General features: G+C 39.5%; 11 protein-coding genes across 22 annotated transcripts; 7 read left to right on the top strand and 4 right to left on the bottom strand.

The window, feature by feature from the left end:
• Positions 1–1,462: 1,462 nt before the first annotated feature.
• Positions 1,463–43,545, bottom strand: LOC109038638 (phospholipid-transporting ATPase ABCA3). 5 transcript variants are annotated; one of them, XM_072302015.1, is made up of 23 exons: positions 42,988–43,545; positions 31,228–31,615; positions 29,777–30,025; positions 28,946–29,040; positions 27,627–27,785; positions 26,826–27,057; positions 26,397–26,561; positions 25,480–25,661; positions 24,268–24,517; positions 23,504–23,658; positions 22,046–22,201; positions 20,902–20,973; positions 20,479–20,617; positions 19,373–19,628; positions 18,567–18,661; positions 17,545–17,654; positions 16,693–16,915; positions 14,879–15,093; positions 12,763–13,051; positions 12,184–12,309; positions 10,959–11,165; positions 9,783–10,031; positions 1,463–6,093 (listed from the first exon to the last, which is right to left on the bottom strand). In XM_072302015.1, the coding sequence occupies exons 2-23, from the start codon at positions 31,544–31,546 to the stop codon at positions 5,108–5,110; spliced, it is 4,929 nt and encodes a 1,642-aa protein (XP_072158116.1). In that variant the 5' UTR covers positions 31,547–31,615; positions 42,988–43,545; the 3' UTR covers positions 1,463–5,107. The 5 variants fall into 5 exon arrangements, with proteins under 5 accessions (XP_072158116.1, XP_072158115.1, XP_018909305.2 ...); XM_072302014.1 differs by having other exon boundaries at positions 31,228–31,618; XM_019053760.2 differs by lacking the exon at positions 42,988–43,545 and adding an exon at positions 39,379–39,544 and having other exon boundaries at positions 31,228–31,618.
• A 7,667-nt stretch (positions 43,546–51,212) lies between these two features.
• Positions 51,213–63,553, top strand: Obp59a (Odorant-binding protein 59a). The gene is made up of 6 exons (XM_019053708.2): positions 51,213–51,326; positions 53,132–53,484; positions 56,476–56,511; positions 60,408–60,534; positions 61,794–61,861; positions 62,779–63,553. Exons 1-6 carry the CDS (start codon positions 51,215–51,217, stop codon positions 62,947–62,949), a joined length of 867 nt encoding a protein of 288 aa, XP_018909253.2. The 5' UTR covers positions 51,213–51,214; the 3' UTR covers positions 62,950–63,553.
• A 1,896-nt stretch (positions 63,554–65,449) lies between these two features.
• Positions 65,450–99,143, top strand: LOC109038694 (2-acylglycerol O-acyltransferase 2-A). The gene is made up of 6 exons (XM_072301357.1): positions 65,450–65,876; positions 76,493–76,723; positions 85,786–86,051; positions 93,495–93,669; positions 97,016–97,215; positions 98,004–99,143. Exons 2-6 carry the CDS (start codon positions 76,503–76,505, stop codon positions 98,156–98,158), a joined length of 1,017 nt encoding a protein of 338 aa, XP_072157458.1. The 5' UTR covers positions 65,450–65,876; positions 76,493–76,502; the 3' UTR covers positions 98,159–99,143.
• Positions 99,144–99,542: 399 nt separating this feature from the next.
• On the top strand, positions 99,543–141,782 carry LOC109038650 (uncharacterized). 3 transcript variants are annotated; one of them, XM_072301354.1, is made up of 6 exons: positions 99,543–99,745; positions 102,743–102,882; positions 133,526–133,632; positions 134,621–135,191; positions 136,680–136,975; positions 138,576–141,782. In XM_072301354.1, exons 1-6 carry the CDS (start codon positions 99,558–99,560, stop codon positions 139,131–139,133), a joined length of 1,860 nt encoding a protein of 619 aa, XP_072157455.1. In that variant the 5' UTR covers positions 99,543–99,557; the 3' UTR covers positions 139,134–141,782. The 3 variants fall into 3 exon arrangements, with proteins under 3 accessions (XP_072157455.1, XP_072157456.1, XP_072157457.1); XM_072301355.1 differs by lacking the exon at positions 99,543–99,745 and adding an exon at positions 102,265–102,438; XM_072301356.1 differs by lacking the exon at positions 99,543–99,745 and adding an exon at positions 102,281–102,438 and having other exon boundaries at positions 102,757–102,882.
• Positions 103,594–121,310, bottom strand: LOC109038654 (uncharacterized isomerase PA3578). 2 transcript variants are annotated; one of them, XM_072301360.1, is made up of 4 exons: positions 119,231–121,310; positions 110,430–110,629; positions 105,171–105,328; positions 103,594–104,116 (listed from the first exon to the last, which is right to left on the bottom strand). In XM_072301360.1, the coding sequence occupies exons 2-4, from the start codon at positions 110,605–110,607 to the stop codon at positions 103,742–103,744; spliced, it is 711 nt and encodes a 236-aa protein (XP_072157461.1). In that variant the 5' UTR covers positions 110,608–110,629; positions 119,231–121,310; the 3' UTR covers positions 103,594–103,741. The 2 variants fall into 2 exon arrangements, with proteins under 2 accessions (XP_072157461.1, XP_018909330.2); XM_019053785.2 differs by lacking the exons at positions 103,594–104,116; positions 105,171–105,328; positions 110,430–110,629 and adding an exon at positions 116,251–118,191 and having other exon boundaries at positions 119,231–119,872.
• LOC109038655 (uncharacterized) lies at positions 121,372–129,510 on the bottom strand. The gene is made up of 4 exons (XM_019053787.2): positions 129,353–129,510; positions 128,782–128,982; positions 127,144–127,301; positions 121,372–122,407 (listed from the first exon to the last, which is right to left on the bottom strand). Exons 2-4 carry the CDS (start codon positions 128,951–128,953, stop codon positions 122,033–122,035), a joined length of 705 nt encoding a protein of 234 aa, XP_018909332.2. The 5' UTR covers positions 128,954–128,982; positions 129,353–129,510; the 3' UTR covers positions 121,372–122,032.
• Positions 141,783–141,881: 99 nt separating the features above from the next.
• On the top strand, positions 141,882–160,300 carry LOC109038649 (maltase A3). 3 transcript variants are annotated; one of them, XM_072301352.1, is made up of 6 exons: positions 141,882–143,298; positions 145,006–145,375; positions 149,296–149,651; positions 151,875–152,236; positions 157,248–157,441; positions 158,596–160,300. In XM_072301352.1, the coding sequence occupies exons 2-6, from the start codon at positions 145,022–145,024 to the stop codon at positions 159,082–159,084; spliced, it is 1,755 nt and encodes a 584-aa protein (XP_072157453.1). In that variant the 5' UTR covers positions 141,882–143,298; positions 145,006–145,021; the 3' UTR covers positions 159,085–160,300. The 3 variants fall into 3 exon arrangements, with proteins under 3 accessions (XP_072157453.1, XP_072157454.1, XP_072157452.1); XM_072301353.1 differs by having other exon boundaries at positions 141,882–143,292; XM_072301351.1 differs by lacking the exon at positions 141,882–143,298 and having other exon boundaries at positions 144,633–145,375.
• Positions 160,301–164,137: 3,837 nt separating this feature from the next.
• Positions 164,138–186,387, top strand: Alp12 (Alkaline phosphatase 12). The gene is made up of 9 exons (XM_019053782.2): positions 164,138–164,416; positions 167,872–168,074; positions 176,919–177,111; positions 179,218–179,381; positions 179,939–180,152; positions 181,545–181,678; positions 183,480–183,690; positions 184,924–185,142; positions 185,264–186,387. The coding sequence occupies exons 1-9, from the start codon at positions 164,347–164,349 to the stop codon at positions 185,428–185,430; spliced, it is 1,575 nt and encodes a 524-aa protein (XP_018909327.1). The 5' UTR covers positions 164,138–164,346; the 3' UTR covers positions 185,431–186,387.
• On the bottom strand, positions 184,922–192,436 carry PolZ2 (DNA polymerase zeta subunit 2). Its single transcript, XM_019053789.2, has 6 exons — positions 192,107–192,436; positions 190,856–190,974; positions 189,439–189,626; positions 188,170–188,344; positions 186,584–186,728; positions 184,922–185,139 (listed from the first exon to the last, which is right to left on the bottom strand). Exons 1-5 carry the CDS (start codon positions 192,126–192,128, stop codon positions 186,600–186,602), a joined length of 633 nt encoding a protein of 210 aa, XP_018909334.2. The 5' UTR covers positions 192,129–192,436; the 3' UTR covers positions 184,922–185,139; positions 186,584–186,599.
• A 117-nt stretch (positions 192,437–192,553) lies between these two features.
• Positions 192,554–203,879, top strand: LOC109038647 (uncharacterized). Of its 3 annotated transcripts, XR_011900019.1 has the most exons (7): positions 192,554–192,909; positions 194,882–194,984; positions 195,851–196,247; positions 197,084–197,278; positions 198,814–198,948; positions 200,226–200,577; positions 203,651–203,879. XR_011900019.1 is itself a non-coding variant. In XM_019053773.2 (6 exons), exons 3-6 carry the CDS (start codon positions 195,891–195,893, stop codon positions 200,457–200,459), a joined length of 921 nt encoding a protein of 306 aa, XP_018909318.1. In that variant the 5' UTR covers positions 192,554–192,909; positions 194,882–194,984; positions 195,851–195,890; the 3' UTR covers positions 200,460–203,879. The 3 variants fall into 3 exon arrangements, 2 of the variants coding, with proteins under 2 accessions (XP_018909318.1, XP_072157460.1); XM_019053773.2 differs by having other exon boundaries at positions 200,226–203,879; XM_072301359.1 differs by lacking the exons at positions 192,554–192,909; positions 203,651–203,879 and adding an exon at positions 193,016–193,206 and having other exon boundaries at positions 200,226–202,758.
• Positions 203,880–218,573: 14,694 nt separating this feature from the next.
• On the top strand, positions 218,574–218,895 carry LOC140224771 (uncharacterized; the record flags this gene model as incomplete). Its single annotated transcript, XM_072301362.1, is given in 1 exon segment — positions 218,574–218,895. A coding segment is annotated over 1 exon segment (322 nt), but the record flags the coding sequence as incomplete, so codon positions are not given.
• Positions 218,896–225,846: the final 6,951 nt, after the last annotated feature.

The following is a 225,846-nucleotide window of genomic DNA, read 5'->3' on the forward strand; positions in this document are numbered from 1 at the left end:
ATTTTATTGTGAGGAATATAAGTTGCCCAATCCTAGCAACATTGGAATGCTGTTGGTTCCTTTTTGCAAAATGCAATCCAATTGTTCAGCTGCAAATGATTCATGAAGTCGCACAATTACAGCCACATTGCTAAACTCATACATAGTTACCCGAGAAGCTCCTCAATTGCAAGAAAAAATTGGACAGATTCTGTCAGCTAAAGAAACAGACCTACAAGAAATCAAGTTGGAACAGGGTAAAAGAAGTTAGTTCCTCGCTGGCTTTCATGGGAATTTTATTGTGTTGAAAAACGTAATATTTTTCCCAACTTCACAAGTATTATAAGAAGGAATGTACAGCTGGCTCAAAATTTGTGAAAATTTGTCTTCTATATTTCATGACCTTCCGTCGAAGTTTTGAACTTCATTTTTCTGTTGTGATTCAGACTGTGTGGAAAAGTCCAATTCACACTATCAAACTTTTCGTTCAATCATGTCGGATGAAAAGTTGAATAATGTGATACTGACGAGAGAAAACGACAATTTGACGAAAAATTGGACGGAAACTTGAATGTGACGTCACATTGAACTTTCCATCCAATCGTCGCGACGCCAATTGGATGGAATTTTGAATTTGAATTTGGAACAAAATCTTCCAACCAATATGGGCAGAAGCTGTATTTTCGCGAAACGCAGGCTGATGATATCACACTACTACGGTAATTGGATAAAAAAATTGTATTTCCAACTTTCCATCCAACTTTTCATTCAATTATGTCGGATGAAAAGTTTGATTGTGTGAATTGGGCTAAAGGATCACTCTCTTAGGAGATCTAGTCTTCGAGCTGCAAGATAAATCGTGCATAGTGAAGGAATGTCCTTATTTTCCTACGCTCTCATGGAAATCCTGCAAAAAACCATTTGAGTCCAAATTATTAATTTTCACTTCTTGCTGGCGAATGGCATGTAAAAAATGAGAGAGCAAGGAAAAAGTTTATTTTTTATTTAAGAATTTTTCTTTCTCGAAAGTTCCATCATACTGATTTAAGGAATTTTCTTTTCTGGTTATTGGTAAGTTGTTTTTTGAATGTTTAGACACTTTGACTGCAAAGTGAACAAAATGACTAATAAATCCTTATGGCACCAATAAAAAAACTTGAGGTGGTCCAAGGACCACGAATATTTCTTTTGCCGTTTTGGATTACATACAAAAAATGGACTGCTTTAAGCAGAAAGGAACCAAGCTACATCAACTATTGCAAAATTTAATTGGGAACTTTAATTTTTTACATAAAAACGGTTGTGCGGATTTTTGTGCAAATTTCAGTGAATTTTCTGCAAAGTACGCAACAAATTTTTCAAAATTTTCAAACAAATGTTTGTGCCAGCAGTGCATTGAAAGCAGACACCCAAAACAGTGTTTTGACTGCTTGAGCTTTTTCAGGTTGGCTGTTTCATGACAGTTAGAGAAAGAAAGAACATATTCATACGAAATGAATGTATTTAATAGTATAATATCATGATATCACAAAAAATAGAGATACAGTCATTTCTTGGACAAAAGCATATAAAACAGAATGCTAGTGTATGAAAAATCGGAGAAGATCAGTAAAAATTAAATGGTGACAAACTTAGAATTAAAAACTTACAAAATTAAGTAAAATAAAATAAGATTGGTTAAAATATTTAGGATGTAGCATACTCGGGACTCATGGTTATTCCAGGGAGCCACATTTACAGGAGTTAAAGAACTTACCTTCTGCCTCAAAAGGCACAATATACATGATGTAATTAAAACATACAAAAGGTAAAATTTTATTTATCAAACTAACAATAAACATAAAAAGTGACATACTCATTCTCAATTAAATAATAACAATTTTAAATCTGCGTTTTTCGTGTTTTTCAAGGTTCAGACAAATAATCTTATGTTACATTCCATCAAGTGTTCCTTCTCTTAAGAGGGATTGAACATAAAAAAGAAAGTTGTGCTTTACGTACATGTTACATTCAGTTTTGGAGGCAGGAATCACTCTTTGTTGTGCTAAAATGTGAAGAGTCTTGTCTGAAATTATTGGTGCAACTAAATCTTGCATCCGTGACCTTCATGTTCGTAATGAACTTCTGCCAACTAAGTTTGACAAACTAGAGAGGAGTCAAAAAGGACTTCATTTTTGGTTTCTCTAGAGCAGGTTTAACTGAATGATAATATTGCGTCAGACTGGCTGAACCAAGTTTGCTACTCTTATTTGGAGGAAGTTCCAAGAAGTGGACAAAGCATATTGCAAATTGTTTTGGTTTTTTTCATCCTGGGAACGAGAGATTCGTATCCATGGACTAGAGATTATATTTGAGTAAAAAAAGCTGATTAATATAGTATAGTACGATTTGTCGAGAGGGACGTGTTAGAAAAATAAGATAAATCATTCGGAAGCCCACTGTCAGCAATAGATCGTAAGGTTTACAATTGAAAGCTAACAATTTTTCTTGCTGAGATGCACAAGGGATACATAAGAGATAGGATTTGGGAGAAGAGCAGGAACTCAAAGCATAATGAAAGTTTTATGGAGATAAGGAGGTGGTAGGAGGTGGATCAACTCTGCAGTCACATCAGTTCCGTAACCATGCAACCAAACTTAAATCTCTAACTGTGCTGTTTTTATCATTCCATGCCTTGGCAAATTGGATAGCTCACTGCTGACATGAAACAGGTCTAATTTGAGAAACATTAATTTCATATCGGAAGGCCCAAATCAACATATGTATTTACATAGCTAAATAATCTGAATTATTTGAGAGATGTTCAACTCAAAAAAAAAGTACGAAAAAGCTGTAAGGAAACTTCAGGGAACAATTATTTTTGTTTTATTGACAACAATAAATATTTTCTGAAATTCCTTCTAATACAGCTTTCTTAATGTAGCAACTATACAAGAGCAATAAAGAGCTGTTTTTTGGTAAGTCTTCAGGTATACTAGAATGGATCATCTCTAGAACAATTTTGCAGTAATCAAGGCGGAATAAATTACAAAAATACAGAAATGATTTAGGGTCTTCATCATCTTTGAAAATTAAAAATGTAAAACCTGCATGAGAAATCACTAATGAAGGCACATTATTCTACAGTTTCATCATCGATACGTAACACATTATGAGAAGACGTATCATCTACAATAGAGGTCAACACATTCAATAAAAAGGAGGGTAAGAAACAGTAATTCTATTAATAATTAGTAAAGACACCCTTTCCTAAAAAGAAATTCCTTTCCTAAAAAAAAATTGTCCACATATTTCAAGCATTAGAATTGTATTTTAAATTTTGCAAAGCAAGTTAATGAAATATGGTTAGGTGGAGAGTTACGAGCAGGAAAAATTGACAATGGCACAAAGTAGTGACATTTTAACTGACCAAGGAATTGATAGCATCACGGTGAAGAAATGAACAATTCAAGTCAAGGTGATGCAAAATTTAACAAGGGCCTATAAATGCCCACTGCAGACATCTTTTTGTAATACAGAGGTTAACACGGTAAAAAGTTAGACAGTAAATACCCTAGAATATCTTGCATTTTTTCTTTAAATCATAGGCGCTTTCATAGCGCCAAGTTTACAGAGGAACTGAAACCAAATATAAAAAATCTACTTATTTCACTATATTAATTGTTTGGTCCAAAATAGGATATTTAAACAGACGATTACCATAACGCATACATTTGAAAGGTAACCATTAAAATCGGACCAAAAGATAGAATTGGTGCCACTAAGCATATTTTTCTGTGATCATGCAGATGTGCTGACGAGCTTTTCTTTCTCTATCATCGGCTTGCTCTGACTAATGCCGAACTCATTTACCCTCTTACACATTTTATCTTGTTCAATACCTTTCAGGTTTTTGGTAAAACAGTTCTTTCTTTAAAGGAAAATAGCGAAGTTCAAAGGTGAATACATAGACCTCTAGTCAGGTTAGGGATTAAAGCACCATCAGATATAGTAGAAATTTTTAGAACCAACCCATGAGCATGAAGCATAACTTAACGTTTGAATAGATGTAAATCAATATATCCATTTACGATAGATCTATACCACTGACAAATTACCTAAATCAGGTATTACAAAACTTTGATTGTTTCTCTGATACACTGCGTTTGTACAACTGTTACGCAAAAAAAATTTAATTCCAAAAAAAATCCTTCAATTGTACATCTAGCTAAGGCTAATTCCGTACGTCTTGTACCTCGAGTAGATTTTGGTTTTTTCACCATTATAATTGATGGACCAGACAACATCAAGTTCTCACTTATGAAGTAAACTGAAAATTTTCAATATGAAATTTTGAAGAGAGAGCCATGGTGCAGTGCTTCAATTTAAACCTTCCTAGTGGTACATTGAATAATGCTAACGTCTGTTAAAACAAGAAGTGTTTGTACGTGAGATTGTTCAAATATTTACACAAATTAATTAGATTTTACTCAACTCATTTTCCTGACCGACAAAAGTAGTTCTCCATCAAAGCTGATGCTGCTTCCACTTGTTTGAGGACATTTACAGTACATTTTCGACCGCATAATGAGAAAATTATTAAAATTTTCATGAAGCTTTCAAATAAGACCATAAAATCCAAAAAAATTCATCTCTCTGTAACTAATTTATCTCCAAACGCACGAACAAATTGCTCCTTCCTGACACACACTTAAATTTTTACGTATTACTAAAAAAATATGCGTGACTAAATATCCTAACTTTTCAGAAAACATGGAGCACCACATTGACCATAGCTCTGACTATGACCAAAAATAAACACTAAAGCTAGATTAAGTTTTCAGACAAAGCCAACAAATCTTGAAATTATTCTTTGTCTTTAAGTCAATCTCATTAAACTCCTAACTTGGTAAGAGAGAGGTCAATCCTATTTTACTCAATCTTTACTCTCATGAATCAGGGTTTCAAAGGGATTGAAGAAAATAAAAGAGAGGGCAATCGTAAGAAATGCTGCAAAATAAAACAGTAAGAGATAAAAAAAATAATCATATAAAAATAAAACAGTAAGTTTACAAATACAAGTCCATTGCGGACACATCAGCCTGATTAGAAAAGGGAGAATGAGAATCTTTCAAAACTGAAGACGTTATTACGTCTCGATTATCTTGGCTTCTGACCGAGCAAATGCCAGAAAAACTTGCTCCAGTGTAGTATTACAGATTTGGTAATCTTCGACAATATTCATGCTCTCCCGAATGCTTTGCATCCTCGAGAATAATTCAGACAAAGGCACCGATGGCTGTGTGATGTGATAGTTCAACAACCCAGCATGTTTATCTTTCAGAACAATATCATTTCCGAACTTCTCAATTACCATGTCCTTCAAATCCTGAAGGTCGCTTTCAGTCGCATTGCCCAACTTAATCATTATTGAATAACCTTGCGCGTATCTCTGCTTCAGATACTCGACGTTGCCGATACACATCATCTTTCCAGCTACCATTATTGTAAGACGATCACAGAGTGTTTCACACTCGTCCATACTATGAGAAGTAAAGACAATTGCCTGGCCATGCTTGCGTGACTCCAGAAGTACATTCCACAATTTACGACGGGAGATGGGATCCACACCACTTGTGGGTTCATCCAAAACCACTAGGCTCGGATCACCGATCAGCGCCATTGCTGTGCTAAGCTTCCGCTTGTTTCCACCTGAGTAAGTTCCACATAGTTTATGTCTGTACTCGTTCAGACCAAGGGTAGATAGCCACTTGCTGATCTGCTGGTTAATCTTTGAACGATGAACGCCACGTAGCTTGGCAAAGGTCTCGAGCATTTCATTTCCAGTCAGATATTCGTTGATGCCATCAAATTGCGGACAGTAGCCGATCATAGACAAGTATTTCTGCCGTTTCTGACTAAGGAAGTAGTTGAAAATAGAACAATCACCAATGGTGGGGAGTGTGTCGCCTGTTATCATGCGGAAAGTGGTTGTTTTTCCTGCACCATTGACTCCTAGCAGACCAAAACATTCCCCTGGCTTTACGGCGAAGCTTATTCCTCTTACAGCAGCATGGGTGCGGGAGAATTTTTTGACGAGGTTATCGACAATCAGAAGGTGATCAGAAATATTATCTGGAAAAGACAAGAAAGAAAGTTATATTAAGCATAAAAGTCAAAGGAATAACATGGTCATTGGTTTTTTGTGCTGATTCAGGGAGTGAAATAATCTTTGATATTTCAGTTTTTCCATTTATACCTGGAAAACACAGCAACCTGATGTCCAATCACTCATGAATTGGATCAAGTTGCAAAAAGAGGAACCCATCTACACTTTCCAAGAAATTAAGCTAGCAGCTGCGCAGAGTAAAAGTGAACAAAATTGGACCAAGTTTATCAGAAAGAAACCAACCCACATCAAGTTGAAACTGAGAAAAAGAGGTTTGAAGTTTTATTCCTCCATAAGACTCAATGTGGAAAGTAAACTTTAAACCCTTATTTTTACAAACTGATATTTTTTTTCGACTTCCAGTTTTTGGCAGAAGATCCAACTAGGCGAACCCGAAACATTCTCATCTCTATTTTTTCGAAAATGTGGGTTGGTTCCTTTCTGATGAATTCGATCCCACTATCTCTCATCTAAAATAGCAAGAACTCAAAAATTAACTCTGTGACTTTTAGTTAAAGCTGTCACGTAAAAACCTGAAAAAGTCTATTAGATGAGCCTGGGGTCCATTAGAATGCTCATATTCTTGAGTTCATTGAATAACGCAAACTACGGATTCAATTGAAAATTGAATTCATCATTGAGTCTTGTAGGGTATTGATCATGAAAAAAAAAAAAAAAACATTTTCTAGGAGTGGCTTCAATATGAGTTGGATTCTTTCTATGTACTTGGTTTGCATGCGACAGGATCTGATAATAAAGACAGCATTGCAAAATTTGCTGAACTAAATCCTTCCAAATGTTTGCTTCGGACGGCATTGGTTTTCTTTTAAGGGCAGTGAAATACAGAGACATGAGACAGATGCAGAGCGAGTGTCTACTAACTTGGAGGAGAAAAATTCCCAGACTTTTCCAGCTTTTCCCTAACCAAAGTGATCATTATTCCCTGACTTATCACATTAACAATTCCGATGCTTAGAACTGAAAATAAACCATTTTTGGAATTAATGTCACTGCAAATGGCAAAAACAGGAAACCTTTCTTTTTTCTCCAAATATTAATCATTCAATTAACTAAAATTACAATTCCTTCCTGAAAATTATTTTTTCTCTCCTCGCTTTTCAGAGCGTAACTTGGAGCACTGAACTCAAGTCTGCCGGCCGATTATTAAAATTTATAGATAAAGCTATATACAAAAAAGACAAGAGAGGTAAGGGAGGGATCCTATTGGTGGAAGCAGTAGGTTGGAATGGACGAAGAACGTAGATGATAGACTAACTAACGGCAACCGACCAGAGACCCATTAGTTAGTCCTTTATTTTCCTCCTTAGTCTGTAAGAACCACCTGTTTCAACCAATGGGATCGTTCCACACTTCCTAAGTCTTCTTTGTCAATCGTTTTGTCTAGCAGTTCAGATAATCAGCCCGTAAACTGAGACTCACTTTGATTGTGCAGACAGCGCTGATGTTTTTTTTTACCCAGATGCTTTAAATTTTCAGTCTTTTTCATAGAATTCCTTAACTTTTCCCTAAATTACCTGTTTTCAAGACCTATATACACCCTGCGCAGAAAGTTGTGCCAAAATCGGAAAATCTTCAAAAAAAAGACAAATAAGTCGGAAAATGAGATTTGTTCGAAAGTTCTGACAATGCCATCATAAAGAAAGTATTGAATTAAATATAAAGATCTTAACAAGGAGCTAATGTATAGAGTTTTTTTCTCAATCAGTGCACAGCTTCTGACTGAAAAATTAAGCGACACAAAGTTGAGAGCCAAGGTGAGGTAGTGCGCAAAGTTCGAAGGGCACATGCAGAAAAATTAAGAATGGTTCAATCAAACATTAAAAACATTATTCCTCCCGGTTTTTAACATGCTAGATGATTCCAATAGTCATTTAACAGAGATGTTTGAAAGAGAGGGTAAATTTCCTTCATTTTCACAAGACAAAATTTTGATTCACTCTTTGAAAATATCTTCTTTCAAACAAGTAAAAACATCCCTTTTGTTTAGAGTTAGACATGCTAGAAATTATGCAAAACACGCTGAACATAGCCACCCTTGACAAAAAACAGGCTGCCAAATCTATGCGGTCTTCTTGCAACTTGGTATTAACAAAATTAAATCCGAGAGAAAAAAAAGGAGCAACAAAAGTTTCTTCGTGTTATCGGTTTATATTTTTTCCAAGACATTTGGCCAAGCTTTGGATTTTTCTGAGGGTGTGAAAATTGTGCCATAATTTTTTTGGCTCAGGAAATCATAAAAAATGGTGTGATGCAAGTTGTCATGAATGAAAACTTTTGTAACTAAAAACCGGATACATAATTGCGATATTTCATTCAATCTTTCATTCAATCATCTAATCAATGGTTGTCTTTTGAGCAGTTTGGCAATTTCAGCTGATCTATAATACTAAAAAATCGAAAATTTAATTCCTGCTATCAATTACATAATTTGGCAGGAATTGATTCTCTAGCATTTTCTAGGTGGAATTGGAGTCCAGAAACATTTGATTTCCAATTTTGATAATAATTTCGGCATGATTATAGCAGAGAAGGTGTTATCATTTGAAAGCTAACTGCAGGATTTAATTGCACGGCAGACCCCTAAAATTTTATTTCAAGTGAGCCATTTCCCAATTTCGTTTGCGGACACAAAACACTAAAATGTATGATACACAAATGCCTAAGAATAATATTCACTCAGAGGAAGAAGAGACCGGAAAAGGAGCTCTTTTCTTTTCAATTAATAAAAGCATATGATCAAGGGCCCTAAAGAGTGTACAGGATCCACGATTGACAAAGATATTAGACCAACACAGCGAAAGCTTACACCCGGTTAAAACCAGAACATGGAATTTGATTTATCAGACCTACCCTTTGAGATTGTTATGTCTCCGATAACCTTGCCGATATTTACGCAACCTGAGTTTCTATATGTTACTGAAAAATAGCCATTCAAGGAGTGTTACTCGAGCAATTCATAGATATTTATAAAAAAGTGCAGTGCTCACTTTTTGGCCTTATGTGCAAGGAAAAAGGATAAGAAAGATAAAGCATTGAAGTTCTTTCAGAAATGCGATTAATAGTTCACTCATTCATTAGCTTAATAGCATTACAGCTGGGTTTCTGAACACAACTTCATTGCGTACCGCGAAAATTAGGTAGAATACTAAAATACTGAATAGAATTCGAAAATCAACAGATATCCATTTTAAAATCTCCTTTTCATGACCAAAAAATATAAATTATGTGCAGCTGTATACTTTTTGAGCATAGCAAATTCTATTTGTTCCTTCTCATTGGGGAAAAAATATGTTCGGCCGCTAGGATAAATCATACTCATCAAAATTATTCTGAATGACATCAATAAAAAAATTAAAAACTAAAAGAATCAACTGCTAATTGCTAGCAAGTGCTGGATACATGAAACAAACTAAAAATAAATGAGGATATTCATGAAAAAAAAACAACAGAGGTCAGGAGAATGGAGGACATGAAGCTGGAAAGAAAAAACAAATATTACCTGGTCATGGTTCAATGGCCATCAATTTTTGGTGTTGTAATTTCTATACTTGCCAGTCAAATAATGTTAACTTTTGAGATAGAATCCCTCACCAAGCAAGAAATGAGAGTTGAAAAACGTAAAACGCTAACATACCTGGCTGATCTTTAGCAGAGTCAACTCTGTCTTTTTCTTCATTGACGTCTGGATCCTCACTTGAATGATTTTCATCGAGGAAGTGCGTGCCACAAATTCTGTTGAAAGCTAGCCTTTGTATCTGCTCTATGTAGCCGAGTTCGACCAGAATAATTATTGCCAGATAAATCAATGCGTCAATAGCCAACGTTAGCAGGTAGTTGTTCAGACCAATATCACTTTTTGTTGACCATTCGAAATAGTTTAGCTCTGATAAAACAAAATTGACATGAGATAGTGGCACAGAAAAAGATGATTTACACAACAAAAATAGGAAAGCTCCCCTTCGCTTCATTTAAGGCTTGGCAGAGTACCACCAGAGCAGTACCACCAGAGCATACAGTTGGCTTAAGAAGACCAGTGCAATTATTCTGTTGTAAGAATCGTGCATCTTCATTTTTACCTGAAAAATTTCCAAGAATAGCAAATCTTTTTTGCTTTTCTTCCTAAAAACTGTTAAAGGTACTAATCGTTAAAATTTTAATACTGCACGTACAATTTGTAGGTTTTACAGAAAAGAAGAAGTTGAACGATTTTGTGTACCATGTAGTCATTGATTTTTGATTCAGTGATTTCATCAAAAAGTGGGTAAAAATTTGGATCAGATTTTGAAATTAGGGACTACTAATTTAGGCTCACCCACAAAAGCACCTATCAGCGTGGGGAAACTAATGGCACATATGTTGTTTGAGGAATGAGGCAAAAATTGTTGTTTCATTTGCAAAATGTAGTCGGTTTGATCTTATCCAAGACTATGAAGGCTGTACCAAGAATGTCATTACTCAACAGAAAATAATATCGGGATAACGTTAAGGCCCCTGAAGTTGGATACTCTAGGCGTAGCATTTTAGGTCTACATCAAGTGTATACTTTTTCCTGTTGCTTTCCTCATGAGAACAATGCATTTTTGCATACGTTGCATTCATGACCAAGTTGCATAATTCTTTAATCCCGATCCGAGTCTCTTCCTTAAACCGAGTCTTGTTTAACCTCCAGATGCTCATGGAGATGAAGTTCGTTGATAATATTAGCATTTGACAAACTTTGGAAGAAATTTTGATGGTTAATACATTTCAAAATGTTTCAATTTTAACCTTGTCTGATGATCCATAAAAGAGACATAGAAATGACACTTACTTGTGCATGGTTGATTGGGGCACAAAACGCACCAGCTGTTCTCAAACGCAGCCCACAGGAATGTCATCAATGCAATCAGGAATGGATATTGCGGCAAAAATCTCAAGATGTAATCTGCTAAGCCCAACCAAAACCTGTTTATGACCGCTTCCCCGGAGGCACCATTCAATTTTAGCATGGCGTACACTATAATCGCTCCATATGTTCCTGAGGAAAAAAGAGAGAATAAGATAGAGAAAACTGATACAATTTACGGCAAATAATTTGATAGAAAGGACATGGTGGTTTTGATTCACACTTCATGAGCTTAAATAATTTTTTCATCATAGAAATGCAAAATAGATAAGAGATGAAATTTTTGGTCCAATTTCGAACTATTGACATGAATTGACAAATAAGATTTGTCCTAGCTGCACTCTGCCGGCAGGCTGATAGTTAAAATTTTGTGTTTGTCTGTTAGCCAAGACTGAGGTGAAATAGAGCAATACAATTGGTCAGTTGCACCTTTGTCAAGCAGGATAATCATCCCGAATCACACTGAAATAATTAAGAGGGTGCTTTCAGTATGTCGATTAGACCGTTGAAATAAATGAAGACAAAAAGAATAAGAGCAACAAACAATTAACCCCATTACTTACATATTGACCTCAGCCCTGTCTAGTCTAGTGGAAAGAATAAAACACCAAATTTTAACAAACGCCCGCAGAATCATCACAATGCGCTTCACCAGACTTGAGATTTTGCACTACTCTCAACATGTTTTTGATGGGTATTTCTGAATGAATGGATTGTGTTATTCATTATCATTCAAAATAGTTGTCATACTGATTGGATAGTGTTCCTCACAGAAGTTTTTTCTCTGATGCAACACGTAAATAATTTTCAAAGTTAATTGTACACAAATTATTTTTGTTGTATTCTGTCGGTACGGGCTTTAAAGGCTGCCTATTTATTTAAAGATTTAGCATCACTGAACTGATTTTAGTGGTGAATACTACTGTTTAAAATTACTGACTTTCTCCGCATTAATCACTGATTCTAGGTGCATGCATTGAAAAAGAAGGCAATGGTTAAAAATATGTGAAGAAATTTAAAGACTTCGAAGAAAAAAAATACAAATAGACAATCAATAGGTGAGCTGGTCAAATTATATCCTACGTATTACATCATCTGAGCAAGAAACATGAAAGGACCAAAATACTACAGAATTTGAGGGCAGACTTACCGACAAATAGGTTGATGTTGAGGTACAGTGAGTAACATGAGGCATAAGATTTTTTGAAGTAAGAGAGGACATACGCAAATAGAATGTTGCTGACACCCGAGATCATCAGAATGAAACAAAGGATCACTGAGAAAAGATAAAAAAAGGTGTTATTAACATCTGAAAATAGTTTTAAGCACAAGGCATAAAATATGTTCACAAATTCAGTCAAATACATCTATTGAACTGTTAATTTTTACGATATTGTCTCCTGCATCAGACATTTAAAAAAAATTGCATAAAATTGGGTTCAAATATATCAATATAAATATATAAAAATTGGGAGCAAAACATAGTTTATGAAGCTCTCACCAGATTGTGAACTAGCATCAATACTTGTGCTTTTGAGTTTACCGATAACCTAAACATGAAATATTTAAAATGAAAAAATTGAAAAAAAGCGCAAGCACTATAAAGCTTCTATTAAAGAGTCAATTCTTCATTGAACAACCACATTTTTAGCTCGTTTTAATGTGAGACACATGTAGTGACGAATAGATTTATTAACGGATGAAGTGAAGAGAAAAATTGTCAACTTACCACCTGCTTCAGCAAGTAAGTTTCCACTGATAACGAATACAAAGACTGAGAGGAAGGAGACGATGAGGAAATAAGCGTAGTCAACGATAAATGTTGTCATCCAGTAAATCACTGGTGACACGCCTGTCATTAGCTGCAGTTGCTTGGCATTATTGAGCCGCTCTACAATGGGAAACGCGATGAGAGATCCCGTCAGAATGAGGAGCGATGTCCCGAAGAATTGGATCCAGGCAAAAGCGTAAAAAACAAACAAAGCCCCTCTCGAAGTAGGCTCCAATGCACAGGGTTCCTAAGAATACAATTAAGTTAATAATTCATACAAGAGAGATGGACAAGAACTTATATGAAAAAGCAAAAAATAAATTATGAATGGGTCTGTTACAAGCAAGAGATACAGACAAATGAATACACTTTTTAAGGGAAAATTCACTTGACAATCTCGTTGGGCACATCAAAAAAGTCTGAGATCCACTCCGTAGTGCGCTGGCAGTTTTCTTTGTGGTCGGCAGTCAGGTTTACCTGGGGAGAGACCTAACCTAAATGAACAAAACAATCTTGCAATCTCTAATAAACTCTCCTTGCGGAAGATTTCAATTGATTTGTTGATTTGTTGTTGTGTGTGTGCTTTTGTTTTGCAAAATAAAGAAAGATAATGGAAACAAATGCTTGAAAACAAATGAAAGCATACGATGGAAACAGTTAGTTAATCGTTTGTTTACTTGGGGTAGTTCTTTCTTACTCATCTGCCTGACTGCTGACCTCCAGGAAAAACTGCCCGCAGACGTGGGAAACTTGAAAAAGAGTGTTAAAAACTACGCAAATTGCACACTAAGGAGCAAATTTCAGACTTTTTTGGTGTGCCCATCACGATTTTCGAGCAAATTCACTCTTGTAAACTGTGCTCAGTTGATTTATCTCCTGCGTTCAACAGACCCATTATACGAAAACTAATTTTAACAGGAAATTTCTTCTTAACCGATGTTTACGTAAATATATTATGGAAATGAATTTTCTGCATAGTTATCCATTTACAACTGTTTAACAAAGACGTGATTTAAATCTCAGATTTGTCTTACTCCATTATAAATATTGGTTTAACTGCAGTCAATTGACGGTACTAAACTATGGTGATGCAATAATTTGCTTCCTACCTGTGAGCCAAATTAAAAGGGACTGTGAGAAAGTGGTTTATAATCAGTTAAAATAGTGGTTCTTTCATAATAAGTTAAAACTGAACTTCAAGCAAAAATACAATTGCAAAGGAAACAGCGGTCCTTTTGAACTTGAAGGAGAGCTTCATGAACTGTAAACATTTGTTCTTTTCAAGAACATTAGATTAGATTGATTGAAAAACATCAAAGTCTTTTTTCATGGATTTCATCTCTTTAGAGAGGTATTGCAACAACGCTAATTGTGCAATCGTTTGAAATTGCTATGCCACATCGCGTACATTTGTTAGTCTCAAAGTTAAACGAGTCACAACAGTCCAAGGGGATCTAACTTTGAGGGCTTGTACTGTATTTTTTCTGGACGGTTCACCGCTACAAAGTATACAAAATTAAGAACCAAAATTTGTGTTTCCTTCTCAAAACTTTACATCAAATACAACAGACATGTTGAAACTTTCTAAATTTAATTCTTGAGTTAGGAAATAACAGTTTTTGTCTAAATTCATTTGCAATTCCCACACACAGAAAAACTTGAGTTTACTCAAGTTAAATCGAACACTTAAGTGATTACAGTATATTTTGAGATGGATGGATTTTCCTACATACTGACTTTTTTGGACAAAATTAATGATACCTCGGGTCAGATAAGGAAAGAAACGTGTGTGAAACCAAGCTCTAGTTATTTGTCTGACATAAAGACTGATTTTTATATCCAATTAGGCCTATGCTGATTATGGTTCTTTCTGCAAGCTGTAAGTTTGAATTTACTCTTCATAATGTAAACTGCAAACATTTATTTCTCATCTTCTGAGCTAATTTTGAAATATTTTGATACATTCAACAAGTTTTGCAAGAAATTTTGATGAAATAACATGCGTTTTAGTGCTTAATTTCTTACATTATCTGGTGGTCCATGGACAATTTTACTTTCCTGAAATATAACTTACCACGACTTTCAGACTCAAGGGATGAAGTGTGGTAGACAGAGTCCTATTTGCCACGCTCTTCAATAAGAGGTTGTAGGCTAAATTCAAGGAGATGGGTAGAGAATGGATAGCAATTTGATTGTACATTGCCGTGACAGACGTTTTGCTCACTTGCAACGCCAACAAGTTTTCCGCATAGTATTCATTGAGGTCCGCCTTCCCTAAGTTCAGAAGATCTGAAAAATGATTGAATATTATATGAAAATTTCAGAAAGCATAAATTAAGCCATAACCATACTAGTCTGCCATTTTTTCCCTCGTTTAGAAAGCTTAAAATTCGAAATACACACAATGGGTCTCTAGACGAGGGCTTCACTGGGAAGAAAGCCATGAATTATCTTCCAACATTTACCTGGGATAAGATTCTCAAAACTAAAAGTCCAGAAATCAATTTCTTGACAAGATACATATTACCAAGTGTTTTTAACACAGATCGAATGGAGGTCAGACTATACAAAGAACGTCATTTGTATTTTTGGCATTTACCAACTGTTGGTTATAAGCACTTGAAAATTCTTCAGAAGTTGCATTCCAGACTTCTTGTTACGAGATTCTTTTTCCTAAGGAAATTTTGAAGAGAGAACATGTTACTTAGTACTTAAACTCATACTTTGTCTAAAGGCCCATTTCATATTTTGAAAAAGTTTTGAAAAATTTAAAAAATTTCGTATTTTCAAAAATTGACACTTAAACATCTTAACTTGTGACTATTCGTGGGAAAGGGGGCCAAAGAGCAGAGAAGCTCAATATTTGCTGATTTCATTGGTTTCACGCCTTAGATAGTTGGCTGTTGAACAAATAATTTGACACAAGAAAAAACAAGTCTAAACTAGAATGGGCCTGTTGCAAACTTTTGCTAGAGCAAAATTAAGAGTTGTTACTCATAGAAAGTGTCTCAAAAATCACAATGAGGGCATCGGCACAGTCAGAAATGCACTACTTACTTCACAATTTGCTACTTACTTCACATTTTTACAACGGCACAGGTGAACATTTCGTTAGGGGAGTCATTCCATCCAACCCCTGCTCACAAGGATACCACGCAATATTCAACATAGCCGACGCAAATCTGCCAAAACATATATGACAGAACGATGATTCAAACCACCTGATAACGATCAGCGTGTTTACATTCACATTTTTCTCGCGTTGATAGTATCCGCCTTGATTGACCTTGTGCTTTTCTCAACTTGCGCGCGGAAGCGTTGGTCATGTTGAGCAGGGATTGAATGGAACGACTCCTCTAACGAAATGTTCACCTGTGCTGTAGTATCCTTTTTGAAGCGGGAAGCTTAAAAAAACGCAAATTTCTCATGCAGATTGTGAAGTTAGGAGTGCATTTCAGAGTTTGCCGATGTGCTCATCGTGATTTTTGAGACATAATGTACGAGGAACAACTCTCATTTTTGCTCTAGCAAAAGTTTGCAACAGGCCCATTATGCTAGTTTGAAGTTTGGAGTTCAAGGAGGGTAATTTAGAGGAAGAGCGATCAACAGATTTAATCGGTCATGTTTCATGTTCAAAATTATCTGGTTAAATTGTAAGATTTTCTCCGATAAAGGCACACAAAATCGAATGAACCACTCTCCACTAATTGTTTGAGATAATGCAGAGTAATTTCCATCAAAAACGGCTCTCCTTAAAAAATCATTCTCCATGCACAAAAGTGCTTCTTCCAGTGAATGATCACTTGTTCATCTATACAAAACTATTTTGGACTAATTGACGAGATGAAACTGATTTGAGATCTGGTAAACAATTGTCGATGAACTTACATTGGTTAGTGTCTTGGTCAGGAGGAATTTGAACAGGGGTCTGCAGCGGGACGAGGTCTTTCAACTGCGCTGCGTATGGATTGGAATCATTTGAATGATAATAAATTTGCATGGTATCATAAATACTCGGGTCTAGTTCCAAAGCAGGCATGGGTGGTGGACCAATCTCTTGACTGTTCAGCAAGAAGTTTGACAGTATGGATGCCAAAATCGGTACAATGCCCTATAACAGGAAAAAAAGGGGGTTATATACAAACTATTGCTTTAATACTACAAATTTGTTTTTTTAGTGTGCTCCTTTACAGCTTTTAATGAGAGACGCTATACATACCCAAATACATATTAATGCAGCATAGTGTGATGCTTTTTTTATACTGACTGAGAAGCCGATACTGAATCTCCAGGGTTGCCACAAAATTTAGAAAATGAAATTCCCTGACACATTTTGGTGAAGATCCCTGACAATTGAAGATGTGATGGATGGTTAAGAACGCATAATTGCAAATAGTTTTCAGGCAAAATATATTGTTCAAAACCTCAAACCATTCTACAAAGCAATTGAGGGTGATTTAACAAATTTTCCCTGAAGATCAATCTTTTAAGTAGCCTTTGAGAAAACGACCCTATCATATGGAGTTGATGGATTTTAGGCAAATTTAAGAAATTTCTCAAAATCCAAGGATATTCAATAACTCGAGAACACAAAAAAAGCAAGTTTATTTCAGGATTTTTGGGGCATCACAAATCCAGGCAATAGGGTGTGTCACTTCTTAGAATAGATTTGGATCAAATTAAATATTAACGATAAAACTTAGATACATAGTTATTAGAAGAATGAGTTGTTTTACTTACAAAAATAAGGTACATGAAGCGTCTGCGATACGAGTAAATCAGTTTCTTATTCAGAAGAGCCGAGAACTGCTGACAAAGTAAAGCTGGCTGAAGTTTTAACTTTCCTGAATCTGGAGAATGAAAGGTAATTTTAACAGAAATTCATAAAAAATGAAACAAAAAATTTTAACACATGAGAAGTTGATTTTGATTGAAATAAAAATTCACATTTAGTTTCAAAGGACTTTTCTTGGGTAAAAAAGTCCTTTGTATAGAGCACTGTTGTATGTTTCATCCTTTGTGAGGAAAATAAGTTCACTGATGAAATACTGTGACCTGTGCAAAATAAGAAATCTCATTGTTTCTTGGAGTCTAAAATTAAGTTTAACTTACGTGAAGTAAGAAGCTTCAAAAAAAATTACAGTTGAAAATTTATTTCAACCCTGAGTAGACTCGATTTTAAAATTTTACAGCATTCTGACTTGCTAAGAGATTATAAATGATTCAAATAATAGTACAATTTAGCAAGAGCAGAATTTTTTAGCATTCCATGCATAGCTCTTCAGAGAGGAACTTCAAGTAAAATGGGCAAAAATTTATCCTGGTTTCTAACACCAAAACCCTGATGAAATTCCTAATTTTCGCAAAGATTTTTTGTTCTGAAAAGACTCCTATAGACAGATTGGTTTCTTCATGTTTGTCCACCAGATAAGACAAGATTACCGAGAATGTAGTCATGTGATTGGTCGGTTTTGTGAATCATCCTCTTTATTGTGCCGGTGAAGGATGTAATCACCGAGAAGCTAAAGGCATCTCTCGAGCTGCCGACACTTAGTCATCAAATTCTGGATGAATCCATCCTTAATGTGCATGGCAAAGAGGATTATTCACTAAACCGACCAATCACATAACTACGTTTTCCTTAATCTTGTCTTAACCGGTTGACAAATATAAAAAAATCAATCAGGCTCCTGGTATTTCCAGGGTTTCCAGGCCACAAACATCATGGATTAAGACTTCTATTACAGAAATGAATGCTGTACCTCCTTCTGGTGAGGTGAATGCCGAGTAATTTTCTTGAGAATTGGAGCTCTCATTATCTCCTGAGTCTCGTTCTTCAGCAGCAATCTCTCCAACTCTGCAAAACATTAAAAAACAAATTAGAGAGAAAAAAAAAATGAAAGTGGCAACTTCTCTTTTTAAAAGAAAAGTTATGAGAGGATATTAAGAACCCTTTAAGAAAAAAATATTTTGTAGCAGATAACTCTTAGTGCTAACTATCATATGAAGAGTGTGCCCTGTCACCGCAAGTAAAAAGATAAGTTTAATTTTTGGGCACGGGGGGGGGGGGGGGGGGGGGGGGGGGGGGTGGGGGGGGTGTTAATGCTAGGGGAAATTCCCGGGAGAGCCCTCAAAGTATGAGTTTTCATCTGTTAAGAAGAAAGAAGTCTGGCTAAAAGAGGCTTCTTGAGATTTGACTTTCATCAAAACTTATTGGAATTTTCACAATTGAAACTGAACGAATCTAGTTTAAAAGAATATAAAATTAAGCCTAAATTCAGAGGCAGAGTTGCCACAATTTCTTCATCTTCGATTTCCCTGATTTTTCCCTGATTAATTATGATTTTCCGTAACTCTAAAATTTTCGGATTCCCTGACTTTCCATAAAATTCGAATAAAACTTCCACTATGACTTTTTCCCCTTTAAATTACACTCACATCTGCTAAATGCGCCTCACAAAATTCCCTGACTTTTCCTGGTCGCCGCAAGTTTACTGACTTTCCCTGACCTTCCTGGTTCTCCAAACCGCTGGCAATCCTGAGAACAACTTAAAAAATAGAAACGTACTTCAAGAAGACTTCTTCCATGGTTGTGCAAGACACACCAAGACTAGCGATCCCCAGCTCGTTCTTCAACGATTCGAGTTTGGTGAACATGGAGGGAAATCCGTCCACAGACTCAGTCGGCAAGATGTAGGTCAGCTTGGGCCCTTCATCACTTCTCAGCTCAGCTTCTGGAATGAATTCTTGGATGGCGGATGTGATCAAGTCACGATTCTGGGTGAAGTTCTTTTGCTTCAGTACATTCAAGTAATATCCAGCACCTGAAATGGATATTCCAGTTACAAGTGTAAAATACGCATTGAAGAGACAAATTGAAAATTTCATTTAGTATCATTGTTCCAAATAATTACATTGTTTACTATCACTTGACCTTCGGCCAAACTCAACCAAGAAGTACAAGATTCGCACCTTGGTGAATCACGCATTAATTTTTAGCAGGCTTGCAAAAGTAGGGTGTCTATACCATTTCAGAAAAAACATTTCTGACCTTTTCCTGACAATTTAGTTGTCCTTACTAATCTAAGTTAGTTGAAATACCAGTTAGTATTGAACGGCCATTAACAATTCGATGAATGTGTTTTCCATCTGCCAAGAGTAGAGTAAAATAAAAAAACCTAGATTTTGTGAGAGCTGAATTGTCTTCAAATGAAAAAATATTAAGATTGTCTATACATTTCTTAAATTTTGGCACAAAGAAGAAGAATAGTATTATTGTTACATGACTTTCTCAAATTTTGCTGACAAGTACTTCACACGTCCTGTCTTCTAACGACAATCTGTTCAGCAACGCCACTCAAATGAATGTTTTTAACTATTACTTCCAAATCTTTAAGGTCAAATTTTTTGCCTTTTTCAACTCGTGGACCTAACATAAAGATACCTGCTTTCTCTGGACCTGCTTGACATCAAGTATGCGAAATTTCAGGGCAGGTTTGCTCACAAATCCTTTGAATCCGACACAATTTTTTGGAAACCAAAAGATTGGTGGCGATTGTAATGGGACACTCTTCAAGAACACTCAATGAAGCAGAAAGAAGAGTGGATTCTACATTGCCAAAAGACAAAACTATGTGAAGTTACATTAACATCATTCCAATTGCAAAGACATACCATACAATTTTTTTAACATAATTGAGGTTCCAAAGCACATGATTTCTCCATGGTCCATAATAGCAATCCGATCTCCCAAAACGTCGGCTTCTTCCATGAAGTGTGTTGTGAGAATGATTGTCCGTTCTCCACGCATGTTCTATGAAAAATAGGAAACCAGGTAAGCAACACAATGGTGCTTGAAAATTCTTTTGAAGTACATATAACAGAAATGAACATGCCTGACAAAGCAAAATTATTTATAGAAATATTAAGAATGCTTCATAATAAACACTGAATGTGTTTTCATGAAAATAAGGACCTTGGTTCAAGAAGGTACATTTTATAGGGAGACAATTATTTTCCAAGGAGAAAAAATAAAAAATTTGTTTTCCTTTTAGACAATATTTCCATCTTTGAAGTTAATGAATGAAGTTGTCTTACCAAAAGAAGGTTCCACATTTCTCTTCTAGATTCAGGGTCCATTCCAGAGGTCGGTTCATCCAACATCAATATCTATAAAAAGAGGAGGAAAGACGAATGAAAATCTGGAATGGTTACAAAACTAGAAACTTATATAGTATCACCTCAATAGACAACCTTAGATTTGACGACTTTTTTGATACAATGATAAATTTTATCGCTCTGAGTAAACTTATTTTTTTGTTGAAATAACAACTTTGAGGCAAATATGGCTTCAATTTCACAAGAATTTTTTTGGCCATTAACAAAAAAAATGCTACTTCTTGCAGAAACTTGGGACATACTTGTAGATCAACTTGTGTCACAGTGCTGTTTCAAACCAAACGCAGTGTTGTCACACATATAAAACGCAATTCTTAGGCATGTAAATACGGCACACCAGGTGATTTTACCTCACAAAAAGGCATTGCCTTGCCACAAAGCTGCTGCCACCAAGCAGATCATTGGAACGGTATGCAGATTCCTCGAGGGAGACAAAACTGTCATGCTCTTGACTTATTCAGCTTTCTCGCTGAGCTTATAAACTGAGATTAAATCTTTGTGACAGAAATTACAGTATTTCAGGACAATTTGAAAAACACGTTAAGCTTGAGCTTAATGCTGACCTTAAAAAACAGCCAGTATGCACATGTCATTTTTTACAATTTGCAGCAAGGCCTCAGCGTTAAATACTGGACCCCAAACTCATTGGACTGAATTTAACTCAGAAAATAGATGCGTATTTCTGAGAAAGACCTATTGCGGACACTTAATTATTGCTTCATGACAACTGATTTCTTTTCTTCCTCAATTGAATCGACGTATGCGAAAACGTCCGATGTCTAGGACAGTGTTTCAGAATTTGAGTGGACAATTTCGTTGTAACTTAACAACACAAGATGGTTTAAAACGTTAGAAATGTAGAACAATATTATAGATAATCCCCTAAGTGTAATTAAACTTTTACAAAAGAGATTGATCCTATTCATCGGTGTCGTGGGGCAAAAGAAACCCACCGCAATTATGAAACCCTGTATTGGACAACGGACGTTTTCGCATGCGTTGATTCAATTGTAAATGAGATTTTAAGGTTGGGAATGTTCTTGTAGAATTCTTTAAGACTTACTTTGGGGCTGCCAATCAAAGCAATTGCCAAGGAAAGCTTCCTTTTCATTCCACCGGAAAGCTGACCAATCATTGCTGATTTTTTGCTACTGATATTCTGCAGTTCCATCAGATTTAACGCTTCTGTGTAAGCTTGTTTTTTTGATAACCCTTTCAGCTAAAAAAAAAAATGAAATAGAAATAAATGAAATTAGTTAGTGGCATTAAAAATGAAAAGACAACAGATGAGACTTTAATTGAACTACATTTTGCAATTTGGAACTGCACTTTCCAGCTAATTTCAGAAACAACATATTTGATATTAATTTCCCTATGCAGATAGGTGCGTCTTTGAATGAGCTAAGTCCAATTGATGAACGATTTAAATTAGATAAAAAAGAATCTGCTATGGACAATGTGTAAAATTAAGGAGAATTAATAGAATAAAAATGTCAGATTTATAAAGTTTAAGAAAGAAGTGCAATAATCGAAGCCTCATGCGTAAAAACAGCGGATGTTGTGTTTTAAAGTTTTGAGAAACTCATGTTCAAAGTTTTCGAAGCTGTGCTTTTCGATGTCTGTTCAGCAAATAGGGTTCTGTCAAGGAATTTATTATAAAACGAATCTTCCTCTAAAAATGAGCCTTAGAAATTCAGAATTTAAGCAAATGTCAACAAGATACAGTGCTTTTAAAAAAAGACCACACACGCTGTTTTGCTAGACATTAAATGAACTACCTAGCTAATGTAAGGAAAGTACAGCGTTGATATTGATCAAATTATGATTCATGTTGAGTTTTTTTATCGTTTTCGAAAAAAATAAACATTGGGTAGCTTCCAAGGAAAAAAAACAATGAGGGACGAACTACATAAGTTATCGGTTATTTAAAATAGGGAAAAAATTAAAAAGGGTGCCAAATACCAAAGACCTGCATACAACAGGTCTTCTTAACTTCTATTACTACATATTGTAATGTGCTCATAGACTTGATTTTAACGGAGATTAATGAGCTTCAGGGAATTATTTAGCTCAATATTTATTATTTCAATGAGTTCTTACATCCGCTGTTTTTGGATAAAGTACTGTTTTTGATTTATATCTCATTGAAAAATTATGCCAGAGGTCTGAAACCTGGTACCAACACTCTTGAAGGTTTACAGATTCTAAAAAAGCGTTATCCCTGAAAATGGTGGACGTCCAATATTTGCTATTTTTCATTTTAAACGATCATCATTTTTTAAGATGACAATACATATTGGTTGATTACTAACAAAATAGGCTAAAATATTGTTACTGGGAGTTTCTCGACACAAGAAGGCGGGATCTACAGATCTGACAATCTATTTCATTTTTGATAAAGTATTATGCAGAAACTCAGATGCAACTGTTGTTTGAGCGGAGGAGAATCAGAATGCAATTCGGAGACATAATTTAAGATTGATTTAATGAGAGTCACAAATAAGATGAGAAAAAAGATTACCAATCCGAAGAAGATAAGATGTTCCAGCACATTTAGGTAGTTGAAAAGAAGATTGTGCTGAGGACATAGACCGAGGTTCTCGCGGAACTGTGAAATGTTGTCAAAGATGTTGTAGTCATCAACGATTACTTTGCCCGAGTCTGCTGGAATCATACCTGTTTACGAAAAGAAAAAGGAGTATAAGGTTAATGGAAAACATTTCAAACTCAATGTTGCAAGAAGAGGAAGGATGGACAACAATATTTTTGGATTAGTAGTCAACTTTCATCAAAGTGTCTTCTAAAATTTCATTTGGGATTTTACTGATATTCTTCTAAAATGTTAAATAAAATTTCCTGATTTTTAGCTTGAACAAATAGGCCCTTGTTTGATTTTACAAGGCAACATATTTAATGCATCATTCCAGATGTTTCAGTTTTGTTTATACTAGACTGCGTGTAGTTGAAAAATGCTTGACGCACTCCAAATTTCCAAATCCAAGACAGTTTTTTATATATTCCTAATTTTCCCCCACGACATCAAATTTCCTGAAATTTTCCGGTTTTAACTGACGGTAGACACCCTGTTCAAACTGACTGAACAAGTGTAGTTCATCTGATACTATCTGTGGTAAAATTTACAGTTCATAAGTTTAAGAAAGAATTGTAGGACAAATAAGTACATGGGAGATATAGTCTCATGATTCCATTGTAAAATTCTGAGACTGAGTCTTAACGATGTAAACAAATGCAACACACTCATTCTAATAAATGAAAATTCCTTACCTGTCAGCATTGACATAGTAGTAGTTTTTCCGGCTCCATTATGACCAAGTAAGGCAGTAATTTCTCCTTGGTAGAAATTGACCGAAACTTTATTCACAGCAGTTACGTTCTTGAAAGACTTTTTCAGATTCCTAACTTGGATTCCTGGTTTGAGATCTCTTGAGACAGGCTCAAAATTTCTATTTTGCATGGGATCACTCTCATCATCAACGAATTCTTTGGATGCTCCAGTGTTGCTCCAGTATGATTTCTGCAGATAACAAAAGTAGACTTTAAGCAATAAAAGTCACAGAACTGAGAGAGAATCGTGAGCATCCAGTACAAAAAGGTAAGTAACATTTTTGAAATTTTCTGAATGAGTAAGTCTGACCTTCAGAAATATTACTGAGTTTTATGGCTCATAAAAAATGTGCTGCATGATCCAAAAATCGCATTATAAGTGTTTCTAGGGTAAATTTTAGCAAGAATTATTTTTGAGCTTAAAAGTGCTCTAAACAGCTTCTTCGACTGGAAAAATAAGTCTACAGTTGTAGGATTAAATAGAATATTTCTAATTGGCCTGAAGCTCATTCCATCACATAGAGTTAAAATATCAACTCTAAACAGTGATAAATCGCATATACAGTTGGGATAAATAACATCTCATAACAATTGAAACTGGAGGATAAAGAAACAAATGCAGGTGAAATGGTACATTCTTCAAGACTGCTCTTCATGAAATGTCATAAAATTTGTTGGCATGACATTTTTCTGTTTCACATTGGGCTGGATTTTGAGCGGCTTTGATTTTTGTTTTTTCAGTTAAAATTTAATTAAATAATGTAGATATTCTAATTTTTACATATTTTCCAACAATGAAATGAAGAAAATTGTGCAACAGCTCCAATGAACTGAAAAAATAGAATGGAAAATTGCATTCTTTTACACTATTCTTTTAGCAAAGTTCACTTCAAAATATGTTTTTGTATATGTATGTACATGTTTGTGTATTATGTATGTTCTGTATATGTTCATAACAGGCTGCTCTTAATGAAGATGGTACGTTTTAGGGACCAAACAGTTCCTTCTTAGTAAAGAAGAAATTTTTGTGATGACAGGTGATGGTGTAAAGAGAGAGAGAGAGAGAGAGAACTTTGCCTCCATTTTAAAATGGAGAAGCATAGAGCCAAAGGGCTAGAGAGCTTCAAAACAATTCATGCTTTGTGAATTTACCTTGGTGAAGAATAAAAGACTTTCTGGTATTCCATATGGTCCTGGCCTGACGGCATCTAGATACCAGGTGATAATGCTAAAGATGACAATTTGAAGAGTGAAACTTCCAAAAATGACTGCAAGAGATGACGTGTCTCGATCTACTGGCCGCGTGTAGAAATCAGACCAATGAGCACCATCAGCTGTAAACAAAGTTAAACGCTGCTGGTGAAAAGAGCTTGTACAGGTAAATTTCTGCTAAAAAAGAGACAATTTATTTTTTTTGTCTGATGGAAATTGTTGGCATTCAATTATTTGATATTAAGGGAATCTACAGTAGAGACAGGAATGCTATGCACTTTTCCAAAGCTGGAAACAAGATTATCCCAGAGTTTAGGGTGAGACATTCATTCGCCTGCAGACTGAATGTCCGATCATTACTTTAAAATAAATCTTAAAAATAGTAAACCTAGTAGATGAAACTGATCAATTAAAAATTATTGATGAAGCTAGGCTAGAGTCTGATCAATAATTGAACTTAGTCACGTCTCCCGACGGCCAAAAGTACAGTCAAAACGCATTGGTAAGAAATTCAATCAGACCAGCGAGTAAAATTTTTTACAGTATTTTTTAAAGGTATCAAAGAAACTGAGTTAGTATTGAAAAGTGGACTTGTTGTTTTCCAGTTTCGACCAATTTTGATAGGTGAAACTTCAGATACAAATGCTGTGACTGGTGGAGTGTACAAAGTACCCTTCTTTTCTTAACATTTAGTACTTAAAATAATCTTCTCTTCTAGCAAAGATAAAGGTCGGCAATTTTAGTAATCAAGGGATCATAGGCAGTAAACTGACATTTTAAGATGCTACAATTTAAGCAGAAAAAGGGCACATTTAAAACACAGAAACAGAGCATGAATGATTCCAAATAATAATTACCTCTCAGTTCAAAGTAATGGAAGGATGCCCAGCCTCGATTCAGAGCAATGTTCGGGAAAAGGTACGAAGCATACCTCAAGATCTTGAATCGTGAATCATTTGGTATCTCAAACTTGTATCCAGTTGCATACCACAGAATCATAGCGACACAAACTCCAACAGTTGCTGGAACAAAATGATGTATTAACTTCGTCGGATAAAAATGCTTGGAAGAGGAATTTCTAGTCACAATTTTATACGTTTAAATTTTTCTTTCATAACTAATACAGGATAGAAGTATTTTTTTCAATTTTCTATAATTCTTGGGGTGATATTTTCGTGTACTTCCAAAGTAAACATGTAGAAATTCTAAATGCATTGGTTAAAATCTTGCAAAATAAAAATTCAAATGCACTCATCCGCAAAAATAAAGTAGATGTTGATACTTACGTCTTTTGAAGATGGGGCAGAGAGCAAAGGAGAAACAGATGGCGACCAAAACATACAGCAACAAGTAGACAAACAGAAGTGTGGGTGATGATTTCAACAATGGAGGCCCAAAAACGGGGGCTGTCATGAAAAATGTGACTATCGCAAGGGTGATGAGTTGCGTCATGAGAACTGCCATTAACCAACCGACCCAAGTCATCCAACTCTTCAAACCCATCATTTTCATCAGTTCCTGAAATGTAATTATTTTTTTTCAAAATTTGGATTTGTACCCGTTGATTCAGATAACTTTGGTAAGTCTTCATTGCACAATGTCGGCCATATTCTTGAATAGATGATGAAATTCAAGCTAAGTTGTGATTTTTTTAGATGTACTTGCTGAGATATTTTACTCACTAAATGACATGTCACTTCCTTAACCATAACAACCTTCTTCTCAATTTCAGCAGGGCTTTCATGATGCCTCTGAAAATGGAGGCAAAATGTCAAGAAGTTACACTTTGTTGAAAATGAAATCAACAAATTTCAAAATGGATCGCCAATTGCCTTCTTGGTTGGTCTTGATTATAACTGCACCGAACAGTGTATTTCTCTGAGGAAAATTCCTCCTTCTATAAACTTTTTCCTCCTATCAGGAAAATAATTAGAATTAAATGGAACTTAACAAACGGTGACATCCCACCACCTATGTTCAAATGACTTCAGATAAGAGGTAATTATCTGTGATTGAGAGTTTTCCCATTGGCTACTTCAAAATAAAAATTTTGGATCGTACAAGCAACTATTGCAATAATGACTGACCTTTGCACCTGTTTCTTTTTCAGAGATAATGTTCTTCAACAAAAATGGAAATATGAGCGTCATACTAAACAAGGTTGCTGCTGGTAGAAATTTGAAAATGAGATCAAAAACAGACTCGTCACGACTCGATGCAGGCTGAGGAAATTCTTCAATTAGGACCTGAAAAAATGAATAACATATGAAACTAAGATACTTACAGAACAGACAATAAACTAACAAGCATACGAGTTCCTTCAATTTTAGTGCTCGTCTAAGAATGCTCATCTGCTGAGTGTTCATGTTAATGTTTACCAGCTCATATACAGAAAGTAAAGATAGGAAATGTGTGCAGGGGTGCAGAAAATGTTTATCAGTCAATAGTGAGAAAAAAGTGAGGACACTAGAAAAGGGGGGAAAAAATAAGAGGGCAGGAGGCATTCGGAATTTTGTTATTTTAAACTTTAGCATTATTTCTCTATATGAAAGCACCATTTGTGGAGTAGGAAACCATCAAACGTATTATTTTTTTGGAAGGAAACTACTTAGTGTGCTACAGTTTGTATGGGGAACTGTAATTTGCTCACCTATGTGGAGAAAATAATGAAGTGTGCAGTCTTATATGGACAGCAATGTGATCGCTTCCTTGAAAAATTTGAAGGGAAAGTAGACTTATGTGGACAGGACTGTGAAGGCAGCCTTAAAAAATGTTGAGGCAAAGAACTTTCTGCACTCCTGAATATGTTTAACCCTCTATTCGGAAGTGTTTGAAATTAAGCATGTTATATGATGATGTACAACAAATCTTTTTTTTTATTTGTTAAAATTTTGATGAAAATCTTCCGAACGCAAAAAAAAAAATAAAAAAATAAAAATAAAAATAAAAAAATGAAAAAAAAAACAAATAATCAAAGTAAGTACATTTGCGACAAGCAAAAAAAAAATCTTCATAAAATCACTGGAAAAAATATCACAAAATTGCAAAATGAGCCACTATTCCACCATTTTCAGTAATTTAAGAAAGTGTCCCAAATTTTTTATCATACGTTTAGGTACACATACTACAAAAAGACAGAACTATTTTTCATTCTTTGTCTGTTTATACAGATTGTTGCACCCTAAAATGAAATATTCTTGATTACAGCAAAGATAACATAGCAGAACTGAAGCAAGAAAATTTGGGTAAGGCAGAGAATAAATGAAATGAGACAGGGACTGAAAGAACACACACAGCGACTGGGGATTAATGATTTTAGAGAATCATGTGCATAACAATAAGTTATTTTTCTGACAGTATGTCACATCATACATTACTTTGATACAAATTTAGAAAAACTTCTTACCTTCGGTAAAGTAGAGCCGCTGTTTGAAGACAACTTTAACACCGCGTCCTGTAAGGCCCAATCAATTGCCAAAGAGCCTCCCCAGATATAAGCAGCTGCAAAACGAAAATGTCAAAAACAATAAAACGACTAGACAAAACATAATCAGGGTTACTTTTTTCCCCCAATATCCAATTTGGTCTGGTCATTACTTGACTTACTAAGACAATTTAAGTCGACTCTAGGTTGATGACTCATTAAAAAATACAGTGGTGCCCATTTTATTAAAATTTATTTCCTGAAAATACACAGTTAGCTAAGCTTTTAACGGATTTTTTCAGATTTTCTTAAGTCTAAATGGCAAAAAAACCTGTTTTGAAGATGCCAAAAACGGGACCAGTCTGCGACATATTATTTTGGTAGGCTCTGATGTATCATGTATGTATCATATCATGATGTAGGGAAAAATAGCGTTGACTGATTGGCTGAACTCAGCTTCTTGGGTGGGCCACGTAAAACAAGAAAAAACAAAAACTTCCAATATAAGCAGATAATGGGACCAAATAGTTCTGAAACTTAACCAAAGTTGTCTTCCTGATTAGTGTGACTAATGTTCAATGTTGCTCCAAACAGTGCGGCTGTAGGAATGGATTTTGTGCTTTTCATGAAATGTTTTCCCTCTGTAATGAGAATTTCTCTTTAACAGAAAATAACACCAGATGTAGCCAATATAGAAAACTGCATGGCTATGACGTGATGTATATAAAATTTTAATAACATATCTGCCTTGAAGTAGCCTAGTTTTTTGGCTAGTAGAAAACAAAAAATCTTTATAACTAGTGTGTTCCTTACCGCTTCGGCCTTCACGCTCGCTTCCAGGCGTGCTGACTAACACATTTGTATCAACGAGTTCATTGACTGGCCGAATTACAACATCAATGTGCTTAGGGATCTCGTTGGAATCTGCATTGATATTCCGGAAATAAATCCCAAAGGCAGGTATGAATAATGGTGTATCATTCTTGTTTCCATACACTTTGAAAATTCGATCCACAATAGCTGACTCGCTGTCGACGCCATGAGTTTTAATCTCGATCACACCTAGAAAAATTATAAAATATTATTATTTGTATTTATTAAATTAAAACTACTACTGATACACACACATATAATAATGAAAAGCACCTATTTCATTTGTTGTATTTCGAGCGACCACAAGCTGCTGAAAGGAATGCGCCCTTGAACGTCGAATCACCTTAATGCCTTGTTTCCACGGGACGTTTCAGGGGATATTCCCCGAGTTCGAATCTCAGAAATGAAACTTCTGGGCTTTTTTACCGTTTCTCAACAAGACAAAATTTCATTTTCTTCTTTTTAATTCGTTCCTGGGACTCCACAATGACTCTTAGTTGGCACTGCCATTAGTGTTGACTAACTCAATATTTTTCCCAACTTTGCAAGCGAGATTTTTCCTTAGAAGAAATCCCATGAAACATCCCTTGGGAAAAAGGCCTAACACTCCTAACAGTCCTAAACTGTTACATATTTTTCTTCCTTCGAGACTCCTCATTCACATTCACCTCTTCAGTGTAGCCACAGAATTTAAAAAAATGAATTTCCCTGACATTCTCCTGACAAATAGTAAAATTCCCTGACAATTGAGGATATGCCAGATGGTTAAAAGACATAATTTGAAATATTTTTGGGCACCATTCGTTGTTTGAATGCGTTGAAAGTGTCCAACTCATTCTGGAAAGCAAACAACGGTGACTTGACAATTTTTCCCGAACCTTTTTGTCATTTTCCCCGCAGGGTGTCTAAAATCAGGCTGGCCGAAAATCAGTGCTTTTTCAGTGCATTCCCGAGAAATGCAGTACCTCCTCAACAGAAAAATTCAGTACTTTCACAGTGCCCCCATTTGACGAAATTCGAAAAATTTCGAAAATTTGAAATTCTCGCTCGAATTGCGACTAAGATGACGTAGACACAAAATTTCATTGGTGACTTGAGGATTAACTGACTACACAATTGCGATCTTGCAGGCACTTCTTTAGGAATAAATGCGCAGGGGATTGCATACTTTCCAGGCTTTATTGAAAAACACGCGTGGTATGAAGGCAAAATTCCGGACATCCTTGCAGAATCTCCGTACTTTGTCAGTACTTCCGGACGGCCTTTGGAAAATCAGTACTATTTCCGGACTTTCCGGACTTGTAGACACCCTAACCCTGACATGATCAGGTTTTCCCTGACTGTGACAACTCTGCTTATTTCACTAAACGGGTCTTGCTAGAGTAACCTACTGTGCTTGTGGTTGTCCTTGATGACCTCGACCATTTTATCGACGATCCTCTTGGTTGCGCTGTTGTTGGGGGCGAAGGTGAGGTCCAAGAAGGGGAAATGTGTGAGTCCATGGGTCAGGATGTCGCTTTCGGGTTGGACGGGGTAGATGGTCTCGTTGCTCTCGAAGTGGAAGATCTTGTTGTGCTGGACGGCGACTTTGGTGACGAGGCCGAAGATGAGCGTCGGGATGGCGATCTCGAAGAGGGCCGCCAGCCAGTGGTGCCGCCGGATGCACATGTTCCGGTAGTGGAGCACCCGGATCTGCTTCCACAGCGTCATGATGCTCGAGTGCTTCCGCTCCCTCGCACTCGTCAACTCCGGCTTCTTTGACCGATCCAACAGGGTATTCTGCTAACAAAGCGAAAAATTTCATTACAATCATGACGTATCATATTTTATAATTTTATTGATTACAGAAAGAGTTCTTGGACTATATTTTTTTAATCAGCATAATTCGAAAAAAATCGGAAAAGTACCTTACATAATAGTTGAACGGCTCTTAATGTAGGTAATTATAAACAAGAAAGAAAAACACCACTAAAAATGTGGCCCAAGATCCATCCATATAGGTCAGTCATTCCCGAAACCCAAATGAGAATCTTCTGCGCATGACGTCAGCATTACTGCCGCGAAAACCAGATATGTCGGAAACAATGCTTTTCCTATGGGAGAGAACAAATTTTTCTTAATGAATCATTTAAATTTCTTACTTTTAAATTCTTTGAAGCTTTCTGAGTGTCGAAAGGAACGTTTAGAAATTAGCGTCAAGGGTTTCAATTCGGCTGAATTTGCGTTTTTATATTTTTAAATGATTTTTGAAGTCAGCGATGTAACAAGCCATCTAGTGGTATAGATTCGCGTGTAAAAATGGCTGATGCAGAGTAAACTGTAAAAATGAAAGAACACAAATTCGGCAAAATCGAAACCCTGAATGCTAATGTCTAAACGTTCTTTTCGACACACAGAAAGTTTCAAAGGATTTAAAAGTAAGAAATTTAAATGATTCATTAAGAAAAATTTGCTCTCTCCCATAAGAAAAGCATTGTTTCCGACTTTTCTGGTTTTCGCGGCAGTAATGCTGACGTCACGAGCCAATGGAAAGGGGCTTACCCCGAGCGGGGAAATCTGCGCAATGACTGACCTATATGGATGGATCTTGATGTGGCCCGGACTGAATGTAATCAAGTGGCAAATAAGTGCTGGGTCCACACTGTTTTGCACGGACAGCAAGGCCAAAAAGTTCCACGAGTTTTTGAGCTTCAAAGTTTCCGGAACTTTATAGCCATGCTTTCCCCGCAAAACAGTGTAGATTCAGCACTAATTAACCACCTTTTTAATTATAAATTTGATTAAGGCTATGACTGAGAGGAAAGGGCAATATCAAAGAAGGAAAATGTTGAGATGGATCTTCAGCCTTGATGCAATGCATTCTGGGCATGATCAATGTCCAGGGCGATTCAAAGGTCCCGCACCGCCTTAGTTACCACTAATTTTCTTGCCCCCAACCTGGGAGACTCCCTTAAAATTGGGGATGCGGGTCCCAAACATAGTTTTTTTGACCTAAGAGCACTCAGCACTCAAGAGACTCAAGCAGACTCGCAAGATTGCAAGTCTTGGTCTCTATCTGCTAAAAGTTGAGTACGAGATTGATGTCTAGTGCTGGACTTTTGGATCACCCTGTATGATTGAACCATTGATTTAGCCATTTGGTGGATTATGAAGAAACAAAGAAAAGTCAGTCAATAGATCAATCACTAAGGAATAACCATATTGAAATCATCTCCAAAATCTTGATATAATCAGAAAAGGACTTTTTCCAATCAGCCATTGATACATACTTCGAAATCGGTTGAAAATTGAAAAGGGTGCATCTAGAGTTATTTTACAACGTTACATCTTAAGTTTTTATAAGATACAACAAAACGGTGAAACTACCAGACCACGTATCTCGGTTTGCGACGTTACTAACTTCCTGTTATACTTTGGAAAAACGACTCAACGGTGATTCTTGAAAACTTACGAGACTTTTCTTCTCTGTACGAAGAAAACCCTACGAAAACTTTAAGGTATGATATTGATTCGCTCTCCTTCAAACAAATAAACTGGAAGCGGAGATTTTTAAACACCGCAAACGAGATACGTGGTCTGGTAGTTTCACCGTAGAACTGAAATTTTGCTTTCCCCCCAAAAAAATAATCGCATTGAAAATCATAGTTTTCAGGAACTTTTAGCACTCGTACAGTCCGATCTGAAAGATTTGCTAAAGTATCGGAACCGGCAAGGGAAGCGTTGACAAGCCATCGATATTTCTCCAGAGCACAAAATCGATTTTATTGCTGCCCGCCAATACAACTGCAGGCTGCGTGCTAGAGAATGCGTTCCGTTTCGCCAAGGCAGGAAACGCCGATTAAAACCCTTTCCATGCTACAGGTGTTGCCACAACCTTTGTAGGATGCGTTTTTTCCTCTATCTCTCTTTTCTTTCTTTTTTTTTACTTATTGTTATTGATTGATACCAAGTCACAAAGGTAACGCTAGAGTCTCTTTATACTGAGAGTCAAGACAACACCCCTCATGGAGTCACAAACGGGAATAAAGATTACACAAATTGAACGTTTTTTGTAATCTTTGATCGGCTCATTCTTAAATTCCTTTCTCCGTTCCTTCTCTCATTCCGTTTGTTCCTTGCCGAACCCGTAATTCCCTGGTCCATTCCAGATTATAATCTTTGCAATTGGTGAAAATGTAATCTTTATTCCCGTTTGTGACACTGAGAAGGCCTAAAATCCGGTTAACCAATCAGAAATGGATTCGCATTGTCTTGACTCTCAGTATAAAGGGACTCTAGGTAACGCCACCGAACCGTACGCATATATCATGTTATACCCTAAGGGTCTGCCTGCGTTCGAAAGTGTGGGGAAGGATATTTTCGGACGTCATTTTGTCTTTAGCAGCGATGCGCGTAAAAATGAAAGCTCAAAAGAGACAACACAGGGTGTCTGGTTTTTATTCATTATGGGAGACCCTGATGAAATCCTTATTTTTCCTGATTTTGGACGGCTACATCCTAATTTCATAATTTTTCCGAATCCTGATTTTTCGCGAGAGGAATGTAACTTCACAAAAATAGCTCGATAAAAAAATACAATCGGACGGCCGGGTTTTCTCAAATCCTGATTTTACGACTGATCAATCTGACGGCCGGGTTTTCTCAAATCCTGATTTTACGACTGATTGTTCCTCAAATCCTGATGGAATCGGGAAAATCCTGATGCCATACACCCTGCAACATTGAACTCGTTTTTCATGGGATAATATTGTTTTAAAAAAAAATCGAGAAAAGTGTCTGCAAACTGAGTGCAGTCTCTACATTTCAAAAATGCAAAAACTAAGGAAAGAAAGCTCATTCTAAAGAAAAATACAATTTTAAACAAGTGGTGAAACTTTCTTTCATATATCATACTATTTCTGAGAAAATCCACGACAAATGCGAGCGGACCCACTTCGGTACATTCGACCCATCTGGATGACAACTTTTCTTGCATTCCAAGATTCCGTGACTTTTCAGGAATGCTGAATACATATAAAATCCCCTGGATTCTCAATGCGCATTCCGACACATTTTCTCATGAAAATTCGGTTCACGAAAAATTTTAACCGGCAAGTCTTTTAAAATTGAAAAAGTGCAATATTAGGGATGGGGAGAAAAAAGTCTATGTTCTGAAAAACTTTCCACATTTTGACGCGCTCACCCGACTGCTTATCACATTTCTCTCATCGGCGTTCTAAAAAGTTTTCAAAAGTGCAAGAACCCTTCTTTTCTTCTTTTCTTTGATTTCCGACTCATAACCCCTAAAAATCGCCCCTCATTCCACGTTTTCACGCACCCACCCGCCTGCTTATCACATTATTTCTCTCATGGGTTTTCCAAAAAATGTTCAAAAGTGCGAGAACCCTTTCCTTCATCTTCTTCTCTTTTATTTTTACTTTGGACCCCTGAAAATTGGCCCTCCTTCCACACTATTACACGCCCGCCCGCTGGCTTTCCACATTTTTCTCATGGGCTTTCCAGAACATTTTCAAATCGTGCGAACCGATATTCTGTCTGTGATTTTCGACTTTTGACCCCTAAAAATCGTCTCTCATTCCACATTTTTACGCACCCATCCGCCTGCTTATCACATTTCTCTCATCGGCGTTCCAAAAATTTCTCAAAAGTGCAACAGCCCTTTTCTTCTCCTTTCTATGATTTTCGACTTTTGAACTCTCAAAGTTTTGCCTCTTCCACATTTTCACGCAAATTTTCTGCATTCATTCGAACAACTCCTCTATGCTACGTGTAAGAGCCAGGGGTCGAATTTCGTCGGTCCTTCCACCGTACTTAAATATACTTAAGACGGGTCTCGACTGCACTTAAGTCCGGCTTGGCGCTTCTGATTGGCCGGTGGTGCGGTTCGGACTCATCGATGGATGTTGCACTCCGTGTGAAAGAGCCGACAAAATTCGGCCCCAGGATTTCCAGGCTTTCCCGAAAATGGGCAACGTCGGGTAGCCTTCGGCTTGAGCTCATCAATCATCGATCACCCATTTGACGAACTCGAGCGCGGAGTTGCGTCATGCTCGCAGTAAAAACGCAATTACTCGCTCCTGGTGCACGGTGCGAGAACGCCGACAATAAGTCGTAAACGCGCGGGTGAATCATCATCCGATCCGTTTGACAACAATCCACTCGGCCCCCGGGGCCCGGGCCGCCACGACGAATCCGCCGCTAGTCGGCTTTTACCTCCCGACTATCGACCCGATGGTGATTAAACCCTTCCATGATCGGAGATGCGAAATTTCATTAAATTTTATAGACGGAAAGTTCAAAAACTTTCTTAAAAGCAGGGCTTCAGAAAGTTGTTCGTTTTCACCAATGGTGCCCATCCCCCTGAAAACTTTTAATCCATACGAGTTATCCCCTTAATCTTTAGTCATTCCTCCCTCACCGGGGGTAGGAGGTCTGGAGGTTATAGAATACTCCCTAGGTGTAGGGTGGCATAATTTTATGAAAAATAAAATCTGGAAATTTCACGTGAAATATTTCGTGAAATTTCAGAAATTTATGAAAAATATTGAAAAACGCCGGTTCCTTTGCATATTTCGCAAAGTGTAAAAATTTTGACTTTCGTCTATTTTTGTGTGTCCGAGTGCGGGTTACATACTCTAGCCCCTGAAAAATATGCAATATTTGACAGCCTCGTGAAATTTCATGAAATATTTCACTGAAATTTCCAATCTTTCACTTCTCTTATACGTTTCATGCCACCTTAGACGGGGGGACGGCGAGATCGAGAACAATTAATAGCATCCCTGCCTGAGAATTTTATCTCTATTTAATCGACGGCCGACCAAAAATTCATTTCAATAGGCTTGCTTTCAAATTTCCCCTACGTGAAGGAGATAGATGGACCCACAATCAATTTGAGGAAAAGGAATAAGGGCTGGGAGAGGGAACGACTCACTAACCTGGCAGTTATCGCCGGGAGACGAGTCTGGGAAAGTGCGAGGGATTTCGGATGCGGGAGAGGATCTTGAGGCAACGCAGGGACGAGGTCGACCCTGGGGACGGTGGTCGCCGACGTTTGCAGATCGGGATATTTCTGGGGTCTCGGAACCCGGATCGACCGGGGGCCGCCGTGGCGTTTCTGGGGGGATCGCGCCGCCGTGGCGCCCCAACTGAGGAGGCGGTGGTGATTCGGGTGCTCGTTGCGACCCAACGTGGGGCCTCCGCGGGGCCGGCTGGGGGTCTGGGTCTCTCCCCGCCATGAGCTCGGCTAGTATTCCAGGAATGTCTGTCACCGAAAATAAATGTGTTCCAACGTGGAGGATTCGCAGGGAGTGTCTTATCAGCTCCCTACCAACGATTGAACCAGCTAGCAGGGGAGCAGAAAGGTCTAGACCATCCCATTTTAAAAACTCCTTTTCCTCCAAAAATTTCGAAAAAATTACTTTTTTAGGGTGTCTAGTTTGTTTTTCATTTTGGGAAATCCTGATTTTTGACTGCTAAATCCTGATTTCATAATCTTTCCAAATCCTGATTTTTTGCGGAGAAAAATTAAAATTTCGGCATAAGCTCATGCGAAAGCAGAACTCCAGAATTTCGGCCGGTCGACTTTTCTCAAATTCTGATTATACGGTCGATTTTTCCTTAAATCCTGATATAATGGGGAAAATCTTGATGCTTGGCATCCTCTTTTTTTATGGCTCTGTGCGTATAATGTAAATTGCCGCGATGTTGCGCAAAACATGGGATTTATACGGCGATTTTGCGGGAAAAATATTATTTCAACCTCAGTTTTGCAAAATTAATCGCGATTTTGCCAGTTTTCCCATTTCAAAACACCGTTTTCGGGGCCAACCGCGATCTATCGCGACCAGCCCGGTCGCGTGGTCCAGAAGTTTTTGCACCTCTGCCAGCTAGTTCATTACCTAGAATGAATCCTTCCAAGGCTACGAATAAAATAAAATAAAAAAAAAAAAAAAAAAAAAAAAAAACTACCAATTCAACATAAAAATTCGTAATTTACGCAAGCGGATACCTACTTTTCAGATCGCAATTTTGCTACTTCGAGTGATAAAATATTATGTACTTCCGAATGGAACTTCGAGAAATACGCATGATGCCAGAGAAGAGGTAAATAAGGCATGACATCAATGCTAATAACTACCAATAGGTATACCATGTCGTTTATTGCTTCAATAAAAGCTCATGAAGTGATACAGTTTTGGGTTCATCGAATAGGTATAATATTCTTTGCCTACGTGGCAAAATTGAACTGCTTTAGATGGACGATACCGAGGGATATACGTGTGTTTCTTCGAGTAGATAACTATTCGCGCTCCCCTGTGTTCATAGGCGTAGCTAGGCCATTTTGCTGGGGGGGGCCTGGCCCCCCACCACCGGGGGGTCTGGGGGGTATGGAATACCCCCCAGGTCAGCGGGGGGTCCGGGGGGCCTCCCCCGGAAAATTTTTGAAATTTTAACTCTATTTGAGCGCATCTCGAGGCACTTGTGGCGTTAATCTTCCTTCAATTTCTGCATAAAATTCACCCAGTTTTATGCATTTTAAGGTTAAAATACTTTGAAATTGTTGCATTCAACAGGTTTTTCCATTTATTTTCTCACTTTTAACCACTCATTTGTGTGAAAATTGCGAAATAAATGTTTAGTGAATGCCAGAATCATTGTTGTGTATTAGGAAAAGCCCATGCAAAGTAAAATATAATATAATGAGCAAGACGTAACTATGAACGAATGAGCATTTGTCATGTACCAAAAAATAAAGATATGAATTATGAATTAGAAAAAAATCGATTGCATCCAGATTTTTTAGAGCAATTCAACTGAATAATGAACAGAGAAGAAAAAACTAACCGTTCGAGCGCGAGATTTTAAGTAAAAACTATGTGCATTAAGAGTGATAAATTTCAATCAGTGCACCATCCAGAATTTCTGGGGGGGGGGGGCCAGATGATACTATTTCCAATTTTGGGGGGGGCCAGGCCCCCCCTGGCCCCCCCCCTTCCTACGCCACTGCCTGTGTTCATGGCCTAGGCGGCCAAATTGAAGGCAAATCTTAAGCGGTCGATATGTGTCCAGAAGTTTACGCATGGTCTTCATTGGTTCTTTCAAAGTTTATGGAGTTTAAGGTGTGTTTTCCGAATAGATAACTTTTCGCGCTCCCCTGTGTGTTGTTTGCCTATGCGGCAAAATTGAAGGCGAACGTCGAACAGGCGAAATGTGACATTAAGTTCACATGTTTTGACTCTGGCAAAGTCTATTGATAGAGATACCTGTAAGTTTTTGAATAAGTAACTGTTTGCACTCTCGAGTTGATTTGGTGCCTATGCATTGAAATAAAAGACGAAACCTAGCCCTCAAATATCAATCGATACTCAATATTGCATTTTCTTTCCCCGGTAAATTCTCGAGATAGTGGACAGAGGCGAGAATTGACTGACTTTTCGTCTCATCATTCCGTCTCTGTCCATTATTTTGCGGATTGAAAAAAAATAAAAAAAAAATCACTACTTCTCCGTCTCACGCATGAAGAACGAGAGCATACTTACAAGTTTCATGGTGGTCAGCAGCAAAACCAGCGCGACAACAGCCGCTAGACCACAAGTTTTGGGAAGATCATTAAATAGGGAGGACCACGGCACACGCACGAAGCTGTGCGGACCATGCATCAACACAATGTGTTCAACTTGTACGAAACGATAATCACGGCACAAACCACCGACTCGAAGCTGATCTGTGCATCAACACAATATGTCTAACTTGCACGCGACGTTAATTACGGGACCAATCACGGACTTCGAAGTTATCGCACACACGAAACCGGGTAGGCGATCCGTGCATCAACACAAGATGCTCAACATGAATGAACAGTTCACGGGACAAATCACAAACTCAGAAGTTAGCTAGCACTTGATCTAACTAAAAGTGGGCCGATCTGTGCATCAACTCGAGGTGATCTACTTGAACGAGCAAGTGAGCGACTCATTGTAAATTACGCACCACTGTCTTAGAGGCAAGCTTAGAGGTTGGCTTGTGCGCGAAACTAACTTGAAGTAAGCCGGGCATCAACACGTAATGGTGAACTGATACGTGTTGAAGACAGTCACATGAAAAATCTCTAATGCAGAAGGCTACTACTTAACTTAGGTGCGAAACTAATGGTGAAGCACCAGTGTACCAACACGAAACTGGGCTGCAAGTATTTCGCGAAACCGGTTGATCATCTCGCTCGCAACTGTGGCGTCTAATTTTAATGCGACCCTTATCGAATAAACGGCTCTGGAGTCATAAATTTGGTAGTAAACACGCAGAAATGCGGCTGAGAGTGCACCTGCATCTAACTCGGCCTTGATTTTCATCAGCTAGATCTCTAAGTTTGTAGAATTTGATCTTGGAGAGGCTCAAGTGCAAAACTAATGCCCGGGCAAAAAACGCTGGTAAAATTACACTTGAATACAATTTCAGATTAAAAGTAAGTTCGGTGCATTTTCAAGTGACTTAAAGTTGCATATGTATTTATTTTCTAACGCAGGGTGTCTAGTAAGACGGATAGGCTGGCTGAAAATCAGTAATTTTTCAGCACATTCCCAAGAAATTCAGTACCTTTCTCCTCAGCGGAAAAAGTCAGTACTTTTTCAGTAATTTCGTCACATAATGGGAACATTTGACGAAATACAAATAATTTCGAAAATTTGACATTCTAGCTCGAATTGCGACTAAAATGACGTAGACAAAAGATTTCTTTGGTAACTTGAGGATAAACTGACTACACAATCGCGATCTTGTACTTCTCTAAAAATCAACGCGTAGGGGACTGCATTCTTTCCAGGCTACATTATAAAAACACACGTGGTAAGAAGGCAAAATTCCGGACCTTCTTGCGGAATTTCCACGCTTGTTCAGTACTTCCGGACCACCCTTTCAAAATCAGTACTGTTTCCGGACACACCCTGTCACGGCTTTTGTGACAGTTCCAAACAAAAAAAATGACGCAAAAAAGCTACTGAACTCTGGAATCGGAGCAAGAGCGTATCGGCTATCTGAAGTTCGCCTTCAATTTTGCGGAATAGGCAACATACCTACAGGGGAGCGCGAATCCATTCGAAAAACACACATTTTTCGCCTTATAACCAATATAGTCCTTTAGAGACCAATATGAACCATGCGTAAACTAACTGACAGATATGGTCTACTCGAGGCTCGCCTTCAATTACGCCGTATAGGCAACATACCTGCCACGGAGCACGAATAGCTATCTCTTCGATCGAAAAACACACATTAATCTTTCTTTAGATACCGGCTACTCGAGGTTCGCCTTCAATTTCACCGCGTAGGCAACAAACATACCCCAGAGCGTGATTAGTTGTCTACTCGATAAACTCACACATCGCTCCACAAGCGTTGAATGAACCAAAAATGATTTTGTGAACCTATTGGTAGATATTGTGCTTGACGTCATGTCTGATCTACCTGATCTGATATCATGCGTTTTTCTTGGGAAGTCTTATTCGAAATTTCCCTTTAAGGTATATTTAATCGATTAAACTAGCGAAATCATAGTCTGAAAAATATACTTATCCGCTTAAATAAATTACGAGTTTTTTAGAGTTGAGTCTGTAGTTTTTTCTTTGTTTTTATTTCTTGTCTTGCAAAGATGCGAGCTTAATTAATACAATTAAAATTTAAAAAGTGGTAATTGTTTTAGGGCTGATCAAATGCGGCCATTTAAAGGTAAAATGTTAAAAAAAATCACTGCAGAACACAGGAAACGGCGGAATTTCTTAATTTTATGAATTTCTTCTGATATTTAAGTTTTTGCTGGTATAGAGCGGACAAATAGTATAAATTTCTCTCAAAGGAAACAGTGTTCGCGTTAACTGACTACAGCTTGTTTGGTGGATTCCTTGCAGGAACTGCGGGTTTATGATGATATCCATTCAGAGAAAGTTGAAAGCTACAAAAAATTTGACGAAAGCAGTCAAAGAATTTGGCATTAACCTAAGAAATTGATGTGCAGCATCCACATATCTCTGATTGACTATTGCCAGATAGGAAATTTCCATAGAACTTGCATCAAATAATTTAGCAGTTGTGTACTTGTGGTGCTTGTGGTGTGCTGGTGATCACTTCAGGATAACAATGCAACTGAGAATAATAATAGAGCTGAACTTAATTAGAGGGATACTTGTGAAATATAAAGGATATTTATCCAGAAAGGAGCCACTGATATACTAAAGTGGAATAGAGGTAATCAGATTCTCAAATTCTGCCCGGTAACCCATAGGTTTAAGTCGTATTGTTGATTACAAGAATGGAGCGGCCTCGACTACGTTTCCATGACATCACACTAGTGGATGAAATTCGGCTAGGGTTTAACGCGTGTTCTTGTGGGAGATCGCATGACGCATGTCTCTTTATTGCCAATATCTTCTCAAGGGTTGATTTAATGTAAAAATTTATAGAAACCTTTTCAAAAGAAGATGACATCTTAGTTTAGAAAACAGACTAGTCCATGAATGACAATGACTGATGATTGGGGCAATGGAAGCTAAATACCAAAAATAGTTTCGCACTTCACCAAGATTCAAACGCCCTATAGATGCTATTAGTGGCAACATCATCATAGGGATTATCCATTATACCAAATTGGATCCAAACAATAACATTGGCATAACCTCTTCCAATGCTACCAATGCAAAAATATCGATATATAGTGCTTTTCTGTTATGTGGCACTAAAAACGTCTATTCATGATTCTTCCGCCAATCGAAGGTTACTCTGATTGGTCCATGCAAGCGGTAACTACTTCACTCATCCATGCTCGGATGGCCCCGGATGTTTTTTTCCAATTACACACTTCGCAGAATGGAGTTTACAACATAACAATCTTTTGGAATCTTATCTAATGAAAAACCAGCCGATATTTACAGGAGCTATTGCCATGCTTATTTATAGAAGATATCTGTGAAGTCTAAAACGCATTCCCTAATGAGATACAATAGTACCGACAAATAGTGCATATACTAGGAATTACGTTAAAAGAGGAACTCCAAAGCTTCAAAGTACGTAACAGACTTTATTCTTCCTTACAGCATCTTAGCAGGAACACAACAATGCGTTGTTCATTATACGAAGTCAAATAGAATTTATTCACTAACCTGCAATTGATTGGACTTCCGCTAAAATATTCAAGCCATTTGGTTCATACTACTGCAAGTTTCTGAACAGTGTCATTATTTATGGAAGATGTGACCAAAGGGCAGCTCGTTACATACTAGGAAGATGGATACAACTTTCACACTGACAGGCTGGAATCCACTATCACCCACGAATCACGGAGAGAAAGGAAGCTGAAGGAAGGGGGGGACGATTGGCTCTGATTAAAAGCGGCTAGCACATTATCTCTGATTTCAGCAAATTACTAACGTCTTAATCGACGTAACAAAGAAAAAAACCCTCAATATCAGTTACAAAATGGGTCCGAGAGCTGATAGGGGTTGATAGACACGATCTCAGTCCGTGAGAATAACAGCACTGAAACTAAGGGATAAGGAACTGAAAGGGCGACTGATCTTTGGTAATAACTCGAACAAGAAAAATGCCAACACAGTGAAAGGCGATTATCGCGGAAAAAGTTTGCGAAATGCCATAAAAAAGCTCAAGATGAGTCACAACTCACAAACAAACGTTCGAGACGGGTGTGTTGTTGTGTGTTGCGTGAGTGACGTCACATTGTTTTGATTCGGCGCACCGGTGAGGTCGATGAACGGTGTTGGCGCGGATCAAGGTCGTGAGTTTAAAATTAGCCGGGAAAATTTGAATTGACGCTCCATGTTTCACTGTGCGCTCCACGTGCGCGCGGAGCAGGAGTGTCACTATTTTCTGGACGTTGATCTCGTGCGCTCTCTATAATGTATTTGATCGGCACCATTACCAAAAATTAATTATAATTAGAGGGCTCAATCAGACCACCACCGAACTGCTATTTACTTTGTTGCCTAATTTAGTCTGACAATACATTATTTTCACTAAAAATGGACCACTAGACAAGGTACGAATTTCAGCATTCTGATACATGTTTCCTAACCAAAATTTCACGTAGAATACGATACGCACAACGAAAATTACCGAAATCAACTCCTTACGAAGATATTTAATGATTCTTGATGCGTGAATTCAAACCACCCGCTCATGAAAACTCAATGCTTTACGTGATTCACATCGCGCACTAAACGTTATCATGACAGTCTTTACGATATACAAATCTGGCAACCTCAATCTTGACATTTTGGCTCAGCTTTAGTAAATTGCTTACAGTTTGAACAACACATGGTGGGAAATGAACATTACTGAGAACATTATTGAGAAGATTGCTGAAACCGTTGTAGTGCGCGATTTGACTCACGTAGAGCTTTGAGTTTCTTGTGAGCGGGCAGTTCAAACTCCTCGTAACTGATGTGAAATAAAAACGTTAATATCTTCGCTAAGAGTTGGTCTCAGTAACTTTTTTTGCGCGAATCGTGTTCTCCGTGAAATTCTGGTTCAGAAACATGTATTAGAATGCTAAAATTCGTACCCTGTCTAGTGGTCCATTGAGGGAAGTAACATCTTGACACTCCTTTGTAATGAACTTCTCGACATTTTACAGGATTGAATCATGAAACGTATGGGTAACGTATGTAAAAACTTAGGTAATTTTCACTAAAATATAATTAAAATGTGGCAAAAGCGCCCTTACGTTGGAGAATAATAAATGCAGTAAAATGACCAGGGTTGGACTGGCTCGCATCTGAGGGCGTAGACCCATGGCTGGTTAAAGGGGCGTAATGTGATATTTCCTGGTAGGGCATCCCGTACGTGGAGAGGGGCTCAAAAAATTTTGGCAAAGCAGCATAAGTTTACGCTAATTTTAGGTTCAAGGTTTATTACTCGTACAAAGTAAAAATTGCAAAATTGAACGTATTGAAGTAACCGACAGATTTCTGAAATTTAAGAAAAAAAACATAAAAAATTAAAGCCACTAGACGCATCCGAGCCCCATTATTTCCGAAAGAACCGAACCAGTGCTGCGGTTTACACTTAAGACGTGGGTCTACAAATCCAACTTAAAAAAGAATCAGACAAGAACCTGAAAACAGAAGTAAGAACGAGTATAAACACAGCCGAAGACAGGAAAGACGTATTCGGGCCTCTTTTTAACTTTCCTCCCAAATCTGAGCGACACCTCATTGACAGCATGTAACAGAGAACAGAGCGTTACGAGCTCGCGCTTCGCGTCATCGCGCCTTCAATTTTTCAGATGCAGCACGGACATCCATCGAGTACGAATAGTTGTATCTCTACGCCGCGTTATAAAGGCGCATCCTATCCCCTCCATCTATTTCCATATTGTGTTTGTTTCCGTTTGTCTTATTCGTAATGATTCTTTAAGCAATAAGTGAGTAACTCAGCCGAAAGTAGCAGAGATGTGCTCGAGCCTCTTTTTTAACTTTTCTCCCGAATCTGAGCGACACCTCGTTAACAACATATAACAGAGAATTGAGAACTCACGCTTCGCGTCATCGTGCCTCCAATTTTTCAGATGCAGCACGGACGTCCATCAAGTACGAATAGTTGTATCTCTGCGCCGTCGTTGACGCTCATCCTTTCCCTCGCTTCATTTCCATATTGTGTTTGTTGTTTGCGTTTTTCTTATTGATAATGGTGCTTCAAACTAGTAGCATAGAGTAGAGCACTGCAACTGCGAGTTCACGACTCACGCCGTCGCGTCTTACATTTTTCATATGCAATGTGGACATCCATCTTGCGCGAATAGTTGTATCGCGTTTACACTTTAGATGTCTCTTATTTTTGTATTTCGAGATAAATTAAGGTTAACTTTGCCCGAGACAGGCTGTGGTAGGTCCAAATCAATAGTCATTTTGAAAAGGAAGAAATATGTTAAGAGGTCTATAAAGGGTGCGTATGTCTAAAAATCGAACCGACCATCGCTTCTAAGAGAGTTACACACAGCGAATAGGATGAGAAAGCGCCTGTATATCAACAAAAAGGGGAAAATTTAACAGAAAAGTGTTTACGCTTCGGAAAGTAGTTTTTGGCTCTCTGTTCACCACTATCATGCGCAAAAGCAACTTTCTTTACTCCTAACTCTCTCTTCTTCCGTTCATCACAGGAAAAAAATCGCATTGGATCTAGAGTCCAGACTCTTAAAAACATCGACAAGAAAAAATACTCTTGAATCAATCAGATTTAAGCTTAAATCAAGAACCAAGCCTCTTAATTTGAGCGGACTTCCTTTTGATTCAAGCAAAAATCCGATTGAATCAAGAGTCCTTTTTCTTGTCAGTGTTTTCAAAAGTCTGGACTCTAGAGCGAATGCGTTTTTTTTCCTAGTGATTTAAGTAATTTTTCGCATATATTCTACATTTTCACTTGAACCACGGAAAGCATGGGGTTATTCGGATACCTGGGCTCATCTCCGGCGGCAGTTACGTCTGTATGTCAGTAGGTTCCAGAATTGGGCGTTTTTCTGCCAAATAGAACAATGTGCATTATGACGTGAGCCCTGTCGTGCATATATTCTTATGAGTTCGGCAGAAATACGTCCAATTGGAGGTCTAATTACTCGCGGACAGCTAGGAAATGTCACTCATGAAGAGATGACGCGAGGAATTATCCGATGACGCACAGTAGATCGAGTCAACGGGAGAGGTCGTACATGATATTTTTGACTAGAACTGCAAATTTTGATGTTTGATCCGTCCTATTTTAAATTTTAAGGGTTGCTTCCAGAAGAGAATTTTACGAGGAAACCGATGGGATCACTTTTAAAACCTCAAAGTTTTGTATGGACGGAGTTATAAGCTTTTAAAGTTTCCAACTTTCGTCTGCCATCTCCAATTGACTCGATCCACTGTGTGGAGGTTTTCTGGCGCGTCTCTCGGGATGAGCGGTGAGTTCGCGTGACATGGTCCCTCTCTGTCCTTGCCTCCCCCTTGGAGCCCGGGTCCGCGGGGACCGAGAGAGAGGTGCAGCGATGACATCCCGCCGTGTCCGAGGGCTCATTGTCATTCGTCGCGACCAGTATGACGTTCGTGAGACTGCTCGTCTGCGCCAGTTTCGGGTTCGTTTGCCTCTCCGTCTCCGAGGTAAGTCGTCGATGATCATGTAAAAAATAGGTCAGTTGGACGTATTCATGCTAAAAGGAACTATGTGGAAGTGGAAAGATAGGGTGTGATCGTAGAAGCTGCATAAGAAACAATGTAAAAGTGGATATGGTTCCTTTTAAGAAATTGGAAAAGCGGGATTTTCGATCGAATCAAAAGAAACTGAGCGCCAACTCGTGAGCCGTGGGCATGTCAAAAGAGCGTTGTGGACAGGGCTCATGAGTTAAAGACTGACGACCTGCGGGCCGATTATTGGAACTGATAGACAAAGCGATAGACAAAGAAGACATAGGGAGTATGCAGCGATCCTATTGGTTGACATGGTTGGTTCCTATAGACTAAGGAAGAAAATGATGGACTAACTGTCGGGTCTTTGGTGGGTTTAGTCCATTACCTACCTCCTATGTCCATTGCCAACACCCGCTTCCACCAATAGGATCCCTCCAAATCCCTTTTGTCGTCTTTGTCCATAGCTTCGTCTATCAGTTTCAATAATAGGTCCGCTGGTCGTCGTCGCTCGTGTCGCGCCTCCTCGTACCCGGTCCTTGCCGCTGACGTCACTGGCGCTTTTAAAGTCCTATTCATTCTTAAGGCCCGAGCACTAACGAGCGCACCCCATCTTTCCACTTCTACATAGTTCCATTTCGCATAAATACGTCTAGTTGGACGTCATATAATGGACCCAACGATGCAAAATGGACAGTGGACCACTAGACAAGGCGCGGCTTTACGCCATGGTATGTCTAGAATTTTTGCCCATGATCATTCCCTGATTTTCCCGGATTTCCAGGGAACATTCTGTGATGATAAAATAAAGTTTTTCTCCACTTCCCCAGGATTTTCTTTAGAAAGACCTCTGGAGTTCCGGATTTTTTCACCTCTTGGCCAATTCATGGGCGCAGATTAGAATTTTTGATCCAAAAAGCGTTTTTGATGTTTATAATATCGGGGCATTGAAAGCTTCTCTATTACTCCGACGATTAGAAAATTTAAGAGGTCAATAATTATGGCTTAGGTACAATGATGCGAACTTAAAATGGTTTTCCAGCAGTAGAAGAGTCAATTCCTGATTTTTGGAATAAATTTCCTGATTTTTCTCTGAATTCCCTTGAAATTTTTCATTCTCTTAAGAATCCCAGTTTTCCGGCTTTTTCTGATCCTAAATACCATGATTATAGCATAATGATTTAAACATTTCCTATCAAAATTCCACTTCATGACACGATTCGGGCAACAAAAATTACTGAATGTAACCCCCGAGCAAGATATCAACGTTTTTGGATGCATAATTTTCAAACCTCCCGCTACTTAAAAAAAAATGTTCTACTTGAGTTAGAGCTAAACGATAAGCTAACGTTATACCATCGCAGTTTCCGTGGCATGAAAATATGGCAAACTTGTCTCGATGCTTGGCATCAGCTAGCTGTGTTGCACGGTTTTTAGACTTTGAACAGCATAAGGGAAGAAACGCTGCCCAATTAAGAAGCTTGCCAAAACCGTTCCTGTTTTTATTGTGAGTGATAAATTCAAAGTTTTGTAACCTGTGCTAAATAGGTAAACACGTTAATATCATGGTTAGCAATTAATTTCGGTGATTTTTATCGCGCAAATCGTGTAGAACGTGACATTTTTTAGAGGAGACAATAGGAAACATGTATCAAAATGCTTAAATTCATATCTTGTTGAGTGGTCCGTTGAATAGGGAAGAGTTTGAAAAGACAGTTGGGATAGTTAAAAAAAAAGGAACTTTACAAAAAATAAAGACATACTTTAAAAATCTTTTGAAAATGATCAAGTTTCCGTCATCAAAGAAAATGGAAAGAAAAAGAGCAAACTTGGATAAAATACCTGAAAAAAATTGGATGAAGTGGGCGGCAGTGAATGGAAGTGGAAACATATTTCTCAAATCTTTAACGCGATTTTCATGTTGAGCATGTAAAGTTTGGTTGCGTATACCTGTGCACCAACAAATAAGAAAATTAATGAAAATGCTGAAAGGTAGAATAGAGATAATCATATTTTGCACTGGATCAGCGTCTATTTAGAAAAAGCAATAACCGCAAGACTGAGCAAAAGTCGGTGTTGGTATCGAGAAAAATCTATTATTGTGCGGTGAGGTTTAGTAACTTTTATAAGGAGTTATAAGTAAAGAGACTAACTTGGACGTAGATTTAAAGAAAATGCCATGATGGATGAGGGTCATAAAATTTTCAATAAATTACAGGAGAAAATTAAAAAAAAAAAACCAATTGAAAACTTTTTTGTGGGTTAGTTACTAAACACCTGATTGATAAAATAATAATCTATTCATGAGATGGATTCTAAAATGGGGTATTCCATTGATACTGTTTTATTGCTACATTGTAAAGTTGTCATGGTGTGTAGTCCATCTATAAGTTTCAATGATAAAAAGCGCACAATGCTTGCTCCCTACTTCGAACTTCCCACCAAGGCGTGCATTCAGTGACTTAAACGCACGGTTAGAAAATTATCCTCCACGGTGGATTCCTTTCACCATAAACTTTAGGACGTTGAGTAGTCTATCAATAAATTTCAAACATGAATAGCACAACTATCTTTTCCCCTATACTTTGAACTTTCTGTCAAAGTGTGCATTCAGTAACATAAACGCACGGGTAGAAAAGTATACTCCGCGATGAATCCCGTTCACCATGACCGTTAAGATGTTGAGTAGTATGCCTATAAAAGTTTTAATAATGAGTAGCGCAACTGCCTTCTCCCTACTTCGAACTTTCCACCAAGGCGTGCATTCAGTGACTTAAACGCACGGTTAGAAAAGTATACTCCACAGTGAATTCCTTTCACCATAAACTTTAGGACGTTGAGTAGTCCATCAATAAGATTCAAACATGAATAGCACAACTATCTTTTCCCCCATACTTTGAACTTTCTGTCAAAGTGTGCATTCAGTAACTTACACGCACGGGTAGAAAAGTATACTCCGCGATGAATCCCGTTCACCATGACCGTTAAGATGTTGAGTAGTATGCCTATAAGTTTTAATAATGAGTAGCGCAACTGCCTTCTCCCTACTTCGAACTTTCCACAAAGGCGTGCATTCAGTGACTTAAACGCACGGTTAGAAAAGTATACTCCACAATAATGTATCCCGTCCACCATTGTAACCGTAATATTAGAACGATGTCAACATCAGACCTGACGTTCATGAATATTGTGCGAGCGAAATTTTGGTTTTTATGGGAGGAATCTTTTGCAAGACAATCGTTAGGAGCAATTGACATTTTATGCGAATTCTTTAACCGCTACCACACCTCGGTGGGTCTGACTACGCCGGAGTAAAACAAAATTGAGCCCGAGCTAAAATTCTGTAAGCAGCTTTCCTGGCGGAAAATTTCATTTTTAGCACATGCCAGTGAAACCTCCTTGTTCCTAAAAAGGAGAGGGGATTATAACTTCAGGAGGGGCTCTTTGGCAACGTTGGAATGTTCATACCGGGTGCAGCTGCAGAATGATTATTAAAATTGACGGAGGAAGTGATAGAAAAAGAAGAGAAGGGACGAATGTAGCGATCGTTTTGGTTGAAACGAGTGGTTCTGTAGACTAAGGGGAAAAATTATGGACTAACTTTAGGGTCCCTCGTGGGTTGTCGTAAGTTGGTCTACTACTTGCCTCCTTCGTCCATTGCATGCAACCACCCGCTTCCACCTATAGGATCGCTCCATTTTTGCTTTGTCCAGAGGCGGATTCAGCAATTTGACAACAACAGATTGCCTCCATTTAAATCTATGCTAAATAATCGATTCTTGTCGGAGCACCGGGCCCCTAAAAAAAATCGATGCATTTCCATAGGTTTAAATGTAGAAAAGACAATGTTGCCAATTTTCTGGATCCGCCAATGAGGCTTTGTCCTTTTTGTCAGTTGCTCTGTCAGTAATCAGTCTACTGGTGCGCATTCAAGTTTTGTTATTTTTTCGCTACTCCACAAGATTCCACCGTCCAAACTGATTCGATGATAGGAAACTGATCATTTGTGTTGGATTCCCATTGAATTATGAAATAATTAACTGATTAATTAAATGGTTCGCAGGCCTTGAAATGTCGGACGGAGCTGAACGACAGACAGAACGAGGGGTTCTTCGACATCGCGCGGGCGTGCGCCCAGAACAGCGGCACCACCTCGGGGTCGGACGGAGGGGGCGGGGGTGGGGGCATGGGGGGCAACTCGGGGGGCGGGGGTATGGGCGGAGGGGGTAGGCCTTGGTCGCAGAACACGCAAGATTCGGGCCGAGGCGGCGGAAACGGAGGCGGCCGTCACCAGAGCAATCAGTACGGAAATCAGAACAACGATAGTGAGTATGCCTGTCACCACATCTCGCATTTTTAATTGCACCGCAATGAAAAAAGAAGAGCTGCACGGCCGAGTCACCAAGGAGAGTGGTTCTGATCAACTTTCCGAATTTATAACACAGCACAACTTGTCCTTTTTGCAAAAAAAAAGAACGGAAAAAAGGGGAAAACAGAGTTGAGAGGGAGAAGAGAGAGGGAGGAATGGGGAGTAAGGTCAGGAAACCCCGACTCGAGGAAAGAAAAAAACGCCTTCAATTGAGAATGATACTGCGCAACACACGGAAGCTTGAATAGTTGTATCATTCCATTATTTGAGATTTCCGGTGTTTGAGGTCAGATCTCACGAAAGGGCGAAGGAAAGAGAGGGAAAGAGGGAAGGAGGAAGTAAAGAAAGAGAGTCATTAGTGTACAAAATGGACGCAATTTTCGACGACAGTATTATGTCCACATCATATCATAAAAAAACAGGACTCATATTACGGCTGTCACGCAGTGTTAAGTGACACCATTTCTTACAAACTTCTAACCTTGTTAACCCTTGTTAGGTTAACCCTTGTTCGATGTTAGTGTCATCCGTAATGACCATAGAGTACACAAGAGTACTACGCGCTAATGAAGCTGCTGAGTGAGTGCGCTATGTAGTAGAGCGCCGATGAAGTTCGATGAAGGGTTCGGGGGGCTTCCCCCAGATAATTTTCGCAATTTTAAAACATCTAATTAGCAGTTGGAGTCAATTTTGTCACATAGAGTACATAGAGTCGTAATGTAAGTGGGAGAGCTGACGCCACTTTTAAGCATTTTCCATGTCCCGAATTCCGAGACTCCTGTGTGACGCCGGGTCACTTTTTCGATACATAATCGATTGTTTGCGATACACGGGTACCCGGCCATCCGATGACTCCGATGACAACAACAACAACAACAACAACAACAACAACAACAACAACAACAACAACAACAACAACAACAACAACAACAACAACAACAACAACAACAACAACAACAATAACAACAATAATAACAACAACAACAAAGGAGATAGGAATTACCACGTATTCCACACCGCCATTTTGGATCGAAAATGTATCGAAAAAGCGACCCGAACTCGGCGCACACCGGGCTCGGAATTCGTCGAGCAGAGCATGGCGCCAGCTCTCTCATTTACATTACGACTCTATGTTCTCTATGTTTTGTCATGAATAATTACCAAATACAAGCGTCCTCCCGTCCTTTTTCTTTCGTTCCCCCTTCTCTTCCTCTTTTTTAGGGCAAATGGGAGGGGGCGTACAGGCGTACACCTCTACGCCTTCCCTGGATCCACCTATGCTTTTGGGCCCTAAATGCTCCATGACCTAACCTCAAAATTACCGACGTGTCCGGATTCCCTCTATTTAGGCGCTCTAGTGCCAACTCTTCAGGGCTGTGGGAGGACAGCGGTTAGAGGTCGCAGATCGCCGGAGAGCGCTGTGAAAGCGGTTTATGTATATACTGATCCAACGTTCCAACAAGGGTATTGCATAGGAAGCGCAGTGCTCCCAATTCCCCGAACCAGCACCGAATTTCGGAACTTTCGAGATTTTCCTGAATTTTTCTCGGAACTTTTGAAATTCCCAAAATGTTCCGGATCTTTCTCGGAACTTTTGAAAAAATCTAAAAAGAATCCCGGAACTTTTGACGGTCATGGAGGGGGATAAATCAGAACGAAAAAGTTACGAATCCCGGACCTTTTGACAGACATGAAATGGGAGCACTGCGTTGGTCCCACTCACAACCCTCGCCTTTGTCTATCCTGAGTCTACCTTTACAGGATACTGCTCCTCCGGGTACCAGAACTCGGACCGGGATCGGCCACGGTTCAGCAGCAGCGGGAGCGGCGGAGGCGGCGGCGGCGGGAACGACGACGACTTCTACACGAAGACGCAGTCGGAGCAGCGGTTCCGCGGCGACGGTGGAGGTGGCGGGCGGACGCGCCCCGGGCAGTACCGCGTCAAGGTCCAGTACGGCTCCGGCCAGGGGGGCGGCCCCGACTCCAGGGCCTACCCCCTCGGCCGCAAACGCCGCGCCACCAAGATCATCTCCAACAACGCCAAAAACGCCACCGGCCGCAACCCCACTTCTTCCGAGACCGGCAAAACCTCCCTCCTGGAGGAACTCGATGCGGTGAGTAAGTCATTCAATAAAGTAAAGCGTATACTTTAAGAACCGTGGGCTGTATTCATAATTGGACTACATCTTGCAATGAAGATGTTGCATGTGTGAGGAATTTGCGATTTGACTGATGATTCTTAAGTAAAAGTTCGCGAGAAACACGATGGTGCTACTGGTTTTCTCTGAAATCAACTCCCGAGCTCAAAAAAAGCTCTCGAGTTGACGTCAAAATGGAGGGGATATCCCACGCTATCCTGAGAGTTCACCTCTACATCGAGACAAACTCTCCATGCAAAGATAGGGAGCAAATTCAGAAGCAGGGTTGCCACTTTATTTGGGGACTCCAAAACTGAAAACACGGCATCACTGCTAATGTAGTTGCTCCCTATCTTTGCATGGAGAGTTTGTCTTAATGGAGAGGTGGACTCTCAGGATAGCGTGGGATATCCCCTCCATTTTGGCCTTAACTTTAGAGGTATTTTTGAGCTTGGGAGTTGATTTCAGAGAAAACCAGTGGCACCATCGTGTTTCTCGCGAACTTTTACATAAGAATCAACAGTCAAATCGCAAATTCCTCACACATGCAACATCTCCATTGGGAACTACAATTTCTGGCTCACATGTAAAACGACGTATGTGCCATCAGTTTTCCTGCACAGATGACTGATTTTAGGTATGAATCAGATACTTGGTTCCTTCTTGCAAAATGTAGTTTGGTTGTTCCTTCAGTTCAGTGGCGAGGCGCGATTGATCGATTATCGATATTTCCCCATACTTGAAGCTGTTGTAAAGAATCGATTAATTAAAGCTCTCGGTATAGTAATGCTGTGATAGAGCCTGTTTCAGATAAATATTCTCTTTTTACAATATTTAAACAATTAATGATAATTCAATGATCGAAAAGAGAAATATTATTTGATATATTATTATTATTACTTGGATAGCTATGGTGAATCTTCTGACCAGCGTAAAATGCTCTAAGTCGAGCACATACTAACCCGTTAGTCAACACTTGAACAGTTCAGTAAAGGTTTGCAAAGTAGTTACTTGCCAAAAAATTGCGCAGCGCGAAGTTGAGGAACAGGCCTATGGTGAAACGGTTCAATTTGGTCAAATCGCGCTATTTTACGGGTGTCTTTTGGGAAGACATCTTGTAAAAAGCGCGGAGTTTGAAAGCGAAATCGTGACAGTCGAGGTGGTGATGACGGCCATTCAAAAATGTAAATCATGAACCAATTATTTTCTTAAAGTGAGTATAAATTCTCGTACATAAGACTAGATAAATGAAGCTTAAGGTAAATGAAGGAGGTGAGAGATGTCATTGAAAAAATTAAGATACAACGATTATGAGCGAAAACTGCATCAGAGCAAAATTTTCACAATTTTATCTCAATTACCCAATTTTCAACTTTTCGACGTCGTTTTAAACTTTTTTATCTCCTCTTTTCCAAAAATTGATGTAAGATTCAAACAAAGTTATGACATTGGTTTTTTACTTGAAATGCCTAAGCTGAGGCTATCTTCACTTAATTAAAAAAAAAGTTAGAGAAAAATGACGAGATTCTCATATCGCAAGTGGCGGGCCGCCTAACTGACACCCCCCTCTCCCCTCCCCAAGTCATGTCACAAAATGGTAGGTAGTGAGAAGAAATAATATTTATGTTATTAAACAAATCAAATAGAAAATGACACTGGAAACAATACTTTTTTCATTGTTTCTATAAAAATGAAAAATAAATGTGAGCTTACCCTAAAACATGCATGCGAGCTGTCTGTGTGAATGATCAACCGCCAATTTTGTATTCGTTTTAGGGAGAAGGGTAGGCATTTATAACGGGACCCGCCAGCGGTGGACTGGCCCTCAAAACTCCCTCGACTGTTGAGATCTCTGCACACCAAACTGCCAGCATTAACCCTGCTCAAGCAAAGCATTGTGAGGAACGAACTGAACGACCGTGGGCTCTGATACAGATCAGAAAACCAAAATTTGACTGAATATCCTTTTTGTCCGAATAATTTATCAACGTTTTCCCATTAAATCTATTGATAAACATTAGAATTCGTTTTTCTTACCTTTCCTACCCTCCAATCCAGAGCCTCATTCTAAACAAACCGATGCAAAAGTTGGAAGCGATTTTTCCACTTTTTCGGAGTAAAAAAAGACAAGTTGATGTTTTTCAAAGTATTACACAGAGGGTAAAAAATGTTTCTCGCTTCCTAAGAGAGTGTCTTGAGCTTAAAAGATATTGACTGTTTGCGGTATTTATTTTTAACGGATTCTTGGTATTTTGAACGAAGAACTTGGTTCTTATGGCACCCCGACATGTCTGAGAACGAGTGTTCGAAAAGTTGAATCTCAATGTTTCTCAGAATGAGACCCTAGCGCGCTATGTTTTCCTCGAAAGTTATGTGGAAATAGGTACTTAAAATTATGTGGACATTAATGGCGCGTAGGAAGAGAAGCTTTATCTACAAGTAAAATTTTGAAAAAAACAAACTTGCTGTCCAATACAGAACTTATGGGCGTTTTTTAAACACTATCATTATGAATGGATCCTCTTTTTACTTTCTCGCTCCCTAGGGTAGAGAGGAAGTATTGTCATCCTCCAAGAAAAAAAAGAAAAAAGTTGAAATTTCATCAATTCTAATTTCTTAATTACGTCAAACTCTCGCGAAACTGTGTCTGTTTGCAATTGCACCGATCGATCTACAACAAAGGAGGGGTTTTAAGTTTAAAAAGCTTACCCTCTAAAGCCTCTCAGTGGACTATACATTATTTTTTGTTTTCTTTTAAACCTTATTGAAGGAGAGATATTTTATGCTTCATTGGCGTTCGATTCAACGTCAATGTGCTTTTACGGGTAGTCTACTAGAAGATTTCCTAAAAGGTTCATGCTTTCATCCATCTTACGACAGTATTGAAACCATTTGAAATTAGGCTCAGTGAACCAAAATCCATGTTTGATAGTGCGCTGTTTAAAGCTATGCTTATTTCTCTTCCAGTGCGTGGTGCAGTGCATATTTCGGCAAATGGAGATGGTAAGTATCTTTAAATTTTATCGAATCGAACTATTTTTACGAGGACTTACTCTCAAAGCGTAGGTCCAAATTCTTGACAAAATCATACTGTTACAATCGGATTAAAATAGATAGAAAGATACCAAGCTAAATTCTATCAATAATTATAGTGATTTTTAGAAAAATAAAGCTAGCATCAAAATTGTCACGAGAGGAGTTCAATGTAATTTGCTGTGAGGCGAGGTTTATGGACAACACAAGACACAAATCAGACGATTTCCGCACGGAGGATGTCGTATGGCCTACCTCAAAGATTGAAGGCGAAATAGAAAACTGAATAACCATCATCGTTCGTGCCGTGCTATTTATAACACTGTTTACCTAATTATTATTGACGGTTAGAAAACGCCACAGACCCCATTTGGGGGGGGGGGGGGGATGAGTCGATGTGAATTTGTAACCACAACTAGTTTCCGTCCAAAACTAGCAATTGAGCAAAAATACTTTGAAAGTGGAAATAGGAGTAAAAATTTAATTTCAACGCTGCGTCTACTTTAGAATAAAGCCTAGTAAAAATTCGGATTTCTTTTTTGAGGTTTCACTTTGACGGGACATGCCTTTCTCCTTCTGAAGTTGATCGGATTCACGATCGGCTTAATAATCAGTTGCCGCAGTCGAAAAAAACACGTCGATGCAGATTTTTTGGCAGATTTGATTTTTTTCAAAAAAGTGATAAATGACCAATAGATACATATGTTGAATTGTTGAACTTCAGACTGTGTGTGTGTGTTTTATTTTTTATTTATTTTTTTTTATACAGGACGTTATGTAAAAATTTCAAACAACAAAAGTTATTCGTTTTTCTTTAAAATATACACGAAAAAAACGATTTAGTGCTGAGCACTAACTGTTTAGATCAAATGGAGCCAGCTGAAATGGCAGTACTGCTGAGACCTACAGTCTGTGGGGCTGGACCCTAGAGTTTCACGGTAATCCAGGATTGCGCGAAAGGTCTAAGAAAATATATTAGGATCACGCGGAAAGCACAAGGATTGCGCGAATAGAAACCTTACATCTGCAACAGGAATGCGCGAATTTAAAATGAAGTTAATTTAAGGTAGAAGTTTGGTAAAGCAGGAAAGAGTTGGAAAATAAACGCATTATGTTGACGCCAGTTTGGTTAGTTTGTTGACAAGTCATCGATGCCTTACCTTCTGATGATAAATGAAGTGAAAAGATTGAGTAATGGTCGTGGGTATTAAGAAATTTCCTAACTTTTCTCGAAAAAGTATTCAATCGGGAGAAACAAGGCAACGTTGGAATGCTCATTACGGCGTCGCAACACACCATGGGCCTTTTAAGCTCTATTATTCGATGTCGCGATTATTCTGACGCGAGTTCGAATAATCGCGCCGAACACAGTGCGGCCGGCGTTAAACGTATATTAGCGCCTGCAAAGCTTTAGAAATACTTCACGCGTTGCGCGAAACAGTGCGGTTGGTGTCAAGCCCATATTAGCGCCTACAAGACTGCATGAATACTTCTCGCATTGCGCCAGACGCAGTGCAGTCGGTCAGTTGGTGTGAAACTGTGAAACGCATATTAGCGCCTACAAGACTGTAGGAATGCTATAAGACTGCGTGTCGTCATTCTTGACTTTCTGCTCCAGTTTATACCATAATTAAAGGGAAAATATGTATCCTAATTATAACGATTCAGAAACTCGAATGATATTTAATTTTTTTTGGTTAAATTAAAAGAAAATGGAACGAACGAGAATATCGCTACAAAATTTTCGATACATATATTTGAGATCATTTAGATAAATTCACGGAAACTTTTCAGAAAAACTGAGTGTAGCCTTTTAAAAACATTTATTAAAAATAAAGCATTTAAGCGGTGTCTACCGTTGCAACCAGAGATAAATATACGCTTTCTTTCGGGTGCACCCGTCGGGTTTTGCATCCATTCATCTCTTAAAAAACTGAAACATGGTTGTTCTGCAATTTTTTTCGAGTAGTTTTTTTCAGTGGTTGGCGGCTTCTACAGGCCCCTAGTTAACTTTTTAAATGTTTATGAAAGCTCTCTGGGCCATTCGTGCTGCGAGGGCTAGGTATCCATCGAAGAGAGAATTGCCCATAAGTGAGGAGGAGGGAATGAACAATCCTCCGCGATGTAGTTATATACTACAAACTACCAGAGTTGCCATATAAACGCTTCCTCGTTGAATATTGAATATTCGAGCAAACATGTGAGTTTTCGGTATCAGAAAAATTCGGCAAACCTATGTAACCCCAAAAAGGAAAAAGAGGGCATTCCCGCAATCGTATCGCAGCCAAGTCTTTGGGCTCAGCACTACTGCCATACTAGCTGGCTCCATTTGATCTAAAAAGCTCAGCACTATATAGTTTTTTTCGTGTTGAATAACAGTGGAAATTTCAAAATTTTGCAATAACATGCGTGTTTCTCGATTTTCACCATCGCAATGTCGTAAGAGAGTCACCGCAAGAAGCAGGAATTGAGATTCATCATCATAGTTCATGTGTAACATTTGGCGGAAAATACTCTGTGACAGGTTTATTAAAAGAAATCAATTCAAAATGCAAAATAAAACCTCATAGTCCAGGCTGTAATACTGGTGAGTACCATCATCATGTGAAAATCCATCGGTGTAATCCGTGAGAATCCATAGTTATGCAAGGATAGGTCTCAATACAAAGAATACAAGTCCTCGCAACCGTATAATATTTCACGGGTCAACCAAAGAATTGCCTACGGTTCGACAGGTATGCAAACTTCATGACACATGCTCTCTCGTTGCATAATGTAAAGGCTCTCTTTGCCTGCAACGAACAGCTAACATTGCAACCAAAATTATAGAAATTATCAATCACTCTATACAGACCACTGAGAAAAAGCTGTGGTTTGTAAACCTATTAGTGGCTCATATAAAACACCACTGATAGTAGTCAAGGAAACATATATGATAGTTAGTTATTTTAATTTACGACGATCAGCGACCAGGCTACAGCACATATACCTTAGTGATGGTACATATACCTTAGTATGGTACGAGATACCTTAGTATGGTTCACAGATCGAGAATCATAAGTTCATTTACGACTATTAGTGGTGTTCCATAAGAGCAACTAATTGGTTTATAAAGCCATAGATTTTCCTCCGTGAAGTACCAATATTTCGATTCTGAGTTTTTTGGTATTACGAACTCTTTTCTCATGATCGGTCACAATGTTTTCCGGTCAAATTTTAACCATCCTAGCAATAGATGAGAAGAGATTCTGCACTGGGTTCTCTGTGACAGTTAGCAACTTTCACTTTTGGGGCTTCATCACTTAACCCTTGAAATTACCCTCTAATTCGCTGCTGGGCAACGTGTTGGGCTGTTAGGTATAGGTCAGTTGGAAAACAAAATAAGCTCAACACGGACGGGTACACCGAAATGTGGCCGATCGTGTCACGAGAATTCCGAAGAATGGCTTCTTTTAATCTTTCTATTCGATCGTGAAATGAAAGCTAAAAAAACAGGTTTCGGTATACTTGTCAGGCGCGCTGCTCCCCCAAAGCTCTAGGACTAACAAGAGGGTGCTCACAACCCAACAACCAACAAGGAGGTAGATATACTGCTATTCTTAAGGAAATGTTGAATCCCCGAGAGAAAATGTTGTTGGAAGACCCTTGATGGGATACCGATCAAATGTCCCTATTTGTTTATGATCCTGGCTCCAAATTGGTACATAAAATAGGGGCTTTTTGACCAATCAAAGAGCTTTTAATTCAGAAAAAAGGGGGACACACCGACGTAGTCCCTGTGTGTCCGAAAGGACCATGAAAAGGAATGTTGAGGAATTTAATATGAATAAGAGGAGGCTATTAATTGATTTCATTAAAAATTGCAGCTAACAGAAGATGCTCGACCGGACAAGAACTCGGTGATCAGCGTGATGACGCAAAGAATCCGGGATCCGGAACTCAAAGAGTTCATCCAGGAATCAATCGAAGAGTGTTTTGACATCATCGAATCAGGTATGATTTTTGGTCATTAAAGGTGTGATGCTCTTTTAGGTATTTCCCTGGATGCACTAGCGGATAAAAACTGGATACACAAGCGATAAAAAGCTATGCTGAGCATGAAATGCTTAGGTGTGAAGTTGTAAGGAAATGATTATATCACTCTTAAATGGACGACTTCAAAATGACTGCCAATGAAATCTTTGTGCTCCTGCGCATTTTCGGCTGATGAATCCAAAATGAATCTATTTTTTTTCCTCTCCCATCATACTCTAGTTGATGGAAAAAATTAACGTTTTTGTTGTACGTCGCACTTTCCGGGGAGATTTCGACTTTTCCTGATATGAGAAAGCCGAGCTGATCGAGAAAAATGAGGGTCACCTTCGGTATCAGCTTTTATGATCAACGGTGGAAATTCTTACTTTTCCGGCAAAACTTTTTTTTTTTTTTGACTACCTAAAGCTAAGCTGCAATTTTGAGATTTTATCAACAATTTTGTTAAATGTTGAAAAAAAAAATAATAGACTTGGACTTTTTTGGGTCTCATTTGTCTTTAAGATAAACAAATGTACTTAAAAATTAACTATTAATTTCTGAAATTTAAAAATGCAGACAAAGAATCATTCAGTTTTTCATCGATTTTCGCCAACTTCGCTGACAAGCACTCGTTTTTCGCTCTTCTCGGAATAATTTGTCTAACTGAACAGGTTATAAGCAATTTTTTGAAGATTTTTCTAAACATTGTTGAAATTTTCTCAGACTTCCAAACTTCCATAAAAAATCGAATTTCCCCAATTTTTTCGGATTCCAGGATTTTTAGACACCCGATTTTAAAGATGTTGCCCTTAAATGAGCCCCAAATATCGCTGAAAATATGGTTGAAGACATTGTATCGGTTGTTATAGACCCTTCGTTGCGTAGTCAATTTGAAAGTTTTCTTTAATTCATAATTAATTTAAAACAATTGATCGATCATGAGATGTTAAAGTTTTAAATAGCACAAAAAAGAGAAATCTCGCACTGATGAATCTAATCATCTGAAAAAAATTGCCGGAATATGTTCATATTTTTCTTCATCACAGTAATAAAAATGTAAATCGCAGCATTTCGGAAGGACCAAGAGGAATCACACCAAATGTCCTGCGATAGTTGGCTGTCCTTTGCAAGATTGAAATACGACAGAAAATCTGTGACGTTTTAAAGTTAGTTCTATGTTTTTCTACTTCCGCAGTCGAAAATAGTATCTATGAAATTCGAACTAATTTCTGTTACAGATGCAGAGGGAGGAAAGTGCGAATATTCTAAAAATTTTGCCATGTGCTTAGAGGAAAAAGGAAGAAGAGTAAGTTTGACCTTACCTATTGATTTTATTAGTCGAATGAATTCTTTGATAATCGTCAATTATTGAGCTCTTGCACGCGTCAAAGATTTGCGATTTAAGTTCTCTTTCTCATGTAAAATTTTGCGAGAAACACGAGGGTGAGGGTGTCACTGGTTTTTTCCCTGAAACGAATTGTACAGTTAGGGAGCAAAGGTAATAGCAGGGTTGCTGTGCTCTAGTCTTGGAAACCCCAAACAATAGGGGCAGCTCTGCTACCTAATGTATTCATTACCCATCTGTGCATGAGTTTGACTGTTTGTAGAGGTGGATTCTCAGTTTAGCGTGGGAGACGCCCTTCTTTACGGCCTCAACTCTGAGAGCTTTTTTTGAGCTTGGGAGTTCGTTTTTTTTATTTTTTTTTTTATTAATTTATTCATATAAATCAATACACAATTGTTACTACTACTATATTAATCTAAGGTATCTTTTGACTATTTACTAATGCTAGATTAAAGTTATAATAATAGAAAAACGTATAATAAGTAATCTGTACTTATTATTCAAACCAAAAAAAAAAAAAAAAAAAAAAAAAAAAAAAAAAAAAAAAAAGAGGTCGTTTTAAAGAAAACTTGTGGCACCATCGTATTTCTCGAGAAATTTTACCCTGGTGAAAGTTCTTAAAACACAAATCTCTGCCGCTAGTAAGAGCTCCATTTTGCAATATATCCATACGTAGGGATTTCTAGAATACTTCGAGGCAATTCAGACTTTCATTTGGAGCCATTCAAATAGTCATTGTGTATCGACTTTATGAAGTCGTTGACAAAAAAAAAAAAAAAAATTATAAAAATAAAAAAATTAAAAAAAAATGCAAAAAGGCGGAGGGCCTTTGCATCCCATATTCATAACTGCACTCATCTTCAGAAATTGTCTTACAGAACTGTGAGGATTGGGAGGAAGCAGCGCAGATCAACCGCTTCAAAGGAATACAAAGTGGAATGAGTCCCCCGGATACTACCAATAATTACAACCCGCCCAACTTCAACAACTTCAACTCCAACAATCAAGGAAACCGACAGAACGCTTTCTACAACTATAATGGCAAATGAACTTACACGTGGACTCCTTATGGACTGCGAAAAGGCATCAAACTAGGAAACTGCCGAAATAAAGCTGACGTTCTATCTGACGCAATACTCTGTAAAGGATAGGTCGCGCATTGCCAATAATCAAATTCGTCGGGAAAGGGAAGAAAACATTCCTTATAGAATTTTGTAACAAAATATCGAAGTGTATAAATTCAATTTATCTTGAAAATTCAAAGGAAGTCAAGTGCATGAGCTTATACTAACATGCGAGAGAACGTAAGTACCTCATTCAGGCTTTTACTCATAGTCACACTCGCTAATTTTTGTCTACTTTTTTAGTTCATTAATTCTTTATTAATAATTAAATTACGAGGCAAAGCTGCAGCCAGAAGTGCGACATCTATAATTAACTTTGTAGCTAACATTGTCCACTTCATTTACCATATCAACTACGAAATTTAGTTCACATCATGGGAATCTTTAGATAGAGCATCAGTATACGTTAAAAATGCTTATTTATAATATTTATTTTTTCTATTGGTTACTTATTTAAATATTTATTTTTTAATTAAGTGATTTATTATTGGTTAATAAAACATACATTCTGAAAAGCAAATTCTTGTCAGATTTATTACAAATGTTGAAATCAGCCCAATCGTTGATTATATTATTGCTGAGCAACCATTATAAACTAGAAAAAAAGAACTCATTGTCAGTTTCTTGCCGATCAGGGTAGGATTGTGCCATGCAAGCGCTGCGTCCAGAAGCTAGAACGCCTTCAATTGCTTGTTTATGCAAAACACACATCCCTCAAATGCGAATAGTTGCATCCGAACTCTGTCTTTGGAAAACGAGAGCAGAGTCGCGCCATGCGAGCGCTACCGACAGTGAGTGTCCAGAAACTAAAACGCCTTCCATTTTTCAAACATGCAAAACAGACATCCCTTGAGTGCGAATAGTTGTATCCGATGAATTGGAAACTCTGTCTCTTCCTACGTGGAGCAGATCAAATGGCATGCCCGACTTACCATCATCTGTGAGAGCATCAGAGACCAGAGCGCCTTCCATTTTTGGTTTAGGCAACGCGGGTACCCCTTAAGGACGAATAATTGTATCCATCCTGTTTTGATAGCCCTCACGTCTCACCTTAGCATTGGCCGTCGCACAGTGGATCGAGTCAATGGGGAAGGTCAGACAAAATTTGGGAACTTTAAATGTGCATAAATTCGTTCATACAATTTTATGAGGTTTTAAAAGCGGTTTCATTGGTTTCCTCGTGAAAGAAGCACCCCTTAAAATTTAAAATGTGATGAATTAAACATCAACATTTGCAGTTTTAGTTAAAAATTGCATGTCCGACTTCTCTGATTGATTTGTTCTATTGTGCGTCGTATGCGTTGGCCGAGAGAAAAACCAGCGTGGAGGTGACATTATAAGCTCTCCTACAAGAAAAAAACAACGTGCAGCCTTAGCTACATCTGATGCCATTTATCAGATTCTGAATCTCCACACTTCAATTGCCAACGTCAGTCCAGGCGTAACTGGAGATAACTTGTTAAAAATTAAAATTTTAAGACGCTCCTTGTAACTTCCCTCGCTTGAATCTCAATGGTATCGCCAAATATTTTAGGATTTGAGTGTGCGAAAGCAGAAACTCAAAAGAATGTTTCAATTTGAAATGGTTTCAAGGTGCATCTGCAGGTGCAAGGTGCATTTCTGGTGGGGGGAAATTATCTTTGAGACCCTACAAGAAATATCGGAAAATTCAGCAGATATTATCTGTCTCAAAACCCATAATCTGGGCCTAAAAAATAAAAGGGGCTGGTGAATTAACTACTTATTAACTTTCTGCTACCCTCCAGTTCGATGAAGAGTTGCGTACTCCTAGATCTATGAATGGACTAAATTTTGCAATTATTAGGGACTAAAATTTCTGGCTCATCCGTAAAAAACACTTATGTGCATAGGGAAACTAATGATGCATACGTTGTTTCTAAAATGAGTCAGAATATGTAGTTCCTAATTGCAGAATGTAGTCCAAATATGCTAGCACATATTTTAGCCTTTGTTTTTTAGCCGTACATAGTCATTTGTTTTATATTTTTTGGATTTAATCATTCCATATAGTCCATTTTAACACGAGGTTTTTTCGAAATTCAAAACAAAAACACAGCTTTCTGAAATTTTGGTTCAAATTTTCCACAAAATTTTGACTTTGAAAACCCGCAAAAATTTTGGAAATCAAAATTTTTAAAAAATTCCGAGTTAAAAATCGGAGAAAACTATTTCACGATAATTTTGATGATAGTAACCATACTCTCTGGTTGTACCATTATTAACTAGAATATGGTAAATTCTATTAAACTTTTACTTCCGTGTACGCCGTTTTTCCTTCGCACGGCAGTATGCTTTCCCGGTGTAATTTGGCAACGCAAATGGGTCGTCTCGGAGGGCGCGAACGAATCTGGGAGTCACCGAGAGCATTGTTGGCCGTCAAAGCTCTCGTTTGTTATCACACCAAACGGCCTCATCTCGCGTCAACACACCTACGAACAGCCCGTCCGCGCACTCCCGCGGCGACCATTCCCGACTCGTCTCTCGTCAGTGTCCTCCCCGCGTTTCGCCAGAAATTTCACACGTCCTCGTGCGTCCCCAGAAACCCTCCTCTCCGCTCGAGATCCCCGCGTTTTTCGGATATTTGTGCGCGCGGGTTCGCAGTTCGGTTCGCTGCAGGCGCCTAAATGAAAAACGGTTGGTTTTCCAAGGTGTCCGAAACGCGAGACCAGGTGATTGGCCCGATTTTCCGGTTGGTCAAGGTTTTGGGCGTCCGGCGCGCCGTGCGGGAACTCCTCTCGCGGCTCGGGGCCTGGGATGTTCTGAGTTTCGGCTCTCTCAACCGTAGTTTCCGGGCCTTGGTGCAGCAGTTGCGGGTGGCGCAGTATCTGCCGGTAAGTTGACACCACATCGATAAGGAAATTGGGGAAATAGACTGTTCGAAATTCCGGAGAAAAATTCGGAGTGGACTTTGCTACAGCGGGCTGATTATTGAAACTGAAAGACAAAGTGATCGACGGAGAAGGCAAAAGGAAGATTGAGCGATCCTGTTGGTTAAAACGGCCGGTTGTTATAGACTATGGGGAAAAATAATGGACTGAAAAGCACTGTCCTCCCTCCCCACAATAGGAGGACAGTGATTTTACGGTAAATAAATATGAAAATGTATAGGGTCCCTCGTGGGTTGCCGTTACTCAGTCTATTACTTACCATTTTTGTTCATAGCAACCACCGGTTTCAACCAAATCAGATCGTTCATTTTCCCTTTGTCTTCTTTGTCTATAGGTTTGTCTGTAGCTTTGTCCATAGCTTTGTCTATGATTTTTAATGATAAGCTCGCAGGCACCAAAGAATTGGAGTGGTGTGACTGGAGTGTGAAATTTGCTCTTCCCGAATGGATTTCACGTCGTCGCATTATAACACTCGTGATGTTTGGCAAATATATTATAACGATGCCTCCAATACGAGCCTGCTGTATCTCTAATTGTGTTTTTTTTTATTTTCTTTTTTTAATTTTTTTTTTATGAAAGACTAACCAAAATATTATGTTGTAATTTTGTATGAAAATATTTCAGTGGTTAAAAAAAATTCTCAGGAAATAAAAGAAAAACTCGTCGCCTACCCTACATAAGGGCGTAAGTACACTCTGAAATGAACCCTGTCTTCCATGTAATTCAATGCTTTTCCGGGCTCGTCTCAATGTGTAGTTACGCCCTTATGTCAGCCAAGCGACGAACTGTGAGAAAGTTGTTTTCTTTTTCTTCAAATAATAAAACACGAGCAGAGATTTGTACAACGAGGCAATCGGAGGAACACATATAGCCATCGATGTACGCTTCAGACTGAAATACATCTGGATTTCACTCATGAATTTCTAATATCGGTATCTACATTGCGGCGCTCGAAAATTCCCGCCCCTGCATAATTTCTTCGAAAAAGATTCAATTAACCTATGTTTTCTCGTGAAATTTTTGGAGAATGTCCTAGGACGATAGAGGAAAACTAGTAAACAATATTCCGGATGAAAAACATTTGCTTTCATTGCGTTAATATGGAATGCGGCAGAATTTTTCAACGTCGCAAATCAAGGTTTGCATTTTTATGGCCACACCATCCATATATTCAGTGGTTGTAATAAACAGCATACCACCCAGAATAATTCGATGTAATGATGCCTGAAGTAAAAAAAAGAAGAAAAAAAGAAAGAAAAAAAGTCTTTTGCAACGAATATAGTAGCCCGAATTTTATCTTTTGAGGAAACCAAAGAAAATGTTCTCCTACAACTGTGAAACTTGCAAGAAAAGCTGCCGTTTTTTCTTAAAAATAAAACATGATTGGAGACATGCAAACATTGCCATCGGATAAACGCATTTTTTGGCTATAGCTATTGGTGTACGGCTCTCCATGTAAAGTGGCCTTAAAATTATCTAAGAGAACTTGAAAACACTGTATTTGAAGGCAGTTTCGAGGCGTCGCGGTACGCTATATCTATCGCACTACTATCGCAGGGATCGGGAAATGTTTTTATTTTGGTAAATGCGTGACTGAAAATGAGGAACGTCAATGGAGTATGAACTCTTAAAATTGTGTATCATGAAAATCAACGGAAAACCTTGATGCTGTGTACTTCACTTCGACGGCGTAAGTCCTCAATCACATATGTCGTTTGCGGTGTCTGAAAATCTTTGCCTCTGTGTTATTTTTTTAAAGGAGAACAAATTGGCTTCATTCCTTGAAGATTTTGCAGCATTTTTTTTGCTCAGAGAAGAAAAATCACGGCAGTTTCAAAGAATTGCCGTTGAATAGTTTTCCGTTCAAAAAATAAAGTATGACAGGAAGTCTGTGACGTCGCAAACCGAGTTATGTGATTGCCGACTTACCTACACCGTTGACTTGCTCTTTCTCGACCCCTATGCAAAGCTTTCTCTTTCTAAAATCCATTTTTAGACATCAGGATGTGTTTTCTTCAATAGTTACATGAAAAGTGTGTGAAACCGTGAGGGGATTTTTTTTCAAGTCATTTGGAACCAGAGTAAGATAACAATACGTAGGGGTCAAATGAGGGTGAGAGAGATAGTTTTATCTCTGTTTGGAACCGAAATTGTCTTGGAGGTACGTCATAGAAAAGTCACTACCGGAAAGTCGGTCATGACGTCACTACCAAACAGCCATTTCTCCATAATCGCACAATCTATGATTCAGGATTCTGTAATTTTGAGCCGGTCTTCTCCCTTTTGAACATTTTTTAGAATGAATAAACGTTGAGACACCAAATCTTGACTATTGTGAACATACATTGTAGTGTGTGACGTCAGAATCGGAGAATGTGTAAAAATCAGCCTATGATGAAAATAAGCGAGACGTTGTTTTTATCTCGTCAGAGTGGAAATACTACGTGGTGAGGACGGACTGACGTCTCCAATAAATGATGCAACGTCATGCGTGATATCGTCTCATGATGCGAACGGCGCATCGTAAAGCAATACGACATTGTATTAATAAATAATAATTTGATTAATATTACGTTTGACGTTTCTCATCGCTTACGACAATGACTTTTATCGTTTCCTGAATTCCGTGTCGTGGAAGTAGGTATGTTTTGGCCTCCAATAATTTCAACTAGTTTGAGACTTTACGCTGGGCCAAGGTCGGACATTTTTGCACGGGACTACTATCAGCTGAGCACGAAGTTGAAGAGATGTCCCTTATAATTCCGGGAAAATTGATTAGTTGGTTCAATCACATGGTCATTGATCAGTTGGGCTGCATTTTGCAATTTGGAACTATAAATTCTGACTCTCCTGGAAAACCACGTATGTGCATGGGGAAACTAATGGCACATACGTTGTTTTTAAACCGGGCTGGAAATTATCGTTCCAAATTGCAAAATGTAATCCAGTTGGTTCAGGAACGATGAGAAATAAAGCATCTTTGTTTCTGTTAAAAATTATCGCTTCAATGGGGTACTGCTACGATAAACATATAATATGAAGATATTATAGTTACGCAGGCATGGGGAAACAAGGAGGGCCGAGGGAGCTAAGCCGCTCCCCCCCCCCCCCCCCCCCAACAACCTGACTTTTCCCCAAAAATTTGAGAGATTTTGCTGAATTAGTGGGCTACATGCCCTCCATATTTGGGATTTTAATGTTTTCAACAAAAACAGCTCAGAATTGCTCCTGCATCGGCTTAATTTTTCAAAATTTTCTCTTGGGAGTGGGAAGAGGCGAAACCTTCTTTGAATCTGGAGGACACGAATAAAAAAGAAAGTTAATGGTTACTAGATTCTTGGTTGTATGTGATCTTCAGGAAATGTAGTAGCCGGTACTAGATTTTTGCTAGCATTATAGTTATGCATCTGACTACGATAACTAGCCGCGTGATTGGGCCCTCTTAGTTTTGCCCATACCTCTCTGTACCCTCCACTGAAAAAAAAGTAGTTAGCGTTGAGAACTAATTTGGTAAGTTCTCGCCAAGTAGAATCAAAATTAGGCTTCAGAACTAATTTATTGTACTGAAGCACCAATCAATTCGCTTCATACGCTGACTTCACTTTACTAGAGCGCGAACCAGAATTGGAAAACAGCACTAGCTGTAAAATTAGCGCTGTGGTAAGACAAATTCACCTTCGGGTCAAACTAATTCGCCCTCAACGCTAACTGCCACATTGTCCGTTACATTTATTTAGTTTCGAAAAAGTGGCGTCGGTACAACAGCCTCAATCGCGTCAGCTCGTGAAAATCAATTAAAATGTGAAATTTCGGGCTCGTTTGACAATGTAAATACTCCCGGTATGATTTATAGTGTCCTCTCTTTCTTGAAAACGCTCGAAAGCAACATAAATAAACCTGTTAAGGTTAGAAATCGTCTGTTCGATTCAAAAAGTAAACAAGCATGATATTCGTTGGAGTCGTCAATCTTCTGTATTAAATTGCGATTAAAGCGTTCCGCGTTCAGTTTATATTTTACGAAAATCTGTGAACTTACTGCTTACTTCTATAGTTCGCGTTCTCCCGTAATTTCAAAAGAATATCTCAAGTGTTCGGACGAGATATGTTTATTCAGTGTGAACATTCGCTACCGTTTCATGTGTGAGTGTGTGTCTCTCTAAAGGATAATTCTGTCTACTTGCACGTACCTATGGGATATTCCTTTCCTCTGTCGTTCATTTGGAACCGGTCAGTTTATTTTTTACCTCTCATCTTTTAAGAAATCTTATTTTCCTGAAAGTATTGTCCAGTTATCATTCGCTAAGCCGTTTTCTCCTCTCTCAGTTTTGAGGTTAGGTTGACCCAACCCTACCGAATGCGAATTAGAGTAGCGGAATTAGTTTCCAGCACTAATAGTGGTTAGTGTACAGAAACCAAAAATCATGTGTGTCCAAATCACACAATTTGAGTTAGTGTATAGAAACCATTTTTAGTCATCTGACGCTAACTCATTTTTTTCAGTGTCCCTGACAACCTTTGATGAGGTACCCCCTCCCCCACATAGTTCTTAGTTCCACTCATGCACGCAGGAATGCAAACAGAGAGAAACGAACCTCAAAAGCTCATGAAAATCAAGACGTACGATTATTATTCTACCACGCTTATTTAGAGTGCAGTAAATCCATGTTTTAGAGTCCTGACTCTTAAAAACGTCGACAAGAAAAAATACTCATGATTCAATCGGATTTTTGCTTAAAACAAGAACCAAGCCTCTTAATTTGAGCGGATTTCCTTTTTATTTAAGCAAAAATCTGATTGAATCAAGAGTATTTTTTCTTGTCAATGTTTTCAAGAGTCTGGACTCTAGATCCAATGTGTTTTTTTCCAGTGTTGAATGAAATAATAAGACACAGTACTTTGAATAAAAACCGAAATTGGAACATTTTTAAGCAAACTATGCATCCCTGTTTGCGATGTTGCAGACTTCCTGTCATGCTTTATTTTCTCTTTGGAAGACTCTGAAATGTAATTTCCTGACAAATTTTCTCGATTTTTCATCTTGATTAGAAGAGTGCTCTGTATTAATTTCAAGCTGTAAAGCTGGCTCGTTTTTCTTGTAAAAAATAAATTAGGACTGGAAATTTTGAAACTCCGCAATGCAGATACGTAGTTTCGTACTTCGGCCATCCATTTGCTTTTCAATGTAAGTTGGAAATCTTCCACTTATACTGCTGACTGAGTTAGGGCCGGTTCTATCACAACTCGTAAAATCTAACCTCTTGCAAAATGAAAAATTTTGACGACATTTTTGAGGATTTTAGCTCCTGTATGAAAAACGCCGTATGAACATTCGAGAGTTGCCAAACGTCTCCGGATAAAACGTGAATTTCTGTGAAAAGTTATACATAGTTTTCCTCCAATTTTTTTAGATATGTTAGATCAAATTGCAAACGAAATTGTCCGGATACACTGAAAAAAAAACTCCGACCGTGGGAGCCGCAATTACGAGCTATACAGACATACCGTCCGTTCCGGGCTCAAATGGCGAAAATTCCGGCTGCTGGAGCCGTAGCTTCGGCCTCTGAACTCGGAGCAATCGAAGCTACGCCTCCAGCAGCCGGAATTTTCGGCCTTTGAGCCCGGAATGGACGGTACGTCTATATAGCCCGTAATTGCGGCTCCCACGGCCGGAGTTTTTTTTTTCAGTGTAGTATTCAAAATTTTCCCGGTAAATTCGGTTTTCATTGAAAGAGCCCTGGCGACGTTTGAAGACTCATACGGGGTTTTTCCTTAGCACGGCAGTATTCGATTGAACTTCCGCTGCGTCGCGCGACGTCGCGTCGGTGACCGTGCCGCTTGAACCCCTGACCTCGGTCTCGAGGAGCAGGTGTAGGCCTCACTCGTCGATAACGGAGCCGAACTTTCTTCGCGTCTTTCACTCTCGTTACGTTGCGTTTACGTTCCATCTCCACCTCGCACGATGACATAACTCCGACTCACAATCAGCCTCGAGAGATAGGAGTCCGCGGGATGAATCAGCGACATTTCGTCGTTCCATTGACCCATTTGCGTCGCGCCGACTGATCCACTGACCGTGACTCCAAGCCAACCGATAGACACCGGCAACGCGTTGTTCGACGCTGGATTTTGTCCGAAACCACGTGGGGCGAGTAGCGAGTACTGCCGATGTCATAATGGTCGCGCTGAGGCCGGATTTTGACGGCTCTTTCACATGGAGTCGGAGTGTAACATCCATCGATGAGACCAAACCGCACCAACGGTCAATGTAATGGCCTGGTTACACGATCAAATTCCCGTCAAATTCCGATCAAATGGTGACTGGTGCGCACCATCTACCAACAAATTTCTGCGGCCTGCAAAAATTTGATGGTAGATGATGCAGCTGTGGGGCTCATCCTTCATCTGATTTCCACACAACCGTGCTTATTTCATGCTTATTTCAATCGACACGCTGTTTTAATTAATATTACTCATCAATCTAGATAACTCTCGACCGCCATCTTGGTCATCATTTGGATCGGAATTCGACGGGAATTTGATCGTGTAACCAGGCCATAATGCACTAAGCCGAACTCCAGTGCAGCCGAGACTAGCCCTAGGTATATAGGGTGTCCGGAAGTTGACGTACTCAACTTTCAGGATCGATTTTTCGGCTCAAAATATGACTTTTTTCTCGTACACACATATGCCCGTAAACGCTTCATGAGTGAGCTGTGCGCATCCTTTGCTATGCGATATGCTTTCTTAAAGTCCTTGCAGTAAGAATTGCCTACCCAACAAGGAGTTTCGAAAATCTGGAACTTTTTCAAAGCTCTGTTTCGTCGAAATGACGCGTTTCTGGGAAATTTTGTGAAGAACCGTCTCCACTTGATTTTTCGCACTCTTTCACGTGCCGTAATCCGTTTTTCTGAATATCATCTATACCAAAAAAGTTATCGCGATTTTAAAATTCGGGAACGCTCGTAACTTCATTTTCCGAGGACGCGCGTCCTTGAAAATATGAAAGATGAAAAGTACGCTAAAAAATACCCCCTCGACACAAAGTATCAGCCACTTACGACCGATGATTTTTAAAACTTTTACATCAATTTGAAAGGAGAAAAAAGCAACTTTGGAAGTGCATAGCTCACTCATGCATGAAGAGCTTTCAGGCATGCGTGTATAGGAAAAATAGTTATATTTTGAGCCGAAAAACCGATCCTGAAAGTTAAGCAAGTTAACTTCCGGACATCCTCCATTTTTTGTCTTCTTTGTCTATCGCTATGCCCATTAATCCCGATAATCAGCTCGCTGGTTACATACGGCCCGTTTTCCCAGAGAAAATCGCATTTTCCTGCTTCCGCTGAGACCGGCGGAAATCCAGCAAGGGGAATCCGTCGGTGCAGAGGGACACATCACATTGTTTCCTTCGAACTGGGCTGCGGGGGGGGGGGGGGGGGGACAAAGGAGACCAATTTGGAGGCCTATGCTGCCGTGCTAAGGAAGAACGCCGTATGAACATTCGGGGGTTGCCAAATTTCCCTCGATAAAATATGTATTTTTGACGATATTTATGCACATTTTTCTTTTAAATTTTCAGATATTTTGGATGAAATTGCGTACAAAATAGTCTGAAAATATTGGAAAAAAATATTCACAATTGGACCGCGTTAAACAGAATGAAACCAAGCCACATCAGCTATTGCCAAATTTAACAGGGAAATTACATTTTTTACGAAAAAACGCCTGTGCAGATTCCTTTGCAAATTTTAAGGAATTTGCTTTGTATTATGGAAAAAATTCACTGAGATTTGCACAGAAATCCGCACAACCGTTTTCATGTAAAAAATTAAATCGCCCGATTAAATTTTTCAATAGCTGATGTGGCTTGGTTTCTTTCTGTTTAACGCGGTCCAATTTTCCCAGTAAATTCAGTTTTTATCGAAGGAAATTCGGCAACGCCTGAAGGTTCATACGGCGTTTTTCCTTAGCACGGCAGTATGTTTGACGCTTTTGGAGGCGCAGTCGCACCGGGAGGGGGGTGGTGCGCGGGGCGAGGCCAGTCAAATAAACACTCAAGCGCGATATGCGCGACATGGGACTCGGACACGGCGACACGGCGAGCATCCAAGGTTCCGAATGTTTGCTCTGCCGGGGTTCGCGGGAGGAGGCGAGCCCGTTCACGGCTCCGCATCAATGGATGTGACAACTTTACCGACGGACGCTCTTCCAGGAACCACGTCCGGTGGAACCACGCAGAATCTTCGGGCGGTTCGAAAAATACCCGGTGCGGAATCGTGGGTCAGTTTATCTACAGATCGAGAGTATAAACCGAAAAAGATGGTGGTGGTGATATGAACCCTTCAATGGTGCAGCCAGGGGTAGGATGTCCAGGAGTCTAGACTCCTCCGGTTGCAAATAAAATTTTCCCCCAAAACGTTATTTTTCATGATTTTCAAAAGAAAATTACGCTCTTCCAGGAACCACGTCCGGTGGAACCACGCAGAATCTTCGGGCGGTTCGAAAAATACACGGTGCGGAATCGTGGTCAGTTTACCTTCACATCGAGAGTATAAACCAAGAATGATGGTGGTGGTGATATGAACCCTTCAATGGTGCAGCCAGGGGTAGGATGTCCAGGAGTCTAGACTCCTCCGGTTGCAAATAAAATTTTCCCCCAAAACGTTATTTTTCATGATTTTCAAAAGAAAATTACACTCTTCCAGGAACCACGTCCGGTGGAACCACGCAGAATCTTCGGGCGGTTCGAAAAATACACGGTGCGGAATCGTAGTCAGTTTACCTTCACATCGAGAGTATAAACCAAGAATGATGGTGGTGGTGATATGAACCCTTCAATGGTGCAGCCAGGGGTAGGATGTCCAGGAGTCTAGACTCCTCCGGTTGCAAATAAAATTTTCCCCCAAAACGTTATTTTTCATGATTTTCAAAAGAAAATTACGCTCTTCCAGGAACCACGTCCGGTGGAACCACGCAGAATCTTCGGGCGGTTCGAAAAATACACGGTGCGGAATCGTGGTCAGTTTACCTTCACATCGAGAGTATAAACCAAGAATGATGGTGGTGGTGATATGAACCCTTCAATGGTGCAGCCAGGGGTAGGATGTCCAGGAGTCTAGACTCCTCCGGTTGCAAATAAAATTTTCCCCCAAAAACGTTATTTTTCATGATTTTCAAGAGAATTTCACCCGGTGCGGAACCGTGGGTCAGTTTACCTACACATCGAGAGTATAAACCAAAAATGATGGTGGTGGTGATATGAACCCTTCAATGGTGTAGCCAGGGGAAGGATGTCCAGGAATCTAGATTCTCCCGGATGCAAATAGAATTTCCCCCAAAAATGTTATTTTTCATGATTTTCAAAAGAAAATTACGCTCTTCCAGGAACCACGTCCGGTGGAACCACGCAGAATCTTCGGGCGGTTCGAAAAATACCCGGTGCGGAATCGTGGGTCAGTTTACCTTCACATCGAGAGTATAAACCAAGAATGATGGTGGTGATGATATGAACCCAGGGGTAGGATGTCCAGGAGTCTAGACTCCCCCGGATGCAAAGGAAAATTTCCACCAAAAACGTTATTTTTCATGATTTTCAAAAGAAAATTACGCTCTAGCAGGTAATTTTTGCCTTCGGACTCTCTGGCTACGCCACTGAGATTCTTTCTGCCGTGCCAAAGAACACCGTATGAGCTTTCAGATGTTGCCGGATTTTTTTGCGATGAAATATGAAACATCAGGGATATTTGAGAATTGTGGTGATATGAACTGAACCCTTCAATGGTGAAGCCAGGGGTAGAATGTCCCGGAGTCTAGACTCCCCCGGATGCAAATAAAGTTTCCCCCAGAAACGTTATTTTTCATGATTTTTAAAAGAAAATAACTCTCTAGCAGGTAGTTTTTGCCCTCGGACTCACTGTCTACGCCGCTGGGATTCTCTCTGTCGTGCGAAAGAACACCGTATGACCTTTCAGATGTTGCCGAATTTCCTACGATAAAATATGAAACTTCAGGGGTATTTGAGAATTGAAAAGAGTATAAACCAAAAATGGTGGTTGTGGTGATATGAACCCTTCAATGTTGTAGCCAGGGGCAGGATGGCCATGAGAATACTTCCCCGGGTGCAAAGAAAATTTTCCCTCCCAAAACGTTATTTTTCATGATTTTCAAAAGAAAATTACGCTCTGGCAGGTAGTTTTTGCTTTCAGACTCACTGTCTACGCCGCTGGGATTCTCTCTGTCGTGCCAAAGAACATCGTATGAGCTTTCAGATGTTGCCGAATTCCCTGCGATAAAATATGAAACTTCAGGGGTATTTGAGAATACTCTTTTTCGAGTTTTTCAGAGAATTTCATTCGAGATTAGATATAAATTGTCGGAAAATTTCAAAGTAAAAAATTCATAGTTCTTCTTCAAAATGAACCAAACGTATACCAGTGCAGGAAATTTGGCAACTCTTGAATGTTCATACGGCTTTCTTAAGTAAAGTCCTGTTTCTAAAGTAAAATCTGACTGACATGGCGGAAGCTGTTCGATGAGATTGAATGTGTTTTCGTTTTCAGATCTTGCGGAATGGAGCTGTTGGGGATTAAGTTCGCGCCACTGTTCGTGCCGATGGAGCGGCGGCTGCAGACCCTGGCGGCGGCCGCGTGGTTCATCCTCTTCGTCTTCGGCGGTTTCGTCGGATGGATCCTCGTCTACCACGTCCTCTTCACCCGATTCTACCCCCTCGCCATTCTCTACCTCCTCTGGATGGCTTACGACCAAAAGGTCTACATTCACGGCGGACGCAGGTAACCCCATCACTCTTTCTTCCGGAAAAAACTTACATACAATTTTATTGATTTTGGATGCTAAGCGTTAACCGAAATCGTGAATTTGGGTAAAATGTTTGGTTGACGCTTAACATCCGTCACTACAGCGGTGGATGACGTCATAAACCGAGTTTTTCAAGGCGCAATATCTCGGTTAACATTGAATGTAAAAAGTTGCCGTTTAGCTGATTCACAAGAACCAAACATCAAAACACACTTCTGCGGCCAGCAAAATTGACCCTTCAGCCCGAGTCAAAGTTCAACTCAATTTTTCCAAAATTCGAATGGGTCAGTTCAGATGGTCTCAGAATCGCGTTTTGATGCTTGATTCTCGTAGATCAGCTAAAAATATTAAAATCTGGCCAAACAGCAACTTCCTACGTTCAATATTAACCGAGATATTGAACTTTGAAAAATTCGGTTTATGACGTTGTCATCTACCGCGGTAATGACACCTCTGGTTTCTTTCACCTTACTTTCGTCCGAGTTTTGCGATGAGTAGCTAATGCAAATGTGTGTCTCATTGACTGATTAAGCCAAGGTGGAAGAAACCAAGGGTGTCACTATACCGCTGTGGATGACGTCAAAAACCGAATTATCGAAGCGATATATCTCGGTTAATATAGAAAGTAGAAAGTTGCTGTCAGGACAGATCTTATTAGTTTCATGTAATCTGCAAGAATGGAGATGTTGCATGTGTGAGGAATTTGCGATTTGACCGTTGATTCCTATGTAAAAGTTCGCGAGAAACACGATGGTGCCTCGAGTTTTCTCTGAAATCGACTCCCAAGCTCAAAAAAAGCTCTTAAGTTGAGCCCAAAATGGAGGGGGTATCCCACCCTACCCTGAGAGTCCACCTCTACATCAAAATAAACTCTCAATGCAAAGATAGGGAGCAAATACATTAGCAGGGTTGCCGTGTTTTCAGTTTTGGAGTCCCCAAATAAAGTGGCAACCCTGCTAATGTATTTGCTCTCTATCTATGTATGGAGAGTTTGTTTTGATGTAGAGGTGGACTCTCAGGGTAGGGTGGGATATCCCCGCCATTTTGGCTTTTTCTGAGCTTGGGATATGATTTCAGAGAAAACCAGTGGCACCATCGTGTTTCTCGCGAACTTTTACATAAGAATCAATGGTCAAATCGCAAATCCCTCACACATGCAACATCTCCATTAAGCCGCATTAAAACACGATTCTATGACCAGCGCAACTGACCAATTGGTGCGTCTCTGTCTTACTCGGTCCACTTGATCTACCGTTCTGTGGGAGGAACGCCACCAAACATCTAACACCAAAACGCGCGGACCATCCCACGATGGAGGTGTTTGCACTTGGGTCGACGTGGAACGGTATTCGGAGTGGCTGAGACCTTCCTCTTGTTAGTAGGCCACTCCGTTCATCACCCAGGCTGGGCGCATTGTCAAAGTCACCGTCGCAGCATCCATCACTGTCGCTAATACACCCCCCTCCCCTCCGCTCCCCCTAGCCTAGATGCAGCACCGCTGTGCTAAGTAAAAATGACGTATGCTCATTTGAACGTTGCCGAAATTGAAGAAAAATATTTTGACCTCTACTATTTCTGTTAAACGTTTACCACGAAGAATCGATTCTGTCCTCGAACAAATCTCCTACTTTTCTACTGAGCGTTGAAGTTTCCAAGGCAACGGATCCTCACGATATCCACGATAATCAGGAGCCGTTCAAGTATGTTGTATATCACTCACAAGTTTTCCAGTGGCTTCGTATGTTCTGGCCACAACTTCGGCAACGAACAAAAGTTGAGTATACAGCTTTTTTAGGATTAAAGACACAGATTTTAACATGACCTCATAACCAGAGTGCTCGTTTCCGTAAAAACGGAAATACTCAATGAGTATGTCTGATTTTACAGAAACATGCATCATTGCTGTAACGTCATGTCTAAATCTTTGTCTTTAATCTTAGAATAGTTTGAAACTCAACTTTCGTTCGTTGCCGAGGCTGTGCTCAGAACATACAATGCTAATGGAGAACTTGTGAGTAGGTAATATACGCTACACTTGAGCGGCTCCTGATTGTCGTAGCTAGTCATGGGGATCCGTTGTCTTGGAAACTTCAACGCAGAGTAGAGAAGTAGAAAATTTGTTTGCAGAGAGAATCGATTCTTTATAGTAAACGTTCACAGAAATAGTAGAGGATAATGAAAGCTGTATTGATGATGGAGGCTGATTGTGAGGATTTCTTGGCTTGGAGACTACAACGCGCGCAGAGTAGAAAAGTAGGAAAGCTGTTTTTACAGGGATGTAGGTGGAAGATGAGGGTCCAGGGAACTACATACCCGGAAAATTTTCCGCAGAAAACGACATTTCACGTGATTTTTAGACATTTTTAACCCTGAAACATCTGCCCCTCCTCAAAATGATAAACCCCTCCAGTGGCATGGCGTGCTTTACGATACATCGATTGATCTGTCATTTAATCCTACGGAAAAGAATCAATAAACAGGGGGTCCGAAACGAACACCTTAGTGATCGATTCTTTACTATAGCTTTAAATGATAAAATTTCGATAATCGATCATTCACGCCTCCCCAATGAATCCCTCCCCTCCCCCAAAATTTCTGGCTACGTCCATCATTTTTTCTCTAAAAAATGAATATTTTACCCGAAGAAAAAAGGCAACATTCGAATGCTTTTAAGACGTTTTTGCAGCTTAGCGCAGGCGAGCTTAGCGCAGGCGAGCTAAGCGCCGCTGCGAGGAATAATCTTCCATAATGACTCCCGTGGACGAGCCACTAGCAACGCCTTTTTTTCTGGAATCGAGCACTAATTGAGCGATAATTCGACTCCTGGTTAGGGATTTCAAAACGACGCGAGCTTCGGCGCTTCGTCCGCCCCCGGTCGGAACTATTGCGTCACCGCCTCGTTCGTTGGTGAGGATGTGCGAGTTTCGGGACTTTCGCACCTCTGGACGCCTCTCTGCCGTGATAGCGAGGAGAACAGTAAGTGTCAAATTTTCGAAATCGAGTTTCCTTCAAAAATCGTCCAATCTCTTCGAGATGAAAATAATAACTGAAGTAGCTAAACCAGCTTTTCGTATACACGGTGTCCCAGGATTAAATACGAATATTGAAGGAGTCGATTCTTTCGGTCAAAAAAGACGTTCTTGTGGTATAATTTTTTTTCCAAATACGCTTTCCCTGGGCGCCACGACTCTCCAAAATTGGAGGGAAAAAATCGTCTTTTCAACACTGCGGCAATGTTAATTAACCAATATTAAAGAAAAATTGGTTACTGGAAGTAATTTTTAGCGTTCTTTTCATTCTTGACCTCCAGAAAGGTAAAACTCACTTTGAGGGAGGTTTAGGGGGGTGCCGAACCTAAAAGTGGTCAAAAACAATGTTTCTAGCAACAAAAATTGATTTTTGACGGCATCACAAGATTTAACGTAGAAAAATATTGAGAAAAAGTCTCCTGCGTTTTTTCGCTATAACTCATTGTTTTCGAGATAATAGGGACTAATAGGGAATAATAGGAGCTGATAATAGGGGGATACTGGGGCCCCCACGAAAAAAGCGTTTTTCGAAAAAAAAGATATACCACAAAAAAGTCTTCTTTTGACCCAAAGAATCGACTCTTTCAATATTCGTACTTAATTCTGGGACACCCTGTATAGCTATCAACTATAGATATATCTTCTGCATGCTTTTGTGGTTGCGTTTGGGACACTCATCAAACATATGTTCAGAAGAGAAATCGACAGAAGAGGGCGGCATTTCACTTGAAATCTCTGTTTTCACTAGCTCTCTGGAGAAGTACTCGTAATATCACTCACTGCTGTGTTTTGTTTTTTGTAATTACGCCTTTTTTTGTGCACTTACAGCTTTCTCATAAGTCTCGTTTTCATTAAGATTAATTTAACTGTAGATTGTAGCTATAGCTGTAGCTTTTAAGATATGTGCTAAAATCCCTAGTAAAAATTGACGATAGGAGCTGCGTTTCAAAATACCATAGGAGTTCTTAAAGCCGACTAAAGAAGGCTATTGAAAATCATATAGCTGGCTGTAGAAAGCGAAGCAAATCATAAAGCCGGGCTATACGAAGCTATACAAAATTATACAGTCGGGCAATAGTTCCTATCGTCGGACTTTACACTTAATCGCCATTGGCTACAAAAGGCTATAAGGAATTGTGTAGAAATTCGTGTGCTTTGGAAATCATTAAGTTTGATATGGAACTACCTTAATAACACACGTTACATTTTCCTTTAAAACATATTTTTTTCATCAATTAAAATGAGAATAATCCATACAGAGTGTGCAAACATTTCAAAATCATGAGTTGAAAAACGCTGACTCCGCGAGATTAAATGTTAGAGCCTAACACAAAGCGGAGCGGCGACGCACTAGCGCCTACAAACCTAACAGGGATACTTCACGCATTGCGCAATGCGTGAAGTATCCCTGTTAGGTTTGTAGGCGCCAATGCGCGTTTCGCGCTCTCTGCCCGCCCGCCGCGCCGCAGCGTACCACGGCGTCTGAAGCAACTATTTCACACCAGAGGTATTGCACAGTATCATAAGAAATTGAAGGCGCTACAACATAATAAGAATGACAGGCATTCTTCAAAAGTACGGAGCTTTCCTAGCAAAATAAATCAAGATACTACGGCACAAAAAGAGAGCGGTATAGTCCAAAAACTAACTTAGTCCTAGTATCCGTATTTAGTAACGTTTAGCATAAACTTTATCGTCTGGCTGTTGCTTAGTCGCCATCGGCTATAAAAGGCTATAAAAAATTGTACAGCCGGCTACAGAAGCTATTGGAAATCTTACAGCCGGCTTTAGGTCTCCGCCAATTTTTACCAGGGATAGCATAATTCATCATACTTTTATAAAAACGAGACATATGAGAAAGCCGCAATTGCACAAAAAGTGACGTAGTTTCATGCGAAACAGCAGTGAGGGACATTATTCCTCCAGAGAGGCAATAAAAACAGTGCTTTCAAGTAAAAAGCCGTCCTCTTTCACCAATTTCTAACCTGAAAACGTGTTTGTTATGTGTCCAAAACGGAACCATGAGAGCATGCAGAAGATAGCACTTATGGCTGTCTTGCGTAACACTAGCCTGACATGAAAATTAATAATATACCCTTCTGATGTAATTGAGATAAAATTGGTCGATTTTTGATCATTCAATTAAACGATTTCACGGAGTCTCTCGCATAATTGGTGGCGATTTTACAAGAAACGGAGGCTTCTTCCAATAAAATTTTCCGCTCAGACGCTTCTGAGCCCATTTTATCAGGACTTCTCGTTTTGCACTTACGGCTCTCCTTCGCTATCACGGCAGCTCTGTTGCGACGGTTAAAAACCACAGATTTGCGATCGATTTCCACAGGAGTTATGAGGTTTTCGCTATCAGCGTTGGTTCTCGAGATGAGACTCATCGTCGCTCCTCTGACGAAAGGGTATATATTTCAATTTCTGCAACGTGAACCCTGTTTTACAAATGAATTCATGCTTTCTGAGGCTCATGCGGAAATCGAGATACGCCCTAACGCCAGAGAAGAGACGTCATATGCCCCCCTCTTTCCGTTCGCCCGAAAAAAAAAGGAACACAGAGAAAAAAAACTTCGAGCGAGGAACCCGAAGTTGAACCCATGTGGATCTCTGGAGTTTTTGGATCCCGTATCTAAAAACTTGAGGTCCAGCTGCCGAAGTTCGGGTCAGACATCTGAAGCACTTCGATATATACCGAAGGGTTCGGGTCACACATCTGAAGTACTCCGGTACATACCGAAGTGCCTCGATGTCTGTCCCGAACTTCGGCAGCTCGACCTCAAGTTTTCGGATGCGTGATCAGAAAACTTCAGAGATCCATATGACGTCAACTTCGGGTCCCATGCACGAAGTTTATTTCTCCGCGAAGAGAGAAAAAGGGAAGGAACGGAGGAGAGAAGAAGGAGAGACACATATTTGTTCATTATTCATGACCAAATTGACTCGAACTGCATATTAACTGCTTTAAAATTTCGATTATTTTCTGGAAGAAGCTCCCCATACCTCCTCTCCGTCCCCCCCCCCCCTCCCCGTTGAAAGTGTCTGAATCCATCTATGAGTCTAAATTCATTTTTTGGGTTTCTCCGATGCCTGATACAGCCTCTCGCCATCAAATAAACCTAAGTTTGTCTAGGAACAGTGCTCCCATTTCATGTTCATCAAAAGTTCCGGGACTCGGAACTTTTTTGTACTAATTTCTCCCACTCAATGAACGTCAAAAGTTCCGGGATTCTTCTTGGATTTTTTCCAAAGTTCCGAAAAAAAGCAAAAGATCCGGAACATTTCGGGACTTTCATAAGTTCCGGGAAAAATTCAGGAAAATCTCAAAAGTTCCGGAATTCGGTACTCCTTCCGGCAGCGCTGCCTGAGAAGATGTTACAGGTTTGCCTGACCTAGATTTTGCTTCGCAGGGCTCCAAGTAACGAGAGGACTCTGTTTTTATGACTCATAAAGAAAAAAAGGAGGTGTTTGCATTTCGGGCAACTTGGATTTTTTTCATGACTTAGGTCGGTACAGCGACTTTTATCATCAATTTTCTCGGAAATGGTGTAATTTATGGAAAAAAGTCATTCCATAAAAAGTGCATGAAATTATATCATGAGTCGATTTAAGCAAAAAAATGGGACATTATGGTTCGTTTTTCATACTTCGAATTCCGGATTTCGCTGGCCAGGTTGTACCGACCTACGTCACAGGGTAAACAAACATCAAGATGCAAACACCTGCTTTTGGCGCGTATACGTAGTATACCGCCTTTGCGATCGTTTCGAACCCTGCTCGATACAATAACCGAGTCCCTTAGTTCCTTACCGAAAAGTGACTACCGCGAACTTTTGAGATTTTCCAAAGCGTGTAAAAAGTTTATTTATCCATCAATAATTATGATTTAAAGTTGTTTCTCATTCTGGGGGTCGCTAGTTTATGTGCAGTGAATACCAAGAGTCTACGTTACTTGGTTTTTTTAAAAAAAGCCTAAGAATGCGACGCGCTGATTTAAAATATGCATATATAAGCAGAATCAAGCGAATTGATTCGAGGATGGCTGAGCAGGTCGGCACTCTCGGAATGAGAATCTAACTCCTCCGTTTTGTTCAAAACGTTGCTTTGACAGATCTGTAACCTCGGTTATACTTTTCAAAAGTTGGTACCCGTGCTCTGAAAAACCCAAATAAGCCAAGTTCGTGTAACTATGGTGTCATTGCCTCGACCGGGCTGTGCTGTGTTGCCAATTGTTGGAGGATAGGTTACTTGCCCGGTGGTGGCTACCGCCACTCATGATAGTGCAATCTGTGTAAGTGCAATCTGTGATGAGCCTCGAGACTCATTAGACCATTAGCTAAACGTGGCTCATACAGGAATCCACTTACCCCTCTCTTCCTCACGCTCCTGATCACTGCGTCGGCGGCGTCTCGACGAACAGTAGCTAATGACGGTCGCCAAGCGAGGCCGGGATCCTCAGCCCCTCGCCCAATTACTTACGCTTCATTAACCATTTCACCGTCACGCTAGGATTCGTCCAATTTTAAAAAAAAATTGTTTCGCGAGTTTTTAGCAATTTTTTCCTTACTTTCCGTTAAAACACGAATTAAAAGAGGTCTCATTCATAAAAATCGGCCAAATAGAAGAGAAGTTACAGTATTCGAAATCCGAAGAAATCAACAAAACTTCTCCAAACAAAATATAAAATGAAGGGGGAAAAAAAGAAATGTATAAATTACAATTTAATATGATTGACCTCAGAATGTGACAAGCAATTCAATTATAAAAAGGAGAAAAAATTGAGTGAAATTACAAAAAATTAGCCTCTTGCAGGGGCTTTCTTGTATGAGTTTTGACCTGAAGACAAGTAAATCCCGTTATATTATTAAAACGAAATTGACTCCATAGTTTAATGCCTTAGTTTCTTGAATACGATTATTTTAAGCACTCGAAAATTTATACCAGCAATTTTACCCATGGGGTGATTTCCTGAGAGCTGATAATATCACGAATTTCTCATAGAGCCCTTCAAAAATGGCTTGCTTTTTGGGCAGCCGATTCGGCCATCAAACCGGGGTTTAAATGGAAGCTGTTAATAACACAAAGCTCTGAGAAAAATTTTGAGATGAGTATAGGAACGGTTTGTAAATTACGAGGAGAGGCGGGCATTCTGTTCAGCATATCGATACATAAGTATTTTCACACGTAGAATTTAATTTTCACGTCAGGGAGTCGACATATTTTGATTTTTTTTATTTTATACGGAAAATTTATGGTTTTTCGGGATTGAAATTACTTACAATTGTTTCATGAAAAATGAATGCACCCAAAATGACTATAGCATTTTGACTTTCACATACGTGCACTCACTAAATTGATTGGTAAATTCAAAGAGTGGGTACATCGACCTGGTATATCAAGTTTCTGCGATTTTTTACGGCAAATCGGTAGATTTTCGGGATGTGGATTGCTTACTTTCAATTCATGAATGAATAAAGCATGGACATGGTTGAGCTTCTTTGCATGAAAAGACGTTTAAAATAACAAAATCAAGACATATTTAAGACAATTGCATTTATATCGAGTCAATTTCTTTTCAATAATATAACGGGATTTATAATACCGGTGATTTGGGTATTTTAGCCCCAAAATACCTTTAAATCGACTTTATCTTCTAGGAGTTCGACAGAATTTTTCCTTTCTTCGCTTAAATTTTTCCGTAGCACTTTTCTTCAAGAATCTGAAAAGATTTTGCTTGAGGCAGATCAAAAAACTTAAATTTGTTCGAATAGCTTTCTAGATTCACAATACACGGTCTCGTGAAGGTGCGTCGTTGACCTTGCAGTGTTGGATCGTGAATTCTCTTGTTGTGCTGCTTGCCTTTTTTTAAATCTCTGTAAATGAAAACTAAAGGGGTTGATATGTGCGAGTTAATGACGCGCCTTATCAACACATTGTGTTGGAGTTCACTGCTTGTTTTTTCTCTATGTTTATGAGTGACGAATGATTTGTGGGTTCCGCAGGTCTGAGTGGGTGCGGAACTGGAGCTGCTGGCACTACATGCGGGAATACTTCCCGATCGGGCTGGTGAAGCTGGAGGACCTGCCGGCGGACAAGAACTACCTGTTCTGCGGCTACCCGCACGGCATGCTCTGCAGCGGGGCTTTCGGCAACTTCGTGGCCGCCTCGCCCGAGTTCAAGCGCCTCTTCCCCGGACTCACCACCTACCTCCTCACTCTCAACGTCCACTTCAACATGCCCATCTTCCGCGAGCTCCTCCTTTGCTTAGGTGAGTACCAATGTCTCATAGAGAAAAAAAGGAGGTGTTTGCATTTCGGGCATCTTGGAATTTTTTTGATGACGTAGGTCGGTAAAGTGACGTTTAATTCTATAAAAAGTGCTTAAAATTATATCATGAGTTGATTTAAGCAAAAAAAAATGGGAAATTGTGGTCCGTTTTACCGACCTACGTCATAGGGTAAACAAACCTCAAGATGCAAACACCTCCTTTTTTTCTCTATGCCAATGTCTACTAGGAAATATGGTGTAGACGGAATCGAGCAAACTTGGCATATCTTAATCGAGAATTTTTAAAAAAGATCCACGTGCAATACTGCCGTGCTAAGGAAAAACGCCGTATGAACCTTCAGGCACTGTCATATTTCCTTCAATATAAAACGAACTTATTGAGAAAATTGTGAATATTTTTCTTCAAATTTTTCAGCTAATTTTGTTCGCATTTTGATCTAAAATATCTGAAAATTTCAAAGAAAAACATGCATAACGTTCCTCAAAAATACATGTTTTATCCGGGAAAATTTGGCAACTCTCGAATGTTCATGCGGCGTTTTTCTTCAGCGCGGCAGAATACTTAAGGAATGCTATAAATGACATCGATGGCCAAAAGGCGAAACCGCGTATCACTGTTTACGACGTTGCAGACTTCCTGCCATACTTTATTTTTTCTTTGGAAAACGAGTCGGCGTAATTTCTTGGAAACTTCCGTAATTATCTCTTCTCTAATGGCAGAATATTCCGCATTTTCAAGCTATAGAGTTGGCTTGTTCCTCTCTGAAAAATTGTAATGGGAGCTAAAATTCTTCAGTAACACAATGGAGTTCGTAGGTTTTGCACTTTGGTCATCGATATGATTTGTAACGTAAAAAGTAAAGTGCGAGCTCGTACATGCAAAATTGGATGGGAGCAAAGAGGAGCGGAGGCTTAAAACTGTTCGCTGTTTCGCGAGCATCTAGAGGTAACAAGATTTTTGCGGAAAATTTTCCGATCGTAGTTCCGGGCGGTTTGGTATGGGTGCACAAAAATTATAAAATAGTAAAAAAAAAAACGTGCATGAAAACAGATGTGAACTACTTGACCCATCGAACTTCGTACACGAGACATTGTCCATAATTAATTATGTCACGTTGAAATTTGGATATTTAGACCCATCTATCCCTTCGTCACGCGCTTGTCACGCAGATCTGGGACCCATTAACGACTTTTACATTACACTTTCCTCGATTTTAGCGTGGTTTTGGCGTTAATCGGTAATTTTTGTATGGATTCTTCTACCGAAATTTTCAAAAAATTGTCGTGAGGAACCAACTTCTAGGTACGTTCCCTCCCTCCTTCTGTTACACGCCAATCGCACTGAACCAAAGCTCTCCTCCCCAGTGGTGATTTTCAAGTAAAATGTTACTTTAAGGTGATTCGATGGACGCCATATTTTGTGTCAGAACGGCATGCGATATATCGCATCAATTGGTTCCATTTTTTCAGCTACTCGTCATTTTTCTTCAATTTTGAAATCGCAATTCTGTTGTCAGGAGACTAAAGCTGTCACTTACCAATTTCAGCAAAGAAATTCAACGTAAAAAAGGCGTGTTTTTTTTCAGAGAGAAAACATCGCATTCGATACTGATATCGAAACTGCCCTCGAATGCGATATTTTCTCTCTAAAAAAACCACGCCTTTATTACGTTGAATTCCTTTGTTAAAATTGGTAAGTGGATGCTTTAGTCTCCTGACAACAGAATTGCGATCTCAAAATTGGAGAAAAATGACGAGTAGCTGAAAAAATGGAACCAATTGATGCGATATATCGCATGCCGTTCTGACACAAAATATGGCGTCCATCGAATCACCTTAACAATCGATTCTGAAATCTACATGTATATATTTATACTCGTAATTATTAATTTAAATGGAGAAGAAAGTGTTGCCAACTAACGAGGATACCCTCCTCTCCTCTCCCTCTTCTCCTCTCCACTCCTCTCCTCTCTTCTCCTCTCCTCTCCTCTCCTCTCCTCTCCTCTCCTCTCCTCAGAGCATAACGTAATTTATGAACGGACCCTGACAATGATACTGAAGAATCCTATTCAACACGGAATGGAGAGTCATAATGACGACGACGCTGGAGAGAGACACTCAGGTTGTTGGTTGCATCGAGTGACACACGACACACTCGTAATAATCAGCGCGGCAGAAAATTGTCCGATAAACGGTTACTGATTGCCGACGGGCAATCAGTGATGCGTTGCAGTACGGTTAGTACGGCCACGGCACGAGACAACATACACCATTACCAGGGTTGCCAGATTATCGTGGACCTTCTCCCTGGTGCATTAATGTTAAATATGCGAATATCAAAATATTTGGCTTTAACCGATGTCGATTTCCTGGAGGAGCGAACGATGAGCTAGCCCTTCGATAAACGGAGATGCGTGCAGAGGCGATACGTACTGCAGTAACTGATACAGGCAAAAGTTTGGGAAATTCATACGCGATCCAAGGGGGGGCGTAGGGGGCGTGCCCCCCTTCCTGATCGCCCGAAAAGAGGGAGGATGAAAAAAGGGAGACAGGAAGAAGGTAGCTTATATTTGGTGTAATAATGCATGGCGCAACTGACTCAGGCTGCGTATTAGATGCTTTCAAATTTCGAGAATATTCTAGGGGCAGCCGCAGCCCCCCCCCCCCCCCCCGATCCCCCTTCCGTTGGAAATGTTTGGATCCGCCATAGGGAAAATGCCAATTTGGATATGGAGAGAAATCGTTACGGGTGAGCTGTACTGCCTAGATGCTTGAAATATTATGTCGGTGCCGCATCTCACAGCAGAAGAAACCGAAAACGAATGTACGATACGAGTATAGGAAATCGTGAGACATGTTTCCTCGTCTAGAGTTCTTGCATGAATACACATTAGATGTGTTGACCGACTCGCCCTGGTAAAAATTGGCAGTAGAATCTGTGTTCCAAAATACCATAGACCTAAAGCCGGCTGTAAGATTTTCAATAGTTTCTATAGCCAGCTGCACAATGTCTTATAGCCTTTTATAGCCGATGGCGATTGAGCAACAGCCAGGCGATAAAGTGTATGCTACATGTTACTAATTACAGATGCTAGGACTTAGTGAGTTTTTGGACTACCGCTCTATTTTTGGGCCGCAGTATCTTGATTTATTTTGCGCGGAAAGCTCCGTACTTTTGAAGGATGCCTGCCATTCCTAATATGTTGGAGCGCCTTCAATTTCGTATGATACTGTGCAATACCTCTGGTGTGAAATAGTTGCTTCAAGCGCCGTGGCACGCTGCGGTGCGGCAGGCGGGCAGCCAGCGCGAAAAGCGCCTTAGCGCCTACAAACCTAACAGGGATACTTCACGCATTGCGCCATGCGTGAAGTATCCCAGTTAGGTTTGTAGGCGCTGGTGCGCGCTTATTGCTGGCAGCAGCAGCACGCCGCTCCGCTCTGTGTTATGCTCCAATATAATCTTGCGGAGTCAGCGTTTTTCAACTCATGATTTTGAAATGTTTGCACATCTGTATGGATTATTCTCATTTTAAACGATGAAAAAAATATGTATTAAAGGAAAATATAATGTGTGTTTTGTGAATATTATGTTGGCTCCGTATCAAACTTAATGATTTCCAAAGCACACGAATTTCTACACAATTTCTTATAGCCGATGGCGATAAAGTGTAAAAAGCCCAGTTGCATACTTTTTTATCGCTTCGTATAGCCCGGCTATATGATTTGCTCCGCTTTCTACAGCCAGCTATATGATTTTCTATTGCCTCCTTTAGCCGGCTATAAGAATTCCTATGGTATTTTGAAACGCAGCTCCTATCGCCAATTTTTACCAGGGCGTAAGTGAGATATTAGCGCTTACTGAAAACTTACTTTACTCTATAAAAACGCAGAAATAATTTGACTAATCAAAACAAATAATATCGTTTCCTGTGACTATTTTGCAACGAGATCTTAAAACCGCCGTCCATATTTTATTTTATTTAATTTTTTGTTTTTAAGAAAAACCTGCAACAAATATTGTGGGTCGTTCTTGTTTTAGGAATAATATTGTAAGAGCGAAGACACATTTTTAAAAAAATCATGAAAAAAGAACGAGTCTTTTTTTTTTACTAAAAATAAAACACGAGAGGAAATTTGCGACGTTACATTTTGAACAACGAGTTCTCCGAGTTTATGGCTATTACTAATTCCCTCCATTCCAAGTCCATGATGCCTTTTGGCTAAATGCTCTTCTAAGTTCCTATCAAGTGCCGCATGAAACTCACCATTAATTCATTAGACAGGCACAAAAACGCATTGCAGATTTCGCTAACGAATCGACAGCTTTGGATGGTGGGAGTGATAATGCGTTGCGTACGTCTATGACTGAACACGGAGATGATGAGCGATGCACCCATGTTGCCACTTCGCGTCTATTTTTCAGGATATTCCTATGTGGATAGAATATATTGCATACGTATTTAATGCGAGATGCGGCAATATTTACGCATACAATTAACTTCCGCCAACGCTGATCGCCGACAAAACAGCGAACATATTAGCACCTGGGTATCAAAATCTCAGGTTCAAGGTCTGCAGGGCCTTCCTACCATGCCGCGCCGGCACCGTTGCGTTGGTCTTGATGATTGCACTTCCAAATTTCGAGGTCTATAAATGAGTCCTATGACATTTCGTTAGACCAATAGACGATCAGCCAGATTCCGTAACACATCGCAAATGAAAAGATCCTGTAAGCGTGAGTAGGTTGCCGCTTCCTGTCAAGTGTTCAGGTATAGAGCTCGGAGTGATTTCTGAATACCAATTTCCTATGTTTTTCCGAAATTTTCCTTAAATTTGCTATGATAGATAGTACTAGCTAACTATGAATCCAAATTTTCCGTGTTTTATGGAAATTTCCCCCAACTTGCACGAGACGAGAAAAGACAGAATTTGACTACAGTCGACTCATCCGACCCAACCGATAAACCTGGTATTAATATTAACACACCCAAAAAATAAAAAAATAAATATTTTAAAAACAGAAACAAATAAATGTTGATCATAAATGCGTAATCAAACATGTTTTCTATATTTCAGTTGTAAACACTCATAGAGCCAGCCAAGATTAAAAATCCCATCGACAAATCATTTATAAGCTCATATTTAATTGTGAGCATCAGGCATGGTGTCAAAATCCGAATTTCAGTTTTCTAAACGTTCATTTCAGGACTTCAGGGGCTTTAAGCTTGAGTAGGAATACTGAGATCCATTTTGGTCCCTTGATATTATATTTCCTGATTTCTTATCAGGAAAAGTATGAATAAGGGGACGATTTCGAGCGATTTTTTGTACTGACTCTTCAGTCCGTTGAATGAAGCAGGTTATCAAAGGTTAAAGGAGTTATCAAACACAAGAAACTTACCAAATTAGTTGAATTTGGTAATCACGTATTGTAATGAGGTCAAGTTCTCGCCTGTGAACAGAAAGATAAGAGGTTGGGAACGTGGAAAATGATTATGAGGATAAATATATAACTTTTTACCCAAGTTTGAGTCCCGTTAAAAAGGAAACTCTATAGGTAGTCTAAAGTGGACATTCTAGAAGAACTTTACACTTACGTTATATGTATGTACCAATAGGTCGTCGTGGTGCAAAACATTTAGATCCGAATAGTCACAACTCAAATGGGTTCTATGTGTTTTTCCGAATTTGAAGTCCTTCGGGAATCCGGACACGACAGTTTTCGAGTTCATTCCCATTACGCCGAGACCAACTTTAGTTGGATTTTTACATTCCGGTAATTTGGTCCTTGAATTCGGACCCACGTTCCTCAAAGAAACAGTATCATGAAATTCTGCCTGCCAGACTCACGAAGGAGTGCGTGAGTTGATGCAGGTCAAATTGCATACTCTTCAGAATTGAAGGAACTTTATAGGAGTGACACTAGAAACTCGGCACTGAAAAAGAGCTAACAGTTAAAATGAATCTCGGAACCATTGATCAGTGATAATATTTGACCGTTCACGTAAATAATCTCAAAATTAGTCCACGGTGACAAAATTATTGTGACTCGTTTTTGTTGAGTTGGATCAAATAATCGGATTTTGCGATGTTGGAAGAAATTCTATGTCAAGCGTTTTGGAGATAGAGTTATAAGTAGTAAGGAAAAGCTGTTAATTTTTTTACTAATAAAGGTTTAAAATGACAGTAATATGCGGTGCTTTGGGGTCCTGAACGTGGTGGATCAGAGTTTTCGGTAGAATTTTCTCCAAATTACGTTTTTTGAACCGCGATATCTTCAAACCACCGGAACTTCGCTTTGACTTGGGGTTTTTGGCTTGTCATGAACATTAATGAAAACCTATCTCGCGATCAATAAAGAGGATACCCTGCAGGAGCGTGTGCTCTGGGTCAAAATAAGCCCTCTTTTCTCTGTATACGTCCCCACCCCCAAAACTACCCCCTTCCCCCCATCGTAGATACGATCCACAAATTTTTGGAAAATTGTGGGTTTGCTCTGAATATTAGCGACGGTCATAGACTGAAACTCATGAAAAAGGGTTACTCCGTATACTTTTCGGCGCCTCGTTCATCCAAAATCTCAATAATATCGAAATCCCACGGGGATCTCTTAGGACTGGGTCTAGGGGGTATTCCATACCTTCCAGACCTCCCCCCTAATAGAGGGGCCCCCAGGGCTTCAAGCCGTCCTCAGCAACATAACCTAGCTACGCCTGCGGGCCGCTCATTGAAATGCATAGACAAAGCTGAAGTACCACTGAAATATTTTCATTCAAAATTCCGAGGTAATTTCGGTTAGTCTCATATAAAAAAAGAAAGTACATTTAGAGATTTAGAAGCCTCGTATTGGAGGCACGCATATTTCAACTTTAGACATCGATATAATATAGTCGCCGAACATCACGAGTGATATAATGCGACGACGTGAAATCCATTCGGGATGAGTAGATTTCACTCCACAGTCACACCACTCGTATTTTTTGGTTCTTGCGGGCTGATCATTAAAAATTATAGACAAAGCTATAGATAAAGCGACAGAAAAAATAAACAAAGGGGAAATGAACGATCTTATTTGGTTGAAACTGGTGGTTGCTATGAACAAAGGAGGCCGGCAATGGGCTAACCAACGGCAACCCACAAGAGATCCTTTAGTTAGTCCACCATTTCCTCCCTCAGTCCATAAACACCACCCATTTCAACCGATAGGATAGCTTCATACACCTTATGTCTTCCTTGTCTATAACTTTCCCTGACAATTTCAACCATCAGCCCACTGTGCGCCTATGGATAATTCAGCTTTAGTAATCAGGTAACGAAAAAAGAGCCCGCCTCTTCGATATTGAGAGCTATCTGGGTGGCTGGGAGGAATTGACCTAATTACTTTGCTCCAATTGTGAACATTTGTCTGGATTGTCGTGTGCAGGAAGCTGCTCATCGTCGCGGGAGAGCATGACGTACCTGCTGGGCCACCCGGAGAAAGGCAAGGCGGTCGTGTTGATGGTCGGCGGGGCCTCCGAGTCCCTCTACTGCCACCCCGGCTCCTACAAGATCATCCTCAAGCGACGAAAGGGATTCATCAGGGTCGCACTCGAAACCGGGTAAGTCCAGAGCATCAATGACCATAGACTCGTTATTTAATGCACTGGAAAAAAAAACACATTGGATCTAGAGTCCAGAGTCTTAAAAACATAGACAAGAAAAAGTACTCTTGATTCAATCAGAATCTAGCTTAAATCAAGAACCAAGCCTCTTAATTAAAGCGGATTTCGTTTTGATTCAAGCAAAAATCCGATTGAATCAAGAGTATTTTTTCTTGTCAATGTTTTCAAGAGTCTGGATTCTAGATCCAATGTGTTTTTTTTTTCCAGTGATACAGATTGGTTGGCAATATATAGCCATACAATTTAAGACGACAAGTTTATAGGTTCAATACATCGGAGATATCGCTCATCGAAAAACATGGTGAATGACGTCATTCACTAGGGTAGTCGATGAATGACGTCATAAACCGCGGTAGTCGGTAAATGACGTCATCCACCGCGGTAGTGCATGAAGTGGTTTCGTTCACCTTGGTGTTATCCGTGTTTTACATTAAGCAATCAATGCCAATGTGTCTCACTGATAGATGAAACAAAGGCGGAAGAAACCATAGTATGCACAACCGTGGTCGATGACCGCATGCGCCGTGTGTTTCGACGGGCAAAGGCTCTGGAAATATTGAACAGATTTTATTATTTTTGGCTACAGAAGTTCAAGTCATCAAAACACGATTCTGTAACTGGCACAAATGATGACCCACTGTTAGTCTACAGCTATATGCCACTCTACCGTTATGGTTGACGAAAATTATACTATAACAGCGGGCTGATCATTGAAATTGATAAACCAAACTGTAGAAAGAGAAGACAAAAGGAAAATGGAATGATCCTATTGGTTGAAGCGGGTGGTTAGAATAAGCGAGAGGGGATGATGGACTAACCGAAGGGCTTCCCGTGAGTTGCCGTTAGTTAGTCTATTACTTGCCTCCTTTCTCCATTGCAACCATCCGCTTCCACCGATAGAATTGCTCAATTTATCCTTTGTCCTCTTTGTCTAGGGGTTTGTCTATCCACGTCAATAATCAGCCTGCTGCTGGAAATATACTCAAGTACGTGCAGGCTTCTCTTTTTACTTAACCTTTGGAATGTTAAAAATTTTCTCTGAATTTGTTCTTTCCAAAACGAGAGAACGTACATAACTACATTTCAACGATGCAAAATTTCCCTTCACAGATTGCATTTACATTAGAGAACCGTTGAACCTTTCTACTGAAAATTTCTCTAACTATTCCTCAACTACACGCAGATATAAACAAAATGTTACATAGTTGTAGCATAGGCATGGTTTCGGTCAATTTTGCAACCTTTGAAAGTAATCACGTTTCTTTGTGGAAAATGACACATTTTTAAACAAACAGATAAATTGCTAATGATAATGCCACGTTCATTTACATTCACTTCACTAATAACAGCAAGATAGAAGAGGACAGGCGCGTTTACCAAGGAACAAACTAGACCGACGCAACGATGACATGAACGCCTTGATACAACTATTCGTGCTCAACGGATGTCCGTGCTGCATATATACTAAAATGAAGGTGTTACGGATCTAAGGGTCAATTAGAAATGGGGATTGAAAAGAAGAGGCTTATGTCACAACAGAGAATGGCACCACTCAACATAAATTTATGTGGTAACCAATGGGTCAACTGATGATGCATGTGTCGCAGGCAAATAGTGAAATCAGGCATTTTGTCAAATACCTATAGGCAGATAGTCAAATTTTGACGGTCTACAAAATTGTGTGGATTTATGGCGAAAAGCTCACGATTTATCACTATTTATTGAAAAAAAACTCATCAAACCTACGAAGTCTTTTTAAAGTGTGCAAACACTTCAAAATCATGAGTTAAAAAAACGATGACTATGCGAGTATAAATATTAAAGTTTAACAGAGCGGAGCGGCGTGCTGCCAGCGCGAGAGGCTCACTGGCGCCTACAAACCTAAAAGGATACTTCACGCATTGCACAATGCTTGAAGTATCCACTTAGGTTTGTAGGCGCCAATGCGCGTTCCGCGCTTGGCCGCCCGCCCTCCGTGCGGCGGCGCCTAAAGCAACTATTTCACGACAGAGGTGTTGCACATTATATGAAATTGAACGTATGAAGAATGACAGGCATCCTTTAAAAGTACAGATCTTTCCTCGCAAAATAAATCAAGATACTTATCGTACACAGGAAAAATCTAAGAGCCTTTGGCTGAGGCAAATATAGAGGTTTATTCGGTTCAGGTATAACAAGGTGGGAATTTCATGAAAGATAATTAAGTCCTGCATGTTACACGAGAGAGGTGTAGAGAGTTTAAGTGAATTTTGTCTCGTGGAATTGACGCTCCCCCATTTTTACCAAAACTCTCAACAATATATTATTCTCCGTTGGACCAAACAGACAAAACAAAAAAACAAGCAAACCCTCATTCTTCCAAGACATTATACATTTTCATCCAGAAACGTCGTGAACAATTGTCGTTTGTATTTACCTACATGTGGGCCAATTAGCTTTGGGTCTCAACTGGCACGTGGACCAAAACTCCCGTGCCTAAAAAACGCGTGGACGTAAATTACTGGAAAAAACAGGTCGCGAACAAAAAATCGTTGACGACATGTCCTATAACCTTCTCTTCAATTGCTTATCATATTTTTAAATGTTGAAATTCCAAAAATTCTGTACTTTACGACAGGCTGAAAATTTCAAGATCAGTGTCTCTTCAGGAGCTAAAAATAGTTTACAATACTATTGTGTTTGCAAATTTTTACGGAGAATTTTTTCTTGCAGGAGCAATATTTTGTCTGAAATTAGGAAAGGAATCAGAATTTCAATCTAAGTTAGAATATTTGACTATTTGTCTAGGCATTTGACAGCCTGATTTTACTATTTGCCTGCGACACATGCATTGTGGTTAATGTGACATACGTCTCTTCTTTTCTTTCCCAATGTTTAGCCGAACCAGGGTCTCTTAGTTTTTTTTTTCATCTTGGAAATTCCTGATGAAATCTTGATTTTTGACAGCTAAATCCTGATTTCATGACTTTTCCAAATCCTGATTCGAAATTTTTGGCGGAGGCGAATGTGACTTCACCAAAATAGCTCGATAAAAAAATCCGATCGGACGGCCGACTTTTCTCAAATCCTGATTTTACGACTGATTTTTCCTCAAATCCTGATGAAATCAGGATTAAATCCTGATTGACCTCAAATCCTGATAGAATCGGGAAAATCCTAATGCTAGACACCCTGCAAACGGACTCATCATCTGCAAACATTTTTTAGTGCCACATCTTTTTCTCTATTCGTCTAACGACCTATTTATTCCATCCTAAAAATGTTGTATTTTTAATTTTCCCAGTGCTCCTCTAGTGCCCGTCTTCTCGTTTGGGGAAACGGATGTGTTTGACCAAGTGTCCAACCCGCCCGGCTCCTGGCTCCTGTGGCTTCAGAGCACGCTTAAGAAGGTTTTGGGCGTGGCGCCATGCATACCCCTGGGTCGAGGCATCTTTCAGTACTCCTTTGGCATCGCTCCCCGGCGAACCCCCATCACAACTGTTGGTAAGCAAGCGCCCTTAAATTTTGAGTGACCATCTGATTAAATTACTCGATCTGATCTTATTATTTATGTCATTAATAGATAATTCAGCTTTATACAGTTTTTACATTTATACATGAATCAGTTTTGTACATACAAAACAGCACTTAAATATATTAAATTAATAGATGAAAAGAAGATATTTAACAATTATTAGCAATAGGGAAGGAGAGGTAGAATAATGTATACATTAATCATTAGCAATAGAGAAGGATGCACTAACTAGTCCATCATTTTCTCCCTTCGTCTATAAGAACCACCCATTTCAACCATTAGGATCGGGCCATACACTCTATGTCTTCTTTGTGTATAGCTTTGTCTATCAATTTCAGCAATCAGCGCTGTCTAGGGATGGACGAATGTCGAATTCGAATGCGATTATTCGAATATTCGAAACTTTCCGAATGCGATTATTGCGATTATTTGAGAATTCGAATCTTGAGATTGCGAATAGTTCAGCGAATATATAGAAGCGAATATTCGAATAGTTTCGATTGTTGCTTTGATTTTTGATTTTTTATGAATCGTGAGAGATAAAATGACACTTTTGATACTTTTGAATGCGATTATTCGAATATTCGAATATTAGAATTTGCGATTTCGAATATCTCGGAAACGAATATTCGAATGTGATGCGACTATCTCGGTGCCGATAATTCGAATTCGACCATCCCTACCGCTGTCAACCTACATACATATTATGAAAAATTCAACGGATTTTTATTTAAATGATTTCTGTTTCGACTTCCAGTTGGAAGACCAATCATGTTACCGCAGGAGCCGAACCCTTCGAACGAGCTCGTGGACAAATACCACAAGATCTTCATGGAGGAACTTATGGAGCTCTTCGAGACGCACAAGGGCAAGTACCTCGAGGACCCGAAAACCAAGCTGATCATCGAGTGATACTCTTTCTCCAGAGGCTTTGACCGAGCCCGCAAATGCTAGTCATTACCTCCACCAATACCTGTGATACCAGTATTTATACCGCCCGCTCAACAAAAGGGCTCCATCAAAATTAGCTTCTAATTAATTTTAGAAAGAACGAAACTCCCGGCGTGATAACAAAATGCGCGAGGCGACATTTGCACGAGGATGCTTGTTATATGTAGTTTTAAGAATCGTTGTCACGAGAATTTTATTTAGTTTTAGCTTTCGTTTCGAATTTTATTGATTTATTTAGTGGGTCAGTTATCAGTGTTGTTGATAATATTTTCAAGAACGCTCCAGTGTATGATTCTATCATGATATACCGTCACAAAGTGTCCGACAAGTGAATCGGCGGATGTAAGAACCGAAGGTAACCATTATCTGATGAACCGCGTAAGACATAAGACTACTTATGTTTTATGCGGCTCATCAAATAATGGACATAATCGATTTTGACATCCACCGATCCTATTTTGAAATATCTCCAAAATGCACGAAGTTCACGCAAATAGAACTATTTCCCATTGCTTTAAGGATAAGATGTAATCAATTGAATCCTTTTTGGGACTTGGCGACTTTCGACGAGAATTTGGTTCCGCGAGAAAACATTTTGTTGCGATTGTATTTAAAATTATATTTTAGTATTATTTATCATGAGATAACCTCTTGAAATGGTGGCAGCTTGGCTGCATTTTTCGGATTCAAAGGAATCTCAAAACTCTTGTTTGTCCTACAATGTCTCTTTTTTATTGATAGTTTTAAACATTTTTACCATTAGATGGTAAAGTAAGTGTAAATTGCATAAATTCCTACGATGTGATTTTTTCGAGTTAAATGAAACTCAAACTTCATTATTTTCGTGCTATTTTTATTGTTGTTTCATCGTCGCTGTATTTATTTTACGGAAAAATTGAATGTAATATAAAAGTCAATAAAAGTATGGAAATCTTTCGATGAAAAATATACTGCTATTTGATTTCGGAAAAAAAGAAAATCACTTTGCCCTCACACACATGACGCAGTTTAGCTAAAATCGCGTGAGGTTTTGATTCCTCGCACATGTAGGGGGTGCATAACTACTCATAAAGTTTTTTACTCATTAAGTTTTTTTTTTCTCTCTTTTCTTTTTTTTTGACCTTTATTTGCCATGGCCTGACTCCTTAGGATTAATGGCCTTTAAAGTAATGTAGAGCTTTTTTAAGTTTTTTGACTACGTCAAAACTTGTAAAAAGTTGTAAAAAATTGTTGGTGTCCGCCACGCGGCCGCCAACCGCTGAAAAAAACGTAAAAGTCTCAACGTACTGACGGGAAAAGTGAACCTTCTTCGGCGAAGCTTTCATCGCGCGTTACAGCCAATTAAGGTTATTTTAAAAACATGGGCGAAACAGCATGGTTTTTAAACAAAGAAGAGCATGTGTCTCAAGTGATAAAAAAGGAGGAAAGAAACAAAGAACTATGTGAAATGCCAACGAACGACATTACACGCAGAGCACCTCTCAGATTAGATATAGTGAAGTTGATATCACTTTGGTTTGGATACTCATCAATTCATCATACACAGAGGTACGTACGTGTATTCATATTCTGCGGAAAGTGTAATTTTATCACTTCGTAACTAATTTCTTCGAACAAGGTCTGAGTAGTTTTCGCTTAAGTAATCTTGAAACGGTCGTCAAACTGGAAATTGCAAAAAAAATGAGATTTTTCGCTACAACGGGAGTGGCAGGACTTTGCAGGTTTGGACTTGACGGATCATGTAATGTAACCTGAGGGTATGATTTGTAGGTAGGTGAATAGAAACCAAGATGTTATGGATATATTTATTCAATTCACTGAAGCACTTTTCGGCTTACGCCATCATCATAGCAATATTACAAATCTTAAACATAAACATAGTCACAGTTCAAAATTTTTACGAAAATTTACATCACAAATATATGATGGTGTTGAAATTAAAAACGCAATAGATGAAAAGAGAGATCATTGCACCTATCTAAGGTGGCGTAAGCCGAAAATGACTTAAGTGAATTGAAGAAATACATCCACAACACCTTGCTTTCTACTCATTAGGTACTTACAATAGAGGGTATTAAGAGGTTTTATAGTACTCAGTCTAAGCACTAAAGTCACCGGGGTCATAGAAATGCTCACGTCAAGTTTTCAAAATATTTAGAAGCTTCCGAAACTTTGTGAAAACATTAATTCTTTTCTCACAATAAAGGGGCTCAGAGGTCCAAACGGTTACGATATTCTTACGATATATCGATGAACACCCGAAAGATCGCGTCCTCGTCATTGTTTACTGGAGTATTGTGTGTGACCAACTTATGTAACTTATTCCTTAAGGCTTTTGTATCATTGGAAAGATTGAATGGATCGAAGGACAACGAGAGAACTTTTATGTTGAACAATAATCTCTACGAAATAGTTGAACTTCAAATATATTTTTCTCGGCTCTGACATTAAAAATATGGATTTGCTATTTTCTGCTGAACACAGCCCATAGTTTGAAGAATTAAGTTATAGATGAAAAGATTTCTTGATAGGAGGATAAGTTAAGAAGCAAAATAGAAAACCACGTTCACCCAAAATTGAGTTTCACGCTGTTCTGCGAACAAAATAACAATATAATTTTTTCATAGTTAATCATAGCGGGTGGAAATTCAAGATTTATCCTTGAAATTCATTTTCGAAACTGTCTCTCCGCCATTCGCACTTTCAGAGATAAAAATGCAGACCCCTGATCTGAATATTCCCCTGATCAGATTTAATTATTTCACCAAACTTTTGATTTTTAATTGCAAAAAATGCAAGAATGAAAAATTTCTGACCGGGTTAACTGGCCCTGGTAAAAATTGGCAGTAGAATCTGTGTTCCAAAATACCATAGACCTACGGCCGGCTGTAAGATTTCCAATAGCTTCTATAACCGGCTACACAATTTCTTATAGCCTTTTATAGTCGATGACGACTAAGCGACTCACAGCCAGGCGATAAAGTGTAAGCTAAACGTCACTAATTACGGATGCTAGGACTTAGTGAGTTTTTGGACCACTGCTCTCTTTTTGGGCCGTAGTATCTTGATTTATTTTGCGAGGAAAGCTCCGTACTGTTGATGGATGCCTGCCATTCCTAATATATTAGAGCGCCTTCAGTTTCGTATGATACTGTGCAATACCTCTGGTGTGAAATAGTTGCTTCAAGCGCCGTGGCACGCTGCGGTGCGGCAGGCGGGCAGCCAGCGCGAAACGCGCATTGGCGCCTACAAACCTAACAGGGATACTTCACGCGTTGCGCAATGCGTGAAGTATCCCTGTTAGGTTTGTAGGCGCCGCAGGGCGTCGCCGCTCCGCATTGTGTTAGGCTCTAATATTTAATCTGGCGGAGTCAGCGTTATTCAACTCAAGATTTTGAAATGTTTGCACATCCTGTATGGATTATTCTCGTTTCAATTGATGAAAAAAAATATGTATTAAAGGAAAATATAACGTGTGTTTTGTAAATATTTAGGTGGTCCCGTATCAAACTTAATGATTTCCATAGCACACGAATTTCTACACAATTTCTTATAGCCTTTTATAATCGATGGCGAAAAAGCAACAGCCAGGCGATAAAGTGTAAAGCCCGGCTATAGGAACTATAGCCCGGCTGCATAATTTTTTATCGCTTCGTATAGCCCGGCCGTATGATTTTCTCCGCACTCCACAGCCAGCTTTATGATTTTCTGTAGCCTTCTTTAGCCGACTATAAGAATTCCTATGGTATTTTGAAACGCAGCTCTTATCGCCAATTTTTACCAGGGGGGGACGAGCGGAACTTCAGAATTTCGAGACTTCTTCTACGGAGGGCGTATGATCTAAAAGAATTGATTAGCAAGGTGAATAGCGTATGACGTATTGATAAACTAACAACAAACCAGTGCCCCAGTAACACCAATGCTTAAGAAGCACTTTGAGAACTGACCGACCGGTGACGTACTTCTCCTTATTGATTTCACGGGTTGAAACACTCAATCGCCACAAAAATGATATTCATCTAATCTCTGTTACCTCACTAGATTGAATCATGTGATGTGAGTAGGTACCACCTTGTGGTGGGCTGCACGCAGTTCGAACTTGTTCGTTAAACTCCTTTTAGTGATACATTTCAGTAGCGCGAAGTTTCAAGGGAGCGAATCTTTTAATTTATTGTTCAAAAAGTACTCGTTGCAAACTAACCTACACCTGTGTTCATCCTCTGAAGCTCTGACTACGCGTGGTTAGAGATTTTTTTTTAAAATTGAGTGGGGGGGAGGGGCACTGGTAATGTTCAGTGTACAGGGTGATCCAAAAGTCCCGCACCCCCTGCACCAAGAGTCACCACTGTAACTTTTCAATAAATTGAGATATGGAGATTCGAAATTTTAAGAGTGGTCCAAGGTCACAGGGAAACGAAGGTGGGGACCCCCCAAGATTGTAAGGGGACCTCAGTGAAATGGGGCATAACCCCTAGGGGTTACACGGGTGGTGCGAAAGGGAGAATCACCCTGTATACAAGCACAGTATTTTAAATCCTGTATTAGGATTTTCATGACAGCAATGATACAGACGAGGTCTCTCGGCAACTGGTGTTACCTATTTGTATGCTGGGTGCTGGTGATTTTCCACGGAATTCGATCATATTCTTGCCGTACGACCACCCATCATTCAGACGCGACAGAAGGTGAGTGCTCCTCACGCATTTTTTTTTTGTCAGCGGGTCTGCAAATGTCAGGAAATTAATAAATGGCTGCTCTGCATGGTTTCCATAAGGCCACTTCTTTAGGAAAAAAGTTTGACCGTCCGCGTCCGCCTACCCTCCAAGAAAAAAATCATCTCTCTATTCAGCCCTACACTCCCATCTCCTAAAAATATGTTCAACAAAAAAGAATGGGTATCGATACTTACATACATAAATCCGCTTTTCCTGATATAGCCAGATATAGTTCCTTTTAGCATAAATACATCCAATTTAGAAATAAATACCGTTTATTCATACACTTTAAATATAATTTAAATAATAACTGGAGCTACCTGATCATTTAATTTTTATAAAAATGTACCAAATCTTCTTTATAATTTAACAACTATTCGAATCTGCAGAAAAGTATCAACTCAAATGATCTGGGTATTAGCAGATATATCGACGGTGTAAGTCGGCAATCACATAACTCGATTTGCGACGTCGCAGACTTTCTATCATACTTTATTTTTTAAACGGAAAATTACTCAACGGCAATTCTTTAAAACTGCTGTGGTTTTTCTTCTCTGTACGAAGAAAATTCTGCAAAAACTTCAAAGAATGATGTCAATTTATTCTCCTTGAATAAAATAACATAGAGGCGGAGATTTTCAAATACCGCAAACGAGTTATGTGATTGCCGACTTACACCATCGATATGACATGCTTGACATTTGAGGCGACACAGGCGGGCGTTTTCCTAAAAGCACTTGTGACTTGATACATTCAACGGTTGGGGTCGAAACGATGGCAATACTGCAACTCAAGTACATTATACGCGCCTGAATCCAAATATTTTCTCCTAAAAATATTTTTGGGCCATGAACTTGATGGTGGGCCACCCGTCGGCTTCGGGAAATACGATCCTATCGTCTATCCGATACTTCCTGAGATCGAGCTCCGAAAGTGTTTGGAAGCCGGTTTTCGCGGCCGCCTTCTGGGTGTGAGGACCGGTGAAGACGTTCGCGGAGACCGGGTTGTTGGTGAGCCGGCAGACTTCGGCACGCGCCCTTAAGAGTTCCGTCGCGATGCCCTGACTCTGGAAGTCCCTCGCCACCGAAAAGCCACCGGAGTTTATGTAATCGGCGCAGTTGAAAGTTTTGAGCACGTCCACATGTTTTTTCGCGTCGGCCATTGTTTGATCGAGTAGTCTCATTGGATCCGTCCGGAATTCCGTCTGGAAGGTTGAAAAATTGGAATGATAAAATAATTCTGTCGTGCTGCAGAAGAGAGCGATAAGGAAATTTGGGATACTACAATAGTGAACTATAATTTTGAACTAAGATGTACTGTAATAGAATAGTTCTACTAAAAAAAATTATTTGGTGTGCTAAGGCTCTCTTTCTAATGGATGTTCACACATGAAAAAAAAATTGAAAAAAAAGACTGCAATGGGGAACTTTATACAAAGCGACTTCATTCAAATGCATCATTCTTTTTACTTAGATAGCTCACTGAGAATTCCAAAATAACACGGAAAAAAATTAAATTGCTGATTCAACAATTCAATGGCTAAAAACAGTGAGTGCAATGTTTCAATGTAGATTTTACAACCAAAAAATGCTGCTTTAACCACCCCCGTGGTTAAAATAGTTTACAATGTGTTTAGAGTAGCATTTTTTTGTTGTAAAATCTACGTTGAAACATTGCACTCACTGTTTTTAGCAATTGAATTGTTGAATCAGCAATTTATTTTTTTCCATGAACACCACTTGTTTCTCAAAAATCTCTATGTACTTTATGGGTACAAATCACGTGTCACCGAGTTCAATGAATTGCGCTTCCCTGGAGCTCGAATATGGGGGATATGCTCGTTTTCCCCAAATTTCGACGGACAGAAGCAAAATTTCTGACGGTTGATAGGTTTCCCGTTTTTTACTGAAAGTAAAAATCAGAGCTGATTTTTGCTCTTTTGACGGATTGATTTTTATTGGGGCGGAAACAAGATTACGCAGGGGTGGACTGGCCTTCACAGGTTAGGGAGCGATCGCCTCCTAGCCCTGCCTGGGGTACCCTTCGGCAAAATTTGGGGGACTAATCTGCCATTTTTCTAAAATCCTCCAGAGCCTTTCTACGTCTTTTTGAAACACCTCCCCCACTCACCATCAGGAGCACAGCGTCCCCAAGCACCCGATCCTTTCTCCAGGGGGACCCGCCTATAGAAATATTTGAAATCCGTCCCTGGAGCTTCACATATTTACATTAAATAATGAAGTCCCGAGCGTACATACTTCTGACATACTCTCTTTGTACAGTACATTACACGCGATCACAGGTCCTTGGTTTCCAAAATCATCCTCAAGCAATGCTGCTACGGAGATTCCCTCTGAAAAATATTTTCTCCATAAACTCTTGAATTCGTCCACTGCCTCTTTATCTGACGAAGAACCTATGGAGATTTAAAAGAAAATAATGAATCATAGTTTCATAATCAAGCGGATTTTATAATGATTTACAATAATAACTAGGGGCCTGTGGCCGCTACGCGGCCGTCGACCACTGGGGAAAACTATACGTAAAAAAATAGTGGAATAACCATGTTCAAGTTATTTAAGAGATTAGTGTATTCAAAAGCCGATGAGTGCACACGATCTGATTGCAACGTTATGCACCACTTGTTATATTTTATGTTTGATCGCCGTTTTAAAAGCAACACACAGTTTTTCTGAAGAGTTTCAATGAGTTTTCCTGAATGATCTCAAATACAAGCATCGAAAATTTGACATGATATTTTCGTTCGTTCTGTTTTCTTTTTATGTAACCAAAGAAAGAAAAAAAATTAAACATCATCCAAGTTTCTGAAACGTTACAATAAGGATACATATTCTCCCTTCAATACATTTTATTGCCAAATTTGGCTGGCTGAGCTGTAGAGAACATAGTTATTGATTAAAAATCAGGTTACAAACCAAAATAAACAAGTTATTCGTGTGGTTTGAAAGATAACTTGTTTATTTTGGCTTGTAACGTGATTTTTTAATCAATGACTGTTTCCCTTTAATTGTCATAAAAACCGGAGCAGAGAGTCAAAAATGATGACACGTAATCCTAGTTTAACGGAGGTTTCAACGTCACGCAAGCCAGGAAAGGGAACGTGGTGGAGTCATCTTCGCAGTTTGACGCGCTTCCCATCCGGCTATAAGTTAACTCGTTAGGGCTGCCTGGAATGAAATAAAAAATCGACGCCTGCACGTGTGTGAAAAAAGGTTTCTCATCTCCTAATGCAACATTACACATCTCTACTCATGCTTTATTTTTGATCAATTTTGTCATGGGAACGGAGTTCCCCATGATATTACGATCGTTCCGATGCTATCGCTATGGGATTCCCTATACCTCTGCGACCTTGAGCGTTTCGCCCAGTCTCCGATTTTTGGTTGATTTTCCGATGTATCAAAAACCGTTGTATTTTTTAGCCAATCATGTCTCTACGTCAAGTTGTGTTGATTGCTAAAATTCGCTTTCAGCGAGTTTTTTCCCACTTTGAGATGTCGTGTCTGACCGGTAAATCTGCGCAGAACCACGAAGTTCCGTTTTTAGGCAAATTCTTTTTTTCGGGAGGTTCTGATTGGTTATTTTTCGCCATCAGTTTTCTGTTCGTTGGTGCAAAAGATCGCCTACCTCGGTGCTCTTGAGAAGCCGCCATTATCCCACCTCAAATTCGAAAAATAGAAGTAAAGAAATAATAACCATCGTACAAGGTGGAAAATTGTTCTGGAGGACTCGTTACGGATATATGAGCCAAAATCAGAACTCGATTGATGGATTTAATCCATGAATACAGAAATATTGCCTCAGCTTACTGCCGCGATAGCAAATGCATAGTGAGATGAACCTTGAGACACATGATAGCATAGGCAAACAATGTCTCACAGAGAGAGGCGCTTAGCTCATTTCTTTCATATCTCAGAGGCTACGAAGACGCGAATCGCTCAAGGACAACTCTTGTGATAAGTCCCGCCCATCGTCCGAGTCTTTTGAATGCTATTTTTTCTCAGTATGCCGCGGAACTGTGATAGCCTAGTTGACTGAGGCGCCCCATTTTTCTGATAAGGTGCGGGCAGTAGGTGATCGGGAGTTCGATACCCGGCGAAGGGAGTTAATTTTTAATGGTTGTATTGAATGTTTTAGACCAATCATCAAAAAATAATTAATACTAGATGATAAATGTACGAACATTTTCTCGTGAGTTAATATGTTAAACAAAAATACTGGAGTATACCTCCTTCCTTTATATAATCAGCCACATGTTTCCCCAAATTAATGACGTTATTTTCTTTTTTTCAATAAAGTTTATTTGCATTCAACGTTCGTAAGTTAAGCAAGATGTACCTATTGATACAAATAGAAAGACATGAAAATAGTATGTCTAACATTTCAGTTGTTTTTTTTTTTTTTTATTTTTTGTTTTTTTGTCTTTTCAATAAAACAAATTGCCTTGGACTAGAATCAGTGTATCTCTGAAGACAAAAGCTAAGTTTTTTGATAAAGAAATACTAATATATTCATCCGTTATATAATCAGGGAGATGTTGACCCAAATATTGATGTATATTTTCTCTGTTCGCCCAAATTAATGATGGTATTTTCTTTTTTCAAAAAATAAATAAAGCAATGACATGAAAGTAGTATAGTGCACATCGAACATTTCAGTTACATCTATTTGAATGAAAAAATGGCAACTTAGGAGGCACATAGGTCACTTATGATGCGTATTCGGGCATATGTGTAGAGTAAAAATATCGTACTTTACGCCGAAAAAGCGAAACTGAAAGTTAAATGCGTTAACTTCCGAAAACCATGTATAATCCAACGAAAATAAATAATTGGTAAATAACAGCTTTCTTGTATGCAAAGAAAAAAAAAATTAAAAATGTTAAAAAAGAGATGTTGACACAAAATTACATAGCCCCTTCAATTCTGAAGATACTGCAAACGAACTGTACCTTAAAATTTTCATATCCCAGAAGCTAAAGTTCCCATGACGAATATTGCTATCGCTAGCGATTGCAAAAACCAACTTGTTTCTTTTTTAAAAAAAAATCTACACACTGTTTTTCTAGAAGTTTCCGAGAAATTTCCGGAATGATTTAAAAAAATCAGAAAAAATTTCGACGCGATATTTACGTTCGTTCTTTTTTCTTTTTTATAGACCAAAATTACTGCGAATCAAGCTTCAGAATTGCTGCCATTAAGATACATATTCATCCTTTTAATTGGGGCAAAAACCGGGAAGGGACCGTCAAAAGAAATGACGGGTGGTCCTAGTTTTGCGGCGATGTTAGCGTCGCGCAAGCCAGGGAAGAGACCGCGGTCGAGTGTCGAGTCACTTTCACATTGTAATATGCATCTTCAATCCAACTAGCGGCAGTATGCCGACACCCGTAGTCGAATAGTTATCGCTAATTACTCTCGTATTGCGGTTGGTGCAATGCAAGAAGTATCCATGCAGTCTTGTAGGCACTAATACGCGTCTGACGCCGACCGCACTGTTTGGCGCAATGCTTGGAGTATCGCTGCAGTCTTGCAGGCGCTGATATGAGTTAGACGCCGCGCCGCGCCGGCGCCGACCGCACCGTGTTTGGCACGATTATTCGACTTCGCGTTAGGATAATCGCGGCGTCGCTAGATCGCACACAGAGGTGGGCCCAATTTGAATGAAATCGAGCGGATGTAGAAAAAGAAGAAGACGCGGAAAATTGTTTAAATCGAAAGGAAATTTTTGATGATCCTGTGACTAGGCCACCCGGCTGCGGGACCCAGACCACAAGAGAGAACGAAGTTCTGAAAGGAAAACAACAACTTAATCTTTTGGGACGACAGAAGCACGGCCGGAAAGAACACACTCTACATACACTATTGAAAAATGAAAAGGACTTAAATATGGTTGGGGAACAGGTCCCCAACCTTTCAAAAAAGAATACTCACATTGTGACGCACGGTCTTGACCCGGGCCAAAAAACTACTGACGCCCCAACGGCTCTGGGCACGCCATCTCTGATTGGTCGATCCATCATCATTCGGCTACTGCAACCAATCAGAGATGCCTCGCCCAGAACCACTGGGGAGGTGCCGCCCTCTGGCGAAACTACTTTTGATACATTACCTCGCTACAATCCTGCCACTAACACTCGGTCTGATATGCGGCTATAACAGCCTAAAATGCAAATCAAAGTGTCACAATTCAGGCCCTTGTAGCAACAAGTAATTAAGGAGCAGTCAATATTTATATCTTGTACTCTAAGATCATCTTATAGCCAATTTTGCGATTAAAAAAATCCTCCGGGAGTCACCTCAGCGGTAGAGAGTTTCCTGGTCAGCAGTAGAGAGATTTCCTGTAAAGTCACATTAGCGGTAGACTGTTTTCCGGTTAGCGATAGAGGGATTTCCGGTAAAGTCACATTGGCGGTAGACTGTTTTCCAGTTATGCCGCAATCAGACGCTGAATTTAGCACCTGAATGTGGAAGTCAACAGTCATCGCCCAACGGCTGAAATTTAGCAAATTCGAGTTATTTTCGTCCAGATGTGTATTAAATCTACTCGAATAGTTCAGACAAATTCAAAATTGGTCCGATGGTTGCTGAGAATCGTTGCTGAATTTTGCGCGTCACGCGCAAAATTCAGGCATCGGGCCGATGACTTCCACATTCAAGCCACATTCAGCTCCCACATTCAGCGTGTGATTGTGGTGTTAGCGGAGGAAAGATATCGATGGTGTGAGTCGGCAATCACATAACTCGGTTTGCGACGTTGTTGTGGACTTCCTGTCATACTTTAATTTTCGAACGGAAAACAACTCAACGGCAATTCCTTAAAACTGCCTGATTTTTCTTCTTTATGCGAAGAAAATTCTGCAAAAGCTTCAAGGAATGGTGTCAATTTGTTCTCCTTCAAAACAATAACGCTGAGGCGAAGATTTTCAGACACCGCAAAAGTGGTATGTGATTGCCGACTTACACCGTCGATCTATCGATTTTGGGCAGGCCTAGGTCCGTGCGGAACCAGGTCTGCCCGGCTATAGCTCATTTTTCCTCGGCTGATCTGGGATCGGTCGACCTCCTGTGGTGTAGTGGTTGTAGCTGGCCCTGTGACCAAGAGGTCCCGGGTTCCATTCCCGGCCAGATGATCTGAGTTTGATGGTCTTAGGCAATGGTCACCTGGGGCTGGGGTAATAAGCGTGGGATTAGCCGATAGGCTATTTGAAATTGGTTAAAAAATAATTTAAAAATAAAATAATAAAGAAATAAAAAAAAGTCTGCCCGGGCTGATTTCATAAGCCCGTGAAAAGCGGGCACATGTAGCTAGGCCTAAGAGGAACTAAGACCGGCCCATGCAGCCAATTTAGATTCGCCCGCTCGTCGGGATCGACTCGTAACACATCTACAATATTTAGTACTGGATCACTCAAAATATTATTTTTTTTATTTTTCATATATTTGTTTGACAAATCGATAAGTCTTGTTCTGACTGTGTAATGGAAGTTGTCGTACCGAGATGTGAGGTAATTGTCATGTGAGATTTCCTCGAAGCCATTAGTCTCTTCTCCATAAACTCTACACTTCCCTCGACCAAAGAATCATCTATGAGTTGGATCCGATATTTAATGGCTGGGCGTCCAGCTGTTTTCGCCAGGCACACTCGTTTGATCACTGAACTGACAGAATTCATATTTAATTCGCCGGGGCAGTACCTGTCGGATAGTGTAAAAAATAAATATTAAATGCGAAAAATTCAGAGACCCTGCCAAATGTGCGACTGAAGGATTTTGCAAGCAAGCAAAATAAATTGTGGGAATACATTTTTCAAAGTTTAATTGCTTGCTTGTTCAAGAGGCGTTTTTACAGTATGTTAGGAGCGTGTTATTATTTTTTAACAAATTTGACTTTAACGTGCAGTGTCTGATTAAAAAATAAAAGACTGGAAACCCTGAAAAACAAAGATCTTCTAACTCGCTCGCTATACATGCACCACTATAGAAAACATGCGAATTCAATTTTCTCATATCCGAATTTCGCGTAGAACGCGATTAGTACAACGAAAATGAGTCCTAACCAAAATAAATCTGTCTTTCAATGCATGAATCGAAGCTTCTTGCTCGTAGAAAAAACCAAAAATCTACTTGAACGAAACGTTACCGTGACAATCTCTGCGGTATACAAAAATAACAACCTATCGGCGCTTTGGCTCAGCTACTGTACGTTGTTTACACTTTGAACAAACAACACAGGGTGGGTAAGGAACTCTACTTGATTAAGAAGCCTGCCAAAATCGTCGTATAGTGCGTGATTTGATTCGAGTACGCTTTTGCTTTTCTTGCGAGCGGGAAATTCGAATTGTTCGTAACCGCAATCATCATCATTAATATAAACGTCGAAGGATTTCACTTTTAAGCGATTCCACCTTTTTCTATTTTACTCGAGGGATTGCCCGATTGTGCAATTAGTGTGAATATCTTATATGGGTTTAAACTGGAAAAAGTCGTGAAAAAGGAACTTATCTGGCAACGGTAAAGTCTGGGAGGGACGAGAGGGTCGAGAGGCTGCCAGGGAAAACCAATGATTTAGCGGGAAATCTCATTTAAAAAAAAAATAGGTCCCGTTTGAAGCTTTAATTGTATACTAGGGAAAACTATTTTAAAATTGTAAAATAATTGTAAATGGACACAGATGCTACCAAAAAAGAGAAAATGAAAGGGAAATGAAATGAAATGAGGACATAGATACTTATGCAATCAGAGAGAATAAAACAGACACATCAGAGAAATTTATATGTAATGAAAGTATGAAAACACGAGTGGGCTCATAGCGATTCGGAACTCGAACTCTATTATCGTTAAGCAGTTTTTTAGACCCCTGTTATGCGCCATCAATAATCTTCTTAAGAAGTAAATATGAACTTTCGCTACTTTAACGAGTCAAATCGCGGATGGAGATCCACAGTCGTCACTTTCTTCCACCCGATGGGACTGACGTCCACGATGCTGACGCGACGTCCCCCGATCACTCGCGTGCGAGTGATTAGAACGGCTACTTAATACAAACGTAATTATCTTGGTTTGGAGTTTATTTCAGTGATTTTCGTGCGCGCTTGCGCTCTACGCAAAATTTTTCGGCGGAAACATAAATCAGACGCTTACGTTAATCCGTACCTTGTTTAAGGGTCCATTATTTAATATTTTTCGAGCCGGTATTTTAGAGACTCAGTTTTTCTATCTATTTCTAAATATTAAATTTTGCAGTAAAACGTGTGCATATGAGGGGAAACATATACCTGTAAATAGTATAGCAACTCTTAACTACCGTATAACTGTATGTAGCTTGACAACTCAATACGACTGCTCCGTATTAGAGAGCAACAAGAGGAAAACTATAGCACTGACTGCATGCCTCATCAGCCTAGCCCGTAACATTTTACAGTATAGGCCATTGTTTCCATTCAATGTTCTTTCTTTAATTCTTTCACGACCTACATTCAGTTCGTCCTTCAGAGGCACTTTCATGCTTTGTGATTTTTCTTGTTTCATGTTAGAGGCGTCAAACATCAATGCCTAAACAAAGTTGAAAAATGCGTGCCTTCGATTTTTGTCATTATAAATTTTTGCTCGAGGTTTGTTTTTTGTTTTTTAAAATCAAATTGATCAACATTTGTTCTTGAAATTGCGGTGAATAGTCTTCATTTTTCCGATATTATTCATGGAATATAGAGCAGATGTATTCGTTAAATATCTTTTATGTAAAAATTGCAGAAATCACTTCGAACTAATTTTAAGGGGGGGTTCGGACCCCCAAATACGTCAATTCAAAGGTCATTCAATTTTCCAGTGAAATAGGCCAATTTCCCATAGATTTGCCTCCACATTATCTCAGTAAGGTCAAAATCAGTTCAACATTACGTTGGCAAGTCCCCAAATTTCGGTAAAAGTTAAAAAAAAAAACGAAATTTAAACGGTCAAATTTAATCACCTTAAATTTCGTTTTTTTTTAACTTTTACCGAAATTTGGGGACTTGCCAACGTAATGTTGAACTGATTTTGACCTTACTGAGATAATGTGGAGGCAAATCCAGGGGAAATAGGCTTATTTCGCGGGAAAATTGAATGACCTTTGAATTGACGTATTTGGGGGTCCGAGCCCCCCCTTAAAATTAAATCGAAGTGATTTCTGCAATTTTTACTTAAAAGCGGACACAATTTGGTACATTTTCCCGTTTTATTTTTTTCTTTACGATAATTTGAACCAGAGTTATGATTTTTTGAAAATAGGTCAAATTTGACCTTTGACCTATCATAACTCGGTCAAAAATTAAGATATTGATCTGCGGTTTGCGCCAAAATTATTAGTTTTTTATGCTCTTTCGAATGAGGTATCACAAGATTGCTATTTGAAAAAAAAAGTTGGGGGGCCCCCGTCCCTCCCTGAGAGGGGGACCAAAGTTTTGACCCCCCCCCCCCCCAAAGATGATCCCCTTTGAAATAGGAACATTCCCAAAGTTCCATTTCCCTAGCTCAATTCGTTCAAAAGTTAGAGGGGGCGTCGAGGACTTTTCGCTCACCCTGTATGGATGGATTTCAGCTAATGGGAGAAAATGGTTCTGAAAAAAAGTTAAAAAGTGATTTGGCCATATCAAGCTATAAACTACTTTTCTGTTATCTTAGAGCTCCGTACTATAGGATTTAATTACGTGCATCGCAATATCCCTACGATTATTTTTCTTTACCAAGCCTGACAGTGACATGTCAGTTTGGTGACGTCACCAAAATGACATTTTGCTGTTATTAATTTTTTCTGTCAATTTACAGCAACAAAATCAAACGAATTATTGAGGTTACGTCGAGAGGCCACCTGTAGATGTAAGAAAAAATATTTGCTCATATATTCCTTGCATATTCCACCAAAAGTTTTGATGGAAAACAGCGTCACCAAACTGACATTGAATAAGTGAGACACTCCAAAAACCGTGGAAAAAACTGAAATTATGCTGAAATTGGAAGAAATATGTGGACTTATCAAGTGCACGTCTGTTTGTTCTCCTTTTCCGCACTCAGTTATGCCTTAATCCGCACACAAGCGCAATCTCTTGAGTGGCCACAAACCAAAACGCATGGCGTCACCAAACTGACATAATATTGAGTTACACGCTTCAAGTCTCAAATTAAATTGAATAATATAGTTTTCTGGTGTTTCAATGCATATTATATCAAACAATATACATTCAAGACTTTAAAAAAATTAGACAAAGCTCGCAAAAGGTGTTGGTTTATTTATATAACGATTTGATACATTGGTTACCTCCTAGTTACACGTCGCACAAAACTGACATTTTCACTGTTTAGCACGTTGAAAAAAAGGTTTAGAGTTATTCAAATTTCCTGAGGAATTTTTTCGTGGTTGGTGTGACCTGCTTCTACGCAAAAAACCAAACATCGAGAGAAAATATTATAATTGAAAGTTTTGAGCGCAACCAGTTACACACGTCTTTCCCATATTTTCTCCCATTAGCTGAGATCCACCCATATATGACAGAAAATGAATGCCATATATATTCGTGATCTACGACTCGAGATCGGTGCTCTGTGCTCTTTACATGGTCCCAGGTCTATAGGTCCCACCATGAGTGAGAATGCAATAGTGTATTTTTCCTTCGGAAAATTCACTAAAAAAAGACGTGAACTCCAACACAGTGTGTTGTTAAAGCGCATCGATTTATGCAGAAAGTTTACTTAAATCTATTAATTACAGTGTGTAAAGTTCATTGAAATTTATTGGTTTGAATTCACATCAGTTATGAGGCACGGAAAAACCCATACAAAATAATGCAATGCCAAACAGTTCAAAGTGATTAGTATAGCTAGAGTACGTATGTAAAATAGTAAATGTGTGCGAGTGAAATCAACTTGGGGTAAAATCGTTTGCCCCTCGATACAATGTATCGAGTGCGATAAAGCACACAAAAACATAGTCTAAAATATGAATATAATAATAGAAATAGATTAAAACATAGGTAAACAAGGCTTAAATATTAAAACACCAAGCCAACGATTAAGTGATAACGTCTGGGGTCAGGTCGCCACTCAATTTTTCATTTATTTTTTTCGTTTTTGCAGTTGAAAATGAACCGATATGTGTAGATAATGGCTTGGTGAATTCTCTCATTTAAACGATGTACATTTTTATATTTTGTTACAGTTCGTTTGAGCCTTCTACTGGGCACATTTTCATGTTTCTTGCAATTACATACAGGTGGCAGTCTCTATATGAGCCTGCTGTAATCAGATTTTGGAAACGGGGCCAGGTTTTTTAAATGAGAGTAGACCAGGGAGCTATGAAAGGGGGGCAAAATTTGAAATTCCCACAAAATAAAAATGGCGAGAATTTCAAATTTAGCGGAAAATCGAACTAAGCGGGGTATGTTGAATCTTTGTCTATTAGCGTATAAGGTAAGTGAATCGAGGGTATGATTCCTTGCAAAATATCTTTGCGACCTATGCGACTATCCAAAAGCGACGAAACGCTCCGTTCCGTTCGTTCCGTTTCCTTCGATCTTGACGTGAAGTTTGAAATAAATGCCGATTAGTTTTATTCAATTCTTATTGGTCCAATCGCTCCCGGCCAGAGGGAGATTGGACAAATAAGAGTCGGGTATGAAAATCTTTTCATTTTTTTTGGTCGCTCTTTTGTCGAAGCGGGCCTAAGAGAGCGCGAGGCACCCTCTGGGGGTTGGGCCGCGAAGCGGCCAGGGGGCATACTCCCTAGTAGAAAACTAAACACGATGAGTCTGCGTTATTTTATTTCTCATTTTAAAAAACGAAAGACCGTGCCGGCCGATTTTAAATAAATTGACCATTTATGACCAACTGTGACAATCGAATGGTCGTGCGCTCCCATCAGACAGGCGCAGGCGGGTGGGGAATGCACCTCCTCCGGGGTGTTTTAAAACGCTCACGCTGAGTTGGATTAAAACAATGTTATACTCACTGAGGTGTTTCTCAGATGACTTTCATATCGACGGTGCAAGTCTGCAATCACATAACTCATTTGCGGTGTCTGAAAATCTCCGCAACTATATTATTTTTTTAAAGGAGAACAAATGGACATTATTCCTTAAAGTTTTTGCAGAATTTTACTCGCACATAGAAGAAAAATCACGGAAGTTTTAAAGAATTGCCTTTGAGTAGTTTTCCGTTTAAATAATAAAGTATGACAGGAAGTCTGCGACGTCGCAAACCGAGTTATGTGATTGCCGACTTTCACCGTCGATATACCTTTGGATAGCAAAAATCGAAATGATGCGATTTCCATGTTATTCAAGGTATTATTCATTTTTTTTTTTTTTTTTTTTTTAAACAAGTTAAGCAGGAGGATAAACATCGAAGTTGGCAACAAATCGCAAAGACGGTATACTACGTAAACGCACCAACATGCTCGGTTTAAATGGATGATAAGCGCACTTAAACATGTGCTATTAATTTTCTTGAAATCTCTCGGGGGAGGCGGAGAGCCACCCCCGTGTGGGTGTTCAGAGGTCCCCGTTCTCTAAACCTATCCACCAGCGCATCATAATGTTAGTTTACACTAGTAAAATGTTCTATTCAAATCACAAGGACTTTGCATTGAATATTTCCCGATAAAATCGCTTCGAAAAAATTTCAAAGTGGCTAAAAAAATGAAAACGCGCCCGGTCCTTTTACAATAAAGAATAATTTTTTAAATGTCCGAAATTCTTTCGGAGGAAATGCTCATAATCATTGGCATATTGATCTTGGTGGATCCCGATATTTATTTTTTCAGCCGTTGAATGGGAATAATGAGAGACTGGCTTTATATATTCTACGTCACATCGCGTCTCAATAATGTATATCTCAAGTTCACTCCTACAAAATATGATCCATCACCAAAAATTGAAAAAATCCGAGACGTGAGGCATGCACCGACCGGGCGGCCTCTGGTATTAGATGAGATTATCTTTGATTCAATTAGTGATTTTTCTCAGTGTAGCAGCCATAACAAAAGTAGCAATAATCGCGATAAGTTGCGATTCGAACGATGAATTCGTCGCAATTTTATCGACGTCAATTTATTGCAATACTATCCGATAAAAAACTCCGATTTCATCGCATACACTTTGCAATAGACGGCGATTTATCGCTGTATTACCGAACGAAAATCTCGATGAATTGAAATAAAGTATTGATTCTGTCAAACGTGCTTTTACAGAGATAAAATTGCGGCAAGGTAGAGGATAATCGCTCAGATGTTGATGATCCTAGCGAGTGCATCGCCCAAATCGTGAAAAATATCGCAATTAAGTTTGAAATACAGGAATTTTCCGTTTAAAAATGCTACTTGGGGAGAAAGAAAGGTTAAAATCGCTCAACAATCGATTAAATCAAAAAGCGCCCCGCGAGCACAGTGACAGCCTTGCCGGAGATGTGGACCCGGTCACTCACGAACCGACACCTAAGTCGACCTCCGCGGGGTGATAGCTGGCGGGCAATGAGCTCCTCTTTCCCTAAGCGCCGGGCCCAGAACGGAGTGAGGCTGCAGTGGGCAGAGCCGCACACGGCATCCTCGTTGAGACCGACAGCGGGCGCGAAATAGCGCGATACGAAGTCGACCTCTTCTCCGGCAGCGGTAACTATCACCCCTTGGTAAGGGAGGCCGGCCACGGCGTGCAGGTCCGGTGCGACCTCCCTCACCGACCTTTCCGAAACCAGGCGCACTAGGAGCTTGCAGTCTCCATCCTCTAGCACCTCTAGTGGCGGTGCCCCTAAGATCCGCTCCAGGTCTGGCACGACGACCGCTTTGGGGACCAGCGCCGGGAAGTCCAGAGTGAGGCGATCCGCCCCGCGACTCACTCGCAACGGTCCGGAGTGGCTGACGAACTCCAACTGATCGCCTTCGATCCCGTAGACAGTGAAGAGCACGTGGGCGGCAGCGAGGGTCCCATGACCGCAGATCTTCACCTCTTCACGAGGCACAAACCAGCGGATCCGCCAGGCGGTCCCTTCCCGCGCCACGAAGACGGTTACTGCTGGGTTGTACTCCTGGGCGATCTTCTGGAGGAGGTCGTCGGACGGCCAGATCTCTAGTCGATACACGGCGGCAGGGTTGCCGGTGAAGGGCCCGTCTGCAAAGGCGTCCACTTGGTGAAATTCTAGTAGCATTCTTGTTGTGATAGTTAGGAAACAGGGGTAAGGATGCGGGTAATGACCCTATAGGCCAGTCACGCAGAAGAGGAATTGTCTGCAACAAACTGATCATTTGCCAAGATTGATAGAGCTGAAGCAAAAAGATACGGGTTTATAGACTCCAGCGGTTATTCCACTGCAAGTGATGAAAAAGGTGAGATATAGCTTAGATTACTACTGTTCTCCGTCTTGATGGTGCTTGATGAGTGACTTGTTTAGCATTCTATTAGCCTTGGGACAGTAGGGGCACCAAGGGCTGTTCAGAAATACATTTCTTCTTTGCTTGAGATCGTAAGTCGATTGCGACATTTCAAAACTGGATCGGTCATCCTCAAAGAGATTCATGCGCCAGAAATGTGGGGGGAAAAAAATCAACGCAAAAGTATTGAAAAGCGCGCCCATATTGGGGTTAAGCTGGGGCTGGGGGTAAATTGGACGTATTTCTACCAAACAGACCTATGTGGAGGTGAGAAATATGGGGTTTGCTCGTCAGTTCTCTGGCCGTGGCGAGTGAGTGAGAATAATAAAGCGCCAGTGACGTCAACGGAAATGGATGCCGTCGATGCTGCTCCTCGTGCTCCTCGTAGTGCGCTTTAACTCATGAGCCCTGTCCACAACGCTCTCGTCCTATCCTCGCGGCTCATTAATCCCGCATTCAATTGGCACATAGGTCTGTTTGATAGAATGAAAATCCCGCTTTTCCAATTCTTCAAAAGGAATCACGCCCACTTTTACATTGCTTCTTATGCAGCTTCGACGAGCACACCCCATATTTCTCACCTCCACATAGGTCTGTTAGGTAGAAATACGTCCAATTGGTTTTAAAAATGAACAGAAACAGAGGGCACAGCTCGATTACTTTACATGCTTCATTTTCATACCAAATGCAAATTTTTCAATAAATCAGCCTTTGGAATTTGTAAATCTAACCCCGTTGCATGCGGCGTACTGTTTTCTAATGAGAACAATTTAAGAGATACGAGGGAGTAAACACGTTTTGGACAAGTTCTTAAAATCCAGCGGCGCCTAGGCTAAAATTTTGAACCTATTTTATGTCTCATGGACACCACGACCTCAAACCGTAGGTAGAGTGATTATACTTACCAGAAGCTCCAACTGAGCCAGGGTCGTGACAACGCGTGAGATTATGTAAAAACAGTTCAAGTTTGATACCGGCTTCGAGACACGAATAGAAGAGAGAGAATCACAGCGCAGGAGGGCATTAGATGGCTAAAATTTCTGGACTGCATTTCATTTTAAAATTTCCACGCATACTTCTACTACCCGAAAGATCAGTATTAAGGAAGGAAAATTTTAATAAATGAGGATGTAATGAGTAAGAAAAATCAAAGAACAATCTATCCCACTGCATTGCTTATCTTTCTTCTGAAAAATACAATAAGCAAGGTCATGTTTTAAGACATTACGATTGAGACGAAATGTTTTGAAGTTTAATTGGTCGTGACAATAATTGTTCTATTATTGGCTTACCTCCTGATGACCAATTGTCTCAGAAGGCCATGCAGCTAGAAAATATTAATCCACCTAATGTAATGAAAATTCACGATTAAAACTAGGGGAGCGAGAGTGTAAAAAGAGGTACCTATTGAGATTGAAATTTTACGCGAAATTGTTCGGCCGTGGTTTAACTTTCCATTATTTTTCCAATATCAATTGTCATTCCCTTCGTCGATAACTAGTAGAGAATACAGACGTTTTATTAATATTTTTGCGGAAGCTTCGTATTTCTGTTCCTTAGTAGCAGAGCTTCTTAAAAATTGGATTATGAAATAAATATATAATTCGAAAGTTCCACACTAGTAACTTAAGTAAAACATTGAAAACCAAATATTCGTAAATTTCAAGCACACTGACACAACTGCTATGACCAAATCTAATAATTCAATCGCCTAACGATTTCCCACGAGCAGTTGCGGGACTTGATATACGTGACTGTCAAGGCTCGGAATAATCGCAATGGAGAATTTGTATGCTCATTTTTTATTGCCTCATCAAGTGCGTATTTTTTTTTTATAATTTTTCTCTGATATGGGAAATAGTATAAAAATAGATTTAAAAATGAGAAAATGCACCGCCTAGTGACGTCATCCGGCGGCATTTCCCATTTAAACATATGTATTTTAACAGATCAGATCATTTTGTCATATCTTCTCCAATAACTGTTCAATGGACCACTAGATAAGGTACGAATTTCAGCATTCTGATACATGTTTCTTAACCAAAATTTTGCGTAAAACACGATGCACACAACGAAAATTACCGAAATTAACTCCTTACGAAGATATTTAATGATTCTTGATGCGTGAATTCAAACCACCCGCTCATGAAAACTCAATGCTCTACGTGATTCACATCGCGCGCTAAACGTTATCATGACAGTCTCTACGATATAAAAATCTGGCAACCTCAATCTTGACGCTTTGACTCAGTTATAGCAAATTGCTAATAGTTTGAACAACACACGGTGGGAAATGAACATTGCTCGATTGAGAAGCTTCCTGAAACCGTTGTAGTGCGCGATTTGACTCACGTAGAACTTTGAGTTTCTTGTGAGCGGGCAATTCAAATTCCTCGTAACCAATGTGAAATAAAAACGTTAATATCTTCGTTAGGAACTGGTTTCAGTAATTTTCGTTGTGTGAATCGTTTTCTACGTGAAATTCTGGTTAAGAAACATGTATCAGATCGCTTAAATTCGTACCTTGTCTAGTGGTCCATTCATGATTTCCTCGTGTTCAATGGGCCTGTTGCAAACTTTTGTTAGAGCAAAAATAAGAGTTGTTCCATGTCGATAATGTCTCAAAAATCACGATGAGTGCATATGCAAACTCTGAAATGCACTCCTAACTTCATAATCTGCGTAAGAAATTTGCGTTTTTTAAGCTTCCCGCTTCAAAGAGAATACTACGGCACAGGTGAACATTTCGTTAGAGGAGTCATTCTATCTAATCCCTGCTCAACATGGCCGACGCTTCCGCGCGAAGGTTGAGGAGAGCAGGAGGTCAATCAAGGCGGATATCTATCAACGCGAGAAAAATGTGAATGTAAACACGCCGATTGTTATCAGGTGGTTAAAATCATCGTCCCGTCACATAATTTTTGGCAGATTGGCGTCGCCTATGTGGAGTATTGCGTAGTATCCTTGACATGGGCGTAGCTAGGGGGGTCCTGGGGGGGGGGGGGGGGGGGGGGCTGGCCCCCCCCCAGAAATCTCGTGGCCCCCCCTAGAAAAACGGGATCCTCCATTCCTCACCCCCCCTCGCTCTCTTCACCATGAGAGGTGGTCCCATGGCCCCCCTAGAAAAATTTCCTAGCTACGCCCCTGATCCTTGAGAGCAGGCGTTGGATGGAATGACTCCTCTAACGAAATGTTCATTGTTCACCTGTGCCGTGGTATCGTTTTTGAGGCGGGAAGCTCGAAAAGACGCTTTCTTATGAAAATTGTGAAGTAAGGAGTGCATTTCAGACTTTCATGATGCGCTCATCGTGATTTTTGAGACACATTCTAGGAATGACAACTTTTATTTTCGCTCCAGCAAAAGTTTGCAACAGGCCCATACGTATTTCTATCAGACGGAACGAAGCGCCATGCCATAGGGGGAGGAAGGGAAAGGGGGGCTTGGATTGGCGGGTGATGCGGGACGCGATGTTCGTTATGTCCTATACTTGCAATGCTTTTCCATGGCACTTAGTTCCGTTTGACAGAACGCGCTATCCGGGATTCTAAAATCCACAAAAAGAACTCAATTTGGCGCTTAGTTCCGTTTAACAGAAATACGTCCAATTCACTCAGTGGTTTCCACTTAGACAAAAAATTCATCAAATTTCAAGCACCTGCAAATCCTCCATTGGCGACTTACTGCGCCTAAAGTAAAATGTGTTTTCCTAAAAATATTTATTGGCCATGTACTTGGCAGTGGGCCATCCTCTAGCTTCGGGGTGCACGATCTTGTTGTCTATCCGATACGTGCCGAGATCGAGCTCCGAGAGCGTGCGGAAACCTGCTTTGGCGGCCGCCTTATGGGAGTAGGGACCACTGAAGACGCCCGCGGTGACCGGGATGTTGGTGAGCCGGCAGACTTCGGCACGCGCCCTTAAGAATTCTGTCGCGATGCCCCGACCCCGGAAGGCGCTCGCCACCGAAATGCCGAAGGCACTGATGCAGTCGGAGCAGTTGTAAATCTTGAGCACGTCCACTCCTTTCTTTAGGTCGACCAATGTTTGGTGGCATAGTTTCATTTTATCCGTCCGGTATTCCATCTGGAAGTTTGAAAATTTATTGGAGTCATTAATCACCACGGGGGAAAGGACCTAACTATAGTGGAAAAGTCAGAATACAGGGTTTCGGGTGTCCGTAAAGTCCCTTCCCCCTCTAACTTTTGACCTATAACTGAGAAAAAGATCTGAAACGTGGGGGATGAGGTCAAAGGGTACCTTTAGGTTCGCCCAAAAATTGTATGGGGGGGGGGCCTTGGGGAGGAGGGTGAGGGGGTTACCGGACCTCAACTTCTTTTTCAAATGGGACGATCCCCTTTGTGATACCTTGTTCAAAACAGCATGGAAAAAGAAAATTTTCTCGCGCAAACCCAAGGTCATTACCTCAAACCGTTTCAAAATGGCGGCCAATTAAAGTTCAAAATGGCCGGAATTGGCAACTTGGTTTTTTGCCGATGGATTTTCCTGAAGACCGTATGGGGGACTGTTGTCACAGGTATAGCAATCCTGCGGACCCCAGCTGGTAGCCCCTGCCTTAAAGGGGATAGTGGAGATGGTCACCGGCCTCTGGGCGTATGAACCACTTGCTAGAAGGGCAGACAGGGCTCTGAGCTGAAGTGAAAGCAACCTGTCTAGGAGAGGCAACTCCAAAATCAAACCCTGGTCCTCCAGGTTGGGGGTTGAGTCATCGGGCTGACTCCCCGGTACTTGTAAAAGGTTTCACTGTCAAAAGACCTAACGTAACAAGCCTCGGTACCACTGGAAACAAACGGACACGTCGACAAAAATTAAGAAAACGGACATTGATATTTGGGACGTGGAATGTCCAAGGCATTTCGAATAAGCTACCGGAAGTGATATCGGAGATCCAGAAGCTTGAAGTGGATGTCGCTGTTCTTACTGAAACCAAGAAGAAAGGGCACGGGTCAGAGAATTACGGTGACTATGATCTATTCTACAGCGGCGTGGCCAAAGATCAGCGTGCTCAGCAAGGAGTAGCAATACTCATGCGGAAAAGCCTACGTAAGTTTGTGGGCACCTGGGAGGCCGTCAACCAGCGACTTATCAGAATGAACCTCAACCTATACGGACATAAGATCACGCTGCTTGGAGTGTACGGTGTAAATGATGATGCCACTGTCGCGTGTAAGGACCAATTTTTTGATGATCTGAATGATGAAATTCTGAACGTTGGTGCTGGCAGGGAAGTCATACTTATGGGTGATTTGAACAGCAGAACGGGACGACGAGTAAACTGTAAAGTTGTTGGACCGTTTGGGGAGGATGCTGTTAATGATAACGGTGATCGGCTCATCTCAATTTGTTCTCAAACTGAGATGAGAATTTTGAATGGCTTTTTTCAACACAAAGACATCCATAAGTATACCTGGGTCCAGCCAACGCGAGGATTGAAATCCATCATCGATTATGTGATTGTTAAGCACTCTACTAAGCTGAAATTGCAGCAAGTTAGAGTGTGCAGGGGACTCTCCTGCGGCAGTGACCATCATTTCCTCCGAGCAGATATAGCGTTTCCCGTTAAAGGAACTAAGGATGTAGAGCCAGTGCCTGAACAACAGCAGGGACAGGGGATGCAAGAGCGTGAGGTAAGATACAACATCGAAAGTTTGCAGCACCCTAGTGTCAAGGCTCTGTATCGGAAACGCTTGGATGAGAAGTTGGGGGATGGGCTTTCGGGTACCACTGAAGAGCAATATCATTTCATTAAAGATTGTATCCACTCTGCAGCTAAAGAAGCCCTAGGTATTTGCAAAACCAGTAATAAAAAGCAGCATCCTTACTGGTGGGATGAAGAAATTGAAGACGAGATAAATCTCAAGAGGCAAAAACATCTTATATTTCTGTCGTCTAAAAAGGCTGAAGATAAAGTTGCTTACAGGAAAGCTCAGTCTAAAGTTAGGAGCCTCATAACACGGAAGAAGAATGAAGCTTGGGAAAGCAACTGTTCTAGAATTAACACCTACCTAGGGGGGAGAAAAAGTGCTGAGAGCTGGAAGTTAATTAAAGGTTTACGTAGAGACATGAAGCGCGACATCGTTTCTCCGATATCACTTAAAAAACTGGAGGATCATTTTAAAGATCTTTTGACGGAAAGGCGCCCAGAGTTTCGAGACAGCAGCACGGACAACGGAAGAATGAACAACTTGGAGATTCACACTTGTGACATAATTAAAGCGGTTAAAGAGCTAATTAATGATAAAGCGCCGGGTCCTGGCGGGATTCCTGTTGAGTTGGTCAAGTACGGGACTGCCAAGCTCTTTGAGTGCCTCAGGAAACTGATGCAGCAATGCATCAGGGGTGACGAGGTACCAAGGGAGTGGAAGGAGTCCTGGATCAAGGCCATCTACAAAAAGAAGGGAAGGAAGGACGACTGTAACAACTACCGGGGGCTCTCAGTGACCGGGACAATAAGCAAAGTGTACGGGAAGATACTGAAAGCGAAGATCGAGGACGAATGGCAGGATCACGAAGCAGAGGAGCAGGCTGGTTTTAGAGCTGGCAGGTCTACGATAGATCACCTCTTTGTTATTGTCCAGGTCATTGAGAAGAAAATGGCCGTAGCTCAGGAGCTGCATTTAATTTTCGTGGATCTCCAGAAAGCGTATGACAGTGTGCCGTTGGTGAAACTTTGGGAGGCCTTGGAAAAATCGAATTTTAACGGGGGGTTGATTGATGCTGTCAAGCGATTTTATAAAGGGAGTTTTACCAAAATTAAGTATCATGGGGGGTTGTCAGCGGGATTTTATGTGACTAAGGGTTTAAAACAGGGATGTTGTTTGTCGCCAACATTATTTAAAATTTACCTCGAATGTGTGCTAAAGGAATGGAAAAGGAAGTGTTCTGGTATGGGTGTCCCCTTGGGTGATCTTGAAACTCTGTTCACTCTGTGCTTTGCTGATGACCAGGTGGTGGTTGCTCAAGATCAAGAAGACGCGGAGTACATGATGCGCAAGTTAGTAGAAGAATATCGGAAGTGGGGTTTGGAAGTCAGCATATCCAAATCTGAGAAGATGACTTTTGGTGGTGATCAGCAAAGCATTGAGTTGGAGGATGGGCAGCAGATCAAATGCTGCGAGCACTTCAAGTACTTGGGAGTGCGGTTGACCCAGGATGGAAGGACGGATCAAGCTATCAGGGAAAGGAACACCTTAGCAAGGAAGGCTATAGCGATGTTAAATGGAATCCTCTGGGATCAGCGGATTTCCAAAGATAACAAGAGGAGGATATACAACGCTGTAGTAAAAAGTATATTAACATACGGATGTGAAGTTTGGCAGCTGAAGAAACGGACACAGGATATGCTAAGAGCAACGGAGATGGATTTCTGGAGAAGGTCGGCAGGAATTTCTAGGAGAGATCGGGTCCGTAATGATAGAGTGCGTCAGATAATGGAAGTCGAAAATGACATCGTGTTCGACGTCATGACCAAACAACTTGTTTGGTATGGTCATGTCAATAGGATGACGGAAGAGAGGCTGCCAAAAAAGATGCTTGATTGGGTTCCTCCTGGGAGGAGGCGTAGGGGACGCCCAGTGAGAGGTTGGCGACAGGGGGTGTTAAGTGAGATGAGGGAGTGTCAACTCCCTGATAACCTGTGGGAAGACCGAGCTTTGTGGCGATTAGGTGTCGCAAAGCGCCAAAGAGCGCTCTAACAGCGACTCGTATGTATGTATTTTCCTGAAACATGGAATATGATGGTAAGGCACGAATACAGAGAATTTGACGGACGATTTGAAAAAAACGGAGGTCACCCATTTTCGATCATTTTGAAACAGTTTAAGATAATGACTTCGGGTTTACGCGAAAAATTTTCCTTTTTTATGTTCTTTCGAACGAAGTATCACAAAGGGGGATTGCCACGAGACGAACCGAATGGCATAGAGATAAATTCGATTCCGCAATTGAATTTTGATTTTGTGAGGAACGTTTGATTGCCTTCACTATTCACTGACGAAAGCGATGAATCTTCCGGTAGTTCGCACGTTCACCGGTTTTAATTGAACTGGACATCCTAAATTGGTCATAGCAAAATCAACGGGTTGATTTATAATAGGGTTGGTGCGAGGGCGTTAGTCCGGATTCCGTCCCGAAGACTCCGAATTGCGTCTGGCGGGACTCTCCGAACTGCGTCCCAGATCGCGTACATTTAATTCTTAAGAAAAAGGTGTAAATGACAACGTTGCTCACCTTTTTCTCATGTTGATACTAATGTCCGGAAAGTAGAATAAAATAAATAGGAACATAGCGGTGAATGATGGGGTTCGGTTGACATAAAGTTCCCATATTACTAAAACCGTTTGGCGAATGGAGATCAAGAGAGTCTCGTCATAAACTTTAAAACAAATAATCCAGGGTGTAAAGGGTCCTTTCGTCACGGTAGTTTCACTTGAGAAACTACTTTCTTACTGGCAAAAAATACCTGCTGCTTGCTGCTTTTTTTTCACAGAGTTGCTGACTTTTTGTCTCGTCAAAACGTTATCGTCAAGTTTTTTGGTGATTGTTTCGTATTAGATTCAATAATTTCGCCATCGATACTAACTTTTAAAAAACACCGGGAATTCTTCACTGAACATGCCCGATCATTATCGATTGACATCGCCTTTCAAATGCGGTGTTGCCACCTTCCCGATTTATGCGCCGGGCGCAATGCGGATAGAGCTCGGGACGCAATTCGGAATGGCCAGGGACGCAATTCGGATACAGCCGGTGCGAGGTTACATAGTATTATTATTAAACCATTAAGTTCTAAACGTACATACCTCTGACGTACTCTCTTTATACAAAACATTACACCCGATCAAAGGTCCACGATTTCCCGAGTCATCCTCAAGCAGAGCTGCTAAGGAGATTCCCTCGGACAAGTGTTTTCTTAATACACTCTTTATTTCGTCACATGCATCTTTGTCTGACAAGAAACCTGTGCAAGATTGGGATACAAATCATATACCATAGTTTAATAGTCATAATATTTTGTCAATATTACTTTGATTTATAATAATAATGACGTCACTAGGATAAAGAAAATGGCACTGCCGAATCTGTGCACTGAGAGCTATTACTAATTTCTTGACTGGAGCTGATTCCAATAACGAAGGTAATATTAGTTTGTCATGTTCCTTAAGATGTACTTATCGATTAATCTTGCAGTGCCATTTTTTGTCTCTTTTCTCCCGGAAACATATTTTTGACCTTTTAAGGTGGAATGTCGCTGAAATCCTTAAAGTAAAACTTTCTCTTATGGAATTTACAAATTCAACACTTAAAACCCACATGAATACCTTTAATCTCACTGTTCATAAATGTTGCCATTTTGGCGCGTATACGTAGTATACCGCCTTTGCGATCGTTTCGACCCCCTACTCGATACAATAACCGAGTCCCTTAGTTCCTTGCCAGAAAGTGACAACCGCGAACTTCTGAGGTTTTCCAAAGCGTGTAAAAAAGTTTACTAATCCGTCAATAATTATGATTTAAATTTTTTTGTCATTCTGGGGCTTCCTAGTTTATGTGCAATGAATACCAAGAGTCTACGTTACTTGGTTTTTTTTTTTTAAAAAAAACCTAAGAATACTCCGCGCTAATTTAAAATCTATATTATACAGCTACAAGCAAAATCTTGGAAGCACTATGTCTGACGAACTGCCGGACCGATAAGGATGCTCTTTACATGTACAGAGTGATCCAGATCACCCGTCCACTATCTTTTTCTAGAAAAAGGCGGAGAATTGAGCTTCGGGACAAAAACTTTCATAGGGTAAATCGACCCCAAAGAATCAAATGAAAATATTTTCAGCCCCCCAAAATGGCCCCTTGAGGAGGTTTATATCGAGTCAATTTCTTTTCAATAATATAACGGGATTTATACTACCGATGATCTGGGTATTTTAGCCCCAAAATACCTTTGAATCGACTTTATCTTTCAGGAGTTCGGCAGAATGTTTCCTTCCTTCGCTTAAATTATTCCGTAGCACTTTTCTTCAAGAATCTGATAAGATTTTGCTTGAGGCAGATCAAAAAACTTAAACTCGTTCAAATGGCTTTGTACATTCATAACACACGGTCTCGTCAAGGTGCGTCGTTGACCTCGCAGTGTTGGATCGTGAATTCTCCTGTTGTGCTGCTTGCCTATTTTGAAATCTCTGTAAATGAAAACTAAAGGGGTTGATATGTGCGAGTTAATGACGCGCCTTATCAACACATTGTGTTGGAGTTCTCTGCTTGGTGTTTTTTTTTTTTTTTTTTTTTTTTTTTTTTTTTTTTTTTTTGTTTCAAACAGATTTGTTTTATAGCCTTAATAGGTCGCGTTAGTGGTGGGGGGAAAAATCCTCCTCTCAACATAAGGATATGGTTATAGTTGGGTTATTTTTCAATCTCAATTTTACAGAAAAATCACGTACCGAGACTTGAAATAATCGTCATGTTTGTCGATGGCAATAGTTCCTTCGCCAAAAATTCTACACTTTCGTCAATCAAAGATTCGTCTAGGAGCTGTATCCGATATTTAACGGCTGGACTTCCAGCTTCTGCCTCCAGACACACTCGTTTGATTACTGAGCTGTTGGAACTCATGTTGACTTTGCCGGAACAGGACCTGTTGGCTAATTTAAATTTAACAACATTTTAAATGTAGCTGATGTTTCTGCGATCAAGTCAAATCAATTGAGGAACTATAATCCTTGCCAAGTACTGTTAATCGCTCGTTTTTAGGGCATTTTTTCATCCTTTTAGGTACGCGTTCTTTTTTTTTATAAACAATTTTGATCGTACACGCTGCATCTTAATACCTACAAAAAACGAATGTTACCGAAAAACACCAGATATCTCCTAACCTTGCTGCTATGTAATTTTTCCAATGTACGTTGCCCAGTTTACTTAGAGATCATGTTAGTTTTTTGGCTATTTATACATTTTAAATGTTTCACTAGAACGTGCGCGTGAAGAAAATATAACTGCATACAATTAACGAACCTGTTATTTCAGTTTGGTGTGTATATGAGAGAAGTTAGACTTTCCGTTTTTCCTGGAAAACGAACAATAAGGGAAGTTAGGTTCTCGTGCACTAGGAGCAGCACTTTTTGGGAAACGCGTAGCGCAAAACTCTCTATCGTGGCCTCATGGAGCCCATTGTCTCATTTCAATGTACGTCAGTGGCTTCATTTTCCATTTCAATGTACTTCTTGAATAATTTGATGACCTCTAATCGATTCGGCCTTCAGAGACAGCTCAACGCATTAAGATTTTTCTTCTTCCATGGTTAGAGTCGTTAATTATTTTCGATGCCTGAAGTCGAAACAAGCAGGAAGCTCCAACGCATTCGCGTCGGAAAGCGGCTCTGGCGACGGTAGGTAGTTGTTACGCGTTTACGGTTTCCTTGATAACCTTTGTTTGCTATCAGCTGATGTCGAGTAGTATGACTAGGAAGCTCCAACCACGGCATTCTTCGAAAAAAGCGCGAAAACTTATAGATTTGAATTTTCAAATTTTAAACGTAAAGTACATTTTTTCCAGTGCGAGATTAAAGCACAGACCCGTTTTGAATTATTGACAGTATCACCATGATTCCAAAAATACACTACACAACATAGCATTCGCTCACAGGAAAAAGATATCAATTAAAATAAAATCAGTCCTCCCTAAACAGCAGAAAATGGCGCCGATTCCCATCAACCAACACGCGGTCTCTCCAATGTAACATGGTCCGTTGATACTCCCCAGCTGGGACCGTCCGGAATAGCAGCTCTAGTGCAAGCACCAGAGCCGCTAAAATGCGTATCTTCGATTGTGACGTTATAAGTCTCCGCTCACGTTGTGTTGTCCCCTTTTAAAACAGTGGCGTGGTGTACTTTGTGATGTATCGATTGATCTGCCATTTAAACCTATGGAAAAGGATCGATAAACAGGGTGTTCGAAACGAACACCCTAACAATCGATTCTTTACCACAGCTCTTAATGGGGAAATACCGATGATCGATCATTAACGCATCGCCACTGCTATGAAAGTAAACTAATAGTCTTCCTTGCAAATTTCTGTATATCGACGGTGAAAGTCGGCAATCACATAACTCGGTTTGCGACGTCGCAGACTTCCTGTCATACTTTATTTTTTAAATGGAAAACTACTCAACGGCAATTCTTTAAAACTGTCATGATTTTCCTTCTCAATGCGAAGAAAATTCTGCAAAAACTTCAAGAAATAATATCAATTTGTTCTCCTTTAAAAAAATGACGTAGAGGCGGAGATTTTCAGACACCGCAAACGAGTTATGTGATTGCCGACTTTCACCGTCGATATGGTCTTCGATCATTAAATTCTATTCTTGAAGACAATTTCAAGCATACGTTTTGCTTGGTTTTCTTTCAAAAAAATATATAAGCTATAATCTTAGTTTTCCAAAGTTCCAACAAAACATACACATCCTCAACTTGAGTTGGTTATCGGTGAGTTATCACTTGCGCCCGGGTCACGCTTACAAAGTTTACGAGAAGAAAGGGGGTGAAGAAGGAAGGAGAGCGTTTCCTGAAGCAACGATCGTAATAAAGTACTGCCTTCCCTTTCTTTCTTATTGTGAGAATCCTATCATTATCGGTGCTTTGAACCTTTTAGTCAAGGGCTAAAAGTTAAATCAGGCATTTCTTCGAGTAACTGGGCGAATTGTTAATCGATCTCTCTTATAGATCGCATTTCGGAATCGTCTGCTAATTTTTTTTTTTTTGGGGGGGGGGGGATGCCTTAAATATAGTTAGTTAGTTAGTTAGTATATTTTGAGACATTCAGCGTCACAGGCTATTAACGTCTTCACAGAGAATTTTGAAAAAGGGAGTACATATACGAAAATTTAGATTTTTAAATTAAGAGAGGTGAAGAGTTTCAGAATTTTGGTAGTAATATTGGGTTCGTCGCATGTGAAAATATACATAGAGGTAAACATCCTCAGCTGTTCCAATGATTTTCAGAGATTAAATTAACAGTTATCTTGAAAATGTTGCAGCGTTGTATAAAATACAAAGTATTCGGAGTTTAGATAGGTATAATTTTATTTTTAATTTACATATATATCACAATATATAATTCCGTAAGCCCGATTCTTTGGGTCAAAATTCAGTAGGTGGCACCGGCTTGACCGCCCCGGTCCCGCAATGGAGGGAAAAATAGAAGGATCGCTCGGCAGGCCCCGCGTCCCTTGCGCACTTTGAAAGATCGGTTATAGCGTTTGTCCCTCGAAGAGATGCGCGGTTTTTCATCTTTCCCGAGCGGGTTTTTTCGGTCAGCTGATAACTCGGCTGTCTGAAGCGTTTTTCGTCATGAAAATTGCCGAAACCTAATCCTACATTAACTCCTGACCGTGCACTGGAAAAAAACACATTGGATCTAGAGTCCAGACCCTTAAAAACATCAACAAGAAAAAATACTCTTGATTCAATCGGATTTAAGCTTAAATCAAGAACCAAGCCTCTTAATTTGAGCGGATTGCCTTTTGATTTAAGCTTAAATCTGATTGAATCAAGAGTCCTTTTTTTTGCCAATGTTTTCAAGAGTCTGGACTCTAGATCCAATGTGTTTTTGTTCCAGTGTGGAAATAACGTTTTTTATGGATGAATTTAAAATTTCCGTTCATAAAAGAAAGACTAATTTGCTTGGGCAAAATTGCACGCTAAACGTCGCTTTGACAGTCTCAGTAATATGAAAATATGGCAAACTCAATCTCGACGCTTTGGCTCAACTATGGCGAGCTGTACACACTTTGAACAACACAGGGTGGGGAAGAAACAATGCTCGAGCTCGATTGAGTAGTCTGCTAAAACCGTTGTAGTCGGCGATTTGACTCGTGTAGGATATTGATTCTCTTGTGACCAGGCAAATTTTTCCTCTAACTAACGTTCATATCTTAGCTAGGAATTAATTTCAGTAGTTTTCGTTTGGGGAAGCGTGTTTAACGTAAAATTCTGGTGAAGAATCATGTATCAGAGTGCTTAAATTTGTATCTTACTTAATGGTCTATTCAATCTAAAAAAAAATGAACATCAAAAAGAAATTTCCCAACATTTCTCGGAAAAATTATTTTATCAGGAGAAAAGAGGCAACGTTGAAATGCTCATACGGCGTCGAAACGCAATATGGACATTTTAAGCACCATTGTGCGATGCCACGAATACCCTAGAGCGAGTTCGAATAATCTCGCAAGACAGTGCGGACATTAGCGCCTGCAAGACTGTAGGAATACTTCTCGCATTGCGCCAAACAGTGCGGTCGGCGTGGAAAGCATGCTAGCGCCTACAAGACTGCATGAATACTTCTCGCATTACGCCAATCGCAGTGCAGTAGGTCAATTGGCGTGATACGCATATTAGACTGTACGAATACTTCACGAATTGCGCGCACAACACGGTGCGCGCTATAGTCGTTGTAATTTCTCGGTGTCAGACCCACCACCTGCGGTACGGCGGACACAGTATCCAACCAGTGTACAACGCGAGCCTGCAATTCTCGAGGAATCCTGGAGATTTTCTTGATTTCCATTAACTTTCCTTTTAAAACTAAGTGTCATCATTCTTGACTCTCTGCTCCAGTTTTACCATAATTAAAGGGGGAATATGTACCTCATTGTAACAATGCAGAAAATCGGATGTTTTTTAGTTTTTTTTTGGTTACCTATAAAAAAGGAGAACGAACGAAAATATCGCATCAAAATTTTCGATGTCTTTATTTGAGATAAGTCAGGAAAATTCGCGGAAACTTTTCAGAGATACTGTGTGTAGCTTTTTAAAGGCATTCATTAAAAATAACGTTGCAATGTATGACGTTGCAATCGGAGATAAATACGCTTTCTTTCGAGTGCACCCGTCGGCTTCCGAATAACTTGAATATGGTCGTTCTGTAATATTTTACGTGTAGTTTTCCTTCATTGATTGGCGACCGTGTAGCGGCCACAAGCCCCTAGTTGATTTGATAAACGAAGAAAACGTTTTTGATCAGTGTTTGCGTTTGGAAAATTGAAGAAATTAAGATATCTTCGTCAAAGGCAAAACGTTGTAAATCGTCAAATTTGATTAGCGGCCTTTTTAAGAAAATGCCCGATTTAATTATTTACCTTTGACAGGTGAAAAAGAGATTTTTCCCAAAAATTCTCTGGTTTTTTACAGAGCTTCATAAAGGGACGGAATCAGGCCATCCGCTGACGAACGAAACGCTGAAGGAAGAATTTTTGGAGACTCAAAAGTTGGCTAGCAAAACGATGAGACCGGAAAGAGTAAGACAATCTCTTGAGTCGTTTATGGGCGATAGGGAGCAAATGCCAGAGAAAAGAAACGACCTGAGTGAAACATTAGAAAACAATAAAAAGTGGGATTGCAAGGAGGCAAAGGGGGAAGAGAGGGTCCAGAGATTTTGGACCCCTCCCCCTTGTTTTCTTAAAAAAAACGTTAATTTACGTGATTTTAAGAACTCAGAAACTTGAAGTATTTTTCTCTATGATACGCGTAGATGCAACATGATTTGCGCAATGCGATTCCGCTTTCACACCGCTCTGTTTAAGGTCCATATACACCTGCGAAGAACAAGCGCTTGTTGAAAGTGAAACACCAGTAGGCAAGGAGGGTTTCGATAGTTCGACGTCGAGAGATCGAAATCCTGGTTCCCTATTGGTGTTTTTATATACAAAAAGCGCTTTTAACTCATAGGTGTATCTGCCGCTTTAGAGGAACGAAGATATCGACAAAAAAAACTAAGACCCAAGGCCACCGTCTTGACTTTCCAACATCTAAAGCCCAACCTACATGCTACAGGAGTTGGAACAAATTCATACTTAAAGTACATAGACCCTCTTTAAAAAGGTCTAATGTAGATACGTCCCGTTCGCTCAGTTTTGTTCGAAGTATCCTCCGTTTCAAAGTAACAAGAACAGAGAAAAAAAACAATTGCTTTTTGCTAATGTAATAGCAAAAAGCGAGAAAAAAAAAAGAAAAAAAAAAAAAGTCGGTGCTGATGACAGAACCTTCTATTCTTAGGGTTCCTGCACTTTCTTTGTTATACTTACAGAACTTTTCTGTTGTGAGAACTGAACTTCCGTCGTGCGTACGAAGTACTCTGTCCTCAGGCTGGAAACTTCTGTAGCCGTAACAAAGGAAGTGCAGAGGCCCTATGAACAGAACTATTTTTTTCAGTGTGGGTGAGGGGTTTCGTGTAGATTTTTCCCGTTTGTATGATCTTCATTTTATCCGACTCATTCCATGTTTCAGAGTCCCGAAAACAGGAATACAGGATCAACAGAGGGGTTCATTAACCATTTCCTACAAATCGTCAACCAAGACCACTTCATCGACAAAAGTCTCCTCATCGAGGCTCTATTCGACAATAGCTCGGCGTTGGAGCCGATTTTAATAACCGCCCCACCGGGATTCGGCAAATCTGTGAACCTCGCGATGATCTACAGCTTTTTCAACATCCCCGTGTCCGCCGGCGGGATCAAAAAACCACCGTCCGAATCGCCTACAGCCCGAAAATTCATCGATAGAAAACTGAAAATCACGGGCTGGGCCTCCTTCTCTGCCCTCTTCGGCTCCCACGGGGTTCTCTACTTGGACTTCGAGAAACTGAACTCGTTCTACAGCCTCCTCGAGTTCAGATCACGTTTCTACAGCGTCCTCCGTTCTTCTATCGACATGCACCCTTTTCTACGGCTTCTGAAGGACACAACGACGAAAAACTTCGTAAAAAGATGCTACGATGCGCCAATCGAGCGGCACAAGAAGCAATCCAGCCTGATCGTGTGTTTGGATAAGTTTGCAAGAATACTCAACAAGTTTTTCGGTAAGATATCTTTAAAAATAGAGCCTTTCCTGCTGCATTTTCGTTAAAAACTTTTCAGGTGATTCGATGGACGCCATATTTTGTGTCAGAACGGCATGCGATGTATCGCATCAATTGGTTCTATTTTTTCAGCTACTCGTCATTTTTTTCCAATTTTGAGATCGCAATTCTGTTGTCAGGAGACTAAGGCACTCACTTACCAATTTTAACAAAGAAATTCAACATAATAAAGGCGTGTATTTTTTAGAGAGAAAATATCGCATTCGAGTGCAGTTTCGATATCAGTATCGAATGCGATATTTTCTCTCTAAGAAATACACGCCTTTAGTACGTTGAATTTCTTTGTTAAAATTGGCAAGTGAGTGCTTTAGTCTCCTGACAACAGAATTGCGATCTCAAAATTGGAAAAAATGACGAGTAGCTGAAAAAATGGAACCAATTGATGCGATACATCGCATGCCGTTCTGACACAAAATATGGCGTCCATCGAATCACCTTAAGTCCGGACGCAAATGATTCGTTTTTAAGGTCTCGTAATACATATGTTACGGGTAATCTAGTCAAACCGGGTAATGTCGACAATACCCGGGTAATGGCGGCAATAATTGACATTACCCAGGCCGTTTTGGTTAGGTTAGGTTAGGTTAGGTTAGGTTAGGTTAGGTTATAATACCCGCCATCCCACCCCTCAGTCGTCAGGGAGGGCCGCAGACGGGACCGGCTGGACCTAACCTAACCTAACCTAACCTAACCTAACTGAACCTAACCTAACCTAACCTGACCTGACCTGACCTAACCTAACCTAACCTAACCTAACCAAAACGGCTTGGGTAATGTCAATTATTGCCGACATTACCCGGTTTGACTAGATTACCCGTAACACATACACATATATTCAAGAGACCTCACAACAAACAAACAAAACAAAATTAATAGGAAACAAGTTTAAAATTACACAAACAAACTCGAGATGTTTCGACCTGGTACCCTAGGTCATTATTTATTAACTGAGAATTAAAAAGTTTAAAAATAAAGCTAAAAAAATCACATATTAAAACCCTTGCGTGATGAAGTTAATCAAGTCGTATCTATAAGAGACCTCGCGGTGATAATAATCCATTCCTGAAAATTGAACGGGTTACACGGAATAAATGGAAAGCTGATTTAACAATTCAACAATTAAAAAAGGGACTGCAATGTTTCAAATGTACGTTTTACAATAGTGAAAAGCTAATTCAACGACGGGGGTGGTTAAATTAGCATTCTTTTGTCGTAAAAATTCTACTTTAAAACATTGCAGTCGCTTTTTTTACTACAAAATGGTTGAATCAGCAATTTAATTTTTTCCGTGTACTTTTTAGTATTTTCAGCTAAAGGTTAAAAAACAAGAAAAGAGTATTTTGATCCGAATTTACAGAAAAAAGTTAAAAAAACGTATTTACGTAACATTTTTAATACTAATTTTCATGCTTATAATTCTGTTACCAGGAAATCCGGTTCTAGTTTTAATAGACGGGGCGACGACTCCACATCAGTGGATTTTATCCCAGCAGGCCAGCAAGGGTGGACCGTGGTTGACGAACGCAGTGATCCATGAAATTTTAGCTTTTACTGAATCGGCGAAAGCGAAGTTGATTAAAGGGAATTGGTTTGTGTGGAAAAGCGTCCTCACCGGGGTCATGAGCTTTGGTGAAGAGGACAACCTCTACGCGAATAATCTGCAATATAGGCCAGCTTTGAGGGATGAATTCTTGAAACCGTTCTATGGTTTTTTGGGTGAGGAGGTAGGTTATTTATGCTTCATTCCGCTGGCTCTTTTCATACCCAATCAAATAAGGGTAAAATTGACCGCGTTTAGCAGAGAGGACCCAAGCAACATCGGCTATTGCCAAAAACTGGGCAATTTAATTTTTTACACGAGAACGTTGAAATTCGCACAAAAATTCGCAGCACCGTTCACTGGAAAAAAAAAACACATTCCATCTAGAGTCCAGACTCTTAAAAACATCGACAAGAAAAAATACTCTTGATTCAATCAGATTTAAGCTTCAATCAAGAACCAAGCCTCTTAATTTGAGCGGATTTCCTTTTGATTTAAGCTTCAATCTGATTGAATCATGAGTTATTTTTCTTGTCAATGTTTTCAAGAGTCTGGACTCTAGATCCAATGTCTTTTTTCCCCAGTGTTTTCATGTTAAAATGAAATTGCCCAATTAATTTTGGCAACAGCTGATATGGCTTGGTTCCATTCCGGTTAACGCGGTCCTTCGATTTAGACTACGAAAGCAGCGATGAGGTCGTTTTAGAGCGCTCGTTTCATAAAAAACCATTCTAGGACATGCACCTCACTGAAAGAAAAACACATTGGATCTAGAGTCCAGACTCTTAAAAACATCGACAAGAAAAAATACTCTTGATTCAATCGGATTTAAGCTTAAATCAAGAACCCATCCTCTTAATTTGAGCGGATTTCCTTTTGATTTAAGCTTAAATCTGATTAAATCAAGAGTATTTTTTCTTGTCAATGTTTTTAAGAGTCTGGACTCTGGATCCAATGTGGTTTTTTTCCAGTGCTTTTAAGAAACTGTCAGGAAAAGCTAGCATACGCCACTATGGAAAGAACAGCGTGCGGATTTAAAATTACGTATCGGATCGAGATTGGACGTGTTCATACTAGAAGGAGCTAAATGAAAATGAATGAAATTAAAAGATGCAAACTAATCCTATGCACATAGTTCCTTTTGACTGAATTCGTGTTTACATAGCTCCTTTTGGCATAAATGCGTCTGGTTGGTTTTGCGTCTGGTTGGAGACATTTTGAGGTCAATCGTGAATTTTTATTAGGGATACTCTCGTGAGAGCATTGCTCCTTGAGCTTTCGACAGAATGTTCTTCCTATCGAAAATTTCGAGTCTAAAAAAATATTTGAAAAATAGAAACAGGCGCTGAAAACCTTCAAGTCTTTCGGAGGAATGCACAAATCTTACTCAGCAAGTCAGTCTAGTTATCCATGAGATCTCAAGTAATCGCGATTTGGAAACTTATTGCTACTGCACCGTAGTGATACGTATGTTGCCTATCATCCTATTGAAGGGGCACGCCTTCATGAAATGTATTGCAATAAAACGGAAATAAGTTACATTTGCATTGTAAATCGCTTACCTTTCTGACACATTGAACTCCGTTAATTGATCGTTATTACATGGGCATTGAGCATTTAATAGTCAAATAATACAAAACCATTGGAATTTGATGGCAAAAATTGCGCTTTGGTTGCATTATATTGCAAGTTCATTTTAAAAGCTCCTTCTACGCTACTTGGAAATCATCCTAGCATTACGAATCTCTTTGATTTAATACTTAACATCATGTTTTTCTCTTCAGGTGGACCAGCTGATCGCCTTACAGCCACCAACATCCAGGGATACCCTCAAGAAAAACATAGAGCACTACTTCAACGGCTACCGGTACTTCCACTATTACCAGGATCTGTCGCAAGACTCGCTGTACTGTCCACATCATATAATTCATTACCTGATCGAAGGAAAACACAACGATGGCAATTTATCGATAACCGAGCTGAGTTCGTACTGGTCGCCGAGGCCCTTGCACGACTTCAAGTATCTCCTCAGCCCGGCCCGTTTCGGGCAGAAGTTCCTGGACTCGTTGGACCCGACGAAGGGCGTCAAAATTTTCGGGACTAGTAAGCTGGACAGCGCAGCGTTGATCGCTCTAGTGGAGGCAGAGCGTGGGATTGGCAACCCGGCCGAACACATCGAAGACGTCCTGTTCTATTCCCTGATGGAGCAGGGATTCTACATCCTCAAAGAGGAGCAGGGTGATTCTTCCTGGTTGCTCACCGTCCCCAATAAAGCCGTCGAGTTCGCGATGCGGGTTTTCGCGGAGCGGATCGTGAACCCGTTTCTGATTGGTCCGAGCTGATGAGTTCTTTCGGTGTGGCGTAGTCAAAATCTCTTGGCACGTGATTAAACCGTGCCATCGATATATCAAGGTCAAGTGCTGTGATTGGTCCGAGATATCGAATGAGCCAATCACAACACCTGGCCTTGATATTGTGATAGCTAGGTTTGATCGTGTAACAAGCGCTTTACTCGACAGTTGATCAGCGGGAGACGTGGATGCTTCCATTGATGAAAATCAGGATGACGTCGTCTGCCCGAACAGGGGTGCGAAATCCCGTTTCTCACGGGCAGGCGTTGATGCATGATGCCTCACGGGACAGAATAACTCCCTGTTTGATTCAACATTTTGGAGGGTCTTCGTCCCTAGAGGTCTGTGGGAATATTATGTATGATCTAGTTTCAAGAGTTCAATTTCGAATTTTTATGAGCTAATAAGGTGTTCCTCTCCGTGGAGGACCACATACATTGGATAAACACTCCCGGTTTTACAGTAATGTATCAGGTGATGCACTGAAAAAAAATCCTCGGCGTTTTTACCAAGGTCCGTTGGTACCTTTACCATCACACTTCTTTTATCAATTATTGGTAATTTTACCAAGACAGACTAGCTTACCTAATAACCGGTATTTTTACTGTTTTTTTCAGGTAAGAATACCACTTTTATTGGTAATCAATTCCCGGTAACTTTGCCATTTTATTTCGGTAATCCTACCACAGTCGATAAAAAATATTGGCGTTTTTACCAAGGTCCAGTAAAATTAGGTACCGAGAAAGTTTAATCATTTTACCGAGATTTCTCGGTACAATTACCAATTCCATTAATGATAATTTTACCAAGAAAAAACTGGGATCAAATAGAACCCTAAATTCTTGGTAATTTTTACCCTTTTCTTAGTAAATACACCGAGATTTTTTTTTCAGTGTGCATCATAAACTACCAAAGTCACGAAACAGCAGATGGGGTAAGCAAAGTTCACCGAGAATGCGAGCGATCAACTCGACACTGCAGTCTCAGAGTGTATTTCTTGCCATGATGGCCAAAATCGCCTTCAAAATATTGAGTATGCAAACTTTACGACAATTTACTGTGATCGAACAGTTGTCGCTAGTAGGATATTTTGGAAAACAACTCGTATGTATATGGCTGTTGAGAACGTGATTATGGCAGTGGACACCACATGCGAGGGAGAAGCTTTTCATGTTATACGAATTCTCAAAGGAGAGAGTGTTGGTTTCAAGGAAAATCGTCAGTGTAATTTATGGTTATCAGCTGGAATTGTAATGCATAGTTGGGTCCAGTTTTATTCAGTATTACCCAAAAGTATTATCTTGAACGTTATATCTAATTCTTCTCCTTCTTCTATTTTTTAATTTTGTAAGCTCTCTTTCTTCTCTATTTACTATTGTGTTATTCTCTGAAGTAGTCAAATATATTGCGTATTTGTGAAGTTTGCGGAAAAAGGGACATCGCAGTGGCAATTCGTTTAGAAGAACAATGACCTGAGTGATCGTTAAACGCTCCTACAAGCAATGACATCAGTATCTGAATTTTGAATGTTCCTATCCTATGAGCTCCCTTTTTCTGGGGACAGTCACACACTTTGCACAGATGAACAATTTGTGACGATTTATTAAAATATGATTCCCTTGTAGTTTGTACATTTTGACAATGGACCACTAGATAAGGTACGAATTTCAGCATTCTGATACATGTTTCTTAACCAAAATTTTACGTAAAACACGATGCACACAACGAAAACTACCGATATTAATTCCTTACGAAGATATTTAATGATTCTTGATGCGTGAATTCAAACCACCCGCTCATGAAAACTCAATGCTCTACGTGATTCACATCGCGCGCTAAACGTTATCATGACAGTCTCTGCGATATACAAATCTGGCAACCTCAATCTTGACGCTTTAACTCAGTTATGACAAATTGCTAATAGTTTGAACACATGGTGGGAAATGAACATTGCTCGATTGAGAAGCTTGCTGAGACCGTTGTAGTGGGCGATTTGACTCACATAGAGCTTTGAGTTTCTTGTGAGCGGGCAGTTCAAATTCCTCGTAACCAATGTGAAATAAAAGCGTTAATTTCTTCGTTAGGAATTGGTTTCAGTAATTTTCGTTGTGTGGATCGTTTTCTACGTGAAATTCTGGTTAAGAAACATGTATTAGATTGCTTAAATTCGTACCTTGTCTAGTGGTCCATTTCAAAATCCATCTGCTGCTCCCATTTAGGGCATCCGGTGCGACACTTCATCACAAAAAAAGATCTACCCTCTGAGCGAGTCGCATACTTACGATACTCGAATAAATTATAAAAATAATTCAAATTCATTTTGGATGCCTTCTATATGTTTGAGACTTTAAAAAAAAATCCGGTGATGTTAGCGTAAATTATTTTGATCGAACTATAGGTGAAATTTCAAAAACCGCGAGTAATCTCTGGTGATTAGCGGCAAAATTTCTTTCTGAACGAAGGAAGAAATCGAGCCCCCCTCCCCTCCCCCAATCTCAAATTATCAATACTTGACGAAACCGCATACTAAAGTACAATAGCTTATAAGTTACTTAATATAAGTCTATTATGATAAGCATGATTTTCAGTCATTTGCAGAACAATTTTATCATTAATATAAATACGATTTTCTTAAAACGTGCACGATGTTTTTATTTTCCTCTCTTTGACAGCTTTTTCCGCCGAGCTCAGTGAGTGCGTTGTCGACAATTGGACGTATTTCTGCCAAACGGAACTATGTGCATTACGCCGTGAGCCCTGTTATGCATCTATCCTCATGGGTCTCAGGGCTCATGTCTTAATGCACATAGTTCCGTTTGACAGAAATACGTTCAATTTTCGGTGGCGTTACCGCCAACTAATCGCAACGCACGCATGAACGCTCTCGACCTACAATTTCCATAACTTTACCGCTTTGTCGTTTCAATGGTTCTCAAAAATTTACGCATAATGTCATACATACAAAAGGAAGAGATAAATTCCACACGCAAATATTCAATAATAAAGGTTTCTGGCATGGCAAATGTTCTGTTTGCGCCTTCTTTCAAACGCCGCACAGTGGATCGAGTCAACTAGAGAGGTCAGACATGCAATTTTTGACTAAAACAGCAAAATTTGGTATTTATTTCGTCACGTTGTACATTTCAAGGGGTGCTTGAGGTAGAAAATTTCACGAGAAAACCAATAAAACCACTTTTGGAACCTCAAAGCTTTGTATAAACGGAGTTATAAGCGTTTAAAGTTTCCAAATTTTGTCCGACCTCTCCTATTGACTCGATCCGTTGTGCGCCGGGGGAAAAAAAACTGAACTGGAACTGGGACTGAAACTAATTGAAAACTACATTGGAGACACACATCAGTGCGTTACTTTTTTTTAATTATGAAGAGAAGAAATTCTTTTTAGTTCTTTTTTCTCGAGAGGAGAAAAAATTTTACAAAAAAAAATACTTTGGGCTAGCACGGTAAAAATTAGCTCCCTTCAGAATTTCAACAATAATCTTGTCGGGATAGGAAGTTTAAGTTTTATGCATCCACTGAATTTCAGACACAATGGCTAGTTTGACAAATTCATCGTTTTTTTATTGGGTGAAAAAAACATGGTAGCTTTCGAAAGTTAGCGCACTTCATCTCCAAAGCTTATCAATACATGCTCTGGAACCAAAGATAACGCAGGACAAAGGAACAACAGATGAGGTCAACGTCTTAAAATTTACTGTTATACTTCTTTATCGCTTGAGATAAGCACCCACAAAATTGCAAGTTAAACCATGAATCAGTCCAGTTGATAAAATAAAGCGAAAAGGGAAAGCATGCAACTTTTACAGCATGTATACTGATCACATGCTGAAAAATTTGGCGATATTGTATTACCGCCTGACAAGACATTTGAGCAGAATATTTTGGGCACTGCTGTTTCCAAAATATGCTATCGAAACTTATTCAAGGTCTAGATTTATGAGTTCCTCCTTCTCTATGGTGAAATCTATTAGTTAGGTCTTAACCAGCAACACCATCTAAAGCCAAAAATTTTCCTGTGGCGGACGTTTCAAAGGAAGGCAGTGTGATTGTTTCAGTTATCTATTTGATTATTTATAAACTTTTTTTTCCACTGAAGACATCTTAGTAAAAAGTAAAATCCACCAGGACCAAGGTACAGGTAATGACGTCTCGCATTTGGTAAAATTTTCTATAGAAAATTTGTACTTGAAGAGGGGGGAATACAGTGAAATCTTAATAATTTTTTTGAAAACAGCGATAATTTCTCATTGTCGAACTATACAATTTACTCAATTAATCAATTCTTGAACTTTCGGGGTATCCTCAATTTCAAAAATTGTAGAACCAACCCCTTTATGCATAGGGAGAGCAATCTCATTCGAATTACGTAACGCACTTTATCGGCATTTTTGACCCCTTCCATCCTCCCTCGTAACGCTTTCGTGACTTGGGTTCCTATCCTTCAACACGTAAAAATAAAACTGAGTAACGCTCGTGATCCACTTCCGTCCCTCTCCCTAAGAGCGTTACGTGATGGATCGTATTCGATAGTGGTTCGATGGTATCGTTTGCTTCAAAACAATGGAACATAACTTCAAACAAAAGTTTTAGGATATAAGTTAGAAAAGCTGAAAAAGAGAATTCCTAACAATTTCATTTTCCGTTGCCATGTGGTACTCATGTACTCATAAGAATAAAAAATCTATCAAAATAACCCGTTCCCACAGATTACTCGATTGACTTTTCAGGCTATGCTTACATATTGAACCGATCGATATTGATACGATCTCACCCCTTTGATGTATCGAATACGATCCATTTATGAACGGCCCACACTGAAAAAGAACATACAGGCTACGTAGACATACCGCACGTTCCGGGCTCAGAGGTCGAAAGTTCCGGGTGCTGGAGCCGTAGCTTCGATTCCTCGCCGGTGCTACGCCCGGAATTTCCGGTCTCTGAGCCCGGATCGCGGACGGTATGTCTATATAGCCCGTAAGTACGGCTTCCACAGTCGGAGTTTTTTCTTCAGTGCATTTACTTATTATCAGTTTATCAGCTTAAGTCCCCTCTTCCCTGACTACATTATTAAGGTGATTCGTCAAGCTCAAATGACGTGGTCGAAGTGGAGTGCGATATATCGCATCGATTAGGTCAAAAATCTCGGCAGATTTTGAATTTTTAGCGAAAAAAAGGTCGATATCCCCTGCGCATGAGCCTAAAGAATCATTCTAAACCCCAAAATCAGCAAAATTCAAAGAAATGAAAGCAGAATAGTGTTTGGAAAAAAACCTCGCATTCGATTCAGCCATCGATTTCTGTATCGAATGCGAGGTTTTTTTCCAAACACTATTCTGCTTTCATTTATCGGAATTTTGTTGATTTTCGGGTTTAGAATGATTCTTTAGGCTCATGCGCGGGGGCTATCGACCTATTTTTCGCTAAAAATTCAAAATCGACCGAGATTTTTGACCTAATCGATGCGATATATTGCATGCCAGTTCGACCACGTCACTTGAGCTTGACGAATCACCTTAACACATGGAGTACATAGAGTCGTAATGTAAATGGGAGAGCTGGCGCCATGTTCTGCTCGACGAGTTCCGAGCCCGGTGTGCGCCGAGTTCGGGTCACTTTTTCGATACAAGTTCGATCCAAGATGGCGGTGCGGAATACGTGATGATCCCTATCTTCTTTGTTTACATCGGATGGCCGGGTACCCGTGTATCGCAAACAATCGATTATGTATCAAAAAAGTGACCCGGCGTCACACAGGAGTCTCGGAATTCGGGACCTGGAAAATGCTTAAAAGTGGCGCCAGCTCACCCACTTACATTACGACTCTATGTACTCTATGCCTTAACAGAGCCAGTGCCGGGAAAATGCTTACAATGAAGACGAGCCTGTGGCTCCTATTGGCAACGATCCTTTGGCAATGGTGCCCGATCGGGTCGACGGAGCTGGACTGGTGGCAGAAGACGGTGATCTACCAGATCTACCCGCGCTCCTTCCAGGACTCGGACGGCGACGGGGTGGGCGATCTGCGGGGCATCATTCATAGGGCGGACTACGTTCGGAGCGTCGGGGTGGGCTCCATCTGGCTGTCACCGATATTCAAATCCCCCATGGTCGACTTCGGCTACGACATCACCGACTACAAGGCCATCGACCCCCTCTTCGGCACCATGGACGACTTCCAGGAGCTTCTCCAGGTCTACCACGAGCTCGGAATCAAGGTCAGCCACCTTCCGTTTAGACCCGTCTCAGCAGGGTTTATTCACTGTCCCAAGTTTTAAATGGGTCTGTTGCAAGAGATACAGCAAAATAAATATCGACGGTGCAAGTCGGCAATCACACATCTCGCTTGCGGTGTCTGAAAATCTCCGCCTCTATGTTATTTTTTTAAAGGAGAACGAATTGACAGCATTCCTTGAAGTTTTTGCAGAATTTTCTTCGCACAGAGAAGAAAATTCACGGCAGTTTTAAAGAATTGCCGTTGAGTAGTTTTCCGTTCAAAAACTAAAGTATGACAGGAAGTCTGCGACGTCGCAAACCGAGTTATGTGATTGCCGACTTACACCGTCGATATGCTCTTTCCAGATAAGATATCGCACGGAAAATCACGTTGAGCACGTCAAAAAAATGTGAAATCCATTCCTTAACGTACAATAATTGGACTACGTTTTGCCATTTGGAACTGTAAATTCCAGCCCGGTTTAAAAACAACGTATGTGCCATTAGTTTCCCTAAGCATATAAGTGTTTTTTCAGAAGAGCCAGAAGTTATAGTTCCAAATTGCGAAACACAGTCCAATTAGCGTAGTTTGTAACACGGGTTTTCAAGTTCCCGCAGCTGCGGGCAGTTTTTCTCAGTCACCGCCTGCAGGCTTGCACGGGCAGAGTGGTAAGAAAAACTGACCTGAGTAAACAAACGATTTCACTAACTTTTTATGTTGCATACAATTTCAATGAGTATCAAGCGTTTGCTTCTTTCTTCTTTCTTTATTTCTCAAAAACAAAGGTTTCAAATCAATTGACATCTCACGCAAGAAGAGTGTATAACAATTCGCGAAATTGTTTGCCTATTTAAGTTAGGTCTCTCTCGACATCATGAGCCGCCTTGCGCCGCGCCGTCTGCAGCGCGCATGGCGCACGACCCGCCTTTCATTATTACACTTCATCAAGCGTTGAGAGTTCACTAATTATTCTTTTAATAGTATACTTCACTAAATACTACTTCACATGACCAGTGTTTAATTTTCAAAGTCGAAAATTAAAAAAAAAAAAAAAAAAAAATGTATACGATATACAAGTTTCTCCGCTAGGGAGCAAGGGAGCTCTCCCCGCAAGAAATCGCTCACCACCAGCCCGTCGCGACGGGAGCGCCGTGGCGTGCTGCCAGCACGAAACACGCACTGACGCCTACAAACCTAAAGGACTACTTCACGCATTGCGCAATGCTTGAAGTATCCCCTTAGGTTTGTAGGCGTCAGTACGTGGCGAGCTGCTAGCACAAAACACGCACTGACGCGTACAAACCTAAAGGACTACTTAACGCATTGCGCAATGCTTGCAGTATCCCCTTAGGTTTGTAGGCGTCAGTGCGCGTTTCGAGCTGGCAGCACGCAGCGCCGCAGCTTGCTATAAACTTGCCCACAATTTATAGGCCAGGGTGTCTTAAATGTAGGCAATTTGACATCAAATTCGAAATTAGCGACTCAAAAGACATCTGTTACGAAACTTTCGTGATCTTTCAGTCATTATCCGACTTATTTCTTCCTATTCTTGAGTTTTGGACCATAGTGCGCCGCGGGTGGGCGGCGGCTCATGAAATTCTCCTCTGTGCTCAACCGGGTCTCTCTCCGGGCAAACCTGATTGCCGACCTACGAGAAAATCTGCTCGCATACGCGGTAAATTTGAAAAAGCGTGTTGCAAAGTACGCAAATTGTGCGCTAAGGAGTGGATTTCAGACCTTGTTGGTGTGCCTAACGTGATTTTCGAGAAAATCTACGCTTAAAAAGTGTATTTAGGACTGTATCTCTTTCGTGCGACAGACATATTCCCTGAATTTCCTTCCTGATATTGTCAAGTTATCACTGATTCCCTGATTTTACGTTTCCTGGTTTTTCGCGTTTTTCAGATGCGTGTGGAGTTGTGGACCCAGGTCTGCAAATAAACTGAGTAGAATATCTGGCAATAAAATACTAGTTTATCACCTTTATCATTCCTATGATAATCAATGTAGACTCTTGTGTAAACGGGGTCTTACAAGAGGTTCAAAAATAATTATATTATTTGGACGGATTCGATCAGGATCAGTCTAACTGCATTTCATGTTACCTAATTTTCTTTCGTATTATATTTTTAATACAGAAATAGACTACAAAGCGTAATAAACTTTCGGTAAGTTTTTCCTATGTTTGAAAAAAAAAAATAGACGGAAACGATTAAGTCTCAGTATTGCTTATTTTTTCTATTTCACAACTACTACGTCATTGAGAGGTTCTTTCCATTTACCGCGTAAGAAATTTATTTCCAAGCGGGTTTATACACCGTCAGACATTTATTTCCGAACGGGTCAATTTTGTATGAATGTCAAATGTAATCAAACGATTTGGTGCAAACACCGAGTTTTGATCTCCAATTTTAACAGGGATACCGATCATCGCCCGTACCACGTGAGTAATAGAGCCTGAATACAGCTATTCGTGTCCTCGGGATGGGCGTATTGTATACCGAGAAACTGAAGGCACTTTGAAATTCCATCTCTTGGCAGTCGCAGCTATACGCGACGCGACGCACGCCGAAGAATCTTCATTGGTCATCACCCGAAGTAAATTACATTTAGTTTTTCCTCGTGCAAGGTGTAGTTAGCAAACAAATTAAATGAAATCAATGAAAAGTAATGAATATAAGAATAAGATACAAATACATTGCTAGATACGGAACAAGATAATTTACCAACTCTACCATTCAAAGCGATAACAAGTTGAACAAGTTGTTTCTAAGAGGAGGCATGTTCATTTTTAGAGAAGCCCCAAAACAAAAGTACTATGGTGGTAGAACACCTGCAGATTCTTCATTGTGTGCTAGGGATTGCATCTGTTCCCGGCTGCCTTTAAAAAAACATGCGTAGTGCGAAGCAAACAATTCCGGACCTTCTTGAGAAACTTCCGTACTTTTTCAGTACTTCCCGACCAGTATTCGAAACTCACAGGCGCCAACGCACGAAGAGGAAATCTGTCATGGCGCCCCAAAAAATGAAGGCTCTGCGCTATCGTGGCCCCTAGAAATTGCCCCCCCCCCCCACACAAAAAAAATCCTAGTTTTTCTGTTTGGTGATTTTTCGAAACCCCCAAGTGACAGCTACTAGTTCTGTAACTACAGCATCTTGCGTCTAACTTGTCACTAAATGCGCCGTGATACTTAGGCAAAAACTGAATTTGGCCCCTAAAATTCGAGCTTGATGCGCCACATGGCTCCTGAAACTCCAAGGTGAGTTTCGGACACTGTTCCGGACCGCCTTTAAAAAATCAGCACACATTCCCCTATCCTGCCGTGATATCGAAGAGAGCCGTAAGTGCAAAAATGAAGTTCTGAGAAAACGAGCTCAGAAGCTTCTGACCGGAACATTTTATTGAAAGCAGCCTCCATTCTTTGTCAAATTGCCACTAATCGTCCGGAAGACTCCTAGAAATCGTATGGATGATTAAAAATCGACCGATTTTATTTCCATTACATAAAAAGGGTATTTTTCATTTTCATGCTGGGTTATTGTTATAGGCAAGACAGCCGTAAGTGCTATCTTTTGCATGCTCTCGTGGTTGCGTTTTGGACGCACAACAAACACATAATCAGGTTAGAAATTGGCAGAGGAGGGCGGCACTTTACTGGAAAGCACTGTTTTCATTGGCTCTCATGCACCTGCGGCTGTCTTGAAAAAAACTATGTCATTTTTTGCACTTACGGCTTTCTCATATGTCTCGTTTTCATTAAAGGAGGATGAATTTTGCTGTTTTAGCTGTCTCAGTAATTTCATGTAAAAGAGTTTAGACGAATTTTGAAGAAAACTCGATTACGAAAATTTGGCACTTACGGCTCTCTTCGCTATCACGGCAGTGTCCTCAACCCACCTCCTTCCTTCTTGCATTTTCAGGTGCTGTTGGACCTGGTGCCGAACCACACCTCGGACGAGCACCCGTGGTTCCAGAAATCGGTAGCAGGGATAGACCCGTACACGGACTACTACGTCTGGGTGGAGGCCAAGAAGGGGGCCAACGGGACCCGGGAGCCGCCCTCCAACTGGCTCTCCACCTTCTCGGGCTCCGCCTGGACCTGGAACGAGAAGCGGGGGAAGTACTACCTCCACCAGTACCAAGTCAAGCAGCCGGACCTCGACTACCGCAACCCCAAAGTCCTCGACGAAATCCTCGACGTCATCCGCTTCTGGCTCGACAAGGGTGTCGATGGCTTCCGTGTCGACACCGCCTGGACTTTCGTCGAGGATAACAGGTCCGTGATCCTGTAGGCCTCCTCTCCACGGGACGTTTTGTGGGATTTGTCCCAGGAAAAAATCTCACGAACGAAGTTTTGAAAAATAATGAGTTAGTCAATGCTAATCACAGTGCCAACTGAGAGTTATTACGGAGTCCCAGGAACGACTTAAAAAGAAGAAGAATAAATTTTGTTGTGTTGTTTAACGGGGGAAAAGTCCAGGAGTTTCAATCCTGCGATTTGAACTTGGGAAAAATCCCGTGAAACGTCCCGTGGAGACAAGGCGTAAGAAAACGCAGACAGAACTGCAATATTACCGCTTGGAATATCATTCAAAACCACGTATTCTCCAAATTCCCAAGTAGCAATGATCATGATAAGTTGCACCTTGATTGGAGAAAGTATAGCGACTTTATCGAATTCGATTTACTGTATAATATTATCGGATAAAAAATTAAGATAAATTTCGTTATCAGCACATACATTTTCAATAAAATCGCGATTCCATCGACGGCGATTTATCGCAATGCTATGCAAAAAAATACCGCGATAGATTGAGATACAAATTCTAAGATTATCGAACGCGATTTTATAGAGAAAGTTCCGAGTTTTAATGACCTTAGCGCTTTTATCGCCAAAAATAGTAAAAAAATCGCAAATTAATTTCATAATATCGCGATATTTCTGTTGGCCAATGCAACTTGGGCAGTTCGAATGTAGCTTAAATGACTTGAATGGTTCCGCTCAACCGCGATGAAATTCGTCTAACTTGAAAAAGCATGAGGTGGCTTTTTTAGAACAGTGCTGTTGGAATCCTGATTCAATTTTTGCCGGAATCCGACGCAAAGAAAAGTGTCTGGTTTTCAAAATTACACGAACATGATTTACAAAATATTATGGGTCATTCAAAAATCATGTTTAGTATATCCAACATGAAAGGCATGAAAAAATAAGAAAAATCGGATACAACAATTAGAACAGCATGCTTTCTAAATTTTGATTACATACATAAATCGTGACGCTCTGCTGTAGAAAAAATAGAGACAAATAGAAAAAACTCACATGGAAGTTCAATACAGCCGAGGAACAAGGAACAACTTAGAACTCAGGCTTACCTGCAACACATAAAATACATTTCATCAGCTCGGTGCACAACATTTTGAAAAAAGAAAATAATATTGATCTACAGAAGTTTAATTTGATCACGAATAGCCAGTGTGATGTTTTTGAGGCAGCTTATTGTCTTTTTGGTGTCATAGTTAGCTCCTTTTCCTGTTACAAAAAAGAGAAGAATTGTGATGCTCATGCTCAGTTCGCTCACAGGGCGGACTTAGGCGCCGTCTCCGATTGGGCTTGTTTCAGAAAAAAAATCTGTCCCCAGGTAAAGAATGGACCACTAGATAAGAGCTTTGAGTTTCTTGTGACCGGACAGTTCAAATTCCTCGTAACCAATGTGAACTAAAAACGTTACATAATATCTTCGTTAGGAGTTGGTTTCGGTGATTTTTGTTGCGCGGATTGTGTTCTACGTGAAATTCTGGTCAAGGAATATGTATCAGATTGCTTAAATTCGTACCTTGTCAACTTGTCTAGTGGTCCATCTGAAATTTTAGGAATTTGCCTGAACGTCTGAAGTTCACAAATTTTAGACCCCTGCGAATTCTTTACTCCGGGCCGATTCTTTTTCTGAAATACCCTGAAATTCTGAGCCTTCAGATTTCCCGTGATTTTCCTGAAATTTTTGTGACAGGTGGTTGGGCGGTTGGGCTTGTTTCAGACAAAAAGAGCGAGCCCTACTGGCACGCTTAAAATCGGTCCCCTGGTAAAGAATTAGCAGATGTCCATAATTTTGTGAATTTCAGAAATGTCTGAGTGTCTGGAGTTCACAAAATGTCAGACCTCCGACATTTCTTCACTCCGGGGCCGATTTTCTTTCTGAAACATCCTATGAAATTTTGAGCCTTCAGATTTTCCGTGATTTTCCTGAAATTTTCGTGACAGGTGGTTGGGCGGTTGGGCTTGTTTCAGACAAAAAAAGCGAACCCTACTGGCACGCTTAAAATCGGTCCCCTTTTAAAGAATTAGCAGGTGTCTGAAATTTTGTGAATTTCAGAAATTTATGAACGTCTGAAGTTCACAAAACTTCAGACCCCTGCATATTCTTCACTTCGAGACCGATTTTTTTCTGAAACACACTATGAAATTTCGAGCCTTCAGATTTCCCTGAAATTTTCGTGACAGGTGGTTGGACGAGCCGCGGTCGAACAAATCGGGGGTTCCCCTGGACGACGTGGACTCCCTGGTGCACATCTACACGCAGGACCAATGGGGCTCGTACGAGGTGGCGTTCGCGTTCCGGGCCCTCCTGGACGAGTACACCCGGAAGACCAACTCGACCAAATTCCTGACGACGGAGGCCCACACCTCCATCTTCTTCAACAACCTCTGGTACGGGAACGCCACCGTGCCCGGCTCCCACTTCCCCTTCAACTTCCTCTTCCTCTCGGACGTGAACCAGAGCTCCACGGCCGCCGACTGGGCCCACGTCATCAACGAATACTACGACGCCCTCCCCGAGGGAGCCTGGCCCAACTGGGTCATCGGTGAGCAAAGCTATCACTCCACTTCGGAACAGAGTTCTGCCTTCCCCGGGTGCCATGCGCCAAATGCGCCTAAAAATCGGGCCTTGGCGCCTAAAAATTGGGGGGGGGGAGAGCTGGGCCATTGTGGCGCCTAAGAAATTTGACAGATTGACCTCGCAATCGGGAAGCAGCGGTAGCGATGAAGCGCTCTCTATACGCACCGTTCGCAACATCGCCTTGGCCCGTATGCAAAAATTTAATTTGGCTCCTAAAAAATAGTAGATGGCTCCTTAAAATTGGGCTTTCCAGCCAAGGTGGCTCCTAAATTTTAGGGGGAAGGCAGAACATTGCTTCGGACGCGAATTTGATTTAAAGTTCCGAACCTCTTTGGAAAGTTCTGTCCCGGTTTGTCTCATCAAGCACCAACACCAGTGGACACCGTTGTTACCAGATCCGACCAATGAGATCCGTTGGTTTTCGATAGGTCCCACCTTTTTTAGAACCACCTCGCGAGGCGGTACCAAAATCACGCACCAACGTTGCGATTCGTTAGTCATCGAATCGGAAGTTCCGCACTCAATTAAAATGGCAGCTTGGAGATTCGGGCACAAAAGTAGTACCAAACCTCTAAATAAAATTCGCTTAGGGACAGAGATGAAGTATGTCAAGAAATTTACCCGCGTGAAATTTCATGTATTTTTTGTGACTCTTAGGGATGCATTCAGGAGGCCAAGAGGCGCCTGGAGATATGTTTGATGTTCCGCAGCCCGTGACAAGATATACAATAATAACAATTAAAACAGCGGGTAACAAGGCTAAGTTTTACTTAAATACCACCAAAACGTTTTCATTAAATTTATTAGCGTGTTTCATGGAATTTGTTGAAATTCTTGGGGATGCATTCAGGTGGCCAAGAAACGCCTAGAAATATGTTTGATGCTTCGGGGCCCAACAACAACACACAACAACACATAACAACAATTTTTCGCTTTGAAAGGTGCAGCAAAGTACTAAGTTTTTAGATTTTTGAAATTTTTTTGCAGTTGCTATCCAACTGAGGGAAATTGAGTTTCCAGCAGAAACGTTTTGGTGGTATTAATGTGAAAATTATCCTTGTTACCAGCTGGTTGAGTTGTTATTATTGAAACGCCTAGAAACAGTGATTCTCAATTTTGACATTTTTCACCCCAGGCCTAGGACATTCACGCGTTGCGATTAGATTATTGGGGCTAAATTTCTTTGTAAACTTCCTTTAGTGCCACCTTCGTGTATAAGGTAAGGTGCCTTACTGAGTGCCGTACCGCACCGCACCGTGACGAGCTTCCGTAGTTCCGATGCGTAATGAAGGTGAATTATTTATGCATAAGTTTGAGGAATGGCTGGGTAAAGTTGATGAAACAGTTCATGCAGAGTGTAGACAAAAATATTCGAATAAAAGTCTATCGAAAATCAAATGAAAACAAGAAGCAGAAGTTAATGCGAGAAAATTTCCATCAGTGAAAAAGAGACATCCGGGGAAAATTTGGACGTCAAGAGACAGCGTTTGTTTGCTAGTAAAGAATTGCACCGAAAAGTTTGAACAGGAAATGAGGGTAGATTTACGCAAAATGAATCGGCAGGCGCTAATATACAGTAGGTTAGGGTGGGACTTATTTTTTTAAATCGACAAAACCAAATGTTGCACGGTCTTAAATGGTTCTATGTGATAAAAAAACACGGTAGCCAAGAGGATTTTGAGAAAAAAAAAATTTAACCCGGCGCGCACAGAGCCTAAACATCGAGATTTTTCCGGTTTTTTTGGCATTTTCGCCGTATATTTTTGATATTTTTGCCAGCAACACTGATTTGACGCTAGATGTCCAAAAATTGGTACAAACCTAGCACATACCTTGCAGATTAAGGGAAAATTTTTGTTTTTCTCCTAGGTCACTCTCAGTTCGCTTGGTAATGCCGAAACTCTCCGCTCGGCAGCTCTAAAAATCGAAATTTCGCCGTTTTTTAACGTATAATGAATTTTTTGAGCAACCTATAATGGTAGTAAAAATCCGAAAATTTGTGGAAAGCAAGTCCATACCATCAATATGGAAAGGCAAATGTCAGAAAACTCCTACGTCTTTTATTTTCTGCCAAGCTATGCCCATAATGGTGGAAAACTTGTCAAAAATAGCTCAATTTTGACCGTTTTTTCGCGTTCGAAAATTTAATGGACACCCTGTAATGACAATGAAGGTCCGAAAATTTGTGGAAAGTAAGTTCATACCATCTGTATGAAATAAAAAATTTTACTTGGTTCATACGTCTTATATTCTTCGTCCTGCGATACCCGAAATGGCAGCGAAAACGTCAAAAATACTTCAAATTGGCCGTTTTTTGATAATTTTTTGGAACACCTTGTAGTGGCAGTGGAGGTCCGAGAATTTGTGCAAAGTAAGTTCATACCCTCCGCAAGGGATAAAAAAATCTACTTGGTTCCTATGTCTTACATTCCTCGTTGTGCGGTGCCCGCAATCACTTCGAAAACGTCAAAAATACCTCAATTCGGCCGTTTCTTCAATGGCGAAATTAATTAGACACCCTGTAATGACACTGGAAGTTCGAAAATCGGGGGAAAGCAAGTCCATACCACCAGTATACAAGGGCAAATTTCAAAAGGTCCATAGATGTTTGATTCTTGGTCGCACGGTGTCTTGAGATACACAAAAATCGTGAAAAATACCTCCATTTTGACCGGTCTTTCGCTATTAAAATTTAATAAACACCCTGTAACGGCAACAGAGGTCGAAAACTTTGCTGAAAGTAAGATCATTCCATCTTCATGCAATAAAAAATTCTACTTCGTTCCTATGTCATGCATTCTTCGTTGTGCGCGGTGCCCGCAATCGCATGGGAAACGTCAAATATATCTGAATTCGGTCAATATTTTTTACCGAATTATTTTTGCAGACACCCTGTACTGACAGCGGAGGTCCGAAACTATGTAAGAAGCTAGTGTTGAAAGAAAGGAATGGATTTTAGGTATATTCGAAAATTTCGCCTCACTTCAGGGCGTCCAGCGACAACAATTATAAATTTAAGGGTCTTTGAAAAATTGCCGTTCCTTTCAGATGTATATACAACGTATATTTTACTTGGCACTTTTAAGAGTCACTGATGTCATAACAGGGTGCCAAAAAAATAATTCGGTAAAAAATATTGACCGAATTCAGATATATTTGACGTTTCCGATGCGATTGCGGGCACCGCGCACAACGAAGAATGCATGACATAGGAACGAAGTAGAATTTTTTATTGCATGAAGATGGAATGATCTTACTTTCAGCAAAGTTTTCGACCTCTGTTGCCGTTACAGGGTGTTTATTAAATTTTAATAGCGAAAGACCGGTCAAAATGGAGGTATTTTTCACGATTTTTGTGTATCTCAAGACACCGTGCGACCAAGAATCAAACATCTATGGACCTTTTGAAATTTGCCCTTGTATACTGGTGGTATGGACTTGCTTTCCCCCGATTTTCGAACTTCCAGTGTCATTACAGGGTGTCTAATTAATTTCGCCATTGAAGAAACGGCCGAATTGAGGTATTTTTGACGTTTTCGAAGTGATTGCGGGCACCGCACAACGAGGAATGTAAGACATAGGAACCAAGTAGATTTTTTTATCCCTTGCGGAGGGTATGAACTTACTTTGCACAAATTCTCGGACCTCCACTGCCACTACAAGGTGTTCCAAAAAATTATCAAAAAACGGCCAATTTGAAGTATTTTTGACGTTTTCGCTGCCATTTCGGGTATCGCAGGACGAAGAATATAAGACGTATGAACCAAGTAAAATTTTTTATTTCATACAGATGGTATGAACTTACTTTCCACAAATTTTCGGACCTTCATTGTCATTACAGGGTGTCCAATAAATTTTCGAACGCGAAAAAACGGTCAAAATTGAGCTATTTTTGACAAGTTTTCCACCATTATGGGCATAGCTTGGCAGAAAATAAAAGACGTAGGAGTTTTCTGACATTTGCCCTTCCATATTGATGGTATGGACTTGCTTTCCACAAATTTTCGGATTTTTACTACCATTATAGGTTGCTCAAAAAATTCATTATACGTTAAAAAACGGCGAAATTTCGATTTTTAGAGCTGCCGAGCGGAGAGTTTCGGCATTACCAAGCGAACTGAGAGTGACCTAGGAGAAAAACAAAAATTTTCCCTTAATCTGCAAGGTATGTGCTAGGTTTGTACCAATTTTTGGACATCTAGCGTCAAATCCGTGTTGCTGGCAAAAATATCAAAAATATACGGCAAAAATGCCAAAAAAACCGGAAAAATCTCGATGTTTAGGCTCTGTGCGCGCCGGGTTAAAATTTTTTTTTCTCAAAATCCACTTGGCCACCGTGTTTTTTTATCACATAGAACCATTTAAGACCGTGCAACATTTGGTTTTGTCGATTTAAAAAAATAAGTCCCACCCTACAGTAGGTGCTCTTCGTGCCGACCAGCGAGCACACTGCGTTTTGCGCAATGCGTGAAGTATTCCTGCACTCTTGTAGACGCTAATGCTTTTCGCGCCGATCAGCGAGCGCACTGTGTGTGTAGTGTGTTTGGCGCAATGCGTGAAGTATTCCTGCACTCTTGTAGGCGCTAATGCTTTTCGCGCCGACCAGCGGCCGCAATTCGCAACGGCACGACGCATGTTCCAGGCAGCGTATCTTGACCAGCGGGCGCACCGCGTTGATAATAACGCCTGTTGCGTTACTTCAGTTTAAAGTACGTCTACTCAAAATCCTACTAGAGAATGCGTACACCCCAATATTTGCATACTTACTCTTCGGAACATATTTTGTGAATATTTTAAACAACTATATTTAAAGAATAATCTCGGAGAATATTCGAGAGGTGCCTTCATGGTATGTAGAACGTTTGCAGGCTGCGATTTCGACCTATCAATACTGCTATTTTTATATAAAATTGTCATCAAGTTAATACTCTTTTGCGTGAAACTGCACGTTGATCCAATTCTTTTGTTGACTGCAGGTAACCACGACACTCACAGGCCGGCGACTCGATTCGGACGAGTGTTCCTGGACTGCCTGCACTTCATCCAGTTCCTACTTCCGGGTACCTGCATCACGTACAACGGCGATGAATTCGCCATGGAGGACACCTACGTCCGTTGGTCCGAAACGCTGGATCCCCAGGCTAAAGGGGCTGGAATCGACCGTTTTGAGGTTAGTCTCAATGACTTCCAAGTATGTTGATTCAAAATGACAATCTTATCTAGAGTATATTTATGGATACTAGTTCCAATAGAGACCTTTGAGACCCTAAAAAATGGCGGTGACTCTGGATGGGAGGGGATTCCGATGATGTCATCTGTTTTTGATAATGGACCACTAGACAAGGTGATCATTTGAGCATTTGTGGTAAATATTTTCTCATCAAAATTTCACGAAGAGGCAAAAACACGATTTGTACAACGAGAATTACGGACAGTAACTCCTGACGAAGATATGAACGTTTTTCGATGCACAAATTCAAACGTCCAGCTTACAGAAAAAACAATGATCTATTCATGCATTGCATTTTGCAAAATAGGACCAAGAGCATTCCAATGTTGCTAGGATTTTGCAACTTACATTCTTTGCAATAAAGTTACTAAAATCATGCATAATATTAAATTTACGAAGGTAATTCTCGTCGTAAATTTATGGTTTATTGGGAGTAAAGATAAAACCTGTTCGGATGGTCAGCTTATACTTGCGAGGTAAAAATAGTAGCACAATCTTAGCGTTTATTGGAATACTCTTCGTTTCTTTTTGAAACCAAGGGTGTCACTACCGCGGTGGATGACGTAAAAAACCCGACTTTTCAAAGGGCGATATCTCGGTTAATACTGAACGTAGAAAGTTGCGGTTTGGCAGATCTTATTATTCATAACTAATCTCCCAAGTAGCAGAGGTTGCAACCACTTGGAACAAAATCGTTTGATTCTTGCAACTAATAGATTGATGTGCATATTGCCTACTCTCTTCCACGAAGGAGCTATCATTGTTGGAACTAGTTGCAATTAAGTTGAAACATGTTTCAATTTCAAAGTATTGCTGATGGCCTATCTGTAGATTTTAAACAACTTTGGTTCAGCAATTTTGCAACCTCGGCAGGTTGCAACTTGGTCTTCCGATCAGGTCGCCGAAAATCGGCACTTATCGACCAAAAGTTGACCGAAAGTTGCCACTTTGTTGCAACAAATACCAACATTGTTGCAACATGTTGCATCTTTTACATTGAAAAATGCTACTTGGGCTACAAGAATCAAACATCAAAACCTAATTTTGTGACCAGCGAAACTGACCCATCGAATTTCCTTGTTTATATTCCGCAGGAAAAATCCCGTGACCCGGAGCGGTCCCCGTTGCAGTGGAACTCGTCCACCTCGGCCGGGTTCTCGACAAACCGAACGACGTGGTTACCGGTGAACCCCGAGTACTACTCCTTCAACGAGGCGGCCCAGTCGGGGCAGACCAAGTCCCACCTGAGCGTCTACAAGTCCCTCATACCCCTCAAGCTCCTCCCGGTCGTCCAGGAGGGCGTCCTCCAGGTGTGGGCCCACGGCGAGGTCCTCGTCATCACCCGCGCAGGGCGAGAACAAGTCGAGTTCCTGACCTTGGCCAACATCGGCGACTTCGAGACGACCGTCGACCTCTACGCCCTCCTCCCGGCCGCCAAGTGGCGCGTCTACGCCTCCAGCCTCAACTGCGAGCATCTAGAAGGTGACGTCATCTATGACGGCGCTTTGAGACTTCGGCCGAAGGCAGGCGCCGTGCTGACCAATGAGAGCGCTGCTGGCCCTGGCGGGTATTTGAGGGGATGATGTCGAGTAAAAGAGGGAGCCGTGGCGTAGCGTGCTTTGCGATACATCGATTGGACGTATTTCTATCAAACAGACCTATGTGGAGGTGAGAAATATGGGGTGTGCTCGTCGAAGCTGCATAAGAAACAATGTAAAAGTGGACGTGATTCCTTTTGAAGAATTGGCAAAGCGGGATTTTACATTCTACCAAACAGACCTATGGGCCAACTGAATGCGGAGCTCATGAGCCGCGGGCATGGCAAGAGATCGTTGTGGACAGGGCTCATGAGTTTATGCGGAGGCGGGCGGCTTCGTTGCCGCTGACGTCACTGGCGCTTTATTATTCTCATTCACTCTTACGGCCACAGAACTAACGAGCACACCCCATATTTCTCACCTCCACATAGGTCTGTTTGGTAGAAATACGTCCGATTGATCTGCCATTCAAACCTATGCTGCCGTGCTAAGGAAAGACGCCGTATGAAAATTTGGCAAAAAATGAAAATTTGAAGTTGCCAAATTTCCCTGGATAAAACATGTATTTTAGAGAAAAGTAATGCATATTTGGACCGCGTTTAACAGAAAGGAACCAAGCCACATCAGCTACTGCCAAATTTAAGGGGGCAATTTAATTTTTTACGAGTGCACGTTTGTGCGGATTCCCTTGAAAATTTTAAGGAATTTGCCTCGTACTATCGAGAAAATTCACTGAAATTTGCACTATAATCCGCACAACCATTTATATGGAAAAAATTAAACTGCCTGATTAAATTTGGCAATAGCTGATGTGGCTTGGTTCCTTTCTGTTTAACGCGGTCCATTTTTCCTTGGAATTTTTAGATGTTTTAGATCGAATAGCGAAATAAATTGTCTGAAAAAATTGAAGAAAAATATTCACACAAGTTTCCCAGTGAATTTATATTGGAGGAAATGGGGCGACATCTGAAAGCTCGTAAGGCGTTTTTCCTTAGCACTGCAGTATGGGAAAGGATCGATAAACAGGGTGTTTGAAACGAACACTGTAATAATCGATTCTTTACCATTGATTCAAATGGGGAAATATCGAGCATCGATCATTTACGCCTCACCACTGAGAGGGAGGATATGGCCATACTGCATTTGGTGCGCTTACATGAAGGAACGATATACCATGCGATGTTTGGGGTGCCTATAATCATAAGTACTTACAATACGTTGCATTACAATATGTTAATTTTACTCCAGAAATACAATCTTTGCCGCCCCGACGATTTAGTTGTTACTTCAAAAAAATTGTAACAAGACCCTATGTCGGATGTAAAATCTGGAGTCAGCTAATACGTCGGATGCTTGAATATGATTTTTATTTTTAGCGTTGGACTTCACAAAAATTAATGAGAATTCTAATTTATATTTGTTTCCTCCATTGAGTGCAGATCGAATATTAGAATACAATGATTCTGTGAAAATACAAAAGCTTCAAAGAATGTCGGAAGCTAGAATTTCGTCAACCTACGAATTATCAAACATACAAAAAAGCCGCTTTTAGTGCGCTCTCTGGCGTTCTGCGACGCCTAATCGCCACAGCATTTTGTCCTCCCAAAGCTCTACAGCAGGTTAGCACTTACTCATTTCATTTTGAACTACCCGTCGCCAAGCCCTCCCCCTCCCTACCCTGATAAAAATTGGCGATAGGAGCTGCGTTTCAAAATACCATAGGAGTTCTTATAGCCGACTAAAGAAGGCTATTGAAAATCATATAGCTGGCTGTAGAAAGCGGAGCAAATCATATAGCCGGGCTATACGAAGCTTTAAAAAAGTATAAAGTCGGGCTATAGTTCCTATCGCCGGGCTTTACACTTTATCGCCATTGGCTATAAAAGGCTATAAGAAATTGTGTAGAAATTCGTGTGCTTTGGAAATCATTAAGTTTGATACGGAACCACCTTAATATTTACAAAACACACATTATATTTTCCTTTAAAACATATTTGTTTTCATCAATTAAAATGAGAATGGTCCATACAGAGTGTGCAAACATTTCAAAATCATGAGTTGAAGGACGCTGACTCCGCGAGATTAAATATTAGAGCCTAACACAAAGCGGAGCGGCGACGCACTGGCACAAACCTAACAGCGATACTTCACGCATTGCGCAATGCGTGAAGTATCCCTGTTAGGTTTGTAGGCGCCAATGCGCGTTTTCGTGCTCTCTGCCCGCCCGCCGCGCCGCAGCGTGCCACGGCGTCTGAAGCATCTATTTCACACCAGAGGTATTGCACAGTATCATAAGAAATTGAAGGCGTTCCAACATATTAAGAATGACAGGCATCCTTCAAAAGTACGGAGCTTTCCTTGCAAAATAAATCAAGATACTACGGCACAAAAAGAGAGCGGTAGTCCAAAAACTAACTAAGTCCTGGTATCCGTATTTAGTAACGTTTAGCATAAACTTTATCGTCTGGCTGTTGCTTAATCGCTATCGGCTATAAAAGGCTATAAGAAATTGTACAGCCGGCTACAGAAGCTATTGGAAATCTTACAGCCGGCTTTAGGTCTATGGTATTTTGGAATACAGATTCTACTGCCAATTTTTACCAGGATACTACCAGCAAGCGCTTACTCGGTGACTTTCATTCTTTCCTTTGCAACAATAAGTTACGGTTCGATCGGTAAGTACCTAATTGCAATTTATTCGAAATCATTTCTCTACAATTTTATCAGAACCAAACAATTGCGATGCATCGGCTATAAAATCGCTACTTCATCAATTTCGAATAGCAGCAACAGAATCGATGAGAAAATGGCGAATTTCATACATCGATGATACCAAGAAATGTTTTGCTCCTGGCAGTAAAATCGTCACCTTCTCCGGTCAAATGGCAACTTTAAAGCTGAAAAATTAAATTGGGTTCCGTTTCTTTCTTAGACATGTAGGTATGCTGACTATTTAATTCAGAAAATATATTTTTCAACTGAGAAATGTTGCTGAAATAATTTTGGGAGTTGTTGCAAAATGAAACAGAAAAAAATGAAGTAGTGAATACAGTTTTAATGGCACTGCAATGATTTTTGCAACGAGAGGCGGCAACTCCGTCGGATAATTAGCGCTCATCACAGTAGCGGCTCGGCGCACATTAAAGTATTTGACCTAAAAACTGGGCTACGACCTCAAGTTCATCCAAAAAAAATTATCGATAAAAACCCATGTACAAATTTCGTAATTCACGCTGAGTTCTGCATTGGAGGACACCAATACGCTGAAAAAAAGGCAGCTAGATTTCCTGCAAATAGGTGTGAAGAGGCATAAGTTACCTGATCCGCAGCGGTTATTTTGATCTGTTTTGAAGCACCACTAGCGTAACCGTTATTATTTGATTGTACGACCATATTAGGGAAACTCAGCGATACGGAGCGAGGAGATAAATACAATGCAATACAATGCAATGCAATGTATAGATACGTCGAGTTTGCTTACCGCTACCTATTTCTTACCTCGTCTGGTTGTCCACACAGAGCATTTCGGGGCTGTCCACAGATTACGTCACCCATTTTTCCCGCCTTTTTGACCCCTCCCTCTCCCACCTACATGTCACTCACCGCTCCCCCCCCCTCTTTTTGCGCAGGTTGTTGCAAACCTTAGCTACAGTTGCATCACCCATTGATTCATGCGTTAAAAATGCCTCGAAAATAACGTTGAACACATCGGACAAGTCTAAAATCCACTCCTTTTCTCACTGTGAATGTTCAAAGTTTTACTGTATTCCAAAGAAGGTATATTGCGGTAGTAAGCATCTTTCTTCAGACATATTCAGCCACACAGCGCTTTGATCTTTGAATTTACGAGATTACTGCATTGAGAATAAAGTTACGGGCTAAGGAGCGGAGGGGCTATAGTTTGTTTACATTGGTCCATTCGGGGCTCCATAATAGCCGACCATTCAGAGAGCGGCACAATTTTTCTGTAGTAAAAGGATTGAGATGGGAATACTCTCCCATATACAGGTCCCTGGTAAAAATAGGCAGTAGAATCTGTGTTCCAAAATACCATAGACCTACGGTCGGCTGTAAGATTTCCAATAGCTTCTACAGCCGGCTACACAATTTCTTATAGCCTTTTATAGCCGATATGGCGATTGAGCAACTCACAGCCAGGCGATATTAGCCAGTGTATTTTAAACGTCACTAATTACGAATGCTGGGACTTAGTGAGTTTTTGGATCACTGCTCTCTTTTTCGGCCGTAGTATCTTGATTTATTTTGCGAGGAAAGCTCCGTACTTTTGATGGATGCCTGCCATTTCTAATATATTAGAGCGCCTTCACCCTTCAGTTTCGTATGATACTGTGCAATACCTCTGGTGTGAGATAGTTGCTTCAAGCGCCGTGGTACGCTGCGGTGCGGCAGGCGGGCAGCCAGCGCGAAACGCGCATTGGCGCCTACAAACCTAACAGGGATACTTCACGCGTTGCGCAATGCGTGAAGTATCCCTGTTAGGTTTGTAGGCGCCAGTGCGTCGCCGCTCCGCTTTGTGTTAGGCTCTAATATTGAATCTAGCGGAGTCAGCGTTATTCAACTCATGATTTGAAATGTTTGCACATCCTGTATGGATTATTCTCGTTTTAATTGATGAGAAAAAAATATGTATTAAAGGAAAATATAACGTGTGTTTTGTAAATATTAAGGTGGTTCCGTATCAAACTTAATGATTTCCAAAGCACACGAATTTCTGCACAATTTCTTATAGCCTTTTATAATCGATGGCGAAAAAGCAGCAGCCAGGCGATAAAGTGTAAAGCCCGGCGATAGGAACTATAGCCCGGCTGTATAATTTTTGATCGCTTCGTATGGCCCGGCCGTATGATTTTCTCCGCATTCTACAGCCAGCTATATGATTTTCTGTAGCCTTCTTTAGCCGGCTATAAGAATTCCTATGGTATTTTGAAACGCAGCTCTTATCGCCAATTTTTACCAGGGGTACTATAGTATAGCGTGCTTTTGGCCAGATTTTGACGTCAAACACCTCAGTGTGCGGTGGCTCGTGAGAATGGGGCTGGGGCTAGCGCTCACGTGCCGGGCTTTTGGCGGGGGCCCGCGGACCGCGGACGGCGAATGCCGCTCAGTCTGCAGCCATCGGCCGCATTGTTCGCGTTCCGGCGGCTACGTCGTCGTTAGCTCGTTCCCGCACGTGGTCAATCTTTCCGTCAGCTATCACGTTGTTTCGGTTGTGTCCAGTTACGTCATCATCTTGTGCCCCCTGACGTCGGCGTGACGTCGTTGTGCTTCGTGTCCTGTGACGTCATCATGCTTCGCGCCCTCTGCCTCGCAGCCCTCCTACCATTCGCCGCTGCCCTCGCCTCGGAGATCCTCGAAGGTCAGTCCCGCACAGAGGAGTAAAATTTCATCAAAATGTTTCAAAATAAATCGAGATTTTTTTCATGCTTGATGCAGTGGCGTGGCGTGAATTGCGATAAATCGATTGTTATGCCATTTAAACCTATGGTAAAGAATCGATTATTAAGGTGTTCGCTGCGAACACCCTGATAATCGATCTTTTTTCGTAGGTTTAAATGGCACCACGATCGATATATCGCAATTCACGCCACGCCACTGGCTTGATGGACCGCATCAGCTGGCGTGTCTAAACATTATTTGCGGGGAAGGGGGGCAGTTTACTCGCGCTTAACAGGAGACTGGTGGTATGGAGAAGCTACATACATCACAACAGCTTTCCGGGATGGATCTGGCCCCACTCAGGACCAAAGCTGAATTGAGGGGCTTGGAGGGCTTAAGTGCAGTTTTTGCTAAATCGAGAAACACGTGTTTGAAGTTTCGAAATAACATGGATACTTATACTGCCGTGCCAAGGAAGAACGCCGTATGAACATTCGAGGGTAGGCAAATTTCCTCCGATAAAATTATTTTTTTTTTAAAGAAAAGTTATGAATATTTTCCCTTCAAATTTTCAGGAACTTTACGTGAAATTTCGAACAAAATTATCTGAGAAATTAGAGGGAAAATATTTATAAGTTTACCGGAAAACGTGTGTTTTACCAATGGGAATTTGGCAACGCCTGAAGGTTCATATGGCGTTCTTCCTTACCACGGCACGGTGGAAAAGAAGTTCAAACTGACTTCTTGATGCTTAGAAATTGGAATTTGAGAGTTTTGTTACAGAATATGCGTTAAGGCTGGTTTTACTTGAAATCAATAGTACCTCAATTTTTTCAAAAACCGCACTTATGCGCCTTGTCCTCCGAGCCTCTCAATTCAGGTTTATGAACCCTTTTTAGTCTACTTACAATAATTAAATCCACATTGCGAGTCGATAACTTGATTAGAACGAGAGGAATCTTGATTTAGGATTGTTGAGACGACATGTATTTCTGATACTTTTTGGGTCCGGAAGGGATTGTATATTCGGCTCCCCTTGAACCCGAGGTCTCAAAAATCGAGTTCTCCTTGAATTGAGAGTCCTCTAACAATCGGATCGTGATGAAATTTTAGACTATCTATTCAGAAGCATTTCTAAAGCTGCACCGAGACAAATTCTCGGAAGAGTTTTTTGCGCAATTTTTTCCAGCGGAATAGAATTGGCGTCTGAATGATGCATGTTCCATCAAAATTCCCAGAAATTCTCATTCCATAATTTTTTTCTCAGGCACACACTTAGAGTCTACATAAAAAATCTCCTCGTCGTACCAAAATCATGAAAAAAAAACCCCAAAAAAAGGACTCTTTCATTCGAGAATTACCCGATTTTTTCACACCTGTTAAGTGCATACCCTTGAAGTGCGGAGGGATTTGAGAATTTTAACCTATTTTTAGAGAAAAGAATAGTTTTATTTTGATCCTTCTATGTTTTTTGACGTTAAGACTGAAACCCCCTGTAGAGAAAATAATAACGCACGAGGTATATTACCGTTTTCCTACATCCTCGTGACAAAAAACGTCTCTCCCCCATTTAGAGAGCAAGTTTTTATAGCGACGAAAAATGAGATAAACGCGATCCGCATCGATCAACGTGTCAGAGCAGCACAGCAAGATAAGTGCTGATAAAGGAATGCCAAGAGGCCAAAATTGTTTATCAACAGACACCGATGACCTAATGTTAAAACAAGACCTCCTCCAAATTATAAGGCTACTTTCGCGAAGTGGTGATCTGACGGGGAAAGTACGATTATCGGGAATTCCCATTGGGAGACATGAGTCAGTCATCATCAGATACATCCTTTTAAAACAATTAAACAGGAAACAACGGTAAATCATTCTTTTTCTCTTTTTTTGTACTGTCCAACACACACTTAAAATTATACGTAACAATAACTAATTGTTTCATCACTTCTTGCACGACTTCAAAAGTACTTATTCAAAGTAAAATCCGGAAAGTTTACAGGATTCAAATGCAACCCCGTGTACAAAATATACTATAAAAAATAGCAATAAAGAGACATGTTCACAATCCTAAATCAAGACAATGTTCTACTTAAGGTTTTGACTGGATTTTTGGAGTTGAATTACGTAGAGAGACTCTCGACAGTTCATGAATGTCATTAGCGAGCCTCTTCAAAGAGGGATTTTTTTTATTTTTATGGGACTCATTTCTATTCCATGCTTCATACCCAACGTTAAGACAATAGAGTGAAAAAAACAAGCTGTGTAGAAGGGGTAATCTGGTATTATTTTTGAGTAGTGATTATTTTCAAGGGGAAAAAAAGTGTTAGGGGATAATCCCTTACACTTTTTCATCCGTAAAAGTTGCAATCGAATGCAATAAAATTGCTGCTTTACAATAAATTTGCAATATTCCTTCATTATTTGGTCCGATAAATGCCGATACTAAATAAATGACCGATACGATAAGGTCCTGTTCATCAGAAAGATATGCATTTCCCAATGCAAGGAAAAATTATAACTCACTTCAATTTTACTGCAATTTTCAATGACACGAGGTGCCCGTTCACTTAATAGACAAGAAATATGCACAAGCATTCGATGCAGTATTAGTAATAATTGTTCCCTTTGACAGGAAGAGGTCAAAATGCAGCGAAGGCTCCTGGCTCCTTTTCTAGTGCTGGTTTCATACCTGAGATTAGAGGAGCATACTAAGAAAAAATTAGAAATCTGATTACTGAAACTTTTTGACTTTGTCAGCAAGATAAAGGCAAGACAAGTCACAATACTGCCGTGCTAAGTAAAAACGTCGTATGTGAGTTCGAATATTGCCAAATTTCCTCTCAGAAAATATTTACTTTTGAGGAAAGCTATGGAATTTTTTTCCTTGACATTATCAGACCTTATGTATCAAATTACGTGCGAAATTCTCTGAAAAATCGGAAGAGAAATATTCACAACTTGTCCCGATTTATTTGTCGAGAGAAATTTGGCAACGCCTGATGGCTTATACGGCGTTCTTCCTTCCCACGGCAGAATATCCTTCCGTGTAGTGTAATGTAGCGGTTTTTTATGTCTTGTCGCGCTGAGTTCCAACAAACAATCAGGCCGCAGATGTCTATAAGGGTAATTTGAGATAATTTTTAAGTGAGTAAGTCAGTGGCGTGGCGTGCTTTTCGATCTATCGATATTTCCCCATTTGAAGCTGTGGTAAATAATCGATTATTAAGGTGTTCGCTGCGAACACCCTGTTTATCGATACTTTTCCATAGGTTTAAATGACAGATCAATCGATACATCGCAAAGCACGCCACGCCACTGGAGTAAGTAGTTCAAAGAGTAATGATATATTTTGGTTAAAATGATAACAAGAGGATGAATCATGAGATAAGTCGCGTCAAACTTGAGTGTGACTGATTGACTCCTGATTTTCAGACAAAGATTTCTGGATGTCGCAAGGCGAGAAGGATTTGAAATCATCCCTGGGGATAACCAGGAACATGGGCAGAGCTCGGAACGTTATTTTATTCGTGGGGGACGGAATGGGACCCAATACCATTACCGCTGCTCGCATTTATAAGGCCGGTGAAGACGGAAGCCTCAGTTTCGAAAAATTCCCCAACACCGGCTTACTCAAGGTAGGCTACCAGTTTTTCATTATAAGTTCAATTTCTACGGACACTTACGCTGGTGCGTTATATTAGCCGACTATGATTAGTTGGGTCAAGTCTTCAAAATTAGCATTTTTAGTGCATCTTCAGTACATATTCTTGGCTAATCTGGCTTCATTTATGCGAAAGAAATCTATTTCAGGGTGGCCGTAATTTCTTCATTTTCAAATTCCCTGACTTTCCCTGATTTTTGCCTGACCATTTTTGCTTTTCCCTGACTCCAAAGTTTTCTAATTCTTTAACTCCCTGACCTTCGATAAAAATGTTCCCTTTTTTTAAAAAAATGCGCTGACTCCGCTATACTTTGGACATCATTTCCTTATTGGGAGATCAAATTATGAAAAAAGGCGTTCAATAGCTCGTTGACAACTTGCCCAACTTGACAACTAAGCCATGCATAAAAATGACCAGAAAGGGTAAACAGTTGGAAATCAGTGATATGTTTTAGTGACTAATAGATGTGTCAGTAATTCTTTGACTTTTCCTGACTTTCACTGATTTCCCAGACCGCCAGCAACCCTGCCATTCTGCCGTGCTATGGAAAAACGCCGCATGAGACTTCCAGCGTTGCCAAATGTCCTTGCATAAAACACGAATTTCCTGGTAAACCTATGAATATATTCCTTACAATTTTTCGGATAATTTTGTTCGCCATTTCATCTAAAGCGCTTGAAAATTTCACGGAAAACCTTCATAACTTTCCTAAAAAATACCCTGGTAAAAATTGGCAGTAGAATCTGTGTTCCAACATACCATAGACCTAAAGCCGGCTGTAAGATTTTCAATAGCTTCTGTAGCCGGCTGCACAATTTCTTATAGCCTTTTATAGCCGATGGCGATTGAGCAACAACCAGGCGATAAAGTGTATGCTACATGTTACTAATTACGGATGCTAGGACTTAGTGAGTTTTTTACTCCCACTCTATTTTTGGGCCGTAGTATCTTGATTTATTTTACGCGGAAAGCTCCGTACTTTTGAAGGATGCCTGCCATTCCTAATATGTTGGAGCGCCTTCAATTTCGTATGATACTGTGCAATACCTCTGGTGTGAAATAGTTGCTTCAAGCGCCGTGGCACGCTGCCGCGCGGCGGGCGGGCAGCCAGCGCGAAAAGCGCCTTAGCGCCTACAAACCTAACAGGGATACTTCACGCATTGCGCCATACGTGAAGTATCCCTGTTAGGTTTGTAGGCGCTGGTGCGCGCTTATCGCTGGCAGCACGCCGCACTATGGTCCGAATAGCCGGTTTAAGCGGCATTAAATCAGATACGTATGTTTGAACCTCGCAATATGAGTTTTCAGGGGTTTTTAGGGTCGCTGAGTGCAAAAATGCTAATATTCTTCAGGAAAAATCCATTTTTAACATTTTTATACTTTATATAACTGTGGTAATAATTTGTTCACAAACCTTAAATTGAGATCACAAGTTCGAGTTGAAGCGGTGGAGCAGTTGGCATCGCGTCTCACTCATCTTCTTGATGTCCCGGGTTCAATTCCCGGTAGAATTTTTTTTTTTTTTTTTATAAGTTTAAAAATTAATTTTACATTGGATGGACTATAAAGAAGCTAAAAGTAGAGCCTCGTCAAACACTACTATCAAGGGAACTTGAAAAAGACAGCTCAGGATAATACTTCTACGTTTCATGGCTCCAGAGGCCTACTTTCAAGTCCCACCGATCAGCCGTTTGAACTTGTTTTCGTCAGCCAAGCGAAACTTAAGCTTAAATATATCCATTTTGATAGATTATTTGTTTGAAACATGGGTAAACGTAAAAAAAAAACGTTTACGGGACCTCAAAGTGGCTTCCTAAGACAATTTCATTGCTCGGGAGCCTTACTTTCAAGTCCCACCGATCAACCGTTTAGACTTGTTTTCGTCTGCCAGGCTAAACTTATGCTAACATATATCTACACTAATAGATTATATGTTTGAAACACTTAAAACGTCAAAAAAAAAACTTTTACGGGGCCTCAAAGTAGCCTCTCGAGGCGATTCTTTGCTGTTCTTGAGCACAAAGTTTCAATTGGTCCCGATCAACCCCATCAACTCGTATTATTCTGCCTGGGCAGATTTAGGCTCTAATGCATTCGATTTGCTAGAATATGACAATGGAACATGATAAAAGTCATCGTCAATGGCATATGATAGCTAATTGTAGTAAGTGATAAGAAACGCGAAAACGTCATTTTTCATGAGAAATAACTTGAGGCTATGGTGGACTATGGTTCAGCCATTAGACTTGAAGGTAGTCTAGAGTCATGACAATAACTTCCGAGTAAAATTACGAGGTGCTCAGAGGTGCTAAGTATATTTTTTGGGTCCTACTTCTGCGATTTTATTGATAAAACTGACTATGTCTAAGGGTTAATCTAGAGCATTAGATATGATAAAAAAAAAAGTTTCAGCATAAAACATTTTAAACTTATCTTATATTTTGTGAATCAAGTGCCCAAACACTTTCAGGTACGGTGAAACGACGAAAACAAGCCCTTAAACACAGCACTGCCGCTCGGTAACTGGAATCGCACTCATAAAGTGCTCTGCGCGCCGCACTTCCCAGGCTTGTCACATCTTTATTAGTGCTTTAATCGAAGTGAAATTTTACAGGAGTCTTCTCTACAGTATGTACTATCGATCTACCTCTTAAAATCTAACTTTTTCCAAACTTCACTTTTTCGATTTATTGCCGCTTAAACCGGCTATTCGGACCATAGTGCGCCGCTCGCCGCTCTGTGTTATGCTCCGATATAATCTTGCGGAGTCAGCGTTTTTTAACTCATGATTTTCAAATGTTTGCACATCCTGTATGGATTATTCTCATTTTAATTGATGAAAAAAGATATGTATTAAAGGAAAATATAATGTGTGTTTTGTGAATATTATGTTGGCTCCGTATCAAACTTAATGATTTCCAAAGCACACGAATTTCTACAAAATTTCTTATAGCCTTTTATAGCCAATGCCGATAAAGTGTAAAGCCCGGCGATAAGAACTATAGCCCAGCTGCACACTTTTTTATCGCTTCGTATAGCCCGTCTATATGATTTGCTCCGCTTTCTACAGCCAGCTATATGATTTTCTATTGCCTTCTTTAGCCGGCTATAAGAATTCCTATGGTATTTTGAAACGAAGCTCCTATCGCCAATTTTTACCAGGGTAAACATTGCGTCTAAGGAAATCTGACAACTCTCAAGTGTTCATACGATGCTTTTCCTCAGCACGGCAGTATTTCCATCGAGATAATTGAGCAGGAACCTATTTTGGTTGACAGGTTGTCAGAAGAAAAACACGCATGGCATGAGGCGAACAATTCTGGACAGTCGGGTGGAATTTCCACATTTTTACAATATTTCCAGACTGTCTTCAAAAAATTGGCACTGTTTTAGGACTTTTCGGACCGCTAAACACCCTGAGCAATGATCGCCGCGCGCCGCTCCGTCTCATCATAGAGATAAATCTAAATATAACGAATCAAACTATTTTCCTAGTCATTAATGAACGGATTTTAAGGATTAAGACCACTTAGAAAGAAAAAAATGAGCTTTACTATTATAATTCATTTATTGATCGAAGTAAATTTTTGAAAAATAGAGGGCGAGAACACGAATGATCCTAGGGATGATTGTAAAGGGTAACTTAAGATAAAATTGCAGTCTTTTAGCAATTAAATCGGTTTCTGTTGGACGGGCGTAAGTCGAAAAACTCATGAGCCCTGGCTGTCATTGATCACGCAGGACGCTGGGGCTCAAGAGTTTTTGGACTTACGACCGTCTAACAGAAACTGATTCAATTGGTGAACAATCTCCGTTGAAAGGTACGTAAAAATCATCAATCATGTCCTAACACGAGCTTGACTTGACTTTGATTTTGATTTTTGAAACTTGATTTTGTCTAAATATGTAGTTAACGTGTCAATAAATTAAAACTAAAATAACAATAACACCGGCGATTTTTAACGACTAACATACGGAATGGACACATGATGGGGTCTGAGCCACGGGGGCTAATAAACTGCTAATAATTAAGCTAATAAGAAGGTGGAGAAATGGTGCTGGGTCCACACCATTTCGCGGGGAAACAAAGCCAAGAAATACCAAAAATTAAAATTAGAGTCAAAAATAAATTTTTTTGTTAAAAAAAGTTTTTGTAAATTTAAAAAAAAAAAAAAAAAAAAATTATTTTTGACTCTAAATTTAATTTTTGGTATTTCTTGGCTTTGTTTCCCAGCGAAATGGTGTGGACCCAGCACCATTTCTCCACCTTGTTATATACAGTTTTGGGCCACTTTTTAGTGTTTAATTTTTTCATTAAGCTAATAAGTTGCATTGCTATTTTGAGGCAAATTTTCAGGTAGAAATTTATCTCTTTGAACAAACGACGATTGCAAATTTTCTTTTACAATTTTTTGTAGGTTGTCTCTGGGAATTTGGACGTATTCATGCAAAATGAAACTATGTGCATGTGGAAAAATGGGGTGTGCTCGTCAGTAGAGGGCCATAAGAATGTACAGGACTTTTAAAGCGTTAGTGACGTCAGCGGTGACAACCGGGCTCGACGACGACGACGAGCTCGTCATCGGGGCGCTTTAACTCATGAGCCCTGTCTACATCGCTCTTGTTACGTTTCCACGGCTCACGAGTTAGCGCTCAGTTCCTTTTGATTTAATGTAAAATCCCGCTTTTCTATTTTCTCAAAAGGAACTATGTCCGCTTCTACATTGTTTCTTGTCCAGCTCACCACAAGCACACCCCATCTTTCCACGTGCACATAGTTCAGGGTGTCTACTAAAACACGCTGGCCAAAAATCAGTACTTTTTCTGTGCATTCCCAAGAAATTCAGTACCTTCTCAACATATATATTCAGTACTATTTCAATACCTCCAATTGACGAAATTCGATAAATTTCAAAAAGTTGAATTTCCCGCTCAAATTGCGACGAAAATAACAGAGAAATGAAAAAAATTCAGGACCTTCTTGCGAAATTTCCGCACTTTGTCAGTACTTCCAAACCGCCCTTAAAAAATCGGTACTATTTCCGGTCTTTCCGGAAATTCCGGACTTGTAGACACCCGATAGTTCCATTTAGCATGAATACGTCCATTTGACGACATTTTCCTATACGTTTTAAAACATGCACCCGTCGGTGTACGTAGAAATCAATTTTCAAGTGAAATTTTGCAAAGTTGCAATGCATTAAAATTCTTTTGACTCTGACCTAATTCTATTCTATTAAATGTCTTATTGTCTTTGAATCACCGTTGCGCATTGCTGAGACGAATAATACGCCGGAAATTGTTCTTCGGCAACCTACGGGTGCATCCAAGAGAAGCTTCCTTTTCTTTATTTCTTCTCAAACTTTAGACCAGTCCTTTAAAGCTCTTAATGAACTCGCTTCACGATAGTTAGTCCTGCGGTAGAGGTGTAAAGGAGTACATTACATATGGACCCGTTAATTTAGGCTGTTCACCGGGAAAAGTGCAGAGAAACTTAAAATTGCGATACTCGGCACCATTGTTTATAAAATTTTTAGCGAACATTTTGACACGTGAAGCAACCAAACCAGAATTATTAAACTGGTTTCTTTGGCAACGATAAGTTCGCAGGAAAACATTTTGAGGAAAATCTACTTTAAGATTCAATCTTTCATTTTCGTAGCCCAACATGTTCGGATTGGAACGTACATTTTTTCGTCCAATGGCACAAAAATGATGTTGAAACCCCCCCAAAATTTTAAAGATACCAAAGAGTGTCACATTTTCCAGTGTCCAAAGGAATAAGTTGCGAAGGGTTGAGCTCATTTTTGTGCCAACAGAGAGAGTATTAAACCTTTACACGCCACTTTTTCCACGACTACGTTTCTTGAACTAGACATGCTTATGACAACGGATTTACTTGAGCGATTTTACATCGAAGTATGATTTGTGGAAAACCCCTTTACTCGCTGAATTTCTATACGGCAATTAGGTAGGTCCTTTTTCCCGTGGGTGGTTTAGCAGCGCAGCCGCAGCATGTCAGCGCCACGAAATAATGTTGAGTTGTCATCCGTAACTCGAATTGTCATCACCTTACGCACAACGATGTTTAGCGCTGATTGTTCGTTCCGGCTAGCACCAGCACAAAATCGCAGCGCAGCGCCTAGCAGCACAGATAAATTACTTTGTCAGCTATAAGACGAAACGCAGCGCCCTGGCCTGTAAAATATAAAATTGTGATTAAAATCACTCGTGTCGGTAAATCGAAGATTATTTTAGTTTAGAATTGATGAAACAAACGATTAAAAGTAAAATCTACGCATTACAAAAAAAGAAAAGAAAAGCGAATGGAAAAGAAGAAAAAGAAGCTGATGACGAGCGCTCAAACCGAGCCGTAAAAAAAGCACTGAAGAACTTTGCACCGATCGTCAGATAATGTCATTTTTATACCATTCACCCTGCAAAAAAGAAAAAGGATCGATGAGTTCTCCTCTTTTGAATGTAAAAACAGCATTTGCTGCGTCGTGCACAGAAAAAAAGTTCGGTGAATCCGAACTAGTTAAGAGCATATGGAACCAGGTTTTGTTCGGGGCTTACAACCGAATTATTCGGTCTGCTCAACCAAACTGTTCGGTTTGTGCAACCGAACTATCTCAAATTCTTATGGTCCGGTTCAGCGGACCAAACAGTTTGGTTGAGTAGACAGAATAATTCGGTTGTGTGTACCGAACAAAACCTAGTTCCATATGCTCCTAACTAGTTCGGATTCATCGAACTTTTTTAACAGTGTGTGCTTTGCTTGAGACAAGCAGCTACTTACGATTTTGTTAAGACTAAATCGCATTGGTTGGAAATGTCAATTTTGTGCCGACTACAATAATGCTCAAATTGTGCGAACGGAGCGAATCGTCGATGGGGTTGGGCCGAGGAGCAGTCGAAGGATGTAGCCCAGAACTGGGAAAGTCAAAAATTTATTTCGATGATTACGCCACCATGGCCGTTCCGTGGAGACGAAAGAGGAGCGCGAATGGGAGGGCTGTTCAATAGACTATCTGGCCCGTGGGCAAAAAAAGCCTTCAGAATTGGGAGTAAGCAACCTCGACGACTGGCGTGTTCGAATAGTTGCCTCACGCGGTGAGGGGGTTTTTAAGAGAACGCTTCGTTCAGAGAACGCTCTAATTTGAGAGAACGCTTAAGTTATACATTATTTAGGGCACCATTCGTGCGGAAAAGTACCACATGGCTATGGCATGCGGTACTTTTAGCTATGGGCCTGTGGCAAACTTTTACCAGAGCAAAAATAAGAGTTGTTCCAACGCTTTCCTCGAGTTTTTGGAGAGAAACAAGGGAGGCTTGCTTCCAGAAAACACTTGACGATCGGAATATCAAGTACCGTTACCTTACAAACTCGAGCACTTGCATGCCGCATCCTCTCTAAACTGACTAATTTTAGTTCCTTATCGCGTGTAGTACCAGGATAGTTGAGAGAGCTTAACATCTCCGATTGTTACTCCTACTCTGAGACGTTTCAATTCGACTTCAGCGGAGACCATACAACGTTAACGTAAACAAGATCATTGAAAGATATGCTGACTGAGGTACTTTGTGTGAGATGGGAACTCTCCACGAAAGTACTTGAAAAATGAACGCTATAAGAATGTTGTTAACTGAAGTCAATGGGGCGACAAGAAAACTTTTGCAAAAAAGAGTTTATGCTGAAAGTTCGTTAATTTTAAACGGATTTTGAATAATTTTAGGAAGAATGATCAAAAATTCTTAAATATGTTGGTGAAGGTAATGACAACGATTTTTTATACATAACTCGGCACGAATCAAATAACTACCTATCTGGCGACTACTGAGGTCAATCTCCGTTATTTTTTCTTAAAACCATGAGCGGATCTATTTATAGTATGAAGCCAGAAATCTACTTGCCTCCTCCCAGGAAATAAAAAGGATTTTGGGAAATGCGAGTATGCCATGTTGCCATGTTTATCACCTTCGTAATTTTAATGGTATCCATTTTTTTGTGAGAACTGCTCAAAATTGCTCCTGAGACGACTCAATCTTTAATATTTTCCGGGGGGAGCCTCCACACCAAATTTAGGAACAGAGAAATCCCCCAATTCCTCCAAACTCCTGTCTGGAGCTGAGAGTCTTACAAATGAGGGGCTCGGAGGACAAGGCGCATTGGTGCAGTTTTTGCTATTTAGAGAAATACGCGTTTAAGGTTTCGGAAGTACATGGATCCTTATGGCGGTAAGAAAGTTCAAACAGACTTTTTGATGCTTAAAAATTGGAATTCGGGAGCGAATTTTTCGCAAAATATGTATTAAGACTAGTTTTACTTGAAATCATGAATTTCTCAATTTTTTTAGAAACTGCTCTAATGCGCCTTGGCTTCCATGCCCCTCAAATCATCCTTAAAAAGGCGTTTTTTTAAGTGTCCCTTGTACCCTACTTAACGAGGTGCTTTTCTGAGCCCCCCCCCCCCCCCACCCTAGCCCAAACAGTTCCTAGTTCCGTCAATGTATGGAAAATGGGATTTATATCTGAATCACTAAATACAAAAAGGGCACATGTCCAGAAAACCAAATTGTTCAGGAGACACAATAAACTGTTTATTTCGTGGTAGATATTTTTTTGGAAAGTCAGTATGTTCAAAAATACCGGCGCGGGGCGAAGCAGAGCGCCGGTTTTTTTTTTTAAACATAACGACTTCCCAAAAAATATCTACCACGAAATAAACAGTTTTTTGTGTCTCCTGAACAATTTGGTTTTCTGGACATGAGCCCTTTTTGTATTTAGTGATTCATCTGACGACCCTTTTATTTCCAGACTTATGCCGTTGACAAGCAGGTTCCTGATTCAGCGTGCACGGCAACAGCGCTGTTCAGCGGCGTCAAGACGAACTACGAGACGGCCGGGGTGGACGCGCGCGTCAAACTCAACGATTGCGTTGGCTCCCTCCATGAAGAAGCCCGCGTCTCTTCCATCCTGGAGTGGGCCCAGCAAGCTGGCAAAGACACAGGTTTGCGATAGTTTGACTTTGAACACCGTCTTCGGATGGGAAAATTCTTCTGTTCGGCGATTAAATGGACGTATTTCTACCAAACAGACCTATGTGGAGGTGAGAAATATGGGGTGTGCTCGTTAGTTCTCTAGACGTAAGAGTGAATGAGAATAATAAAGCGCCAGTGACGTCAGCGGCAATGATGGAGCAGCCGAGTAGGAGGGGGGGGAATCGTCGTCGGGGCGCTTTAACTCATGAGCCCTGTTCACAACGCTCTCGGCCCATGCCCGCGGCTCATGAATCCCGCATTCAGTTGGCGCTTAGTTCCTTTTGATAGAATGTAATATCCCGCTTTTCCAATTCTTCAAAAGGAATCACGCCCTCTTTTAAATTGTTTCTTGTGCAGCTTTCTAGAGCACACCCCATATTTCTCACCTCCACATAGTTCTGTTTGATAGAAATACGTCCAAATAATCAAAACACTAACCCTCTCCCCTCCCAAAAAAAAAAGAAAAAACTACTGTTCATGCGGTTTAAGCAGTAAACTTAATTGAGTGCGAAGAAAGAACATCTTTTGCAAGGAAAATTGGACAGTTTCTGGGTGAACTTGATTAATGAAAAAAAGAATTGTAATTTTTTTCGACTCGTTTGAAAATTTTACATCTTGCTCTATAATATAGGTAAAATCATGAGAGTAACGTGAAACGCATAACGCCTGCGGAGCAAAGGGTCTCGGAGGGTTCGACTACGAGGCGGTCAGGAGGCGTAGCCCCGTAGTTGTTATAGTTCATGATAAAAATGTGCCACTGACAAAGCAGGTATTGGAAAAAATGTCTCCGTGTCTTAGCATATTCAATTGGGCACCCCAACTGAGTCAACTGCTGCAGAAAGGTGACTCGCGAAAAATTCGATTATTTTTTCACACTTCCTCTAAGATGAATATAATTTTCTCGACAAAAACTTAAAAAAAAAAATCAAAATATGAAGTACTTTTTCAATCCTGTAGATTTCAAGTATTTTGGAGTGCAAAAAAACGGTTGAAAAAATCTGCCCATGGGCCGCCTGTATTTTGCCGCCTCCTTCTCATTCGTTTTGATTCATTAATAAAAACCATTAAGTGAACGTGCCGGAAGGGGAGGGGTGCATAAGACGTGTTTACTCGTGTTGGACACATTTTTTTGCGAAAGTCCTGTCAACACTACTAGCGCTTCACGGAACTTTGCGCGAAAGTTAAGTTCCGTAAACGTATCTCTGTGTGGACAAGGCCTTCAATTTGTAAGAAATGAACGAAAAAATTATGAAAGAACAATCATAAATTTGGTTTAAGAATTTTAACTTCCGCCCTCGCGCCGCGCTGCCGCACTGTGTTTAGAGCAATGCGTGAAGTATCCATGCAGTCTTGTAGGCGCGATACGTTTCACGCCGACCGGCCGCTGCTGACCTCACTGTGTTTGACGCAATGCGTGAAGTGTGCGTGCAGTCTTGTAGGCGCTAATATGTGTTACATGCCAACCGCTGCGCCGAGGGCTTTTCCTTTTCATATCAAATCCTCGTCATCATTGCTCTCTGCGCCGCGCCGCTCCAGGCTAAATCGCGTGTTTGGTTTCTCTCTTAACTCGACTAATCAAAGGGGCTGTCTCTTGTATCACCGATAGACAACAAAATTAGAAATTACTATACTCTCCGGAAATTGGAGATTTTGTCGCCTTTTCCAGTGTGTAATTTTTTTTCTGAATCCGATTTTTTCTTAAACCTACATTTAAAAAAATTGCAAAATTTGCCGCTCTCTAAATTTACCACCATGGGCCGCAGCCCATATGGCCACCCCCTAAATCCGGCCTTGACCACAGCACAATATCCTGGATAGTATTGGTGCAACTATGAGATAATAAGAAGCTTGATACATGAAAGTTATGATAAAAGAGTGTTGAACTCCCAGAAAAAGATAAATGAAGAGGGGAGCGAGAGATAGAGGTAAAACAATCCAAGGCATAGTGGGTTCAAAATTTGGAATAGCAGAAACATCGATCAGATGCCTATTGTACAACTAGCTTTCAAACAAAAATAAGATTTTTGAACAATGCAATCCTCTCTGTGGTAACTGACTTATTTTATGGTTGACAGGATTTGTAACTACAACACGGGTAACACATGCGACTCCCAGCGCTCTATACGCCCATGTAGCTAACCGGCGGTGGGAATGTGAGGCCAAAATGCCAAGGAGTTCTTCTCTCTGCAAAGATATTGCCAGGCAACTAGTTGAGGATGAGCCAGGAAGAAATATTAAGGTAAAGTTATCTCCAGTTTTATTAAACCGAAAAACAGGAATCAAAAACCACTAAAAATTTAAGACTTTCGAGAATATGATCAACTTTGCCACGGTTTCATGTTTTCATCACAGAAAATAGATACGAATTACTAACCCTTCACATGGAAGAGAGACAAAGACTTCAAACTTAAGGGATAATGTTTGGAGCACTCGTATTTTTGCATATGAGTGCGATTATGAAAGATATTAAGTCCATTCTCAGAGAGAGTATCTTGATAAAACTGCCAGAAAAGTCTAATTTTCATACCTATGGAAAACTGAATTTGTTGCTAGGAGATCATGGATATAAATCAGATGAAAATTGTGATGAAACTGATAAATGAGAAATTTCATTCATTAGGTTACTTGACATCAAACAAACTTCTTCTTTAAATCTGGGAAAGTTTTTATTTTGATGTTGGTTACAGTCAACTGAGATATTACAAAAAGATTAACTTCAAGCCATGGTTAACAGAAATTTATCTCAATTAGTGAGGTGAAAAATGTTCGTAACTAAGCATTTCTTGGTGGCTGTAGGTGATCTTCGGTGGCGGGCGACAATGCTTGATGACAAACTCCACCCCCACAGAGCAAGATCCGATTGACACATGGGCATGCAGTCGCCGCGATGGCCTGGACCTTATCGACCAGTGGCAAAATGATAAAAAGTGGCGTGGGTTTACTTATGCATACTTGAATCAAAGTGGCGACTTGGACTCTCTTGATATCGATCATGTCAGCTTCGTCATGGGTGAGCAAAAAAGATGATTCTGTTCCCTGCCATTTCACTACTCAATAACTTAAGTTCCAGTCCATGCCAGTTTAGCTAAAATCTTTGAATTTTACTTAGACCAGTAATCCCAGTTCAGGGATCTAATTAGTAGAAAGTCCAAGCAAGGGATCTAGAGACAGTGTCCTAACTCCTCATCCTGACTCTGATGGGACAAAACAATATGATTTTCAGTCGGCCAGTGGGAGCCTTTGATTGAGGACTAGTTGATCTTCAAAATACAGAGTATGAAGAAGAATGGTCCAGGGGTGGCGAGTCTTTTATTTCCTCAAAAAAGGATAGCATTTCGACCTCTTTCATTTCATCAATGAGACAAGAAGTTTCACTAAAACTCTGAATAGAGTAATTTTTGTTGAATTTGAACTTATTTTACTTATCAAAAGTTTGTAGGTACTTATTGCAGCAAAAAGTTATACCATGTTGAAAAGTAGGATGAATACACAAACATATGAATTTTCACTACATAATAATAGTCCACAACCATTCTATACTAATACCTACATTTATAATGTATCTTGGGTCCCAATAATCTGTTTACTAACACATAAAACTGACAGATAGTAAAGAGTAGGTTCAGGTCATTCAGGTCAATATTCCCAAAGACATTGAGTGACAGATCCAAGATGTAAATCCATCAAGTTCAAGTTTCATTAGATATTACATCCAATAACAATTTATAATATAAACTATGGTTATATTCTTGGAAGAGATTCAATCTAAGCATCCGATGGTAACAGAGATTACAGAAATCCTACCGCGCATGACTTTACACAAGTCTCACTCCTCAGATTCACCGATGACAACACTACTGTGACGACAGAAGCATCCATTATCACTTTACTCGATCAACACTCTCTTTCTCACTTTCAGACCTTTTTTACTTTTGCCCTATTTTTTCTCTATCTGCCCTTTTTCTTTATCTATCAGTCCTTATATCCTCTATTCAGACCTCTACCTATCTCTAACTTTCAGCCCTTTCTCCAATTTATAATTCTTTCAGCCCTTTTCTTACCTGTCTGCCCCTTTTGTTAATCTTTCAGTTTTTTCTACTAATCAGACCTAAATTTTATCTTTCAGCCCTTTCTTCCTAATTTACAATGTAAATTATCTAAATTCTGTCCTTCATTAGTTACTGTAAGTCCTGTTTCTCCCTTTTTTCTCCAGCCGAAGCTATAACTCATGTTTCAGATACCGGCGTTTCTTGATGTACTTTGTAATTTGTACTTTGTACTTTGTAATAGATGCATCCTCAGTGTGTATTGTAGGATATTCATGATCTAACCCCTCAACCCCTAATCAAGTAACAGCTCAGCTTAAATATAAATTTGTTTGATATTCAGCCCCTTTTTCCAGGAATTTTTGCTAATGGACACTTAAAGATGGAAAACGAAAGGGATAAATCGAGAAATGGAATGCCATCTCTTTCAAAGATGACTGAAACTGCTATTCGAATGTTACGCAAAAATGAAAGAGGATTTGTTCTTGTGGTAAGTTTCAAGGATATTCAACTATGAGAATCATTCCTCAATTAATTCTAGCCACACAAGCAAACAACCAGCAAGCGAGCAAAACAACATTTATCATTGCAAGAAAATTTCTCTTCATCCAAGTGAACTATTGCATCCTGATTAGCACAGGACTGGCACATCTTTTATCTTCATAGATGAATTTATCATCTGTCTTTCCAAAACTTTCTTCAACAGAAAAATCAGGGATCAATAGATTTCACTTAAGCCACAGTAAACTTTCTCATGGAATGTCACTTTAAGACACCATGTTCATAATGTCACTATTTAATAGATTTTTTATTTCACTCCACTTTATGTATTATCCAGAATACTCCTATCAGGTCTGCATGTGGGCGGATGAAAGCCTAATGTCAAGTCCTGTCAGATATAAATGTACTATGTAGTTTTAAACGAGCTAATTGAGGAGAAATAGGTACAGAAATCAAGAAGAATCAATGCAATGACTTATAAAATGTCATTACATGAAAACATGAGAAACTAAATATGAAATAAGCACTAAAAAGTAAGAGGGGCACTGCACATTGATGTGGGAGAAAGACATTGAAACATGTGATAGGGAGTCACATGGTGGAAAAGACAGAGTACCTATACATCTATCAACAGTGCCTATGTACGTTTGATGATGTCACGAGTGATATCAGAGGTATGATCAAACAATAAAAAGAATAATCCAGAGATAATGGTGTCTCTTGATTGGTATGAAAAAAAGAGATGAGAAAATTTCAAAAATGATGAGAGAGCTTCATTAAACGAGAAAGCAGATTGAAAGGAGGGACTGAGAAACAGGTGTAAACAAAATAAATACTCTTAGTGCCCTTGAGGCTGTATACCTATAACCTCTTTTCTATGCTTCTTGCTTTTGATACAAAAAAAAAATGAATGGCAAGTATATTTTTGATCTACGCCTCAAGATCGGAGCTCTTCAAATGGTCCTTGGTCTAGATTCCATCATGAGGAAGAACGCAATACTGTATTTCCTTCGAAAACCAACTAAAAGATGGTATTATGGAGATGCAAAATCCCTCGACTTCCTCTACAAATGATACTTTTTATGCTAATCAATTCTCATAAGCAAATGATGCCTTTTTTGCTTATCAATTATCACATGTGCATCTTTCAGGAACAAATTCTACTATGAAACTTAGAACATCTCTTTCAGGCAATCCTCCTGTTCAAAATAGCCCCTTTTTCTTGATTGCCTGACAAAATGCATTATTTTTTTATTGCTTTTAACCTTTCCGATTTATTTTCGAGGTAGATAAAACAAACTAACCTGTACATTATAGATTTCCTCTGACAAGACTTAAAGGATAAAAAGTTAGTCAATTTTAAAAACAGAAAAGTGGAGGTCTTGAACTTAAATAGCACTCAAGAAATGCCAGAAGATTTAAAAAGAACGGAGGCTAACTTTCCTAGAATACCGGATTTTGGAAGGAAAATCAGGCCTTTTATAAGGGCCATTTGGTCAAGTTCAAAGAATTTTATAGGGGATTTCCGATCAAAGGAAAAAAATGATAATTGCATGATTTTCTTCGGCAGAAACTCCCCTAAAAAATCGGAAAAAATAGAAAATTACAAATAACGTTATTAAATGTTATTAATCAGCATACCCCTGTAATTTTGTTCACCTTCACTCTAACAACAAATTATTCAGCTGTTCAGAATTTTTTAAGCCCAGACCGTCCTTTAAAAAAATTTTATGTTCTGAAGTTTCAACCATTAGGTACTTCATGTTTCATAAGTCTTCGTTTTTTCTAAGGTAGAGGGAGGTATGATTGATTTTGCTCATCACCGAGGTCATGCGCGACAAGCATTGGAAGAAACTATCCAGTTTAATCAAGCCATTGAAAAGACACTGACGCTGCTGCATGAAATGAAAGCGATTGATGACACACTCGTAATTGTGACGAGTGATCATACACACTCCTTGACAATTAATGGGTATCCAGAGCGAGGAGGGAATATTTTAGGTAACTATGATTGAGATATACAATTTTTTTAATTTGGATTGCTCAATACTCTCATTCACCAATATGAGTGCATATCGATGGCCAAAGTACGGAACCACGTATCTCCGTTTCCGACGTTGTTAACTTCCTGTTGTTCTTTATTTTTTCTTTGGAAAACTAGTCAACAAAATTTCTGGAGAACTTCCTCGATTTTTCTTATCTGTTAGCAGAATATTCTGCATAAATTTCAAGCTATAAAGTTGGTTTGTTTTCTTCGGGAAAAGTAAAACAGAAGCGAAAATTTTGGAACACCGCAGTGGAGATACAAGTTTTGCACTTCAGCTATCAATATATCATTACCCTCCTACCAAAGTATCACAAGCGCCATTCAAGCTAAGACGCTATGTTGCTTAACATCTCAATATTGTTTTGATGTTTTCTTCAAAAGTTTTGCACTTCATTTCAAAGAAATTTCAGTGATTAATTTTGCGGACAAAAATAATATTAGGTAACAAGTTAAAGTGACTTTGTTCATTAGTTTTTCTGTATAAAATTGGATAAGATACTGGCCACGGATAAGAGAATCATGATTTGACAGGGATACGAATTTGGAAACACCTTCACTTAATTTCCTCTTGCCATGAAGGACACAAAGTTTCCAAAAATGAATCAGACACATATTGGCGGTTAGAATTCTTTTAAAAATTTGCACATGTAATACAGTAATCTCTTTCAATAATGTGACGCATAATAAGAAAAAGTTTGCCATAGTGGAGGAATAATCTGGCCCCTTGAACTTCCCTTTTTATTCCCAGTGCCGCTCGTTTTGACCAAAGTTTTTCATAAGCAAAACATAGTTCAGTCTGTTGCCAATTTATTGTGGAGAGAGTACTGTGGTATAGAAGAGTGAAAATTATTGAGGAAAAGCGAAACCTGACAAATATTGTGAGGAGTTTTCACTTTCAATACCTCAATGAAAAAATAAATAAAAAAATCATTACATGCTCATGCTCATGCAGCAAAGCGAGACCTTGAGATCGAAGCTGATGGGACATTTGTGAATGAAGCTTTCTGATCCATTGAAGCATCATGTTGAGTTTCATTTGAGAGTAGAAGGGATCCTCTTGAAGATGTCATGTTGCGTATTTTTCTGAGCCCCCTCTTCAAAAGAAACTTGAGCCGATCAACCTCAAACTCCATGCAAAAAATTTTGGAACATACCTTAAGTTGTGGATTTTGAATGTGTCTTTGCAGGTGTTGCTCAGACTTCTCGGGAGGATAAAATTCCATACACAACACTAATGTACGCGACCGGTGGAATGAATAATTTCCAATATGAGCGGAAAGGTTCTGGATTTACAAGGAAAGACCCAACGACAGTTGATACAACCGCCTGGGACTACTCGCACATTGCAGCGGTGCCTGATGACGAGGCGCATCATGGAGGTGGTGATGTAGCAGTCTACGCAACTGGTAAGGAAATAAAAATTAGATTAATTGAATGGGTATATAAGAAGGATAAATCACAACAATTTTACAGAATAAAAGTTTTCATTGCAAAGAAGATTAACCAAATTTGTATTTTTCATTGCAGGGCCAATGGCACATTTATTCCATGGCGTTCACGAACAAACCTTTGTAGCTCATGTGATTTCCTACGCAGCACAAATTGGACCACACAAAGGATCTAGCGCTCCTGGTTCCAGCCAAAATATATTAGGATTATTGATTGGCTTTTTGTTAATTTTTCTCATGTCCTGATATCTCATTGACTTTGGTATCTCTTAAAACAGAACAAAAACAGGAGTTCAATACCAGTGGCCAGACCTGAAGATTGAGTAATTTATCAATCAATGTGGCTCATTTTGTTACCAATGAAGTTGTAATGATTGGCCTGCTAGTTTTCTTCGAGCTACTTCATAGCCTGTAATAAATGCACTACAAACTTAAAAGAACTCAAAGTTCTGATAATCGGATTTTATGTTCTGCCAATTGAATACCGTAGAGACTTTATGAGACTGTACCAGCAGAATGAAGATAATTTTAAAATAAACCGATCAGAAAAAAAAAACATAATAAAATTGTTCTGCATGTTTCAATGATCCTGAAAACGTAAGCTCTCTCCTCTTATTTCTTATCATGAGAAGTGCAGTAATACCTCAACTGTTGAATGAATTGTGACAGAAGCAAGTAAAAACAAGAAACATATCAGATTAATATGTCTCATTGTCACACCGGATAATTGATGAGCGGATAATCGAGGCATTACTGTACCAACAAAAACAGGAATTCAACGACTTTAGAAAGTAATTCTCAAAAATCAGCTTCCTTGTTGTTCGTAAACTATTTGAGAATTTCTTCCAGATGGTAAGAAAAAGGAAAATATAACAATTTATGGACCCCATGATCAAAGAAAAATTGCTTGGGAGGGGAATAAAATGAAATGTAGAAAACAATTTAAAGTATTGTAGATACGAGGTAGAATGGGAACAAAAAATTCAAGTTCCTCTTGGAAGCAAGACTGAAAGTTCCCATAAATAGAAAAAGTCTCAGCAAACTTTATTTCATGGTTGATATTTATGTTATTACTTGAATAAGTAATTTTGTTATTGTGTGTATTCTGTAAATACTTGTATTTAAAAAGTGATGTTAACATTTTGTACAAAAACCCAATAAAACCTTAAAATTAATTTGAACAGAAGGTTCAATCAACGCTAACTAATTTAACACACACATTTTTCAGTTATAATCAGCCCCCTTGTGACAAATCAAGTTATCAAGTGTATATGAAGAAGAGAAAGATTAAAAAAAAGAAAACATATTTTGACAGGTCCACTGAATTGAGAATTTAGGAATTAGGGACATATTGATAGAATACAGAGGACAAAAAGAATCATTGATGTTCACCACTTACAGACAGATAGCGAGAATCATTCCATTTTTTGGTAAAACATTTCCACCTCAAACAAGTCAGATTTGATGTTCCTGATTGGCAATAACTCTACGCTGGTGGGATCTTGAGACAATTTACAATCCTCGATTTCAATCCAAGGGAAATGCTGAAAAATTATAAACATTTGATTTTGAAATAAACACAGCAAAACAAAACAAAACAGAAAGAAAACATAAACTTCACAGATCTTCAAACTTTTAAAATAAATAGTGTTTTGCATCCTCATACAACACAAAGGTTGATTTCTGATAAATTTATGAAAGGGTCAAAACTAACCGTTTCAATTGATTGCAACATTGCAAGATTTTACAAGGCAACTTACTTCTTTATTTGTTGATGGGTGCATATTTTAAATGGAAAATTCCGGCAAATTTCTGTGCGCATCACAAAGAGAATTGAATCATGTCACGCAAGAATTCCATTTTTTAAGCTTAAAGTTTTCTTGTATCAATAATACTTTTCAAGAGTCAATAATATCATGCAAGTGGTGTAAAAATTCATAAGAAGATTTGATAACCCTAATACTAGTCTTTACACCTCTTTCATAGTTGTGTATCTAATCTTGATAAAGTTTTATCAACCAAAAAAATTAAAACCTGAAAAATTAGACACAAGTGGTTTTTGCAAGATACAATTTAATTGAAATTAGAATTGCAAAACAAAATTTTCAATTGTTCTGGCATTAATAAATAAATTCTCAAAATGAACTTCATAACATTGCAACATATTGGCTTGAGCCGCTTGCCCTACAGCTCTGATCCTTTAAAATATTCCCAGCTTAGCTAGAAAGAACCCCTGTGCTTTAGAGAAAATTGAATTGAGAGCATTTTATTTAGTAAGACTTATTTTCAACAGTCCAAAATCAAACACATTTACACATTTAGCGGAGAACATTTAGTTTGTGGTAATTGAGGTTGAAACTGTACGTTTTTCATCAAGTTTCAAGAGGAGCACAACGTCAAACTACTTCAGTTTTTAGTTTCAATTTGGTACCAGTTGACTTCTTCCTGGTTTTAGTCAAAAGTAAGGTAACCGAGAATGAAAGCAAGTGCTTGAATGCGTTTCTTTTGAGAAGAAGCAATCGACCGATAAGAGATGAACTGTGTGCATAATGAGTGGTTTCAACTGCATGGTACATTGACATTACATGGTAAACAAAAAAGTATTTGCAAAAAAAAGCATTAAATTACTTTTAAGGGTGAATTACACAAATATCATATATATATCATGCAGAGTCTTAATATAATAAAATAAATAGCATCAAATAACTTAATCATGTGCCTCGAAAAGATAAAGCAAAATTTAGACAAATTCAGACTATCAAGAAATTGGCTATTTGAGTTCTTGAACAATATAGGATAAGCTAAGGTCAATTTTCTGCCATTTAAGTATGTATGATTATTAAAAGCTATATCAGTTTGAATAAACTATCTTGTTTAAAACGCAGCATTCTACGAGAAAATTAATTGCAATATCTTTGAAGGCTAATTGGAAACCATGAAGCAATACATATAATAAAAAGCATAATAAATTGAATTCAAACATACATCATGATCAGGATCATCTGCAAGGGAAGCTGCCGCAGATTCTGTTGTTTCAATTTGAATTTGAAAAGCTGCTTCCTCACCGAGAGGTTTTGTGTGAGCACTGATGGTTGTCAGCCTCAAACAAACTGCACGTATGGATTCTTGCAGTTTTGTGAGATAAGGATCAGACATTTGACTGCATAATGGAACAGACACAGGATATAAAAACAGGGTTCATGACAGCATTTTAAGACTAAACTTATAGACTCTCAAGGATGTAGAACATGTTAAAGACATCTAAGAATGCTTAAAATGGAGGTTACCTCTCCCTACTCATTTACCTCCTGCTACATATACATCACTGAGCAGAAGAAAGATGGGCAGCCAACTCTTAATAACATTTCAAAAGCTGCTACATACAGCAAGAGAAATACTGGCTAATCTGCTGGGCAGTCGCTAATAAAATAACAAAGTGATGTAAAATTCAAGAGCTCCCAAGTGCATTAAAGCATTTTCCTTGAATATTCAATTTGAAAATGAATTGAATTGTAAAAATCTACTTGTCTTGAACTTAAATTCCCACTTTTTCACCCAACTTAGAAAGAGTTGCTCTACTGAAAGACTTCCCTCAAACAACAAAGATTTCTTTTCGCTTGGGTGATCCCAATGTTAAGTAGATAGAATGAGCCACTTGACAGTTGACAATATGCAAATTTAGGCATTATGATATATTTTCTTATTTAAATTTTGCAAAGAACACAACTTGTTCGACAAAATTATTTAAAGAAACTCCTAACCCAGATATTAACGTTTTTTGATGCATAAATCTAAATTCCTGCTCATTAAAAAAACCATAATCTACATGAGTTAAAACAGGCAAAACATTACCGTAACAGTCTCTGCGGTGTAAAATTAGGGCCAATCTCAATCTCATTGCATCAGCTCAGCTGTTACATGTTCTTAACACTTTGAACAACACAAATTGGGGAGAAAAAACTGCTAGATAAAGAAACCTGCTGGAACTGTTGTACTGGGCAATTTGAGACTTGGGTTTCTTTAATGAGAGGGAAGCTCAAATTTTTAGTAACCAGTTCTGAATGAAAACGTTAGTATCTTAGTTAGGAGACAATTTCAGTAATTATGTTGTGTGTATTATGATCTAAGTAAGTACAATTTTAAACGGAAAGCATATATCGGAATGTTTTAATTCTTACCTTGTCTAATGTTCCATTCATGCTATGCTAATAGAAATAAACTATAGAAAAGAGGGGGGGGAGAATTCTCACTTACTCAGCTTTTTCTGGATCCAGTTCACTAAAAACGTTCTGCACGTTGAAGACTAGCCTTTCTAATAGTTTAGAATAATCGTTGTTAAAGAAGCAAACATGAACGCTCTTCAGCTGCTTTCGCAGTAATAGGTCTTTGATGGCTATCAATGAATCATTAATGTATGAATTCAGAGGTGGGTATCGCGATACCTGCAAAACAAAGCACAATAGATTTGAAATACTTATATCATGCAAAAGAAAAATGATAAGTGCAATACTTGAAAAACGCAAAGGCACGAGAATTCATGGAAAATAAGACTTTAAACGATTTTTGGAGGAGTCAGACTTTTCAGAGTTGGTGTGGTTTTTGTGCTTTTTAAGTTAGAATATGATTCCATTCATAATTTAGGAAGTTTCTAGATAATCTACAACTAAAATATTAGGTCCCCCCTCATAGAAAGATGCTATTGATTGGATTAAATTTCAAAATTAGGAACTACAATTTATGACTCGGATGTAAAAATACTTATGTACATAGGGAAATAAATGATACATATGTCATGTAATACCTGGATTATCATCTCATTGCTTTCCCTGCAAGCGGGTAAGTAATTTGGCTTTTCACTTTTCAAAGTTTTCATCATTTTGTCCATACATATTTTTTGTGGTTTTGTGTGTTTCAATGAATTTTGGATTATCAAGCACTTCCAGTATTCCGCTCAGGCTTCTGCCATAGTTCATAGGAAAATCTAATTATTACTGTATTTTTGATAACTCAAATCAAAACAACCTATTTTGATCAAAATGTCACCAAAAATCACACTGATTTGAAACTTCTGACTTATATTATGCTTAATTTACTACTACTATGCTCTGCTTAACCAAAAGCTTGACAGCCAAAGATAAGGTAGGATAACAACTGCTGCCCATGAAGAAATAAAGAGTCCCTGAAAGTAAAAATTTCTAGCATTGCCAGGATGCTAATAGAGCGTCTTTAATCTTCTTGGTGTGACATCATCGACACTCTTCATTTGACCCAAGTAGCATTTTTCAAAAAAAAAATCACCATATATTGCGAGTTTATCGGCGATAAAATCGTTAGGATCATCAACATCTGAGCGATTATCCTCAATTTCATTGCCTAGCAATTTATCATGATTATCAAGATAAAAATTGCATTATATGGTGATTTGATCTTGATTTTATCGTCAAATATAGGTTGCGATTTTATTGAACCAAAAATGGCATTGTGCGGCGATTTAATCATGATACATTAGAATTTTTCATTCAATGATATCGCGATAAATTGGCAGCAGTACAATCACAATAACCGACCGATAAAATTGTTATTCATTGGGATTACTGGTACTTGGGGACTACAGCAACATTGACGTAACATGAAAAAAAAATGAGAATGAAAAGGAAGGAGAGATCCTTACATGGACAGGCGCTCCGTACTTTTTTTTGAGGACAAATATAGTTTCTGGATAGATACTCTTCTGATATAAAACTTGATGAATTGCTACTTCAAGAAGCTCTAGGAGGATGGAATCAGCATCTGGAATCAACAAAAGAGGAGATTATGTATTAAAGACTAATCCATAAATTACATAACGACAGTGAAACTTCTAAAACATGTATCTCATTTGTGATATTTTAAAGTCTGCACTCTTATTATGGTTTTAAAAGAAAACAATCAACATCGTTCATCGTAATTTTCACAGAATTATTAATTAAATTGAGAGTAAATTGCATTTAATCTTGATGCTAAGCTAACACCATCAGATCCTCTGTTACAGTTTAAAAGTGCATAAACTTATATGGCGTCGACTCTTAATATTTGCGGTCTATGCAACCATCAACCATTTGGTTTTCCACGTCTGCTCCAGGCAGATTTTGATGTCCATTTGTTGATTCTCAACGTCATTTTATTCTAAGGATAGGTCATTCAATATCATCAAAATGACAAAATACATTTATTACGGAGGCATGTGCCAAGGATGTTCTGATGATGAATCTTCACCAAAAGTCAACAAATGTACAGATATTGTTCAAAAACCAAAATACTGGTTTTACTTCTTCCTTTTACCAAAGTGGAACAACTGAATGCCTATGCCTAGCAGCAAATATCAGCTAACTACCCTAAAACATCTCTCCTGAAGGTCTAAAACTAAAGCAGAAAGTATCTGAACGCATAACATGATGAAATAACGCGTTTCTTTAATCATACTGCAGGGTACAAAACCGCAGTTGAAAACTTTCAGCAGAAATATAGGATCGGCTTACGCAACTGGCATCTGCCAAAAATAACGTTAAAACAACGATGCAGTCACGTTAATTTTGGCCGTATCACAACCACTCTTTGTCAGCAAATATAAATTCTTCCAGAGATAATCGTTCCATTTGAAAGTCATATTTGAGAGTGTAAGCAGTATGTCAGTGAAATCTTCACAATATCTTGATGATTTTTTACTTCCAGTGAAGAGATTTACCGTGGGAGAAACAAAAGATGACTGCATGGCAAAGCGCGTACTACCTTCCTCAATAGAAAATTATATTTTCACGAGAAAAAATTCAGGCTCACGTTAGATGACTCCGATAAGCTAATGGAGATTTCAGCAGAGACTAAACAACTAAACAATGAGGATTGGTTCAATGATTAAAGGTAAAAAAATCACATATTCACCCACATGGTAACTGACAGGTACTCATGACTGACGGCAGATAAGTGGTGTGTCCCAAGAAGCAGATGTTGAATGTCGACTTCACGTAATTGTTTGCTTCAGAAGCAAAAAACAAGGTGCAAAACAGATACTAAAACGCGAACTGAACTTATTTTTAACTTCTCATTTCATTCGTTTTATTTCATCTTATCATTCATATCTGATAACATGAAATTACGCGGGAAAAGGGTGATTCATGCATCCACTTAGTAAACAAAAACATCACGTGACTGAAAGTCCTAAGTTCAACGAGGAATGAAAAGAACTTTCGATATAAGGAATTGAGAGAAGAGGAATTCAGAAAAGCTGTCATACATTGGCTTGGAGCTTTGGAGAGGAGGAGGAGGGAAATGGTTAACGAGAAAAGAGGGGTATAGAGCCAAGGGTGGGGGTGGGGTATATTTTCCCACTGTGCTGTGCTTATTGCAGAGTTAGGATTTGCAGGCTAAGGGTGTGGGGGTTGCAAAACTGAGAATATAGGCAGGGAAGGCGGGGATCAGGGAGCCTGGAATCGAGTGAGGGGTGGGCAGAGGGGTAGCCGAAACTGGAGTGGGGAAATTTTGTTCTCCGGAAAGCTGGGATGCTTTTCAGGGATGAAAATCGGCCCGTTCCGAAAGGGGAGGGTTGAAAAAGTTGCTATGGCGGCTGCCAGCGTCCGATACCGATAAGTTGCAAGTTTGCCGCTAGTGCTGTCTGATATATTGACTAATATTTGCGATCCACGGAATTGTTCATTTCGTAAGAAAATGTATTCGACGTGATTTCGGCACGTAAGTATCTGTAATAAATAAGCTCTGGTGTAAGATTGTTGTGATAGTCTCTCTAACCTATCTTGAAAGTTCAAGGGTTGATGACAGAAATTTCAAGATCCTTGCCCTGAATATCTGCAACTAGATTACTAATTACATCAGTTTCTGTGCTGGGAACTGAGAATATTCATAATCAATATTCAGCACTCCTGTATCAACCCTTTATGGGCGAGGGCTTGCGAAGTCTTATCATGTATCAAGTTTAAGTAGTATAATAGGTTAGCAAGTTTTTGACCTGTATTGAGATGACACAGCTTTGTAAGTACTTCAGAAAAATCTTGGTCATGAGTTTTTCTGTCAGATGACTCCTTTTTAGCCTGACCTCACTTCATGATCCCCACTACATTCTCGGTACAAGTTTATTTTTATAGTGGTAAAACGAGTTTAGCTTGCTTGCGCCACAATATCCTCTCACTTTTTAACTTTTAAATTTCCTTTTGAAATCCATCAAAAGCACATAATTGCTCCTTCAATGCATTTGAGTGTCAACTTGTGGTCACTTTACAACTTTCCAGCCGATGTTCACGAGGGACTGTATAATTTTTTATCGTATGAAACAGCAAGTGCTTTTAGTGAACTCTGCGTGTTCTTTTCTTTAGTGAGGACACCAAATGTGTTTTTTTGGACACAACTGAACCAAGATGTATTCTCTGACAACTTCCTGATAGGTTTTCTCTGTTAGACTTTTGTCCAGCAAATATGATGCCCTTGAGCGCTGATTCTGTAAGATCCCATGAGAAAGGGAATAAAGCCTCCGTCGTCTTAATTGAAGGAGTTATAACATGGACAAGTGTCTGTAGAAACAGATTGGAATCACTGTAGCAATAAATAGTTCCTGTCTTGTCTGAAATATTTCCACTTGCCAAATCCTATTTTCATCTTGAACAGCGTCCATGCCAAATAGAGATGTCACTTACCTGGCGACATCTCTTGTTAACATTCCGCTCGCAATTGATCAAGGATTGACAATAGCCTGATCATGAACGTAGTCAATCCTTGATACATAATGGACGACTCCATTGCGGTCGCTCGCAAACGGAATGCAAGCAAGTGCCAACTTAGCTGAAGACACCTCTAACTTAAGGCACAACCTATACAGTGCAACAGAGAATCAAGCAGCTATCTTCAGCTTAGCATTGAAAGTAAATACAAGAGCCAAGATTGCAGATCTTTTCATGTGCGAGCTCTTACTCTCAATTACCTATCATTGTCAATTTTTTTCGAATGCTTTACCTACTCATTCTCATTGCTGCTGAACTCCTCTATACAGAAGAATTATATTTATCAGTACAGCTTATTTAAAAGTAATTATTTTTTTCTTGAAAATTAATCAGTACAGTGGTGCATTAACTACCCGACAAATTGTGGCGAGGGCCACGTCAGATATTGAAACCACTAAGAAAATATAGACTGAAATTGAACCATTTTAGGCTCTATTTGTATCTAAAAGCACATGCTTGGACAATATTCTACTGTAGATACTTGCAAAACATAGCTGTATAATGGAGGGGGGAGGGGGGGAAAGGACAGAAAAACCACATATATTCTCAGTTTTTGCAGGAAAAAGCCGGTTTTAGTCCCGTCAGCTACTTTGTATTTGACCATACACTTAGGTAATCTTAACTATATCGGATAACCAGGATCTTACTGTAATTTGAATTCAATGTAGGTATTGAGAATAATTCTAAGAAAAACCACCCTGTTTTAATAGTAAGCAGTATATCAGGAGGGGTAGTGCTTATACCTACTGATTTCAAAAAAACTTAAAGGAAAGTATATATTGCCTCCCAATTAACGCTGTAATTTTACATCATTTCATTTCTCAAAGATTTAAGAGTAACATACCTTTATAGCCCAAAAAACTTACATTTTGTACTTGTAAAATTTAGCTAATAGTAATGAGGAGTAATGCTTAAAATTTACCTTTTTGCAGGCAGTCATATTGCAGCCTCAGTTTTGGATCTTCAGCATTTGATATGTGTCTACTGAAACTTGAATATTTCAATTCACTCTCAATTATCTCCTAGCTACTCAAAGTAAGTATTTTTGGCTGTTCTGTTCAAATGTTTTTCTTACTTGCCTAAGTGTGTGGGTTTCTGAGTAAATCATTGTCTCTTAAGTTAGGTATATTTGATGTAAGCTCACTTTCAAAATTAAGGAATAGCCCAATTGTTTGGTAGTTTGTAACAATAACAGTCCCTTTTTCATTATATTCAGTGAAAACAAATACAAGAAATTGAATGACCCTATTTTTTGTATAAACTTGCAGTTCTTGATAAGCTTACCAAAAAGGGGAGAGGCCTTCAAAGTCAAAAATGGACTATGGATCTTTCTTGACAGTGAATACCAAAGTACTCTACTTCACAATGTTATTTTTACACGTATTCTATGTAAATTTCTCTCGGTTCTAGATCAAATTGTCTAGTATTTCAAGCACGTTGTGAGCAAAATATTTAAGTCATAAATTGTAGTCTCAAGATATTTGGAAAAAATTTACCAAAAAAATTCATCACCAGTAAGTCAGTGGCACTCAGTTTCTGAAAACACAAAACCAACTAAACTTTTAGGAATTTTTGTAGATTTTTTTAATGCTAGAAAGCAGAGACACCCAGTTTTGAAAATACCAAAAATGAGACCTGTTCAAACAATACTTTCGGCAAACTCTGATGACCTAACCAAGCTGGGGAAATGGCATTTCCTGATCGGCTGAACCCAGCTTTAGGCATCGTTTTGTGATGTCACCAAGTGAAGGAATCATGACTATTCTGAAAAGTCCAGGTGTTTGTTCAGTTTTCAGCCTTGCTCACTTATTTTACTCTGTATTCTTCCCTTTAGTTTTTACACTATGTTCATGCGAATTTTTCTTTAATGGTACATCCTTGTTTATTCTAATTTTTCTCAGGTGATAATGGTGGCACAATGAGCTCTGGACTGTGCGCGTGATGCAGTCCGGGCGGCACGTCAGCTCAGTATCTGACTTGTACGCTGGTGACGAAATCTCTGTTCTCCTAGAGGAAATTCGTGAGTTAGAACCGGCAGCGTGCCGGACTGAGGATATCCAAGACTTCGAGATTGCGGGGAGTCAGACAGGGGCCAGTGGGGGCCGCACCACTGGTAGTCTAGCCGAGCTTGACACGCCAGGCGATGTTAAGACGGTTTGTTCCTGGGACTCGCACGCCAACTACACGCACCCAGAACATGATGGATCCCCATCCCCTTCAATTATGTCTGATGTCGTTGTCTATTTTGATGACTCTTATCTCAAAGGAACCAAAGGGTTCATGAGAATTTCATTAGTGGTAAGTTATTTTTCTGTTCTGAGACAGGAGCAAGATAGAAGTAGAAAATATGAAATTAAAAACTCCTACTCACTTACTATATTCCGTGAAAAATCCATTCCTTTCCAGGATAACTCGATCATTCAGTTCTTCAGAAAATATTCTGAATAATCTCCTTGTATTCATCATTGCCAATGAAAAAGTGCTAAAGGGAGTTGTTCAGTCTTGCTAAATCAAAATACACCAATGCTCTCTGCCTCTTCTAAACAATTCAAACTCGGTTAAATTCCTCGTATTTTTGGTTAAAAATTACAAGTAATTTCTTTGAATTTTCAAATATCAGACTTGACTACAGTGTGATGAGTAACCAATGAGGAAGTGGAAATATCAGTTGCTACCCTTCATGACGTAGAGTCTGGCCATAAATCTGAGTACACTGGGAAGTTCCTACTCTCCTGTGACAGTAGATGAAAATTGGAATCAATAGAAATGTTAACTAAGTAGGCAGTTGTTGAATTCTCATCCTGCAAGGCTGTGAAAAACTGTGTATGCCTTTCTCTGGTTGATAATGCAGAAAACAAGAGGATAATCTCAGATTGGTTCAAAAAGAGGTGATAAATTTTGACCGAATTGTTTGATTTTTCTTTTGATTCATTATTTGAGACTTTTTGTTTGGAGGCTTTATCATTGAAAAGCTAAAAATAGAGTGACTGTACCTCAACTGAAAAAAAGGAGTTTACTCAATATTTTGGCTCAAAATAAATGAGAGCAATAAAAGCAGCAGGTTTTTAAAGATCAAACCTTCTTAAATAATCCAGTTCTCCTACTAATTTTTCGTCTCTTGATCTCTTTTTCAGTGTACCTCCGTTGCCTGTCTTCTATGTCTGATCACAGCAGGCACGGCAAAAGTAAGCCTTTTTATGCTGCCTATGATCGGACGTATACGGTTGATGGTCTTCGTTACAATTTTTAGTTTCCTAGTCGTATCTTTAGTCTTGTTTCTCGATGTGTCGCATATTGTCCATCTGTTCCCATTCAACATGAGTAAATTGGTATGTAAAATAGTAGTTTCCTATTCTCTTAACTCTTAGCATTTTTTTTTTTTTTTTTTGCAGGGTCAATAACATAACTAAGTACATATTGTAACGTTTATTTTTTGCACTGTCCCTTTTTCCTCGTATTGGTCATTCCTAAACTACATAATGCCAAATTTGCTCCCTCTGTAAAACTCCTGAACACTTTTCCAAATCTTACAGATCAAAACAAAGTGCAATGCTGTCCCAGACCTCTCCTCTCCGATATTTTAGTGCCCTTTGCAGCATCCAGCTTGCCTGTTCCTTTGTCATGTGACTTGCGCGTTATCTATTTTCCCAGAGACAATTGAACTTTCTAGAACCAAAGGGTGGAATATGCAACTATTTTGCTACCAAGACTACCATTTTTAGTACCCACTTCATCAAAACTACTGAAAACAACAGAAAAAATTACTTTGAAAACCCTGGAAAATCTACGCAAAATCAACACGTAGCACTTTGCTTGGTACTCTCCCCTACCCAGTCCCATCCCTCTATCACTGGTAAGACCCCCATTCCTTCTGGTAAATTGTGTAATTTAGGGATGGTCTCTTGGGAAAATAAAAGAATTGGACTAAGTTCATCAGAAAGGGTGCAATCGGCATTTCTGGAAAATAGTCAAGGGTAGTTTAAGTTTAACTTAATGACGTTTTTCTGTGGAAAACTAAATTTCAGCAGCTGTTGCCAAATTTCATTGCACAATTTTTTTGTTCACAAAAAAACAATCATTCCATTTTTTTTTGTTTTTTTTTTAAAGTTTTAAAGAAATTTCCCTGTGATTTACAGCAAAAAGAATATAAAATTCGAAAATTTTGTACATTGTTAGAAATCTGTTCAACTTGTTTCCTCGGAAAAAATCAATTTCCTCAGTTAAATCTGGCAACAGCTGATATCACTTGGTTGTCTTCCAAAAAAGTAACTGGCCAAAAACTGTTTTCCCCTTGCAAACATTGGGAGAAACATTTTCACTTTGTGAAAGTAAGGATCAAAATTTATTTTTTACACTGACTCCAACGAATGAATCCAACCTTCAACTTCAAATTTTTCACTCTCAAATCGACGTGGGTTTGATCCTCTCTACTGAATTTGTTGAAATTATTTCATGAATAGGAGGTAGAGGATCACAAGTAATTTTACAGCCTAAAATTGATAGACTTTTAATGAAATTCTCAGTGTGATAAGAATAGAGGATCTTCCATACATGAAACTTAAGAACATGTGCAGGTTGTTACTTCAGAATACATTCTTCTGCATACAATATTCTGCGTACATTTTCTCTCATACTCTAACTCTAAGTCCTGACTACTGTAGAAATAAAGACAGAAAGTTGAATTTTTTTAGCCAATGTGCGTTAAAAATCAGTATAAAGCTGTTTGCCTTTAGAAATAAGTCCGGCTGTTAATAAAAATTAGCAAGGGACACTTTGCGTTTAACATGAAGAGCTAGAGATATTTTAAACTACCCTTATGTCATATTGCATGGCACACCTGACTTGAACTATTTTTCATTTTCAGAATGCGTTCCTGTATGTCAGTATTAGCACACTCTACCTATTAAGTTCATCACTTATTATTCACCTTTCACACTACTACAATGAAAACTATGCTTGGATACCTGAGTCTACTATACATAGGTTAATAATAGCAGGGGTGAGTGTTTGACTTTGATTTTGTTTTTGTTTTTTGCAAACTTTCACCATTCAGGCTGAAATGACAATTTTTAGAGGGAAGGGTGAAAGATTTTCCAGCTCGCTCGCAAAGGAAAAGTCAAGCGGCTGGGCCCAGCACCACATTATTAGCTGCAATTTTGGAGGTCGCTCTAGTGGCAAAAAATGTTTTCCCTCAGGGAGAAATCTGTAAGCAGGTTTTTGCTAATAAAACTGACCAATCACTGTAAAAGGAAGAACCTGCATCTGTCAATGGATGAATGATGCATGTAATGGGGCCCGACCAAGAAGTTTTTTTATGGTTGGACCTGCATCCAACAAGCTTCAGGCAATGCTATCAGTCTGACAAAAACCACTTTGATCTTTATAACTGTAAAACAACTCAAGCATATCACTTTTTTTGCCATTAATGTGGTTCTATTTTGTAGAAGTGCTAATCACATTAGTAACACGAAATTTTTGCACTCACCTCTCTTTGCAAATCCATTGTTTAATGAAACCTCTAATCCAGAGTGAATCAGTATGTGCTATTTAAAGAAAGAAAAATATTTTTTTAAGAGAAATACAATATAAACATCTAAAATCTTTTCAAGGTAACTTTCTCAAGGTGATCGGCCTTTCATTTACTCCGGAAAATTGTACATCCTTCCCCTTAATATGATCGTTCTTGTCTTAATAGTTAGAGACAAGAATTATTCGCTTACCAAAGGTTGTGATTTGGCAATAACCCTAGGCAATAACTGCGTGCTACCTCAATTATTGTGATTCATTGAAACTTGACCAAAAAAGATCTTCAACGGCCCCTAAAAATTGAGTCCAATGAGCCAAATGGCTCCTGAAACTCAAATGTGAGTTCAGAACATCAGAGATACTCATTTAAGTAGTTGTACCAACTTTTCAATTTTGAATTAATTTGTACCAAGGCCCCTTCTCCAATGGATGGTGGTGCTTACCTTTGTGCACATTCCTTTTTACATATTGACATGAAGTTAAAAAATCAGGACCAAGAACAAAAAAACAAAACAAAAAAAAATTTGCATTGAACAGAATTTAACAGATAAGCATTAGATAGCATATATAATTGTAAGCAAGAATCTGTATGAAAAAAGAATTTTAAACTTTTTTTTTACATGATTTTTTTCAGTTTTGAACTCACACTTTTTCACCTCAGTTATTTTTGGTTCTTGACGTTATTAGATAATAATGTTTGACAGTCTAGTTTGCTTAATCATTGAACTTGGTGTTCCATTTTGATTGCAGCTTCTTGGTTACCTGTGTGCACTCGAAGCTTTGCTCTTATCGCTTTTCACGCGCTGTGACGAGGAGCAGTACCATCCTGTAGGTGAGGACCCCAGTAGTATAAATTTACAAGAGCGACACTTCTCTCCCTCCCCTGGTTACTCCTCGCAACATGGCAACAAGATGCATCACACAGATTCGCAGCCCTGCTCGTCCAAAGCCATGGACTCTTACCGCAGCATGAACAACGCATGATAGGGACACTTTGCCAAGCAAGTTTCCGTGATAATCTCGAGTCTGAGGCTCTTGCCCTAGTTGTACTTGAGGAATAGATTGTTCCTATATTCCCTCGACTAGTAGTGTCTGTTGGAAGGTAAGTTTCAGTTGTATATACTTTTTGCTAAGTTCAATTTGTACATATGCGCAGGCTGCATGGTTGTCTGTAAGAGGTTGCCACAGATCCAGAAGTCAGATGGTTCATGAAAAGCATTTTTATAGGACACTAATATTGAATTTGTCAATCGGGTATCAAGTTTTGAACAAACTGTGAAACAGAATTGAAATCGAATTTGGCAATGAACCCATTAGATGAAACAATTAAAAATAAAGGTGTGAGTAAAGGTTTTGTAAAATGGTCTTTTCCTAATCCATTATTGGATTCTGAAAGTTTAAAGATCATTTTGAAGAACTGCCCTCTTGAAGTTTAGAAGGATGTTCTGTCAACTCATACTATTGCTTTTGGTAAGCAGGTTAGTCTTTCTGTCAGAACGTATGCACTCAGTAGATTCAGCAGCAACCTAACCTAACTCTCAGCTCCAGTGGATCTAATCTTTACAAACATTTCTCTGATCTGTGACTCACCGCAGATTCCCTCTTTCACTCTTAATAGGAATTTTAGAGGAAGCGCCACACTGCACAGATAAAATAATTCAAGTCTAAGTGCACATATGTGGTGCTCGTGATATTTTGGCCAGAAGGTGACAAATTCTCCTAATCTAACACGAAGAGCTTGACATTTTTGCTGCTCTTTCAGTTTAAAAAGAAAGCTCTTTTATAAAGTTTCTGAGGAAACTTGATTTCTTTGGTTTTGTACATAGAGCTTGTCCAATTTAAGGCTCTATAAACTTCAATTATTTTTATAACACGTTCACTGCCTTGTCCGTGTTTTGGCCCTGCATTTAAGTCCCCAGGGTAGTATCATACCGTTTTAATTATCTTCAAAAATTAACGTCACAAAAAAAAAGAAAAAAACCAGAAAATCAACATTTTGCTCTGCTGCATTAGGCCTGCAATGTATCAGAGCTCAATAGCAGTTTGGGAGCAGCAAAGGTAGCAAAAGCACAGTTCTGCAGATTTGATCAATGATTTTTTGGCTATCAAAATAGTCGACCCTTGTATTTTGCACATGAATGTAAAGTAGCTTCTGCGATCTTCGGCAACCTTATGAAGAGAGGTTCAAAAAATATACATTGTGTCCTCCAATTGATGAGAATTGTTTTCTCGGTTTGTAAGAATAATCATGAACCCTGCTGCAATGCTCTACATCGTGCATTAGGAGCTTGTTCTCTGCAAATTCTTGCGATGAACTATGAATTGGTCGAATTTCACTCTTAGTTGTTGAAAAAATTTTATCTGCGTTTTTTTTTCTCTGCTTGCAATATTTTGCCAATCAAAGGTATACCTCCTCTCTAGTCATAACTTGTTCGCTAAAATGTACACGTGAAGTTATTTTTTGCTCTCACATGGTCGCATATTCTCGTTATTAAATATCTCATGAATCTCAATCACCAGTATTATAGACGTACACTCTTTTCTGTTCTCACCCTTACTGCCTCTTTGTTGCCAAACTCACTCATATATAATCAGTTTATCCTAGCTTTGGAAACGGAAAATGTAATCGTTAGATTTTTAGAGCTTCTCCCAAAAGCCTTGATTTTATGAGGGTATCTGTTCAATAATTTTTTTCTTTTATCGATCCTCGTTCAAAGATAGAGCAACGATTTTGAGACTCAGAATTTTTTACAAGTGATGTGCTCTCTGCATTTCCCTTGCAGTTTTATGTGGGGAAGAGTTTTTCTCAAGCACCTTCTCATCTTGACCTCAGTCACAAGTGAATTAAAAAAATACACTAAAAAAGTAGCATATTAAGTGCTTATTTGCTTGAGCATTCGCCAACATAATCTATGATCTGAATGCTTGACTTTATCTCTCGTTCATATTTATTCTGAGTCAAAGCTATGGGTAATGTTTAATCTAATGCCAGCTATGCACTGTGATTTAAGTGCATATCGTCAACTAGTTCAAATCAGAGTTGCCAATAAATGCAGTGAACTGATCAAAATTTCTCAAATATTTTGATATTGCAACGGTGTTTTGTGCCTGTGTTACTGTTAATGCCAAAAGCTCTTCAAATTTTTTGATTAGTGAAATAATAAAGATACAAAAAAAATATAAATTTGTTTCTCTTTAAAATTTAATGTTTCATATACCTGATACTCAGGCTTTGAATAAGAAGCACCTTATCTGCGAACAAAGAAGCATTGTTATTAGATAGTGCTGGAAAATCAGCAATTTTTCCCTATTCATCCCAGGCACAATATGCACATTTTTTCGCATAACCTGGCAACCTTGATAAAAAGGCAAGCATTCAAAATTTCTAGGTGGACAACATAGTCAAGTTTAATTCCGAGAGGGTCTAAAAAGTATCAGAAATAAAGCAGGAAAAGTTTAAAAAAATGTAGATTTTCAAAGGAACAAGAAATTGTTTTTGGAAATCCTTAAGGTTTGCTTAATTTCCCTGAACCACCAGTTCTTTGAATACCTTTAACCATGTCCTTTAGATTAATTGAGCCTCAGTATTCAGCACATTGTACCTCAGCTAATGCTGAACCAAGCCCTTGCTTGACATAAAGAATTGCTGCTATCCTGTAGAAGTGAAAACAATTTTCATCCTAATTCACATTCAATGCGTTGAAGGTTTAGTTTCACTGAGGACCCTCTCCTAGATTGTTGTGTTACCCTCTTTTGGAAGGAAAAATTTGGAGAAAGTACGAATTCTCTGGAAATTTGATCGGGTTTTTTTCCTTTCAACTCTTGAAAAACTTTTATTTTTAATTTAATCACAATTACAAATAATATTCCGGGATGAATACTTTAGTGAGAACAATGTGGCACAGTTTGAATGCTAGCACATTGTCTCTCTTTACCACAGTAGTTAGGATTATAGCGGGTGATTTAAATGAGCTTTATCATCATTTTAATCTCTTCCAAAGTTTAATCTCAATTCCCAAGTTTTCTGCACCGAATGGCAACCCTGATTTTAACAGTACTTCACCTCAAGAACCCCCTGCATTGCTTTAATGAATAAAAAAATGAGGATTCTCATCTTTGATTAATTGATCGTTTTTGTGTGTCACAAGTTCTTTAACCGGATCCAATTTTTATAGGATACGTGAACTGTTCAAGAGGTACCAACAAAGAGGTTAGGAAAGACATTAGTCATTGTTAAGAAAGCGCCAGGATAATTGTTTGTTTCCATGTAGGTATGTTGATTTCTTACTGAGAAATTTTTTACTACTTGGTGAGTGTCTTGTAAACTACCACTGGGAATAAGTGTGTTTCATAATAACTATCGCTGTGCCGCTCTTTTATTTTTATATATGACATTATCAGCTCTTAAGTGTAATTGTTTATTTTAATATGTCCGTCCTGTTAGGAACAAATTCTTTTAGTCAAATTTATCCTTGCCCTTAATGTTTTAAGGAAAAAATTCTACTTAAAAACTGGTAAATCATTTGCAATTTGGCAAAAGTCTTAACTTGGAATGCGATACCGTCGATAGCAACATTAATCCAGTGTCCAGTAAGGTTAAAAACTAGTATTAGATTGTCACGAAGGAGAGTTCTTGAAGCACGTAAACGGTAACTCTATAGAATTAAGGAACTAGTCCTGGTTTGATATTAATTTACCAGCTGGCAAATCTCTATCAAGTGATTACTTAGCAAGCTACTCACATAAAACAAAGGACATTAGAAGAACTAGCATTACTGAGCTAGGATAACACAAGTTTTCTAAACCTTGAAAATAGTTCTGTCTTTAGTTAATATTGGAACCTTAGTCGACTATTTTCTAGTTATGGGTGTATCTCTTGGTAATTTTTAGGAAAAGTATCTTTCGAACTGTACAAAAGGTCTGACAAGTAGTTTCAGATAGTCTTCTTTTTCTCTCACCAGTACAAGTTTCTTTTAAGCAAAAGATCGAAACGAGAGGTTAAAATTTTTTGAAAACCAAGAGAAATCTTTCTGAACATTCCAAATCAAATGATAGCTCAGCCCTCTAAAAATCCTGAAATGGGCCGTATTTCATCAAGTTTCCAAAGTCTCAGCGAAAAAAAGGAATGTTTTTAGTTTTAATAGTAAGAGAAAATGTACATATGCCAAAGTTACCAAAATTTCCTACGTTTTCAACCCTTAGTCCTCTGTTCAATCTACAACCCTTTACAGTACCTACTGTAAATATTCAGATTCAGCAGCCTGTACACATGCTTCTTATAGATAGAAGGGCAAAGCCCCACAGTCGCCCCAAATTATTGATTGTGTTGAACAAGTTAACTGCCGATCAGCAAAACTACGAGCTATATTTTTGGAAAGGATTCTGAAAGCTTTTGCACATTGCTTAATTCCATCTTACCGTTGTTTAAGAATAATTGTGTATTTTTTTAAGTGCCGATATTCATGTCATTGGTACCCTCCCTTGACTCCGTGTAACCGTCTTTTTAAACGATGAAATTTATCAGTAGTGAAATTTTTAAGATATTAAGTGTCCATTTTTTCTATTCTCACTATTCTGCTCTCAAACGTTGGTGCTAGTCAATGGAATGAAGATATCGATCTCCCTTTTATGGTTGCTGCAACTTATACCTAAGCCTAAAAATTAATTGATGAAGAAATCGTCGAGTTTCTGAAGTTTATGTCCATACAAATGGACAGTTGTGGCTCAGAACTTCATCTTCAGGTTGAACTTTAAGCTCCAAAAGTCTCAAGAGTTGTGCCTTCTGTTCGGAGGCTGGGACTTGAAGTGGTGGTCAAAATCTCCTCCTGGCATGCAGAAGCAATTGTTCCGCTACTCAAGGAAAAAAGCATATCACTGAAGAAGATTGAAATTTTATGGTATTGTACTTTTTAAGTTTTGTGCAACTGTTATAAATTAAACGTGGTTGTCAAAGAGAAAAGCGATCTCAATGCAAAAAATTCCTTTTCTTTTTGACTGGCACATGAGAAGTGATAGATGTGATGTGTAAAGATTTGTCATCAATAATGGGTAAAGTGCCAAAAAGTTGATTTCATAGTACGCTTTTCTTTATTTTTGAAAGTGCTCTAGAAAACAGCACTGACGCTCTCAGACGTTACACTCGTTACTCTAACATGTTGAGGGCACTGAGCTCGTAATACAGTATGCTTTCCTCGGTGCGTAGAACGAAATACCATGGGCAACTCATTTTTAGATTTTTTGGCACCTAACATGTTACCGATGATAAGTCTTAATATGTTGAAGGTGCTCTCATAGGAACCTTAAATAATTTATCCAATATTTAAAATGATATGACGAAATTTTAGTAATGAGGTGTATTAGTACGTAAAACATTAAAATGTTAGTGGAGCCCCTGGGGAAAACTGAAAAAAATAACAGATCATGAAACAAATAAAATAAGTAGATTCAGTAATTAAAGTAAATATCAATATTAATAATTATCTCATATTACCATTGTAATCTAATAATACATAAATAGCAATCCTGTTTACTGAGTCTTGTTTCAAGTATACAGCTTCGTTTCAAGATTGCAATATTAGAGTTCTAACTTTCCAAATTCAAATAATAAATAAAAAATAAAATTAGTAGTTTCAGTCGTCAATATGAAAGTATCTATTATAAAATCGAATTGATAGATCACAACCCTGTATCCTGAGTCTTGTATAAATCATTTAATTTTGGTTCAGTTTGCAGTTAAAGCATGTGAGCATGCGGAGAAATAGCTCAAATCCTAATGACACAAAACCCTGCTAAAAAATTAAGGCGCACTGCTCCTCTAACGGCTTTCTCTGAGTCACTGAGTCTGAATCATCAAAGCCGCATCTCTCTTCATTGACAGAATGAATCCGCTCAGTTTAATGTGATGAAACCCGAGGATAATTAGACCCGCTATAAATTTTTTACTGCTTCAATATTTTCCTCCGTGAATTAATACACTATCATTCTTAGAACTGGATTGGTCCCATGCAAATCTCTTAAGTCGTATTTTTCTGTCCGCGGTGATAGAGGTAACTCATCACGGTTCCTCTCATAAAATATATTCATTCAAATGATCGTCCCAGGGTCAAAATATCATTATCTTAATTACCCTATTGGTAGCTAAACTTAAAACCAAACACTTTAACCATAATGTTTTAAAAGTTCCATTTCTTTTTTCCTCTTTTTGAAGAGAAAAGATCAGGGAAAAGCGTTTATCAAACAATATCATAGTTTTCATGAGACTAGTTTAAAAACACTATCTACGACAATCAAATTCTATCATCCTATCTTTAGCGACCTACGTTGTTGATCCGCATCCGTTTTATACTTTTCCGCCATCCAGCTGATTTTAAGCAAGCTGTCAAAGCGCAGGAAGTGTCTTACATAGCTGTGTTAAATAATTGTTTTCCCGTCCAGGTTCTCTGGAATTGTCTCCAGAATTTGTGTCTTTTTTAATCGAGAGCTGGCAAAGTTTGACCACAGTGAATTGATCATCCCCAAATATCCTGTGTATCAGAAAAGGAATACTGGTCTCTTTTTTAAAAACACCAACATCAATTTATTATTAACCTCATCCTTTCTTAATATCTTGTTCAAGCAAGTGAGACATTATCTATTTTTCCTTTTCAAAGTCAGAATAAACCTGTCTTACCCTCTTTTTTACATAGATAATTATGTACTCATAGTAATCATTTATTTTGCATAAACGAACTATTGAAACAAGGAGTTTTAGTGTTTAAGAGCCTTAGAATGGACGTTCACATCTTTAATTTGAAAATTGTTTCGTTTTCGTTATTTTTTTTAAAAAAAAATTGCTAAGTTCACTCCCTAAGCTAAGGTATAACTTCAAATCTTAACTTTTAAAAATAAAATGTAGAAAGCATGTCTGAAGAGGCTTATTAGTGTATTTTTGTCGGATGAGTTTGTGATCTATTCTCTGCGGTGAAACCCTGTTGAGGCACTCCGAAGTATCAATGATAGAATGATTTAAATGCAAACCTATCAGAATGTGCATTCTATACATTATGTACCAACTTTAAAAGCGGTTCTGTCTTGTCTTTTTGTTCCGCTGATTTCAGATCGATTATATGTATTGATTAAAATAAAAAATATTCCAAGATATTTTTGTTTTGTGCAATGAGAATGAAAAATGCCCTTCAAAATCGGTATTCTTATCAGATAATAATCCGCCGCAGCTCAAATTAGAAGTTCTTTTAGTGGAATATTTCAGAATGTGTAAACCAATCTTTTGTTTGAATTTTATCAGCTCAGTATATAGTTTGGAGCTCTAAACCCAAGATTAACCTTTAATTTGAATTTAATTGTAATTTATTTTGGATTTGGGGAAGTTTTGACCTTTGCCCTCGATATCAATTCACTTGATTTCAGCTGCAAACCGTCCCTTGCTATTCTAACAATAATTATCGCACAACTATTTTTGATATCCATCAGTATTGTTATATGTTCTTTTCCCTCTTTGGGATACTTGCTGGTTCCATCTGTCCAATGTATGATCTGATATAACCCTACGCACTGTACATTTTCCGTATACCCGTAACTTTAAGGAGGTACTAATCGTTACTCAATTCTCGAAACTGTCAGCACAACTTAATTTTCACAGTTACCAATCTTTTTTACCAATCTGTGTTTTAAAAAATTGACCACCCTCGTTTATCCCATTCAATTTGTCAAACCAAGGTGCCTGGAACCAAGAATAACCGACAAATACCAGCATTCATCAGGGAAAAAACTTTCCAGAGAAAACCATAGAATTCAACTGAAAATTTGTGTCGAAACCCAAATTTTGTCTTTTCTCTTTGATCCGAAACTATATCATGGTTCCTCCAACTTTGTCAAGTGCTTGATTTGGAAAAAAATTATGGCCTTGAAAGTGCTTGACTTTTTGAAAGGGGGTTGAAAAGTGCTTGAATTTTATTCTTCACTAATGATTGTCGGCAATTAATTCTCTCTGGTAATAAAATAACAGAAAATTTTACATTAAATAGATTGCATTGATCGACATCTTACTTACAGAAGAATTTGTGATCTTACTTTCAAGCAAACTAGAAATTGCTGACGCAAACTCCTGATATAAGGAAACAAGGGAGCGAAAATGTAAAATTGTGTGTTTAAGAAAAAAAATTCGGAAAATACGTTGAAAAGTACTTGATTTTCTATGCTCAACGCTGCAAGAACTATGTATATTGTTTATGAATCAGGCCACCTGACTACCTGTGTTGTCTGAGCGTTAAAAAATTAGCTGAAATATTTAAAAAATCAATATCTTCAACCTCTTGAAAAAACACTAATTTGCTTCAGGAGAAAGTGTGGAAAAGCAGTTGAAAACCGTGATGTATTTCTGGAAACTTCCTCCTGAAAATCCAAGAGCATCAGAAAATGAAAAAAAAAATGAATATTAAAAAAATCCAGGCACCGTGCATCAACTCCATAAAAATCTGAAGATAATTAATTAAAATTAGGTACTGGTTTGTAGAATGAAACCATCGAAAATGCAAATGTAAGTTCAAAAATACGTTAATGACATTTTTGAGCATTAGTTAATCCGTCCCTAAAGAGAGACAGTGGAAATATTGTGCAGAGACTTTCTGAAGAAGCATCTTTCAAATTATGTTTTTCTTACTTTTGTCTGTAAATGTATGCAGACATGCATGATACATGTATCATTGAATATGGAGGTCCTGGAACGAGTGGCAGATTTTCCTAATGAAGAACTTCAATCCCTGTGAAGAAAGTAATCCCCCAAGCCGAGACATGTCTGGAAAGGTCCCTGAAAGTACTCTTCCTTTTGAATCATATGTACATCGTAAATTTTTCTTGAGCTATTCATATGACAAAGGTTTTACTTGTGGTTTCAAAGCTTTAGAAAACTTGAAAGGATGAGAAAAGAAAATTGACCCATTTTCTATGTATTCCAGTAGGTACTCACAGGTTATCAAAGTTCAATTAGTTGAATCTCATGTTTTCCACCTCAACCTTCATTAAATTGACTTCACTTCGAACTGTCTGTTCTTTGAGTGAGAAATACAGCGCACTTCTCATTACTGTCGAAACAAGTCGGAATTTCATGGTGCTTTTACATTCTCGTAGAAGTCATGAATATGTGTTCAAGATTTCGAAAATGCCAAAATAGCTTGTAAGAATTAAAACTGTTAGCTCCATTTCTCATTTCCTTCCCTCCACTTCCTCTCGTACAAAGTCGGTTTGCATTATTCTTAAAACTGTGCAATCTCTTTTCTCTTTCAAGAACACATGTGAATTTGAACATCTCTTACCAGGACACCCAAAAAGTGTCAGTTATAGAACATGTAAACATCATATTTTCATCTGCTGTTAGTTACCTATGTTGTAAAAAAAAGTGCACAATTATTTCAACGTTGTAATGCTCCTAGTCAATCCCCTTTCACAAAATTCAATTCAATCGATCTCCATTATTTATGCCTGCAACTGGGTTGTAACTACCCTCTGTGCAATCAAAGAACTCTGTTGAACAATTTCCTCCTCAGTTCTAATGCTATGTAAAGTATTTTTCGAGGTCAGAGAACTGTCTGGCGCTTTTACATAGTCCAGAGCACTGAATCGCCTGCAGGCCGATTTTTCAAATTGATAAATAAAGAAGATGAAAGGGATATGGAGAGATCCTATTGGTAGAAGCAGGTGGAATGGACAAGGAGGTAGGTAATAAATTAATTAACGGCAAGCAACCTTCAAAAGGCCCTACAGTTAGACCATCATTTTCTCCCCTAGTTCATAGGAACCACCTACTTCATCCAATAAGATTGCTCCATACTCCCTGTACTTCCTTATTTATTGCTTTGTCTATAAATTTCAACAATCAGCCCACTGCATTGGTCAATTAAGTTGGGATAAATTAACCGAGCAAGGTCGTGAGAGACCCGCAACGCAGGAAGGTCCTCAGAATTATTCTACACCCCTTTTACAAAAGTTCACAAGTTCTCGGTCACTCTAAATTTCGATTTTGAAACCTGACCAATTCTTTTATAAATTACCTCCTAGGAAAATTGCTTCTTTAACATCTATCGCATTTCTCATTTCCGTATTCTTTCCCTCAAACTTAGACGAGATGTCTATTTCCTTATCCTCATCTTGCCTGTCTGGCTCTTCCATGCTGAAGAGAGGAAAATTGTAATTAGATTTCAAAAAATAATTTTTTTTTTCTTGTTGCATGGTTTTGGTTATCTTGTCCTTTATGTCTGAAACTTTAAGCGTCTAGTCATGACAGAGTACGTTTAAATCGTTTTATTTGTACTTATTGTCTACATTTTGTATTATTTTGTTTCCTATTTGTCATTGATTTGTGATGTACGGCAGTTTGGAATAATTATGAATGTGTCGGAACATATTACTGTGGTTTGAAGGATTTTGCAGACTTAATTATGGTTATTTAAATTTTGTGTTAAATGTTGATTTAATGAAGTATTTTTTGATCTAGTCGGTAGGTACTGTTTTATCCAACCCCCTCCAATTCTCTGGAATTTTCCTTTTTACCAAAATTCCATTATTATTTTTTTTTACTTTTATGATTTTTACAATTTACTATCCCCTTTTACTTCTTTTTTTATCATGTGAAGTTTCCAATTGTATAAAAAAGAAACAAAATACATGTATTTATTTTGTATACGGAAAAAATAGTCAATAATTTATTTCTCCTAAACCCTGTTTCATTTAGAATTGTTTCAACCACGGAGAGTGTCAATGCCACACTTAACAAATACTTTATGTGCCGATCTGATACTAAAATCTTCAGATTACTTGTCGCATCCTATTGGTTATTTCATGGTAGTTGTCTGCCTAATCTGTGTCATTTTCGTTTCTAGAGTTATCCTATCTCACGGAAGCTCTCCTCTGAACTTCAAATTTCAATATTCTACCTCATTTGAACTTCTGGCAATCTAGACGTACCTATCTAAAACTGTAACTCTGAATCTAAATATGTACAATGGCTGGTAGTGGTTTATCAAAACTGTTTTCTCTGCTCTTTGAGAGACATGTATGTTAAGTCACCCCCACCCCTTCCCTGAGCTTCAAATATAGATTTTCAAGCTGAAAAATAGGTTCTGATCTTCTGTCTTTTCTCTGAGTAGGTATATTTCATCTCTATGTAAATTATTCCAAAATGAATTTTCTATGGCCTCTCTCTGCAGCTCTATAACTGTACAGTGATTAAGGAAAAGCATCAAAATATCGTTATTTCGTAGGGATCTGATGTACACTTGAACTTTGACAACTTAAAGTTGAAACAAAAAGATAACAATTAAAGCCATTGAGGTTTAAACATTTTGAGATCCAAAATATGAAAACTCCGAGTCATTAAGGTTGATCTTTTTGCAAATTGAAATAAAAAATAAAAAAATATCATTTTGTAATAATGTACTTGCAGGGGTGCTAAAAGTCTCAGGCAATTAGTTCTTTAGTTGTGTTTCATTTTGCTTTTACAGCCTCTATGACTGCAAATATCTAAGACTCATTGCCCCGCACCTCCGCATTTAGCTATTACTTACAATCAATAACTGACCGACACCTGAAATAAACTTTCCTGCAGTGGCTCCGAGTTACTGAGGTAACCGTTGGAAACTTCAAGTGATAAGAATGTATAAATGAGAAAAAAATTCATTTTATCGAGGTAAAATCCCTTGGAATAGTACTTGGGTGTGCTCCCATATGAAAGGAACAGGGTACCCAGGTTTTCAAGTTAATATGGCTCTGAGTCATGAACTATACTTGTGTGGATTGCATTGAGCTTCTCACAAATGCAGTTCCCCCATCGAAAAAAATTAAATGGAAGTATGATAATTTCTCCTAGTATTCTTGGATACTGTCGAATCCGAAAATAATTCTCTTTTCCTTTGAAGTACCTATTCCGGAAAAGTAGCGAGAAAGAAGTTTGACTAACTTTCTCTTTTTTTTTTACACACGATGGCTTATTGTGAAAAATGTATAATATTTCAATTGCAACGTTAAAAATTTTCATATCCATTATTTTATTTTCCTCTAGGAAGTCTAATGTAAATGCTGCTTTGCGAATTTGTGAAATTTTTTCAGAACGAATGAAGAAAATTCACACAAAATTTCAAAAGAAACTACCGGTTAAATAGTCACCGCATCTCTTTAATCCTAGCCCTATGCTGCCGTGCTGAGGGAGAACGCCGTATGAAAATTCGAGAGTTGCCAAATTTCCCTCGATAAAACATGTATTTTAAACAACATTCTTTCATATTTTTCCTTGAAATTTTCAGATATGTTAGATTAAATTGCATACAAAATTGCCTGAAATTTTCGGAAAATAATATTCACAATTTTCCCAGTAAATTCAGTTTTATCGATGGAAACTTGGCATCGCCTGAAGGCTCTTACGGCGTTTTTTCTTAGCACGGCAGTGTGGCTGAAGAGCAGTTAGCAACGTCATAGAGAGGAGGGGATGTTCTGATAATTAAACCATAAAATTCAGCAACGCGTGCAATCTGATTAGCTGGAAAGTGTCTTAGGGAGATGTCTATTTACGGTTTTCCATTGAAACCCGGAATTCTCCTCATACGTGGGCACCCTTCTCCCTCACCGCCAGCGCAGGGAGCCCTCCGAGAAGGGGGGGAGGGGGCGATAAATTTTCAACGGACGGTCGCATCGATCACGACCAATCAGTGCATCGATAGAATCGGATCCGTTAGTGTCTTGAAGTGTGACAGCTCCGGCCATCACTCGAGTTATTTCTCTTGATTTTGAAATTTCACGACCTCTGAGAGTTTTATCCATCTCATCTAACTTACGTTCGGGTTAATAATATTAATAATAATACATCCAATTATAATAATAAAAAAATAAATCTTAAAGAAAAAAAAAATCGGAATTATTAATCCTGCCACTCGATGAAAGTTCAGTGATAGTGCCTGGCGAAGTGCACTTCACATGTATTAAATCTTCGTTCTCGTAATCTCGATTGTCTTAGCGCGGCCTTTGCTTTATCTTCATCTTTTTTCTCCTTTCAAATCATCGTTTTTTTAAATTTGAAGGGTTTCGTGTGTATACGTGGAGGATATCCTACGCAACACGACACTTTGAATACTCGTAATCAGCCAGTTTGCAGCGAGTGTAGGAAAGGTACGGTGGAATTTTTATCGTGTGGAATCAGTGTACGTAGTGTGAGTAAAAATGTTTTCAATGCGCGCATCCAGCTTGTCTTTTTTTTCTTTTTCTTTAAAAAAAATATATTTTATTGTTGCATAGAATTATACACTCATTGTCTATAAATTATTACTAAACGAGAAGCAACGAATGCAAGCTGCCTGAGCTGAACTTTCTCCCCCCTCAGTCTTGTACTGGTATTCATCAGAGCAAAAAAATTTTTGACTCAAAGTAATTGAAACATTTTTGGGATTTCTTGGCTTTGTTTTCCCCACAAAATGGTGTGGACCCAGCACCATTTCACCACCTTGTTATTACTGAAGGAGAGTATGCAAAGAACCGAGTACTAATTCGTAACTTATTTACATGTTAAAATTCTTAATTTGTGGGGGGGGGGGGGAGTTTTTGCCCAAATGGTTCACTTGTCTGGGTACAAAATCAAACACTTCGATACTACACAGTTTTTTATAAGAAAGTATCCACCTTGAATATCTTGAACTAATCCGAGTATCGAAGAACGCCGTATTACGTGTTTAATATTTTTATGGGGCACATTTTTTCGTACTGTAATTACATTTTTGGGCCCGTTCGAAAGTACAGAATACGTGTTAATTTCGTCGTTTTTCGATGTTCGAATTCGTTCAAAAGATATTCAACATTTTGAAACACCCTGTATGATGCCTCCTCAAAATACGTAAAGCACTTAGGTACAATGAACGCATCGGAACCTTTCAAGTTCTGCTGTGTATGAGTCTGCTGTGTGTATTCTGCTGTGTCTCAACTGAGAAAGTAGCGTTCTTTGTGAACGTTAATCCTCTCTTTTCGCTCATAAAGACGACATAGGATGATTCCTCCCTTTTTTTATTCAGAGAATTTCGTTTCTGTTTTGTTTATTTTTCGTTTTTTGATGGTTTTCATCTGTGTTTATTACGTTCTCTTTCTCGTTATCATTTGGTTATCATTTTATACTTCTGAAAGGCAAATTGAAAGAAGGGACGAAGCACAAATATACTCGTTTCTGGAAAAAATATGAAAGGGAATTGTTTAGTATCATGTGATCCTTTTTTTCAAGGCTGTGTCCCCTAGTAAAAATTGGGAGTAGAATCTGTGTTCCAAAATACCATAGACCTAAAGCTGGCTGTAAGATGTTCAATAGCTTCTATAGCCGGCTGCACAATGTCTTATAGCCTTTTATAGCCGATAGCGATTGAGCATAACAGCCAGGCGATAAAGTGTATGCTACATGTTACTAATTACGGATGCTAGGACTTAGTGAGTTTTTGGACTACCGCTCTATTTTTGGGCCGTAGTATCTTGATTTATTTTGCGCGGAAAGCTCCGTACTTTTGAAGGATGCCTGCCATTCCTAATATGTTGGAGCGCCTTCAATTTCATATGATACTGTGCAATACCTCTGGTGTGAAATAGTTGCTTCAAGCGCCGTGGCACGCTGCGGCGAGGCGGGCGGGCAGCCAGCGCGAAAAGCGCCTTAACGCCTACAAACCTAACAGAGATACTTCACGCATTGCGTCATGCGTGAAGTATCCCAGTTAGGTTTGTAGGCGCTGGTGCGCGCTTGTCGCTGGCGCGCGCTTGTCGCTGGCGGCACGCCGCACACTGTGGTATTTGACCGAAAAACCTGGCCAAAACCTCAATTTTAAATTTTTTTTTTTTTTTGGAAAACCAATGTGATATTCGAAATCTACACCGTTTTTTACCCCAGTAGCCATGTATGTGCCATTTTTCGAGTGGCTCAATTTCCCGCGAAGAGACCACGAAGTTACCTATTTCTCAGCGATTTTTTTGATATGTTTAGACGCGCTACTCGTCGATCAGTTTACTTCAACTGTGCGACCATGGGAGGGAAGTTCGGCGATATGCAACACATTCTTAAGGGTATATTCTACACAACTAACCACGGTATTTTCGAAATTTCTTTTTTTAGTGATTTTGACAGGAGGTTGAAAAGTGATGTAAAAGTAAACGTTTTTTTCGAATTTCACAGTCCGATTAAAAATTTCTCTCAACTGTTCTCAAGCGGTTTCAGGCGGAATGTTATAGTCCGAAGTGGGTATTTTCAGGATTCAGGGTCGACAGACTGAGGAAAACTGAGGAAATTGAAATTTTTGACTTCAAACATGGACTTTTGAGCGATTTTCACAAACATGAATGGGAAAAATTATGTCGATGCTAACGACTGAAATTGTATTTTTCCAACAGCTCTGACCCATTTAGTACCAATTGGGTGATATTCGGTCACGCAACCTGTTTCTTTGGCCCCTACGCCCTCGAAAGAGGGATATAAAAAAAAAAATTTGAAAGCGGATGGGAGGGTCACTTTAAAGTCTTGCAAAAGTGTTGAATCCGTTATCTGACAATCTCTTCGTGCATTATCCTTGAGTATAGACATATTTATGCCATGATTTACTCTGACAGACAAATTTGAGTCCATGCGGCCCCGGGGATGGGGCTTTAAAAGTGGCCCTCTGGCACCATGAAATTATGCTGTGAGGCACATTTGAAGCCTCGTAAAAGTGAGATATGTGGTTTTCTTACGAATTTCGTAGTGAAGTGCCTCACTTTGAGATGTGGACCATGGGTTAGGAAGGAACCCATCAAAATGAATCATTTTCACAGGTGCTTTCTGTCCTTACAATGGTTCTTATTATGATAGAACTCATTTTCATCTTATAATTTATCCTCAAATCATCATATGGAGGTCCCGGCACGTTCATTCTAGCACTAATTTTGATTCAAAACTGTCAAAAATCTTATATCTAGAATGATTCATATTAATTTTTTTGAGAAATGTACAATTACTCCTCAATGTGAGAGATCGGCTGTTTCGTCAAAAATTTTGAAGTGACTTACGCTGTTTTAAAAAAAAACCATTAATGAGGTAATAGAAAGTCCTTATCTCGAAAAGTAGACCATAGGTGAAGGAGAAACTCGTCTAAATGCACCGCTTCAGTTAGATTCTTTGCGTCCTTTTAAAGACTTTTTGGAGGGCTTCTTGCACCCTCTTTAAACTCTCCGCAAATTGTCATATGATGTGTTAGGTGGTTAAATTGTGCATATTATAACTTAAGAAGAAGTACTAGTTGTAAAATATTTTTAAAACTCGGCGATATCTGGTGATAAATAGTTTTGGCCAGCTTTTCAGGTCCAATACCACAGTGTGCGCCGCCCCGCTCTGTGTTATGCTCCAATATAATCTTGCGGAGTCAGCGTTTTTCAACTCATGATTTTGAACTTTTTGCACATCCTGTATGGATTATTCTCATTTTAATTGATAAAAAAATATGTATTAAAGGAAAATATAATGTGTATTTTGTGAATATTATGTTGGCTCCGTATCAAACTTAATGATTTCCAAAGCACACGAATTTCTACACAATTTCTTATAGCCTTTTATAGCCGATGGCGATAAAGTGTAAAGCCCGGCGATAGGAACTATAGCCCAGCTGCATACTTTTTTATCGCTTCGTATAGCCCGGCTATATGATTTGCTCCGCTTTCTACAGCCAGCTATATGATTTTCTATTGCCTTCTTTAGCCGGCTATAAGAATTCCTATGGTATTTTGAAACGCAGCTCCTATCGCCAATTTTTACCAGGGTCCGCTCTCCCGCACAACGTATAGACCGTGATATTACTTAAACCGGATACCGATTATTTCGGCGTTCCAAAATTTCCAAAAATGTATTACAAATTTTTTATAAAAAAGAAGAAGAATTGTCACTTTCAAATTTTTGAGGTGTCCCAACTCTTTCTTTCAATAGTCGTCGCTACTAAGAGCTGGTTTCCTTAAAGCCCAAAAATAAGTCGACTAGCCCTCTTTCAATCTACCTTTCCTTCTTGTTTATTATTTTTTTAATTTTACTGTTTATATCTTTTTATTGATTTATTTTTGTATTCTTTTTTCCCTTCTCAAAGGTGCCGTTTAAATCAAACCGAACAAGAAAGTGGAACGACCCTCCGAGGCTCTGACCGGCTGATTTTGTGCGTATCCCGAGTTTCAGTGACTGAGACGTCAGACGTTACTCCCACCGTAACGTCCAGAATTTTCTGAGTTGTGACTCACAGAGTTACTCTAGTCGTGCCGTTAGGAGTCACTTTAGTTATGACGTTAGAAGTTGTTCGTTCATAACGCCAGGAAGTCCCGTCCGCAAAGCCTGGAGTTACCCTGGACGTCAGGAGTTACGGTATATACCCCTTTAGTGACGTCTGATTTCTCACGGCAGTGAAGTCAGGATTACGCTGGTTGTAACATCGCAAAAATTTTCTCTGTGACAAAACTTCCGGCTGCGACGTCAGGAGTTACGGCACCCAATTCATGACTCTAGGAGCCAACCTTGCTGTGACGTCGAGAGTGGTTCCGATTGTCACATCAAGAGTCGTCCGGGCTTAGACGTCTGGAGTCGTTTCGGATGCCATCAAGAGATATTTGGGCTGTGACGTTGAGGGTTGCCTAGGCTGTGACACCAGAAGCCAACCTTGCTTTGACTTCGAGAGTTGTTCCTGTTGTGACATCAAGCGTCGTCTGAGGTGGAACGCCTGGAGTTGTCCCGACTGTGACGTCAAGAGTTATCCAGGCAGTGACATCAAGAGTCATCCAAGCTGTGACACCAAGAGTCATCCAGGCTGTGACATCAAGAGTCATCCAGGCTGTGACATCAAGAGTTGTTCCTGTTGGGACATCAAGCGTCATCTGAGGTGGGACGCCTGGAGTTGTCCCGACTGTGACATCAAGACTCATCTAGGCAGTGACATCAAGAGTCATCCAGGCTGTGACATCAAGAGTTGTTCCGGGTGTGACATCAAGAGTTGTTCCGAGTGTGACATCAAGAGTTGCCCCGACTGCGACGTCAGTTGTTACCGCGGTAGTGTCGTCACGTAAGGAGCCCCTGGTCGTGACACAAGGATGGGATTTCTGCGGGCGCTGTGGATCCTGACGTACAAGAACGTGCGGTTCCGAGCGCGGCACTGGCTGTTCACGGTGGGCGAGGTTGCGGTGCCGCTGCTGCTGTTCTACGCGGTGGTCTACGCCAAGAAGTCCTACCCGACGGTCTTCGGGCAGAGTGTGCGCAAGAACGAAACGTTCTTCCCGCCGGTGAGCGAGCAGACCCTCTTCCAGGAGCCCTTCCTGCAAGGCACCCTCCACCTCCTCTACACCCCGCCCACCAACTTCACCACCGAGCTCATCCAACTCGTCGCCGTCATCCTCAAAACACGCAGCTATTCCAGTAAGTAATCTGTTCCCAACATTTCGTATTTCCCTGAGACCAAGAGGCCAGGGTGTCTACAAGTCCGGAATTTCCGAAAAGTCCGGAAATAGTACTGATTTTTTTAAGGGCGGTCCGGAAGTACTGAAAAAGTGCGGAAATTCCGCAAAAAGGTCCGGAATTTTTAGTCATTTTTTGTCATTTTCAATTTTGAAATTTGTCTAATTTCGTCAAATGGAGGTACTGAAGAATTTTTCTGTTGGAGGAGGTACTGAATTTCATGAGGATGTACTGAAAAAGTACTGTAAAAGTACTTTTTTTGACCAGCCTGTTTTAGTAGACACCCCGGAGGCCCTTCACCGCCTATTGGCGGCAGCGTTCTGATTATTTAAATTGATGGACAAAACCATAGACAAAGAAGACATAGGGAGTTTGGAGCAATCCTTTTGGTTGAAATTGGTGGTCCCTACCGACTAAGGGAGACAATGATGGACTAACTAAAGGGTCTCTCGTGAGATGCCGTCAGTTATTGTCTATTACCAACTTCATTTTTCCATAGTAATATGTTTCTTCAAAACATCTAGTCGACAAGGTAATTCAATTATTTTTCCGACGGAGATGTAAGGTGGAGTTTTTCGTTCAGAGCCGTGTCTCCTCCCTCTCCCCCGCCCTCTTGAAAAATCCCCACTCGCCTCATATACTTACTCTCTTTCAAGATCATTATGTTAAATCCCACTAATCGCAAAAAATCCGATTCAGGAGGCGTGAATTTTTATCTTTAATTATCGGCAGAGTTTCTCCGAGTGCAGATGTGAGTCAGTATTCACATCTGACCCCTTGCTCTGGTGTTCTGTATAATTGGCCTCCCAACTTCAATTTCACTTTCTTCTGCTCTGATTTACAATTATTAATTTTTCTCAATTTTTTCGCGGAGATCGATCGGCATATCATGCATCCTCCCGTCTCTCTCTCTCCCTCCCTCCATTTTCATCGCTGGCTCCTCTCAAACGAACAGCATCTCCTTGATAACCGTTAGACCTCAGACGTCTACCTGTAAACAAACATATGGGAGAATATAACCAAACTCATTTTACCCCCTTTTCCCCCGAGACCGTGCAGATATCGACGATGGAAGTCAAAAAACGTATCTCGGCTGCGACGTTTCAAAATCTTCGCTATGACTTCATTCGCTGCGAAAAAACGTAGGTACGAAACTTTTCACGGAGAAAAAAAACTCGTGCGTGGGACCCGAAGTTTAGGTCATATGGATCTCTGAAGTTTTCAGATTGAGCATCTGAACACTTTAGGTCCAGCTGCCGAGGTTCGGATCACACATCTGAAACTTCAGTTCTTACATCTGAAGTACTTCGGTTCTCACAACCGAAGTACTTCGGTTCTCACATCCGAAGTACTTCGGTTCTCACACCTGAAGTACTTCAGATGTAAGAACTGAAGTTTCAGATGTGTGAACTGAACCTCGGCAGCTAGACCTAAAGTGTTCAGATGCTCAATCTGAAAACTTCAGAGATCCATATGACCTAAACTTCGGGTCCCACGCACGAGTTTTTTTTCTCCGTGTTCAATGTGGCCAATGTGACGAAAGTGCGAAACCACGTATCTCCATTGCGGTTTTTAATAATGTTCGCTTCAGATTCGGATTTACCTACTTGCCGCCCATGGGCCGCCTGTATTTTGCCGCCCCCTTCTCATTCGATTTAGAACATCAATAAAAACCATCAAGTGAACCTGCCGGAGGGGGAGGGGTTCATAAGACGCGTTTACCCTCTCGGGTTGGATACACTTTTTGCGAAAGCCCTGTCAACACTACTAGCTAAATTTCACGGAACTTTGCGCGAAAGTTAAGCCCCGTAAACATATCTCTGTGTAGACAAGGTCCTCCATTTACAAGAAATGAACCAAAAAATTGAAAGAACAAACATAAATGTGGTTTAATACTTTTAACGTCCGCCGCCGCGCCGTGCCGGGCTGATTGCACTGTGTTTGGCGCAATGCATGAAGTATTCCTGCAGTCTTGGAGGCACTACGCGTTTCACGCCAACCGCTCCTGACCGCACTGTGTTTGACGCAATGGGTGAAGTATTCATGCAGCCTTGTAGGCGCTAATATGTGTTACATGTCGACCGCCGCCGCACAGTGCAGTGTCCTTACGGCGCGTAGGGACAAAAATCATAGCTCGCAGACAAAAGCACATAGAGAGGTGAAATTTGGTATGAGAGGTCTTGAACATATAGACTATCGATAGATGAGGCCAAATTTTGTTAATGACACTTAAGGGCGGGAGGAGGGGGGCGGGAGTACTGATACTTGAAGGCGAGTGTTTGGGCGGTAGAGACCGAACTCATAGCTCAAAGACAGAAAGACATAGAAAAGTGAAATTTGATATGAGACCTCCTATACATACATATGTGCTATTGTCGGATGGGGTCAAAATTTCATAATCACACTTTTGGCGGGGTGAGGGGGGCGGAAGCAGTGATACTTGAAGACGTGCGTTTGGGCAGTAGGGACAAACATTTTAGTCCGAAGTTGGTAGCACATACAGAAGTGAAAGGGTGTGACCTCTTCTACTGATAGGCCATCTTTAGATGAGGTCAATTTTTTTAAATGACACTTGCGGCGGGGAGGGGTGGAGCGGTCGCAAAGTTACTAAATAGTGAGCGTTCGGGCGGTGGGAACCCAACTCGTAGCTCAAAGACGGATGGACATAGAGAAGGAAAATTTGACATGAGACCTCCTATTCATATAGTCTATCGTTAGATGGGATTACATTCTTAAAGCAGCACCTGGAGGAGGGAGAGGGCTGTAACAATTATCGTGAGATCGATTCTGGTCGGAAAAAGACGATCATGGCACATTCCCCATGATTTGATCTGAAATTACTGGTTAACAACAGGTCCTGTTACCTTTACCCAGATTAAACCTTTTTAACACGTATTATAATTTTTTTTTTAAATTTTTGTGTGAGAAAAAAGTCGCAAAAACAATAAGTGCTCAAAAACTGTGATTATCCGAGGGAACATCGGCTATTCCGAAAAATTGGAGGACGATGCGGAAAGACGAATAAAATTTTCGGAGGGAGGGGGGAGTATGTATTAGAGTCTTGTATAGAATGATCATAATGTCTAATAACCACATGTGTATGTAACTTTTTTTTCTTGATCGGAAAGGAATCATGAAGTTCGTCTTAAACAAGGGCGAATATGCAGTTCAACGTGTATACCCGATTCCCGACTTGAGGTAAAAAAAAAGACGATTCCGTCGATTTGGGGCAGTTTGTGGCTTGAAACTAAACATATTCTGAATCTGGAGGGTATTATAAACAACATATCAAAAAATTGCGTTGATATATTTTGATGTATTTTTTTAATCTATGTTTAAAGACATGATCATAAGCCAATATGCCGCTCAGTGCGCGCCTGAGCCCTGACTTGAGGTCACAAAAATGACGATTCCGTCGATTTGGGGCAGTTTGTGGCTTGAAACTAAACATATTCTGAATCTGGAAGGTATTCTGAACAACATATCAAAAAATTGCGTTGATATATTTTGATATATTTTTTTAATCTCTGTTTAAACACATCATCACATCTCATTTATCGATCACGTGGTTGATTTCTGACACGAAAGGACGGACGCCATATTTGTCGTTAAATTTGAGGTCCAATTGAGTAGAAATCAAATAGATTATGGATTTGAAACATCATTCTATTAACTTTTCAAAAAACACGGCTGAACTCATGCATGCACACTGGTTCTCTTTGGTCTCACGTATGGCTGTTGTAAAAACAGCCAAGTGCAGCCGCTCAGTGCGCGCCTGAGCCCTGACTTGAGGTCACAAAAATGACGATTCCGTCGATTTAGGGCACTTTAGGGATAAAAACTAAACATATTCTGAATCTGGAAGGTATACTGAACAACATATCAAAAAATTGCGTTGATACATTTTGATATATTTTTTTAATGTGCATTTGAAGATGCGTACATGGAATAAATCGAATTTTTGGTATCATCAACGGAAGACCGGACTGAGAGAGAGGCCCTTAATTTAAGAATTTAAAATGATCAACATAGTTTTGTATAGACAAACATATCTTATACCTAAACATTCTACCTTGTTCCGTTCTGATGAGGTTAATATCAGTTATCACCCATCTTAACACATGATGCCCGCTGCTGGATCTCTGCTAATTGTGCATCCGCGCAGGTTCCGTGATTTCCCCTCCCCCTCCCTCCCCTTCAATAGCATTTTCATGTCAAGAAACTACGAATTTTTTCTTCCCATCCATCAATTTCTTCAATCCAGCTGTCATTTTTATTATCCGACAAAGTCGAATTTTCGATTTTTGTCCATGGGACACTGCACTGTGCGCCGTGCCGAGGGCTTGTCCTTTTCATCTCAAGTCCTCGTCATCATTCCACTCGGCGCTGAGCTCCGGGCCAAATTGCGTGTTTAGTTCCTCTCTTAACTCGACTGATTAAAGATGCTGTCTCTTTTATCACCGAAAAACGATAAAATTAGAAATTCCTAGACTCTCAGGAAAGAGAGATTTTGTCCCCTTTTCTCATTGATAATTTTTTTTCTGAATCCGATTTTTTTATACCTACATTTAAAAAAATTGCAAAATTTGCCGCCATTTTGCCTTAATCCGGTCCTGGTTCGCTTCAATTTCATTTTTCGAAGAGAAACGAGCCAATTTTTTGGCTTGAAAATGTATGTAGAATATTCTGCCAACAAATTATCCTGGAGGTTTTCAAGAAATTACGTTGACTAATTTTCTGGGGGAGGAATGAAGTATCACTTGAATTCCGCAACGTCGCAAACGCAGATACGTTGTTTCGCAATTTGGTTATCGATATTTTGTGAAGGGAGTGGAATTTTTTAAGGTAATTTTTTTCCTAATTAATCATATTTTTCGTGATGGATAGATAATGAGCAAAACAGAGATAGAGAGGAAGAGAAGATGAAACTTGAAAGGAGCATGTACGTATATTCGTTCCCATGAAAAAACACTATTTCTGTCGTAAAACGAACACATGCGTCATCAGATTTCTGCCCAAGATGAGAAAAACAGTCACCTGAGGACCTCGCCGTAGCCTACAGTCCTCGCAGCTTTTCGTGGAAAATGATTTACGATCAATCAGTGAGCAGATTGATCACACAAAGAATTTTGAGAACAAAAGAGGAAAACACGTAACAGCGTATGGAATGCGAGAAGATTCTATGGGCTCTTTGAATCTCCAGCTATGAGTTCGATAGTACATTCGCTTTATGACATCCAATAAGACACCATCGGACCGGAATGGCAGAATATCAATTTTCCTATCTGCCACTTTATTTCATCGATTACTGACAAGTGACAATGATTTACCGTTTCCGGTGGTTATTTTCAGGGGCGTTACTCAGGAATGACGGGGGAGGGTTGCTAATCAAACATTCGAGCCTAAATAAAAAGAAAATTTGAGTCACCACCTCAAGGCAAAGTTTGCCCGACGCGACGATATCACAATTTGACGGAAAAACTTTTTTTCCCCTTAAATTTTCTGCTCATGCCGTGCAGGAGTCCCTCGTTATTCGCGAACCCGTTATCCGCGAGTTTCGTGTATTTGCGAGTCGGGAAAAGAGACCGTCCTTCGCCATGAGTCCCTCGTTATTCGCGAACCCGTTATCCGCGAGTTTCGCGTATTTGCGAGTCGGGAAAGAGACCGTCCTTCGCCATCCGCGAGCTCCAACCTTACGAGTTTCGCGCATTCGCGAATTGTATTTTCTTCGGAAGTTTCGAAAAGATGTTTATGGAGCGTAGTCTAAAATTGAAAAAAAGGCCTAAGGCGCCGTATTTCGAGTTGCAGGCAGACCTGTAAGCTGCATGGCAGACACATGAAACACTTCATACTTTCTCTCAAAGAAGGACCAGAATGTCATTCTGGACGATTTCAAAAATTTCCACCAGCTCCGGAACCAAATCCCCATTTTTCCATAGACGTAGGATTTCGTTTTTTGCGCCGTTTTTGCGGTATGGAACCCTCCCGAATAACTTGGGAATCCTGTATAAGCTTCCAGGCGCTGCCAAATCTCCTGTAATAAGTTACGAATTTCAAAGAATTACTCGTGGATACTTTTATTCCAGTTTTTCTGAGAATTCTATCCGTAATTAAATCTAAGGTCCTAATAGCAGTGATCGCGATAAGTTGCGATTTGATCGGAGAATGTATCGCGATTTTATCGACGTCGAATCATTGCAATATTATCGGATAGAAAATTTCGATAATTTGCGATTTCATTGCATAAATTTGCAATAAAATCGCGATTTATCGCAATATTATCGAACAGAAAATCGTGATAAATCCGGATAAAATCGCGACAAGATTGAGAATAATCGCCCGGATTTTGATTATTCTACCGATTTTATCGTGAAAAAATCGCAATTTAATTACAAATCATCACGATTTTTCCGATGAAAACTGCTACGTGGGGTATCCAAAAATTTCGAGCACTGGTAAAAAAAATACATTGTATCTAGAGTCAAGACTCTTAAAAACATCGACAAGAAAAAATACTCTTGATTCAATCAGATTTAGGCTTAAATCAAGAACCAAGCCTCTTAATTTGAGCGGATTTTCTTTTGATTTAAACTTAAATCTGATTGAATCAATAGTCCTTTTTCTTGTCAATATTGTTTTCAAGAGTCTGGACTCTAGATCCAATGTGTTTTTTTTACCAGTGAGGGAAAGCGTTTGTAACATTTCTTATCAAGGAATCTTTTATCGAGGGGAAATTTGGCAACGCCCGTATGTCCATACGACGTTGTTCCTTAAGCACAGCCGTGGATTCCATCGCATTTAAAGCGATAATGGTGACCGGAAGTAGGCGGAAGCGGAGGATTCGACCTAGGTCTATCTCGAAGTCTTCGGAAAGGACGTTATTCCCATTCGGATGGAAGCAATTTGAAGAGC

The sequence above is a fragment of the Bemisia tabaci genome, chromosome 6 (genome assembly GCF_918797505.1).
Source record: "Bemisia tabaci chromosome 6, PGI_BMITA_v3".
Lineage (NCBI taxonomy): Eukaryota > Metazoa > Arthropoda > Insecta > Hemiptera > Aleyrodidae > Bemisia > Bemisia tabaci.

What these genes read in the sequence shown, in the direction of transcription:
- LOC109038638 (XM_019053760.2), bottom strand. Translation starts at nt 39,498, where the DNA reads ATGCATGGTCCGCACAGCTTCGTGCGTGTGCCGTGGTCCTCCCTATTT. An exon ending in CCATTACTTTGAACTGAGAG is followed by an intron (nt 25,662 to 26,396) that starts GTAATTATTATT and finishes CTTTGTTTACAG; the next exon opens with CTGATGGTGCTCATTGGTCT. An exon ending in ATTCACCTCACCAGAAGGAG is followed by an intron (nt 17,655 to 18,566) that starts GTACAGCATTCA and finishes TTCATTCTCCAG; the next exon opens with ATTCAGGAAAGTTAAAACTT.
- Obp59a (XM_019053708.2), top strand. Translation starts at nt 51,215, where the DNA reads ATGGGCGGAGGGGGTAGGCCTTGGTCGCAGAACACGCAAGATTCGGGC. An exon ending in TCCTGGAGGAACTCGATGCG is followed by an intron (nt 53,485 to 56,475) that starts GTGAGTAAGTCA and finishes TTTCTCTTCCAG; the next exon opens with TGCGTGGTGCAGTGCATATT. An exon ending in TTTTGACATCATCGAATCAG is followed by an intron (nt 60,535 to 61,793) that starts GTATGATTTTTG and finishes TTTCTGTTACAG; the next exon opens with ATGCAGAGGGAGGAAAGTGC.
- LOC109038694 (XM_072301357.1), top strand. Translation starts at nt 76,503, where the DNA reads ATGGAGCTGTTGGGGATTAAGTTCGCGCCACTGTTCGTGCCGATGGAG. An exon ending in TACATTCACGGCGGACGCAG is followed by an intron (nt 76,724 to 85,785) that starts GTAACCCCATCA and finishes TGGGTTCCGCAG; the next exon opens with GTCTGAGTGGGTGCGGAACT. An exon ending in CGAGCTCCTCCTTTGCTTAG is followed by an intron (nt 86,052 to 93,494) that starts GTGAGTACCAAT and finishes TGTCGTGTGCAG; the next exon opens with GAAGCTGCTCATCGTCGCGG.
- LOC109038650 (XM_072301354.1), top strand. Translation starts at nt 99,558, where the DNA reads ATGGGCGAAACAGCATGGTTTTTAAACAAAGAAGAGCATGTGTCTCAA. An exon ending in TCATTCAGACGCGACAGAAG is followed by an intron (nt 102,883 to 133,525) that starts GTGAGTGCTCCT and finishes GGTTTTTTACAG; the next exon opens with AGCTTCATAAAGGGACGGAA. An exon ending in ATGGTTTTTTGGGTGAGGAG is followed by an intron (nt 136,976 to 138,575) that starts GTAGGTTATTTA and finishes TTTTCTCTTCAG; the next exon opens with GTGGACCAGCTGATCGCCTT.
- LOC109038654 (XM_019053785.2), bottom strand. Translation starts at nt 118,102, where the DNA reads ATGCTACTAGAATTTCACCAAGTGGACGCCTTTGCAGACGGGCCCTTC.
- LOC109038655 (XM_019053787.2), bottom strand. Translation starts at nt 128,953, where the DNA reads ATGAGTTCCAACAGCTCAGTAATCAAACGAGTGTGTCTGGAGGCAGAA. An exon ending in GACGATTATTTCAAGTCTCG is followed by an intron (nt 127,302 to 128,781) that starts GTACGTGATTTT and finishes AATCTTGCACAG; the next exon opens with GTTTCTTGTCAGACAAAGAT. An exon ending in ATAAAGAGAGTACGTCAGAG is followed by an intron (nt 122,408 to 127,143) that starts GTATGTACGTTT and finishes TCAAACTTCCAG; the next exon opens with ATGGAATACCGGACGGATAA.
- LOC109038649 (XM_072301351.1), top strand. Translation starts at nt 144,707, where the DNA reads ATGGGAGAGCTGGCGCCATGTTCTGCTCGACGAGTTCCGAGCCCGGTG. An exon ending in ACTTTCGTCGAGGATAACAG is followed by an intron (nt 149,652 to 151,874) that starts GTCCGTGATCCT and finishes TTTTCGTGACAG; the next exon opens with GTGGTTGGACGAGCCGCGGT. An exon ending in CTGGCCCAACTGGGTCATCG is followed by an intron (nt 152,237 to 157,247) that starts GTGAGCAAAGCT and finishes TGTTGACTGCAG; the next exon opens with GTAACCACGACACTCACAGG.
- Alp12 (XM_019053782.2), top strand. Translation starts at nt 164,347, where the DNA reads ATGCTTCGCGCCCTCTGCCTCGCAGCCCTCCTACCATTCGCCGCTGCC. An exon ending in AGCCAGGAAGAAATATTAAG is followed by an intron (nt 179,382 to 179,938) that starts GTAAAGTTATCT and finishes TGGTGGCTGTAG; the next exon opens with GTGATCTTCGGTGGCGGGCG. An exon ending in GCGAGGAGGGAATATTTTAG is followed by an intron (nt 183,691 to 184,923) that starts GTAACTATGATT and finishes GTGTCTTTGCAG; the next exon opens with GTGTTGCTCAGACTTCTCGG.
- PolZ2 (XM_019053789.2), bottom strand. Translation starts at nt 192,128, where the DNA reads ATGAGTACCTGTCAGTTACCAT. An exon ending in GAGTACCTGTCAGTTACCAT is followed by an intron (nt 190,975 to 192,106) that starts GTGGGTGAATAT and finishes TGTTGATTCCAG; the next exon opens with ATGCTGATTCCATCCTCCTA. An exon ending in AGTACGGAGCGCCTGTCCAT is followed by an intron (nt 189,627 to 190,855) that starts GTAAGGATCTCT and finishes TTTGTTTTGCAG; the next exon opens with GTATCGCGATACCCACCTCT.
- LOC109038647 (XM_019053773.2), top strand. Translation starts at nt 195,891, where the DNA reads ATGCAGTCCGGGCGGCACGTCAGCTCAGTATCTGACTTGTACGCTGGT. An exon ending in TCATGAGAATTTCATTAGTG is followed by an intron (nt 196,248 to 197,083) that starts GTAAGTTATTTT and finishes TCTCTTTTTCAG; the next exon opens with TGTACCTCCGTTGCCTGTCT. An exon ending in CATTCAACATGAGTAAATTG is followed by an intron (nt 197,279 to 198,813) that starts GTATGTAAAATA and finishes TTTCATTTTCAG; the next exon opens with AATGCGTTCCTGTATGTCAG.